The sequence below is a fragment of the Ochotona curzoniae genome, unplaced genomic scaffold (assembly GCF_017591425.1).
Source record: "Ochotona curzoniae isolate NIBS_2020 unplaced genomic scaffold, NIBS_Ocur_1.0 contig_66, whole genome shotgun sequence".
Classification (NCBI taxonomy): Eukaryota; Metazoa; Chordata; class Mammalia; order Lagomorpha; family Ochotonidae; genus Ochotona; species Ochotona curzoniae.
This window is the reverse complement of record NW_024466512.1, coordinates 7,950,373-8,233,648: the sequence shown is the minus strand read 5'-3', so window position 1 is coordinate 8,233,648 and position 283,276 is coordinate 7,950,373. Positions and strand designations below refer to the sequence as shown.

The window sequence follows — 283,276 nt, the reverse complement described above, 5'->3', positions numbered from 1 at the left end:
CAATAACTTCTGGGCTTCTGGTTTGGCCTGGCTAAAGCCCAGCTCCTGAGGACGTGTGGAAAGTTAACCAGCACACAGGAGCTCTCGAATAGCCGCTTTGCCTTTACCTACCTACCTATCAAGTCACATTTGCTAATCTGTACCAAATTATTAAAGCCATAATTATATATTTTCTGGCTTCAAGAGGGAAATGATGCCAACTTACCTCACGAGGATCTATCTGAACACAATCACTGACAGTTTATTACTAAAATAGCAAAAAGCGCAAAACTCCTTTAGGCCACTTAAGAAAGAAGGTGTGTAAAATCTAAAGTCTAAAAGAAACACTTTTTTGTGTAACTTCCCAATACACAGTAAGAATGCAAAGTTGCTGTTTAAATGTATTGAGCAGAAGCCCAAATGATGCCTGTCAACGAACGGCAAAGATTTCATCTGGGTCGGTTTACTGCACAAGCATCTAGAGCACTTGCTAAACGATCTCTACTTCTTGTGAAGCATACTCAATGCTCGGTCACACACCACCAAACACCAACCTGGGCATCATGTATTTGTGAATCCCAAATGAATCAACTTTTACTACATAAACTTTCATCAGAACACATGTTTGCAGAAGCATGCAAATGTCTACTCTTATATATCCAGACATAAAAGTTTAATCCCACAAAACTAATGAACACAACACAGCAGTCACTCCTGAATATGATGTATACATCACATACCTCACTGTTGACCTAAAACCCAATCACTCCATGGCAGCCTGGAAGGAATACTGATGTAATAAACGACAATAAGAAAAAGCCACTTACATAGTCTAGTCTTTATTGAAAGACTTACTTCAACTGTGGTTTACAGCTTTGGCTTCACTTGGCCACTCATTTTAGCCTTTCACTGCCAGCAGACATAAAATCAAGTGGGAATAGCATGGGGGAAATATTAGTAGAGACAATTAGGGCAAAGACAGCCGTCAGAATCACATCAACAAAAATCCGTACGCCATAAACATTCCCTTGCATTCCTAAGAACCTCTGCTGATGCTGCTTTGGGTGAACCTGGGAAAGAAAAGGCAAGGATTCCTGGGCTTCAATCAGATCAGGGAGCACTCACTCCACTGGCAGAGAAGTGTGTCTGTCAACGTGACAGCTGTATTGTCTAAACTGTGTATTTCATCTGGATAAGTAGCTTTACAGTTTACAACCATGTAACACGAAACAACTCCCGTTAACTGGTGATGAACTGCTGTTCTCTTTTGGATTAAGGAAAGGACACTTCAGTCATAGGTTCACTATGGCAATAACTAGCCTGGATAACTTTATTCCATCACAGATCATACTGTCAGGAAACCCTACAGCTACCATCAGAGCTGCTAGCTGTCAAGAAGCCACTTCGTTTGGGGGTAGACCCCCCCCCCCGCCAAAAAAAGCAAACTGAAAATTCAACAGGTCCTTATCAAAAGCAAAAAGAATATTTTAGTTCTCCAAGTTTCACACACATTCAAGAAATTTTTAACTCAGGGGCACGATTCATAAAGTGTTTTCTCTACAAAATATAACTTCTCCAAAAAACATTCCCCAAAGACACCATGAACAAAAGGAACTGGGGCATGCTCCAGGAGAGGCAGGTGTAACTGAAGACTAAGGCAGGGAAAATCTAAGGAGCCTCAAAAATGCCTGGCCCAAGGATGAAAAGCTCCAGACTGGTTATTTTTTTTTTCATCTTTAATACATTTGGCTGCAATTTTAAGTGGGGAAAATAATACTCAAGTCACTGTGGTCCCCAATTTATAAAACAATTATTATTTTAAAGCTAATTTTAAGACTTCATATGTTTTAAGAACACACTTCTGGGTGCCAGCTGCATCTCACTACTTAATAAGAAAGAATCATTTTCTCATTTTCGTGCCCAGGCCAATATCTGAGTACGTTGCCAAAATACCGGCACCCCTAACTGCACAATCTAGACACATAGTGTTTAATCTATTTTACATTCCTGCTTTATAGAAATTTGAGGCAGATTTTTACCCACACAGCCTGACAAGCATCTGGGAAGCAAAGTTAATCTTTCTCAACTGACTTTTATAAATTCTGCACACACACAACTCCAGCCACTGCTCATGCTCGCCATCCCAAGCATCCTACCTACAAGGAAAAAAAATCAATTAAAAATAAAGAGTCACAACTCTGTGTACTATTTAAACTGAATATCCAATTATAAATTGGTACATCGAACTGTCTAAATAAGATGTTTTAGCAATCTTGTTAAAAAATTCTTGGGCAAAATATATCTAATTTTTAAAAACACCCCAAGATTTTTAAAAAACACTTCTAACTATACAACTTATAGGAACCTTGAAATTGGTTTATAAGGTTTTAATTAAGGTATTTACATACCAAATAATGTGAAGCAAAAAATAAGAAAAAAAAATTAATTTTCAGTGACATTTTAGAACACACTAATGCATCAAAGATTTTATGAAATTAAAATTAAGGCTTTTTCTGTGTAGCAATTTGTGTAACTTTAATTTTACGTAGTAGCCAACCTTGGAAATGTCAGCCTAAAGACATTCTTCTCCATCTACTGCATCCAATGCAGTGCAGTATGGTAAGTGTTACTCCAAGTAATGACATCGCTGCTACTGCTATGTTGAAGCATGCTTTTTAAACACTGTAGTTATTCAATATTTACAATGTATATCATTTAAACTTCATGTAAAAGCACAAGTATGACTGTCTGACTGTAATACAAACACCATACTTGTAATCCCCCCCAAATGAAATGTAGTACACTACAGGTTTATTCATCGACACCTTTATGAAGTTTTAAAAATAGGCCTTAGTGTGGACCATCAGTGCATCCTCACGTAACGAGACCACGCTGTTCCTTATTTAGGTGGCAGGCTTTCAGTCTGGCTTCAGTTTCCTTAGGCATAGACAAAGTGTTTCCTTCAAAGCGACTCCAAAATCATGCATTTCTTCTGAATATCACACTTCTCTCTGCTGACTTCAAATGCAATCCACCTCAGGGCGGGGGAGGGGAGTATCAGGATTCAAGATGAACTTACATGGATTCCGTTTTCCTTGTTCCTCCCTTTTTTGCTCTTTTAAAAACACAGTGAGTTAAAATACTGAACAGCAAGATAAAAATGGAATCGTATCTAAGAATCAAAACGGATTACTCATTTCTCCTATCATATCAAAATGTGTAGGCAGAACTGTCTTTATTGACTTTATTTTAGTTTTTGTACACAAAGAAAAATCATGTTCATATCCATCATGAACAAAAACTTAAAAAGGCAGAACTAGAAGACATGTGTCCTTCACCAAAGCAAAGCTGTGCTAAAGGTTCCAAACATTTCAATTTTTAAAATAAATATTTTCATATTCCGATGTCTACTTTCATGTCTTCAGAGTGTCACAGGAAATCGAAGCCTATCACGAATGACCATTTTGCCTAGAGTCCCAGCTCACTGTGTTTGGTAACTTGCCATACCATATCCAGCTTGGTTGGGAGGAGGTATTACTGGAGGGGGAGCTTGTCCTTGAGGAGGCTGGGCACCAAAGCCGCCCATCCACGCCGCAGAGGGGGATTGACTTGGAGGGAAAAACAAGAAAACACCACCGGGTTATTCACACAAAAACCCAGCAAAACCTAACCAAAAAACAGGAAATCCACAACAGAAGAAAATCCTATATGAACACAATAGATATCCTACTATCAGCCTTAAACTTTTGATTTGATATAATCACAACTTATCACAATAGCATCTCTAAAGAATACTTGAAAAGCTGACCTTTTATCTGCTTTCCTCAAAAAGTCAGACCTACACAGAAAGGCAGGGACGGTCAGAGGAGAACAGAAAGGGAAAGCGAGTGAGCGATCTTTCATTCACTGGATCACTCCCCAGGTTGCCCAACAAGCAGGGCTGAGGCAGGCTTAAGCCAGGAGCTTCATCCAGGTCTCCAGAGGTGGCAAGGGCCCAAGGACTCAGCCACCTTCACTGCTTTCCCAGGCCATTAGCAGGGAGCTGCATTGGAAGGGGAGCAGCCAGGATGTTAAACGGCACACATACAAGACACCTGTGCTGCAAGTGGTGGCTTTGCCCACTACACTACAATGCTGGCCCAAAAAGTGACTTTGTTTTTGCAAACAGAAAAGTTTATTTGCAAAGGAACCAGGGGAGCAGGAAAGGGAAGGAAGGAAAGGAAGCCGGGAGGTGGGGTGCCTCTTGAGAGAGGAGGGAGAAAGACACCCGTGACTTCTAAAAAATGATTCATTCTATCATCTGCCCATCACTTACCAACTTGTAAAAAATTTGTTTTACACACAAAAGCACATATTAAAATATTAAAATAAATATACAATGAGAATAAAGGTCTGACATGGCCTGGCTTTTAAAAATAAGGAACCAACTCAAAGGAAAAAACACAAAACAAACAAACAACAACAAAAACACACAAAGCAAAAATGAAGCTACTTAATTTCACATAAGTTTCCAAACATGTATAAACAAAGATCTTTTCTATGGCAAAATTTAAAATACTTCTACACACAAAATTAAAGTTTGTGTATTTAAGTACAAATTACATATGCACACATGAAATTAAATATTCATAAAACACATATTAGATATGTAAGCCAAATTCTATCAACTGCCTCCTGACAGTTGGACACACCAAAGTATTATCCCAACTTCCCTTTTCATTCAGGTAACGTTAATTTTTTACATCACATTTCATTAGAGTTGTTTCTAAATGCTTATAATGCCAAAGAGCTTCATATATTTTAAACAGATTCTCGCTAGGAAAACCCATTTTCTGTTTCTACAGTAAGAAGGACTCAAAACAACTTACTCTACTCCGAACCCTTGCTGACTCCACGGTTGCCCGTACACCCCGTACGGCGGTACTTGCCACCCGTTGGCCATATACTGTCCATACTGCGGTGGGTTCCCATACACCTGGCCCCATTGGCCCCACTGACTGTAGTCGACCTAGGAAAAAGCAGATTATTGTTTTAGGGAGCAAGTAAGAAACACCGTTCTTGAAGAAAGAGTGGGAGACAAGGAAGAGTAAAACTAAGTAAGCACCCTTATGTGAATAGGACTCTGTTATTTATCATTGTCTAAGTTTATTGGGGTGGTGACACCTGTGAAAAGAAAGTATTAAGATTCAGTTAATACCACAAAATAATCACTTTTGAAATAGCATTAATACAATCAACTGAAAGTAGCTACTTGTTTTACATTATTTATTGCTTAGTTTAGTTTCTGAAGCTTTTATGTAGATATGTAAGATGGAAGACTTAAAAAGTGCCACAAAAAATTGAATTACCTGTTGGAAGTTTTTAGTCATATCAGGAGATTCTTTACCCCAATAGCATTTAACCACATGTCCTTCAATCGTAGTACCATTCACTGAAACAATGGCATGGGCCGCACTTTCATGGGTTGAAAATCTAGAAGAAAACATTAAGGTTTTATCTTTTGTGTTTTTATTTTAATGTTTACAAACTTTATTGATTTGAAAGCCAAGGTGAGAAAATGAGGGAAAGATTGATCTTCCATCCACTGGTTCACTGCTGATGGCTCTAACAGCTGGGACAGGGCCAGATAGATGGAGGCCAAGACATTCTTCCAGGTCTTGTGCAAGAGCAGCAAGGCCCACTCATCTGGCCTTCTTCCATTGCTTTCCCAGGACAATCAGCATGGAACACAAACATTGCAAACAGCAATTCAAGTCCTGGGTTGGCACTGTGGCTTAGTAGCTTAATCCTCTGCCTGTGGCGCCAGCATCCCATCTGAGCAGCACAATGCTCTGCTTTTGATTTAGCTCCTTGTTTATGATTCGGGACCAGAGCAGAAATGGCCCAAGTCCGTGGGTCGTGTACCCATGTTGGAGACCTGTAGAAACCCCTGGCTTCAAATGTGGCCATTTGGGGAGCGAATCAATAGATAGAAAATCTGGCTCACCTTCTATTTCTGCAACTCTGCCTTTCAAATTAAAAACAGAAACAGAAACTACTTAAGGGATCATGGAAGGCAACAATGTAACAAAGCAATTCATCCAACAGAAGAGAATTCTGACAGTACAAGCAACGCACTACCTGACAAAGGAGTAGCCCTTCTCAGGGAAGACTCTGATCTCCATAATTTGGCCAAACGGGGAGAACGTCTGTCTCATAAGTTGATCTGGAAAACAGGATGCATTTTTAAAAATCCCAGGATTTATAAAATTCGCACTAACAGTGAGGCAGCTCCGCCCAGCTGGGCCCTGGACACGCGTCATACCTGTCAACCCCGAGGCGATCCCTCCGCAGTATACAGTACAATTTTTTGGACTTGACTGATTTACTACATCTTCAAATCTCAACTGCTTAGTGTTGTCTGTAAGTAGAAAGGAAATGAACATGCTAAACAAATTATTATAAAACTATCTTCTGTTAATTACACAACACTAAGATTTGCCTCAGTGGGAAGATTAATATTTTTCCTGGTAATCATGACTTGATACAGTCAGGTGATTGGTAACTAGAAAAAAAGAAAAAACAACCCCATACATCAAAGCCCAGTACAGAATGGTTTCATGCTATGCTAACATTTAAAAAATGAAGACTCTACTAATACGTGCATAAGCAAAAGATCCACGATTTTAACATGCATAACTTACTTTCTTGTGTGCTTTTAGGTGCAGGTGGTTTACGTGTGGCCCAGTTAGTTCTGATTTGACGACCACCCAACCACTGACCTCCCATATGCACAATTGCATTTTCTGCATCCTAAAAAGAAAAAGAAAAAAAAAATCACAAAACAGTGGTTTCCAAGACTCACGAGACAAAGTGAAAGGTCAGTACTACTGGATCCCAAAAAACCTCATGTGTGAACGAAACACAAATAACCTACCCAAGATTCAAACTTGAGTGATTCATTAAAATTATTTTTGTTTAGATTTTAAAATATCAAATTAAGGCAAATTTATTGTATTTTACGTATGCAGGGAAAAGTAACAATCCCATTGATTAGTCAAAAATATTTCTTGGTTTCTCATGTTTCATTTGAATGAAAAGGAAAAACCCACCAGACAGAGTCATTCTCAAACATCTAGAGGTTATATACAGCTCCTTTTACTGAGGCACAGGAGTGGTAACATTTTCATTATTAGGCTCAATTGCCTATGCCCAAAATTCCACCTGTATTCTTTTAGTAACGTAGTAACAGATTATAACTATGATGCAAGGTTAAAAAGGTTAAAAAGGTTAAAAAAGGTTAAAACGGTTCTTTTGGGGCTTTTAAATTACAATTCAGAATGTTGTAACATGGTTGTCAATAAGAACAAATTCAACTGTTCCAATTAATGTGAATTTTCTGAGAGTCTAGTGAAGACAGAATGCAACTCTGGCCCTTTTCCTTACCATTCCAATTCATGCAGGTAATTTTTTTTTTAATTTTTAAAAATTTTGTCGTTTTTCACTTAAAATGCAGGTAATTTAAGATACTTATTTTAAATGAAGCAAATTGCTGGAAAGTATTCTCAAATCAACATCCACTGCAAAGTGACAGTGAGCACAGATGCTTACTTGTTGCTACCTCTGTCTTAAAGCAATCAAGATGAATCAACTTACAGTTCCATTCAAGTAATTTGCTGTAGTCAATATCATCCGCTTATAGCAATTTAAAAGGAAAACTCAACACTGGGATTTGCACAGCCAGCCTCTACATTCTCAGCTGAGCTCATGCACCTGAATCTTGGCCTTTAACTTTGATACTGCACACATGAAACTTTACTATTCTTCCTTACAATGTAATCATGCTATTTTTTCCCAGCCATCTCCCCAAGTTTATGAAAATAGAATTAATTACATTGTTATTAAAACACACACAAACAAAACATAACTGTTATATTAACAAACATATTTAAGATATAATTAATGAATACATTTAGTAAAACATTTAAACTGAGATGAAAGAACATACCAGTTTATTATAAAAAGATACAAAACCATAGCCTTTGGATTTTCCTGTTGCCATGTCTTTAACTACCCGGGCATCCCTGTGAAAAGAAGCACAGCTATATGAGGGGAGTAAGAGTCACCCCCAAAATAAAAACTAAAAGGAACCACACACACTGTATTGTGAGCATTTTTAAAAAATAAAATTCCAGTCAGCCCTAATTAACTACAGCCCTTCCTAAGCTCTCCCTAATGCTTCTTCACCTGTTAGAAAAAAGCAGTAGGACAAAAACATGTAATAAACATGCAACCTAACACACAGCCTGCTTCTAAACTCAACACTCAGATCTGAAGATTAACAGGAACAACATTTCCTTAGCTACTTTCTACTGGCTAGTGTCCGCTAAGGTTTACTGATTCTATAAATTACTGCAACAATGCTAACTACTTTACCATGCAATTTCTATAAATAGTTAAATGTCTTCTGCCTAGTGATACAAAATATATGAAATATTAAAAAATTGAAAAAGAGGAAAAAATAGGAATTAAAAAGGCATACATGGCCTGTTAACAGATTTCTTTATTTTTCTTGGTCAATTCTCTATCATCATTTTGGAGTTTGGGCAGCTGTAAATTTTGAAAAATTGACATTTTCAGAAATTTAAGAAAGGAGAATAAAAAACTAACAACAATGCTAAGCACACCAGTACGAAAACAACAAATTTACACAGAAATTTTAGTGAGTAAGTTAAAATGATTGGAAATATAGAACTCCATTGAATATAGAATGTTAAAATGTAAATACTAAAATATGTATATATAAATAATGTATAATAAGAATAAATAGAAATGAGAAAAAAATCTACAACTGAGTTCCAGTGTGCACAGTTCCTTGCAGTTAGCCTTCAAGATCCTGTCCATTCTTATGAGCAATTCTGCAAAATAACCAGAATGCTATTACTTTTAATTTGTGACTTGGATTTTAGAAAAACTGCAGGTCTCAGCTATACATAAAGATTGAAAAACAGCAACCTCTATTATTTTATACTGATTTTTAAAACAGCACTACTTACCACATTTACATTAAAAAGCAAAGCAAACATCAAAATAGAAAATTAAAGAATTAAGTCTTTCTTTCAAATAAATTATACAGAACAACAAATCGTATAAAGAAAAGAATTGTTGTTCTTAACTGAAACATTCCTGTAAATTAGTACCAAAACATTTAATTCAAGTATACAGGAAATATACAGAATAAATTGATTTTACTCAGAAAGATAAATTGTGATAAACATTTTATAGAACTTATTAATTTTCCAAAATATTTTATCAAGACAGCAAAACAAAGATACATTTTATTAAATATCAAACTAATTCACATTTGCCTCTAACTAAGCAAAATCAAGCAGCACTAACAAAAAAGTATAATTAATCTCACATTTACGACTCAGACATTGAAACATTTTAATACCATAATAATAATACTTTTCACTATGGTTATAATAGTAAGACACACTTATCATTGTATTTAAACAAACATTTTCAATTAAACCACAATATACCAAGGACTTGCCTACTTTATTTTATAAACTTCCCCCACAAAAGTTTAATACCACAATACAAATCATATTTATGTTTAACCCATTATTCTTAACCACCAAATTTTGAAAACACTTGACAAAAATTTGAACTTTAAGGTAGGTTTTATCATCTAAACATATTTAAAGATAACAAATATAATCATTTAAAAAATTAACATATTATACACAAGATTAGGATGAAACACGACCTCAAAACAGAGATGACATCAACATTTTCAACCACATCTACTATTCAAAAAACAAATCAAAAAACCAAAAACAAAGCAAAACAAAACAGAAAAACAAAAAAAACACAGTAACTAGAGAAAGAAAATCTTAGCTGCAGTACAAGTCAACCATGTGCAATTCTCCCAGCATACTGACTCCAGGACTAGCATGATACTTACGATATTTTACCAAAGGGGGCAAATGCTGATTTGATATCTTCTGTTGTAATTTCTGGACTTAAATCTCCAACAAATACGTGGAAGTGATCTGAAATCAAAGCATTTGGTAATCAAATACTTAAAAGTCTGCTCCTGAACCTTTTCAAGGCAACATCAATGGAGGGGGACCCTATTTAAGCTGGTGATGGCGCCAGGAAAGTTTCAGAGCTCCTCCACAGCGAAACGCGGCAGTACTTACTGGAGGTATCTTTTTTCTGGCTACTTGGTGTTGTTGCCCAGTTTACTTTGACCTCCTAAAAACAAAGATTATATTTAATACAATCATTAGGCATGTCATTTTAAGTTATACCACTTACCACTTATCAAATCATTAATCAAGTAGGCCTAAAAACACTAGGCTGAATAACAAAAACCATCACTCAGCAGTTAAATATTCACTTAAAATTTCACTAAGAATACCAACAAAAATGACATGCCAATATCTTCACATTACAGCATTCCATGATCTTACCTTTCCCAAAATTTTTCTCCCATTCATAGCAGCTAACGCAGCAGCTGCATCTCTGTGTTCATAAAATTCCACAAAGCAATATGGGTCATTGCTTGTATGCTGCAAAACAGAAAATCCAACAGAAGAGTTGACCCTTCTGCTATCGGGTTGCTGAGAAGAAAATCCAGGAGAAAACATTACTGACAGCTAGGAATGCACAAGGTGAGACTGCTTACGCTTATGAAAGCCTAACACTTTAAAAACAAGACTTAGGCCTAACCCTGACTCGGCACCTCAGGATACTGCTGAACTTGAACAGAACTACAGAATCAGGATCATCAGTGTCCTAAGAAAATATAAAATACTGGGGAGGCTCGCTACATACAAAATACAGGTGCTGTTACACCAAACAAAACCTCAAACTCAGATTTCATAAGGACCACTTTTTTCAACACAGTTTACAAAAAGGAAATTCTACTGAATGCATCATCGTCCTTCATAAACAGCATCCAAAAGAATAAAATACAGAAACAAACCAACTACACAAACTTTACTCCCAATCAATATGAGGAATGATATTACAAAAGTGGGCACTCTATACAGCTACAAAGATTGGATTCAGTGTGCATTTTCTGTATAAGGAACACAGCAGCAGAAAAAATGAATTTAAGATTTACAAGTTGGGCCTGGCGTGGTGGCCTAGCGGCTAAAGTCGTCGCCTTAAATGCACCTGGATCCCATATGGGCACCACTTCTAATCCCGGCAGCTCCACTTCCCATCCAGTTCCCTGCTTGTGGCCTGGGAAAGCAGTGGAGCACGGTCCAAAGCCTTGGGACCCTGCTCCCTCATGGGAGATGTGGAGGAAGTTCCTGGCTCCTGGCTCTGGATCAGCACAGTACCGGTCTTTGCGCTCACTTGGGGAGTGAATCATCGGACGGAAGGTCTTCCTCTCTGTCTCTCTTTTCTGTATATTTGACTTTGTAATAAAAATAAATAAATCTTTAAAAAAATTTACAAGCAGCAACTAAAACAAACCTTCTATCTACTTCCAAAATAATGCACTAAGTTCTTCCAAAGACTAGAAAAGACTAATGATCAAAACAAATTTTTGAAATTCTTTGAATAAAATATTCCAAGACAAAGCTACAATTTTATATCACAAAACCGACACACTATACAGGATCACAACTACCAAACACACTGTGTTTGTAAACACCGTGAGAGGAGTGCTACCATCACAACGACCAAATGGAAGCCTATACTGCTTTGACTACACAAATATCCAAACACATCTTTACATAAAGTTGCAAATATTCATCACTATTCAATGCAAAACACCCTAGAATAATGGAACCCTAGTGGGACTTACAAGGGGAAAAATACCAGATAAAATAAAGATCTTTCAACAATCACTGTTTTTCACTCCAGAAAAGTTTTAGAAGAAAACTTCAAAAATAAGACATCTAAACAATAGTGGTGAAGCAACCAGAAGGCATGTCCTCCAGGGGGAGAAAGGTGGGATATTAATACTGCCAGGCAAGCTATAGGCTTGCACATAAAATCCTATGGTTACAGCACTTGCTTGCTAATGTTTTTTTGAAAGTCAGATATACAGAGAGGAAGACCTCCTGTCCGTAGATTCACTCCCCAAGTGGCCAAAATGGCTGGAACTGTGTTGATCTGAAGCCTGGATCCCAGAGCCTTCCCTGGGCCTTCCCTGTGGGTACAGGGTCCCAGGTATATGCAAAGCGAGGAGTTTAGTTACTAAGCTATCGTGCCAGGCCCTTGCTTGCTATTCTTACAGAGGCTGAGAAAGAAAAATTGAAGACAGTTTCCAAATTAAAAAATACACACTTAAACTTCCCTTAAAATGTTAGTTAATATTTCCCAAACTCAGTCATTAAAGAATTTAAAATAGGGCCTGGCAAGGTAGTATAGCAGCTGAAGTCCTTGTCTTGAATGTGTGGGTTCCCATATGAGCTCCAATTCTAATCCCAGCAACCCCACTTCCCATCCAGCTCCCTGTTTGTGGCCTGGGAAAGCAGTTGAGGACGGTCCAAAGCCTTGGGACCCTGCACCTGCTCTGGAGAACAGGAAGAAACTCCTGGCTCCTGGCTTCGGATCAGCACAGCTCCAGTCATTGCTGCCTCTTGGGCAGTGAATCAGCAGATGGAAGACCTTCCTCTCTGTCTCATCTCTGTATATCTGACTTTCCAATTTAAAAAAAAAAAAAAAGAAAAAAAAAGAAAGAACCCCCCCCCCCAAATTTTTAAATAAAGACACTATTAATTGTGCTAATTGAAATTTCTTTTACTCCTACCGGTGAAACTTATGGTCTCTAAGGGAATACCACTGATTATATCAAAATATCCAAGGGTCCAATGGTAGGTGCACACGATGATACAGGCTTTGAGACTAAACCACTTACGCTTGCCATGCCAGTAGCAGGCCAGATCCACCCCCGTGCTCAGCTGTGTTTGTGTTGATGTGTTACACACAGTCCAAGATCCTGAGGTGAACAGCTGAAATCCAACCCTGCATATTCTCTTTTACCCAGACACACATGAACATTTTTCCTTTTTAATTTTAGCTAAGTATTTATTATGCATCATGGCCCCTAAATTCTGCAACAACAAAACTGGCACAAACTACACTCTGTCCGAGATGTTAAGATTTTAACTTGGGGCCCAGCGCAGTAGCCTAGTAACTAAAGCCCTGGCCTTGCAAGCCTCAAAATCCCATACAGGCCATCAGTTCATATCCTGGCTGCCCCACTTCCCTTCCAACTCCCCGCTTGACCTGGGAAAGCAAGCCGAGGACAACCCAAAGTCTTGGGACCCTGCATCTGCATGGGAGACACAGAAGAAACTCCTGGCTCCTGGCTTCAGATCAGCTCAGCTCCCGCCGTTGCGTCTGCTTGGGGAGTAAACAGCAGATGGAAGCTCCTTCTATCTCTGCTTCTCTCTGTGATTCTTATTTTCCTCTAAAAACTAACTAACTAAAAAACACACATATATTTTAGCTTGCCTCAGGATATATATTTATCATATAAAGCAGGCCATAATCAATGATAAAAAATATCTGAAGTTAAACATATACAATACAGTAAATGGAACTTATGAGAGACATGCCCACATGCCGTACACACTCCGCACTAGAACTCACGCGTGTTGTGAATGAGAAGTTAGACAGTGATGACCTAAAATTCAGTCATGTTTTGGTGCTGGCACCAATTTCATTAGATATAAATGTCCAAATAAAAGTAGTAGATTTTATAGCTATTTCTAGCTAGGGGAAGCTATGAAACATGATTCCTGCCCCTGGAATGGGTATATATTTACAAAGGTTTTATAAAGTCAATGTTGGGGCAGGTGTTGAGCGCAGTAACTGAAGTGACTGCCTGTTTCGGCAACGCCCCTGGAGCGCCGGTTCCAGTCCCAGCCGATCCACTTTGAATCCTGCTCCCTGCTAACGTTCTTGGAAAGACAGCGAAGATGGCTTAGGTTCATGGGGCTCTCTCCTTTCTCTGTGTAACTCGGCCTTTCCAATAAATGTTAGTTTTTAAAAAAATATTTTTATTGCAAAGGCAGTTACAGAGACAGAAAGATGTTCTTCCACCTTGTGGTTCACACTTCAAGTGGCTACAATGGCCAGAGCTGAGGCAATCTGAAGTCAGGAGCCAGGAGCTTCCTCCAGGTCTCTTACACTGGCGGGTGCAGGGCCCCAAGGCTTTGGCTGTCCTCGACTGCTTTCCCAGGCCACAAGCAGGGAGCTGGATGGGAAGTGGAGCTGCCAGGACACGAACCAGCATCTATACAGGATCCCAGCACATGCAAGAGGAGGAGTTAGCCACTGAGCCATTCTACCATCCATCAAATAAATAAAATCTCAAAAACTAAAGAAAATGTGCAGAGGGCCCGGTGGCATGGCCTAGTGGCTAAAGTCCTCGCCTCGAACGCGCCAGTGAACCCATATGGGCGCCAGTTCTAATCCCAGCAGCTCCACTTCCCATCCAGCTCCCTGCTTGTGGCCTAGGAAAGCAGTCGAGGACGGCCCAAAGCTTTGGGACCCTGCACCCGTGTGTGGGATACCTGGAAGAAGTTCCTGGCTCCTGGCTTTGGATCGGCATAGCACCGGCCATTGCGCTCATTTGGGGAGTGAATTATCGGACTGAAGATCTTCCTCTCTGTATATCTGACTTTCCAATAAAAATAAATAAATCTTTAAAAAAAATGCGCAGTGATTCTTTCTCTACTCTGTGGTGTCCCACTCTCTCCTAAACCCACTCCTCTTGGCTTCCACCCTAACCAGACCACTGCAGCTGCAGGGCCAATCACCAACGCACCCCCTCTGACCCTCGGCGGCCCTGACCACGCTGCCAACTATCTCCTCTAATGTTCCTTCTCAACCAACATACCCTCTTAATTTTCCTAATTCCTCCAAGGATCTTTTAAAGAGTAGAGTTCATTCCTCACAGGAACCCTTGAACACGGTACAAAGTGCTGCGCAGCTCCAGGGCGCAGACCTCGGTCGCCTGACTCTTCCCCACCATCTCCTCACCCAGGATCTGGCTTCAAACATCACGGCAAGCCTCTGCACGTGCCTCCACTAAGGCCACACTCACTCAACTGCCTTCACGCCACGTCCACTAGACCTCCCCGACGAGCTTGACTAGAGCTCGTGTTTCCTAGCACAGCCCCGTCCTCGCTCTGCCTCCCCACTGACCCTCCCCTTAGTACAGAGCACCACCACCCACACAACCACACGAGGAACAATCAGATCTTCCCCGTTTCCTCCTTTCCCTGACACCCACAGCCAATCCAGTCTACGGATTCGTTCTACCTCCAATGACAACCCAAATTACCTCCTTTATCTGTTCATAAACCACATTCAAGGACAAGCAACTTACCTGCACTAGGAAACTCTACTGCTTTCTGTTCTCGTCCCTACAATCTACTAAGTCGGTTTCTACAGAGTAACCTTAAAAATGCTAGTCAGAGAACGGCAAGTCTAAGTGCCCCCCGCAGTCACCACGTCTCCAACTAAAGCTGGACCTCTGTCCTGGCAGGCAATTCCCTGTGTGATTCTGTCCACCTCGCTACACTCAGTTCTTACCCTCCATCACTCACCAGCCTGCTCTGGTTCCACAAACACAACAAGCTCACTGCCACCCTGAGGCTTTCACACTGCCCACCCCTCTGCCCCCAGCTCCAAGATAGCACCATCTCCTTCTCCTGTCCCTCCACACCTAGCCCAGCAAGGGCTAACTCTCCAATCGCGTTATTCTCTCAATGGGTCCGTTCCTATCTAGTCAGAGAGCTCACCTGTCTGCCACGCCATTACTTATCACATTGCCTTGAGTAGTATCTACTCTAATCCTGCTGTGCTTTTTAGTTTCCCTTTCTCAGCACGTCTCCCTGCCTTCTCCACTAGCCCAGGTAAACAGCCTTCTAACTGAACTCTCTTCTTCCCCCCACTCCTATGGAGCCAACTTCAACCACTGACGTTTCAAGTGGCAGCCCAGGAACTGACACTCCAAGCGTGGCCCTGCTACCAGGGCCACGGCGGCTGCCACCGCCCCTCTGTGTTCTGACAGCCCCATCCACAGCACTTATGGTCCTATATCCCAGTTCCCTTCTCTTCAGTTTCCTTCTAAGATTCTATGGGGCTAGGAATTGTTCCGTTCACCATAATACCTCTAGCACTTACACGGCTCGCGCGCGCGCACACACACACACACACACACACACACATCCCTCCCCCCCACCTGATGATGGACAAACATGGACAGGACCAGTGGGTCCACAGCACAGCTGCAGAGGATTAACAAGTGTAACAAGTTTTCTTTGAGGACCAGAGTGGTAGCCTCACTGCGAAAGTTCTCGCCTTGAACACGCGGGCTTTGGATTGGTCACTTGGGGAATGAATCTTCCTGTCTCTCCTCCTCTCTCCATATATCTGACTTTGCAATAAAAATAATTATTTTTTTTTAAGTTTCCTTCGAAAACAGAAAACAAAATTACTACCTTAACCATTTAAATGCCAACCTAAAGTTGTTCTCCCCTTAGTATTTGTTAGACACACAGTGCTGCAAGCTAAGGTTCTTTTACACATACCAATTCCTAACTTAAAATATTTGCTATCCTGAATCACTAGGATTCTGATTTAAATTATATAAAATGCCACCAAATGTCTCACCACTCCAACATAACAGCCTTTTTCCAGAGACTCATTAGATGACAACTATCTTACGGAGAAGGACCACTTAAGAGAAATCGCACAGAAACTTCGCGTCCTCCCCAGAAACGCTACTGGAAGCTAGCGTGTTAGCCACATCAAAACAGAACAAATCTTTCCACCAAAATCACTGCAGATATAAAATAAACTTTAAAAATGACACTGATCAACTCCTATCTCAATATGCTAACCATCACGCTGACCGACAGCACAGGAAACCGGGAAGACCTTACCTCTGTTATCATTTTACAGCTTTTACAGGGTCCAATCTGACTGAACAACTGAAGTATAAGGACTTCCGTCACATCTCTGGAGAGGTTACCTACGTATCTGCAAAAAACAAAACAAAACAAAGCAAAACAAAAAACAGCAATTAATTTCTTTAGCTCTCACTCTAATGTGTAAAATACAAAAATAAAACGCGCCCTTGTTTAGAAAGCAACCATTGCTCCTGGGTCTGAAGATATTTTAAGAGAAAAAACTCTGTGGCCTTGCAGGTTCCAGAGTATATGCCTCAGATCCCTTTATAAGTGTTCATCCCATGTTTTTGCTGAAACCTTAAACCAGTTTCAAGGTAATACTCAAATTTCTCATTCAAAATATACACATATATGGCACATGCGTCACAACACTCAATAAAGTGTTATGAGCCATGAAGTGAATTCATCCTAGATTCCCAATCATAGCAGTTAGAAGAACAAAGAACAGAATTATTCAAATTACAGCAAAATGCAAAGCATGCAGAGGACTTTGGTTTGTTTGCTAAATAACAATCACTGACAATGGCATGTCTTAGGATAGCAGGGTAAAACACTAAAATTTCCTAATCCTAAATGCACCACAATCAACAAAATACATCTTCATGCATATCAAAAATAAAGATAATGTAAACATTTCTTTAAAAACTCAAAGAAAGTTTAAGACAAATCCAGATACATCATTGACTATGGATATCTAAAGACTTGGGATTTTTCTAATTACAAATGGCTCAGTGGCTAAATTCTCACTTTGCAGGTGCTGGGACCTCATATGGGTGCCAGTTCATGTCCCAGCTACTCCATTTCCCTTCCAGCTCCCTGCTTGTAGCCTGGGAAATCAGCACAGAATTGCCCAAAGCCTTGGAGCCCTAGGCCCGTGTGGGAGACCCGGAAGAGGCTCCAGACTCCTGGTTTCAGATTGGCTCAAATCTGGCCACTGTGGCCACATGGAGAGTGAACAAGCAGGTGGAAGCTCATTCTCTCTCTAAATCTGCCTTTCCAATAAAAATGAATAAATCATATAGAAGTTTAAACATGAAGCAGTGAGTACCACTTCACCACTTACAGATGGCCATTTCTTTCTCTTGTACTATGGATTTACCTTAAATAATCAACAAACCGCCAATCGTTTAAGTTGTTCTGAACTCAACATATTTGTCAAACTTGGCAACCGTCACCAACAACTCCATAAACCAAACAGAATTGGTAAATTTAACATCGCATCTTCTGCAAAGTAAAAGAATATAATTTTGGGCTGATGCAATGGTTCAATTGACTAATCCTTCCCCTGTAAGCGCAGACATGCATATAGGCGTCAGCTCATGGTCCAGCTGCTCCACTTCCACTCCAGCTCCCTGCCTGTGGCCGGGGAAAGCAGCTGAGTATGGCCCAGTCTTGGGACCCTGCACCCGCATGAGAGACCCAGAAGCTCCTGGCTCCTGGCTATGGATCAGCTCAGCTCCAGCCACTGCAGCCACTTGCGGAGTAAGCCAGCAGATGTACGATTTTCCTGTCTCTCCTCTGTAATTCTGCCTTTCCAATTAAAACAAAAAATAATAATAAGTAGTAATTTTCTAACTCAAAGTATCATTGCACTAATAATAACTTCAGTGTGCATGCTCTACAGAACTGAAACACACGTCCAACTTGACTGAACCCACGCCAGTGGTTTGAAAAATGGAAAAGATATCCCATAACATTAGGAACCTTTTAAATAAAAATAACCGGCTGCTGGTGGGTCTCAGGACCGGCCCGTCCCAGGACTGGATCCCAGATGACAGCCACCACGTGCACGTGGTGAGCTGTCCCCGGGCCTGCCTGGGCTCCGGGGGCTGCTCCCTTTGGGGTGAGAACACCGAGGGGGGAGGTCTCTGTGACTGGGTCCTTTGCTGGACAGCTACTCCCGCTGGAGAGGATGAGCCGGGATGGGGGCGAACCAGACTAAGCAGGGCTACAACACCTGTATGCCTCATGTGGACTACATCAGGGAAAAGCCAGGCTGGGCTGATTATTCCTACCGGTGCAAGCAAAATTAGAGTGGATGAGGGTTGTTTGGGCTTAGCCACAGCATCAGCTGGCAGAAGCTGGCACTGGGGGGCTAGTTCTGTCAAGTCAGATATACAGAGAGAAGAAGAGACAGAGAGGAAGATCTTCCATCTGATGATTAACTCGTGAGCGCAAAGCCAGGAACCAGGCACCTCTTCCGGGTTTCCCACACGGGTGCAGAGTCCCAAAGCACTCAGTCGTCCTCAACTGCTTTCCCAGGCCACAAGCAGGGAGCTGGATGGGAAGTGGAGCCACCAGGATTAGAACCGGTGCCCATATGGGATCCAGGCGCGTTCAAGGCGAGGACTTTAGCCGCTAGGCCATGCAGCCGGGCCCAGTCCATCATATAATTTCACCTAAATTTTACCTAGGGGCCAGCGCTGTGACTTAACAATGCTAAGATCCCATACAAGAGCCAGTTTAAATCCCATTTGCTCCACTTCTGTTTCAGCTTGCTGCAAAACAAGAGGATGGACCAACTACTTGGGTGCTTGTAACCACATGAGAGACCAATTAAAAGTGCCTGGTTCCTGGCTTCAGTCTGGCCCAGCTCTGGCCCTTGTAGCTGTTTGGGGAGTGAGGCAGCAGTTGGAAGGCCTGTCTCTGAAGTCTGTTTTTCAAATAAATAAAATCAACCTAAAAACAAAAAGGCTGCTTTTCAAAATGATTGATTTATTTTTATCAGAAAGTCAGACAGAGAGGAAGATTTTCCATCTGCTAATTCACTCCCCAAGTGACCGCAATGGCCAGATTTGAGCCAATCTGAAGCCAGGAGCCAGGTACTTCCTCCAGGTCTCCCATGAGGGTGCAGGGTCCCAAGGCTTTGGGCCATCCGCTATTGGCTTTCCCAGGCCACAAGCAGGGAGCTGGATGGGAAGCAGGGCCTCTGGGATATGAAATAGTGCCCATATGGGATCCTGGTGCATGCAAGGCTAGGACTTCAGCCACTAGGCTATGGTACAGGGCCCAAGACTGTTTTTTAAAAAACAAATTTAACCCAAATTTCAAATCGCCCTTTCCTTAAATGATTTTATTTATTTGACAGGTAAAGTTTGAATGAAAGATCGTCAATCTCCTACTTTACTTCCCAAATGGCCTCAATACCTGGGGCTGGGACAGCAGGGCTCCAAGGATTTAAATCATCCTCTGCTGCTTTTCTAAAGTGCCATTTTTTTTTTAAAAAAGATTTATTTATTTTTATTGGAAAGTCAGAGATAAGGAGAGATAGAAAGATCTTCCATCCGCTGATTCACTCGCCAGAGCTGAGCTGATCCGAAGCCTGGAGCTTCTGGGTCTCCCATGCAGGTGCAGGGTCCCAAGGCTTTGGGCTGTCCTCGACTGCTTTCCCTGGCTTCAAGCAGGGAGCTGGATGGGAAGTGAAGCAGCTGGGATACGAACGGACACCCATATGGGATCCCGGCGCTTGGCATGAGCAAGGCAAGAACTTACCTACTGAGCCCAACATCTGTCATGCCTTTAATAAGATGAGTAACAGACCTTCAGCAGGGAAAATACCCTTGCCTACCCCAGCTAGAGGTCCCAGCACATTTACACAGAACACCACCAGCCTAACACCTGCTGGTCTTGGGCAGATTCTGCATCCATACACAGATTTCTAGATTTCATTTCATTTTAGGAGAAGGTTCTAGAGGTACATCTAAACTGACCAATTATGTACAAGGAACATTCTCTCACACACACATTTTGAGGAAACAGAGACCATGAATAAGTTGCATGAGCGGCATGATTATAGACACAGGATAATCAAACTGCTAGTCATTTCTTAAGGTTTACAGTATTCTGTCTCACTTAGATGTTCAGATCATACTCCAATCTTAAGTTTACTTCCTCCTTTTCACTGAGCTGTGAGGGAAAAAGAATGGCTTTAAAGGAAGGACTGTGTAACATGGCTAATGTCCCAGAGCCACAACTGCTACCAATTTTGACGTAGTGGAAGACAGAAAAAAAATACACCACAGCAGAACATTATAACCTAGTGTCCCACTGCACACGCACAGTGGTGTGTACACACACACACACACACACGTAACGTGTATGAACATGTATGAACGTGTACACACACGTAACGTGTATGCATGTGTATGAACATCACGGAGCAAACCACCGCGACACAAGCCCCCGACATGTCACAGGCAGGCATCGGGCAGGCCCTTCCACCAGCAGCACTACACAGCATACTCGCATTTGTTGTGGTTTTTTTTTTTTTTTAGATCACAAAAATCCAACACATAATATTCCCAAATAAATGTCAAATGAGAATAAAGAACACCAGAAACAGACCTTTAAAGAAACTATATGACAACTCGAACCTTAAGCTCAATTCCAAAGCAATTATATGTCACTTTAAATACCATCAAATAAATTAATAAGACTGTAGGTAATGAATATTTAAAAACCTACCTAGGCTATAAACACCACATTGTTTTCTGAAGATAGAACCATATGTCTTAGCTTGTGTGTGTCTGTAGGGAAAAAACCTCACTAGTAACACACAGGCATTTTAAAGAAACAGTTTAAAATAAGCTGTGTTAATACATTAAGAAAAAATATTCTTGCCACTCAAAAACCTAATCCATAGGTCAAAATGTAAAATATGGGCTCTCCATAAAGAACTCTGACAACTCCAACCCCTAACATCACTTTCATCTAAAACAACCCCTGAAAGAAAAATATGTAAAGTAGACATTTTTAAAAAACGATTTGGGGTTAAATACCTGTAAAATATTTTTAATCTCAAGGTCTCTTAAAAACATAAACAGGCTACTCATGACCTTCATGTCTGCCTAACCTTAGATCAACCAAGACTTTAAAAATTGTTATAATGAAACAAGTATAATGACTGTAAAATATTGAGTATCTCTTCCATTGTATGCAAAGAGCTAAATGCTTAGGGGTGAGACTTGGCAAGGCACAGGCCTTTCCTGCAGCAGAATGGGCGAAGCGAGTCCACAGACACGGCCGCCCAGCCACCAGAGACAGCAGTGTTTAGGCTGCACCTCCATGTACACATGTCACAGGTTTCCAGGAAGAGCCATGACAAAAGTAGGTAGCAAAGAGGTTAGCCATCAGTTCACTGGAGAAGGTCGGCCAGGGATGAAGCTGGACAGGTGGAGATGCGGGTATCACTTAGCAGGACACAACCAGGAAAACGGATACAGTTTATAAGACAGGTGGACAAGAGAACTGATCAGCTACTGGACCGCTATTATGATACAATGTAACTCAACTTGGTTAAGGACCCGTGCTGGCTGGGTGGTAAATCCAGCTCGCCCTGACACTTCCATCAATCTACTGGTTCCGAAACAAGCAGTAAGCAACAACACTGAACAAATACCAAATAAACACAGAAGCTGAAGGACAAGTTTGAAGTTTGTTCCCAAGTTTTCCTTTTCTGGGAAGAGAAATGGAAGACAACACAAAACATCAATTAAAAAGTCATTTTTCATTCAGGCATCTGGCGTGCTCAGATCAGCCTCAAATTCTCCAGGCACTACAGCAAGCGCTGAGGAGAGAGGTGAGACATACAGGAGTCGCGTCCAAGGCCACAAGAAATAAAAACGCTTTCTCACTCCCTCCTCCAACAGTTTCTGAGTGAGTTCCCTGGGGTGCGCCTGCAGTCAGCCCCCCGCCCCAATATCGTCCCCCAACAGGGACAAGCAGAGCCCAGCAAGCTCACACTTCAAGAGACGCGGCGTCTTCCTGCACTCGAGGGGCCGGGCAACCAGAAGATGCTCAACTTAGGCACTGCCTTAAAAACTACCCTGGCTTGGAGGAAAAGTGCAGGAGGAAGGAGAGAGTGCCACACGATGGGGATAGGAACGCAAACGCTGAGTCATCACTCTTCCTTAAGACCAAGGGAAGCTGAGATTCATTCATTGAGCCTGAGCTTCGCTGGGGGGCGGGGGGAAGCCCGTCGGTCCCCGATGGACAGCGGGCGGAGACCTCCCGAGACTCAGCCCTTACCGCGCACAGGGACCGGGAAGCGGTGACCCGAGTCTCCCAGCTGGCGGGCGGCTCCGCGCAGCGAGCGCTCCAAGTGAAAACTTTGGCTGCCCAAGAAAGGAAGATGCTGGCGCGGCCCGAGGCGTCCCTCCTTGCGCTTCAAAAGTAGCGGGCGCCGGGCGCTGACAGCGTGGGCGGGGGCACGTGGGGCCCGGGCACGGGGGCCGCTGCCCGGCGGGGCTCCGCGGGCACCCGATGGGGCGGCCGGGCCGAGGCCGCGCGGGGCCACCCGCGCCCGCGCCCGGCCCCGCCACCGCGGGCACTGGCAAGCTCCCGGGGAGCCCCCCGAAACACAGGACGGGGAGGAGCAGGGGCGCTCCTGGAGTGGGAGGGGGGACTGACAGCCTCAGCCAGGCGGGGTGCCAGGAGTGCCAGCCGACCCAGTGGAGGCGAGCCCCAGACCCCAGGAAGTGACTGGCTTTGGGGGAAGGGAGCGCTTCCTTCCCAAGGAACAGGGGACCGAGGAGGAATGCACTTGGCGCCCGCGCCACCCCGGCCCGAGAGCCGCCGCGTCGGCCGGCCCCGGTTCTGCCCGCTCCCTCCCTCCTTGTCCCACGTCTCCCGGGCCTCGGGGCACTCGGCACCTCCCCAGTCTCGGATACTCACAGAGTCCGGGGCTGCCCGTCGTCTTCCATCATGGTGGGTGCGACGGAGCGATCCCGGGACAAGGGGGAGGGCAGGGCTGGGGAGGGGAGGGGGTGGGGAGGAAGGGGAGGGGAGCTCCGGGCACCGGCTGGGGACAGAGGAAAGGCCACCGAACCCGGCTCCTGGGCTCTGTCCCCCCGGCCCGCTCCGGACACTGCGCTCCAACCAGGAGCAGCAGGAGGAGGAGGAGGATGAACAAAATGGCCGCCGCCACCAGCCAGGCAGGAAGCGAGGCAGAGCGCAGGCGCCGCCCGCCAGGTCACCGCTCAGGCCAGCCGCGGCGGCCTGCCCTGGGGTCGGCCGAGGGAAGGGATGGAGGGGGACCGCTGAGGGAGCCCGGGGTCCGGACCACGTCACCGTGGCGGGCCGGCTGGCCGGCTCCGCTCAGCCAGCTCCTGAGGGGGCTCGGGGCAAAAAGAGAAACGCCGGGGAAGCGGAGAAAGCTCTGAGGATTGTGGTCCTGGAAGAGGGAGAGGGAGAGAAGCACGGCTCCAGAGGGCTTCTGGGAACTGTAGTCCCAAGGAGACGGTCGGCGCCCGCGCCGCGCTGGACGCGAAGAGCCTTCTGGGTAGTGTAGTCGTTTGTGGAGCAACCAGGAAGTCGGCGTGCTGGGACCGGAGAGGGAAGACGAGAAAGCGACGTTCAAAGCCGGGTCCGACCAGGCAGCGAAGCGCTGCCCGGGGAGGCAAACTACAAGTCCCAGAGTGCCTCGCGCGAGGGGCTGTCCTAGGAAGGTGCCAGGCATGTTTAAGGCCGTAGGGTTGACTCCGCCTGCGATTCTGCTCCGCCTCCGTCCAGCCCGAGAGCGGTTTCTTCAACTGCGGCTCTGGCTGCGCTCTGGCTCCGCGTGGAGTCCGAGCCAGCTTGCCTGCGTGGCTCTCGGCTGTCGGTGCGAACGGCCGGCCCGCGCTCTTCAACCGCCGCCTCGCGCCTCGGGCCCGACGGGGAGCTGGAGGGCCGGGCCGGCCCCGAGGCCTCTCAGGGTCGCGTTTCCGCACGGATGCGGCGGCTTCCCTCGCCTGGGCAGCCTTGGGCTGTGCATTGCTTCCCACGTGTGTAGAATTTCGCGATCCAGGCTCTCAGCGGATCTGGGGGTGCAGGACAACCTTCCCCCGCTAGGACGACTCGTCCCCTGCCCCGTTCTTGAATCTGGGGGAGGAGAGCAGTTGGGGTGATCCGAAACCCGCTGGAACAGAGACACGCACAGTGAGGCCTTTGCCCCTGTCGTGTGCGCGGTGGGTGCGCCACGTTCGAGCCCGCCCTGCATCCCCGTAGACCCGAGCGCAGCACCCTCGCCTGGAGCCCCCTGGAAAGCGTGCAAGGCAGAGGCTCCTGGCTGAGAATGGGGGGCGGTGGGCAGGGCCCGGCCCAAGTGCAGTCAGGAGCCCTGTCTTCCAGCCGGTACCATGCAGTTTTTAAGCTCATTTTTAATTGAGCCTGAGTGTAGAACTGGATTAATGATAATCCAGTTTATCGATCGGTGCCTAGCTCTCTCCAGGAGTTTCCTGCTGCCATTGCAAAACGGGGAGGCGGCCTGGGGTAGGACTTTGGCCTCGCGGTGTAAGTCCCCTATGGGGGACTCGCACAGCCCCCGTGGTGATGCCTGGCTCCCGTGTGGACGCTGGGAGGCAGCAGAGGCTGATGGCCCGAGGGGCGGGGACCTGGATGGAGTCCTCCCACCCCCGCATTGTAACTGGAGGTTGCCTGCTTGGGGTTCAGGTTTGACCGGGCTGGAGTGCAGCTGCTGATTGCTGCGTCTTCCCGCCTCCAGGAGCCGCCTGCACTGCTCCCCTAAATCTGCCAACAGAACTCGGGGCCTCCTTCCTCTTCCTGTTCCTACATCTTTCCGATATTCCAGCCTTCCCCTTTTTCTCGTCTTTGACGTTTGGGGGTCGTCTGGGGCCAGCCTCCTTGTCTCCGTACCTTCGGCACGCCTGCCAAGTCGCTTTCAGGTTCTGCAGGATCGACAGTCATCCACTCACCCTTAGGAACTTAGTTACCCTTAGTCACTTCGCGCCTGCAAACCCACCGTCCTGAGGAGATTCCGGGGTCAGCAGTTATTCACCTAGGTGAGCGCCTGCTCACCCTGCCTCACGCCCCGCCGCCCCTCACCCTGGTCAGCCTCGTCCTGATTCTCATCTTTTACGTGGGCTTCAGAAAGGTTGATGAGAAACGTATGTTTTAAAAAGTTGTGCCTGGATTTCAAAATGTTCCAGCACACAAATAAGCTTATCTTTTAAAACCATTTTCCACAAACTTTTTTTTAAAAGTATCCTTGTGTTTCTTACATTTTTTAAAAGATTTTTTAGTAATTTTTTAATTATATTTTTTACAATCTTTACATAGTTGATTAGGCTAAAAAGGTTCAAGGGCTACAGGAAAGTGGGTAAGACTATTCTTTCCATATTGTTTCCTTCGTGTTTAAAGGGGGATTTTAAGGGAGAAGAATTTCCCACCCACCCCAGGTCCTGGATGTAGGGTATGCTCCGAGGTTCTTGCTCAAGTGGTTTTGATGGTTCACCAGTTATGAATTGCTGCCAATCTTGCAAGATTTTTTTTGTTTTTTTTGTTTTTTTTTTTTTTTTAGTGGAAGGGAAGATATACAGAGAGGAGTAAAGACAGGAATATTTTCTGTCTGATGATTCACTCCCAAGGGCCTGCAACTGCCAGAGCCGAACACATCCAAAGCCAGGAGCTTAGAACCTCTTCTGTGTCTCCCACTCAGGGGCAGGGTCCCAAGGCTTTGGGCTGTCCTCAACTGCTTTCCCAGGCCACAAGCGGGGAGCTGGATAGGAAGTGAGGCTGCCGGGATTAGAACTGGCACCCATATGGGATCCCAGCGTGTTCAAGGTGAGGACTTTAGCCGCTATGCTATCACACCAGACCATATTTTCATTTTATTTGAAAGACCCAGAAGGAGATATTCCATCACTGATTCACTCCCCAGGGCTAAGCGGGCCCTGTTGCCTTGAGTAGGCCTGCGCTGCCTCCCAGGGTCGCCAGAATACAAGCCAGCCCCCACATGGAATGGGAGGGTCCTGAGTGGTAACTGTTGCAATGAAGCACTCACCCTGTGCTTTGCTTCTTGTGTTCTACAAACTGTGAGGCTCCAAGTATTTAACCCTAAGGAGGATGTGTGTCTACAAATGGCTGAGTTGCTCTTTTGCTTCAATAATAATGCCCACTGCAGCTATAGAATGATGAAAAATCTGAAACATTGGGCCAATGCTGGTCATCCAAATTGTGAAGGCTGTGAAACCACGGGAACTCTCAGTTGCTGGTAGGAATGTAGAATGGGACATCCATTTCAGAAGGCAGTTTGGTAGTTTCTTCCAAATCTAAACATTATGTGGTTATTTTAAGGCATTTGTGGAAGATGATATTAAAAGGTAAGTTTATTCTGGTATAAACATGTTTGAGGGCCTGGTGTAGTAGCCTAGAGACTAAAGTACTTACCTTGCACGCACTAGGATCCCATATGGGCACTGGTTCTAATCCTGGCAGCCCCGCTTTCCCATCCAGCTCCCTGCTTGTGGCCTGGGAAAGCAGTGGAGGACGGCCCAAAGCCTTGGGATCCTGCACCCATGTGGGAGACCTGGAAGAGGCTCCAAGCTCCTGGCTTTGGGTCGGCTAAGCTCTGGCGTTGCGGCTGCTTAGGGTGTGAACCATCGGATGGAAAATCTTCCTCTCTGTCTCTCCTCCTCTCTGTGTATCTTCCTTTCCAATAAAAAGAAACAAATCTTTTAAAAAGATTTGAAATCCATGCATACTTTTTTCCATCAACTTTTTTAAAATTAAGTTTTATTTATTTATTTATTTTAAGATTATTATTTCCATACTGTTTCCTTCATGTTTAAAGAGGGGTATTAAGGCAGAAACCCCACCCAATTTCCCACCCTCCCCAGGTCCTGGAAGTAGGGTATGCTCTGAGGTTCTCCCTCAGGTGGTTTTGATAGTTTACCAGTTATAAATTGCTGCCAATCTTGCCACTCCAAGCACTATGAGGTCTTTGAAGAATCCACTGGTTGACATAGTCCATCATAGAGTCTCCATTTGCCCTGTATTTTGCTGCCAACATATAGTTGAGATGGTTGATTGACCTGTTCTGTCTTCTCTCTTTTCTTGGTTAGGGTTCTGAGTCCAGCATTTCGATTGGGGAAGTCTCCAAAGAAACTTTGTCTGAGGTGTTCTCAGACCAGATTCTTGTATGTACTAGCAGGTACAGGGCCCGGCTCAGTCCATGGCCCTGATCAGCTGGTGGTTGCGATTGCTAGGTTGGTTCTGTTTTCAGCCCCGACTTCCACTGGAATCAATGGGTGTTGCAGTCGAGCCTGGTGCTGCCCAGCACATTCTCGGCCCTCGCATAAACAAGTGGGAGCTGCAGCCTAGTTGGAGCAACCTGCAGTAACCCCCAGGCCCGCCCCCTACCCTGGTTTGCCAGTATGTGTAGCAGTAGTCCAGTCTGTCCCACACCCCGTTCCACCCCAGCCCCTGTCCTGGTTTTCGTGCCCTCCCGTAGAAGTGGTAACCCAAGAGGGATGAGCCCACTATTTCCCTCCAAGGCCTCTCCCACTCCCAGATTATGCACTCTCTAGGTAGTTCTGTGGTTTGACTTGACAGAACTAGCCCCCAGTGCCAGCTTCTGCCAGCTGATGCTGTGGCTAAGCCCAAACAACCCTCACCCACTCTAATTTTGTTTGCACCAGGAGGAATAATCAGCCCAGCCTGGCTTTTCCCTGATCTAGTCCACATGAGGCATACAGGTGTTGTAGCCCTGCTTAGTCTGGTCTGCCCCCATCCCAGCTCATGCTCTCCAGCGGGAGTAGCTGTCCAGCAAAGGAACCACCCCTTATTCCGCTGCCGGCTCTGCCCCCTCCCTTGTTCTCACTTGCTGGTTGGGTGCTGAGTTCACATCCAGTACAGGCAACTGCACCTTGGCATTCCATATTGTGCACTAGTCTTTGTTGCGACCGAACCTGGCTCGACCCACATTGTTCTGGTGCTTGGATTTGCCAATTGATGATGTGAACAGATTCAGCCTGGTCTTTCCCTGATCCGTGCCAGATGTATGTCCATGGATAACTTTCCATGGCTTGTTCTGGACTGTTTCCTATCATGTTTCTTGCGCTTACCTGCAGGGTCTGTGTCCTGCCGGAGGAGTTGCTCAGGCTCCTCCATCAGAATCTCACCCAATGCCAGATTTTGCGCATACCAGTGGGTCCATGAGCCAGCCCTACTCAGTTCACCTCCTGTCCTAGTAGGAACAGTGGCTTTTCCTGACTGGTCTTCAACCCAATCTGGTCCTTGCTATTGGATGTTTCAGCCCAGTCATGGTTTGTCCATACCCACATATGGCTCACACATGGCTCAGAAGGGGTTGAGACCTAGCCTAGTCCATCCCACATCTACCCTGGTCCTCCAGGACACCAGGGGGTATTGGAGTCTGGCCCAGCTCAGTGTATCCAATTACAATCCACATTTGTGCCAAGGGAGACTACAACCGTGCTCCGTTCAGAACGCAGCCCCCATTCCAGCCCACAAGCCCCTTGGTGGGAACCTCAACCCAGCTAGGGTGTCCCCTTAGCTCTCCAACCGGGCCTGTTCCCAGCCATAGATCACACGTGTGCCAGTGGTGGCTCTGGCTCAGTCCCTCACCTGTCACGACCTCTGCCTTAGACATTCTGGCTTAGTGTTCCTGGCTCATGCAGATCAGTAGGTACAAGAGCCTAGTTCAGTGTGATCTGTGCTCCCTCCTGGTCTCTAGTTTCGCTTGTGGGCTAAGGTTTGCCCAGTCCATCCCAGTCCATCCTGTTCCATTACCAATTGACACATTAGCCATCTGTTGGAGCTACTTTTCCCAGCTTGTCTGATCCCCAAGTCTGGACCACATGTTCACCAGGGGGAGCTATGATTTGCCAAGGGAGTTTCCCAAGTTCATCCACTTAATCCACTCCCAGACTGAGTTCTCATACATGGCATTGGGTTTAGGCCAGGTTCCAGTGCCATCTGGCCTTCCATTTGGCCTTGTATGAGCTGGTGAATGTTGCAGCTCGGCCTACCCCACACCCTATTCAGGATGCACATTTGGGTGCTGCTGCCCTGACCAGTCCAGACTGTTGGGGGTTCCTTTACCTGCGATTGATGGCAGGTTCCTTGGTCACACCTAGCTTAGTCCATCACCACCCTATCTCTTGAGCTAACCAGTGGGGCTAGAATTTCCACAGGGTTTGGCCCACACATCCCTCACAGAATCTGCCCCCCAGTTATGTTTCTAATGCTAGTTAATGTAATGGCCCTGCTTAATGTGACCCTTCTCCTGATCTGTCATCATATCAGGAAATAGGATATGATTCTGAAGGACAAGCCCCAAGCCATGGCTTTTGCATGGACTGGTATTTGGTGGTCAGCATTGTTCAGGGATTACAAGTTTTTCAAATGAAGAGTTACTGTCATTGGAGATCTTTACAATTGCTTCACATCCTAGAAGCACAGTGGGTTCAAACTGGATCTACCTAAGCAGTGATTCAAAGAACAAAAACCCTAGAGCTTCCTGGCCGGGTGTCGGGCAGGGCTGGGCTAAGCCGCAGCACTATTGGGTTGCTGAGGCAGGAGGAGGATAGAACAAACTGATCAACCATCCCAGTGAAGCTTGACAGCAAACTTCTGGGTGAACGGAGACTCGAAGGTGAACTATGACAGCCAATCGACTGGGGAAGGATTTCCTCATCCTTGGAGTGGCAGTATTAGCAGCATCTCAGAACTATTGTAAACACATGAGCAGAACCCTCAGAAAACACTCCACCATGGGCACGCTGGGATGACAGCAGGTGCCAGTTCTCCAACCCTGGGTAACGCAGTGGCTGGGAGGCTGGTAATGGTTTCAATTCTTGTGTCTCCCCTCCCCACTTTACAAGAAGAAGAAAAAGAAAATGTGTAAACAATGGTCTCATCCTCTCTCCCTTGATCCTTGACCCTTCCTACCCTGATCAACTATGTAAACATCATCAAAAATAAAATTAGAAGAAGATGAAATGAGGGGCCAGCACCCTGACGTAGTAGGTTAAGACAGCACCCAATATGGGTACAGTTCGAATCCCGGCTACTCCTGATCCAGATTCCTGCTAATGCACCTGGGAAAGCAATGAAAGCCCAAGCAGGGCTCCTGCTCTCACATGAGAGACCCAGGGAAGCTCCTGGCTCCTGGCTTCCCAACCACCCAGCTCTGGCCATTGAGGCCATTTGGACAGTGATCCAGCAGATGGAGGATCTCTCTTTCTCCTTTTCTTCTGTAAGTCTTCCTTTCAAACAAAAACAAATTTAAAAATTAAAGAAAAATAATATAAATTGGGCTGGCACTGTAACCTAATGGCTAAGTCCTTGCCTTGCACGTGCCGGGATCCCATATGGGCGCTGGTTCATATCCCAGCTGCTCCATTTCCCTTACAGCCTGGGAAGGGAAGCAGTAGAGGACAGTCCAAAATCCAATACCCAAAGCCTTGGGACCCTGTAGCAATGTGGGAGACACAGAAGAAGCTCCTGGCTCCTGGCTTCAGATCAGCTCAGCTCCAGCCATTGCGGCCACTTGGGGAGGGAACCAACAGATGGAAGATCTTTCTCTCTGTCTCTCCTTTTCTTTGTAAATCTGACTTTCCAAGAAAAGAAAATCTCAGAAAAAAATCTTTCATATAAATAACTCTTTAAAAATACAAAAGAAAAACAAAAATAGTAAGTGGTTTCCCAGAGACATGCGAGCCAAGCTAGCAAATTAATGAAACGCATGTGAGTGGCAGCAGGAGCCCTGTTATGGTCTGTATCCCCTCCCCAAGTGCTTGTGTTAGAAGATCAGTCCCTGGTGGATGGGGTTGAGACGTTGGGGGTCAGCTTTGTGGCAGTGGCTATTCCTTATTCCAGTGCTAGGTTGAGTCCCAGTTCTTGCAACCCAGCTACCTGCTGATGTGCCTGGGAAAGCTAACAGAGGATGAACCAAATGCTTGGGCCCCTGCACCCATTTGGGAGACCTGGGTAGAGTTCCTGGCTCTGGTTGTGTGTAGCCCGGCCCAGTAGCAGTCATGAGACAATGGAGGTAAGACTCTCTCCCTGTGTCTCTCTCTCGTTCTGCCTTTCTAAATAACTAAATTTTAAGAGCCCAGGTGATAGCCTAGTGGCTAAATCCACATCTTTCATGTACTGGAATCCCATATGGGCTCCGATTCATGTCCCGGCTACTCCGCTTCCCATTCAGCTGCCTGCTTGTGACCTGAGAAAGCAGTAGAGGATGGTTTAAAGCCTTGGGACCCTGCACCTGTGTGGGAAACCCAGAAGAAGTTTCTGATCCAGCTCCCTGCTAACAGCTTAGAAAAGCAGCAAGAGTTGGGTTAGGTCTGACTTCACCCACTGCGCCTATGTGCGAGCTCCAGAAGAAGCTCCAGGCCCCCGGCCTCCCTGGCAGATGCATCCTTTAGAGACTGAACCAACAGATCTCTCTCTCGAACTCTGCCTTTTTGAAGGACAAGAGAATTGAGAAAAATATAAGAAGCATGAAGGCCTCAGCGCACTTCATCTTGACAGATAAGATCCAGGTTGCCGTTGATTTTTTTTAGAAAGATTTATTCACTTTTATTGGAAAAAAAAAGCCTGATAGAGATGAGGAGAGACAGGAAAATCTTCACTCCCCACAACGGCCAGATTTGAGCCAATCTGAAGCCAGGAGCCAGGGTCTCCCAGGTTCCCAAGGCTTTGGGCCGTCCTCAACTGCTTTCCCAGGCCACAGGCAGGGAGCTGGATGGGAAGCAGAGTTGCAGGGATTAGAACCGGCACCCATATGGGATTCAGGTGACTGCCAGGAAAGGACTTCAGGTGGGCATTGATGTTTATGACACGTTGGAAGGGCCCTGTCCAACTGAGCCAGCAGGGGGAGCTCTGTCGCTTAGGAGCCGGCCACCCTCCTGCCGACCCTTGGGAACAAGGGCAGCACAGGCCACAGAATGGGAAGGAGAACCTGCTTCCTCGCCAGAGAGGGCCCTTGAGGGCAAGGCAAAGAAAGCAAGGTGCCCCGTACCAAGGCCAGGAGCTGGGTCAACTCTACGTGTAGAATTCTGAAGTGCTGTGGTCCTTGTGGGAGCCGGTGGTCCCCTCCAGGATCTTCTCTGGAGCCAGCTGCATCGATCGGTGGACAGTCTCTGGGCACGGGCACCTGCGAGTGGCTGTGGCTCTCCCTGTGCACTCAGCACGTGCCCGAGAGCTTGCTTCCTGGGGGACCATCTTGCATCTCCCCCATCCCCGTCCTAAGCAGCACCTGGCCCTCAGGGTTGTCTTGCCCTTGACTTTGGGTTGCATTCCTTTTAACAAGCATGGGTCCCATGAAATGGACATTTCCTTCCCACTGCTTAGCTTTGGGGAGGGAACATTCCGGAACTCGTCTACAGCACAGTCAGTTGGGCAAACAGTCGCGGCCTGTTTACCCACTCTCCCTGCGCACGGACTGGCAGAGAGCCAGTCTTTGGTCCTGTGTTCACTTGCCAAGCTGTTGCAGCTCATAGGCCTACTCGGGACCTAGGTCTGAGTGGAAGTGACGTGCTGAGACAGGATTGGCATGGTTGAGTGCCCTAGCCAAAATGCCACGGCCTCCCTTATCCCAGTATGTTCTTCACACTGCCATCAGGTGCTCTGTTGGAAAGACTCCGGGCCAAACCACTGTTTGCTCAAAGCCAGCCAGCGCCCCTGTGCTGCACTTTGAATAGTCCCACAATACACTGCCCAGGTTGGTTGATCCTCCACCCCAGCCCCTCAGGGGTTTAGTTCAGTTCCTCAACTGCAACAAACTCACACCCCAGGCCTTTATTTCATTCTTTATTGTTTACATAAACATTTACTTCTTATTTGAAAGGTGGAGTTACAAAGAGAGGAAAGAAAGATCTATCCACTGATTTCACTCCTCCAAAGGCCACAAAAGTCAGAGCTGGGTTAGACGGAAGCCAGGAGTCAGGAACTTTTTCTGGGTCTCCCACCTGGGTTCAGGGGCACAAGCACTTGGACCATCCTTCACTGCTCTCTCAGGCACACTAGCAGGAGGCTGGATCAGAAGACAGGAGCAGCTGGGACTTGAACCGGTGCCTATATGGGATGCCAGTATTGCAACAGAGGCTTAGCCTGTTAGGTCACAGCACTGGTCCTTGTTTTTACTTCTCTGTCTCTGTCTCTCTCTCTGTCTCTCTCTCTCTGTCTCTCACACACTCACACACACACACACACACACACGTGCACCCGCCTAGAAGAGCCTTCTTCAGCTCTTTCTGGAGCTTGGCCCTTCTCCATCAGGTCTACCACAGGGGTCCTCCCTGTTGTCCTTTGGAAGTGTGGTCCCAAAGACTCAGTCCTATTTCTCTGTTTAGTCTCTCCTAGTGCTAGTGGGAAGCTCAGGTCTTGCTGCTTGCTCGTAAGCATCTCGCCAACTGGAGGTGCAGCTGCATGTGGGCGGGCACCTCACCTCCTCTCGTTGCTTGTTCTCTCCAGCTCCCGTTCAGTAGACCCGGTGATTACCTGATTACCGTAGAAGGCAGAGCCGGTGGTGGCACACTCTTCCAGGGGAGAGCCCTGTGCCTTGCTCAGCAGGGGTCTCCCGAACTGACCCCTGAGAAGGGATTGAGATGCAAAGCCAGCCACAGCTTTACCTCCATAAATGTGACTCCCTGTTGCTTCTACTATTAGCTCTGGTTTCAGACACTCCCACTTCAATTAAGACTTGGCCCATTTAAAAAATACTCCTGAATGGCAGGATATTGATTGAATCTGAAGCCAAGTGGAAAATATTATAGTAAAACCACTGGTCCTTTTATGAGCCAGTCAAAAGCTTGAATAAAGAACTATTACTCCTCCTTTACATTCCATTGGGTTCCAAGTTCATCTGGAAGTGGGCAGTCCATTTGGGCCTAAGTTTCTAGTCTGTCCCCTAACAGGTGTTTTTGTGCAGAATGATGGTCAAGTTGATCTGTAACTGTTACAAATGCATTGGAACCAATCCATCATAATGTAAAAACCTCCTAACAAATACATAATTGTGTATTTCCCATGTTCCCCTTCGGTCAAGCAGCCTACAGTACATACATCAGTGCAATGTCACCCAGTCATCCAGAAGGGTGGGGAGTGACAATACACTGACATGGCGACATGCCCACCATGAGAGGCAGCAGGCCACAGAGCTGTCTGCCTAACGTCTCCCTGGATGTATACGGCTGTAGATGTGCTGCCCTGGAACAGATGCTTGCTGAGAAGAGACCCCAAGTCATGTCTGGAAGCTGGATGGGCAGGATGACGGTGTTAACATCTGACTTGTTCCCGCCAGGTGCCGCACTAAGCACTTTTCCAGCCACTCTCTGTAATTCCCACCTTAGCCCTAAGAGCAAGGGCTTACACAGAGTCCGAAGCCAAGGCCAAGGGCAGTATAGTCAAGCCACCTCAGCACCCTACACTGCCCAGGGTTCTGCTAGATGATGACCACTGACCGGCTGCCCGCTGGTAGAATAATATCAACAAGTTGTCCAAAGTTGTAACGGAAGCTTTTTTGGAAAATCTGCTCCCGGGCCCGCTTTGTACAGAGAGGAGGGAAGATGGAGGCGAAAAAGGGCAGGTAAGATACATGTCGGGGAGTTTTTTACTCCTCTAGACACGTGGTCTGGCAAAGGGGCCATCAATGTCCTAGTTAGATAGGGAATGTCCCTTCAGGTGTATCATTGGTCGGCTGAAGTCCCGCCAGGCCGATGACATAACTGGCTCCTGTGGTCCCTTCTGTTCTGGGCTGAACCCTGCGCGAGGTGCCAGGACTGGAGCAGAACCAGCCCCTCACCTCCAGTGCCCTGGGCAGCCATCAGGTTCCTGTTGTTGTTTTGCTTTGTTTTGATCCAGGCTTGAGGTGCGCATGTTCCCCAGAGCTGCACGCCTTTGGGTCTCGGCTGGCTCTCCCCTCTGCCTGAAACGCCCTCCACATCTCTCTTCACACAACCCCAAGCTGGGCTAATGCAGCACCAGGGCTAAGCATCTTCGCAGCTAACTACGTGGAAGCTGCCTGGATGTACCTGCTCCCGCTGGGGCTCCGTGGGGCTCAGAGTCTCATGGGACGGGTGGCAAGGGACAGGTCCGGGATGGGTGGCACAGCGCCCGGTGCAGCAGACATGTTCTCAGCCTCTGGTGGCCTGTTCCTTGTACCTTCCCTGGGTTCCCACTGAACATACTCCTCCAGGAGTGCCAGGACTGGAAAGTTGGTGGCTTATCCAAACAAGCGATAAGCTGTAGTTGAAATGACCTCCAGAATAAGGTTGCTTCTAGGATTTTCTAAGCAGGCAGCCTGGACCATTGAATCTGACAGGGAACGGTTGGAGCACTAATGCCCCTGGGTGGACTCCAGATGGGTGTGTGTGCTAGGCTGAGAAATGTTCACCCTGTCATTGGCTCTTGGCAGTCCTTGGCATTGATGTGGGAGGAAAACGGAAAAATAGAGTGGTACAGTCAGTTGGGCTCGCTTATGTATACCTTAAGGCGTAGTATCTATTTATTTTTTTAAAAAGATTTATTTATTTTTATTGGAAAGGCAGATTTACAGAGAGAATAAGAGACAGAAGGATTTTCCATCTGCTGATTCACTCCCTAAATGACTGCAATGGCCAGAGCTGAGCTGATCCAAAGCCGGGAGCCAGGAGCCTCCCCTGAGTCTCCCACGTGGGTGCAGGGTCCCAAGGCCTGGGGTTATCCTCTGCTGCTTATATATATATATATATTTAAATATTTATTTCTTTTATTGGAAAGGCAGATGTACAGAGAAGAGGAGAGACAGAGGAAGATCTTCCGTCCAATGATTCATTCCCCAAGTGACTGCCATAGCCGGTGCTGTGCCGATCCAAAGTCAGGAGCCAGGCTGACCCCAAGGCTTTGGGCACTCCTTGACTGCTTTCCCAGGCCACAGGCAGGGAGCTGGATGGGAAGTGGAGCTGCTGAGATTAGAACCAGTGCCCATATGGGATCCCAGCGCATTCAAGGCAAGGACTTTAGCCAGGAGCTTCTCCTAGGTGCCCTGTGTGGTGGTAGGGGCCCCCATGCACCTGGGCCATCTTCCACTTCTTTTCCCAGGAGCATTAGCCGGGAGCTGGATCAGAAATGGAGCAGTCAGGACTTGAACCTGCGCCTATATAGGAATGCCAGTGTTACAGGTAGCAGTTTACTAAGAAACTTAGAAACAAAAGTAGCTCTCTGGGAGAAAAAAGGGGCTGCTTCAGCTGCTTTTCAAGACTGCCTGGCTCAGATATTTATGCTCCCAAGGGAGGACGTTCACCAATTGGTCTAGGTCTATGATAATGAGGTGTTCTATTTGATCCAATCAGGCAGACAGCAGAGCCTGAATGTGATTGGTCCATTAGAAACCAATCCACAAAGGTCTTAGTTAATCTTAGTTAATCTTGTGCACACACAGTGCTGTACCACGATGCCAGCCTCGCATTCTATTTCCAAAGCAAAGTGGATCTGCCAAACCTAAACCAGGGCTATTGGGAAACCTTTGCCAGGATGCAGGGAATGAGTTACTGTCATCACTTTCAAAACTTTTGGGCCCGGTGTAGTGGCCTAGCAGCTAAAGTCCTCACATTGAATGTGCCATGATCCCATATGGGCGCCGGTTCATATGCTGGCAGCCCTGCTTCCCATCCAGGCTCCCTGCTTGTGGCCTGGGACAGCAATTGAGTACAGCCCAAAGCCTTGGGACCCTGCACCCATGTGGGAGACCTGGAAGAAGCTCCTGGCTTTTGGCTTCAGATTGGCTCAGCTCCAGCCATTGCAGTCACTTTGGGAGTAAACCAGTGAATGGAAGATCTTTCTCTCTGTGTCTCCTTCTCTCTGTATATCTGACTTTCCAATATAAATAAATAAACATTAAAAAAAGATTTGTTTATTCAGGGTCCAGCACAGTCTCAAACCAGCAGTCATGTGGGATCCTGGGGGTGTTGCAGGTAGCAGGTTAACCCACTATGCTACAACACCAAGTTTTTGAAGTCAGCAGTACTATCCACCCACTCCAGTCATGATCAAAGACACTAAGGTTCAAAGACAGACGTGTCCAAAGTGGCAGGGCTCCTACATACTTTATAACCCTGACAATGTTTTAAAATTCCCATCTCCTGGCTATGCAGCCACCCCAGCGGGCTGTGGCCTCCAATTGCTATATCCTGAGAACTGAGGCCCCTGGGCAGCAGGACAGCAGACCCCTCCTGTTCCTAGAAGATATTTCTTCCACACCAGTGCCCAGCCCCTCATGACAGCAAGGTCAAGAGCCCCTACTCGAGTGGGTGCACAGCCACCTGCCCGCCCTGTCCAGTCCTCTGCAAGCCTGCCTTCTGTTATACATACAGTGAGAGGTGAGGGGGAGGTGTTGGCATCTTCAAAGCCAGGCGACTGTGGCTTGGGGATACACCCGGGCTTCCTGCAGCACCTCCCACGGGAGCTAGAGGGGCAGAAGGAAGGGAAGAGTTAGCGATGCCACCTTGTGTTGCTGGTGCCAGAGGGAGAACCGAACACCCCTGGCCCCTGGGCTGAGCCGTGTGAGTCATCCCACAGCGCCTGCCCTGCAGCAGGCCGTGTCTGCGGTGCTCCGTAATTAGTGAATGAATGAACTGAATGATATTTCTGTAGTCATTCGCCCATCCTTGGGGTGATAATTGTATTTGAGGTTATTTAAAAAACATGACCATATCCAAATAGAGTTTACATCAGCAGACAGCGTGAGTCGTAACCCTGCTATCCCTGGAGCTTCTGAACTGTGCTACAAACTGCCCGGTAAGAGCAAAAAAGGGCAGTGGCAGCCGCAAGGGCATCTGCTTTCCATACCCGCCACCCAGCCCCGCTCCTTCTCTGGGGTGGGGGCGGGGCTGCTTTTCTGCCAGGGATGATGAGCTGACCTGCAGAGCACAGAAGCAGTGAACACTTGTGGCTGGAGTGCAGCTGGGTGTGGTTGAGAACAGACTGTGTCCCAGAGATCTTCCACACACTTGACCGTGATGGCCAGAGGTGACCGGGCTCTTCCTTCTCCTCGCTTTACAGAAACATCCCTGGGACACATTTAGGTCTGCCTTCTTCGGCCACCTTTTCTTGGAGACTATAGAGGCGCCCAGGCGGCTGAGCGAGTGTGTCCAAGCCCCGGCCTGTTTGGGACCAGGGCATCGCCGGTACTGTAGTGTTGATCAAGTGTCAGACAACACTGCCAGGGTCACATGACCAGCTCAACACCTTCAGGACAATCTCAAGTTCTATTAGCTGGTGCTCTATATTTAGCCGCTGTTCACATCGGGAAACTGAGGCACAGAGACGCTCAGTAACTTTTCCACGATCACTTCGCAGCCAGTCACGGAGCCAGGATCTAAATCCAGCAGGCCGACTCCAGCAGCCACAGCTCAGACTTCCGTGAGCATTTAGAGGCACACGGAAGATGACTTACTGCGTGCCCGTGTAATCAACTGTGCCAAGTACAGTTCCTGTGTTGGGGTCAAGGACAAATCCCCGCCTTCACGGATATCACATTGCAGCAGGGGGAATTGCTTCAGGGGCCAGAGTCATGGCATAGTGGGTAAAACCACCACCGATGATTCCGGCAACCCCTGCGGGTACCAGTTCATGTCCCGGCAGCTTTGCTTCTGATCCAGCTGCCTGCTAGTGGTCCATAGGGCAGATCTGGAAGAAGCTTGTGGCACTGGCTTTGGCCTAGCCCAGCCCTGGCTGTTGGGGCCACTGCCTGGTCTCAGGTGTGTCACTGCTTTAGGAACGTCTATGCCGTGGGGCCAGGACTGTGGCACAGTGTGCTAAGCTGCCGCTTCCAATGGCAACATCCAGACCAATCTACTTCCAATCTAGCTCCTTCCTAATGTGCCTAGAAAGAGTAGCAGAAAATGATTCAAGTACTTGGACCCCTGCCACTCCTGTGGGAGTCCAGGATGGAGTTATTGGCTCTTGTCTGCTACCTAGACTAGCTCTGGCCATTGAGGCCACTTGAGGAGTAAAGCAGCAGAGGTCAATTTTCTCTCTCTTATCTGCTCTTCTGCCTTTCAAATAAGCAAGTGTTAGGGGGGAAAAAGTGTACGTGAAGCCTCCACCTACAGCACAAATGGACGCCAGTCTGTGTCTTGTCTGCTTCATTTCTGATCCAGCTCCCTGCTTCTGACCTGAGAAGGCAAGAGAGAATGGCTCATGATCTTGGCACCCTGCTCCTGCATGGGAGTCCCGGAAGGAGCTCCTGGCTCCTGCCTTTGGATCAGCTCAGCTCTGGCCATGGTAGTCACTTGTGGTGTGAGCCAGCAGATGGAAGATTCTCTATCTCTCCTTCTTTCTATAGATCTGCCTTTCAAATAAAAATCAATAGCTTTCGGATGGTCATGGCGGCGGCGGTGATGGACGCGTGGTCCCCTGCTCTCCAGCCGCACCGACCCGGCCAGGAGCGTTTGCTGCGCCCCCCGGGACGCTATGGGAGTCCGGTGTCCAAGCGGAAGCCGGCTGCGCTCCTAGGCGTCTGCCTCGCGTGAGGACCTGACCTGTGTACCCCGCGACTGCAGGAGGGCAGGTGGCCCGGTGGAGGAGTGCGCGGCCCCTGGTTCCCCAGCCTGAGGAGACCCCAGGGGGCAGCCAGCTCCCAGCCACAGCTGCATGAAGGACCAGCCCACAGTGGGGCTGTGGTGGACACCGCTTGTCACCAAGGCGTGGCAGAAATGGAATAAATAAACGATAGTGGGGAAAAAAAACAAATAAAAATCAATAAAGCTTAAAATGAAGAAGAAGAAACAAAGAAATAAATAAATCACCCAAGATGTATTGCTTTGAAGTAGCAAAATCACTTAAAAAAGAAAAAAATAAATAAATAAACTTCTGGCCCTGGCACAATGGGCATATGGTTAACTCTTCATCTTGTGTGCACCAGGACCCCATATGGGCATTGGCTCATATCTCAGCTGCTCCACTTCCCATCCGGTTCCCTGCTTACGGCCTGGGAAAGCATTTGAGGACTGACCAAAGCCTTGGGACCCTGCACCCGTGTGGGAGACCTGGAAGAGGCTCTGGGCTCCTGGCTTCGGATCAGCTCAGCTCCAGCTGTTGTGGACACTTGGGGAGTGAACTAGTGGGCAGAAGATCTTCCTCTCTGTCTCTCCTTTCTTCTGTAGATCTGCCTTTTCAATCTAAATTGGTAAATCTGTTTTAATTATAGATTTCAAAGTGGTTTTTAGTTTATTTAAAATTTTTTTCATTATCTTCAAAGTCACATATACAAAGAGGAGGAGAGACAGAGAGGAAGATCTTCCATTTGATGAATCATTCCCCAAGTGACTGCCACAGCTGGTGCTGTGCCGATCCGAAGTTAGGAGCCAGGAACCTCTTCTAGGTCTCCCACATGGGTGCAGGATTCCAAGGCTTTGGGCTGTCCTTGACTGCTTTCCCAGGCCACAGGCAGGGAGCTGGATGGGAAGTGGAGCTGCCGGGATTAGAACAGGCACCCTTATGGGATCATGGCATATTCAAGGTGAGGACTTTAGCTCTAGGCCACTATACTGGGCCTTTTTTTTTTTTTTTAAATTGCAGAGTCAGATATACAGAGAGGAAGAAAGCCATAAAAGAAGATCTTCCATTTGCTTGTCCACTGCCCAATTGGTCACAATGGCCAGAGTTGAGCCGATCCAAAGCCAGGAGCCCAGAGCCTCTTCCAGGTCTCCCACACGGGTGCAGGGTCCCAAGGCTTTTGGCCATCCTCAACTGCTTTCCCAGGACATAAGCAGAGAGCTGGATAGGAAGTGGAGCTGCCGGGATTAGAACCAACACCGATATGGGATCCCAGCACATGCAAGGTGAGAACTTTAGCCCCTGGCTACCGCGCCAGGCCCAGTAGTCCTTGTTCTACAGATTCAGATGTAAGCATCTATTCCTGCATGAATTTTCCCCCCAGTACTTGGCGGCAGTAAACAATAGCAGTATTTATCATCTCCCATAGCATCCACGGCCCAAGAGTTGGGGGAAGCTTTGCTCTTTCTTGTTGACTTTGGTGCTTCAGGCAGTGAGGACATTGGCTGTGTCTGCAGGTGTTGGCCCCTCGATGGGGGCAGGAGGACCCACGTCCACGGCGGCTCACTCATGCACAGGATGTAATTAGCAGCTCCCCATGCAGATGTCTCTGCGAGACCCCAGTGTCGACATAGCCCAGTGACCGGCTTTCCCCAGAGGCGGTGACCTAAGACGGCGGTAAGAGTCTGTGGTGATGCCTCTTGGAAGTCACGCCATGGCTTCTGCCAGGTCCTGTCGGCCACATAGGTCAGCCTCATTCGATGTGGACAGAGACGACATAGGGACGACAGGAGGAGGCAGTGATTACTCCTCCAGGGTGGCCACCATCAAGGGCAACAGGGACTCAGAAATCAAGAGCAGATGTCACAGCCCAGCTGGGCCTCCCAGGGACCAGACTTGCATCACCTTCTGGGAGGAGCCAAGGTCACCCTGAGTGCATGAGGGGCAGACAATCTTGAGTTGCCCGCTCTCCCTCCTTCCTTGGGACCACCCCCCCTTCCTGTCAACTCCTGGCAGTTCTTTCCTTGTGTCTTAGTTCACATTCCTAAAAGCAGAACCTGCTATCTTGGTTCATCTGAGGTCGTCACAGGTCACATACCAGCTTTGGAGGATCACATGCGACCAGGGTTGCCAAGAGGATGGTCTTGCTGATGGAACAGTGGGAGCGACTGAGCTCAGAAAGCAGAACCTGACTTCACAGCCACTGCCACCAGGCTTCGTGCTGGGTGGAGGAGCCGTGATGGGGGAGAGAGACAATGGAGACAGACCGACATCTGTACTTCTAGAGGAAGACACCCATAGTCACGTAAGACTGGACAGTGGAGGACACATGTGGTACTATGGGGCTCTTTGATGAGGATGACCCCTCCTTCCAGAGCAGACCAAGGGGGGCATTCTCCAGTCAGATTCCTGGAGTGCTTGCTTTGCTTCCCACCCAGCTCTTTGCTGTTATGCCTGGGAAAGCAGCAGAAGATGGCCAAAACACTTGGATCCTAGCTATGCAGGTGGAAGACCTGCAAGGCCTAGGTTTCCTGGCTTCAGCCTGGAGCAGCACCAGCCTGGGCAGCCATCTGTGGAGTGAATCAGCACACAGCTCTCTGTTCTCTGTCACTCTGCCTTCCAAATAAACACGTCTTTAAATAAATGAAGCAACTCCTGACAGCATCTTGAAGCATGAGCCAGAGCTTACCAGTGAAGAAAAGCAAGAGCATTATTTCTGATTTGAAATAATCTGCCCATGGTATCTGGGGGGGAAGGGGAGAGGCTACAGGTGGGATGGAGAGCAGGGTGGATGTAAACAAAGCTGGCCAGGGCGGTGAGGATGAGACCAGTAGGTTAGAGCTGTGCAGAGAGCAGAAAGGATCTGAAACGAGAGTGAAGACCACGAGTGACTCCAGCAGCCAGCTTACACGCCACCCAGCAAGGGAAACAGGCTCTAGTTCTTTGGACCAGGGATGTTCACAGGTGCCCTTCCCTTCCAGAGTCCTGTGCCCAGGAGATGTGCATGGTTTTGGGAATGCTGTGTTCTCCATTACAGAGAGGGATGTAGGTTGATGAGGAGCTGACACCTGCGTGTCTTCTTTAGTGGCAGTCTCTCCGTGTTGTCATTGCACCGGCCTCCAACAGAAGGCCACGCATCCGCAGAATGAAGAGCTTTTACTGGAAGCTTGAGAAAAGTCTCCCTGTGGATGCCTTGTCTTCCTGCCAACAACTGCCTACTCAGTGAACCCCCAATGCCGGGGGAAGAGCCCCCTTGATTCAGTTCAAGTCACAGCAACACACAGCTTACAGCTGACTGAGAGTCCAATATAAGGGACGCGGTGCAAGTGTGCAGTCTGTAGCTGTTCTGTTTCAATGTCTCAGCGGTAAAGTAATGTACAGGGCAGCTTAGGCAAAGGCAAGCTCCCGGGCGGTCACTCAGCAAAAGCGGCTGCTTTGGTGAGGCTGGCCTTGAGCAGGAGGCCTGCTAGGTGGCGAGGCTTTTATGGGCTGTCAGGTTGAGGAGCCACCCTCTGCAGGAAGCCTGCCTGACACTTTCTCGGGATTGCTGCTGAGATCTGCAGCCTGTCCGCTGAGCTCTGTCACTCAGCTTTCCTTCTCTGTGAAACACGGTAACCACAGAGCTCCCCATTGGAGTTGTTGGAGTTGTTAAGTACATCCCGGAGGATTAAAATCTTACAAGGTGCTGTGCAGTACACAGCAAGTTCTGCTCATCTCTTATTGTTGCTACCTTCGTGGCGAGGAATGGGTCTGCAGCTTTTCTCTAATGAAGCTACCTACCACAAAGTACATCTTGAGCTCGTTGCCTCAATGAGACAGAATAAAAGAAGTAATTTGGTGGGGACCATGGAAGAAGCCATCTGTCACCACGTTCTGGGATTTCTGATGCTCAAGTAGGCTTTGAAGGACCAGTGTTACAGCACAGCAGGCTAAGCCACCACTGCCTGTGACGCCGGCATCCCATGTGGGCACTGGTTCCATCTGCTTCACTTGCAATCCAGCTCCCCCCACCCCGGGGAAAGCAACAGAAAGTGGTCCAGGTGCTTGGGCTCCTGTTTCCAATGTGAGGGACCTGGATGGATTTTCTAACTCCTGGCTTGAACCTGGCCTCGCCCAGACCATTGTGAACCATCTGAGGAGTGAACCAAAAGATGAAAGATGTCTGTGTGTGAGTGTGTCTTCCTCTCTTTATAACTGTCTTCCAAATAAATAAAATAAATCTTAATTTCTTCTAACAAAAGAAAGCTTTGTTAAAAAAATTTTTTTGGCTGCTTGTTTATTAAGAAAATGAGGAAACATCCATTGGCAATTTTTTTAAAGATTTTTTTGTTGTTGTTGTTGCAAAGTCAGATATATATAGATGAGAGACAGAGAGAAAGATCTTCTGTCCCATGATTCACTCCCCAAGTGATCACAATGGCGATAGCTGAGCTGATTCAAAGCCAAGAGCAAGGAATTTCCTCTAGATCTCCCACGCGGGTGCAGGGTCCCAAGGCTTTGGGCTGTCCTCCATTGCTTTCCCAGGCCACAAGCAGGGAGCTGGATGGGAAATGGAGCAGCTGGGATTACAATTGTTGCCCGTATGGGATCCCAGTGCGTTGAAAGCGAGGACTTTAGCGAGGTTACTATGCTGGGCCCAACTTTTTTTTTAAAACAAGTTATGTTTACTTTAAAAAAATGTGACAGGGACCTGGCATGGTGGCTCAGTAGGCTAATCCTCTGCTGCAAGTGCCAGCATCCCACAGAGGCACTGATTCTCTGCTTGTGGCCTGGGGAAGCAGTGGAGGACGGCCCAAGGCCTTGGGACCCTGCACCCGTGTGGGAGACCTGGAGGAAGCTCCTGGCTTCTGGCTTTGGATTGGCTCAGCTCTGGTCTTTGGGTCCATTCAGAGAGGGAACCAACAGATAGAAGATCTTTCTCTCTGTGCATCTGACTTTCTCTCTGTAAATCTGCCTTTCAAATAAAAACTTAAAAACTATTTAACAGGCAGAGAGAGAAACATGTCCCATCCATTGATTCCATGCCCAATCTCAAATGCCTGGGACAGCTGGGGCTGAGTCACACTGAAGACAGGATTCTGGAAATCAAGTCAGGTGTCATACATGGATCACAAGGACCCAGGCACTGGAGTCACCAGCTACTGCCTTGAAGGGTGCGCATTAGCAGAAAGCCGCAATCAGAACCGGAGCTGAGACTCTACCCCAGGCACTGTGATATGAGACGTGGCCTAGGCCAGCTGAGCCTTGAGCCTGGAACCCCATTGGAATTTTCTGTGTGTGTCAGGAGCCCACACACCTGGAACATCTTGTGCTGCTTTCCCAGGACACTGCCTAGGAGCCAGGTTGGAATTGGAGTGCTGGGACTCAAGCTGGGCTCATTCTGAGATGGTATCTAGCCTTGCCATCTCAGGTGGCTGTTTAACACCAGTACCACAACTCTGGTCTTCACCTTTCACTCCCTGTTTTTTTTTTTAAGATTTATATTTATTTATTTATTTTTATTGGAAAGTCTGATATACAGAGAGAAGGAGACACAGAGAGGAAGGTCTTCCATTGGATGGTTCACTCCCAAAGTGACTACAATGGCTGGAGCTGAACCAATCTGAAGCCAAGAGCCAGGAGCTTCTTCCAGGTCTCCCACGTGGGTGCAGGATCCCAAGGCTTTGGGCCGTCCTCAACTACCCTCCCAGGTCACAAGCAGGGAGCTGGATGGGAAGCAGGGTTGCCGGGATTAGAACCAGTGACCATATGGGATGCCAGCACATACAAGGCGAGGACTCTAACCACTACACTATTGCGCCAGGCCCTCACTCCCAATTTTTTTTTTTTTAAAGATGCATTTGTTTTTATTGGAAAGTCAGATATACAGAGAGGAGAGACAGAGGGGAAGAGCTTTCATCTGTTGATTCACTCTCCAAGAGGCCACAACAGCTGGAGCTGAGCTGATCTGAAGTCACGAGCCCGGAGCTTACTCTGGTCTCCCAAGCAGGTACAGGGTCTCAAGATTTTGGGACCCTCAACTGCTTTTCCAGGCCATAAGCAGGGAGCATGTTGGGAAGCAGGGCAGTCAGAATTAGAACTGGCAGCCATATGGGATCCCAGTGTGTTCAAGGTGAGGACTTTAGCCACAAGGCTACCATGCTGGGCCCTTCCCATTTATTTTATTATTATTATTATTATTTTACATTTAAAGGGCAGATTTAGAGAGAAAGAGGAAGAGAGAGAGAGATGAGGTAAGAGGCCACCCCTCTGCTGTGCAAGACTCCTGATGCACAAACGCAACCCGGCCTCTAAGATAAGCTTCTGCTTTCTTCACTAATTCAAGCACATAAAAATGGCCATTTGTCTTCTAAAGGCCTTCTCACACACATAGGCTAAACCCACAGTTTTGAGTTGACCAAATCTATCCCAGAAATGAGTCGGAGGCAGACTCTTAGAAACTCAGCAGTTTTAATTCACTGACTGGCACTAACAGGTGGACTGTCCCATTCTGCCACAAGTGCAAGAGGGAGCAGCCCAGTCAGCCATGTTCTTGACTATCAACTATGAGAGCACTGGCACAGGATACAACTCATTTAATCAACTGTAGTGGCATGGAACACAGATACCCAGTGTAAACATCATGTCCTTGAGACTATCCAATCAGGAGAAGTCGCATCCCATTTGTAGTGAACAGAACCAGGCAAACAGGTCTTCCCAGTTACAGTCACAGATAATAATCTGGGGCAATCAACTTACTACCTGAACTGTAGCAGAAAAGCCAAGCTCTCCTTCAATGAGATCCGTCTGTGATAAGCATTGTCACTCCCCTTTCAGGACTTTCCAAGAACCCAAGGTTATGGCAAAGGTCAGGATATGGACATGTCCCAGAAATGCTTCCTATTGTTGCCATTTTCTATTGTCTGGGCTGTCACACTACTATCTAATGTTCTCGCCTGGAGAAAGAAATCCAGGGCCAGGGCTATAGCATAGTGGGCAAAGCTGCAGTTTGCCATCCACACATCCCATTCTGCTGGCTCAGGAAAAACAGTAGAAAATGGCCCAAGTCATTGGGCCCCTGCCTCCCCACATAGGAGACCTAGACCTATTAAACTGAGGACTTATGTCCCAGCTTCCCTAGCAATATAAGTTATCCTAAGAGACATGCAATGAATAACCCAGACACACGTACAAAACTGCAGACAGTCACCTTTCCCTGGCTTCTCTGCCCACATCCCACGACTGCTAGGCCTCACCTCTCCTGGAACTCTTAAAAGTACACAAATTTAAAACACACACACACACACACACACACACACACACACACACACACACACAATATAAAGCATCTTAGCGTTGCTGCCTTCGTTGTCTGACCCAAGCAGTGAACAGAGGGTGAGGAATGCAGACATCCAGGGGCCACGTTCAGGGGCTACCTGTCCTTGCAGTCTGTCCGCTGGAAGCCAGAGAGCAAGCAGGTGCTAGGGAGGCCGAGAGTCGGAGTGCCAGAACGATGTGAGCAGGAGGCCGAGCCCCTCCCTCTCCTGGGCCTTTATAGGGGCTTGCGAGGGGCGTGGTTATGCAACAATGCAATACTGCCCCCTCTCAGGTTCCAGGTGAGGATAGGTGGGCGCAGGTGAGCAGGATGGTGGTGCTGAGGGAGCGGCTTCCAAGTTCTGGGCTGACCCTGAACTAGCTGCATATCCCACAGCAGTGTTTATCTTGGCAATAGCATGGAGCAGGTGTGACTGTCAGTTGTCAGTTCTCAGGGTTCTTTTGTTTTAAGATTTAGTTTTATTGGAAAGGCCGGTATACAGAGAGAAGAGACAGAGAGGAAGATCTTCTGTCTGATGATTCACTCCCCAAGTGAGCGCAACAGCCAGAGCTGAGTTTATCCGAAGCCAAGAACCTGGAACCTCTTCTGGGTCTCCCACACGGGTGCAGGGTCCCAAGGCTTTGGGCCGTCCTCGACTGCTTTCCCAGGCCCCAAGCAGGGAGCTGAATGGGAAGTGGAGCAGCCGGGATTAGAACCGGTGCCCACATGGAATCCCGGTGCATTGAAGGTGAGTGAGGAGTTCAGCCCCTGAGCTACCACTACCGCGCCAAGCTCCATGTAACAACTCTTGTTTGTAAAGAAAGATTTGTTTAGGAAAGAGAGAAAGAGGGTTCCTGCCATAATGGGAGGAGGGGACTCCAGGGGGCAAAAGACCCCAGAAAAAGGTAGGGACGGAGTCTCTTTCGCACCAAACCAGGGGAGTCACTCAAAGTACAAAAAAGAGGGGGAAAAAAAAGCTCCTTCTTAATGAGCAACAATGTAGCACATAGACCAGAACCAAAGAACATCAGAGGACTGGTTGCATTCTGATTATGCTGAGAGGGGAATTAATAAGCTGATACCATCCAGTCTGACTCCTTACAAAGCCAGGAGCCAAAGCCTCCTCCAGGTTTCCCACATAGGTGCAAGGTCCCAAGGTTTTGGGCCGTCCTCCACTGCCTTCCCAGGCCACAAGCAGGGAGCTGGATGGGAGGTGGAGCAGCTGGGACACAAACTGGCATGCATTTGGGATACTGGGACTTGCAAAGTGAGGATTTAGCCATTGAGGCATGGCACGGGGCTCAAACAGGAGGTATTTATGGCCTATGGGGTTACTGTATCTCCTCCCCACTCTCTCCTGGGATACTGTAGGGGTGTGCTTTCTGCATGTGGAGTTTGTGCAATTCCTCTGGGGGCTGCCATCTGTAGTTTTATTGGCTTTGATTATTGGCCCAAGGTGCTCCTCAGCTGCTCCTGGTGGAAGGAGAGAGAAGGGGAGGGAGGACAGGACAGACTTGGGCCAGATTTCGTGTGATCTGCGCCCGGGGCGTGATTCTGTGCTTCCTCTCTCACTCAACGGCACTCAAGTCCTGCTATAGTTCTTCAGCCCCTGCTACCCATAAACTGACGCCCCCTTCCTGCCCAACAAACATGCAGTGCGGCTGCTCCGCTAGGACTTGCCTGGGGTGGAGAAAGTCGTGAAGCACAGGCTGTGGACTCAGACATGGCTTTCTGCCTGCTGGAGGGGGACCCTCGGTGTGCTGCTATCTGGATTTCTGCTTACTTGCTATCGTTTGTTTTTAAAGATCTGTTTGTTTATTTCAAAGGACGATTTTTACAGAGAGAGCAGGAGCATTGCACAAAGATCTTCCATCCACTGATTTACTCCCCAAACGGCCACAATAGCAAGAGCTGAGCTGATCTGGAACCAGGAACCCAGAGCCTCTTCCGGATCTCCCATGTGGATGCGGAGACCCAAGACTTTGGATCATCCTCTGCTGTTCTCCCAAGTCATAAGCAGGGAGCTGGATGGGGAGTGGAGCAGCTGGGACATGGACTGGTGTGCAAATGGGATGCCAGTGCTTGTAGGTTGAAAAGTAATCACCGTGCTTTGTGCTGATTGCCCTGCTGTAGTTTGAACGTGGCACCAAGGCTTCTCCATTGAGAAGGAAACCCCTCAGTTTGTCTGTGAATAGTATTTTGGAGGCAGGACCTTGGGTACAGGTTATTGGCTCATATATATATACCCAGGCTTTAGGAAAGCATGAATCCTCCAGTGACTTACTAGATTATAGAATCCATCAGCTCTCTGGGGAGTGGTCACACTCGCCTCACCTGGTGAAGCCCTGCTCTGCAGAATCCCCCAAGAAGAAAGCCCTCCCCAAGTGCAGCCCTTGGCCCTGAGGCCTCCAGAACCATGGACTAGTGGAATATACCTTTTTCTTTATAATAACCATGCAGCCAGTGGCATTCAATTGTAGTTGTAGTAATAGAAAACGCATAAAGACAACCTCTAAGTCCGTTGCTTTTTCCATGCAGTGGACTGAATAAAACCTGTCTGCTAGGACAGACTGTAAACAGCATCAGGTCCTGACAGGCTGAGCCCCGTGCCTGGTATTCGAAGCAATTGGCCTTTAACTCCAGAGTCCCCGGTCTGATGGCTCCTGCTCTCCTCCCAGGAAAACTGCACACATGACAGCCAAGTATAAAGACAGGATGGCTCACGACGCAAGGCCCAGATGCCCGCCACGGGATGTATCTGCCTTGCGAGGTCGGAGAGCATAGGGCAGCTGGGCTGGAGCATTTAATTTTTAATAACAAACAGATGCAAAGTGAGCGTGGCACTCGGAAACCACAGTTGGTCCTTGTTGGTTCTCCCCTTCACCCCCACCAGGTGTATTTATAGAGCCTGTCATGGAATCCTCCAGCGCCCAGCTACATAGCTGTTACCCACCCCACGCTAACACCTGCGGCCTGCAGACCTCTCTCCCCATGCACTTGACCATTCAGACATTCAAAAGAAGTCACAGTTTCCATCAAGGTGGCTCAGGATCGCCCTGTCTAGGCTGTGCACTGCGGCAGAGTCCTGGGAGGGGGTGGCCAGTGAAGGTGACAGTATTTATTGGCACTTCTCCCTGATAGCATCCCAAAGGCAGGCAGGAACAACTTGGGTTGATGTATGCTTTGCACAAATCTGAGAACTGGCTGTTCTCTGCCAGCTCATGTGTTCCAGTACAAATGGATTAAATCATCCAGACACTGAAATCTCTGGGGGTGACATTCAGATTCAAAACTCACCATCAGTGCTGGGCTTCAGTGCCCTGTCTGGGCCCTGTGCTACGTGCCAGCCGGCTCTCAAGTCATTACGGTAGGGCTAATATGTGAGATTCTGTAACAGATGGCTGGGGTTCTCATTGGCTCAGCATGGAGGAAAGCCATGTGCGTGTGTGTTAGGTCTGGGCCTCCTCCGTTGCTGATGCCTGTGTGGTAGACGGCGTGCCCAGATGCACATGGCGGACATGACAGCCGTCATCTAGGTTAGTAGGAGACTTTGCCTCCTGGGAGGGTAGAGAGCAGAACACTGTACCGGCCTGCAGAGCCAGTAACGTGGACATGGCGAGGGTCTGGGGATGAGGCGCTGACAGGAGACCCCTGATGGTGGAAGTCTGTCCTGAGTCTCTCCTTGATTTGCCCTTTGACCTCTACTTGTTTACTCTTTCCCCCCACATCCTCATTAGCACATATTGAATACAGCTGAGTCCAATTAGACCCGGTGCTTCTGGCCCCAATCCCACTCGCTGTAGTGCTGGGCTTAACGAGTGCTAGTCAACTCCTTAGCCCACAACAGAACCTGTTGGACAATCCTTCTGGCCAAGCTTTGCAGCAAGTGTCTGAGTCTGTGGCTGCACTGAGGTGGACTTTATCAACCATTGGATCTTGGAGGGATTTTCTTAACTCTGGAGCAATGAAACCAACAACGGCTCAGAATTATGAAAACCACTCAAATAACACCCTTGGAACATTCTAATTCACTTCAGGATCTCCAAGGCATCATCAAAAGGACCCTTTTTGGGCTCGTGGCTAGTTCAGGCACTGCATGCAGGTCACCCTGGAAAGAGGTATGTCCTTGGGCAAGGCAGTTTTCATTAACTGAGCCAGAATCCCTGAACAACGGAGAATGACCAGTGTGAACTTGGGCAAGTTTCTCAATATCTCTCAGCCTGTTCCTTGTCCATGTAATGGGTTTGGTAAGAGCTGGTGTCTCCTAGAGCTGCTGGGCATGTCAATGAGATGTTCTGAGGTCCTCCTGCAGTGTTGGCAGCAGGTGCGTGGAATCAGTCCCTGTTCCTGTGGCAGCAAAACGCAGCCCCCGACGCAGAGGTTTAATATGAGGATCCACACAAAGCCCTTATGTGGTATCTAGCATGGGGATGCTCATAAACAGTAGTTATTACAAGTACTGTTGTTGCTTTAATAACTACCATCTGTCACGTCAGGCGCTGGGTTAGAGGCTGGGGACACAATGGCCATCAAGATTCAAGATTCTGCTCCTGCCCTGGGGAAGCTCAGTCCCTGAACACGAGCCAGTAAAGATCGTGCAGAGTGATGGACAGGGCGGTGCAGAAAATGTACGTGGGCACCTGGAAGGGCACAGGGCCCAGAAGAAGGGCAGGGATCCCAGGATGAGGGAGAGGAGGCGGGCATGCAAAGGCAGGAAGGGCAGGGATCCCAGGATGAGGGAGAGGAGGCAGGCATGCAAAGGCAGGAAGGGCAGTGGGAAGAGAGGCAAGACAAGACGGATGCAGTTTGTGCATGGTACAGTACAGCACGGCCAGCCGGAACACCCGCTATGGGAGGGGAGCAAGGGGAGCAAATGATGGTGGAGATGGACACAGAGAGGACGATGGGGGGGGGGCAAATTCTAACCAGGGAGAGGGCAACATCCATTTTGTGCCTACAAAGCTTACTCTGGCTGTCATGTGAGTAATGCATTGACCAGAGACAAGGTTAGAGCCTGGGAGACCCACTGGGAGGCCACTGTCCAGGTCTGTGAGAGGCCAGGTTAACCTGGACAGTGGTACTGGGAAGGGCTGAGTTCACCGAGGGTCTGGCATTAGGGCACAGTGAGTTAAGCTTCTGTTTGCAACACTAGCATCCCATATTGGAGCACCAGTTTGAGACCCAGTTGTGCTGTTTCTCTCTCTCTCTTTTTAAAAAGATTTATTTATTTTTATTGTAAAGTCAGATATCCAGAGAGGAGGAAAGACAGAGAGGAAGATCTTCTGTCCCATGATTCACTCCCCAAGTGACCATAACAGCTGGTGCAGTGCAGATCCGAAGCCAGGAGCCAGGAACTTCCTCCAGGTCTTCCACACAGGTGCAGGGTCCCAAGGCTTTGGGCTGTCCTTGACTGCTTTCCCAGGCCACAAGCAGGGAGCTGGATGGGAAATGGAGCTGCTGAGATTAGAACTGATGCCCATATGAGATCCCGGTGTGTTCAAGGTGAGGACTTTAGCCACTAGGCCACTGCGCTGGGCCTAGTTATGCTGTTTCTGATCCAGCTCTCTGCTAACACACTTGGAAAGTAGTGGATGATAGTTCAAGCACTTGTTCTCCTGCTGTTCACGTGGGATACCTGTATGGAATTCCTGACTCCTGGCTTTGGCTGGCCCAGCTCCAGCTGTTGTGGCCATATGAAGCAAAAAAATGGAAATCTCTTTTTGTCCTTATCTTTCCCAGTGTCACTCTGCCTTTCTTTCTCTGCTTCTTAAAATTATTTATATATTTCTACTGGAAAGGCAGTCTGACCGGAGAGGAAGAGAGAGAAAGATCCACCATCCACTGGTTCACTCCCCCAATGACCACAGGGGCTGGAACTTAGCCAAACTGAAGACAAGACCCTGGAGCTTCATCTGGATCTCCCATGTGGGTGCAGGGTCCCAAGACCTCGGGCCGTCCTCGACTGCTTTCCCAGGCCACAAACAGGGAGCTGGATGGGAAGAGGAGCTGCCAGGACATGAACCGGCATCGATATGGGATGCAAGTGGGATGCTGGTGCTTGGAGGTGGAGGATTAACAAGTTGAGCCATTGCACTGGCCTCATTACTCTGCCTTTCAAATAAATAAATAAATGTATGTTTTAAAAGGGCAGTGTGAACCAGGAATATTTAGGAAATAGAATGTATATCTGTGTTGAAGGGATGGACAAGAAGAGGGGCTCCAAGGCCATGGCTGAGCTTCTGGCCTAGGGAAATGAACTGCAGGAGGCCTACAGAAGAATGACCCAAACTCGACAGAGACAGAAGCCAGTCCTGTGCAGTGTTCCATTTGTTATCTGGTGCAGCTGCAAGGCGATTCTTGCAGCCAGTTTTCAGACTCAGGGCAGCATTTCAGAGGAACCCATGAAGCAGACCCCGGGGAGTACATCAAACCACCAGAGGCAGCTATGTCAATTCCAGGGAGCTTGCTTCCTTTCTGCTCCTGTCTGGCAGGGTGAACATGGCCAGCAAAGAACGCTGTCATTGCTTAACTGCAGATGCAGTAGAAAGCAAATTGAGCAAAGTACAAAAGTGCAAAGCAAAATCACCTTGGGTTCAATTTTCAATCAACATCAGTATTTACTCAACCAACATCAGCCCTGTGTTTAGGGCTTCAAACATAAAGGGCATATATTGGACACAATCTGAGGATTCATCTTCAAACAGGAGCACTTCTTCTTTTTTAAGATTTATTATTATTATTATTTGGGCCCAGCACAATGGCCTAGTAGCTAAAGCCCTCACCTTGAACGCGCCAGGATCCCATATGGGCACCGGTTCTAATCTTGGGAGCTCTACTTCCCATCCAGCTCCCTTGCTTGTGGCCTGGGAAAGCAGTGGAGGATGGCCCAAAGCCTTTGGGTTCCTGCACCCATGTGGAAGACCTGGAGGAAGTTCCCGGCTCCTGGCTTCGGATCAGCCCTGCACCAGCTGTTATGGTCACTTGGGGAGTGAATCATGGGACAGATCTTCCTCTCTGTCTTTCCTCTTCTCTTGTATATCCGACTTTGCAATAAAAATAAAATCTTTTAAAAAGATTTATTATTATTTAAAGCTTTATTTCATTTTTTGTGGGAAAGTCAGATCTACAGAGAGGAGAAAAGACAGAGAGGAAGATCTTCTGTCTGATGTTCGCTCTCCAAGCAGCAGCAATGGTTGGAACAATGCCGATCTGAAGCCAGGAACCTCTTCTGGGTCTCCCACACGGGTGCAGGGTCCCAAGACTTTGAGCTGTGCTCCACTGCTTTCCCAGGCCACAAGCAGAGAGCTGGATGGACAGCAAGGTCGCTGGGACATGAACTAGTGCTTATATGGGATCCCGGTGTGTGCAAGGTGAGGACTTTAGCTTCTAGGCTACTGTGTCGGGCTCAAGATTTATTTATCTTTACAGGAAAGGCAGATTTACAGAGAGGAGATACAGAGAAAGATTTTTGTCTGCTGGTTCACTTCCCAGTGGCCACAACTGTCAGACTTTAGCCAATCCAAAGACAGGAGGCAGGACCTTTGTCCAGGCCTCCCATGTGGGCGCAGGTTCTCAAGGCTTTGGGCGATCCTCTACTGCATTCTCAGGCCACAAGCAGGGAGCTGGATGAGAAACAGAACAGCCAGAATATGAACCAGCACATATGGGATGCTGGCACACAGAAGGTGAGCAATTGGCAACCAGCCATCCTGCCAAGCCCATGAGTACTGCTGCTTATGGTAAATTAGTACATTGGCATTTGGGTTTATATCAGTCTCTCCTGCATTTTGTCATCTTGTGTCTTGTTGTGGTCCGTGCAGTGGATGTGGGGGGACATGAAGGTGTGAAGAGTATTGTTTCATTGCAGGCAGGGCCGCAAGGAATTTCCCGCTGTATGGCAGGGCCCGATGGATATCTCTACAACCACCTGAATGCAGCTCCACCTTCCTTTGCATGGACACTGACCACCCTGCGGAAGAACTCTAATCCATTCAGGCATTATTTGCTACTGTGGAGCTGGCTCTTTTACTCAATGTGAGCTTGGAGGTTAATGTCAATAATAACGTCTTGCAAAAGGGCCTTCTATTATTCCTACTGTCTTGGCTGTCCCCATTGACCTTATGCTAATCATGGGACCTGTATTTAGGGTTTCATTCTTTCCTTGATCTTTAGGTTCCCCTTTTCTTTGTGATACAAGATTGAGTTGTAGAATAAGAATAGTAGCAGGAACTTCTATTGCTTTTAGGTAAACAAATGGCAGAATTATCCTTAGAAACACCCACTTGACCATGACGTAAAAAGTCTGAGCCAGAGTTTGACTGTTTCTGTATAAATAAAGTGGACAGCTTTTGTGCAATGTCCATTATGATCATGGAATCGTAGTGGTCCATTTCTTTCCTCTTTATGCCTCATCTATGCACCCTTCTCGAGTTCCGAACTCAGCTGGAGCTGGACTCCGGCAGTGTCTAATCACCTTATCTATATTGAATTTCTGAATTGTAAAGTTGATAAAGAGTCTTTGAAAAGAAATATACACACATTAGTTATTTGTGCAGAGAGATCAGGATCACCTGAGTCTTCCTTGTGGGTGGCAGTCATGAAGTACCACAGCCATTACCACGCTTCCTAAGGTGTTAGCAGGAAACTGGAATCAGGACCCAGGACTCAAGCCCGTATGCCAATGCTGTGCGCTGGCATCATAACTGCCACGCCCAAATCCAGCCTCTGCTGAGGAGACTCAGGGGAGAATCATTCTGTTGGCAATGATTGGTAGGTCTCTCTGCCTTTGTTCTACGAGTAATTCTAGGGCAGGAAGAGGCCAGATGAAGTTTCCAAAATATTCTCTGCAATTAGAAACAGGTGCCCATGTTGATCCCAAGTGTCTCTGCAGGATGAGCATGAGCCACACGCCTTCGGTTCCAAACAGAGCTTGTTCAACACCAGACCCAGCACACTCTTCCCACTTCCTGTCCCTGTCTCCAGGATTTAGACAATCTTTTGGGTTGCAAATGCAATCTCCACTGAATTGACCAAATCATGGTTTGGTTCGGTCCTTGCTTTCCAAACAAATGGCAAGATCTGAGATAGCGAGGGCCATCTTGAACCAGGACAAAGCCCAGCTTGCAGGGGTCAACTCAGTGGAGACCAGGGCACACCTTTGTCCAGCCATCCCAAATCCAGTGTCACCAGTGGCCTCCACCAGGCCACCCGGCTCAACCCCAACGTGAGCAAACCCACGTGCCTGAGGTGCACTGGCATGTGTTGGCAGGGAGGCCTTTGTCTGCCCAAGATGTCACCAAGGCATCATGAGTGATAAGGAAGCAGTGATAACATCTCAGACTAGTGACTGGAAGGGCATGAGTATACAGTGAAACCATAGCAAGTCTAGATGGACCTGGTCTCTTTTGCTTCTGGTCTGACGGTGAAAATCCAGCAAGAGACAAAAACATACTGAGCGTTACGTTCATACGACATTGTCAAAATGGCCTGTCAGATTCTCCCATTGTTGTCCAGAGAACCTTCTGGAACCATTAAGGAGTATTGCCCCATCTATGGACTGCCTTGCAGGTGCCACTTCACTCGTGACATCACAGTTTACATCAGCAGTGGCGCAGCTGGAGGCACAGCTGTTTCAAAAGTACTAAAGACGGTTTCGGGGCGGGATCATCGGGCAACCAAAAACAAAACAGCAATTACAGAAAACACCAAGCCACCAACGGACGTTTTTTTTTCTTTCAAGTCGTTCACTGCAATGAAAGTTTCTGGAGTTGAATCACGCGCAGGTAACAAAAACCACAGACTGACGCAATCTGCTTTCTTTTTAGGCTTCCAAAGGCAGGCAGGTGAGTCTCCACGGCTCTCCCACGTTCCCCCAGCCCGCGTCGTGCAATTTAGCGTTGGGGCAGCCCAAAACGCAGTGGCTACAACACAGCGCCAAACAACGGGGCTCCCAGCACCACAAACTGTGGAGACTGGTGATGGCGGAGAGGGGCCGGAGCTTCAAGATGACTTTGTGTTTTCACAGAGGCGTCCGGAGCGGACCCCCGGGGGCACAAGGTCACGGCGCGAGTCCGGAAGCCGCCACCCCGCGGGGCGCGTCCAGGACGGCCGAGCACGCGGCCGCTCACCCTGCGGCGCCCGGGCGAGCCGGCCGGAGCCTATCCCTGAGGAGCCGGCCGGGAGGCGGCGCGCCCAGGGCGGCAGGGCCGACGCCCCGCCCCGCCCCGTGCGCCACGATTAGAGCCGTGACTCAGGGCGGAGCTCCGCTGCGGGCCGCGCCGCCGCCAACTTCTCTGGATGGGGCCAGAAGTTTCTAGCCGGCCAGTTGCTGCCGCCCTCTTCTCTGCTCCTTCCCCTTTGGCAGCGAGGAGGCTATTTCCAGACACTTCCAGCCCTCTCCGGCCACGTCACCCTCGCCTTTAATTCATAAAGGTGCCCGGCGCCTGCTTCCAGGACACGTCGGCGGCGCGCAGGGCTCTCCCTCCAGCGGCGGCCCACGCAGCGACCGTGCGCCCCCAGGCCCGAGACCCCCGCGTCCGGCATGAGCGCCGCCACCCACTCGCCCGTGGTGCAGATGGCGTCCGGCAACAGCGACCCGCTGCCCCCCGGCTGGGAGATCAAGGTCGACCCCCAGACCGGCTGGCCCTTCTTCGTGGACCACAACAGCCGTACCACGACGTGGAACGACCCGCGTGTGCCCCCTGAGGGCTCCAAGGTGAGCCGGGCCCGCGGCGTCCGGACGGGGCGTGCCCGGAGGGCCGCGGAGCTCGGGGCCGGCCGCCCCCACGATTCGGGCACCCGAGGGCCCACTCGGGGCCGAGTCGCCTCCCAGGACCCGCCCTGGACCGGCGTAGGGGCTAACGAGGCTCCCGGAACGGCCGGGCGGCTCTGTCCCAAGACCCAGAGACTGGGGATGAGGGGGCTGGAGACGGTCTAGTGGTCCGAGGTTCGGGGAGGGGCGTCCGGCCTGCTCGGCCGCGCAGACTCGGCCCCGCGGCGGCCTTGCTCGTCCGCTCGGCCCCGGAGACTGAGCCAGTGAGCGCAGTGCGTGCGGGGGATCTTTTGGAATGGCACCCCTGGTTGCGGGGTGCTTGACTTGAACCCTCCGGAGCCTGGGTCGTTTTCCTGGCTGCTTTGGGGAGTGGAGCAGGGGGCTGCTGCTGGAATCTGCTGTCCAGGCGAATGCCCTCTAGTGTGACTCTAGAAAAAGCCAGGTGCTCCTCTCCCTGGCTGCAGTTGGAGAAAAAGGAGAAAGGAAGCGCCTTTTCCTTGTTATGGAATTCAGATACTCCGCACTTGTTTCCGCAAATATCTGATGAGCGAGCCTCGAGTGTGGCAGGTGTGTGCCTCCCTACGCATGTGCAAGGAGGTGTGCCTCCTCCCGCTCAGAAATAAAAATGAAAACAGAAAATTAGAACGAGTCTGTTCCTTAGAAAAATGATAATCTCTTGGCTCCCCTGGCCGCTTTCTGTAAGTCTGAATGGTTTCACCCACATAACTACTTTGAAAAATGAGGAAATACTCTTCAAGAGAGTCTGGGTTCTAGAAGCAGTGCAAAGCTGGTAAAGATTTATAAACTTACACAATCAATTCTAGATGCTTTGTAGACCGCAATTTTAGAAGAAAGACCTGTATTATCTGCCTTTTTAAAAAAAAATTGATAAAACTTTGCCCAACTAAGAGATACTGTGCAGTCAGCAGTTTTACATTTACGAGAAATTAATTGTATGCTCATTCCTGAAAATTGATGGACGAGGCTGTAATTAGCTGGGATGGACATAATTACATATACCCTTTTGTGTGTCTGTTTGGCCCTGCGTTGGGTGGAACCCAAGCTCCTGGTGGCTCTCTTGCTGCAGATACGGGTTTCTAAAGTGGAACCCTGAGCTGGCCCTGAGGTCCCCTTCCTGTACTTATGGGGCAGCCGGATCTGTGGGCACCCTGTGTCCCCTAGCGAAGATCCAGTTTGAACGTTATTTGTTGCTAGCACTTTGTTTTCAACTTGAAACTTATCCGGCAGGTCCCCATGGGTGGCTAGGATTAGGCTGTGGTTTCATAAACCTTTCTAAGGAGAGAAAAACAGGTTGAGCTGCTCTCAAAGTCCCCAACAACTAGAAACCAGTGAGTGGATCAGAATCCTGGCCAGCCCAACCGCGGAAGGGCAGGCAGAAGGCTGAGGTTTAAAGTTTTGGAAAGCCTTTAGTCCCAGAGAATTCCTGTTTGTGAAGGTCACCCAGGCTATTGCCGAAGCTGGGACAGAGCTCTGTGGGAAGTCCTGATGAGAGGCAGTGTCTCAGTTCCCAGGAAGTCAGAAGGGGCTTGAATTGTTATGAAACTGACGCATGTTGCAGGCAGGGCATTCTTGATTCCGGAATTATCTTTGTGTCCTCTCTCTGATGGGGTCACTGCCTTCCCTCCACTGTGCATGTTTAGATTTTCGGTGGTAGCTGTGGCCAACTCCAGAAGGGCTTTCTGGCCACCTGGACTGGTCAGTGGGGCATGCTAGCAGCGGCCACTGGCAGCAAGGGGCCGCTGGTGGCAAGGGGCCTGCGGCTTCAGTCCGGTGCTTGGTTATTCACTCCTTCGGGGGTGACTCACTTGGTTTCACTTTGCTGTAGACCTAACAGAAAGCCCTCAGATCTGATTTTACTTGAAAAATAGGGTTTTTAATGTGGAGTAACAAAAGGAACAAGGCCTGAAACTGGAGATAGGCGGGCAGAGCCGAGCCTAGGTCCCTGCGAGCACCCTCATTTTCCAGAGCCAGGGCTGTGAGCGAGTGAAGGTCAGGAACGTGGGGCGACTCAGCTGGGCAATGTTTGCAGTCTGATCCTGTCGGTGAAGAACTGGAAAGGAGAAAGCCTAGAACCTAGTGTGTGACTTGGCCTCCATAACCCGCCCAGTGGTTGGTCTTCCTGTATCCTGGTTTTTACTGAGGAGCAAGGGAAGGCAGGATCCCGTTTTCTGCACAAGTTGGCTTCCTACTGACCTGGCAGGTTCCTGCCGGTCCAGGCTCCTCCCAGACAGAGGGTTGGCGTTCACTTTGGAGTCAGGACATGCACATTTCCTGTGAGGCCACGCCCCCGGCTTGCTGCCCTGGATAAACAGCCATTCCCTCTTGTGCTCCCTGGGGGGAACAGGGCCACCCTAGCTCTGGGTCTTCAGGGTCGCCCAGGCAGTGTGCAAAGCGGCGGAGGGAGCCATCTGAGATGTCTGTTCCACTGTGGAATGGAGCTCAGAAATCTCCCATGGTTTCTGGTCATCCTGATGGTGCCCATTGGCCCTGGATTCACTCCAGGTCCGTGAGCCGCTCTGGTAGGCAGGGAGTTGGGATTGGATTCTCCTGAGGGAGACCTGCTTCCCATCAGGTCCTCGGGAGTTCTGTCCCAGCTGCCACGTGGTTCCTCGTGCATGCTGTTCCTGGACTTCCGGAAGGGAGTGTTGGGGGGACGAGTGGGGACAGCATCCTGTGGAGTCTAGCAGGGGGCAGGTGAGCTGGAGATCCTCCTACAGCCCCGGAAGAAGCGAGCCCCCGTCCTGCTTTCCCAGCAGAACCTCTGTGATCTGTGGCACCCAGGTCCCCGGAGAGGGGGAGAGGTCGAAACCTTTTTCAGAGGCAGTTGGCACCGTGTGGGTTATGTCCGCAGTGGACCTGTTCGCTCTCCTTCAGGTTCACCAGAGCCTCCGGAATGTTCTCAGAGATGAGCCCATTTTGTCCTCTCCTGATCGATGGCAAGCTCCTCAGCGGGAGTAGTGCGTTGGAGTCACTGCTGAATGGACTTTGGTCAAACCATGATCTGTCACAGGACAGATGAGGGGCCTGGTCAGATGTCTTGAGAATCCAGCTCCTGGAAGACCCTCATGTGCCCCTTCAACAACAGCCTGTGTTTGGCTCACGTGAGAACTGCCCCTGTTATGTGGGGGAGACTCAAGGATAGCGTCAGTCTGGCGGAGTGGGCAGGCTTTGCCGGCAGCCAGGGCCGGGGAGGCCCAGTGCTGATGCTGGCCGGGTTGGTGAGTCACGAGGCTTGAAACCACTGTGCGCCTTGGTTAGCACTGTGCTTCTCCTGGGATGACACACTGCTACCTTAGGTAAACTGCACCATAGGTTTATTACTTCTTGACATTTAACAAGGATGCTCTGATGTTTATCATCCCAAATAGGAAACCGTAGATAATCTCAGCTGCCTCATTCTCCTTGCGGTTTTGCTGTTTCAGTGCTTAGACACCTTGTGTAGAACTGGGGTTGGGTGGGAGAACTTTAAGCTTCTCCGGCATGGACAGATCTTCATGGTTGCCCAGGTCACTCTCTGGGCCTCCTGCTTCCCATGGACCTGCACTAGCTTTGCACCCCTAACCTGCTTCTGCCTTGGAACTTCCACAGCTGGACTCTGGAGGGAAGATTCCAGATCCTTCGTCTTGCAGCTAAAGGGGTTGATCTCTGTCACTGGGCTCTCTGGACACCAAGTCTTCCTGTCTTTGGGGCATTGACAGCCTTGTAGAAACCAGGCAGCTTGCAGAAGCTTAATGTGAGAATTTCTTTAGTGAATAATGAGTATAAGACGTGCTTGGATATATGTGCCAGGTGGGAGTGGGCTGCTGCCAGCCTTCTCTCTAAAGCCTCCATTCGGCTCTTTGAGCCAGAAGCTGTTAAGTGTGATTAGTGAGTGGGGAGACAGGCCTAGCCCTCGGCAAAGCAGGAAGACTCGGTAACCTCACTGCCTGCAGGGTGACAGGCTGTGCTCTGCGGCTCTGGCTGCTGTTGCCTCAGCTGCAGGTCAGAACCACCCTGAGTCCACCTTGGGCCCATCGGTCAGAAGTGTGGGCCTATTTCCTGAGCTCCGTCTGAAGTAGGAGATAGGCTCATGTCTTCACTCCCTCATGCTGTCACAGGAGCACAGCGCACCCTGCATGCAAGTCACAGTGGGAAGTGGCACAGGGAGACAACCCTGCCTCGTGTCATGCTCCACAAAGCGAGTCCTGCCGCGTACTCTCACTGAAGTCTTTTTTCCCCTAAGGTTGGTGCTTTCCTGCTTTGCCTCCGGGTCTCCTCCCTGTTGAGTCCCAGAGGCCCAAGGCCAGCCATCTGTTTCATCCCCGCCTCGGTGCCTAGTGGGAGTACAGCTCTAAGAACTGAGCCAGTGGGGCCGTGGGAGCAGGAGACCTGGGCTTGGTCACTCCAGCACCTGTGCTGAAGCAAGTGTAGGACACACCTGCCAGGAGCCTGGTATTAGGGCCTCAGTCCTGTGGCATTGTCCTGCACACCTGCCTGCCTTCCCCAGATGAACCCTGGAGGCCAGCTCCTTGTGAGCAGTTTCTGAAATGTCTTTTTCTGCCCAAAAGGCTTCAGGATTCATTCCATGCATCCGTGGAGAAGCACTCTTTCACTTTTTAATTTTGAGGGGCAGGGTGTGGATGCTCCCGCCCCATTCATTTGTTCACTTCCCAGATGTTGGCAGCTACTGGGCTGGCTAGACCTGAACCAGGTCTCCCAGATGGGTGGTAGGAAGCCAGTGGAGCCGTCCCTGTTGCATTCCAGGGTCCACGTTGACAGGAAGGTGGCATTGGGAGCTGGAACTGGGAATTGAACCCTGGCAGTCTAACCTAGGACACAGGCATCTTTGGGCTCCCGCAGTAGCGCTCTCTTTCTACCAGTGACTCAGCATCATCTTAAAAAGCACTTTCACATTTCTTTGACAGAGGAACAGAACGTGCTGTGTCCACTAGCCCTGGATTCATGCCTATATACATGCAGCAGAGTAGGGGTTGGGGTGGACAAGCCACAAGCCCCACTAGGGTGGCACGATCCAGGTAGCTGGGTCATCACAGCTGTGTTCCAGGGTCTGCATTTGCAGGAAGCTGCAACTGTGAGCTAGAGCTGGGACTTGGCCCCAGTAGGGGATGTGGGCGTCTTAACCTCGGTGCCAGATGCCCGCCCCTGCGCAGTATCTTGGAGCAGGCCTGGTGCAGAGACCTGGAGCCAGTGGCAGCAGACCTCGCCGGCAGCTGCAGGAAGCAGCCCTGTGCTGGGCAGGGGGACTGTCCTGGACTTTCCTTCACTGTGGCTGGCAGTGAGATTTGACTTTGTATTTGTGAAGCCTTTTCTTTGCTGTCAGTTCAGGAAAGCCCAGACTGCTGGCCACCTGTGTCAGAAGCCTGTAAACACTTGAGGTGCCAGCTCAGGGCTGTGCCCTGGTAAGCCTTGCCCCGAAAATCCTTGGCATCCTGCTGGAGCAATCCTTTCCTGCTGCAAAATAACTTCCCCTGCTCATTAAAGTAGAATTACAGAGGATTTTTTTTTTAAAATCATTTGAAAAATCCTGCCTGGACACTGAATGAGTGAGTGGCTTAAAAATCCAGTGGGAGAAAAGCATATGCAGCAGGGAGAGCAGCCACTTCCTGGCCGAGCCTTCTGGAGCAGGGTCAGAGCAGGGCTGGACCCCCTGCCACCTGGACAGGGTCTTGGTGCAGAGGCCCTGGTCTGGCTGTGCCCCGTGCCAGGCGCCGGTGCACGGTTGGTTGGGGTCACGGTGATGGTGACTGGTGCAGTGAGCCTGTCCTGCCTCAGCTGGCCTGATGACTCAGCACGAAGCCCTGGCGCCTTCACACTGAGTGTTCCAAGTCTGAGCTCCAGCCCAGCTTCGCCAGGGCAGTGAAACGCTTCCCCTCCTGCTAGGTTTTGCTCCAAGATGATGAAGGGTTTGGCGACACAGGCGTGTTAGCACAGTGTACAGGTGGAGTAGGAACGGTGAAGGGGTTAGTGTGTCTCTGGCTTCCCTATCAGACAGGCTTAGAGTCTAGACTCCCAGGTCAGTCGCCTTGCCTTCTGTAACAGGGCCATTCTCCTGTTGAGAGAATCCAGGGGGATGTGCAGGAAGGTACAGCAGCTATGCAGTCCCTGGAGACCTCGGCAGCCTCTGCTGTGGCGTAGGAGAAGCCAGTGGGGTGGCAGTGTTCCCAGAGCTGGAAGGAGCTGGAAGCTCAACGGGGGTATGGAGTTAATGGTCGCCCTGGGAGGAAAGCTATGAGAGGCTGCCTAGGGCAAGCAGCAGAGCGTCCCAGGTCTCACCACAGTCAGAGAGGGTCTCCTCTGGTTCTGCTGCCACGGACAAGCTGAGAGCTTTTCCTTTGGAAGTGTCTTTTGTAGGTGCCACCTTCCACAGGCACCCTGACAGCACACCTGCGTGGCTGGCATGTCGCAGGTGGGCAGGTCCTGTGCTTGACCCACATTCTCAGGACGTCCAAGTCCCTGAGAGGCCGTGGGAACTACCAGCTGTGAGGTCGCTTTTCCTCGGCTCTTGAAATTCAGACTTCTTGGCATGGAAGGTGCAGGTTCCTTTCCATTTGTGAGTCTTGGCTTTAGATTGATGGAAGCGGGTGGCTCTGCTTTTTTTTCCTGAATTAGATAATCCCCCCAGATTTATTTAATGCATTTATATTTATTTGTTTAAAGGCATAGTTACAGAGAGAGGGAGGGAGAAAGATCTTCCATCTGCTGGTTCACTCTCCAGACAGCCATAGCAGTCAGAGCTGGGCTGATGGCAGGCTGATGGCAGGCTGATGGTGGGAGCTGCCACCTGGGTGGCAGGGGTCCAAGCACTTGGGGCTTCCTCCGCTGCTTTGCTAGCACATTAGCAGGAGGCTGGAATGGAAACAGAACAACTGGGCCTCAAACCAGTGCGCATATGGAATGCTAAAACTGCAAATAATGTCTTGACCCTCTGTGCCACAATGCTGGCCTAAGGCTGATTTATTTTAAAGGCAGAATTACAAAGAGAGAAAGCAATCTGATGTGGATTCACCCTTCAAATGGCCATGTTGCCAGAGCTGAGCCAGTTCGAAGCCAGGAACCAGGAATTTCATCTGGGCTTCCCATGTGATTTTTTTTTTTTTTTTTTTTTTTTTGCAAAGTCAGATACACAGAGAGGAGGAGAGACAGAGAGGAAGATCTTCCATCTCATGATTCACTCCCCAAGTGACTGCAACAGCCAGTGCTATGCCGATCTGAAGCCAGGAGCCAGGAATTTCTTCCAGGTCTCCCACATGGGTGCAGGGTTCCAAGGCTTTGGTTCGTCCTCAACTGCTTTCCCAGGCTACAAGCAGGGAGCTGGATGGGAAGTGGAGCTGCCGGGATTAGAACTGGCACCCATATGGGATCCTGGCGTGTTCAAGGCGAGGACCTTAACCACTAGGCCGCTGAGCTGGGCCCTCCCATGTGACTTAGAAGGGCCCAAATACTTAGACCAGATGCATTAGCAGAGAGCTTGTTCAGAAATGAAGCAGTAGGGACCCAAATTAGTGCCCATCTGGGATGCCAGGCATCGGGTTATCCTGCTATGCCACAAGGCCACTCCCAGGAAGCAGGTAGTTGTCAATTTTCCTAAATCCATGAGTTCAGAAGCAGAATGTCCCTTGGATGGGGTTCTCAGCCTGGCTGTGCACTCCGATGTGTACCACTCCCAGGGTCCAGGGAGGCCAGATGCGGCTGTGAGCACTGCCCCTGGTGGAGGAGATGCCCAGCACTGGCCAGCAGTTGTGTGTGTGTCCTGTGAGCGACCTCGAGGGTGTTGAAGACACATGGACACGGCAGCAGGTGTTCTGCCAGGCAGCCCTTCCTGTGTGTGGCTCCTCCCTGCTTCCTGCCTGAAGATGTGAGCACCAGCCCCAAGTCTGAGCTGTTCCCTTCCCAGCAGCAGCTGCCTGGGGCCTGCAGCTAGGCTAGGTCGTGAAACTTCAGCTGCAGCTCTCAGCAGGGAAGATGGGTTCTTGCCAATTAGTGCTTCTTGGCCCCCTGGCAAGAGTCACTCACAGTTGGCCTCTGGCAGCAGCTGCTTAAGAGATGCTAGGCCCATCATCGCTGCGGGATGAGGGACAGTTGTGGAGCAGGGTGGCCTAGTTTCCACAGGCTTTCCTCTGCCCTGCTGGACTAGCCTGGGCAGAAAGCCTGGGCAAGGATGGAAAATGTCAGAACTGGGCAAACTGGGTCTGTAGCTAGGAACTCTGCCCAAGGCGTCACAGCTCTTGAGCCCCAGGAGGGATTGGCACCTAGGGTATCAGGCACAGGTCAGGGCGCCCGCTTGTTCTGTCCTGTTTGGAGCTCTTTGCAAGGTAAGGCCGTGTTGGTTTCAGCTCCTTCAGTGAAAACACCCAGAGACTCCCTCCTCCCCACTATCTTATAGTTCTAGGATAATGTGTGTTGCATTAATAATAGGACACGCTTCCAGTCACCTGTGTTTCACAGAGCTATGGCCAGCATTGACCTCTTGTCCTACCAGGAGTCTCGGGTACTTCAGACTCTGGACTGTGGCCCGAGCTTGCTAGGATTTGGTGAGTGTATTGAAGTAGCTGGGGTTAATGCCCAGTTCTGGTCCTGGCTCCAGCTTGCAGCTCGTCCAGACCCTGCTCAGTCTGTTGGGTCCTTGGATCGAGGTTCTGGATTCAGGCCCAGCCCTGCACTGGTCGTTAAGGGCATATGGAGAGTGAGCCAGCATATGAGAGTTCTGTTCTAAATAACAAATCCTATGTATCTCGTGGGTTGGTCTGTGATGTGCCCATAACAGAGTGGTGAGTGATGGGGGAGACCCCGTTCTTGAGTCACAGTTTGGAGGGTACAGAAGGATTTCAGTTTGGTCTTGGGATGGAGACAGCTGCTTATTCACTGAATGTCTGGTAGCATGTGCTTCCTTGAGATGGCTCATTACACTGGCATTTTCTCAGGGCCTTGCAGCCCAAGTTCACACTTAGAAGAAGTTTCCTTTGAGTGTATGTTTCCTCCTGAGTAGGGTTGAGTCCAGCCGCCTGACCTTGATCCAGGTCCTGGGAATATGGGGAGGTCCGTTGCTAGTAAAATGCCAACACTTGGCTGTGTGAAGGCTCTCTGGCCTATAAACCAGTTAGTAGACTCAGTGTCCCATTTCACATTACAGGGCTGGGAAGGCAGGAGATGCTACGGGGCGGTCCTGGGGCTGTTGCTGTCACCCTGGTTCAGCCCACAGTCACAGTGGCTGTGGTTTGCAGGTGTGGAGGCCATGGTTTAGAGAACTGTGCCACACCAAGGCTGACGAGCAGTGGATGAGGCAAAGTCGACCCTTCTGGGCTGTCTCACCAATGTGTGAATGTGTGTACCTCCTGTTTGGACCTGGCAGGACCTGTGAGCTGCTGTTCCCCGCCTGTCCTGGGATGTGGGACTCAGCAGCCACCTCCTCTGGGTTGGTCACGTAGCTCTTTGGGGTGCCTAGAGGTCCAGCTTTCAGGTAAGGTGGGAGTGCAGTGAGGAGTGATCATGGGCAGGTCGGTAGTGTTTCTGTCTCTGGGGCTGTGACGTCCGGCCACAGCGGACGTCTGAGCAGGCTTCTTCATACCCCACACTGAGTCAGCTTTCTGGGGCTTCAGGGGTGCCTTTTGGCACGTTTCCTGGGCACATACCATTTCTGCTCTGTGAGTTGCCTCCTTTTCATCTTCCTTTTGAGAAAGTGGAGGTGGAAGAGAGCAGGGTCGCAGTTGTTTCTCTAGCGTACAGTAGGGGCAGAGCCACAGTAGGAACTAGTTCAGCTTCTCCCGGGTCACATGGCTGTCCCCGACTATCCTGTCCCCCGTGCTCACATCACTGGCCAAAACAAGCTGCACTGTTGAGAAACAGAGACGCTCTTCAGCTCAGCCCAGCTCAGCCCAGCTCAGCCCAGTGCAACCCAGCGCAACCCAGCACAGCTCAGCCCAGCCCAGCACCACCCAGCTCGGCTCAGTCCAGCTCAGCGCAGCCCAGCCTAGCCTAGCCCAGTCCAGTGCAGCCCAGCCTAGCCCAGTCCAGTGCAGCCCAGCCTAGCCCAGTCCAGTGCAGCTCAGCTCAGCCCAGCCCAGCCCAGCCCAGCGCAGCCCAGCCCAGCCCAGCGCAGCCCAGAACCTGACCTCAGACTTTCTGTAATATCTTCCACTTAATGGGGCCCATCTGGGCTCCCCAGGGGTCATTTTCCCACTCTTTGACTGAGCTTTCTCCTGGGGTTGTTGGGCGCCATGGGACACACCTAGAAGGGTTTTAACGCAGTACCAGAGGGCATAAATGCATGTATGCGGCAAGCAGGGACAGGCCCTTAATTCCTCATTGGCTTTTGTGTCTATCCCTGATGTCTCAACTCCAGTGGGTTGAGCTGCAGGCTGGCCACTGGAGATTGCAAGGATGGGTGGCACATGTGCCTGCCCTTAACATGGGGTCACACAGCCTCCCCACTTTGTCCCCAGCCCCTGAGGAGGTAGTTTCTCAGGTGAGGTCTGAAAGAGGCTGGTGTGATGGAGGCCATCTCTGACATGGGCTTGAATTTGAAAACTCAGCTACATCCTGTGCATAGGATAAGGGAATTAAAAATATTATGCATTATTCGTTTAGTTTCTCACTGAAAAATCATTTTTTGCTGGACTGTAAATGACAGTACCGCCCTGTTGCAGGTGGGGCCTTTATCTTAGTGCAAGCTGAGCGGTGAGGGCTGGCAGGGACACTTGGCTGTGGGGACAGCTTCCACAGTGCAGTGCTTCTCAGGAGTTTCATTTCTGCTTTACATTGTTTTCATTCATGTAGAAATATTTAATTGTATAGCCTGTAGCTTTGATGTGATGATTTTCTTATCATTTACCTAAGTCAGTGCTTTCCTGAACAAAATCCCTTGTTGGGGAGTGGGGGGTGGGAAGGGGTAGGGCTGAAACACTTTTTTTTTTTCTTGAAGATTTTTTTTATTTAAGACAGAGTTATAATTCCACATGGGCCCTGGCTTGTGTCCTGGCTGCTCCAGTTCCCTGCTAATGTGGCTGAGAAAGCAGCGGAGGGCGGCCCAAGGGCGTGAGCCCTGCCGCCCACAGGGGAGAGGCGAGGACCTTCGGCCCCTTGGCTTCAGTCTGGCCCAGTCCTAGCTGCTGTAGCCTTTCAGGGTGAAGCAGCAGCTGGAACGTATCTGTGTAACTCTGGCCTTCAAATAAATCATCTTGAAAGAGAAAAAAGAAGAAACTCTGCGATTTGTTGGTTTACTTCCCAGATGGGTGCAGAAATTGGGGCTGGAACTGCATTCAGGTCTGCCATGTGGATGCAGGGGTCCACAAATGTGGACCATCTTCTCTTGCTTTCCCAGGTGCATTAGCAGGAAGCTGCATGGGAAGCAGAGCAGCCAGGACTCAAAATGGTGTCCAGCTGCACAAGCAGAGGCTTAACCCTCTGCACCACACTAGCCCTTGGGCATTTTTTTTTCCTAAGTTTTTTAGTTGTTATTTGACAGGCAGAAAATTTACTGTAAAATTACAAAAAGGTCTTCTGCCCACTGGTTCACTCCCCAGATGGCCACAATAGCCGGAACTGAGCTGATCCGAAGTCAAGGCCTCTTCCGGTTTTCCCACGTGGGTGCAGGGAGCCTAACCACCTGGGCTTTCCTTTGCTACTTTCCCAGGCAATAAGCGGGGAGCTGGGTTGGAAGTGGATCAGCTGAACATGAACTGCCCATATGGGATGCTGGTGCCACGAGCAGAGGATTAGCAGGTTATGCCACTATGCTGCATGCCTCTCCAGCCCCCCCCCCCCCACTGCCCCTTTAAGGTTTGTCTTTATCTGAAAGGCAGAATTTTGTAGAGACAGAGAGAGCTGGAACTTCTTATGTGTGCAGTTTTTTTTTTTTTTAAATTAAATAGCCTAAAGTGAGTTATTGAAACATACCCTGGGATGCTAATTTCAGCTGGTGGTGGCAGCTTGCCCAGAACCCCATGCTCACAGGGTCGGTGGCAGCTCCCTGGCCTCACCTCCTTACTGCCAGCCAAGGGACCCCTTTCACTATCGTCCTGGGTCACCCCGTGCCTGCTGGGCCTCCATGTTAGGAGACAGCAATGTCAGGGCTACACAGAAGGTACTGTGGGACAGGATTGTACAGGGGCATATGTATTTCCCACCACCCAGAAGACAAGAGGAACTCCAGAAGGTTCTTTCAAGTCCCTTCCTGGCTGTGCCCCCACTCTGTGGGTGGTCATTGTTTGGCATCCGTCACTGTTAGCTGTCCTCACCCTCCATTCCTCTGGCCCACGGAGTCTGGGCAGCATGGTGTTGTGCCTGGGTAGGGGGCTTCTTCTGTTGGTTGCCTCTGGGTGTCCCTTTTCATGGTCTTCTAAATCCCCCACTGCAGGCTCAGTGTTGCTCCACTTTCTATTAAGGGGAGGCCCAAGTTTCCTGAAGTGAGGCTTTGGTGCCCTGGGCTAAGAGAACTGTTTGGAACAGGGAAGAATGAACTTGGCTTCTAGCTGGGTTGTCTCCACCCTCAGGAGCCCCATCTCCCCCTGCCTCGGCATCTTCTAAACAGGCCTTGCTGGTTTGTTGTCCCCAGGGGCCCACCAGTGTGGGGTGAACACATCCTGAGTGCTGGGCTCCAGGGAGTATGCTGTGGCTGAGGCTTCTGTGTATGTCTGGGAAGAAGCAGTGAGCCTGCAGGCAGCTGGCAGAGGTGCTACCACCGGCAGTTTGTGCAGCCCCAATTGTGGCTGGAGGAAGGGGGCCCTGGGAGTGGTCACCCGGAGGACTTTCTCAGCACCTGCTGGCTCACGGCAGGAACTGGGCTCCAAATGTGGCGCCTGGACCTGCTCCCTGCTCTTGGGTGACCTGCAAGTTAAACAGTCTAAAATAATGCTGCCGCCCAAGCACGTGGGCATTCTAATCTGAGCATGCCTGCCTGCCCATGTCCCCAAGGACGAGCTGACCCCCTTGCCTCTCCCATGTGCTGGAAGGATCTCTGCGGGAGGGACCCGGTCGATGGAGCAGAAAGGACCAGGTCCTGGGGCCTACGTCTGCATGCCAATAGAAACATTGCAGCTGTGGGAATCACCTGGTGCCAGCTTCACTTCCTGCGGATATTTGCTCTTCAGAAAGATGCGCCCTAGAGGAAGCCTCATGAGCCTTGGGATGTGTACAAGTGACCCAGATCAGTGCCCACCCCTTCCCTGAGGGGCCCCTCAGGTGCCCAGGGGAGAGGGCCGCTGTGTGGTGAGATGGCGCTGCGCAGTAACTCACTGGGCTTGTCTGAAACAAGATCTCCCTGCGGTGCGTCTGCAGCGTGGCCTTCACAAGGGTCCCAAAATAGCCGGCCACTGCAGGACGACTGTGTGAGAGGGCAGCCCAGAGGGTCCCCAGCCACTGCTTGGGCGGGGGAAGCAGTGATCAGCAGGCCTGGGCCATCGCGCAGCCAGGCAGGGACTGGACTCGCCTCAAGACACTGCATGGGCAGGTGGAGTTCTGCCACCGAGCAGGGTGTGGTCAGAGGATGGAACCTGATTAAGAGGAAGTCAGGGATAAGGAGATTCTGGCCAAACCCACCCAGCAGGATTCTTGCTCCAGCCAGGCCAGGGTAAGCAGACCCTGGAGGCTGGGGAAGGGCAGAGCACTCTGCTAAATGACCCGAGCATTCAGTTAAAATGGAATCTGACCCGGAAGTGTACCAGTGAGTCTAGGAGAAGGTTTGAAAATCTGATTCAAGTTTGACTAAGCGTGGATTAAGTTGTACAAGATTAGCACAGGGAATCCCTGGCTGCTGTCCCCCCTGGGTGTTCCTGCCGATATTCCTGTGGGAGCAGCCCCTGTGCCCACTCACCTCTGCAAAAATTTCACGTCTGGAAGGTGTGCTGGTTGACACTGGACCCTGCATCCGGGGAGTTAGCTGCTCTCCCATATGCACTGGGGCCTCTCAGTGCTCCACAACTACCCTGGCTCTCCTGCCTTCTGGAGCCCCCATGGCTTCAGCCACTGGCCACCCCCGGCCTGCGTCAGGCGAGGCCAGCAGCAGGGGGCGACAGTGTGGCCCAGCTGACTATAGAAGGTCACGTACTCAAAGCTTTATCATTCCAGGTTCTGACTCATCTGTCTCTCCCCTTCCAGGAGACCCCTTCCTCTGCCAACGGCCCATCACGGGAGGGCGCCAGACTGCTGCCCACCAGGGAAGGCCACCCCGTGTACCCCCAGCTCCGACCAGGCTACATTCCCATTCCCGTCCTGCACGAAGGTGCCGAGAATCGGCAGCCACACACTTTCTATGTCTACTCCCAGCCTGGAGCACAGCGATTCCGGAGCGAGGCAGCTGCGGCCAGCCCGCAGAGGGCCCAGTCCCCCCTGCGGGCCGGGCCAGAAGCCACCCAGCCGGACAAACAGTGTGGACAGGCGGCTGCAGCGGCTGCCCAGCCCCCAGCCTCTCTTGGACCCGAGGTGAGCAGAGGCCCGGCCGGGTGGAGTGAGAGTGTTGGTAACTCAGATGTGATTTGCTGCTCCTTAGCTGGGACTGTGGCCAAGCGCCTGACAGGATTCCTGCTCCATGGGCCTCCCAGCATCATGGTCCCCGAGCACAAATCCTCGTTGCTGTCTGTCCCCGGAGTCGCAGGTGCCTCAGCTCTGAGTCTGTTGAGCTCCCCTACCTGCCAGAGTGAGAGGTCGTGTTGGCCCGGATACTGCGAGGCCCTTTGCTTCTCTCGGAGCCGAGATGTGTAACGTGACCCACGCACCAGTCACAGAAATCTTAGCAAACATAACCTGACAAGGGGAATTGCCTTCCTTGTTTTCTGGATGATTAGAGGGTGGCCCAGCGAGCAAGGGGCCTGGCCCGCCGTACCCGCGCCAGGGGCTCAGCTGAGTTAGGAGGGAAGGAGGTTAGGGAGGAGAATGGGGTGGCATAGTGACAGGAACTGTGGTGCGCGAGGCTTCCTGCGGGGCTGCTGCTGACCGAGGCACCTACACAGCTGATTCAACGCCCATCTTCAGCCCCAAGGGAGCGAGGAATCACTTCCCAGAATCCGTCGCAGCTCAGAAAGCCACAGAGCCAGGAAGAGCCTGAACCCAAGCCTCCTGCCTCTGGCGCTCTCAGCCTTAAGCCTGGCTTCTAAAAATGGAACTGTCTGCCTGTGGGAGGGAGGGCTGGAGAAATGTGTGGCCCCGAGCAGGTGCACAGTGCAGGGTGTGGTCGGAGTACCAGGGCCCCCGGTGTTCATGGCAGCGCCCTCTCCCCTCTGTCTCTTGCAGCGGTCCCAGTCTCCAGCTGCCTCTGACTGCTCATCCTCGTCCTCAACCGCCAGCCTGCCCTCTGCGGGCCGTAGCAGCCTGGGTGCACCCCCACTGCCCCGCGGCTACATCCCCATCCCTGTGATCCACGAGCACAACATCGGCCGGCCAACGGCCCAGCCCTCCTTCCACCAAGCCCAGAAGACCCACTACCCCGCACAGCCGGGCGAAAGCCAGACGCACCAGCCGGTGTACCACAAGGTCCAGGGCGATGATTGGGAGCACCGGCCCCGGCGGGCACCTTCCCCATTCAGGCCGCCCACACGGGGCATGTCCAGCCGCGAGGGCTCACCAGCCAGAAGCGGCACACCAACGCCCATTCGGGTGCACACTGCAGTCGAAAGGCCTCAGGTATGGCGGGTTCATGGTCAGCAGACTGGCTTTGGTGGCGTTTCTCTAGGTCCTGGGCAACTGGGAGAGGGGGCCTGCAAGCCAGGTCTGCGCATTCCCACCTTTGCTCAGGTGGAAGCACCTCCCTGTAGTGCCACACACTCCGAGTTTGTGGGGTGATGAGCTGGTCTTGCATCTTTCTCCCTGTGCCTTCCTGGAGTCCCCTGCAGTGCAGAAGGTCGCCATTTTTGAGGTGTTTTGGTCCATGAGCCTGCTGACAAGCACTGTGTCTTTCATCTTTTTGTTTATTTGTTTTAATATTTGTTTATCTATTGGGAGGGCATATCAAATTCACAGACAGTAGGAAAGAGATTCTGCATCCGCTGGTTCACTCCCTAAGTGGCTGCAATGGCCAGAGCTGAGCCAATCTGAAGCTAGGAGTCAGAACTCCATTCAGGTCTCCCATGTGTGTGCAAGGTCCCAAGGCTTTGGGCCATCCTTGACTGCTTTTCCAGGCCACAAGCAGGGAGCTGGAGGGTAAGTGGAGTAGCTGGAACTTGAACCAATGCCCACACAGTGTGCTGGCATTTACAAGGCGAGGATCCAGCCACCAAACCATTGTGCCAGGCCCTTGTCTTCCTCTCACAGCAGGATCCCATCATGCTGGCTGAAGAGATGGCTAGCATGGCAGGCTGGCCTGCTGAAGGTCACGGGCACAGACCTGCCTGTCTTTCAGTGGAGACATGGGATGCTGGTTTTGGAGGAAGAGGGAGTTTTCTTTAGAAATAATTTCAATCTTACCAAAGAGATCTAAGACTCATGCAGAAATCTCATACACACTGCACCCAGACTCACTGTTGACATTTCTCTGCATTGCTTTGCTTTGTCAGTTCTCTGTATAGGTAAGAGCATGTGTGGACTTCAGAACATTGATAGAACAGAGTGTTTTTTTAAAAAATGTGTTTTGGTGCAAGAACATTTTGAAATCCATGTATATATTTTCTTTAATGCATTTTCCATGAAGCTTTGAAAGAGCCCTTTCAATCTGAATTGCCAAGATTTCCCCTAGAATTGTACCAGTGATGGCCACTTGGAGTTCTCAGGTTCGGGAATGGATATTGCTACAGTGCACTGACCCAGTAGAGTCCTTGTTAAGTCTCCTTTGCTGTAGCCCTCCCGGTTCCAGGATCTAAGCCAGGAGCCTGAGTGCTGCGTGTAGCGGTCACATCCATCCCGTCCTTTCCCCCACACACACTGGGCCCCTTCAGTCTGGAGCGATTCCTTGGCTCTGCTTTGCTTCCATGACCTTGATGTTATTGAAGAGTACAGGCCATCAGGCACCCTCTCTGGGACTTCAGGGGCAGTAAGGACCAGTTAAAGATGTCTGCGTTGGCACAAGTTTCTTTCCCTCTCTCCTATCTCCCCCTCCCCCCTCTCCTCTCTTCTTTCCCCTCCCTCCCTATCACTCCCTTCCCCCTCCTTCCCTCTCTTTCCCTCCCTCCCCCTCTCTCCCTCCTCTCTCTCTGTCAATTCTGATTTTGTTTATTTGGAAAGCCAAATGACAGGAAGGGAGGGAGAGACACAGAGGAAGATTTTTTTATCTGCTGATGAACTTCCCAAATGGCTCTGACGGGGGGGGAGGGGTGGCCAGGAGCCAGGAGCTCTTTCTGGGTCTCCCACATGGGTGCAGGGGCCCAAGCACTGGGCTGTTTTCCATTGCCTTTCCAGTGCATTCGCAGGGAGCTGGATCAGAAGTTGGGCAACCAAGCTGGCACATGGCACATGGCACTCTGATGTGGGATGCTGGTGTCCTGGCTGCACCTGCTGGCAGCCCTGGCAGAAGAGGTTTGATGAAAGCAGGTGGTTGGGTCGATTTCTGAGTCCCACCTGTGGGTCAAGTGCCCTTGTGCAGACACAGTTATTTCCTACACATCTTTCCCATAATTGATGAAATGGCATCACCTGGTTCCCAGTGAGCTCCTTCCATCCACTAGCTTTGTTCCGGGCTCTCCAGGATTTGACTTAACATGATGGTGTGATTCAGTTTTTGCAATGACGTGTGCTTTGAGATGGTACATACGGTCTGATTCTAACTGCCTGATTAGTGAAATTGGGGGATGTGAGATTTTTAGGGAGGTTTTGAGTAGTCACTTATGTGCTAGAAGAAGTAAGTTGCTTCTGTTTTACAAACTCATGGCTGTCACTGAGACTACAGCTGGAAGGAAGTCAGCGTGGGAGGCCCAGGTACGAGGGTGCTGAGGCACAATTCAGGAGCTGGTGACCATGAGCATCTTGTTTATTTTCAAAAACAATGCCAGAAACCGCTGCCCTGGGCAGACACTGTTAGGGTGTCTTGGCTTTCATGGGGAGGTCTGCACCCTTCCTGCACAGCAGGCGTGGCGCGTGTGAGCAGACTGCATGGCTTAAGGTGTGGGGCCAGCCCTGCATGGGATCTGGCTGGTTTTATGTTTTAAAACTGTGCTGGCCTTTCTTTTCTGCTGTTTGAACACTCTCTGTAGAGAAATTCCTTGAGAAGTAACGCAGCCCAAGGAGGTCCCCAGAAACCCAACAGATGACTTGATTACCTATGTGGCAAATGGTTCATTTCCAGTTTATCCCGAAGGGGTGACTTTGAGAAGTTTTGTTGTAAGCCATTGTCTACTTCTTTCATTGGCTTCATAGAGCCAGTTGTTAAACCCGCCTCTATGTGCTTTCCTCTTGTTCGCAGCAGCCCATGGCCCATAGAGAATCGCCACCTGCTCCCCAGCCGGATAGCAAGCCAGAAAGTAAGCCAAGCCCGGCTGGACCAGACCTCCTTCCTGGACACATCCCGATCCAAGTGATCCGCAAGGAGGCCGATTCCAAACCCACTTCCCAGAAGCTGCCCCCACCCTCAGAGAAGGCGGAAGTAAAGGTGGTCCCCGCCCCGGTTCCCGGTCCTTCTCCTAGTCCCACCCCTGCCCCTGTTCCCGCTTCCCCTAGGAATGTGGCTACAGAGGAGAGGGCGGCCCCCAGCCCCCCTCCCGCTGACACCACCTCCCTCAAGCCTGGAGAAGCTGAGGCGCCCCCCAAACACCCAGGGGTACTCAAAGTGGAGGCCATCCTGGAGAAGGTGCAAGGGCTGGAGCAAGCTGTGGACAACTTCGAAGGCAAGAAGACTGACAAAAAGTACCTGATGATTGAAGAGTATTTGACCAAAGAGCTGCTGGCCCTGGATTCCGTGGACCCCGAAGGACGAGCTGACGTGCGTCAGGCCAGGAGAGACGGGGTCCGGAAGGTCCAGACCATCTTGGAGAAACTCGAGCAGAAAGCCATCGATGTGCCTGGTCAAGTCCAGGTTTACGAACTCCAGCCAAGCAACCTTGAACCCGACCGGCCGCTGCAAGAGATTATGGAGATGAGTGCCATGGCGGCAGACGAGGGGAAGAAGGGAGCTGGAAACACGGAAGATCCGCAGGCTGAGATGCAACAGCCAGAAGCCAAAGAGGGAGTTGCAAGCCCCGGCGGCAGCAGCGGTGCGCCGGACCCCTCTGGGAGCCCTGCGACAGCGTAGTCCCTGTGCGGTGCGAGTCGGACCTGGAGACTTGGGCTGCTCGTGTGCATTGGGGGGGTTTAAGTTGCATGCATTTCAGGGACTTGAAATCTGTTTTTGTTATTTGTAGCTGCTTGGGACGCAGTGATCTGGCTGGAGGCGAAACACGAATATAAGGGCTAAAAGGAAAACAATGCTTCCGTCCACACCCTCATTCTGTGCAAATAAAGAAGTTGCTTGTTAATTCTGAAGTTGAACCCCATTGCTTGTTTTGGGGCCGTTTATGTGTGGGCCCCACATTAGCGGTGGTTCTTTTGTTACTGTCTTCCTTTAGCTCTGGATTGAAGGAGTTTTTTGGGGAGTAGATGGGAAGTATTTCCCTCACATAAAGATACAACTCAACTTTTCAGAAATGTTGCCTTTTTTAAATGAGGTGATATCCATCTCATAGTTCAAATATCTAACTTTAGAAAGAATAAACTGTGCAAGGAGCCATAGAAATATCTGTATGTTGGATGACTTTATGCTACGTCTAAAAAGAAAATAAAGTGATAAGTTAGAGTTGTTTGTGTGTGTATTTTTTTGTTTGTTTTTAGTATTTGTTTTCATCAGAAAGGCAGACTTACAGAGAGAAGGAGAGACAGAAAGATCTTCCGCCTGTTGGTTCACTCCCCAAGTGATCACAACAGCCAGAACTGAGCCAGTCTGAAGCCAGGAACCAGAAACCTCTTCTGGGTCTCCAGTATGGGTGGAGAGTCCCAGGGCTTTGGGCCATCTTTTGCTTTTCCAGACCACAAGCAGGGAGCCTGGTGGAAAGTGGAGCAGCTAGGACATGAACCGCCACCCATATGGGATCCCGTGCTTGCAAGGGGAAGATTAGCCAGTTGAGCTATTGTGCCGGGCCCCTGTGTGGTTTCTAAAATTCGAGAAAGAGCAGCAGCACCAAGATTGTTCCCAGCTGCTATCAGACTCGGTGGGAGGTGCTTGGTGAGCCTGCTCTAGACTCTGTGACGTCTACCATTCCAGCTCATGAGGTTGGGGCTTCAGCCCTATTTTTACTAGAGGCTCAGACTGTAGCTTGGCTCTGGGAAGACCTGGCAGAGACTTGGGTGACAGTCCCAGGCAACAGTGGAGGAGCCACTGGACAACACCTCAGGCCTCACCAAGGGGCTGGGATGGTTTGCAAGTGTACTGAGAAGCCCATTCCCACCACTGCCGAAATGTTTGGCAGAGTTCAGGTCCCTGCAGGATGGACATGCACGCTCAGTATGCTTGTGCCATCTTTATCTGACACCTGAGTCACCAGCCCTCTGTGCCCTCATTGGGTTCCTAGATGTCTCTGGCATGAAGGGGCCAGCTGCACTCACAAAAGCCTTTGTTACTTTGTTTTCTGGAAGGAGAGACAGGTCCTCCATCCTGGATGTTCTCCGCACGTGCACACGTGCACACGACATGCAGGGCCAAGCAAGGCAGGAGCCAGGAGTCCCAAGAGTCAGCCCAGGTCTCCCCTGCTGCTCCCAGTGCGCAGGAACAGGAAGCTGGCATTGAGAGTGGAGCGGAGACTCAGGCCTAGGCACTCCACATTGAGAGTGGAGCGGAGACTCGGCCTAGGCACTCCAGCACAGACTGTGGGCTTCCCAAGAAGAATCTTCATTCTGGCCAAGTGCTTGTCCCAGAATGTGGAGGTGCTGCCGGATTTTTTTTCCCCCAGCTCTTTTCCAAATAAATTGAAAAGAAAGGCTCCTGAGTCCTTGAACTCCATGTGCGGGCTAGCTTAGGAGCCCCTGAGCGGAGTTTCTTATGACTGTACTGAGTTTAATCTTAGTGCCTGACGATGCTGCACAAAAATACACCCTGATGGGCCTGCCACTCTCCGCGTGCCGAGAAAGGCTGCAGTCATGCTGGTGGTAGTCTGCCAGCATCGTTCCTGGGTGAACTCATCGGGAGAGAACAAGCCGGCATGCCACAGGTTCTAGAAACTCCAACATGTAAATAGAAGAAGCCCGTGGGACTATTTTTAAAATGAAGGAAAGATGATGTGACCACTTCTCTTTGGGATGTGGGGCCTATTCTCAGAGGACTTCACCATTAACCCTCGAGTGGTTACTGCTAGATATGTGAGATGTATGTAGGATTTTTTGTTTTTAAGATTTAATTAAGAGTTACAGAGGTTCATTCTCCAAATGGCTCCAACTGCAGGAATTGGGGACAAGGCCAAGCTGGGATCCTGTAACTCCAGTTGGCTCTCACGTGGGTGGCTCAGGTGCCAGTACTTGAGCCATGCTCTGCTGCTTTCCCAGGCACGTTAGCAGGACCTGGCTCTAAAATGGAGCAGCCAGCACATGACCAAGTGTTCCCCTTTGCCAGGACGCCAGTCCCAGTCCCCCAAGTCAGACTGAACATGGACATAGGATAGGAGGTGTGGGGCATCATGGTGGTCTCTGGGCCTTGCCCGGGACCAGGTGTAGGGTCGGATCTTCCAATGCGTCTGGGCTTCTGGAGGAGGTAGGGGCAGTGACCCACTGGGGGCGTGTCTAGAGGACACGGAGCCCCAAGCACAGGCCTGTCGGGACCCTTGGTTTCAGATCACGGCTCTCGGGGCAGTAGCTCTGGGTAGTGGACCAGCTCCCTCCCTGGCTGCGTCATCGGTACAGCGATGGGGAAGGGAGGGTGCTTATCTCAGGCCTTGAACCGAGAGCTGATAGCTGACAAAGGAGGCTGTTGCTAAGGTGCCATGGAAAAGGTGAGGAGACGGGAAGTGGCGCACCCTGACAGCCAGGAGCAGAGGCAGGCTCTGAGTCTGCTTCAGTGTGCCCCAGCGGCCGTGGTGACCAAGAGGGCAGCACAGGAACGTGAGGTCGCCTCATCTTAGGCATGCTACTTGAGACTTGCAGGGCATCAGTCCTGTGGGTGAAGCCAAGGAGTAAGCCACGGGGTTTCTGCCAAAAACCACGGGCAACCTCAACACCTGCAACCCAGCTGGCTGCCTGCAGCATCGCTCATCTTCCTCTCTGCCCCTCCAGCACATGTCCTCCCCGAGGTGCCTGCCCTTCCTACCCTCCTCACCAGGTCTCGCCCCAGAGGCCCACCCTGTGAATCCTGCCCCAGTGGGACGGAAGTGCTTGTCCAGCTTCTATTCCCCAGTACCCAGTGTTCTGAGTTGTTTCTTGGCAAGTGATATGTCTATCCTGCCACCTGTGCATAACACTGTGTTGTCGCAAGCTGGGCACAGGGTCCCTGGCAGCAGGAGACTTTGAGACATCCTTCTCACTGAAGAGTTTCGAGTTCCAAGGCCACTTGGATGTTTCTTCAGAAAGGGGTCTCATCAGGAGATGCCAGCCCGAGGCCAACTCTCCCAGCCATGGAATTTAGGGTGAACTGTCTCTGCTCTGGTGGCAGGTGGGCACTGAGTGAGGCCCCTCTTAGTGTTCTGGGTACCCTGCTTACTCGTGCGTGGTACCAACAGCTCTGTCCTTGCTGTTTCTCCCTGTCCAGCGCAGCCAGGAGGCCTGGCACGGCGCCACCTTGGTGAGTGTGGCCAGGCTTCCTGCTGCCCCGTAACCTTACACGCTGTCCTGTAATGCTATGCTGGCGGACAGGGTCCAGGGGAGCAGTTATTTTGGGCTGTGCAGGAGCCTGTGGGAAAGTGCTGGAACATGTCTGAGTCACTTGGGCAAAGACCTTTCTTTCCATGTTGCAGCTTGTTTTGAACTTGGAAGCAACACACAAACGCTCTGGAGGCACTCACGCCCTTTGAGATGGCACGCACCCTTGCTGCCCACCACATCCTCTGTGTCAAGCACCAAGAGCCACACTGTGGAGGCCTCGGGAGGTCTCCTTGGGTTCCCACCCCAAGATGAATACATCCGCAATTCAAGACTCGTTTGGGTAAGATCCAAGCACAGATGAGGGGAATTACAACAAAGTGAAATGCCTTTTTTAAAAAAAAAGATTTATTTTATTTGTATGGGAAAGTCAGATATACAGAGAGGAGGAAAGACAGAGAGGAAGATATTCCATCCGTTGATTCACTCCCAAAGCGGCTGCAACAGCCAGAGCTGAGCCAATCTGAAGCCAGGAGCTTTTTCTGGGTCTCCCATGCGGCTGCCGGGTCCCAAGGCTTTGGGCTGTCCTTGACTGCTTTCCCAGGCCATAAGCAGAGAGCTGGATGGGAAGCAGGGCCCTTGGGATTAGAACCAATGCCTCTACAAGATCTTGGTATGTACAAGGCAAGGACTTCAGCCACTAGGCTACCGTGCCAGGTTCCCTTTTTTTTTTTTTAAATATTTTTATTTGTAAGGCAGTTCTAGAGAGAGAGGGAGAGAGATCTTCCAAATTGCTACAATGGCCAGAACTGAGATGATCTGAGCCAGGAGCCAGGAGCTGCTTCTGGGTCTCCCACATGGGTGCAAAGATGTAAGAACTTGAGCCATGCTGTGATACTTTCCCAGGTCTTGAACGGGGAGCTGGATGCGAGGTGACAAGAGAAAACCAAAGCCATTCTAATCTCAAAATGGGACAAAGACTCAGTGGACACTTCTCAAAAGACATACAAATGGCTTTGGGCAGTGCATATATGAAAAAATCTCCATTGGGCCTGGCACAGTAGCCTAACTTCTAAAGTCTTCACCTTGCACACGCCGGGATCCCATATGAGCACCGGTTCTAATCCTGGCAGCCTTGCTTCTCATCCAGCTCCCTGGTTGTGGCCTAGGAAAGCATCAGGAATGACCCAAAGCCTTGGGACCTTGCACCCACGTGGGAGACCCAGAAGAAGCTCCTGGCTCCTGGCTTCGGATTGGTTTCACTCCAGCCATTGTGGCTCCTTTGGGTGTAAATCATCAGATGGAAGATATTTCTCTCTGTCTCTCCTCCTTTCTGTATATCTGACTTTCAAATAAATAAATGTTAAAGAAAAAAAAAAGAAAAGGCTCCAGATCCAATCTTATCAGTCACCAAAGCCACTTGATCCGCCATCAGCTCACTGCAGGTAGATGGGTGGTTTTCCACAAGACAACAGGTGAGTGCTGGTGATACTGTGGCGGAAGGTGAAGCCTCACACATGGTTGGTGGGAGTGGGTGTAGGGGCAGCCGCTGCAGGAACCCGTCTGGAGGGTCCTTAAGTCATTCCAGATGGATCTACCATGTGAGCCAGCAATCTCACTTGGGGTTTCTGCTGCCAAGTGTGGGAGACCATGAATGAGTTCCTGGTTGCAGGCCGACCTTGATCCTGCCTTGGTGGCTGTGGCCATCTCTGGCGCGAACCAGGGGGTGGGTGATCTCTGTCATTCTGCAGTTCAAAAACAGAAAAAGTCCGTGGGAAATGGGCATTATCCTTTAGTTCCACCTGTTCATGAATTTCTGGAAGCCCCCCGTTTGCTTGTGTTCCTCCGCCATAAAAAAAAAAAAAAAAAGAACTCCTGTCATTTGTGACTGCCTGGAGGGAACTGGAAGTTGTTCAGTGAAATAAGCCAGACACAGAAAGGCATTGCACATGATGTCAGTCGCGTGGAATCCTAGAAACCCCATGTCACAGAGACAGAGGGCAGAGCAGGGGTGATAGGGGCTAGGGAGGAGGTGGGGAGAGCAGGAGCAGAGCAGGGGTTATAGGGGCTAGGGAGGAGGTGGGGAGAGCAGGAGCAGAGCAGGGGTGATAGGGGCTAGGGAGGAGGTGGGGAGAGACAGGCAGGGAGTTGGATGGGAAGTGGAACAGTCAGGACACAAACCGATACCCATATGGGACCCAACATGAGCAAGGCAGGGCCTTAGTTGCCTGTTTTTGTTTTGTTTTGTTTTAAGATATTTATTTAATTGCAGGCATAGAGCAGTAGCCAGTAGCTAAAGTCCTCACCTTGCATGTGCCAGGATCCCAGTTCTAATCCTAGCTGTTCTGCTTCCCATTCAGCTCCTTGCCTGTGGCCTGGGGAGGCAGCAGAAAATGCCCAAAGCCTTGGGACCCATAGCTGCATGGGAGACCTGAAGAAGCTCGTGACTCCTGGCTTCAGATGGGCTCAGCTCTGGCCGTTGTGGCTGCTTAGGGAGTAAACCAGTGGATGGAAGATATTTCTGTGTCTCTCCTTCTCTCTCTAAATCTGCCTTTCCAACGAAAATAAATAAGTATTTTTAAAAAAGATATTTATTTAATTGAAAGGCAGAGTGACAGGGAGAGTGGGAGAGACAGAGAGGAAGACACCATGCATCCTCTGGATCACCGCCTAAATGGCTGCAACAGCTAGGGCTGGACCAGGCCGGAGCCAGGAGCCAGGAGCTCTGTCTAGGTCTCCCACATGGGTGGCAGGCGCCCGCACACTTGGGCTGTGACCTGCTGCTTTCCCAGGCACATTAGCAGGATGCTGGGTCGCAAGGGAGTGGCTAGGACTCAAAGCAGTGCTCCGATGTGGGATATTGGCCTTGCAGCTGGTAGCTTGACCTGTCGTACCACATGGCTGGCCCCATACACAAGGCTTTCTAGGGAAACGTGTTTCTCTTTTCTTACTTTAAAAAAATTTTTTTTAAAAGATTTACCTTATATATTTATTTATTTTTATTGGAAAGTCAGATATACAGATAGGAAGAGAGACAGAAAGAAAGATCTTCCATCCATTGATTCACTCCCCAAAAAGGCACAACGGCCAGAGCTGCGCTGATCCAAAACCAGGAGCCCAGAGCCTCTTCCATATCTCCCACACAGGTTCAGGGTCCCAAGACTTTGGGCGATCCTCGACTGCTTTCCTAGGCCACAAGCAGGGAGCTGGATGGAAAGTGGAGCCACAGGGATTAGAGCCAGTGCCAATATGGCAAAGTCCCAGAGCATGCAAGACAAGGACTTTAGCTGCTAGGCTACTGTGTCAGGCCCCTTTTTCTCATCTTATTATTATCATTTTGTAATGCAGTTTCCTAGGCTCTGGGATTTCCCTCACTCCCTCTGCAGATCTGCTCCCCCAGAGTTCCCCCATATCAGTACAACTGTATAGTCCCTCATAAACGGTTATAAATCCATCGCTGCAGGCATGGACCGAGTGTCCACGATCTCCTGGCCAACATATATTGAACAGTTTCATTGGGAGTCCATCTCTGACCCGGAAGTAGAGTGAAAGTAGATGCATACTGGATTGTATCTTCACATCTGGATATGATAGTCTCCATTACACAGTTACTATTCATCCCCTTAAATGAAAAGTCAAATACAAAATCAAAAACAGAAAGAAAAATAAAAATCTACAATGCCATGAAGTTAGATCACAAGCTACTGAATGACTAATGTGTCACCGAATAAATGGCAATCAAGAGCCCTCTTACAGAAAATGATGTCACTGTGTGATCTACGAGTCACTGAAGAATTTAATGAGAAAAAATCTGTTTTGAAGAAATGAAACTGAAAACAAAAGCATCAGAATCCACGAGACGTGGTTTCCGCTGCTCGCTCTTGGAGAGGTGCATGTCCCGTAGGCAACAAGCAGATGGGTTTTTTTAACCCAATCTAATCTACGTTTGGTTGATGAGTTTAACTATTTACATTCAGGGTTCCTATAAATAGGTTGTAATTTGGTCCTGTCATTTAGCAATGAGTTGTTTATTGAGTCAGTCTTTTGTTGTTAATTTTACTGGGATGTTCTTCACATTTGCCTTTGGGTGGGTGCTATTCCTCTTCTCTGTCAAGAGAACATCTTCAAGTATCATTTGTAGGGCAGGTTTGGAAGAGGCATATTCTTTTAACTTTTGTTTATTGTGGAAGAATTTTATTTCATTTTCAAAGACAGAGAGCTTTGCTGGGTACGTTACTATTATGGGCTGACAATTTTTTTCCTTTTAGAATCTGGAATATGTCGCTCCATTCTCTTCTGGCCTGTAGAGTTTCCTGTGAGAGGTCTCCTGTGCTCTGATTGCCATTCCTCTTTGGGTCAATTGATTTTTTTAAAAAGATTTATTTATTTATTGGAAGGTCAGATATACAGAGAGGAGGAGAGACAGAGAGGAAGATCTTCCGTCCGATGATTCACTCCCCAAGTGACCGCAACGGCCAGTGCTATGCCGATCTGAAGCCAGGAGCCAGGAACTTCTTCCGGGTCTCCCATGCGGGTGCAGGGTCCCAAGGCTTTGGGCCGTCCTCGACTGCTTTCCCAGGCCCCAAGCAGGGAGCTGGATGGGAAGTGGAGCTGCCGGGATTAGAACTGGCGCCCATATGGGATCACTGGAGCGTTCAAGGTGAGGACTTTAGCCACTAGGCCACGCCGCTGGGCCCAGGTCAATTGATTTTTTTTTTTTTTTAAAGATTTATTTTTTTATTATTTTTTTTTCATTGGAAAGGCTGATATACACAGAGGAGAGACAGAGAGGAAGATCTTCCGTCCGATGATTCACTCCCCAAGAGAGCACAACGGGCCGATACTATGCCGATCCGAAGCCTCTTCCGGGTCTCCCACGCGGGTGCAGGGTCCCAAAGCTTTGGGCCGCTCTCGACTGCTTTCCCGGGCCACAGACAGGGAGCTGGAAGGGAAGCGGGGCTGCCGGGATTAGAACCGGCGCCCATATGGGATCCGGGGCGTGCAAGGCGAGGACCTTTAACCACTTGCGCCACCGCGCCGGGCCCGCAGGTCAATTGATTTTTATGACAAGCACATTTAAGGATCTTTTCATTATTTTCAATTGAAGAGAGTTTGATTATCATGTCTTGTGGTGAAGATTGCTTTTGGTCAACTCTGTTGGGAGTTTTATGCCCCTCTTCGATGTTTCCCAATTCTTTTTCTAGATTAGGGAAGTTTCCTTTATTTTTTCATTAGATACATTTGTGAAAGATTTGTTTTATTTTATTTTATTGGAAAGTCAGACATACAGAGAGGAGGAGAGACAGAGAGGAAGATCTTCCATTCATTAATTCACTCCCCAAGTGACCACAACAGCTGGAGCTGAGCCAACCTGAGGCCTGGAGCCCCTTCCAGGTTTCCCATACAAGTGCAGGTTTCCAAGGCTTTGGGCTGTCCTTTACTGCTTTCCCAGGCCACAAGCAGGGAGCTGGATGGGAAACAGGGCCACCAGGATATAAACCCAATCTCTTATCAGATCCCGGCAAGTGAAAGGTTGAGAACTTCAGCCACTAGGCTACCGTGCCGGGCCCTCCCACTTGCCTTTGCCTCCCTACACCACGCGGTGTCCAGTTCAGCTCTATTGGGAGTTGTGGCTGTGAAATTCACTCTGTTCCTGCACTGCCTGTCTAGGATCTGCTGCTCTGTCTCTCCTCCTGGCCATCTCAAACAAACCAGCAGGACGGGCAATTCTTTGGGTTCACCTCCCGAGTTCCCAGTAAACTCCCCTTCCCACCTTGTTGCTGGTGAAGTTGAGGTCGCTGCTTCCTGAATGCCACTGGGGTGTCTGAGCACCGCAACACCACACCACTACCTCTGCTGCTCTCCTGTGTCCATGAGGATCCAGTACCCCTCTGTACTCGGTCTGTCCTAGAATGTGCCCTCTCTGCTTCACTCTGGCTAATGTTTCTCCATTTGTTTAAACATGTCCTTACCCTGTTCTGCCATCCTGATTCTCTCTGGGAGATACATTTTCATGCCTCTTGGGTGACTACCTAGATGTGGAATTGCTGGGTCACATGGCAACACTGAGAGCAGCCTTTCCAGGGACTGCCATACTGTTTTCCAAAGTGGCCACACCCTTTTACATGCCTGCCAGAAGCGTCAGGAAGGTTCCAGCTTCTCCGTGCTGTATTCGCTACATATCCTAGCTCACTGTTGAAAAGCGTGGGTCTGTCTGGCATTTCATCTGCTGGTGGCAGATTCCCTCCCACACTCTGGGAACTTAGAGTCATGAACTTTCGCAGTTCCCTGGATTGCAAATCATACACTTTGGAGAATAAGCAAAACAGCAACTTAAAAAAAATATATTTAGTTATTTTTATTAGAAAAGTAAATTTACAGAGAGGAGACAGAGAAAGATGTTCCATCTGCTGGTTCAGTCTCCAAGCAGCCATAATGGCTGGAGCTGAGCTGATCTGAAGCCAGCAACCAGGAGCCCAGGAGCTTCTTCTGGGCCATCCATGTGGGAGCAGGGTCCTAAGGTTTTGGGCTGTCCTCAACTGCTTTCCCAGGCACCAGGCAGGGAGCTGGATGGGAACTGGAGCAGCTGAAGCATAAACCGGTGCCCATATGGGATCCTGGCAGATGTAAAGCAAAGACTGCAGCCACTAGGTTACTGTGCCAGGTCCAAGCAAATCAGCAGTTTATTTAGAATATGGCTCCCTGGGCCTGGAGCGATGACTCAATTGGCTAAATCCGCCCCTTGCCAGTGCCAGGATCCCAGACGTGTGCTGGTGCATGTCCTGGCTGCTCTGCTTCCCATCCAGCTCCCTGCTTGTGGCCTGGGAAAGCAGTCGAGGATGGTCCAAAGCCTTGGGACCCGGCAGCCGCATGGGAGACCCAGAGGAGGCTTCATGCTCCTGGCTTTGGATTGGCTCTGTTTGGCCGTTATGGCTGCTTGGGGAGTGAATCATGGGATGGAAGATCTTCCTCTCTGTCTCTCCTCCTCTCTGTGTATCTGACTTCCCAATAAAAATAAATAATTTTTTAATAAGGAAAATATAGAATATTTTAAAAAAGCAAACAAGGGGTGAGCCTCTGGCTTCCTGGTTCTGTATCACAGCATGCCTGGCTTTGCCTGTTTCTGGATCCTGTCCACGCAGACCCTGGGAGGCCGTGGTGATGGCTCAAAGTACTGCGTCTTTGCCCCCCACGTGGGTGATCCAGGATGAATTCCTAGCTCTTGATTTTGTCCTGTCTCAGCTCTGGTTATTGTGAGCATTGAGGTGTGTGTGTGTGTATGTTTCTTTCCCTCCCAAATAAAGAAAAAAAGTTAATGTAAAAAAATGGTATTTCATGATCATTGCATGGACAGTATTAAGGCTAAACTTTCTGGTTAGACTAACAAGGAAAGAAACAGGAAGAGAGGAAGAGAAAGCAATGGTAATTCAAGCAATAGTTATTATTAATTAGTATAACATGTAAATGGTTGCTTTTGGTTAAATATGGTTCTTCCAAGACTCTTTGCAATATGAAACTCAGACTCTGTCTTTAGCTGAGACTTGACCAAAGCTTTTTGAACGGTTGAGCTCTCCGAGGGTCTGGGCTCCCCTAGCCTCACTAGACTGTGCCTGGTGAAGGATGCCCAGGCATCCTGAGAGGGGAGCCCTGAGACCCCGGCTCTTGGCCCCCAGTTCTCCTGCAGCTGTGTCCTGACTCCAGTCCTGACTCATGTTGGCCAGTAGGGGGCGGTTTGCGCCTGCGCCTTCCTCCACCCCCGCCCAGGAGATCCTCTCCTGAGCTCTCCACTCGCCTGCACACTCCCTCGGCCCCTGGAATGCCAGGGACACACAGGAGACTCCGGCCTTACTGGATAACCAGTAAGGGAAGAGAGTCCAGGTTGTGGTTGAGAGCAGGACCACACTCACGTTCTCTCTCATTCCACAAAGAAGAGACACGTGTGGATGAGAAGGAATCAAATCCACGATCTGATTAGAATCCCGTTCTGGACATAGCAGCTAACCCCACCCTCTGTCACCCCCCCTTTTTTCCAGTTATGGAAATTGGCTTTGGAGGGAAGGAAAAGGGTGGGTGCTGTTGGTAGTGTGATGCCAAGTGTATTGTTCCCTAAGGAATTGGATGTGTCATTCTTGAATGATGGGAGGACTAAAGGGGGAGGCCACAGGATGGGTCTCCCCATGGCAGGGCAAGAACTCATCACCGGCCACCTGCACGGGGGCCCATGAGCAGGAAGCTGGAATGAGAAGCAGAGCAGGGCTTTCCTTGCTAACACTCTGACGTGACACACACGTGGCCTGGGATTTGGCTGGGTCAGGCAGGGTTCCCACACTTCACTCTCCAGACGTGGTCAGAGAGCCGAGAGCCGCCAGGGCTCCGCTGTGAGCTGTCACGTGCCTCACCTGGCATTCAGCAGTGACACTGGCTCCTACCCACTGGGTGCCAACAGCGTTTGCCCTTCTGCAAGCTCTTTTTATAAGATTTACTTACATGTTTGAAATGCGGTTACAGAGGGAGACACAGACAAAGAGAATCAACACTTGGCTCACTTCCCAAATGGCCACAATGACTGAAGCCAGGAACTGGGGATTTCAACCATCCTGGGCTCTCACACATGGGTAACAGGGGTCCAGGGATGCTGGGCATCTTCTGCTGCTTTCCCAGGCCCATAAGCTCCGAGCTGGATTGGAAGTGGAGCAGCTGGGACTAGAACTGGCATTCGTAGGGAATGGAGGCATCAGGTTAACCTGTGCCACAACGCTGGCCCTCTTTCTCAAGTATCAACAATAAAACTGTCCCCATACTTTGTTAGATACCCATTGAAGGACAAAACCCCCACTGGGTAAAAGCCACTGGATTCAGGCTGTCTGCACAGACCCTGGCAAGATAAGTCTCACTGTCATTTAGAGCTATCCTATGAGAACACCTCAAAAAAGTCAGGGAAAATTGAATTACCTGATAGTTCTATGTCAGTGCAAAAAACCCTGACATTTGCATATAGTTTTTTCCTAATACACATTTTATTACCTTTTTGAAGACCTCTCATATTTTGCATAACATCTACTAGGTAGCATTGCTTTAAAATGCACAGTTAAGTTGACAGAAATAAAGAGAGAAACAGGGATCCATGCTGTGGCACAGTAGCTTAAGCCATGTCCCATATCTGCGTGCTGATTTGAGTTCCAGACAACTTTACTTCTGATCCAGCCACCCACCGCGGCAACAGCTGATGCTCAAGGACTTGGGCCCCTGCCAGCCATGTGGAAAACCCAAATAGATGCCTGGCCCAGCCCTGGCCACTGTGGGCACTTGGGGAGTGAACCAGAGGATACAAGAGTCTCTCCCTCTTTTTCTGCCTATTGAATAAATTAAAAAGTATTAAAAAAACATAATTGGTTTGTAAGATGCAACTATAATTGGGATTTTACAGGTGGTGCATGAGAAAGAGTCGAGGGAGAGACTCCAGTTAGGAATTGAAAGGCAAGAGCACCACGGAAGAAAGTGTGTTGGTGGGAAGTGCATCCCGGGACATTTTGCTCAGCGGTTATTACTGAGCGCTCCCTGTGTACCAGGCACTGTGCTGGGAGCTGGACGTGCCCCGTGGACAGGTCTTGGTCCTTGCCTCACTTTGCTCGGGGCCCATCAATAGGGCAGCCTGAAGAGGAAGCAGGGGCCTGCAGGGGCCTGCAGAACCCTGGTTGGGGAGCTTCCCAGAGCAGTGGGAACGGCTGCGAAGCCGTGGCAGCCACACATGTCAGTCTGTATAGGAGCCATGGGATGTCTCCAGACTCAGGATGGGGGCAGCACATCACCAGACTCTCAAGGCGTTGGATAAAGGCTCCCGCGTCCCACAGAGGACAGCTGGCTCCTGTTCCTGACTCCAGCTGCCTGCTAAGGGAGCCCTGGGAAGTGCTGGGATGGCTCAGGTGGTGTGGTGCAGAGCTGGGCTGAGTTCTTGACTCGCTGGGTTGACCCCTTTGGCTCCAGTTGTTTCATTCATGGGCTCTGTCTTTCTCTGTATCTGTGTCATTTCCCTGACTGCTTCCCAAGTGATTAATGTTTAAAAAACAAACAAACAAACTGTAACAAGCTCAAGACTGGGCCTTTTGCTGACTGGACTGGCAACGGTGAGCTTTGAAATCTCTTGCCAGAGGTGGCATGTCCTAGCTAAAACAGGTTAAGGAAGCCCCCGTCCTGTCCTTGGTTCAAGCCTGTCTTCACTAGGGCCCAACCAGGAGTCAGGTGGCGTGGGCAGCAGTGTGTGTGTGCGGTCCGAAGGCTACATCCGGCCTGGGTTCCAGCTTGTAAGCCATGGACGTTCCCTGCTGGCGTTCCTCTTTGCTCTGTCCCTGCTGCCTGGGAAGATCAGACACCTGGCCCGACAGATGGCCAAGCCCAAGCAGCTGATAAACTGCCTGAGTGCACAGTTTCATGGCTGTTAATTTCACCCCTTTCTTTTTTTTTCTTTCATTTTTTAATGTTGACTCCTTAGGGCTAGAAAGGACCTTGGAGATCCTGTACAGGCCACATTTTCACACGTGGGCATCAGCGCCAGAGGTTAGGTGACTTTTTCCGGGTGATTGCCGATCTCAGAATACACCTGCTCACCCTTCTTTCTGCTGGCAGAAAACCTCAACACCGCAGCTTGTCATGAGGCGCTATTGTGCTTTGCTTGGTTTTGTTATTTTTCTGAGAGGGGAAAAAAAATCTCACCCACCGATTCACTACCCCCAAAACAAGGGAGCCAGGCACCCAATCCAGGTACCTTGACACGGGCTGTGGCTGCCTTCCCCAAGAGGTTTAAATGCCCACCCCAGGAGTCTGTACTTCTCTGGACCCTTCCTCTGTTGGAATGCAAGCCCAGGGACTGGTAGTGTTTAGGCACAGTGCGTTATGCTGCCACTTGCGGTGCTGACAGCCCCTATTGGTGTTCCAGTTTCAGGCCTGCCTGCTCCAATTCTGGTCCAGCTCCTATGTAATGCCCCTGGGAGGGCAGGAGATGGTTTCCCCCAAGTTTCTCAGTGGAGGTCCAGGCTCCATGCTTCAGGCCCAGCTCTGACTGTTGTGGCCATTGGAGAGTGAACCAGTGAATGAAAGGTCAGTCTTTCTGTTGTTGTGTCTATTGCCTGCTTTTCACATACATACATTTGAAAGAGAGAAAGAGACAGAGAGAGAGGGAAAGTTCTGACAGAGCTTTGCTCTGTCATCAGGCAGAGCGTCCGCAAGGCAGAGTCAACCAGAGGAGTGCAAAGTGAAGCAGTGGAGAGCGCGAGCCCACGTGACAGCGTGATTTGAACCCCTGGCTCCAACCAGCCTCATGGCTCTGCCTCTGGACCAGTCGGTGCATGAAGCAATGTCTTCTCTCGTGGGCTGCCGGCGTCACAGCAGGTGACTTAAGCTGCTGTGCCCCAACACCAGCTGTCAGTTGCTACATTTTTTTCTTCTTCTTTAAGATTTATTTATTTATTTTTTATTGGAAAGTCAAATTTACAGGAGAAGGAGAGATAGAGAGAAAGAACGTCTACCCACTGGTTCACCCCCAAAATGACTACAACAGCCGGAGCTGAGCCAGTCCGAACCCAGGAGTCAGGAGCTTCTTTTCGGTCCTCCGTGCAGGTGCAGTGGAAGGACTTGGGTCATCCTCCACTGCCTTCCCAGGCCACCAGCAGGGAGCTTGGTCAGAAGTGGAGCAGCCAGGACATGGTGGAGGATTAGCCAGTTGAACCATCATGCTAGCCCCCTTTGTTACCATTCTTTTCATTTTATTCATTAATTTATTTTATTTGAGAGGTACAGAGACTGACAGGATGCTCACATCTGGCGGTTCACTCTACAAGTGCCCACAAATAGTCAGGAAAAACTAGAACCAAGGACCCCATCTGGGCCTCCCCTGCCCTGGGCTGGCCGGCACTCACTGACTTGAGCCGCTGTCTCCAGGTGTGCATGAGCAGGAAGCTGGGGGACGGAGTAGAACTGGGACTCAGATCCAGCACTCCAATAGGAGACCTGGCGCTCCCAGCCACATCACACTTCGGGAAGCCGGATGGCTAACGCCCCTTTATTCTTTTCATGCATATATACCTCACAAAGTCATCAGATGGTGGTGCTAACTGTGAGTGTTGCTAAGGGGAAAAGTAAGTCTGTGGAAAAAGGGGAGAATGCTGCGTTCATGTTGTACATGAGAGCACTAAAAAAAGTGTGTGGAAAAGATGTTTATATATTTTTTAAGATTTATTTATTTTTTATTGGAAAGTCAGATTCACAGAGAAAGGTAAGACAGATTTTCTGTCTGCTGATTCACTCCCCAAGTGGCCATAGTGGCCAGGGCTGAGCCAATATGAAGCCAGGAGCCAGGAGCTTCTTCCGGGTCTCCCACACAGGTGCAGGGTCCCAAGGCTTTGGGCCGTCCTCCACTGCTTTCCCAGGCCACAAGCAGGTAGCTGGAGGGGAAGTGGAGCAGCTGGGAAGTGAACATGTGCCCATATGGGATCCTGGCACAAGCAAGGTGAGGACCCTAGCCATTAGGCTATTGCACTGGGCTCAAGATTTTAACTTTGGTGCCCAAAACTTTTGAAACCTATGCATAGTTTTTCCATGAATTTTTGGGAGACCCAAAGCATGTGATACACACACACACACACACACACACGTATACGTAAAAATAGTCAGGTTTGGGAAATATTTAAAATTATAGATAGTAATTATGTAGAAATAGGATACAGAACGTGTACTAAGTATATTGTACTTTTCTACATTCTTTGAATTTTGGGAGAAAACCGTGGGTTTCCTTTGTAATCAGAATAAATAGAGGTAAACAGTAATTTCTTTTAGCATCAGCTCCTCCCTCCTTGTTTACCATCCTGGAAACAGATGAAAACTGCTATTTACAGCCGGGCGACTGTTGTGCCTCAGGAGCTGCGTCTCTCGGAGCCCTGATACCAAGGATGCAGCTAGGAACAGCCAGCGCGCATGCTCGGCCTCGCAGGCCCGTGCAGGTGCTGGGGCCTCCCAAGAGTCCATGCGCAGTGGGGAAAGGGGCCTGGAACAGCGTGCCTCAGCGAGTGTGGATGCACCGAAGGCCTGTTGATTAAGGCCTGGGGGGCGGAGGCAGCACGGCTGGGCTGCTATTAGAGGCAGCGAGAGGAGCCGCCCAGGCTCACAGGTTCTGGTGGACAGCCACACACCCACCTCTGCTCAGAGCTTGCAGGTGTCACTTTTCTGCCTTTAAAAATGTGTATTTTCGGGCCCGGCGCGGTGGCGCAAGTGGTTAAAGGTCCTCGCCTTGCACGCCCGGGATCCCATATGGGCGCCGGTTCTAATCCCGGCAGCCCCGCTTCCCTTCCAGCTCCCTGCTTGTGGCCTGGGAAAGCAGTTGAGGACAGCCCAAAGCTTTGGGAACCTGCACCCGCGTGGGAGACCCAGAAGAGGCTCCTGGCTTCGGATCGGCATAGTATCGACCCGTTGCGCTCACTTGGGGAGTGAATCATCAGATGGAAGATCTTCCTCTCTGTCTCTCCTCTCTGTATATCCACCTTTCCAATAACAAAATAATAAAAATAAATCTTTAAAAAAAAATGTGTATTTTCTTCCTTTCTCTCTTTCTTTTAGATTTTTTTTTTTCATCAGAAAGTCAGATTTACAGAGAGGAGAAACAGAGAGAAAGATATTCCATCTGCTGGTTTACCTCCTAACCAGTTTCAATGGCTGGAGCTGAGCTGATCCAAAACCAGGAGCCAGGAGCTTCTTCAGGGTCTCCCACATGGGTGTGGGGTCCCAAGGCTTTGGGCTGCCCTCAACTGCTTTCCCAGGCCACAAGCAGGGAGCTGGAAGGAAAGTGAAGCAGCTGGGACATGAACCGGCATCTGTATGATGAGGACTTTAGCCACTAGGCTATTGTGCCAGGCCCAAAAAAATGTGTATTTCTGTCCATCTTCTTCCAACACAGATGATAGAGAGGGAGAGATGTTCTTCCATCCGTTGTTTTGCTTCACTCCCCGAATGCCCACAAACGCCAGGAACCAAGAACTCTGAATCTCCCACCTAGGTGCCAGGGTTAGACACATGGGTGACCTACAGCTTCCCCAGGCACATCAGCAGCTGACATTTGACTTGGCACCCTGATATGGGATGGGACCATCCCAAGCAGCAGTTTAACATGCTGCACAACGGCCGTCCTGCGCTATCAGTTATCTTGAGTGTCCAGTTCTCTCTCTCTCTCTCCCCAGCAGCACCAAGACAGCCCAAGTGGCTCTCAGCTCCCTGTCTGATTATTTGCCTTCTTTACCTCCTTCCTTGCAAAACCGTTTCCACTGTCTCACTTACTCTTCTCAAGTTTCTTTGCAAACTGGGATGGGCTGGCCCTGGGATCTGCACCTTAAGTCAGGACACAGAGGCAGGTGTCCCATGCACATCTCAAGACAGCCGGCTCACACTAGCCTGAGACACTCTGAGTGGGAAGGCACGCAGACCGCGAGCCCCTCCCCCTCTGTGTCGCCCTCTCTGTGACTTTGTCCACTTCACCCTCCCCTCTGAGCACCATCCCATCATGGCTGCTCCCACTCTGGACTTGAGCCCAGGTCCCAGTTCAGCAGACTGTTGTGCAACAGAGATGGACCCTATTCAGCCCAGTAATGTGTTCAAATGGGGAGATGAGTCACAGGACCACGACCTCACTCCACAGGATGTGGCTGCTCAGGCCACGAGTTGGTTGGTCGGCCTGTGGAAGCGAGGAGCAGCATCTCTGTGCCTCCCATCCCCTCCTGGCCCCAGGCGAGTGGCCTGTGTGCTCAGCGGCTGGAAGCTGCTGGAGTCACAAACGGCGTCTTTGTTGTCGGCACCAATGGTGCTGTTCATCTCCTTTCTGCGCAGGTCAGTGCTTTTGCACGCTTGACCTTTTCCCCACTCATTTTCCTCTAACTTCCATGAAATGTACAATCCTGCATGTCCCTCGTGTGTGTGTGTGTGTGTGTGTGTGTGTGTGATTGCCTCGTGATTCCTGTTTTTCTCACTCTCCTTGCAAAACTGGCTTTCTTGTCAGTCTAGAACATCCCTCTCTTCTCCACCGTCCTAGGTTTTGTCTAGTCCCTCTCCTGGCATCTCTTCCTGTCACGTGGCCTCGGGCACCTGCTGTATGGTCTTCTCTTGGCTGGAGGGAGTGTGTTTGCAGACTCTCCGTCAGACACCTGATCCCATCCAGACTGCTTTCCCTTTCCCATCCCATACACACGCATACTTATGATAAAATTAAATTTATAAATTAGACACAGTAGAGATGAGCGATAATGAATAGTGAACCAGAAGATTATAACAAAATCCTGAACAAAATTGCCAGCAACGCTGCTCTGTTGTGTGTGGTGTGTTTACTTATTTGAAAATCAGAGAGGCAGGGATCTTCCATTCACTGGTTCCTTCCCCAAATGTCCATCCCAGCCAGGTCTGGGCTGGGCCAGGATCAAGAGCCAAACACTCCATCCTGTGGCGGGTTGGAGCCCCAGGACTCACAGCATCTTGTCCTGTTTTCGAGTTGGGGCTTTAACTGGAGTTCTCACATGGGATGCTACCTAACCAGCTGCACAACATTGGCCCCTGTCCTGGATCTTTTTGTTAAAATATAAGAAGTAACGAAGTTAAAAAAAAAAAAAAACTTGCAAAACTTTAGAAGTCGTCTCATTATGGAGACAGAGACTACACATTGTCTGCTCTTTCCTCTCTTCTTGCTTGGAACAGAATCCTCAATTTTGGCGGCCACGGTTGTGGCATAGTGTATTAAGCTGCTTGTGACACCAGCATTCCACCTCACAGTGCTGATTTGAGTCCCAGCTGCTCCACCTCTGCTTCAGCTCCCTGCTACTGTGTCCAGGAAAGCAGCAAAATGATCGACCCACTGCTTGTGCTGCTGACGACCATGTGAGAGCCTGGGAGGGATTCCGGCTCCTGGATCTGCCCTGGCCCAGCCCCAGCTTTTGACAGTGCTTGAGGAGCGAACCAGCAGACAGAAGAGCTCTCTCCATTTCTGTGTTTCTGCTTTCCAAGTTACAATAACATTAACAAAATAATAATAAAAAGAGAGAGTGTAGGCCGGGGCAGGGCAGGGGAGCGGGGAGAGCCCAGGCTAATCAGAAGTGCCAGGATGCAGGCCTGCCAACCTGTGGACAGCTATGGGGCCATGAGTGTCTTGCCCATGAACTGGCACATGCGGAGCAGCTTGGGAGCGGGGAGTTGGGGCCCAGGCTGGGGAGGGGAGAAGCAGCTGGAGCCCAGGAAGCTGCCGCCTTTGCAGGAACCCACGCGGGGCGCTGCGGGGGGAAGCCACGTGTCAGCTCGCTGCCTGAGCTTAGAGCAGGGGGGATGGGAGCTGGGCTCTGCTTCTCCGCTCCTGTTTTAGCACTGCCGAAGGAAGGGAAAGGGGTCGCCAAAGGCAACAAAGAATACAGGAAGAAAAGTGACAGGAAAAAGAGAGGCCTGGCATCCTGCTGTGTCCCTGCCACAGCGCATGAGAGGGCCAGGGGTCCCCACCTGGGCTCGGCCCACCTGAGAAGACACACCGGGACCCCTCGGGCAAGTGCAGGAGCATCTGGAGCAAAACAGAAGTCCCCCTGGTGACTGAGGCGATCAGGACAGAAAGGACAGAAGGGTCAGAGAGAGGCCAGCGTCCTGGCACAGTGCAGTAAGCTACAGTGTTGCCACCTCCCGTAGGCACTTGGTCCTGGGTGCTCGATGCACCTGGGAAAGCGAAGGAAGCGGGTCCAGTCCTCGGGCCCTGCACCCACAGGGAGACCTGGGTGGAGCTCCTGACTTGCCCTGTCTGTTGTGGCCATTCAGGAACTGCAGATCGAAGATGTCTTTCTGTATGTGCCCAACTCTCTCTGTAACTCCACCTTTCGAATAAATAAATCCTTATAAGAAAAGGCTCTAAGAAACCGTAGTTCCCAGAAACCCGTCTTCGGACCATTTTGGAGTGAAATGTTTTGAATGGGAAGCATAAAATAGAGCTTGGACAGGGTGCCTGCCAGCCAACACTATGAGCAGGCGCCCAGCAGGGCAGCTGGGAGTGTAAAAAGCAAATGCAATAGACCTTCCAGTTTGGGCCCAGCATGGTAGCCTAGCGGCTGAAGTCCTCGCCTTGCACGTGCCGGGATCCCATATGAGCGGCGGTTCGTATTCCAGTGGCCCTGCTTCCCATCCAGCTCCCTGCCTGTGGCCTGGGAAAGCAGTCGAGGACGGCCCAAAGCCTTGGGACCTTGCACCCACGTGGGAGACCCGGAAGAAGCTCCTGGCTCCTGGCTTTGGATCGGCTTAGCACCAGTCATTGCAGCCACTTGGGGAGTGAACCATCAGATGGAAGATCTTCCTCTCTATCTCTCCTCCTCTCTCTGTATATCTGCCATTCCAATAAAAAAAATAAATAAGTGTTAAAAAAAATATTTCCAGTTTGACTCCCAGCTGGTCCAGGTGTCCCAGATGACAGGACCCACACCTTGCTCGCTGGTGCCTGAGGGGCACACAAGGGGTGCTACCCCCTATAGAATTATTTATTCAATAATATTCAAAAATGAAAATGAATTCAAGAAGGACCAGGGGCCCAACCCTTCTCCCCTTCCCACCCTTCAGCTTGATGTGTTTGAAGACTGGCATTCCGCCTTGGCCCTTGAGAGTGAGAGCCGCCCACTGAGTGGGGTGGCAGGGAGCAGCCTGGGTGCGGGATGCCCCGAGAACCATGCACATCAGTGTCCTAACAGGACCTTTGCCTACGTCACCAGGAACAGTCCTAGTTCAACTGAAGTTTATGAGACCAAGTGCCTGGAGTGCTAGGACGTACCAGGGTCTGTGGAGACGGTGGGAACACGCCCTGAGCAGAAATTGGCCCGTTCTCCTTGGCGGGAGGCACAGCTTCTCCCTCCTCTGCTGATCACAGCGACTGGCTTCACTGATGATGTCAGCGTGCTATTGTTAGGCTGTGCTCATGCGGGAAATCTCTGTGGACTCCACGGCTCTATTTTCAAGTTGTAAAATTTCGCTTCCTTTTTCGCCTTAGCACTTTTACTGTTGGTAAATTCTGTATCAGAAGTTTCCTCTTTTCACTGTATTTCTCTCTTTTTTTGTGTGTAGAGTTAAATCATAAGGTTGCCACATTTCACAAACTTTCATGAAGTTTTCTGAGGCTACTCAGAAAAATGACTCCTCAAAAAATTTTTTTTTATTATTTTTCTTTTTATTACAAAGTCAGATCTACAGAGAAAGGAGATACAAATATCTTCCTTCCACAAGTTCACTCTGCAAGTGGCTTCAATGGCTAGAGGAGCAGATGTGAAGCCAGGAGCTTCTTCCGGGTCTCCCACATGGGGGTGGGGTCCCAAGGCTTTGGGCCGTCCTCCACTGCTTTCCCAGACCACAAGCAGGGAGCAGGATGGGAAGTGAAGCTGCCAGGACATGAACCGGCGCCCATATGGGTTCCTGGCACATGCAAGGCAAGGACTTCAGCTGCTAGGCTACTGTGTGCTGGACCCAGACTCCTCAAAAATGTTTAAGAAACACCAGATATATGTACAATTTTTTGTGTCAATTAAAATCAAAATATAGTAAAAAAAAAAACTTAAAGTGAATGCTTTGTTATGCAATGAAAAAAAAGCACTAGAATAACTTTGTTTTTATACTTATTTATTATTTATTCAAAAGGCAGATTTAGAGAGGGAAAGCAAAAAAGAGAGAGGTCTTCCATCTGTTGATTCACTCCTCAAATGGCTGCAAGGGTAGGGTTGGTCCAGGCCAAAGCCAGGAGCCTGCTGCCTCTTCAGAGTCTCCCAGGGGCCTAAGCACATTTGCTGTTCTCCACTGCTTTCCCAGGAGCACTTGCAGGGAGCTAGTTGGGAGGTGGAGCATGTTTGAACTGGCACCCCTATAGGATGCTAGTGTTGCAGGCATAAGCTGATATGTCACACCAATGACCTCTGGGATAACTTCTCTGAATCTCTACTTGAGACCTAACAACTTTGGCATTATCCCAGGGCACACAAAGTCAGGAAGCAAGGCAGGGATGCAGCTATCTCCCACATGACTATGGCATTAGGCACACAGAAGGAACGGGAGCTGTGTGAAGGGGATCAGCATCCCTGGGTTCCAGAAGACCTACACCCCCTGGGCAGCGCCTGACATCCCATAGACCTCAGTCCTTCCCTGTAAGATGATATCGCAGTGCTAACTGGGTGTCCCTTTGGTGTTGGAGAGCTCCATTATTATTATTATTATTATTATTATTACTTTGTTTTTTGGTTCTAGAGATGACCATGAAGAAGAGAGTCAGGCAACTGGACAGCTGGGAAGCTGGGGAAAGACCAAGGTTGCAGAGGACACCAGAGTGGCCCAGCAGGTTAGACCGCCGTTTAGGGTGCCTGAATTCCATGCAGCAGTGTCGGCTGCTCTGTTTCCAACCCAGCTTCCTGTTAATGTGCCTGGGAGACTGCAAGCGACAGCCTAAGTACTTGGCTTTGTGCCCTTCACGTGGCACCCTCACGCAGACGCAGCGCCTGACTTCGACCCATCCTCAGCCTTTGCAGACACCTGGGCGACTGCACTAACAGATAGAAGGTTTCTATTTCTTACCAGAAAAATTTTGAGGACAAAGAAGGCAATAAAACCAATTCAAAACAACAGGAAATGAGAAAGCAAAGTAAAACCAGAGAAAAAAAGGAGGAAATGAAAGATCAAGTTGTTTTCTTACAGTCACAAGGATAGGGGCTGGCACTGTGGCGTAGCACGTTAGAGTGCTGCCTGCACACGAACATCCCGTGTGGACACTGGTTTGAGTCCCTACCACTCTACTTGAACTCCAGTGCCCTGCTATCCTCGTGGGAAGGCAGCAGGACGCCTAAATGCTTGACCCCTGCAGCCACATGGTGACCCAGACTCAGCCTCTGGGCTCCTGGCTCAGCTTGGCCCAGCCATGGCTGCTTCAGCAATTTGAGAAGTGACCAGAGGACGGAATATCTCTATGTGTGTCTGTCTCTCCCTTTTTGTGTAATTGCCTTTCAAATAAATCTAAAAAAAAAAATTGTAAAGATAAATAGCAAGATTTCTTTTTGAGATATGAAGATGAATATGAAATCTGGTTTTTTAAAAAAGATTTATTTATTTTTTATTGGAAAGGCAGATATACAAAGAGGAAGATCTTCCATCTGATGGTTTGCTCGCCAAGTGGCCACAACGGGTGGAGCTGAGCCAATCTAAAGCCAGGAGCCAGGAGCTTCTTCCAGGTCTCCCATGCGGGTGCAGGATCCCAAAGCTTTGGGCTGTGCTTGATTGCTTTCCCAGGCCACAAGCAGGAAGCTGGATGGGAAGCAGGGCTGCCAGGATTAGAACTGGCGCCTATATAAGATCCTGGCACATTTAATGTGAGGACTTTGACCACTATGCTATTGCACCGGGCCCAGTAATTACTTTTTAAAAATATTTATTTATTTGAAAGTCAGAGTTACAGAGGCAGAGGGAGAGACAGAGGGGATGCTTCCATTTACTGGTTCACTCCCTTAGATAGCCAAACTGCTGGGACTGATCCAGGCAGGGACCAAAAGCTTCATCTGGGTCTCCTACATGGGGACACAGCCTACCACGTGGGCCCTCTACCACTGCTTACTCAGGTGCCTTAGCAGGGAGCTTGACTGGAAGTGGAGCAGCCAGGACATGAACTAATGCCTATATGGGATACCAGCATTGTAGGCGGGAACTCACCCACTGCACTATGATGCTGGTTCCTAGCATTTAGCAATCTCTTTAAAATTGGAAAGTCAGATTTACAGAAAGAAGAAGAAACAGAAAGAAAGATCCCATGAGTTACTCCCCAAGCGGCCACAATGGCCAGGACTGAGCTAGCCCAAAGCCAGGTGCCACACACAGGTCTCCCACATGGATACATCCAAGGCTTTGTGCCATCCTCAACTGATTTCCCAGGCCACAAGCAGGGAGCTAGAGGGGAAGTGGGGTAGCTGGAATACAAATCGGTGTCCAAATGGGACCCTGGTGCATGGAAGGCAAGGACTTTGGCCACTAGGCTACCGTGCTGGGCCTAGCATTTAATAATTCTAAAGAGTGAAGGAGACCCCTGAGATATACTACTGCGTTGAGCTATCAGCTTGCTAAAATTAGTGTGCAGCAATTTGGGGGTAAATACATATTTTATATGGGGAAAGAACGTGATGCAATGGTTAAGCTATTACCTGTGATGCCAGCATCCCGTATGAGTGCTGGTTCTAGGCCTGGCTTCCCCTCTTCTGGAAAAGCAACGGAAGATGTTTCAGCTGTTGGGCCCCTGACACGCACATGGGAGACCTGGATAGTTCAGGGTTCCTGGGACTGGCCTGGCCCAGCCCCAGCTGTTGCTGCCATCTGGGGAGTCAACCAGCGGGTGTATTAGTGCAGTTTGTGGAATAAAGGTACTTACAAATCTAACTGCAAGAGAGAATTCAGGTGTGATACAGAGTGGTGGTGCTGGTAGCAAGGTTTGAACGGGGTGGGGCTTCTGTTAGAACTCATGGGTGCCTCTGCAAGTGGAATCTGAGAAAGAGTGCCTAGTCCTGCAGCCTGCGGAAAGTAAGGTCACATGGTTTGATAATGAGCACGCACCTGACAAGTCTGGCAGAGAACTGAGCTGAGTTGAGAGCGAAACACCAGGCAGTGCAGGCCAGCATCCTAGGAGAAGGCTGAAGATGCAGTGTACAGCCAAACTGGGGCGTCTAAGGAAACGAGGTCCACTTCTTCCTCTGCTCTCCCCTCTTTCCTGCACAAAGGGCATTGCCCAGTGTTATCAGACTGGATAGCCCCTCTGGCACCGGGCAGAGTATTCTCCGAGGGTGCCTTCCTAGGGGAAGACTGGTACCACTGATGAGCATACCTGGTTTGGGGCAGGATTCTGGAGTGGCAAGTCCTGAGCTGTTTTCAAGGTGTGTTTCTGAGGCTGCTGGACGCTGCTACTCTCACACACGCTTAGGCCAATGTCCAACTTTCTACCCAACAGCAGAAGATCTCCTCTCTCTAATTCTCCCTTTCAGAAACAAATGAAGTGATACTAAAAATAAATAATGTATGGTTTCACCCAGGAAGAAGTCATTGGATGTTGTTGGTTTTCCTGCAGACCTAGAAAGAGAGCTTGCATTTCATGATTTCATCCTATCTCCAAACAATGCATGGTACAGATCCAAATCAGGCTTAGCTCCCTGGCCACCTGACCCACATACAATGGATCCCTGTTGGAGGGTGTTGCATGAGTGACTTATTATGGTTGTGTTGGTGGGTTAGCAATTTGCTGAAGTGCTGGAAGCAACACAGGAGCAGGAAGGGGCTGGGTCCAACAGAAGGAAGGAAACTTTTACTCAGGGCACCCCCATCCTCTCCTATCAGTCCCGACTGTCTTGCTCCTGGGGTCGCAGTAGATTGCATCCACCTGTGGCTTACTCTCCAAGCTCTAAGGGCTCATGACACCTTGCTACTTCCTTCTGTGTCTATCTTTCATTCCCCACAGCCCTAGGTGGGACAACCTAGGTGTGGAGTGGGTTGCTGGTGCCCACCAAAACGTCCCACCCAGCAGAAGCTCAAAACTGTGGCTGATTCCTGCTGTGTGTTCAGCCTACTCCCATCGCCAGCTGGGTTGGATATGATGTGTTCCCCATGGGCTGCTGTGCAGGAAGCCTGGCCCACCCTTTAAGAGGGAGGGCTCAGTGGACAGTAACGAGGTCCTGAGGATGGATGGCGATTGTTAGGGATGGATTGAAGCTGCCTCCCAGGAGCAGATCAAGGCTCCCAGCAGTGGATCAGTTCCCCCTGGGAGCAAACCTGGCCCCTGCCTCGTCTCCTTTGCTTCCTCCGCAGTAGTGCGATGCCACCTGCCGTGCGCTGTTCCAGCAGGGAAGGAAGATGGAGAGAGGCTCAGGGGCAACACACTGATAAGCTCAACACATCTCCCCTTGCAAATTACCCAGCCCTGAGTCTGTTATAACAACACAAGCTAGACCAAAATGGGAGTCATAGCCTGTGGTAGGTTCAGTGTATGAACGCCCAGATGATACGCTCGTCTCTGGAGCTTGTTTTTCTTTCCTTTCCTTTCCTTTCCTTTTCTTTTTTTTTTTTTAAGATTTTAAAATTTTTATTGGAAAGGTAGATCTACAGAGAGGAGAGCTAGCAAGGAAGATCTTCCATCCAATAATTCACTCCCCAAGTAAACACAACAGCCGGTGCTGCGCCGATCCGAAGCCAGGAGCCAGGAACTTCCTCCAGGTCTCACATGCAGGTGCAGGGTCCCAAGGCTTTGGGCTGTCCTTGACTGCTTTCCCAGGCGACAGGCAGGGAGCTGGATGGGAAGTGGAGCTTCTGGATTAGAACTGGCGCCCATATGGGATCCTGGCATATGCAAGGTGAAGACTTTAGCCACTAGGCCACCACAATGGGCCAACTTGCTTTTCATTGTTTTCATTTTTTTACTTTTTAGTAGAGAGAGGAAGTTAAAAATCAGCCTGTGTGTAAGAAGTGCCCAAGGAAAGTGAAGCACCTGTGGAAGGCACGTGGCAGCCTCTAGCAGCCTTGGATGCAACCCAGTGGTTTTGTTTTCTTGTTTTTAATATTATTTATTTATTTGAAAGGCAGACTTATATACTGAAAAAGAATTTTTCTACTTGCTGGTTCACTCCCTAAATTGGCTAGGTTACGCCTGAGCTAGGAGCCAAAGAGATTTGTCTGTATTCTACATGGGTGGCGGGGAGCCATGCACTTGGGGACTTTTCCACTGTGCTATCAGACTGTTAGCAGCAAATTCAAGTGGAAGTGGAGCACTTAGGACATGTCCAGGTGGTGTAGCTTAAACATCTCCACCCAACACCAGCCCCAGCCCTGCATTTTACACTACCCAGTCCTTCCCAAACCTCCATAACCTCACTGGTGTTCCCAGATGTTCCCCAAAGAAAGCTCCCCAGAGAATTGTGTCTGCCCAGCCACACCGTCTGCTGACGTTGGGTAATAAAGTCTTGGGAGGAATTTTACTTATTTCAGATCCAGCAAACCCTTTGTTCAGGGAAAGAGGGTGCAGGGAAGGAGAAATGGTGGAAGAACTGGGCCCTGTTCCTTCATAAGCCCCGGTCTGGATGCCAAGTGTGTGCTCAGCTCTTGCCCGAGACACTGGCCTGCTCAGACACCTCTGAGCCCTCAGCTCTCAGTTCTTCGCAGAGATGCTCACGGGCCAGTCAGGTGTATTCTCTCTATCACACTATGTCCATCTTGTCTTCTGTAGCACAAATGGCCAGCACTCTCCCCCACATCCAGAGAGGTTCCCACCTGTTCTGACAATGCCCGACCCCATTAAACCTTGCTTCTCGCTTACCACTATTCTCCGTCTCATTCCTGCGTTAAACAGGAACCTCTATTCCAGTCATCTCTATCAGTGCTTCCATCCCCTGGCTCATTTCCCGAATGGCTGCCAGGAGCTGGGTCAGGCTGAAGCCAGGAGCCAGAGTCCATTCAGGTCTGCTACAGGGGTGGCAAGGACTCACGTACTCCAAAATTCTGCCTCCCCAGGCGCACGTTAGCGGGAATCCGGCTTGGAAGTAGAGGCCGAGTAGAGCCCACTCTGACATGGGTGTGGGTCCCACAGGGCAGTCAACGCCCACTCCATACCCTGTCCTTACGTCGACTTGCATGTGACTCTCCCAGCGCTCCAGCTGAATCCTAACTAATGGAATTAATCCCAGTGAAGTTACTCATTCAGAGAACCTTGGTGCTGTTCTCAGCAAACAGATCAGTTAGTTTAATTTTTACTCATTTACCCTTATTTATTTTAAAGACAGAGAGAGCCAAAAATAGATCTTCCATCTGGCCCATTCCTAAATGATTGCAACACTAGGTCTTAGCTAGGCTAAAGCCAGGAGCTAGTAACTCCATCCAAACCATTCACATGGGTGGCAAGGACCCAAGTCCTGGACCATCCTCTGCTGCCTTCCCGGGAACATGAGCAGGAAGCTGCATTGGAAATGGATCATGCATGCACGATTTGAACCTGGGACTCTAACATGGGATGCCTGCATTGCAAGTGACAGCTTAACTTGCTGTGCCATAACTTCAACCCCTCAAAGTACTTCTGCTTCAAAATAAACTTTTCTGATTTTTTAAAAAATTATTTTAGAGAGAGAGTGTGTGCTATTTCTGCTGGTTTACTTCCCAAATGGCTGCAACAGCCAGGGCTGGGCCAGGTCAAAGCCAGAGCTGAGAAGTCCACCCAGGTCTCCCATGGGGGGGGTGGGGACGGCAGGGAGACACTAGAGCCGTCGTGTACTGCCTCCCGGAGCGAGCATCTGCCGGAAGCTTGAATTGGCAACCAGAGTTGGACATGAAACCCAGATCCTCCGATGTGCTACATCAACACCCTCCTATCTGAGCCTTTGCGGTACGTGTCTGCCCCTGACCTGACTGCTGAATTCCATTTTCCACAAGCTGATTGAAGTGCCCTTGTAACACACTCAAGCACGTCGCATGGTGAATGGAGAGCACCGAGCAGGTTCCTACAGGGGCCTCTCTTAAGGGTGCGTTCATCATCATGAAGGAAATAGCACTTGGAAGAGCTCAAGGGCCTGCACTACCACTGATGGAGCTTTCCTCCAGTGCAAAGAATCTTCTTCACAGTCTTGCATCAGGATGGCACGTGGGAATGTAGAGTCACTTCACTTCTGTGAAGCCTTCCCTTTGTGAGAAAGAAATGTCAGCTACAAGTCCAGGCAGGAAGGAGCAGCACTGCATCCATCCGTCCTTCCTTCCTTCCTTCCTTCCTTCCTTTCTTCCTTCCTCCCTTCCTTCCTCCCTTCCTTCCTTCCTTCCTTCCTTCCTTCCTTCCTTCCTTCCTTCCTTCCTTCCTTCCTTCTATTTTCTTTCATTCTTTTTAAGATTTATTTATTTTTATTAGATTAACAGAGAGAGGAGAGACAATCCTCCATGTACTGGTTCATTCCCCAAGTGGCTACAACGGCCAGAACTGAGCCAATCCAAAGCCAGGAGCCAGCAGCCTCTTCTGACTTTCCCATACAGGTGCAGGGTCCCAAGGCTTTGGACTGTCCTCTACTGCTTTCCCAGGCCACAAGCAGGGAGCTAGAAGAGAAGTGGAGCAGCCAGGATTAGAACCGGTGCACATATGCGACCCTGACACATGCAAGGCAAAGACTTTAGCCATTAGCCTACTGCACCGGGCCCCTGCAATGCGTTCTTAAACGTCTCCCATGCAGACACAAAGTGTGAAGCTCCAGCTCTCAGTTTAGTGGATGCTATGATTATCTTTTCTGCCCGAAGGGATTGTGTGACAAATACTGAGGCAGAGAGAGCTGAGTGTACACGAAACAGCATCATCCCTAGGATGTGCCTGAGCAGCTGGGTGGGGTGGTGAAGTTGTGCTGGAACGGAATGCTGGGGCTGCTTCCCAGAAAGCCCAGGCTCATCAAGTGTGGGATGAGCTGCCATCCACACCAAAGTGTCAGCTCACATCCCGGCTGCTTCACTTCTGACCAGCTTCCTGCTAATGTGTGTCCTGGGTGGCAGCTTGCATCCCAGTCACTCCTGTGGGAGACCTGGATCAAGTTCCAGGACACGGCAGGCATTTGGGAATGAGTCAGCCCATGAAGACCAATCCATGAAAGACCTCTCTGACTTGCTCTGTTTTTAAAACAAATTAAAAAAAAAAAAAGTTGTTGCCTGGCAAACTGCTGTTCTCATAAGCATAATATGTGACTGCTGGGGCTTCTCTCCCCACCCCTGTGCTCAGTGGGGAGCGAGGGGAGACTTTGAACCCTACAGTGAGTTGGAATTTTTTGTCCCTGAAGATATGTCAGAGGTCTGACTCTCAGCACTCCGAACATAACCTTATTTGGAAAGGCAGTGTTCACAGATGCAATTAACTTCAGACTCTCCAGATGAGACCATCCTGGGTACGGGGGGCCCAGAGTCCAACAATTAATGCCCTTATAAGAGAGAAAAGGAGAGGGCACACAGTGGAGCAGGGGAGAAGGCCCAGGAAGATTCCACGGATGACAGAGGCAGAGATTGGAGAGATTGGCGTTCCCAGGGAAGAAGGGACGGGAGAGGCACGAGGCATGGGAGGTCCACCCCGGAGCCTCCAGAGGAGCCGGCCCTGCTCATGTCCTGGTCTTAAACTGCCAGCCCCCAGAACTGTAGGTAATCAAGTTGATGGTCATTTGCATGGCAGCTCCTAGCAAACAAATACAATCTCCTGTGGCAGGAGAGCCCAGCATGTTCAGCTAGCAACCGCAGGCAGACATCATCACATACTACGACGGCCAGGCGGCACGTCCCATCCTGCCAGGCCAAACCTGCACCCAACTTTGCTAGAGATTGTTTTCATCTCCCACAGCTGCAGGAACAGATCACCGTGGATTTTGTGACTAAACCTACTTTCATCACCTGACATTTCTGGAGCTCTGAAGCCCTAAATCAGTTTCACTGGACCAAGATGAAGGTGTCAGCAGGGCCCCGTCCCCTGCAGAGGCTGCAGGGGAGCATCTCTCGATTGCTGCTCCCAGCTTCTGACGGCGGCTGCTATCCTTGGCTTGTCGCCATGTCACACCCATGTTGAAGGCTAGCTTCTGCAAATGTCTTTTGGCTCCGTGTCCAAGTTACCTTTCCTTCTGTGCACGCTGCATCTTCCTTTGCCTCCTCCTTATAGGGATACGAGTGACTACTATGTGAGATGGCTGAAGCAGAGGTTCTTACTCTCTCACAGGAATTTCAGACTTGAGCCAGAAATCAGCATAAGGAAGTCAATGACACATTTAACCAAAAGAATATACCTGGCAGGCCAGATGGGCATCTTAGCAAAGGATCAACAGCTCAGTTTGCAGACCGGAGCTCTTACGGGTACGGGCCCATCATTTCTGCTCCCCTGTTACTCTTCTGGAAGGTGAATCGGCAGAGAGCTTTGCCTGTATGGAATTATTGAGCTTCCTTTGAGGGTTTTAAGCGCACAGTGTAATTAGACATAAAATTTCCCTTAAGATTCTGGGAGGTTCACGGGGATGCTAGGACCCACCTAACAAGCTTATCTGACACGAGATGCTGGCCTGCTGCCAAGGCTTGCTTCTACATTTTTTCCTTCCTTCAGCCACAGGAAATTCCCACCTGTATTCTGTGGCCCCTCTCACACTCCTAGGGTAATGGCTGCCTTCTACCTAACAACTGCATTGGCAGCTGGTGAAGTCCAAGCCAGGGTCCTTAATCACATCGACCATGGTCCCTTTCCAATAAGGCTTCCTGACATTTTCAAGGGTCCTTGTTCAGTTGACTACAGCCTGGAGTTAGACCAAGCTCTCATTACCAGTTAAGCAACTTAAAGCCATACAGAATCTTCATCTAACTCAACTCTTGCTCAGATTTCTTAGGGGGAAGGGGAGGGGCAGGGCCAAGTGGCTGGATTTAGGTTTTCAAAGAACATTCTGAATGTGCTCAGTTCGATCTCCCCTATTTACTTATCATTCTTTCATCAATGCTCTGTTTATTTCAAAGGCAGAAACAGAGACAGGTAGACAAATGGAGACTTTCCATTCAAGTGTTCATTCTGCAAACACCCACAGGTAGTGTAGGTTTGATGCCTTCCCCTGGCACAAGGGTCATTCTGGGCCCTGGGGGTTGCCTCTGGGATAGCCGACCTCCCCCAGGATACACCATGGAGAGCCAATGTAAGCTGGATGGCTGTGGCTGGCGTCCAGGAGCCCACAGGCTCATGGAACACAGGGACACACCCATGGGGCATTTGTGCTTGATTGTTATGTAACTTTGTACCTTGGTCAGGCGGTGCAGAATCTGACCGACCAGCTACCAATGGTTGTATTGCCATAAGCTGAACAACCTCATCTGTCTCCTACTTAGGCCTTTGGGTGTTTTGTTTTGTTTTTGAAATTAATGAATGTTATGGGTGAGCCCTCTTAGACTTTGGACTGCTAAAGTATGACATCACAACAGCCAGGGCTGGGCCAGGCTAGAGCCAGGAGCCAGGAACCGTCTAGGGCTTCACATTACAGGTGTCCCAGCACTTGAGCCACCCTGTGCTGCATCCAGGTGCACAACAGCAGGGAGCTGGGACTAGGAGGAGAGCTAGGACTCAAACCAGGTATCTCAAGTAGTGTCCGAAGTGTTGCATCACACACCAGTCCCCTATTTCCTCAATTTTTATTGCCTCCAGCTTTCCTTTCATACCTCTCCTAGCGGGATGTCTTCCAAGCCCCTACCTTGGCGGCTCCAGCCCTTGCCATGGCTTGAGTTCTGCCCCCCATCTCCCCAAATGTCCTGGGATCTCAGCCCCTTTAGGCTCCTCAATGCTGATAGCTCCAGAATAAGCGGCAGTGAACTTTAATCCCTACAAAACGAGCAAGGACTGTGTGACCTTGCAGCATCCAGAAAGCGTTGGAGCTAGGCTCCTTGCTGAATTCCCCAAGGGCAGGCACACCTTGGCACTTGGCTTTGCTTTCTAAGACAACCTAGACTAGCATTATACAATGAAAACATGTTCCTCCTATCAAGAGAACGTTTGAATCCACTCCTGGAAAAGCTATAACACTAGCATCACTGAATGAAAGATTCCTCCTAGTGTGCTTCCATTATGAGGGTTCCAAAGGCGCTGGGAGCAGCTCTGAGTCATCGTGATGAATGGTGCTATCCTTGAACACACAGCTTCCCGTCTCTAAATTTATCTCCTGAAAGAACTCTGTGTGTGTGTGTGTTTGTCCCACTGCACAACTGTTAGTGACTCAGAGGACTGGAGGAGCACAGCAAGAATCTGAGCTCAGAAAAGCAGGAGGGGCTAAAATGATGGAAGAGACTGATCAAGTGGGGAGAACAATTAAGGAGCCAAGAGGAGGCAGGCAACTCTCCCGGGGGAGGTAGGAAGGCACAGAAACTCCTTTCATGCCAGGGTTGGGGGGCAAGGCTCACGGCACCAGAAGCTCTTTCCAAGGAGGACCGTCTTTTGAATGAACATCGGGAAATAACAAATGTAGAGTTGGGGCTTTGGATGAAATCGAGAAGTCTGGAAGCTTAAGGATCATTAGCCGCAGGGAAAACCCATTGCGCTTGGAAGGGATTCTAGGCCAGCAGGTGCCTTGTGGTTACAGCATTCATGTAGGTTACTCCACTTTCCCAATGATGGGATTTGAACTGAAAAACAAAACAAAGCCTACACATTTGAGTCATATACAAGGATACAGCAGAATGCTCATGGAAAAGCAGAACTGAAAGATAAACTTACTTCAGTGCCAAATATTTTCAAATGTACATACAGTTTTTTTTTTTTTAAATATGCATTTTCGGCCCGGCGGCGTGGCCTAGCGGCTAAAGTCCTCACCTTGAATGCCCCAGGATCCCATATAGCGCCGGTTCTAATTCGAGCAGCTCCACTTCCCATCCAGCTCCCTGCTTGTGGCCTGGGAAAGCAGTCGAGGACGGCACAAAGCATTGGGACCCTGCACCCATGTGGGAGACCGGGAAGAAGTTCCTGGCTCCTGGCTTCGGATCAGCATAGCATCAGCCGTTGCGCTCACTAGGGGAGTGAATCATCAGACAGAAGATCTTCTTCTCTGTCTCTCCTCCTCTCTGTATATCTGACTTTCCAATAAATAAATAAATCTTAAAAAAAAAAACCCATGCATTTTCAATAATCTTTTTGAAGACCCCCTTGTATACATATATCTCTATTAACATTATACACACAGCTTTAGGAATCTGTCCAACAATGAATCTGGAGAGGAAAACTTTAAATATTTTTTTAAATTGTGAAAGTCACATTTCTATAATGTTTTTAGAGTTGATGCTGTCAAAGATTTCATTTACTCATGGTAACAGTCATTGGTTGCTATTTTACATAATGGGGAGATCTGCCTAAGCAGGTAGGGCCCAGGTGATGCTGGCCACAGATGAAAGAGCACAATGAGCAAGGCTGGAGGATGAGACAACGGCATTCACTTGCTGCCTGTCCATCCCTCTCCCTCCCCCATCCTGGGCTTCTCAGCTCCAACTCCCACAGGCTCAACAGTAAGTAATCTGCTCCAAGTAGGCCAGCCGAGGCTTCTGGGAAATTCGGAGCTGGTGCTGGTCCACGCCTGCAGGCCGACAGGCCCTGAAAGGCAGTGTCCTCTCTGCACCAGGCATGCAGAACATCACAAGGTAAGAACGGTCGGGGCAAACTGCTCACAGAGTCTGGTTTGTTCCCCTTTGCAGTGGGAATGGCATTACTGCATCCCCAGGGGGTGGGATGGGAATGCTGGGAAATGGGCAGCTTTTGTCCAGTGTTCCCAGCACCAGCCACCCCCAGCCTCCCCGGCCCTGCTCCCACTTCCCTGAAGACAGCAGGTTCTCTGGCACGGCTTTGCATGGTTGCTTCTCTTCTCCCATGCCACAAAGGCCAGGCCTTGTCAGGGAAGGAGCCCAAAGTAGCTTTTGTCAGACTTTGCAATTAAGAATTTTAAAAAGTGACTGCAGAGAGAAAGCATGACAGATAGTTTTTCAAGATGTATTCATTCGGGGCCTGGCATGAAACTTTAGTGACTAAAGTCCTTGCCTTGTACACACTGGGATCCCACTGTGTGCCGGTTCTAATCCCGGTGGTCCTGCTTCCCATCCAGCTTCCTGCCTGTGCCCTGGGAAAGCAATTGAGGACGGCCCAAAGCCTTGGGACCCTGCACCTGTGTGGGAGACCCAGAAGAGGCTCCTGGCTTCTGCCTTCAGATTGGCCGTTGTGGCCACTTGGGGAGTTTTTTCTTTTTTCTTTTTTCTTTTTTAATTGGAAAGTCAGATCTACAGAGAGGAGGAGAGACAGGAAAATCTTCCAACCTCTGGTTCATTCCCCAACCAGCCACAATGGTCAGGGCCCAGCTGATCCAAAGTCAGGAGCCAGGAACCTGGAGCCAGGAATCTCCTCCAGGTCTACCATGCCAGCGTAGGGTCCCAAAACCTTTGGCTGTCCTTGACTGCCTTCCTAGGCCACAAGCAGGGAGCTGGAAAGAAGTAGAGCAGCTGGGACATAAACTGGCACCCACATGGGATCCCGGTGCATGCAAGGTGAGGACTTTAGCCACTAGGCTACTGTGCTGGGCCCCATGATGAGTTTTGAAAGGAGAGAGACAGGAGTAGCTGTGCTATAGGAAGTCAAAGGTGAGAACAAAAGGAATGATTTAAAAAATTTAGACGGATTGATAGAATCTGAGAAATACACACAAAGGACTTAATTTTCTCAAATATTTTCTAAATTCTATTTTTTTAAAGCTAGATTAACAGACAAAGAGACAGAGACAAAGAGAGAGTTCTTCCATTCGCTGGTTCACTCCCCAAGTGGCTGCAACAGCCAGAGCTGAGCCTATCTAAAGCCAGGAGCCAGGAACTTCTTCTGGGTCTCCCATGCAGGTGCAGGGTCCTGAGGCTTTGGGCCATCCTCGACTGCTCTCCCAGGTCACAAGCAGGGAGCTGGATGGAAAGTGGAGCAGCTGGACTCGAACTGGTGCCCAGATAGAATGCTGGTGCTTGGAGGTGGAGGATAAGCAAGTAGAGCCACTCCGCTGGCCCCATCAAATGGATTTTTAAAAATCTAAATGTTGGCCTGTACTGAAGCCCTTGGGGTATAGCCATAGAAGCATATAAATAAGGTAGATTCTCGACAAGATGAGATGAGATGAGATTTGACACGCTGTTTGGAGAGCAGTAACTAATCCTGAAACTAGAGCCAGGGCCAAGTTTGGAAGTATCTTTGTTGCATTTTTGCAGCTGGTCTCTGTTGACCCATCATGGTGAAAAATGCTGATGTGGAAATTTTGCAAATCACAATGCACACTTGGCTGCGCCCCTTAGCTGCATCTTGCCCTGCTCGGCAAGCCCCACAGCCACCCCTTCCCTGCACTTGAGCCCCCCGAAGGATGACTGTATAACAGGAAAAAGAAGCGTGCAGTCTTAGGAAAACCAAGGGCCATATTCCCTTGGTACCGAGGGCTACTTGAACCAATGACAAAGCCTCGTCATTTCTGTATTTTCTGCCAGGAAGAAAAGAAGCAATAAGTTTAAAACCCACCGGGTTCTTCCCAAGGTTGTACTGACTTTCCACATGGGGACCCACCCCTAGTTGCTTTTAGGGGCCGAGCGAGGTGCTGCATGGGAAATCTGATGTGAGGTTTTTCTGACCTGAGATGGTACAGGTGCCAACAGGCCATCTGTCAGAATCACAGTGGGCAGGGAGACAGGGCCAGCCTAGATATTACCACACTGGAAAAAAAAGCAGTAAGAAAACAATTCTATTCCTCACACTCCATTTGCAAGAATATACAGTGTGTAAATGTGGCTCATAGACTTCATGTGTGCGAGAAATGAGGAAACCCAGGGCTTCATTTTATAACACCAAGGCCACACCATGGCCCCAGCCCCACTTCCTGCCCCACAGTGTGTAAATGTTTACCACTCCTGGAGCCCCAGCAGTCCCCTTTATGACCTTTGGAAGACTCTTGGTGGCTCGCAGACTTAACCAGACTTTCCTCTGCAGCATTTCGGGTGTTAGAAAACTCACACGTTAGGCCTCGTACGAAAGATGCCTTCAAAGAGCTCTACCCTTGGACTCCCGGCTTGCCAAAGAAAGAGTTCCCGAGTCTCAGGTAATAAATTGCCTAAAAATATTACATATGTGATGGAGGAGTGAGTTATATATGTATCACACATGTTTAACTGGCTTTTTAAAGTTTGAAGCAATGGGCCTGGCACAGTAGCCTAGCAGCTAAAGTCCTCACCTTGCACGTGCTAGGATCCCATATAGTACCAGTTCTAATCCTGGCAGCCCCGCATCCCATCCAGGTCCCTGCTTGTGGCCTGGGAAAATAGTGGAGGATGGTCCAAAGCGTTGGGACCCTGTACCCAGTGGGAGATCTGGAAGAGGCTCCAGGCTCCTAGCTTTGGATCAGTGCAGCACCAGCCCTTGTTGCTGTCTGGGGAGTGAATCATCAGATGGAAAATCTTCCTCGTTGTCTCTCCTCCTCTCTGTTTATCTGACTTTCCAATAAAAATAAGTAAATCTTTAAAAATAAATAAATAATGTCAGAAGCATTAAAACCACATTAAAAGCAAAAAGCCAGGGCCAAGCATTCAGCACAGCTGTTGCCTGCAGTTGGCTGCGCTGTATTCTCACTGGAGTGCCTGGGTTCCCAGTCCCAGCTCTGCTCCGGAGCTAGCTTCCTGCTGGCACACCCTGTGTCAGCCCAAATCCTTGGGCCCTGCTGTCCATGTGGGAGAGCCACCTGGAGCTCTGGGTCCCTGGCTTTGCTCTGACTCAGGCTTGCCTGTCTAGGACCTTTGGGAGGTAGACTAATGGGTGGGAGATTTTTCTCTTTCTTGCTCTCGCTCTGTCATTTTCTATTTAAATAAAGCAAACAGGGCCTGGTGCGATGGCTCAATGGCTAAATCCTCACCTTGCAAGTGCTGGGATCCCCTGTAAGGGCCGGTTCATATTCTGCAACCCCACTTCCCATCCAGCTCCCTGCTTGTGGCCTGGGAAACCCTTGGGACCCTGCACCCATGTGGGAGACCCAGAAGAAGCTCCTGGCTCCTGGCTTCAGATTGGCTCAGCTCCAGCCATTGCAGTCACCTGAGGAGTGAACCAGTGTATGGAAGAACTTTGTCTTGCCTTCTCTCCATAAATCTGACCAATAAAAATAAATCTTTTTTGAAAATCAAAACCATCTGGAGGGGTATACAATGAAAAGCAAATGTCTTCCTTTTCCTTCCTATATCCTGATTCCCTCTCATTGCCACTGGCCACTTTGATTTCCACGCCTCAACAACAACCACATTTTCCTTTCTACTTGAGAACTGTCCTGGGATTATTTTTTAAAAAAGAAGAAATTCACCCAGACGAACAGCAGCGACACTGCAGACAGATGCAGTGCAGGGGCGGGAGGTGACGGTAAACATGCCTCAGCCATGGACACCAAAGTCAGACAAGAACTCCCAAATCTCGGAGACAGATAATAAAGCTGACATCCAAGACCCGATCAATAGAGGTGGGCTTTTTATGGTCATCATTTGTGTAGATTTAACTCTATGGCGATATTTTCTCACATGCATCCCTCTTAATAAATATGAAAACTGAGACCAAAGGAGATTAAGTAGCATGACCAATGTTACCTAGAACTAAGACCTAATTGCTTAGTAAACAGTCTCTAACACGCGTAAAACATTCACAGACCAGCACAATGGCTCAACTGGCTGTTTACCTCCAAGAACTACCATCTCATATGGATGCTGCTTCATGTCCTGCCTGTTTCACTTCCCATCCAGCTCCCTGCTTGTGGCCTGGGAAAGCAGTTGAGGATGGCCCAGAACCTTGGGACCCTGAATGTGGGAGACCCAGAAGAGGCTCCTGGCTTCAGATCGGCTCAGCTCTGGCTGTTGAGGCCATTTGGGGGTGAATCAGCAGATGGAAGATCTTTCTGTCTCTCCTTCTCTTTGTGCATCTGCCTTTCCAATGAAAATCAATAAAACTTTATAATATGGACATCTACCATGTGGACTTTCCACGAATGACTCCAGGAGGCCTCTGAATTAGACTGGAAGAGGGTGGTCACAGGCCGAGCAGGGAGTGGAGAAGCTGCTCTGTCGGAGGTGCGGGGGTCACAGCAGGAGCAGGGCAGCACAGCTGTGCCAGGCGACTGGGATGTGTGCCAGAACAGAGCCTATCTGCTTAGCCAGGCCAGGGCCCTGCCAGCCCCACGGCGGGGCGTGTGTCTGAAGTCAAGGAGAAGAGAAGGGCGCATCTAGGTCAGACAGATGAGGGAAAGGGGGTTTTTCCCTCCTAAAGACTGTTACCTTGGGATGTAGAGAGAATCGGCCTCTTGCAAGCATCCTGGTTGAGCACTGCTGTTTTCTTCCCAAGCTACTCTGCGGAAGATTTTTTTTTCTAATTAATTTCATTCAGAACACTGATGTGCAATCCTGGCTGTACAGTAGAGTCACGTGGACTTTTCTTAGACAACATACTAATGCCAGAGCCGCACAAATTAAATTCTGGTTTAATGAGCCTGCAGTCAGGGAGGGCCTGTGGTACTGCATCCCACATTGGGGTGCCTGGGCTGAGTCCCAGGACCCCTGTTTCTGATTCAGCTCCTTCTAGGGTATCCTGGGGGCAGTGGAGGGTGGCACAAGGGCATGCCCCCCGTCCACCTACAGGGAAGATCCGAGTTGAGTTCCAGGAACCTGATCTGGGCTTGGGTTAGCTGTGGCTGTTGTAGGCATTGGGGGACTGAAGCGGCTGACGGACCATTTCCATGTATTTGCCGTTTAAAGAAAATGAAACAATTTGAACCCATATGTGTAGGCTAAACACACATCCTATGCTATGTTATATTGAAATTAAAATATCACTGCTCTCATATCTGGCAATGACTTCCCAAGTGAAGTAATTTACAGGACATACTGTCTTAGTGGGACTTGCTCATTACTCGGTGTGTGTGTGTGTGTGTGTGCTGAGAAAAGCCAACCTATGGCCAAATTCAACAATAATGGAAACTGATGCTCCAGCGAAATCCCTTACGCCTCTCATCACCTCGGGGTGTCTGGGCAGCCCACCAGGGACAGTGTTCATCAGAAAACACCCCAGGACATCTCGTTGTGATGAGACTTTCTGTCCTGTCAGACCCTTGACAACAAAATCCGCGTGCTCTGGAACCATCAATAATGCAGACTGCCTCCCGGCTTCTGGGCCCTTCCGCGTTGGAGCAGAGGCCCCTCTGTCTCCTACCTTCTAAAGGCAGGGATCACACAAGGAGGGATTCACTGATTTACAGAACTGGGAGTCTGCCGAGAGCTTGAAGTTCAACCAGCATCGGAGAGCTCAAACTTGAACTGGATTCCAAATAGCCATTCTGTTTGAGTCCACCTTGTCTTGCAGGTCCAAGGGAGCTAAGGGTTCCCCAGGCTGGCTGCCTTCTCTGTTCCTCTTAGTCTCACCAGCTTCCAGCCCTTCCACTCCACTGATGCCTGTATTATTATTATTGTTGTTGTTATTATTATTGCTTTACTTCTTTGAAAGGCAGAGAAGGAGATTTGCAGTGCCAGGGCTGAGACAAGCCAAGGCCAGGCTCCTGAACTTCAATCTGGGCCTCCCATGGGGCTGGTGGGCACCCAAACACCACTACTTCCCAGGGCACAGATGAGCAGGAAGCTGCAGATGGGAACCAAAACTGGAACCAGATACTCCGAGATGGGAAGCGCCTGCCCCGACTGCTTCTCAGACCCCACCTCCTCCCACTACTTGGGCAAATGTTCGTGTTTCCCCTCACTGGTGTGAATGTGTTGGACTCTTGCTGTGTCAAAGGTCACGGGCGGACTGGCTCGGCGTGGACACCGCAGCCACCCCAGGGCACTCCAGGCTGGCCCCGGCTCTGTCTCAAGAACCGGTGGGTGTCAGCCGGTGACAGGACCCCAAACCTGGCTTCGGGGGACAGCCGATCCCAAGGGTGGCCGTACGGGCAGGTGGGCCAGCCTGGCCCAGCGACGGTCAGCGTCCGTCCGCGGCGGCCACGGGCCCGAAGGCGGCCCGGCCGGTGGAGGAGCAAGCGGAAGAGCGAGAGGAAGGGACCCGAGTGGGAAAAGCCCGGGCGGAGGCTGAGGAGCCGGCGAGGTGAAAAGGGAGGGAGGAGCCGGGGCAGGAGGCGGGGCTTGGGGCTCGGGGGAGGAGCCAGGGGAGTGAGTGGCAGAACGGGGAAGGGGCGGGAACGGGGAGGAGGTGGAGCCAGCTGCCGGGGAAGGGGCGGGGCCGGGAGTGAGTGGCGTGGCGGGCCGGGCCTGGGAGGAGTCAGCGGAGGGGGTGGAGCCAGCGGCCAGGGAAGGGGAGGAGCCGGGGGAGAGGCCTCTCCGGCCGCCGCCGCCGCCGCCGCCGCCGCCGCCGCTGCCAGGGCGCGTTCTCCGCTCGTGGGCCGGGCCCCCGGCAGCTCCGTGTGGCTCCGGGGCGCTGTCCCGCTCCGATCGCTTCCTGAGGCGCGGGGCTCCGGCGTCCGCGGCGGACGAGGCCGGCCCGGGCGCCCCCCGCGGCGGGCCGCCGCCTCCCTCGGCGCGCGGAGCCGGCATGGAGCTCTTCCAAGCCAAGGACCACTACATCCTGCAGCAGGGCGAGCGCGCGCTGTGGTGCAGCCGCCGAGACGGCGGCCTCCAGCTCCGGCCCGGTGAGTCCGGGGCGCGGCCGGGGCCCCCTCGCCGCCGGCGGGGCGGGGCGGGCGCTGCGAGCGCGCCGGGCGCTGTCATTATTTCCTGACGGGGTCGCCGCGGCCTGTCCTGACGGGAAAGAGCTGGCTACCCTTGCTTCTCGCTGAGCCCAAGTGTTGGGGTCGGGGTCCTCGGGACCCTGCCTGGTGGAGGAGGGGGGACCAGTGCGTCCAGAAAGTTCCAGCGAGGTGCGCTTGGCGGTCCGGGCCTCCCCCTCACCTGTCCTTCCCAGGACGCGCTGGGTTCGAATTCCGATCGCCAGCGGTGTCGCCGCCCCACACTCCCTGTGGCGTTAATGGCCCTTGAGGAGAGCCCAGCTCTGGATGACTTGGAGGTGTGATGCAGCACCTGTCACAACTGAAGTGTAATGCAGGTTTGAAATAGCAGTGTTTTTGTACGACTCGACTTTGTGCGAGCAAGATGTAGATGGCCGGCACCTGTCTGGGGGTCTCGGGAGCCGCTGGCCGAGGCCGGCTCTCCTGAGTTAGCTTGTGGCTTGTGAGTTACACAGAGCGGGCCCCTGTCCTGCCCAGCCCCTGCTCCTTTTTTTTTTTTAACTTGCAAGTCTTTTCCCAGAGTGTTTTTTTTTAAAGCTTATTAAAAGTGAGAGAATAGAATTAAAAAAAAAACCCACAAATTATTTTTCACTTATTAGAAAGGCAAAGGAAAATTAGAGGGGCATCTCCCATCTGCTGGTTCACTTCCCAAATGCTTATCCCAGCTGGCCTTGGGCCAGACCCAGCGGGAAGGCCCCCTGAGCTCAGTCTGGATTTTCCCACATGGGTGGCAAGAGTTAAAGCAGTTACACCCTCACCCACTGCCTGCCAGGAGGGTGTGCGTGTGCTAAAGTTGGAACCCCCTCCCAGGGACTCGAACCCAGGCCCTGCAAGATGGGACGTGGGCCTGCCCAGTGCTATTTGCACCTTTCTGCCACGCACCGCCCCCAGGACAGCCGGGGCACTCTGTATTTGACTGTAATTCGTGTAGACGGTTAGAGGGAAGTACCCATATGAAATGGAAAGTCTAACAGGTTCGTGTGTGCCTGCCGCAGCGTGCCCCAAGGCTGGGCCCTGTGGCCTCCTGGACAGCCTGGCTGAGCAGGTGGGGGATCCTTGCTTCCAGGACAGGGGACAGGTGAGAGGTCATGGAGTACAGTCACAGGGAGTGACCCAGTGTGACCCAGCCCTGTGTGGCATCGGCTTCCTTACTCAGGCCTGCTGTCAGCTTGGCTGGAGGGGACTTGTGGGTTGTTCCCCGCGCCCCACCCACCAGGTTCTGGCTGTATTTTCTTGTTCTTTAGTTTATTTCCTCTTTTCTGAATGGAGTAGAGACTGCTGCACCCCAGATAAGGTTTGTGATTAGCTTGGAGAGAAGCTGTGGTTGATCAGCCAGTTACTCTCTTGTTTTTTCCTGATTTCACCGTCTGCGCACCTGCTCTGCCTCATTTCCTGACTCCACCAGGTTTGAGTAAGTCAGTGCATCTGGGGCAGAGGAAATGGGCTTCCCGTGCTGCCGTGGAGACCCAAGCCCTTGGCCTCGGGTGCTGAGATGACTTGAGGTGCGTGGTGTTTGGGCTCCCGCAGCTCACCCGGCAGAGCAGACTTCGGACCCGGTGGAGTATACTCCACATCTCCGTCCCCTAGACCATGTAGGCCACCTCGGGCTAGTTCTTGGATGAAGCCGTGTGCCATGGATTTCTGCCAACTTATCCAGAGTGCAAAAGACGCACTTAAAATGGTTCTTAGGTTTATCCCACATTTAGGATGCAGCCTACCACAGACTGAAGTAGACAACTCACCTGGAGGAAGGAGGAGGCATGCTTCAGAAGTAACGGCCAGTTTTCTCTTTAGGTCCAGCCAGCGACTAGTCTCATGCACTCAGCTGCCAAAGAGTTTATCCCGTTCCGTGCTCAGCATCTACACGTGGGTCCTGGTGCGATGGCTCAACTGGCTAATCCTCCCCTTGCAGTGCTGCCATCCCATATGAGCGCCAGTTCATGTTCTGGTTTCTCAACTTGCCGTCCAGCTTCTTGCCTGTGGCCTGGAAAAGCAGTGGAGGACAGCCCAACACTTGAGGATCCTGCACCCATGTGCGAGACCCAGAAGAAGCTCCTGGCTTCAGATTGGCTTAAATACAGCCAATGTGGTCATTTTGGAGTGAACTAGCGGATGGCAGATCTTTCTGTCCTGTCTGCAAAAAAATTTGCCTTTCCAATACAAATAAGTAAATCTTTAAAAAAGCATAAATGTTGTTATTTCTTTATGCATTTTAACTGAATAGGCACCTTTTAGATCTTTTTTTACTCATGGGGTCATTTAAACTTCCCTGAGCTGTTGGGCCTCCCCTCCCCCCCTCCGGTTGCGCTGCAGTTTGCAGTGGCCTCATTTCAAGTCTTTCCATGTCTCGTCTCATCTGTCCAACTGGTGGGTCACTGACCAAGTCCTTTTGTTTCCAAAGACCCAGAAAGCTGCTGGGCGCTGTGCTCTCTGCTGTTAGGCCTGTCAGAGAAACCGAAGCAGGAGTTTTCTTCCTGGAAAAGCCAGAAGAATCCGTTCTGATGATGTTTCAGCTGAAAAGGACCATTTTCACCACCTGGAATGCTTGTCTGTCATTCCCTTGTTCTGTAAGACCCAGCTCGGAGGCCACTTCAGCCCCTGTGCACCCCGGGGTGGGGTTATCTGGCACCTTTCCTGTGCTTCTATATTATTTCTTTCTTTTTGTTTTAGATTTTGGGTTTTTAAAAAGATTTATTTATTTATTTATTTTTATTGCAAAGTCAGATATACAGGGAGGAGGAGAAACAGAGAGGAAGATCTTCCATTCACTCCCCAAGTGACTACAATGGCCAGTGCTACACTGATCTGAAGCCAGGAGCCAGGAACTTCCTCCAGGTCTCCCATGTGGGCGCAGGGTCCCAAGGCTTTGGGCCATCCTCGACTGCTTTCCCAGGCCACAAGCAGGGAGCTAGATGGGAAGTGGGGCTGCCGGGATTAGAACCAGTGCCCATAAAGGATCCTGGAATGTTCAAGGTGAGGATTTTAGCCACTAGGCCACCACGCTGGGTCTAGATCATTTCTATGCTTGGTCCACGCAGTTAGCACATCCCACACCAGGTCAGGTAATGATGGTTTACTGGGACCACCAGTGAACTCCCCGAGGTGAGGCCCACATCCCACTCACACATATTGGCATCTCTGGGAGTTACTCAGGCTGCAGCAGGTGTGTTTAGCAGAGTTGAGAGCTGAACGAAGTCCAGGTTTCCTCTCACTAATGGCATCACTTCAAAAATAAGATGTGATGCTGTACTCAATACTCATGGGAAAGCCCTGTTCCGAGTGTCTTTTAACTGGGGCAGAAAAGCGTGTCTATTCACTTGAGACTATGAGACCAGCTACATATCGGCTCAGTTCTCTTCTGTTAGGGCAGCAGCTTTAAAAATATATATATATATATGTGTATTTGTGGTAGTGTGCATTACTATTCTTCGATGTTTAAATTTTTTAGCTAAACAACTTAGCATAGTTGTCTTTCTAGTATTTCCTTTTTTTTGAAGGATAGTGGGTAGTGTGCATTCCCACGTAGAGCTGCTGTGTGGCAGATGTCTGTGTATTGTAGGGAAGTGGGCACCAGAAAAAAAAATGTGTTGTTTTATTTTCTGCCAGGAAAAATGATAAAGGCATGTAAACATGCAGTCATCTGCTGGGAGTAGAATCTAATAACTGAAAATAAGAATTGTAGCTTAAAGACCTGAAAGGAGTGCGGGACAGTCTGCATTTGGGCATCAGTGTGGTCTCATCTCTTGGGTCTTGACGTTGCTTCCACTGGTCCTTGTGCCTGTGTCTGATGTGACGGGGTTATGTAACTTACTGCTGGGTGCCGCTCGCTCTATTCTGGGCCTGAGTGACCGGGAAAAGATCTCAAAGCATCTGTCATTCCCACAGCACTCAGGAGCATCTAAACTATATATAGAGAGGCAGTGTCCTGCGTGATGCGTGCGAGCTGGGCACTTTCATTGTTGGGGCAGATACTGGCTGTCAGTAAAACTCCCAGAAACAAAATGCTCTCCTCTTCTTAGAGTTCATTTTTGGTAGTTAGATTATTTTTGCTATGTCACAGGAAGCTAACTTTTTTGAAGGAGAAATCACAGTATGAAATTTGAAAGACTTGTGGACTATATCCTCTAAACAAATGTATGTATGAAATTGTATTCAGTTTTCTTACAGTTTTGTGTCGTTTGGTATTTTTAAAAATATTTTTGAAGTTTAAAAAATTGTGTTTGCTGTGGCTGGCCCTGTGGCCTAGTATGTTAACCCCACACTTGTGGTGCTAGCATCCCATATGGGTGCCAGTTCAAGTCCCCACTGCTCCATTTACCATCCACCTCGTGGTCTGGAAAGGCAGTAGAGGATGGCCTGAAGCCTTGGGCCCCGGCACCCACGAGGGAGACCCAGGAGAAGCTGCAGCCTCCTGGCTTCGGATTGGCACAGCTCCGGCTGTTGTGTTCGCTTAGGGAGTAAACCAACAGATGGAAGATCTCTCTGTGTCTCCTCTCTGAATAATCTGCTTCTCAAATAAAACTAAATCCTTTATACAATTGCATTTGCTAAAAATTCACAAATTTTCATGACAAAACATAATTGGGCATTTTAACTTCCAAATTATTAAGTCTATTTTTAAAATCAATCTAAGCGTTTCTTGAAATATTTATTTATTTAGGGCCTGGCTCTGCGGCACTGCAGGTTAGGCTGACATCTACAGTGCTGGCATCTCATGTGGGTGCCACCTTTAAGTCCGGGCTGCTTCACCTCCAATTCAGTAGGATGGCCCAGCTCCGTGGGCCTCTGCACCCATGTGGGGGACTCGGGTCAAGTTCTTGGCTTCGGCCTGGCCCAGCCATGGCTATTGCAGTCAACTGTGGAGTGAACCGCCTGATGGAAGACCTCTCCTTTCTTTGTAGCACAGACTCTCAAACAGAAAGAAAAAAACCTTTAAACGTCTTTAAAATCTTAAGATTATGTGCTTGGAAGTCTGAGTTATGGAAAGAGGAGACAGAATCTTCATTTGCTAGTTTATTCCCTGAATGGCTGCCCTTGGCTAGAGTGGGGGATGAGTGGGGGATGCCAGATAAACCTTTCTCAATGTGGTTTATGATGTTATATCCTGTACTATTTCTTTCTTTATATATAATTTTTTTTTTTTAAAAAAAAGCTGAATTAATGATTTGAGAGGCAGAATGGCAGAGATAGGAAGGGAGGTAGAGAGGGAGGGTGTAGCTTCCATTTTACTCCCCAAATGCTGCAGCAGCCAGGGCTGGGCCAGGTTGAAGCCAGGAGCCTGGAACTCCATCCTGCTCTCCCATGTGGGTGGCAGGGCTCCAAAGCCTTGAACCATCTTCTGCTTTTTCCCAGGTTTATTAGTGGGAAGCTGGCTCAGAAGTGGAGCAGGTGGCACTAATACTGGCACTTACAGGGGTTGTATGCATCACAGGTGGTGGCGTAACGTGCTATTCCACAACGCCAGCCCCAGGCTTTATATTTTTATGGGTAGTAGTTGAGGTGTGTCTTGAGCTGTCGTGATTGGTGTCCTGTCGCCTGCATGGAGATGCCCAAGCTGGCACAGAGGAAGGCTGTCTGTGGAACCCGAGGGAGCTGTCAGTGGCACCTGCGGTGGCCGTTTCCCCTCCGCCTGCTCCGAGTCCTTTTGTGTTGTCACAGAGAATGTCATTTATGTGATAGACTGGTTAGTGGCTTTTCCAGCTATGGTTCGTTCATCAGGTTTCTCCTCAGAAGTTTTAAGAACACCTGCCGTTTGGGAAGGGAATTGATCTGGGGTGGATCTGTGCACCGGCACATTGATACGTGCACTGGGGAAACGTTTTTCCTCTGAGATGCGCAACCCGAAGCCTGCCTCAGTCTAGCATAGCAGGCCTTCTGGATCCAGTTTCAGGAGGAGCCTTTCCAAGTAGATAAAGCAGAGGTGGAATGGAGGAGGAAAAAAAACCCGTAAGAGCAATTTTCATAAAAAATGAGAGTGGTCTTGGTAGACTTCTTGGTCCTAGACACTTCTTCCCGGGCAGGACTGGCCACAGGCTGGCTTCAGGGCAGAGGGGCGTGCCTTGCTGTGCGAGAGCTGGCAGGTGCCACAAGCCTAAGTGTGTGGCACTTGGGCCTTCGAGGGGCCTGCTTGTACGAGTGCTGCTCCAGGCTTTGCCTTGTCCTACCTGCCCAGTTTGCCCTTTCCCTGGCATGGAAAAGGAGGAGGGCTCATCCCGCAGTCGCCAGCACCTGACCGGGTCCTCAGCAGGCCATCAGTTAGAGGTGCGTTGGCCTAGTTGAAATAAATAAATAAATCCCTGGTCTACAGGATATAGTTAGAGCTGTCAAACGGTTGTGGAGAGGATTGAACAGATGCCATAAGAACAAGAAACTGGCATGCAGGGTCTCTCCTGGTACCTCAGAGGCTGTTCTGTGTTTCTCATTGTCACTTTGTTCGGTAAAAGGTGAGTCTAACTCTTAAGCCCATGGCATTCAACAAGCCTGTTCTTTTTGAAGGAAAATAAAAGGGGACCCCCAGATTCCACTCCTTGGCCCCTGCCAGCCACACCCTCACGCCAAGGTGGCTGTTTCTGTGTCCTCGTGAGTTGTGGTGGAATAGGCCCAGACAGCTATAGGCTAATCAGAAAATTAAACTAGTTACTGTTGTTGATTAGGTCATCCCTAAAAGCATAGTGTAACATCTTTTGATATGGTCTTATAGGGATTGAAATGTGTTTGACCTTTATAAGCTGTGTTACAATCTCTGATGTTTTATAGACTGTTCTGTTCAGATATTTTACAATATAACCTTGTGGGCCTGGCGTGGTAGCCTAGTGACTAAAGTCCTCACCTTGCACATGCCAGGATCCCACATGGGTGCCGGTTCTAATCCCGGCAGCTCCACTTCCCATCCAGCTCCCTGCTTGGGGCCTGGGAAAACAGTAGAGGATGGCCCAAAGCCTTGGGACCCTGTGCTAGCATCAGAGTCCTGGAGGAAGTTCCTGGCTCCTGGTTTTGGATTGGCTCAGCTCTGGTTGTTGTGGCCACTTGGGGAATGAACCAGCGGACAGAGAATCTTTCTCTCTGTCTTTCCTTCTCTCTCTAAATCTGACTTTCCAATAAAAATAAATAAATCTTTAATAAAATCTAGCCTTGTGGGGCTGGTGTTCGGCATGATGGTTAGGCTGTGGGTGAGATGCCCTGCGCTCTCCCTGAGTGTCAGGGTTTCCTGCCCAGTTCCTGAGAGGCAGCACATGTGGCTCAGTTTGTTGGGTGTCTGCCACGCACATGGAGACCTGGAGTGGATTCCCAGCTTGTGGTTTCTCTGCTTGGCCTGGTCCTGGCTGTTTTGAGCGTTCAGAGAGTGAACAAGGGGAGGCAGACATTCGTTAAACAGGCTCAGCGCCATGGCTTAAATGGCTCCACCTTCAAGCACTGGGATCCCGTATGAACACCAGTTTGCGTCCCAGCTGTTCTACTTCCTGCCAAGCCCCCTGCAGCCTGGGAAAACAATGGAAGATGACCCAAGTTGGGAGAGTTGGCTTAGCTCTGATCATAGCGGCCACCTGGGGAGTGAACCAGCAGACATCTGCCTCTCCTTCCTTCTGTATGTCTGTCTTTCCAATATTGGCCACAATGGCCAGAACTGTACCAAGCTGAAGCCAGGAGCCAGGTGCTTCTTCCAGGTCTCCCACTGGGTGCAGGGTCCCAGGGCTTTGGGCTGTCCTCAACTGCTTCCCCAGGCCACAAACAGGGAGTTGGATGGGAAGCGGGGCTGCTGGAATTAGAACTGGCGCCCATATGGAATCCCGGCATATGTAGGGCAAGGACTTTAGCTGCTAGGCTAATATACTAAAATATTTATATTGGTATAAATAAATAAATAAATAAATAAATCTTAAAGAAAGAAAGATTTACAGAAAGAAGAGGAGACAGAGATTTTCCATCCATTGCTTCACCCCCAAATGGCCACAGTGGCCAGAGCTGAGTTGATCTGAAGCCAGACTCTTCCTCCGGGTCTCCCACCCGGGTGCAGGGTCCCAAGGACTTGAGTCTTCCTCTGCTGCATTCCCAGGCCATTAGGAGGGAGCTGGATCTGAGGCAGAGGATCAGGACTAGAACTGGCATCCATGCCAGTGCTGCAGTTGGAGTATTAGTCTGCTGAGCTGTTGCGCTAGCCCCAAATATTGCAATTTAAAATTTATCAATGGTTGTTAATGATATACTAAGTAATAAACAGTATTTTAAAGACTTATTTTGGTTTTTTGAACTGCAGACTTTGAAAGAGGGAGAGGTAAATCTTCCAACTGCTACTTCATCCCCCAAATGACCGTCACGGTTGCAGTCGGGCCAGGTCAAAGCCAAGAACTTTGGAAGTCCGTCAATGTCCCTGATGAGGATGGTAGTGCGGTTCAAGTGTTAGGATCATCTGCTGCTTGCCCTGGTGTATTAACAGGAAGTTAGAGTGGAAGTCGAGAAGCCAGGACTCTAATTGGCATTTTTGTGGGATGCTAGCATCTGTTGGTATTGCAGGTGCCAGTTTAACCCTGCTGTGCCACAACACCTGCCCCAGGTATTTTAAAGTGAACATGAACGCTTAATGTGCTGTGCCACAGCGTAGGCCGTAACACGTAAGGGTATTTTACAAAAGTCATTAAAAATAGAAGTTAAGGTAAATTTATTTTGGTGCTAAATTTTTTTAAATATCCGTGTTCCTTAAGGACTTCAGAAAGTTCATTAAAAATGTATATCTTGGAAACACTGTGGATGTCAAAATAATATTTTTTTTCTTAAAGTTTGATTTTATTTGAAAGAAAAGTAGAGATCTCCTGTTTACCCTACTGGCTTATTCACTAAAATGCTTTTCAGTAGCCAGGACTGGGGCAGGCTGAAGCCAGGAGCTGGGGACTCGAGCCAGGCTCCCAAGTGGGTGCCGGAGACCCAGGCCCTGAGCTGTCAGCCGCTGCCTTTCCGGGTGCCACTTAGCAGGAAGCTGGTTTGTGGAGCCACAGCCGGGACTCAAACCCAGGCGCTGTCATAGGAGGCGGCGCGGCACGCCTCATCTTATAATTAAGTTTCCTGTGAAATTTTTGAAGTGTCTTCATATATGTAATTTGAGACAGTTATGGCATTTAACTGAACATTAGGAAATTTTAAATGTTCCATAATGCTTTCGTTTTAGGAGTTTGCATGTTCGTTGCTGTTGGTTTTGTTAAATGTGGGAGCGTTCTTTTCCCTAATTCCAGCTCCAGGTACAGCCTGTGTCCTGGGACGGCTGTGCAGGGCAGGGCAGAGTTCAGGGCAGTGTTTGTTTTTGGGCCCTCAAGGCAGTGGCACTTCACTCCCCGAGTTTGTCTCTGGCATCTCTGGCCTTTAGTGCCCTTGAAGCCCTTTTAAAGTACCCCCATTTCTTCAAGGGCAGCGCCATCTGCCCCCGCCCACAGCTGGTTTAGTAGAGAACTTATTATTGAAATTCTCTAAGTTAATTAATTTTATTGAAGACCTGGCTACTAGGTATGTGACAAAGTAACAGAAAGAAAAAAAAAGGAGTAAACGCTCCTGGGTCCTGGTGGAGGTGTGGCCCCGTGAAGGAGCTGTCCGAGGTACTTGGGTGGGTTCAGCATACCGGGTGGGATTTGAGCTTTGTACTGGGGGTTGAGATCTCAGGATTCGTTTTTTCCCCCCAAGAGGATGAAGACCTGTTTTCTTTCCCAAGAAATGAAGTAGAAGGAAGGCATTCTTCGAGTCTGCAAAGTTCCTTCCAGCTGGAAGTAGTCTGGGTTATTGCTCCAGGAGAGGGGAGAGCCTTGGGAGAGGTGGCGTCACGCACTATGTGACTTGTAGAGGCATTTTTGTTTTGTTTTAGAAGAAGTAAAACTTTGTCTATATGGTCTTCATTCTCATTGGAAGCTCTAGAAAGAGGAAGGAAGGAAGAGAGAGAGGGAGGGGGAGAGAGGAAGGAAGGAAGAGAGAGAGGGGGGAGAGGTAGGAAGGAAGAGAGAGGAAGGAAGGAAATGAAGGAAGGGGAGGGGAGAGGAAGTTTAAGAATGCATGATGTGGGGCCCGGCGCGGTGGCGCAAGTGGTTAAAGGTCCTCGCCTTGCACGCCCGGGATCCCATATGGGCGCTGGTTCTAATCCCGGCAGCCCTGCTTCCCTTCCAGCTCCCTGCCTGTGGCCTGGGAGAGCAGTTGAGGACGGCCCAAAGCTTTGGGACCCTGCACCCGCGTGGGAGACCCGGAAGAGGCTCCTGGCTTCGGATCGGCATAGTATCGGCCCGTTGCGCTCACTTGGGGAGTGAATCATCGGACGGAAGATCTTCCTCTCTGTCTCTCCTCTCTGTATATCCGCCTTTCCAATGAAAAAATAATAAAGATAAATCTTTAATAAAAAAAAAAAAGAATGCACGATGTGTTAACTAGTTGGCCTTCACTCCGCGCCCCTCCAGGACAGCGTGCTGGGACCCCTGTGTGATCTGGAAGCAGTTCTCCCCTGGGGGCAGCTCCCATGGCCGGTCCTACAGCTGGTGGTGGACTGGAGGTGACACTTCATCCGGGTCAAGACTGTAAGCTGTCCTTGATGGGAGAGAGAGTGAATTTTTTCCTAACAAAATCTTCAAAGTGAATTCATTTCCAACACAGTTTTTAGGAGAAACCAAGAGATTATTTAAACACCAGCTGTGAGAGGTCATGTCTACTTAATGATGGAAGTGCTAATTTTGTGCGTCTGTTAATAGCTGTGAAATGAAGAAAGGAAAATACTAGTTCTTATCTGGGCTATGACTGCGTTCTTGGAAACTTTCTGAAAGCGATATTAAAGGGCAGTTTTGGGGAGAGCTATAGGTGAGGGACAGATCCCACCCAACACAGGGCTTCTTTGGGTGGCGCGTTATGAATTTACCATACAAGGATTTCTCTGATTCTTATTGGAAGTGGTTATAATTTCAACTTTTTAAGGTAATGATTTTGGAAGATTATAACTTTCATGTGCTTCCTTCTAAACTATGACTTTTTAAAAAATATTTATTCATATTTTTTAAAGAGAGAGGGTAAGACAGAGAAGGAGTTCTTCCATCTGCTGGCTTACTCTCCAAGAGCTGGGCTGGTCCAAACCCAGGAACGAGGGACTTCTTCCTGTCTCCCATGTGGGTGCAAGGTTCCAAGATCTTGGGACACATCTTCTACTGCTTTTCCCAGACCATTAGCAGGGAACTAGAATGGAAGTAGAGTAGCAGGGACTCAAACTGGTGCCCATATGGGATGTCAGCCTTGCAGGTAGAAAATTAACATGTTATGCCGCTGTGCTGGCCCCCCAAACTGTGACTTTTACACATGTGTGTCTTCTATACTGTTTTCTGAACATATTGTGATGTCCATACCTTTCAAAATTCATACATTTCTGTCAAGTCTCCCAGACTGAAGAGTCTTAATCACTTTATTCTTTCATGAAATTCCTTTGCTTTGGATTTTATTGGGACATGACGAGATTTTATACTTTGTATGGAGAATCATGACAATTTTGTATTTGGCTACTATAGGACTGAATGAACAATTTTCAGTTTTCTTCATGTTGATGGTCAGATCTTTGTCACTGTTTTGTTGCAGAGGAGCTAGATCCTATTTGAATTGGAGAGTCTGGGAGTTCTCAGGTCCCTTGCCTAGGTGGTGTCTCCCCTAAACTTCATCCTTGAGGTGGTATTTTGCAGTTTATTTCCGTCTGCTAGCTGAGACCTACTTTTATGCCAATTCATTAGATTATGAAATCTTTATGCAACTTGTGATTACTTACCACATGAAGAAATTTAAAGTTGTACATACCAGAGGCATCGTCTGTGAATCTGACACGTCCAGCCCAATGCAGGTCCTCCCAGTGCCCTGTAGTCACACCGGCAGTTCTCTGTGTGACCGTATGTTAGTCAACCTGCCTGTGCTGGGACCCCATCCTAAGTGATGGACTGAGGGTCTGAGAGATGAAGCCTTAGCGTCAGCATCTTGCAGAGCAGCTGGGAGCCACATTCAGGGAGATAGATTTCACACTGGGAAGTCGCCATTAGCTTGCTGACTGCTGGGTAATCACCATTAGAGAGTTCAAGGAAATGTGCATCACGTTTGGCATTTGTGACATGGCAACTGAGCCCAAGGATTCCTCAAGCAGTCTTCCTGGCCCATGAAAGCACAGGTGAGCTAGTGACTGGGCCTCTTACTCCTTATTCTGAAACCACTTTCTCACCTGTGTGACGTTGGCGTTGGTGTCTTTTCAGAGCACTGATGTCCTTTGTCTCCAGCAGGAAATGAAACTTGGTTGTGATGATGTGTGCCTAGTCTGGCACATTTTCTTTAAGGCGCAGGTGAAACCACCTCTGTAGTTGAGCAGTCCCAAGGACCCACGCTCCGCTGGGCCCAGGGCGTGCCTCCCCTTGATCTTGGAATGAATGACTCATGTTCTCTGAAGGCGTGGAGTGCTTAATCGCTTGTTTTTGTATACCAGGAAGAGGAGAGCATGTGAAAATATGAACTTGTCGCCGTTGCCATGGTTTGCCAAATGGATCTGAAATCAGAGTGGAAACCATTGACCTAATGGGTCAAACTTAGACTTTGAGTGTATGTTACTTTATTATCTCACCAATTAAAATATGGCATTATTCTAAAAATGCAGTACTTTGATAACTTGTAAGCAGCTCAGTCCTGGTGTTCCTATGACACATGTGGGAGACCCAGATGGAGTTCTAGGTTCCTGGCTTTAGCTAAGTCCAGCCCTGGCTGATGTGGCCATTATGAGAATGCACCAGTGAATGGAAATTTCTCTCTCTCTTTCTCATACTCCCTGTCTCCCCCTCCCTCCCTGTCTTCCTCTGTAACTCTGCCTTTGAAATAAATTTAAAAAGAGCTAGAGAGAGAAAAGAAAGAGTAATACTTTGATTATTAATAATACCTATACAGGGACAGATGATTGACATAGCAGTTAAGGTGCCACTTGGTATATTCACACAACCCACGTCAGTGCTGGGGTTTGAACTCAGGCTCCACTTTTTATTTTTTTTTTTTAAAGACTTACTTCTTTTGGAAAGGCAGATATACAGAGAGAAGGAGATACAAAGATCTTCCGTCCTCTGATTCACTTCCCCAAGTGGACGCAATGGACAGAGCTAACCTTGATCCAAAGCCAGGAGCCAGGAACTTCCTCTGGGTCTCCCACATGGGTGCAGGATCCCAAGGCTTTGGGCCATCCTTGACTGCTTTCCCAGGCTACAAACAGAGAGCTGGATGGGAAGTGGAGCAGCCAGGACATGAACTGGACCCAGCACATATAAGGTGAGGACTTTATGCCCTAGGCTATTGCGCCAGGCCCCCAAGCTCCACTCATGGTGCCAACTTCCTGCTAACATGCACCATGCTGTTACTGTGTGCCCCTTTTGCTTTGTTTCTGAGTTTCTGCCTAAGTGAAATACACATTGGAAAAATTTTTTTTTGCAATATGCCAGAAAAGACTGTGATTTTAAATCTTCCTTTAAAGAATGAAATCATCTTTATTGGCTTCAGTAACTATTGGATGAGTACCTCTTATGTATCAAATACTGGACTAGACCATAGGTTACAATGGTTAAAACAGCCATAGGAATAAATAAAGAGATAGGGGAGTTGGTTACTTTTTTTTAGTTTGTTGAAACTGTACATTCAGTTTTTCAACTTACCCTGCTTTTTCCCTTTCTCTGCTGCTTTTCTCCATCTTTAATTGGATGCCTCAGATTTTCTCAGGTGTCTTTTCTGTTGCTGATTGTGGTGTGGTGGGTTAACCTCCACCTGTACCACCCACATCAAATGTGGCAGTGCTGGTTCAAGTCCCAGCTGCTCTACTTCTGATCCAACTTCCCGTTAATACATCTGGGAAAGCCATTGACCCAAGTGCTTAGGCCCTGCCACCTGTTTACCCATATGGGAGACCCAGATGGAGCTCCTGGTTTTGGGACCCTTTGGGTAGTGAACAGCAGCTGGATAATTTCCTGTTTCTCTGCTTCTCTCTGATGCTGACTTCCAAGTAATACACACATACATATATACATCAACGCAGGGACAAATGTTTGGCCTAGCAGTTGAAATGTGGATGGAGACACTTACATGTCGTAGCTCAGTGGATTCTAGACCCAGCTCCGGCTCCTGGCTGCAGCTTGCTGATGTAGACCCTGGGAGGCAACAGTGATAGCTCAGGTCCTAAGTTGCTGGCACACACATGGGAGACCTGAACTGAATTTCCTGCTCACAGCTGTTGCAGGCATTTGGGGAACAAGTCAGAAATGGACTCCTTCTGTTGATAAACACAAGTTCAACTAGAAAGTTTTGCATTTTGTATACATTCTCAGATTCACCAGACTTAGGACTCTATTTTGCATGGGTTACTGAAGTGTACCAGTGCCAGTGCCTGTCCCAAGCATGTCTTACTTGCCTTTAAACTCTTCTAGATTCTTCCTCTCTCCCATGTCGGGGGTTTAGGCAGAAAATAGAATTCACAGTTCTACTTGATTGGGCATTTAGGCCACTATTGGGTTGTTGGTGTTGCAACTGGATGTAGAGGGTTGCGCTGTATCAGAGCTACACGTCCCTGTTCATATTCAGGGGCCTAGCTGGCATGAAGACAGCCTCGTGGGGCGGGGGTTGGGATAGATGGTGGCCAAGAGACTGCTTGTGACACCTGCTCCCTGCGTCAGAGGCTCAGGGTGTGAGCTCAGGCTCCACTTTGGATTCCAGCTTCTTCCCAGGGTCCATGTTGGAGTGCCTGGGCTCTCACTACCCACAGGGGAGACCCAGCCTGAGTTACTGGTTCTTGCCCAGACCAGTCTGAGCTGTTGGGGCATCAGGAGAATACACAGCACATGGAAGAGATCTCTGTATATTTTTGTCTTTCTGCCTTTCATATAAATTAAAACAAAATTTTAAAAAGAATATTTTCATGAAGTATCTATTAATCTGGGAAGGCTTTGAGGAGTTGTGATACTACGATAAGTTTGAGTAAGTATGATGAAACATCTTGAACTTCTGTTTTTCTTTAATGCTTTTTAAAGTTACATGTTGACTGTTAAAATTAAAATCTAAAGAGAAATTAAGCAGCCTGCAGGGTTTGTTTTTATTTTCTGAGTGTGTTTCTGAGAGGCAGGCAGGCCTGCCATCCACTGCTCAACTGTCCCTCAGAGCCAAGGTGGGGTCAGACTGCATTTAGGACCAGGACCACAGTCTGGGTGCCCTGTGCTGGTGATGTGCTGGAATCATGTACTTGGCACTCCAGGGTGTGCTTCATGGAGAAGCTGGAATTGGCAATGAAGCTGGACATCCAACCCAGGTCCTTCACTGCAGGGTGCAGGTTTCCTTACCTCTAGGTCCAGGGGTTTTGAATACGTGTAGTCTCATAATTTGATGAACTAAAAGGTGTTTTTTTTTTTTTTTTAGCATTTTAAAAGATTTATTATTTTTTGTTGTTGGAAAGGCAAATTTATAGAGGAGAGACAGAGAAAAAGATTTTTCTGCCTGCTGGTTTACTACTGAAATGGCTACAATGGCCAGAACTGAGCTGATTCAAAGCCAGGAGCCTCCTCCTGGTCTCTTATGTGGGTACAGGGTCTCAAGACTTTGGGCCATCCTCCACTGCTTTCCCAGGCCACAGGCAGGAAGCTGGTTGGGAAGTAGAGCAGCCAGGACACTGGTGCCAAATTGGATCCTGATGTGTACAAGGCAAGGATTTAGCCACTGAACCATTGCGCAGAGCCTGTTAAGCACATATTTAATTTTTTTATTGTAAAAGCAGATTTACAGAAAGAAGGAGACAGGAAGATCTATCTGCAGGTTCACTCCCCATATGGTCACAAGAGCCAGAGCTGATCTGAAGCCAAGAGCCAGGAGCTTTCTCTGGGTCTCCCATGCAGGTGCACAATCACAAGACTTTTTCAAACTGTCCTCTACTCTTTCTAGGTTACAAGTAGGGAGCCAGGGCCAACATGGGTGCCTGCCTTGCACTGGCACAGGAAGCCTTGTGGGAGCCTGGGGTACAGGCATACAGGAGGCCTGGAGGATGGTGCCAGTGAGGGCATGTGCGGACCTAGGGACTCGCATCCAGGCAAATGGAGCAAGCCTAGGGAATTCCCCCACATGCTTACTCCCAGGCTGGTGGGGAGAAGGGAGTGGAGAGTCCTGGGTTAGCATGCTGGCGTGGTGTGCTGGTGGACCAGGCTTGGGGAACTTTGAACAGGCTTGGATCCTGGGTGGGCAGAGGGGTAGGGTCCCATGCCAGCATGTGTGCCAGAATCTTGGGACCCTAGTGGACAGGCAGAGCTCCAGGCCAGCACTGCACCCCACCAGAAGACTGTACTGGGGAACCCATGAGCTCCTGGGCACAGGGACTGAGGATTAGGGGAAGGAGGGGGAAAGGAGAAGTGTGGGAGGGAGGGCCGCTGAGGGAGTATGTTTGAGCTGAGGAATGACTTTTGAGGGACTTCCATCAACAAGGCCAACCATGGGAAGAATCACAGCATCTGTGGTCTGACTGTGGAGTGCATGTGTTGGAACTGGGCCTCAGTTGCTAAAGACAGAGCTGTGGACAGCATGCTCAAGTGCAAATGGAAGATATGGCAGTCCATTGGGGGCCTGCAGAGAACATCTAGTACCATAGCAGAGGATGGAGGGCAGATCAAATTGGACAACTCTCCCAGCCAAGTGTTGACAGCAAATATCTAGGCAAATGGAGACTCTAAACTGGACTATGTCAGCCAATAGGCCTTGGAAGGATTTCCTCACCCTTGGAGCAATGAGATTAACAGCATTTCACAACTATCAAAACCACTAGTGCAATAGTCTCGGAGCATGCTCCATCTCAGGGACCCTGGGATGACACTGGGTAGCTGTCCCCCATCCTCCGGGTACTGATGCAGTTAGGATGCTGGGTGTGGCTTCTCCTTCCCTCTCCCTCCCCCCAGATGTAGGAAGAAGGAAAAGAAACTTGAAAACTGTTGTCTCATCCGTGTTCCCCTAATCCTCAATCCTTCCCACTCTAATCATTAGTCCACATGGGCATGCATCCTTTTCAACTATGAAATCATCATCAAAAATATAAAAAGCAAAAACAAGTTGGGAGGTGGAGCAGCCGGGACATGAACTAGCACCCATTATTGGATCACGGCATGTGGAGGTGGAAGATTAGCCGACTGAGCCATCACGCTCATAAAGTTCTTTCTTTAAAATATTTATTTATTTTTATTTTAAAGGAAGATGTACACATACACACAGAGTTATTTTCCATCCACTGGTTTACTCCCTAAATGATTGCAACAGCAAGAGCTAGGCTGTTGTGAAGACAGAAGCCTGGAGCTCCTTCCTGATCTCCCACATGGGTGCAGGGACTCAAAGACATGGGCTATCTTTCGCTGCTTTCCGAGGCACATCAGCAGGAAGCTGGATCAGAAGTGGAGCAGCTGGGATTTGAACTGCCATCCATATGGGATGCTGACACTATAGGTAGAAACTTTTCTACTATACCATGGCTCTGATCCCCTGAAAATTATTTGTTATATGACAGATACTGTGCTGGTCGTTTGCAAAAAATCCACTTATGCATATGAGAATCCTGTGAGAGATCCTATTTATAAGAAGGAGAGGGCCTGGCACGATGGCACAGTGGTTAAGGTCCTCACCTTGCACAGCCGGGATCCCATATGGGTGCTGGTTCTAATCCCGGCGGCCCCGCTTCCCATCCAGCTCCCTGCCTGTGGCCTGGGAAAGCAGTTGAGGACGGCCCAAAGCTTTGGAACCCTGCACCCGTGTGGGAGACCCAGAAGAGGCTCCTGGCTTCAGATCGGCATAGCATCGGCCGTTGCACTCACTTGGGGAGTGAATCATCGGATGGAAGATCTTCCTCTCTGTCTCTACTCTCTGTATAAATGCCTTTCCAATAAAAAATAAAAAAAATAATAATAAATCTTAAAAAAAAAAAAGAAGAAGGAGAGCTGGAACTGAGAGAGGTTGAGCCTAGTGTAGAATTAGGATTCTTCAGATACAAGGTTTGTCCGTACCATATCTGAAAATCTTGACTCAGTGCAGCATTCTAATTCTGTAGTCATCCCTGGCCCATTTTGGTCTGTCCTCTGGGTCTCTGGCTGTAGGCTTGCCTGCTTCAGACCCTCCTGCCCACACTTGTGCTTGAGTTCCTGAGTGACAGTCTCTGGTCTCCTGTGTCAGTCCCCTCCGTTCTTCAACCTTGGTTTTGATTTTGTGTTTTTGTTTTTTTCATCCTTACAGCTGCAGCAGAACCATACAGGTGCAAAAGGGCAGACTCCTGTGAGTCTTCCTGGCATCCAGTAGATATATGAGTGCCCGGTGTGTGTCCAGCAACTGTTTCAGTGCCCTATAGGCCGAGATCTTAGCCCTGCACAAGGCTAGTGGCATTCAGGCTGGAAGGAGTGTGAGTCATCAGATACCGAGGAGATAGAGTCATCAGGACTTAGGGAAAGGCATTTTTGATGTCTCCTCGGTTCTGGTGTGAGTAGCTGGCATCATGAGGGGGCGAAGAAAGACCCCACGGGGATCAGGGTCATTTTGACATGTACTTGGGCCTGGTGCAATAATAGCCTAGTGGCTGAAGTCCTCACTTTGCACACACCAGGATCCCATATGGGCTGGTTCCTGTGCTGGATGTTCCACTTCGCTTCCAGCTCCCTCAGGACCTTACACCCACATAGGAGACCCGGAAGAAGCTGCTGGCTTTGGACCGGCTTGGCTCCGGCTGCTGTGGCCACTTGGAGGGTGAACCAGCAGATGGAAGACGTCTCTCTGTATCTCCTTCTTCCTATAAACCTGACTTTCCAGTAAAAATAGATCTTTGTTGGAAAGAGGTCTTGAAGTCAGGGTTAGAGTCCAACACAAGAACCAGTTAAGCTTGTCAGGACTGAGTGCATGATGGGATGGTCATGAATGTTTAAGTACAAGAAAGGAGGAAGCCCTGCAGGAGGAAGAGAAAGCAGGGAGGGTGCCTTCAGAGTGTAGGTGTCAGGGCTGACCTTGGCGAGGAAGGCTGGGAGTCCTGCAGTGTGGAGAGCTGTCTTCTCATGTCAGCTGGCCAGTCACTTTACCTGCCAGCCTTCATGTTCTATCTAAAGTAGACCAGATGTTTTCATCCTTTCACCATTTTATTATTATTTTAATTTTTTGTTTGTTTATTTGAAAGAGTTTCAGCGTCGGAAGCGGGGAGGGCAGTGTGGGGAGAGACAGATCTTCCATCTGCTGATTCACTTCCCAAATGACTGCAGGGCCAGAGCCAGGCTGTTCTGAAGCCATGAGCTTCTAGTTCTCCCATGTGGGTGCAGCTGACCAAGCACTTGGCCCATCTTCTGCTGCTTTGCCCAGGCCATTAGCAGGGAGCTGGATTGGAAGTGGAGCAGCCGGGACTCTAATTGGTACCAGTGTGGAATGCTGATGCCACAGGCAGCAGCTTTATCCATTTTGCCACAGCACTGGCTCCACTGTTTGCCACTTTAAATATAAAGTGAAGCCTTTTACCATGATGCCGTGTAAATGAACTGACTTTAACTTGCTGCTCCTTTCCACATCTCGTGTTTAACTGTCCATTTTGGAGCCTGGTGTGTACACCAGGAATGTAAAACTCCACAGGGCAAGGTCTCCCAGAGCTTCCTGGTCTGCCTGGAGTCCGGTGAGTCAGTAATTAGGTGAACCCTGCCACAGTCAGGTGCCTTGATGAAGATGTGCAGAGATCAGCAGAGCCAGGAGTGCCCCTGGTCAGCCGTCCGGGGAGGGTGGAGCAGGCAGTGTGTCCAGGACTGAGCAGCAGGCAGAGGTGGGTGGAGGGCAGCATTCCAGGCCCAGCCTGCACGCGCTCAGGGAGGGGAGGCAGGAGGAGGCGGGCAGATAGACATGCATACAAAGGACAAGAACTTTGTTCCCAAGATGGGGTGGGATTAGCAGCGTTCGCATTTATTCACTTCTGATGCCCCATGCATTGCTGTCTCATGTTCCTGTTAGAGAAGCTGTACTTTAACTCAGAAGAGAGTTAATTGAAAAAAAGGCAAACACAAGTTTGCCTGGAAAAATATGCTGACTCTGAATCTATGGATACATAACAGCTAGTCCTAAGCAAAAAATCAAGGAGGAAAAAAATACATGACTTGTGATGTTTTCAAAAGTAAGACTATTCAGAAACTACTAGGTTAAGAAATCAGAAATGAACACATACAAAGAACTGAACAAAATATTTTTATAGTATTTCTTTTTTTTTTTTAAGATTTATTTATTTTTGTTGGACAGTCTGATATACAGAGAGGAGGAGAGACTGAGAGGGAGATCTTCACAATGCCCAGAGCTGAGCCAATCCGAAGCCAGGAGCCAGGAGCTTCTTCCAGAACTCCCATGTGGGTGCACGATCCCAGAGCTTGGACCGTCCTCGACTGCTTTCCCAGGCCACAAGCAGGGAGCCGGAAGGGAAGTGGAGCAGCCAGGACATGAAGCAGCATTCGTATGGGATCCTGCCGTGTGCAAGACGAGGGCTTAGCCACTGAGCCATCGTGCTGCACCCGTCAACTCAGTTTTAGTGATTTTAACATATGGTTCTCATTTTGAACTTCAATTATTTTTAGTCACTAGATTACCACAGAAGTCATCTTTATAGTTTCTTAAGTTACAAATCGTATTTGCTGGATGATGAATGTATTTATGTGACTCGTCAATATAAGGGATACTAAATTAGCAGGTTCTCACCCACTCTTTCTTCCAGCTCTGTCTGCTTTGTCAGCTCTCTCTCATTTTACCTAGCCCTCCTTGTTTTCTGCTTGGCAGAGAATATATATTTCCATGTCACCTTTGGTTTTCTGTCTTGCTGTCCTTCAGAAAGTTTCCCCTGAGGTGGCTCATGTTCATCTCCTGTGTGTGTGTTACCCACTGCCAACTCCAAGCTCGTGGCCAATGTCGTGCGTAGCAAGTCTTTTGCCGTAATGTTCTAGCTGAGTTCTATACTCCATTTCTCTTTGCGCGTGATGACAGCATGGAAATTTCTTCTTATTTTACCTATCTATCTATTTATTTATTTTTAAATTTCATTTTATGACACAGTTTCATAAGCTCTGGGACTCCCCCAACCCCTCTCCCTGCCCTCCCCACATGGTGGATTCCTCCACCTTGTTGCAATATTACAGTTCAAATCCAGTCATGATGAAAATTTCTTCTTGTACACTTATGACTATGAGGCTACTTCAAGGTTTGTGGAAAATGGGATGAAAAGACAAGTTTATTTTGATGCAAAAATTTCAAATACGTTTTTCATAATATACATTTTCCATGAACATTTGGAAAAAAGATTTATTTGAAAGGCCAGATAATAGGAGAGGGTGGGGAGGCAAGTGAGAGAGGGAGAGACAGTCCATCTGCTGATTCATTCCCTGTGTGGCTGCAGCAGATGACCTTGGGTCAGGCCGAAGCCAGGAGCAGGAACTCCACCCTGGTCCCCCACACGGGTGCCAGTGGCCGAGTACTTGTGCCATGTAACTTGGGTTGAATGTGGAGTGAACTCAAGGCAGCTCTAATATGAAAGGCTGTCATTGCAAGTGGCAGTTTATTTTCTGTTTAACCACACTGCAGCCACTCCATGAGCTTTTCGAAAACGTCTTGCATGAATGTATTAAGTCATGATGTGAGAAGTGTTTTTTGTTGTGCCCCCAGCCAATCGAACACGCGGGCTTTGGGAGAGGTTTCCTGATCTCCACCTGTGCTACAGTCCAAGCTGCGGCCTTGTTTTATCTCTGTCACGCACTCTTGCAGCCTCTCTAGGAAGCCCAGCGCCTGTTCAAGTCTCCTCACAGTTGGGCCTCAGTTTGTTTGTCCAGTCTTATCATCAGATCTCCATTGTACCCACTGGGCTGTTATCTGGATTGATTGTCCCTCTATTTTTATATCAGCTTAGGCTGAGGCAAGGCTCGTATCAGTGCCCAGTTCCTTGCAGTTTCTAGATTGGTATTGTTTCTTCAGAGATGGGACACATTCCAGAACAAACCATGTACTTCTTGTCTCTACACACTTTTTTCCTGTTGCTTTCTTTATGCCTGCAGTTCCTCTTGGATGGAGCACTGCCTGACTACTTCATCTGAGTAGGTTCCTTCCTCTTCCCTGTTCACTCGGGCTGGGCAGGCGAGGCTGGCGGGAGCTGGAGCTTGTGCGTCCCCATTGGCAGGTGCTGATGCTATGACAGGCATCCGGGCTCACTCCGTGGGAAAAATTAGGGTGTTTTTATTTCAGTGGATTTATAGTGAAATGTTTGAAGATTAACAAAGAGATGAGTAGATAAGCATCGACCTCTTTGAACCTCAAGATAATGAAAATCTGTATGAAAAGTTTAAAATTGAAACTATTTGCAAACATGTCAGATTTCAGTCATTAATACAAAGAGAACTTATAAGTGAATTAGAAGCATAAAGAAACATTGCTAGACTATGTGACCAGGAGGAACATAAGCAGCAAATTCCTTAATTAAATACTTAATGCCAACTAGTGGAAAAGAAATATCTCGTTAAGCAGGGACTACTGTGAAACTAGCAAAAAAAAAAAAAAAATTTAAACAAATCTAAGCACTGGAAAAAATAGTTTAAGACAAGCATGTTCACTTGCTTCTAGCAGAAATCTATCTTTATATAATCTTTTTAGATATTCATTGGCTAACATTTGAGAGTTGTAAATTTTTAAATGTTTTGACCCATGCATTTTATCCCTAGGAATTTATCCTAAATCTATCTATTTGAAAGACAAAATAAGGTATTTACATAATGTTCATCACTTATTATATTGTTTTTTACACTAGGGAAGTAATTGGAAGTCACTTAAATTCCCAAAAGTAACAAAGTGTTTCCTTAAGTGGGAAATAATGTCACTTAATTTCTATCAAAGGCATGAGAAAATACTCATGAAATGTTATTACAATATTAGTATATGATACTCTGTGCTATTATGGTATGTATGCAAACCTGATGAATATTTTGCTGAATGAAAGCAAAATAGTCTGGTAGTGTGATGAAGTGATAATTTTTTTCTAATTTTATCACATCATTATTTATGATTCTTTTTTAAAGATTTATTTATTTTTATTGGAAAGTCAGATATACAGAGAGGAGGAGAGACACAGAGGAAGATCTTTTGTCTGATGATTCACTCCCCAAGTAACCGCAGTGGCCAGAACTGTGCTGATCCGAAGTCAGGAGCCAGGAACTTCTTCCAGGTCTCCCACACAGGTGCAGGGTCCCAAGGCTTTGGGCTGTCCTCAACTGCTTTCCCAGGCTTCAAGCAGAGAGCTGGATGGGAAGAGGGGCCACTGGGATTAGTACCAGTAACCATATGGGATCCCAGTGTGCTCAAGGCAAGGACTTTAGCTGCTAGGCCACTGCGCTGGATTCTTATTTATTTTCTTAAAGATTTATTTATTTTTATTGGAAAGGCATTTTACAGAGAGAAAAAAAAAAGACAGAAAGATCTTCCATCCACTTGTTCACTCTCCAAATGGCCACTCGACAGCCAGAGCTGAGCTAGTCCGGAGCCAGGAACCAGGACTCGAACATGGATGCAGGGTTTAAGGACTTGAGCGATCCTTCTCTCCTTTCCCAGGCCATCAGCAGGGAGCTGGATGGGAAATGAAGCAACTCAGATACCAACCAGTGCCCCTATGGGATCCTGGTGCTTGCATTGGGAGGATTAGCCGATTGAGCCATTGTGCCAGGGCCAGATTCATTTATTTTGATTCAAAAGAAAGATTTACAAAGAGAAGGAGAGATAGAGATCTTCTATTTTCTGGCCCACCCCCTTTGTGGCCACACCAGCCGCAATTTGACTGGTCCGAAGCCAGGAGCCTGAAGCTTCTTACAGGTCTCCCACTTGGTTGCAAGGTCCCAAGGACTTAGGCCATCTTTCATGGGTTTTCTAGGTGCAAAACAGGGAGCTGGATCAGAACTGGAGCAGCTGGGACTTGAGCTGTGCCTACCTGGGATTCTGTTACTGTGGGTGAAGGCTTAATATACTATAGCACAACACTGACCCAGCATTATTGGTTTGTACTTTTTAATTTTATTTTTATTACTGTTTACATAATTGTCAGGGATGCATGCCCATGTGGGCCTCTGATTAGGGTGAGGAGGGTTGAGGTATGGAGGAAAGTGGATGTGACAAATGTTTCAGTTCTTTTTTCTCTTGTGGGTGGGGCAGGGGCAAAGGGGAAGGGGCCACTCCTTGCTATCAGACTGCTTTGGCACCTGGGGATGGGGATGGTCCTTTGATACCTTAGAGACCATGATGTGAGGAAGAACGTTTTGAGGGTCTTACTTGAGTGATTTTGATAGTTTCGAGACATTGGCTTCATTGCAACAAGATGGAGGAAATCTTTCCAGGGTCTCTTTGCTGACCAAGTGCACCTTAGTCTGTCTTCAGACCCAGACACTTGCTGCAAAGCTGGGCTAGGAGAGTTGTCCAATCTGTTGTGTTTTCCATCCTCTGCTGAGGCACTTACTGTCCTCTGCTGGCTTTCATGTCCCCCGTGTGCATCTGGGCCTGCTGTCAGCTACACTGAAATCAGCAACTGAGGATGCCCAGTCCTGATAAATGTACTGCAAGGTTGAACCACATGTCCTGTGATTTTTCCTGTGGCTGTGGTTTGAGTCCAGCAATCTAGCTGGGGAATCCCCCAAGAAACCTTGCCTAAGGTGTCCTCGGACTTGACTGTTATGTGCATCAGCTAGTGCAGGGTCAGTTTTGGTCTGTCACCCACACCAACCAATGCACATACCAGTGGATGCAGCTGCCTAGTCAGTACTGCCCCAGTTTTATCTCTCACATGAACTAGTAGATGCTGCAGCATACCCCAGTGCAGCCTGCCACAGGTGTAGTCACACACACTGGTAGGTGCCCCAGCCTAGTTGAGGCAACTCCCAGATTTACCCATCAGGCCTGCCCCCAGCCCATTTTTGCATGTGCTAGCATGTGCTGTGGTCTAGCCCGGCCAGTCCCATATCCTGTGCCTCTCTTGTGCTTTCCATGGATGCTGCGGCTTAGCTCAGTGCACCTGCCCCCAAACCTGGCCCACATGTATGCTGATGGATACTACCACCGTGTTCAATGTTGTCTGCTCCCAGCCCTGACTCTCGTGTTCATCAGTAGGAGCTGCAGCCTAATGGGGAGTCCAGCATTATTATTTTAGTGATGTATTTAAAGGCATAGAAACAGGTGAGAGGGAGGGACTGAAGAGGGGAAGAAAAAAAGACACACAGGCAGACAGACAAACACACACACACTGACCTGGGTATTTTCCTTGTTGGATTATTCACCAAATACCTACAGTCAAGACTGAAGCAGACAGAAGGCAGCAGCTAGGAACTCAGGCTGGGTCTCCCGTGGGGGTGGCAGGGACCCAAGTATTGTAGCCATCACTTAATGTCTTCTGGGTGGAAATGAGGATGGAGCTGGGACTGGAACCCAGGCACTGTGATACAGGCTGCTGTTGCCTTGAGTGGTGTCCTAGCTGTTAGGCCAAATGTCTATCCTTGTAGCATTTAAAAATTACTGTCTTATCAGTTGTTTAAGTATGGTTTCTAAGATAGCCACTTTAGTCACATGGCCTTGAGAATAGGCATGAAGCAGGCCGAGCTTTACTAGGACCCTGCTGCTGTACACAGCTGCCATCTGCTGGGTGATTTTCCTGAGGCTTTTCCTTACTCCTGTAAAGTGGGACTTCATATCAACTCAGAGCTGTCCAGAGCATAAGTGATAATGTATGTGACAGCCCTCAAAAAACTTTAGAGTTCTTGCTAATTTCTTCTTAGAAGCATATCTGTGCAAGTGAAAAAAAAATGACATATAGAGGAACTCCAATCAGACTCACAGCTGACCTCTCAGAGGAAACTAAAGGCCAGAAGAGAATAGAGCAACATATTCCAGATTCTAAAAGGAAATAATCGTCAGCCCATAATAAAATACTTCCACAGTAAAGAAAAGCTCAAGGAATATGCCTCTTTTAGACCTGCCCTATAAATGATATCTAAAGATGTTATCTTGACAGAGAAAAGGAATACCACTTACCACTTACACACTTACTGAAGGCAAATGTGGAGAACATCCCAGTAAAATGACAGCAGAAGACCAAACCAGTGAACAACCCATCGCTAAAATGACAGGACCAGATTACCACATATCCTTATTAACACTGAAATTAAATAACTCAAACTCACCATCAAACATCATACATGGTGAACTGGATCAAACAACAAAACCCATCTATTTGTTGCCTACAAAAGACACATCTTACCAACAAAGATCAATGGAAACTATAACTCACGGATTTCAATGTTTTTATTTTCATTTCTTCAAAACAGATGTTGTTAAAGATTTATTTATTTTTATTGGAAAGGCAGATATACAAAGAGGAGGAGACACAGAGAGGAAGATCTTCTGTCCACTGGTTCACTCCCCAAATGACTGCAACAGCTGGAGCTGAGCCAGTCCAAAGCCAGGAGCCAGGAGCTCTTTCGGGTCTCCCATGTGGGTGCAGGGTCCCAAGGCTTTGGGCCATCCTCAACTGCTTTTCCAGGCTACAGGCAGGGAGCTGGATGGGAAACAGGACCATTGGGATTAGAACCAGTAACCATATGAGATCCCGGCATGTGCAAGGCAAGGACTTTAACCACTACGCTGTTGCACCAGGCCCTTTTCTCCAATCCTTTACTGACTTATAGGTCATTCAGTAACATCATTTCAAGAAGGTCCTTGATTTTCTTTTTCATTTCTTCAGCAAAATATTAGTTATTCACTAGCATGTTTTTTGAACTTCATGACTTTGTAAATTTCTATTTTTCTTCCTGTTGATTTGTTTGTGGCTTTTCATTTAAGGAGATGTACAGTGACTGTGTAATGGAGACTGTCATATCCAGATGTAAGGATACAATGCAGTGTGCATCTCCACTTCCAGATCAAAGACGGACTCCCAGTGAAACTGTTCAATTTATCTTGACAATAGGATACTGGACTCTGCCATTGTCCATGCCCGCAATGTCAGGATACACCTACATAGCAGAATGATGGACTTATGATTGTTCATGAAGAACTATACTGTTGTAATAATATAGGGGAACTCATTGGGGGAAGGAAGGGTTTGGGGAAGGGGGTAAGGAAAATTCCAGAACCTATGGAACTGTCTCATAAAATAATAATAACAATAATAAAATAAGTATATCTGTAAATCACCTTGAATTGTTCAAAACTAATTGAAAACTGAAATAAAAATTCTTTTTAATTCTTGCAATGAAAAAGTGACCTTTTTATGAACTATGTAATAACAAAGACATTCAAGGCGTAATAGTCAAAACTTAAATGAATCTGGAACATACACTGTTAGGTTTCTCATTATCTTGTGAATTACAAATTTAAATTTTTTTGTTCATAAAAATAATAAGGTAATAGTTAAAATGCAATTTAAGTTTTGTACAAGGAGCAGATATTCTTTTGATTCTTGCTCATTTTCTAAGCTGTTGAATTACATGAGTATTACCCTATCGCCAATTGTGTAGCAGCCTTGCGTTCCTCAAGGGAACTCAGACCCACGATCCTTTGGAGGGGCTTCTTCCATGTGTGTCAGGATGGTAGCAAGCAGAAGCCATTTCCTTTCTCACTTAGGACAAAGTGGCCACCCATGTCATGACTGAGTTTAAGTGAGGAGTCCTGCTTGCCATGCTCGGTGCCTGACAGAAGCTGAGGAAATGCAAACGATTCCGAGGGCCTTTGCCCTGAATTCCTAGAAAGAGCAGGGCTTTTCTGGATCTCACTGCTTGGGGTCAGCGACTTTGGCAGGTACCTTCGGAGTGTGGACAGGCAGGGGACAGTTCATGGTGACTTCTCTGGCCGTGAGGTCTGCTCTGTGTCGGGAATGCCAGGGAAAGCCACCTTGCTCTCCTGTAGTGCAGTGGCATCTTTCCTCCACGGTGGGGCGCCAGGCCACTGCTTCGCTTCTGGGTGGTGTTTCTGGAATGGTGGCTGTCCTATGACTGCCCTCATTCAGGCCTTGAATGCTTTGTTGCAAAGCATTTCATGGTAATGTATTCAGTTCTGATATTCATAGCTGCCTGTGAGGGACAGTGACCAGTTTTAAAGATACTGTTTATACTTTCTAGTGAGTGTTTTCTCATGACTACTTTTTACTTTATTTCAGCTACTGATCTACTGCTTGCCTGGAATCCTGTTTGTTTGGGGTTGGTAGAAGGTGTTATTGGGAAAATTCAACTTCATTCAGGTATGTTTTTTCTTAATTGCTTGTTATTTTATTTTGAAAAAGTTATACATGGGTCTGCGCACTGCCTCAACAGCCTAACGCTCTGGCTTGCAGCAGCAGTGTCCCATGAGAGTGCCCGTTTGTGTCCTGGATGGTACACTTCCCATCCAGCTCCCTGCTAATGACCTAGCAAAGTAGTGGAGGATGGCTCAAGTCCTTGGCATTTGTACCCACATAGGGACCCAGAGGAAGTTCTTGGCTCCTGGTTTCGGATCTGCTCAGCTCTAGCTGTTGTGGCCATTTGGGGAGTAAACCAACAGAGAGAAGGGCTCTCTCTGTCTCTCTTTCTCTCTGTAAACCTGCCTTTCAAATAAAAATCACAAGTCTTAAACATAGAGATACATAGAGAAAAGAACAGATAGAGAGGAAGCAGTCTTCCGTGCACTGGTTCACCTCTCAGATGGCACAAAGGCCAGTACTGTGCCAGGCGCCTCATCCAGATCTCCTGCTTGGGTAGCAGGGCCCACGTTCTTGAGCCACATTCCCCTGCTTCTCCCAGGCCACAAGCAGGGCGCTGGAGTGGAAGTGGAGCAGCCAGGACTCAAACCTGCGCCCCTATGAGATGCTAACACCGTCGGCCGGGACTTGCTGTGCCTCGACTTGTCCAAATGAATGTGCGTCCTGCGACAGTCTTCTCTTTGAGGATACATGTAGCTTTGGTTATAGCTTTGATTCCTTTGACTTAATTTTGCGTCTTCTCAAGGTGGATCTGTTTCCAAGTAAGTTTTAATGAACTGAAAATAAAGCTTTAGAGAAAAGGGAGCTGAACCTGGAGCTTTTCTTCCTGTTCCTGAAGTAAGTACTTGCTGAGTAGCCCCGCATCAGGAGCTGTGCTGGCTGAGGGAACGTGGTGGGCAGCCGGAGCGGCCAGCTTCGTGCCCGCATGCTGCTCACTTTAGGGCAGAGCTGGTGCTTTGTCAGTTGTGGCAGGAGCTGTTCGCTCTCCAGTGGCAGCAAAGGCCGCAGCTGGGCCGATCCAGGAGCCCCGAGCTGCTTCTAGGCCTCTCACACTGGTGTGGGGGCTCAGGCACTTGGCCACCCTCCATGCTGTCTCAGACACGTTAGGGAGTTGGACTGGAAGTGGAGCACCCAGGATTCAAACAGGTGCCCGCATGGGGTGCTGACACCTTGGGCAGAGGCCCCACCCACTTTACACAGTGCTGGCCCCTACATCTTTTATAAATTTAAAATTCTGTTTGCCGCAGATATGTGGTGCTGGCTCCTTTCAGATACACACGTGTCTCCCATTCGGAGTAAGATGAGGCACAAACACGGTGTGAGAGCCCTTCCTGCGCCTCTGCTGGTCTCTTCCCTTCACAGGAACATGCTGCCTTGAGTTTTGTATGTGGAATTCCCTTTCCTTTCATTTTGCGTTGGTTATATCTGTATTACTCAGCAACAGACTGCTTAGGTTTGTGTTTGGAGCAGTCCGTGTAAATACTAAGTTTGTGTTCTTTATTCTTTATTTTGGGGGATTTATCCTTGTTGATTATGGAACTTCTCATTTTCACTATCATATGAATACAGCATAATTTTTCTTTCCTGTCAGAGGGCAATTGATAGGTTTGTTTTTTCTGTCAGCAATAATACTGCTATGAGCATTGAGCATTGTGCATATTCTATCAGGTTTCTTCTTTAATTTCAGTGCAGAATAAAAAAGCATTTAGTCATTGTACCATTGGCGTATTTTAATAACACTCCCCTACCCGACCACATTTACATACATATATTCTTAATTCATTTACATGCTGACAGGATAATTTCACAGCTAGGTGTTCTGAGCTAAAATTCGTTTTCTATTATTTAAATGACATGTACGAATTCTGGAGTTATTTTTCTTTAATTTCAGTCAGTCTTATAGCACTGAATAAGTGAGTTAAATCAGTCAGGAGACTTGCATCCGAGCTGTTTATTGGCTTGGAGCTCCAGGAGAAGCTTCCTGCTCTTTGGTTGGTCTGTTGTTGGAGCCCAAGCCCTAGATACAGTGCATAGCATCCCGTGATTCTGTGGGCTGCCCAAGTGGCTCTCCCAGCTTCTGCTCTGTTGTCTGGCTCACTCCGGAAGCAGCATCCATCAGGAAGTTGGCCTAGATCTTGCCTCCCCAGACCTCTCCGTGGCCCTCCTCTCACCTAGACAGGGTGTCAGTCGGGAGCCAAGAATACCAACAGACAAGGGCCTGCGTTTGTTATGCTCTCAGACAGTGCAGAGTGGAAGTGACGTCTTTACCTATGTGGGATATTGTGGGTCCTGGATGAAGCAGTTTCCGGAGGAACTTAGTCACCCACAAGCTGCTCTTTTCGATGAAGATGCAAACCTTTCCTCTGGTGCAAAGGCCAGCCGGTTCTTGAGATGAACCCAGTAGACCCACGCCAGGGGGATGTTGCGTGAGAGTGGAGAGTATGTTGTTGGGACGAGTGACTTCACTATCACTTCATCGTATTTCTTTTTGCTTTCTCTGTGTGGTAGGCAAAATTTCTGCTCTTAAAATGGCACTCTCTCATAGCCCTCAAAAGAACTGACACCTCTCCATCCCTGTCCTCACCAGAGACTGGCCAGCAATACAGAAGGATTGAACAGTGGATATAGTTCAGACTCTTGGAAATGAAAGTGAGCAGCCTGCGTGAGGCCCGGGCCTTGCCCACTCCCCCGAGCAGGTGGGGCAGGCCGAGCCACAGACCAAGTCCAGAGGTGGTCTCTCCTAAACAGGACGGTGATGGCCAACACCTTCCCAAGGCAGCTGGAGGACAGTCCTCGGGTGGCAGTGCAAGGAAGGCCATTGCGGGTCCTCCCTTGCTTGTCCGCCTTGAGTTTCCTTGGCCCGCAACATGTGGTTGGTTGGCAGTGAGGATAGCCGCCGTATAGGATGCCTTGGGAGAGGAATTGGTGCAGAAGGCAGGGAGAGTCTGTGTTTTTTTACCCTGAGTTCTTGAACCTCCTCCGTTTCCCTTGTCACTGAACCGTTTGTCTATGAAGAAGGAGAGTGGGGCAGGGGTGGGCGCGGGAAGCCAAGGAAGATCTTTCCACCCCTGCTGCTCTGCTGGTGTGGGTGCCCGCCCTCCACAGCCAGTGCCCTCGGCCCCGCTCCTTGCCCTGAACACCTGTCTCCCACTACCCTTTCGTCTCCTGGCCCGGGTTCTGTCCTAGGCACTGCCCTGGCGCCCTGGCCCGGGTCAGCCTGGTGTGTGCCTGAGAGCTGAGCTGTTCCTCCCTCAGGCAGCGGGAGAGCAAAAAGCCTGCACTTAAACTCTAAACGCTTAAACGCTTCCTGCCTACTTATTCTCTCTGTGTTAATGCAGGAATTTTTGTACCTGCCCCGTGTGATGGGAGCATGAATTTATTCAAACAGATGTCACTGACAGTCTCCAAGTGGCGTGGGTGAGCCATGCTGCTGTCGCTGTCACTGCGCTGTGAGCTCTGTACCTGGGCCATGGACGCTGGGAGCTGAGGCTGCAGGCTGGGTGGCCTCAGCGAAAGAATCTGGAGCCGGAAGTTGGTGTCTTCCTCCAGTCTTCATTTTGTCCTCCTTCCATGTCTCTCAGTCCCCCCTAGACAAATCAGATTAGAACCCCCCAGCTTCATTTTTTATTTAATTATCTCTTTAAAAATCCCATTTCTCAATGCAACCATGTTCTGAGACCCTGGGGGTTAAACTTCAGCACACGAATCTTGAGGGCACACAGTTCAGGCCACCGCCAAACCTGTCTGCTGGTGTGCCACTCCGACTTCCTGCTGCTTTTCCGCTGTGACCACCACACTCCGCAAACCCTAGGGAGGCACCTGCAGGTGGGCTTACCTGGTCAGGGTGTCTCAGTAAGCCTCCATTGCCATCTCCAGGATGTTTGTAATCTACATGGGTGGGGGGGGTGGGAAGGAGGGGCGGAAGCAAAGCTTTTCCTGATTGGCTCGATTGACTGCGTCACGTGCAGGGGGGTTTGGTCACTCTGCTGGCTGCTGTTGTGTTTTCTTAAGGCCCTTGGAGGTATCAGATCTTTGATAGAGAACTGGACTGTTTAAGTTCCAGATACAAGATTTTGAACGCAGCTTAATTTTAGACTGTTTTTTTTCCCCCTAATGTTAGTATTTGCAGAAACTAGTGAGATTTACCAGACTATCCTGTAAGAATCTGTAGAAACTTGTGTTTGTAGTACTAAAATGTTAAGTGTTTACATGTTATATTTTATAATCTTTGTTGCCTTTAAAATGATATGTGCTGGAAGCATTTTGAAGCCCTGTTTGCTGGTGGCATTCTTTAGTGCTGATGCACTGTTAGCCTATGCTGAGAAGTGCTGTGAGCTCTGGGCCTGGAGGACAGACCCTGGGCACCAGCAGCCTGTCCTGACTGGGGAGGCCTCGCTGTGGACGTTTGCAGCAGGTGGTCTAGCCAGGCTGGCAGCCGGGACTTGAACTGGTGTGTGCTGTGTGGGATGTACCATCCGGCATGGCCGCACCATAGTGCTGGCCCCAAAGAGTCAAGTTCCTTTCCCAGTTATTGCATATTAATAGTTTTTTTTTTTTTGTTTTCTGTCTGCGCCCTCTCTGGAGGATTAGCTCCTAAAAGTGGGGGTGGGGACACGCTTTCTTTAGCTCACTGTTGTATCCCCATGGACTGACCCATGGCAGGTGCTGTTTCGAAGCACTCAGCAAGTACGTATTGATTTAGCAAATATTATGGCTTATCCTCGGTGCTGGGGCTGCAGGCTGGATACAGCTCGAAGCTCTCAAGAGCAGACTGGAATCTGAGCAGTAGACTTTAATGACTCAGTCACATAGGTTTAACCCATGCAGACTGGAGGAGGCATGGGGTGCATTGGACAGTGGGGCGTGCCTGGGGGTGATGAGGTCCTGGCTAACCCTGAAGTGAGATAGGAGCCAAGGGTACAGAGAGAGCAAGTGTCGCCATGTCTCCTAGTTCAATCTGCAGCGCCTACAGTGGCTTCGAGTGCGCTGGGCCAAGCAGAGAGCCAGGAACTCGGTGCAGGTGCCAACGTGGCTGTCAGGGACCCACTTACTGGAGGCGATGCTGAGCCCAGGTGCTCCAGCAGTCGGGATGGGAAGTCTTACCTGCCAGGCCCAGTACCTGCTTCTGAATTTAAGCTTCTGAATTTCCTATTTTTCTTGTCCCAATCTGAGCTGGCCTGGTGCAGGTAATTCCATGTCCCTAGGGCACTTACTGCTTACACTGGTCACATAGCTGGCCCCTAGTTCTGAGCTCCCCAGAGAGTCTTTTTTTTAAAAAAAAATTTTATTTGTGTTTATTGGAAAATCAGATTTTCAGGGGGAAGGAGAAGCAGAGAAAGATCTTCCATCAGCTGGTTCACACCCCAAGTGGCACAAAGACTAGAGCTGTGCTGTTCCAAAGCCAGGAGCCAGGAGCGTCCAGGTCTTCCACGCAGGTGTAGGGTCCTAAGGCTGTCCTCCACTGCTTTCCCAGACCACAAGCAGGGAGCTAGATGGGAAGTGAAGCAGCTGGAACATGAACTGGTGCCCATATAAGATCCTAATATAAGATAAGATAAGATAATATAATATAAGATCCGAATGCTTGTAAGGCAAGCATTTAACCACTATGCTACTGCACTGGGCTCCAGAGGATCTTGAAATAAGTATTCTTCCTGCTTGTATGTGTACCTGCAAGCGGCATGGCAGGTTAATTAGGTTCGATGACTACAGGGTTTCTGTAAGGTGCTTCTAAGGTGGATGTGTGGCCCAGTAGTTAACACGTGTACGTCATATCCCAGGGCCTGGGTTTGATACCAACTTTCAACTCCTGATTCAATCTCTCTCCTTCCTCCTTCCCTCCCTCCAATAAAAATAAAAAAATAAATAAAAATAAATAAATAAATCCTTAAAAAAAAAGTTTTACCTGAGAGTACTTTGTAAGTTGGACTTTTCTGCTTGTATAGGACTTTAATGGTTTTGCTTTCTGGATCCAGGGGAGAGCCTGCTGAGTGGAGTGCAGCACATTATTTTATCTGGTGGCAGATCTTTATTAGGGATTTAGCTTCAGTCCTGAACTTGAGGCTAAGCTGACTATGCTTCTAATTGCAGTATTTGGGACTTTTGAAATGGAGCCCATTAAATGTCTTTCACCCTTGATGATGTTCTTGTGAGCTAGTGTCAATTTTCTTTAAACGCAGAGTTAGAAAACCTTCAGCAGTGGAGCAGCTAGTCAAATAATAGTGAGTAGTTCCTAGGTTTGGAATATGAGCAAGTGAGTAATTAGCGTGTTGGTCCCTGAGAGCGTTGGCCGCTCGGTCTGGCGTACTCCGAGCACCAGCGCCTGCTGTTGGAGCCGGTGTGCTGGTGTCTCCATGGTCGCCCCTGACTCACTGATGGATGCTGTTCCCTAGGACTCTGCGGGGCCTCTTTCATTCTGTTTTTGTGTGTTTCTATTTCTATGTGATATTATTTATATTTTTGTTTTGTTATTTTTCTTATTTATTATGCAATTTGTTCCTTAGTTTCTTGCATGGCCTCTTCCATAAGGAATGAGTCCTGTTTGTGGGGGCAGAGTCCTCATGACCTGTTGACCTGTTCACCCACCAACACCCCACCTCCTTATACCCCACATTGCAATTAGGGTTTCAACATGTGGACTTTTGTAGGACACACATGTTTAAGCAGTATCATTTCACACTGATTCCTCTGATCATGTTCTCACATGCAAAATACATTTTTATGTTGTATTAGCAGCAAAAGTCTTTTTTGTTTTAAAGGAAATACTTGTGTGTGTTTTTTTAAAGATTTATTTATTTTTATTGGGGTGGCAGATTTATAGAGTAGGAGACACAGAGAGAAAGATCTTCTGTTTGTGGTTCATTTCCCAAGTGGCCACAATACCTGGAGCCGAGGCTTGGTGCCATCCTCACCTGCTGTCCCAGGCCGTAAGCAGGGGGTTAGGAAGTGGAGCAGCCGAGACACGAACCAGTGCCTGTACAGGATGCTGGCGCATGGAGGTGAGAGATTAGCTAGTTGAGCCAATACCCTGGCCCCACCAAAAGTCTTTTTGAAAAAAGTATGTATGTATCTGAAAGGCAGAGTTACAGAATGGGAGAGAGAGGTCTTCCATCTACTGGTTCACTCTCCAAATGGCTGCATGGCCAGAGTTGGGTCAGGCTGAAGCCATGAACCTGGCACTCCATCTGCATCTCCCATGTGGGTGAACCATTCTCCACTGCCTTCCCAAGTGTGTTAGCAGGGAGCTGGATCAGAAGTGAAGCAACCGGGTTTTGAACCAGGTCTCATATAGGATGGTGGTGGCTTACCCTGTTGTCTACAGCACCAGCCACAGTGTCCCCTGCTGGACCACCACTCCCACTGGAGAGCATGAGTTGGGATGTGGGCAGAGCAGGCCGGGCAGGGCTGTAACACCTATTGACTTTATGTGAGCTGCATTAGGGAAATGCCAGGCTGGCTTTACTGTTCCCTCTGGTGCATGCATAAATCAGAGTGGGTGTGGGTTAGTTGGGCTTTGCCACAGCATCAGCTGGCAGATGCTGGCACAGAGGGGGGGGGGGGAATTCTGTCAAGGTAAACTGCAGAGCCACCTGGAGAGTGCAAGATCCAGAAGTGGGAGTGGACCCAGTAGGGAGTCAGTGGGCACCTCCCTCTTGGTTGCCACTCCCACTGGTGAACCTGATAACCAGGACTGGGGCAGGCATGGCTAGACAGAATGTGGCAGCTGTCGGCAGGTATGTGATCTGGATAGTAGGGCTGGTTGGGTTGAAAGAGGTTTCAATTCCCATTGACATGTATGAGAGCTGATTGGGATGTGGGACAGACTAGACAGTTTGCTGTGTAGACTGGCAAGCACAGGAACCTGGGCAGGGGGCGGGCCTGGTGGGGGTTATTGTGGGTCACTCCAACTAGGCTGCAGCTCCCACTGGTGTACGTGAAGGCTGAGTGTGTGGTGGGCAGGATCGGGCTGGGCTGCAACACCCATTGGGTTGTGTAGAAGACAGGGCTAGAGGCAGAACTGACCCAGCCGTTGCAACCACCAGCATGTGCATAAGCTGACTGGGGCGACAGACTGTGTTGGACCCTGTTTTGGCAAGCACACACAAGAATCAGGTCTGGGATGTGATAAAAAAAACCTCGAATGAAGTTTCTTTGGGGATCCCCCTAACTGAATTGCTGGATTCAGAACCCCAACCATGAAGAGAATTACAGGTTCTGTAGTCTGACCGTGGAGTGCATGTGTCAGAGATGGGCCTCCTCTGTGGCTTAGATGGACCAGTGGTCAGCATGTCCGGGTGCACATGGAGGATGTGGCAGCACATTGGAACCTACAGAGGACATCTGGTACTGTAACAGAGGACAAAGGACAGAACAAATTGACCAACTCCCCCAGCCAAGTGTTGGCACTGAATATCTGGGCAAATAGAGACTCTAAGGTGGACTATATCAATCATTGGATTCTGGAGAGATTTCATTGTGCTTGGAGAGGCGAGATCAGCAGTAATTCAGAACTGTTAAACTATCGAAACCTTATGAGCAGAACCCGCAGAGCACGCCCCAGATCGGGGGCCGTGGGACGGGTGTCAGGTGGTCTGACCCAGGCAGCAGAGGCTTTTGGGAGGCTGGATGTGGCTTCTTGCCACTTCCCCTAGATACAAGAAGGAAAAAAGAGAATGTGGAAATGGTGATCTCACCCACCTTCCTGTAGCCTTTGACCCTAATCACCCTATTCAACTATGTAAACGTCATCAAAAAAGAAAAAGAAAAAGAAAAATTAGCTTCAGTAGAGTACCCAAGTTCACCATGAAATGCTAAGACACACCCTTGCTTCAGCTGGCTTCATGGCTGCGCTACAAGAGCTGCCTCCTTTCCATGGTGCAGCAGCACGCTCCTCTTTCCACTGGAGACTTCGTCAGGGTGGGCTTGACTCTCCCGGGTGGGCTTCTGTTCAGGATTGCTCGCCGTTCTCTGAAAACATCCCCCCACAGTTGTCCTCTTCTGTTAATCACTCCCAAAAGGCTCATTTGTGGCCGTGTAGGCCTTTTCCAGCCAACACCTGCACTCCGATCCATTACTGCTAATCACTACGTTGCTAAGCTGCTTCCCCAGCAGCAAGCCTGCGTAGTGGTCGGGGCTGTCCCGAGAAATGGAGAGAGAGAGAGAGAGAGAGAGAGAGAGAGAGAGAGTGTGTGTGTGTGTGTGTGTGTGTGTGTGTGTGTGTGTGTAAACACGGTCATTAGCAGGCTAGGCAGTCCCTCCCTGTGGCAGTTGGGAGACTCCTGCCAGGCCCAGTATGGGGAATGTAGGTGGGCTGACCCTCACAGAGCCACGTTTCTCTGGAAGCACCCACCCACCCACTCACCTCCCTGCTTTTCAGCTGTCTGGCCTCCTTTTGCCCAGGCAAGCTGACACTTTAACACAAGCCATCACAGGCCATTGAGATGCTCTTGACACATTTAAAACCTTAAGTGGCGAGATTCTGAGCAGCAGGCTGAATTCTCTGAGGCACGAAAGCCCACCCTCAGTCTGCGTGGCTGTCACCTGGTTCACTGATGGCCATAGCGGGACAGGAAAGTGAAGGAGGGTGAGTTTGTTCCCTGTACCTGCATGTCCATGGGGTCCTGCTCTCAGACGATGGGGTGCCTGGTTCCCCAGCTTGCAGAGCGCAGGTGCGGGGAACTTCTGTAGGCACCCAGGCAGTTCCTGCAACACCCCCTGCTTCTGTTTGGCTGGAAAGCCCTCATACAGAAGACGAAAGGGAGTGAAAATCTTGATCCTACAACTGCTCACCTGCCTTTGAGTGTGCCACTTTTTGTATGAAACCACCTCTTGAATGTTTTCCGGGACTGCTGGTCCTGCTTGTCAACTTATCACTTCCTAATTCATTTTCTTATCTGCCTGGGGAAGTCGGGTTTCCTTGTCTTTTCCTGGAGGAAGCAGGGTCACTAAATGGACTTTCCCCTCTATGGTCATATGCTTTCAAAGTTTCTTTATGCCGTCAGACCAGTCTCAATGCAGCAGTTTCAATTGGACCCATTTCTTTTTTATGATAGGTCATGTAACTAATACAGTAATAGCCTGCTTAAGTGCTTCTAAAACTAAAATTGTGCTTGATGGATATTGGGTTTGTTAGACAATAATAATGCTTTATTTTTTGTCTTGTTTTGAAAATCAAGAAATAGCAGGGATTGGCGTGTTGGCGTAGAAGGCTTATCTGCCACGCTCAGCACTGACATCCCATATGGACCCCAGTATGTGTCCTGGCAGCTCTGCTTGTGATCTGTCTCCTTGTGCCTGAGAAAGCAGTGGAGGGTGGTCCAAATCCTTGGGCCCCTTTACCCACGTGGGAGACGGGAGAAGCTCCTGGCTCCTGACTTCAAACCAGCTCAGCTTTAGACATTTTGGTCATTTGGAAAGTGAGCCAGCAGATGGAGGATCTCTCTGTGTCTCTTTCTGTAAATCTGTTTTTAAAATAAAAAGTAATAAATCTTCTTTGAAAAATAGGAACAAGGGCCAAGCACAGTAGCCTAGTGACTAAAGTCCTTGCCTTGCATACACTCGGATCCCATATGAGCACCAGTTTGTATCCCGGCTGCTCTACTTCCCATTCAGCTCCCTTGTTGTGGCCTGGGAAAGCAGTTGAAGACGGCCCAAAGCCTTGGACCCTGCACCCACGTGGGGTAGCCAGAAAAAGCTCCTGGCTCCTGGCTTTAGATCAGCTCAACTTTGGCTGTTGCGGCCACTTGCAGAGTGAACCAGCAGACAGAAGATCTTCCTCTCTGTTTCTCCTTCTCTCTATAAAATCTAACTTGCCAATAAAAATAAATCTTAAAAAAGAAAAACTTTCTATCCCAATATATAAAAAAAATTAGGAACAGCCTTTTTAGCTTAGTGGTTAAGATACTGATTACCAAGTTGTATCCCCCACCTTGGAACCTGGCTCAGTTCCCAGCTCTAACTCCTCATTCCAGCCTCCTGCTGAAGCAGACCCCCGGGGCAGTGGGGACCGCTTGAGTAATGGGTCCTGTCACCCATGCAGGAGACCTGCCCCAGCTCCTGGCACTGGCTCCAACCCAGCCAGGACACTGGCCTAGTGAACCAGAGGGCCAGGGGTTTTTCTTTGTTTCTTTCTTCATCTCTCTGCCTCTCAACAAAAATTCAAAAATAATATTGGATCATTAATCCTGTAACTCAGCACGCATCTTCCTGCTGGCTGTCTTGGGCTTTCATGTGGTGCTGGTAATGATTTTGTTTCACCCAAGGCAAGGTAATTATAGCAATAGTGATTGCTGTCATTGACCATGAGCTTTTTTGTTTTGTATTCTAGAATGAAAAATTTTGCCTGAAAGTAGCTAAGTGCTCAATTCATATTTTTTTTTTCTTTCCATTATGAGATTTTGGACTAACCCTTTCAGCACAAGCCGGACAACTACATCTTTTTACTAGTGTTGGTATGTTTCAATAGGAAATTGTATATATTTCAGGTTATCCTCAGTAGCTCAATTTTTTTGAAGATTTATTTCTTATTGGAAAGTCAGATATACAGAGAAGAGGAGAGACAAGAGAAGATCTTCCATGTGTTGATTCATTCCCCATGTGGCTGCAACAGCTGATATGCTGCACCAATCCGAAGCCAGGAGCTCCTCCGGGTCTCCCACGCGGGTGTAGGGTTCCAAAGCTTTGGGCCGTCCTCCACTGCTTTCCCAGGCCACAAGCAGGGAGCTGGATGGGAAATGGGGCCACCAGGATTAGAACTGGCACCCAAATGGGATTCCGGTAGGTGCAAGGTAAGGACTTTAGCCACCGTGCCGGACCCTCAGTAACTCAATTTGTAACTGACTAAAACTGGAAGTGAACCAAGATTCTACTAATTAGAAAAAAAAAAACCACAAAATTATAATACTTTCATACAATATTATTTTTTTTTCAGATTTATTTATTTCCACCTCTTCTATTCGCTGTTTTTCCTCCCAGATAGCCAACACGGGGCCAGGCTGAAGCCAGGAGTCGGACACTCTATCTGTGTCTCCCACATGGATGTCAGGGCCCCAGGCACTTAAACCATCACCCGCGTCCTCTCAGGAGGCACAGCACCAAGCTGGAACAGAAGCAGCGCAGCAGACTTGACTGGCACTGATGTGGAATACAGGTGTCCTGAGTGATGGCTTAACATGCTGTGCTGCAACACCGGCCCCTGTGCAGATTTTTTTTTTTTAATTGCAAAGAGACTGTGTCTCTGCTGTCAGGGAAAATCTTTTAGGAGAAAAACTGTAAGCTGTAGAGTAGTAGGTAGCTTGATGGGGAAAGTGGGGGATGTGTGCACAGTGGAAACTCCAGTATCTCTAGTTTCTTGCGACTCTCCCCTGTTTCTGTGTTCACAGAAGCAGTTATTTCGCATCAGCTCCCCATTGTGTGCGTGTTAAGGCTACCACACTGTTCTGCCTCTCATGCTTTTCCTGCTAGACCAGGCGCCTGCCTTCCTGTTTTCTGCTAAGATCTGATTTGTTTCTATTTCCAGCCTATCTGTAGTCAATTTTCATGTGTGGTTTGCAGGGATTGCTTTCTCAGATAGAGCCGGTTACGTCAATCTGTTTATGACAAATCACTTTCCCCCCCTTCATCCTCAATGTCATGTGCCCATGTTGATGAGTCATCTGGCTTCTGTGCCTTTTGCAGGGATGCTTGGCTATGTTTTCTTAACTGTGGTTTATTGTATGTTTTGCTCTCTGGAAAGACACGCTCTTTTTAAAATTTTTTCATGGCTGTTCTCACATGTAGTTTTCCAAATGATTTTTAAGATAGATTTTGATTTCTCTGAAGGTTTCATTAGAATTTTGATTAAGGTTATGTTGAGTCCCTGGGTGAATGTGAGACACTGGCAGCCTGGAACCCTCGGGCCTGTCCGTTCAGATGCTCGGCCCCTTTCAGTTATTTCTGTGTGTCCTAAACCAAAGCTTGACTGTGCTTCCCATGTAAAGGCTGGAGTGTCGCAGGAGCTGTATCATTGCCGAGGCTCCGGAGCCTTTTTTCTGTTTGAGTGGAAGTGGGTTGCAGTGTTTCTCTATGTTTATGCTTACACCTGGTATGTTAGTTGACTCCCCTGCCTGTTGTTACTGGTTTCAGGTTTTTTCCAGTGGATTATGTTGCTGGGCAGCAGGTCCACCTGATCTGCAGTGCCTTATGTCGCACCCGGAGCCACCTTGCACATCAAGGGTCTATTGCCTCCGTTGGTGTTTTCACTGTCACACTTTGCTCAAAAAGGAACGGAACACCAGGAGTAAAAACTGATAATGAGCTAGATATTTTCTAGTTCTAATTTAGTCTTCCTTTCTTTCTGTGGAAAATGCTGTATTGAGTGCTGGGATTTTTTCTTTTTCTATTTTTTCCCCTTAGAAAATACTGGTGCAGTGGATACATTTGGTTATACTAGGGTCAAAAACCCTTTTCATCATTTTTTCTTTTTTAAGCAGCTGGACTGTCATAGCCTTCTAACTCAGGTTCTTAACCTCAATGATGTGCCCAGGAACCTTTCCTTACTGGCTCATGGGACGCAGCTCACTCTTTTGTACAGCCGTGTAATGCCCATCCTGTGGCTGTCCCGTGACTGGTTCATCTACTCTCCCTGTTGGGGTTTCTCGGTGGTCTCCCATACTGGGTCTGTGTTGTAAACAGGTGCGTGAGTTGGCTTGGCCATGAGCACCTGTGTTGTCGAGGCAGGTTTGTAGAGCAGATCCTCAAGGGGCTGTCTTCAGAGGGCAGTGCGCGTGTAATGCTGTTCTGTGTTGCTAATTCTCCCTCCAGGAGCCTTGTGTGGGTGTGTGTGGCATTCCTATTAGTGCTGCTGTGTGGGAGCTCCCGTTCCCCAACATCCCAGCCACCAGATGTCTTGTAGCTGTAAATGGGACCCGAAGTAATGGATGAGAATCATTTTAATTTATGTTTCGGCTGTTTGAAGTGAGCTTGAACATAATCCGTGAGAGCTTCCACCTGATGCACGATTAAGATGCACTTGGCGATTAAGATGCTCAGCCTCAATTTGAAAAGTACCAGAGGTTGTGGTGACCTTTCTCTTTCAGATCTTCCCTGGTGGCTTATTCTGATTCGGCAGAAAGCCCTGGTGGGCAAACTCCCAGGAGACCATGAGGTCTGCAAAGTCACCAAGATTGCTGTGCTGTCACTCTCTGAGATGGAACCGCAGGACCTTGAACTAGAGGTAAGGTGGAAAAGGAAACCTCAGGGAAGCCTAACAGATACGGAATAGGGGACGGTTCTGCAGGCCAGAGACACATTGTTAGGATTACGTAATATATTTAATTTAATCCTGGGACCTGCACTGTGACATAGTAGGCTAATCTGAATGCAACGCCAGCATCCCATATGGGTGCCAGTTCATGTTCTGGCTGTTCCACTTCTGATCCAGCCCTCTGCTAATTGCCTGGGAAAGCAACAGAGAATGGCCCAAAGCCTTCGGATCCTCACCCATGTGGGAGACCCGGAAGAAGCTCCAGGCTCCTGGTTCCTGGCTCCTGGTTTTATTCAGCCCAGCACTGGCCATTATGACCACTGGGGAATGAACCAGCAAATGGAAGATCTTTCTCTTTCTCCTTCTTTCTATAAAGTCTGCCTTTCAAAAAAATAAATTATTTTGAAAAGATAAGTAAATTTTTTTGAAGATTTCACTAGAGCATACTCAAGATTTTTTCTGAGCCCAAAAATTCACATGATTAGTATCATTTAATATTTGAACAACTACTTGTAAAGGCCCTCAAGCCTAACAAATGTGTATTTTACAATAGTTTCATTCTCAGATGCCAGTTTTCAAAGCATTAATAATCTCAACCAGGACATTCTCTTCTTTGTTTAATGTTAGAAAGGAATGTATCAGAATCATTCTGCTAATGTTAATTTTCCCCCTTTAAATTCTAGTTCTATTGTGCCCTATATTCTTTGTGTGTTGTCTTCTGGGTGTGTGTGTTCATAAGCAAAACAAAACCACATCTGTCTTCTGTCAACTATTTTGTCATTTTACTGTTTTTTGAGGTTACTTTTAATCATAAGGCATTTACAGTAACATTCACTTTTATACTTGACATTTCACAAGCAACTCTTCATGATAACAAACCCTCTCTTTAATTTTCTAGCTCTGTAAGAAGCATCATTTTGGGATTAACAAACCAGAGAAGATTATCCCATCTCCTGATGACTCCAAGTTTCTGCTAAAGACCTTGACGCACATCAAGTCCAATGTCTCTGCTCCTAATAAGAAGAAAGTACGGCTGTCGTTGAAATGCCTTTTCGATTCACCTGTGATTAGTTTTACATTGAGGGGCGGGTCTCCTGCCAGGACCCCTATTTTCCGAGTGTTAGTTAAACTGAAGCGGGCTCCCGTGCCCTTGGGATTGGTTTTGCCTGCGGGTAGCTGTGTATTCCTCACCAGGTACCTTGTGTTAATTCCCATGGTGATGAGCTGACTTCTTGCAGGTTAAGGAGAGCAAAGAGAAGGAGAAGTTGGAGAGGAGGTTACTCGAGGAGCTGCTGAAGATGTTCATGGATTCAGAGTCCTTCTACTACAGCCTCACCTACGACCTGACCAACTCGGTGCAGAGGCAGAGCGCAAGCGCGACGGACAGCCGTGCCCTCTGGCAGAAGGTACTGTCCACAGCTCGGAGCACGGCTTGCCCATTTTAGCTGCTTCTAGGAAAGATGAAATGACATTTTCCTGAACCATTTTTCCTCTACCTTTTCTAGGTTGATGACCGATTTTTTTGGAATAAATATATGATACGAGATCTTACCGAGATTGGTGTGAGTAGTTATTTTTAAAATTTTTAAAATTTTATTTATTTGATGGGGCGACATGGTGGTCCAAGGCTAATGCTCTACCCGCAAGTGCCGGTATCCCACATGGACGTTGCTTTGTATCCCAGCTGCTCCACTTCCCATCCAGCTCCCTGCCTGTGGCCTGGGAAAGCAGTGGAGGACGGCCCAGAGCCTTGGGATCCTGCACCCATGTGGGAGACCTGGAGAAAGTTCCTGGCTCGGATCCGCTCAGCTCCAGCTGTTGCTACCATTTGGAGAGTGAACCAGCAGATGGAAGATGTTTATTTCTCTATCTCCTTGTCCCTGTAAATCTGCTTTTCCAATAAAAATAAGCAAAATTTTTAAAAAGAGGTATTTATTTGAAAGGCAGAATTACAGAGACAGGCAGACAGTGAGATGTGCCATCAGCTGGTTCGCTCCCCATGTGGCCGCAATGGCTGGGACTGGACCAGGACGAAGCCAGGAGATTCTTCCAGGTCTCTCATGAGGGTTTAGGAGCCCGAGCACTGCCGTACTCTTCTGCTTTTGCAGGTGCCTAGCAGGGAACTGGATTGGAAGTAAAGCAACAGGAACACAAACGGCCTCCCAGATGCGATGCTGGTTTCACAGGTCGTGATGGCTTAACCCGCTATGCTTAATGCCCAGCCCTAAGTAGCTGTTTTTAAAAATCCCAGTCTACTAAGAACAGAGTTTCTGAAGCATCATAGTTGGGTATAGCTGCTAAGCATTTTTTAATCAGTTAAACTGAATGTTAACCGCCCCCTCCTCACCGCCCCCCCACCGGTGTTTTGCCCTGCAGAAGGGAGTCTCCAGAGAAGGTACAAAAGTGCCAGGCCACAGTTGCACTGCCTGGCTGCCGGCCTGTCTTTGTAGCAGGTTCCCATTGGACAGCAGTGAGTTGAGGCCACGGGATTGCTGTCCTCACAGTTTCTGTGAAGGCACTGCAGCCCCACGGGCTGTTCAACACCAGCGTGTTGAAGCCCAGTGTTCAGTTTTCCCTAGCGAGCCAGCTGTCTGTCTCCCTTCCTGGTTCGCTCATCTGGCATTGGTATAGGCACAGTGATAGGCTCCACGCAGCATCGCCAGTCTTTGAGGAGATGGCTGCCGCGGTTCCCCTAGACTCAGTACTTACCGCCTGCCTGCACTCTGCCACGTAGGTCGGGGAACTGTGGCTGTGTCCAAGGACAATGCGTGTGGCCCGTGAGCAAGCGTTTGTCAGGCCAGCCGTGTGCCGCGTCACTGAACAAAGCAGGCTTTGGCTGAAGATGGCCATGCTTGACCTTTTCTTTAACCTTTCTGAAATCTCGAGCCCTTTCCTGTATCCTGTTTCTCCCCCTTGATGGGGGTTAGCGTGAGGGATTTTTGTTTAGTGGTGTCTTCAGTTCGGTGTCTAGAATGCATCTATTAAAAATCCAAAACCAGGGCCCAGTGTGGTAGCCTAGTGGCTAAATCCTTACCTTGCATCCACTAGGATCCCATATAGGTGCCGATTTGTATCCCAGCTGCTCCACTTCCCATCCAGCTCCCTGCTTGTGGCCTGGGAAAGCAGTGGAAGACGGTCCAAAGCCTTGGGACCCTGCGCCCGTATGGGAGATCCAGAAGAAGCTCCTGGCTTCGAATTGACTTGTTTCCGGCTATTGCAGCCACTTGGAGAGATATATCTCTCTGCCTTTCCTTCCCTCTGTTAATCTGCCTTTCTGATAAAAGAAAAATAAAATAAATCTTTTTTTTTTAAAGATTTATTTTTATTATTTTTTAATTGGAAAGGCGGATATACAGAGAGGAGAGACAGAGAGGAAGATCTTCCGTCCGATGATTCACTCCCCAAGTGAGCGCAACGGGCCGATACTATGCCGATCCGAAGCCAGGAGCCTCTTCCGGGTCTCCCACGTGGGTGCAGGGTCCCAAAGCTTTGGGCCGTCCTCGGCTGCTTTCCCAGGCCACAGGCAGGGAGCTGGAAGGGAAGCGGGGCTGCCGGGATTAGAACCGGCGCCCATATGGAATCCCGGTTGTGCAAGGTGAGGACCTTTAACCACTTGCGCCACCGCGCCGGGCCCCCAAAATAAATCTTTTTTGAAAAAATTCAAAATCAGCTGAAAGGAGATAGAAGGCACCTGTAGTCAGCGGGAACCCTGTGTGTTGATGCTGGTGAGTTCTCAGAGATTTTGTCAGAATATTTTTATGTCAAAAATTCAAAGTGGTGACTTACATGTGATTTGCTGTTCCTGTGAGAACTTCTGCATTTCTTGCTGAAACAAAAAAATCCAAACCATGGGAGTTGTGATGACAATAATGAGTCCATGTAGAACCCGCCCCACCACTCTCCACTCTCTCCGCCCCAGTCTCTGCACAGGCGCCAGGACACCGTGGGTCTGTGGGCTGAATGCTGGCTGCTGGAAGTCAGGTGGATGTGAGGTTGATGGCGGAACAGTTAGGCAGATGGGAGCCGGCAGGGTGAGAGCTGCTCTCGGGTGTCTGCGTCCTGTGCTGTCCCTGCAGGCAGAGGGTGGTGAGATCTGACCATCCTCAGCCCCAAGACCAGGAGGGGAGAGCTGAAGTCAGCAAGCCCCCCACTCATTGGGCCACACTTGAAACTGGGTCATTGATGGGAAGGCCCACTTACCACCTGAGCTGTGCTTGGCAGAGGATTCTGCTAGTAAACTAGGAAATGAAGTCCACCTGTGTGTTTCGCAATGAAGCGATTAGAGCCGGTTGTGTTTCATTAATGGCTTCATACAGTTAGAAACTGAGCCTCAGCCTCGGAGTTTTCTCTGTAACTACAGCAGCCATGATAATAGCTACGTTTGTTGAACAGTCGGCATACGAGCTAAATGCTTTACATGAGTGAGTCCTTGAACTTGCTCACCAGCCAGATCAGGTGGTCGTGATTCGTGTTTTGTAGACAAGGGCGCTGAGGTAGGTGAGAGTGAGTCCTCCTTGGCTGGTGCTTGGGGGGCTTGAACTTGTACCCAGGCAGCCTGGGTCCTACGCTGCCTTCTCTTTCTTTCGGAATGGTCCCCAGGAAGAAAAGGAACAGTTGCCCTCCTTCATTTCTCCCTAGGGAGCAGTGATGTGGCTGAAGGGTGGGAGGCTCAGCAGTGTGTGTGGGCTCCGGGTGTGGTGTCAAAGGCCCCTGTGCTGTCCCTCTCGTTTCCAGACCCCGGAGGTGGACTTTTGGATCATCCCCATCATCCAGGGCTTTGTGCAGATCGAGGAACTTGTGGTGAACTATAACGACGCATCTGACGAGGAGAAGAGCAGCCCGGAGACGCCCCCTCAGGAGGCCACCTGCGTGGACGAAGTCCACCCGCGGTTCCTGGTGGCCCTCATCTCCCGCCGAAGCAGGCACAGAGCAGGTGAGCGGGAGGCCCGAGGGGGCCCGCGTGGCAGGAGTGCGTTTGCAGTTATGGTAGGCTCTGGAGTCCTGCATGGCATGCTGTGCAGGACTCGGGGCAGATCCGAGGTAGTTGGTCAAGTGAGAAAGGACAGTGGGTCTGCCTGGAGGAGTGAGGAAGGCCCGTGAGGGCACGCTCAGGGCGCTTGGACTCAGCCTGGCATCTTTGGCTGGCATGGGCCTGGGGTGCAGCCCTAGGAACACTCACTCGGGTTCCAGCAACACCCAGCCCAGCTCCAGCTCTTCACGGACAGCTGTGTGTGCAGGCGCTGCATCTTGCATTGCACATGGGATCCCGGAGGGCTTCCTGGAAGACGTACACTGGATTTGGGGAACCATCTGCTTTTTTTTATGTTGCTCTTTTCTGTTTTCATTTTCTTTCAGGAATGCGCTATAAGCGGAGAGGAGTGGACAAAAATGGGAACGTGGCGAATTATGTGGAGACGGAGCAGTTGATTCACGTGCACAACCACACGCTGTCCTTCATTCAGACGCGAGGCTCTGTGCCAATCTTCTGGAGCCAGGTCGGGTATCGGTACAACCCCCGGCCTCGGCTGGACGGAAGTAAGCACGGCGGCTTCTCGCTTTGCTCAGGAGGGCGAGAGCCTTGGCAGGTCTAGATGTGCATGGCCAGCTACCTCCTTCAAAACAGTAATCCTAATGGGAAAGGGATTCTAACTCCAAGAATAATAGTAGCAGAGTTTGTCATTTTCTAAATGATAAATTTCCCCAACAGTAGAACAAACCAAAGCTTATGTCACAAATTTTAACTTGCCATTGCTTTGACGCATGATGGATGTTTAACTTTGAGAAAGGATAGATGTAGCCAGCTATTGGTAGAAGCATCTTGAATATTTGTAGAAATAGCTTCAGATAAACTCTGCCAAAAATCAGCAAGGTAATTTTCACTCACAGAGATTTCATCTTCCGGGTCACTCCCCAGGTGGCCTCAGTGGCTGGGACACAGGCCAAAGTCAGGAGCCCAGAATTCTTTTCAGGTGTAGTGCAGAGGTGGCCGAAGCCCATGTGTTTCCCACCCGTTTCGCGAGTACTTCAGCAGGGAGCTGAACTGGAAGTGGAACAGCCAGGACTCGAACCAGGACTCTGAAAGGAGATGCCAGCCTTGCAGGCCTTGGCTTTATGTGCTGCATGCCAATGCCAAGGATTTCCTTTCTTCCAGTGCTTTAGCACCAGCGTAGCTAAGCCACTTCAGTCTAGTTACATTACTGAATGAGACTGATTTTAAGAAATAAGTGTCAGTGGTTTACTTCTTTCTCTCAAACCTTAATTCTTGTTGTTAATGAGACTTCTGTAAGGTCTGAGTCTTTAAAACATTGTGGTAGAGGAGTTTTCATTATTTTTAAAAATAAACCATGTGAAAACCTTTTCTGAAAAGTAGGCCAGTATGAATACTGATTTAATTGCAATTTGCTTTTCAGATATGTTTTAGGTTAGTCTGATTGGGGAATAAAAGGAATCCCAGATCCTTGGCTTAGCATTTCATTTTTAAATTGTGGGGTTTTTTTTGGACAGTTTTACGTTTGGTCGTGGGGGTAGACATTAATTTCTGTCTTAAACATGGGGAGGAAAAATAGACTTTGTGTCCCTTCTTTGCAGGCGAGAAGGAAAGTGTGGCCTGTCTCTGTGCCCATTTCGAAGAACAGCTGAAAATTTACAAAAAACAGGTGGGCCTTCCTCTCTAGTAAAGCGCTTCTTCCTTTGGGGGAAATGACCGCATCGGTTTAAGTTTCACAAAAATAATAATGTCCTGTTCGTCACTGAGCGCTCGTTATGAAGTTAAACATAAGCTGACGGTATTCATGATTTTTTATGAATAATTATTGAGTTAGCTGCTTTTTAGATTGTGTTTGGAAAGCATAAGGTGCTTAGCACATCAGTTATTACAATAAAAATTATCCAGACTGAGAATGGGATGCAGGGCCCCGAGTGCACAGGGCTCTTCCCTGCTGGAGATAACGGAGGAGTGTGTCTTGCGGTCACTTTTCCTCTTGCCCGTCTCCGATGTGTGTCCACTGGCTCACGCAGGAACGTGGTCACAGGATTATAAACAACAGTCAAAGCGAAACTGTTCGGTGTGCTATGCGTGTAATAACTTTGATTAAGCATGAAAAGGAGAACTGAAAGCCATGCTTGACAGGAGTAGTCAGAGTATTCATGCAGTGTGCTTGTCATGAGAAGAAAGTAGACATCGATTTAAAGATTTTTTGCCGCAGAAGAAGTTTGTCTTTTAATCCCATTTTTCTCAAACTTTTGAAGCAGCTTCCTGTAATAGTCTGTCTCCACTGACCATTGTGAATGGATGACACCATGGAATGCTCATTTCTTTTTTTTAAGATTTTTTTTTTTTTTTAATTTGAAAGGCAGATTTACAGAGAGGAGAGACAGAAGTGTCTGCTGGTTCACTTCCCAAATGACCACAGTGACCAGAGCTGAGCCGAACTGAAGCCAGGAGCCAGGAGCCAGGAGTTTCCTCTGTGTTTCTCCCACACGATGCAGTGTCCCAAGGCTTTGGGCCGTCCTCCTCTGCTTTTCCAGACCACAAGCAGGGAGTTAAGTGGGAAGTGGAGCAGCTGTGACATGAACCGATACACAAATGGAATGTCGGTGCTTGCAGGCAGAGGAGTAGCCAATTGAGCCATCACATCCTGGGCCTAGGATGCATGTTTCATACAGCAGCAAAAACACAATAGGGAGAAATAACCTAAATATAATAAACATAAAAACACCTCATACTTGGAGATGACAAAGGGTTGTAGATGGTCACAAAAGAAAACTTGACTTAATGGAGACAAAATACCAGGTTCCTGAAATGAATACCCTGGATTGAGTAGATTTCAGTTCTTCCCAGATTAATATATAATTTTGTAAAATCCTACACCAAATCTTAGCAGTAACATAGAAACTATGGAGCCTGGTGCTGTAGCCTAGCAGCTAAAGTCCTCACCTTGCACACACTGGGATCCCATATGGGTGCCAGTTCCTGCTCCGGAGGCCCCACTTCCCATCCAGCTCCCTGCTTGTGGCCTGGGAAAGCAGTCAAGGACGGCCCAGAGCCTTGGGATCCTACACTCACGTGGGAAATGTGGAAGAAGCTCCTGGCTCCTGGCTTCGGATTGGCGCAGCTCCAGCCATTGCAGATGCTTGGGGAGTGAATCAATGGACAGAAGATCTTCTTCTGCATATCTCTTCCTCTTTGTATATCTGACTTTCCAATAAATAAATTAATTAATTAAAAAAATACAAAGTGTTGAAAAAATATGAAGTTTGATACTGAGAAATAAGAGCAAGTATTGAGTTTCTGCGTGAGAACGCCTCCACCCCCTAACAGGAGATGTAAGGAGGGAGTGCCATATGCAGAGACAGTGTCAATTAACATGTGCTTGTTTAACTGAATACGTTTGCTTTCCAACATCTAGCCTATGTACCTTATACGTCAGTCAAATTTAGATAAGACATCTTTTTTTTTGTTCCCATTCTCCCTTTCCAACATGTTTTTGATCTTTGACTGAAAAGACGTAAACACTAGCACTGTCTTTGCAAGTGTTTAGTTAAAGATTACGTGCATATTTTATTAGTTCACTAAGGGATAAGAGGCTATGCCCCTCAAACTTGCTTTAAAAACAAATTTGACTTTAGATTTATTATTAACGTTATTTGCTAACAACACAAATTATGAACATGTTACAAGTGTCATTTATTAAAATTAAATAGGGTCTTATAAGCATTAAACAAAATGAAAAAATTTGAAACATTTGCCGTCACTAAAGTTAAGAACTTCTGTGTAATAAAAGGTACCATTTAAGGGAATAAGAAGGCAACATGGTAGGAGAATATATTTAACATTTTTGATTGCTGCTGATGATAAGGTCTTATATGTAGAGTACATTAAAAACTCCTGTGATTCCATTAAAAAATTGCGATCTGAAAGAAAACTGAACAGAGGAATGGAGCAGACTGCATGAGAAAGTGCATGTGGAAAGTCTGATTCCAATTTGTCCAAGCAAAGGAGGCAGATACAGGGATGTTAATTGCTGCAAAAAAGCTTCCTGGTGGCCCGCCAGGACAGTGGGCCGAGAATGGCACATCGAGAGTGGTGGCTACCAGGGCTTAACACGGAGCAGGTTCAGTCTGTGTGCTGACATGGCACTGCCGTGGTACCGACACAAAAGCCTGTGACCGCATTGGATAGGTCACCACTCTCACATGACAAAACTGTGACCCTTACGTATGTTTAGCTTTCTTGCGTTTGTTCTGTTCACACACATGATTCTGTAGAAGTGTCTTCGCGTGAGCTGAAAGAACGCACACAGATGTACAAGAGTTACCTTAAGGGAAGCAGTGGGACAGGAAAGAATTGATCTCGTTCTGCACTTGAATTGCTTGAAATATGAGTCAATTTACGTAGTCCACTGTGTGTCATTATAAGTAGGGTTACAGAGGAAACTATTTTAAATAGAACACAGTTGTTGAAATGAAACAGTACTGAGGTGCGAAGCAGAGCAAATTGCCTCTTCCCACCTCCCGGGTGCTGTCTCTGCCACAGGTGTGGGTATTGAGCGGAGCCGTGGTGATTTCTAGCGGTGCCCAGGAGTGCTCATGTGTCTACCTTCTCCTGGTAATTGCTTTGTGGGGCGATGAGCCTGTAGTCAGTCTGACTCAGTCATGGTGGCACCATCGCTCTTGCCAGGGATTGGTGCAGGCGGCCGCCTGCGTAGGCTTGCTGGTGGTTTGGCCCGTGAGGGATGATGTGGAAAACGTCCCCTGGCAGGCTTCTGGGGGAAAGTGGCCTGCTCTAATCGAGAGAGACCCAGGAACCAATAGTCCCCCAGCGGCTGTTGTGTCTGAGTTTGATGCGAAGCTGTTGCAGCTGTCTGAAGACTGAATGAAATAGTCTGGGGTTTAACCCATAGTTGGTTGGTTTAAAAAAAAAAAAAAAAAGGTTGGAAAGAATGCCAGAATAAAAAGATGGGGAGAATCTGTGCCTGTGCCCTTAATGGTTTGGGGACCAACTGTGAAGCTGGTTAGAAGACCCAGGTCCTCCCTGGACTTGATCTGAGGCTTGGGTTAATGACATGTGAATTACAGCATAAACCACCTCTACCTGAGAATACCCAAACTTACATCAAAGGGCACTAAGATCACACAGCTCTGCAGCTGTTTCCCCTGAAGGACTCGTGGTTATTTGATCGTTTCTTCGCTGGTGGACCTAGAGGCTGTATGTTATTTTTGCTGTTCTCTTCGCTTGACACTCTTTTTGTATTTTAGGATGGTTGTTTGTCTTACAGACTAAATTCTGTGTGGGAGATTGCTGGATCAAACAAGTCTATATATTTACAGTTGGTATCTGCTGCTCTTGCACTCACACCCGTGCATGGTCATGGCCACGGCCACACAGGTCTGGTGTCCACTGCCCCAAGCAGGAGTCAGTGCTGTCTGAATTTAGTATTTGGATTTGCTTGACTAGAAGTGGAAATTAGTTTTCTGTTTTAAAATTTACATTTTTAAAAAAGATTTATTTATTTTTATTGGAAAGGTAGATTTTCGGAGAAAAGGAGAGACAGAAATATCTTCCATCCACTAGCTCACTCCCCAAATGGCACAGCAGCCAGAATTAAGCCTCATCCAAAACCAGGAGCCAGGAGCTTCTGCTGGGTCTCCCACATGGGTGCAGGGTCCCAAGGCTTTGGGCCGTCCTTCAGTGCTTTCCCAGGCCACAGGCAGGGGGCTGTATGGGAAGTGGAGCTGCCGGGATGTGAACTGACACAGGGCGCCCGTGCTCGAAGGGGCAGGATTAGCTAATAAGCCTTTGTGCTCAGCCTGTTTCTTTGATTAGTAGCAAAGCTTAGTCACATGTTTACTCTTTGTATATTTTCTTCTGTTAATTTCCATTGTAACTGTTGGGTTTATAGCCCTTGTAATATATTTTTGGCCTTTCTTTTCCAAGTATATTCTCCTGGGTCATCCTCTGGAGTTGTGTGTGATGCCTGAAACGGTCGCTTGGGCCACAGGTCTCAGATTGTTGTGTTATTACCTGTGTCTGTCCTCTGCCGTCTGATCTTTATGTCACACCTAGACAGTCACAGCCCTGCACTTAGGGAAACATTGTTCTGTTTTCGTAGCTTTTTGGTGACTTGAATAAAAGTTAGATCGTTAATGGTTCTAGAATGTATTTTATGCATAATTAATGAGATGTTGGGTGCTAAGGTAGGTCCCCCACCCTGACCCCCCATGTGCCGAGTGGTCCATGCCCATGGCGGCATTCCTGTGTCTTGGGTCCACAGCACCCTCGTCTGGGCCTCGTTCCTGTCCATTCCTGTGCAAGCACGACGGACTCATGGCTGCAGAGTGAGGCCGAGTTTGCTCCTAAGAGGGCACCTCTCCCCTTGTTATCATTAGCTTCCAATTTTTTTTTTTTCAAATGTTTGCTCTTCCAAAGGAACCTTACAATTACTTAATCAAGTGCATTTTAAAAAGACCCTGGTTGAATTTTGACCGGCTTGGTTGAGTGTGTAGACTAATTTGGGACGACTTGATGTCTCTGTAAAGTTGAACTTGCTCTTCAGCAGCATGGTCTGTGTCTGCCTATGTAGGTTTTCTTTCATGTATGACAGGAAGATTTGATGATGTTCAAACACAAGGTTTTGTATATTTCTCTTTATGTACGTCTAGATATCTAAGATATCTAAGATATTTTTCATTATAATTGGCTATTACAAACATATAAACACTATTCATTTCCTTGATATAAAAATCCCTATAAACCTAAATTGACAAAGTGAGGTTATGAGCTGCTTCTGAAATCAGGCTGTGATAGCTCAGCAGACGTGAGATTTTAACTCTACTGTCTAGTTAAATGCGGTTTCTCTTGTTCTCCCTCACGCAGGTGATCATTAACTTGGTGGACCAGGCAGGGAGAGAGAAGATCATTGGAGATGCCTACCTGAAGCAGGTGCTGCTCCTGAACAGCTCACAGCTCACTTACGTTTCCTTTGACTTCCATGAGCACTGGTGAGCAGGTGACCTGAGATGCGTTTTGGTTGCACGGTGTGTGGTGGACACTGCCATGGGGACTTGGATGTTGTCCTCTTTGCTGGCAAGGGACAGTTCTTCTGTCCTCACCATCATGGGAAGGAGTAAAGCCCTCTTGAAAATGAAAACCGAGCAGGGACATGTTACTCCTTCCCGTGCATTCTGGTTATAGACATTTCAGCAGCTGCTTGTATTTATAGTAGTATTAACCTCATATTCCAAGCTACCTTAAATATTTCTAACGTAAGCTTTAAAAAATTCTATTGTATTAATTTTTTTCCTTTTTTTCCCCATGGATTTTAGCCGAGGAATGAAGTTTGAGAATGTTCAAACACTAACAGATGCCATTCATGACATTATTCTTGACATGAAATGGTGTTGGTAGGTATTTTTTTAAAATTTATTTGAAAGGCAGAGTTAGAGAGACAGAAGGGGGATGGGGAGAGAGATCTTCCATCTGTTGGTTCACTCCCCAAATGGGCACAAAATGGCCAGGACCCAGCTAGGCTGAAGCTAGTAATTTCATGCTGTTCTCTCACATGGGCTCAGGGGCCGGACCACTTGAGCCATCCTCTGCTGCTTTCCCAGGCACATTAGCAAGGAGCTGGAACAAAAATGGAGCAGCTAGGAATTGAACTGGCACTCATACGGGAGGCTAGTGTTGCAGGCGGTGGTTTTACCTACTCTGCCACGATACTGGTCCCAGCTACTTCTTGTCGTTTTGATGAACTCTGGCTGAGAAGCCGCACGCCTCAGCTTGTAGCGCTAAGCACTAGGCGAGAGGAAGAGCATTTTTTGGCCTTTGAGTGCTGTTCACCGGTAGGCCGGGGCGGGTGACATGCAGTCACATGCTCTGGGACCGTTTCTCTAAGGACACAAGTTGGTTCTGTGCCGTGCTCGGCCTGTTCGCTCTCTTTTTGATCATGGCCTCCCCTCCCCCAGTGTGGGAAGGCAGGCTTAAGAGTATCAGGACTCGTTTTCAGAATTATCAGAGAAGAAAAACGATTTCTAGACCACAGAAGGTAACTGTAGAAAGAAAAAAAAAATGGCTTAAAGGATAGGACAGAACATTCGATTGCATTTGAAGAGCACACAGGTGGCTTAAGAGATTAAATGGACAGGGCGTGCTGCGTGGGTCCCAGCTGCGCAGTGAAGAGGCTTAGCTTTCAGGCGGTTCCGAGGCAGCACCACTTTGACTCAAAAGGGAGGGCTGGAATGGCAAAGTGCCTTCTGGCCTTTGGATGTCGATGCTGTCTGGTCGCTGTGTGCCTGGCTGCAGAACATCCACCGTGTACCCTCAAATGGGGTAACGCTACCTTACCAAGTTACCATGTATGTCACCAATAGTGTAACAAGGGAATCAATGCCTGTCACATGCTATTTCAGGCTAATTGATAGCTAATGTTGCTGTTGATGGTATATAAAACATTGGCTTTTTGGGAAACTTCCTTGGGCATTTCATGTTGTGAACTAATGCCATGTTGTTTTTGAAAAGGGTTGATCAGGCTGGGGTGATCTGTAAGCAGGAAGGCATCTTCCGCGTTAACTGCATGGACTGCCTGGATCGCACCAACGTGGTCCAAGCCGCCATAGCTCGGGTGGTCATGGAGCAGCAGGTAACTGCAGGTGCTCATCCCAGAATGCCGCGCTTTCGCGTGTGGCTGCAGAGCTGCACTCTCTTCTCGCCTTTCTCGCCTCCCATGGAATGTTTAGGGCATACAGACCTCCTGGCGGTAAAGCCTGAACTGCACAGCCCTCCCAGGAGAAGAGTTGCATGAAGCAGCGTTTCTCGAATGCTCATTTGCCAACCGAAAGGGCCGCCATCCCACAATCTGCTGTGCAGCATATGTGCTCATTTGCCTTTTTCTCTTAACTCCAAATCCACACTTCCTGTATTTGGCACTGCCAATCCACATACCCCACTGTCTGCCTGCCTGGCTGTCTCACTCAAGGGGGCTCAGGAGGAAGAGGGAGGACCGTGCCCCTCCACCTGTGTCCATCTGGTGTGTGGTAGCATGCCTGACACTGCAGCACCAGCCTCCTCCCTTTGTGCCCCCGCTGTTGGCATGGACACTGCTGCTTCTATTGTCTCTCCTCACTCCCGTGACTCTAGTGTCCCCTTTTGGGTCTCACAGCCTTCCAGCGAAAATGAACCCCTCGTGTTAAATTCCTGAGCTGGAAATACCTGGCTTGGCTTCTGTTTTTGCTTCTCTGCTGGAGCCTTCTGTGTCCTGCATGATCACGTAGTGGGTTAGACAGCTGGGCTGTTAAATTCCAGCCCTGGCCATGTCACAGATTCCATATAAAGACCTTGACCCCTTTGAACCTCAGTTTGTCATTTTTAAAATGGGAGTAGTGTAAGTGTTGGTTGCCTTGCATTGTTATGATGCATTTTTTGTAAGCAAACAAAAAAAAGTGCTCAGCCCTCCAGCTCTGTCCCAGAGTAAACATTTGCTGTGTACTCAGTCCTGCTGCTGCTTTGGGCATTTTTGATGCTCAGTTCCACTCAGGCATATTTAAGAACAAAGACACGGGTAATCTAGTTGGCAGCGTCTGTAAGAGGTGGTAGTAGACGGTAGATGCCACGGTGTGTGTTCACTGCAGTAGTTCGTGCAGGTGTGCCTTTCATACAGTGTTTCCTGTTGTTCATTAGAACCCATTCCATTTAGTGCAGGGCCCCAGCCCGCCTGTGAACGTGTTTCCTTTTCCCACAGCACACATGCTATCCCAGGGTTCCCTGGCTTGTTTCCAGTTAATCCGCCCTTCTGTTCATTTCAGCTCAAAAAATTAGGTGTGATGCCCCCAGAGCAGCCACTGCCTGTGAAGTGCAATCGGATCTACCAGATAATGTGGGCCAACAACGGAGACTCCATCAGCAGGCAGTACGCTGGGACCGCGGCTCTTAAGGTAGGCGCACGGCAGGAACGCTGGGCTGGGCTCAGTGGGACATGGGTTAGGCTGTGGGCTCCAAGTGGCTCTGTCCAGGACAGAATGCCCTGTGGGTCCAGCTCCTATCTCCATGGGCCTGACCGCTCTTGGCAGGTGTGGCTCAGGCGGAAGTCACCTGTTCAGGTTCCTGGATGATGTGAGCAACAGGTTGTCCTTTAGGGCAGGAGGTGAGCTGGGAGCTGTGCAGGAGGAAGGGGGACAGGTGCTCTGTTGGGGTAGGGAGGAGCAGGAGCAATTTTGGGAGCAGCCCCTGTTTCTTTAGGAGGCCCCACGTGGCCAGAGCTGCCTTTTTATCAAGGAGGTCTGGAAATGTTGAGTGACATGGGAAGTGGCTGGTTTTTAAGGTTCTGTGAACCAAGCAGAACGTCTCCCCTGACAGGAAGCCCCCCCCCATGTGCTGCTGTGTCTCCTCCACCTTGCCCAGCAGCTCTGCCTCAGCGAGCCCCTCCCCCTCCCGGCCCCCTGGGGAGTCCGTGGGCATGATGGCGGGCATGATGGCAGGCCTGCGTCGTCCTCAGATGGTCTGAGCGCACCATGGAAGTGGCTGTCCTGGAACAAGGCTTGATTTCTTGTTAAAGACCTTTTAGAGATCCCACCGAGCTGGTCTTCACAGCACTTTCCATGTGAAAATAGTCCCTGGCCCTTGCTAATGAAATGTGTTCTCTGGGAAATGCTCTCTGTGGGCGGTGGGAAGTGGCTGAATTAGTTTAAATTAGATTTAGGTTCGTTTTTCTTCAAGGTATAGCTGATCTCAGGATATTTCTTAAAACAAATTATCTTGTCTAGAGCCAGCAGGCCTTAAGTAGTGCATCTTTTCAAACGCACTCTATTGATTGATTTGATAGGTAGAGTGACAGGGAAGAACAGAAAAGGAGTGAGGCAGAGATCTTCCAGCCACTGGCTCACTCCCCCGGGCCCACAGCAACCAGGGCTGTACTGGGCTGAAGCCAAGAGCCAGGAGCTCCATCCAGGTCTCCTGTGTGGGTATCAGGGGCCCAGGTACTTGGGCCTCTCCCTGCCACCTTTCTAGATGCATTAGCAGGAATCGGGGTGGGAACAGAGCAGCCAGTATTCAAACCAGAACTCTGATACGGTACGGCAGTGTTGCGAGCAGCAGCTTAACACACTGTGCCACAATACCACCCCTGTGTCCTTTTTGACTGAGTGGTAAATATCAAGTGATTAAGGAAAGCAGACTTTAGAAGTCCTTTTATAGGTTGTCTAAAGAGAAATGCTTTCCTTTCCCCCATGAGATTTCCAACTTCTTTAGAACCTCCTTCTCTGTACCAGCAGTGCCTTGCTGTGCTGTATAATGTTGTGTAATGTTCTCTGTGGCTGACCTCACCGGCAGCATGTTTTTCCTACACCGCCAGTTTGGGACCAAGCCTGTTCTTTCTTGGATAGAAATAGTGAGTTTGCGATGGGGCGGGCTTACTGCAATGCTTTGTTCGCACCGCCCTGACAGCTTTGTTGTGAAAAGCAGGGGAGACAAAGCAGTTTGTGTCTTCACTGGATTGTTCTGCAGGTGATTGTACTGTGCAGTGATGTTGGAAACCTCTGGTCTTCCCCCGTCTGTGCAGATGCACACACAGGCACACGCGTGCGTGCGCACACCGGTCACCCCATCACAGCAAATACCAGAGAGCCGTCCATATTCCTCTGCTTCAGAAGTTTGATCTTTGATTATTAGACAGGTGTGAGGGTGGCAAGTCATGTTGTTTGGTGCTTGTTGCATAACCGGCTTTGTAGCTCCTGCAGTGCCAAGAAGGCCTTCCTGCAGAGCCCCCTCCGGTATGGCCAAGATGTTGAACTCTGCCGGCCTGCTCGCACCAGTCACTTCCTAGCAGACATTGTGACCACATGAGAAATGATTTGAACCTGTACAGTTCCAGCCTTAAGCTGAAAGTCTAGTCACTTTTGGAAACATTCCTGGGTTTGAATAAATCATAAAACTTATTTTTTTTTTGACAGGGTGACTTTACAAGGACAGGAGAAAGGAAGTTAGCAGGGGTCATGAAAGATGGGGTTAACTCCGCAAACAGGTACTACCTCAATCGATTCAAGGATGCTTACAGACAAGCGGTTATCGGTAAGGAGCACTGGGGCTTTGTTTCCCGTTCGATTGCTTATTCCTTCTCTGACTGCTTTTCCAGCAACAGAATTTGTGCCTTATGAAATACATGTGTTACTATAATGTGCCTGCTACCCAACGCATTGACATTTTTATACGGTTAGAGTGTGAGGAGTGTTCTCAGCCGGAGCGTCTGAGGAAGCCATCCATTTCCACCCACACGTCTGTCAGTCTGCTGCTCATGGAACAGACCACGGGGTGAAGCCGTGGAGAGCAGAGTGAGCTGCTCTGAAACGGCTGCATTCTGTGTGCTGTCCCATCACTCAAGGCCAAGCGATGTGACAGGCGATCTCCTTTAAACCATCATCAGGGCTTCTTACTGGGGACACACCTACCGTCCCTTTTCACAAACATAGTTCAGCAGTAACATCAGATTGAGAGATGATCCTGCCCAGCTCTGACGCTTGTTCTTAGGGGGAAATGGGAAGATAGATTGTCCCATATAGATTTCATATATTGGCATGCATTTCTCTTTTATTTTTCTGAAAGTGTTACTTGATAGAATTAAAGTAAATGGCTTAGAACTAGATGTAGCACAGCTGACCTGTGGTCTTTTCTAAGGTCCCGTGATCTTGGGGGCCGGCAGTGTGCTGTAGCCAGTAAAACTGCTGCTTGTAGCCCACCATCCCATATGGCACCAATTCAACTTCTGGCTGATCTGCTTCTGACTCAGCTCCTGCTAGTGTGCCTGGGAAAGCAACAGGATGGCGGAGTGCTTGGGCCCTGCACCTGTGTGGGAGACCCAGAAGAAGCTTCCGGCTTTCGACTGACCCAGCTCCAGCCGTGACCACCATTCCAGGAGTGAACCAGTGGATGGAAAACCTCTTTCCCTCTCTCTTTTGTCTCCCCACTTCCTTCCTCTCCATATCTTCACATAGTAAACAAATCTTGTTTTTAAAAAATGCTGGTATTTTCCCTCTCAAAGTGGTTGGGTCTGGACACAGGCCAGCAAAGATCTCAAAGTCTGGTATGAAGAAATGTGACTGCAGGCCAGAGACTGAGAGTATGTGCTAGATGAAGAACCAGGTCTCGGAAGAAACAAGTGCCATGCCCTGTGTGTGCGGGGTGACCAGCAGCCTGGTGATATGGGATGGGGGACGCAGGTCCTGTCCTGTTCTGGGGTCAGCCATCCCTCGCCGCAGCTGCCGCCTAATGCTGAAGCTGCTTTTCTTTACATTGGAGCTTCAGGGGCTGGCAGCAGCTGGACTTACTACTTTGGCTAGCAGGACCAGGAGTCAGCAGGCTTTTTTCTGGAAATCTTCTTTAACTTCACAGGGAATGAGCTTGAAGTGGTTTCTTTTCTTTCTTTTTAAAGGCTCACTCATGTCAGAAGGCTGAGTTATGACTGGGGATGGGGTCTGGAAAAGGGTTATACAGATCTTCGCTCTACTGATTCACTCCAGATGACCACCGAGGCCCAGGCTGGGCCAGCCCTCCTGTCTTCCTGTGCATGTTAGTAAGGAGCTGAATCAGAGCAGAGCAGCCCACACTGAAGCCTGCCCACAGCACCATGGCTGTGAGCCCAGCCTGCTGTGCCATGGGGCTGATCCTACCTCAGGCTTGAGAAACCACTGCAGGTGCTGGCATCCCCTGTGAGGAACACTCGGGTCCTTCCTGCTCCACCTCTGGTCCAGCTCCCAGGTGCTGGCGTCCCCTGTGAGGACCACTCGGGTCCCAGCTGCGCCACCTCTGGTCCAGCTCCCTGGTGACACACCTGAGAAGGCAGCAGATGATGCTCTAAGTGCTGGGACCCCTGCCTGAGACCAGCCTGGTCCAGCCTCGGCTGGTGACCATTTGAGGAGTGAGCCAGTGGATGGAATATCTCCCTCTCTCTCTGCAACTTGACCATTCAAATAAATGAATCTTTAAAAATAGAAAGGTTTGAATGTGCTACACCAGGAGGAAACCAGCTTGTCTATTTAGATATTTTTGTCTGTATTTTTTAATGTTGCATTATTTGAAATATTTTTAAAACCATTTCTATCTGCTTGAAAGACAGCAACAGAGAAAGAGCTTTCATTTGTTCCAGTATCTGCAACAACCTGGACTGGACCAGGCTGAAGTCAGGAGCCGGAACTGCAGCCGGTCTCTTGCATGGCTGCCAGGGACCCAAGCACTTGGGCTGCTGCCTTCCTAGGCGCATCAGCAGGGAATGGATTTTCAGAGCAGCTGGGAGTTGATCTGCTCCTGTGGTATGGGATGCGGGTATTTCAGGTGGAGACGGCACTGCAATGCCTTCCTCTTGAATTCAGGAGGAATTCCATTGATTTCAAGTTGGGATATTTGTCATTTAGTTGCAGATATTTATGTGTATTTTGATACGGATAGATGAACTATATTATTTAACTTTTATGCTGATACTCTTGAAATATAAATTTTAAAATGATCATGTTGTTTGTGTAACTTTTATTGCCCATAATTTTGGTGCCACAGCTAAGAATCTTGTCTAGTTCAAGGTCAGAATGATTCATGCTCATGTTTCTTCCCAGAGCTTCAGACTGTCAGACTTTACATTCTCTTTTGTCTTTTAAAACTACGTCAGTGGAGTAAGATGACAAATGCATATTAACACTTCCGTCCTAGATTTGATGCAAGGCATTCCAGTGACAGAAGATCTTTATTCCATCTTTAACAAGGAGAAGGAACATGAAGCCCTGCACAGGGAGAGCGTGAGGAGCCACCAGGAGCTCATCAGCCAGCTCTTACAGAGCTACATGAAGCTACTGCTGCCTGACAGTGAGAAGTTCCATGGCGGCTGGGCCCTCATCGACTGCGACCCCAGGTGAGCCCGCGTGGGTCCTGCGGCCTGCCTCGCTCACCTCTGTGGGCTAGTCGCCTGTATGAACGCCGGCGCTGTTCCCACGCTGTGCGCCTGGTGCATGGTGCGCAGCGGTGCAGAGCAGGGCTCATGGCTGAGGCTGGGCTACTCGCCTGTGGACATGAGCGAGGAGAAGCGGGAAAGCCTAGCGATGAAGAGAAGGGCTTCTGCTGGGTTTTTGTTTTATTGTTCGATTGATTGATTTGAAAGAGCTAGAGAGAGAGAGAGAGAATCTTCATGCATCCAGATCACTGCCAGCATGCAGGCCTGAGCCAGGCTGAGCCAGAATGGGTTCCCGTGCAGGTGGCAGGAGCCCAGGTACCTGGGCCACCTTTTGCTGGTTTTTTTGTTGGTGGTTTTTTTGTTTTGTTTTGTTTTGTTTTTTGTTTTTGTTTTTTTTTACAGAGAGCAGAGACAGAAAGATCTTCCATCCATTGATTCACTCCCCAAAAGGCTACAACAGATGGAGCTAGGCCGATCCAAAGCCAGGAGCCAGGAATTTCTTCCAGGTCTCCCACACAGGTGTAGGGTCCCAAGGTGCAGGGAGCTGGGTGGGAGATTGAGCAGCCAGGAATGAACTGGCACCCATATGGATCCTGGCACCTGGACGTGGAAGATTAGCCAATTGAACCATTGCCTTTTTGCTGCTTTTTGCAATCCAGTAGTAGGGAGCTGGATCCAATTCAGTAGTAGGGAGCTGGACCCTGGGAGACCCAGAAGAAGCTCCTGGCTCCTGGCTTTGGGTCAGCTTAGCTCTTGCCATTGTGGTCGCTTAGGGAATGAATCATTGGATGGAAGACCTTCCTCTCTGTATATCTGACTTTGCAATAAAAATAGATAAATCTTTAAAAAAGAAAAAAACAGATATTTCAGAATCTAGACCAAGCTCTGAGAATAAAATCATCTATTTAGATTTTATTTATTAAAATCTATTTATTGGAAGGTCAGAATTACATAGACTTTGTCATTTCTTTTAAAGACTCGTTTATTATTTATTTTCTTGAAAAACAGAAATAGAAATCCTTCCATGGTTCACTCCCCACATGGTGGGTTGCTTCTCACATGGCTCATGGCTTGGGATGGGCCAGCAGCCAGGAACTCCGTCTGGGTCTCCCATGTGGGTGGCTGTCTTCCGCTGCTTGCCCTAGCCCATTGGTAGAGAGCTGAATCAGAAGGAGCTCAATGGGGACTTGAACCAGCATTCCAAGACGGCCCTTGGAGTAATCTTTATCTTACTGTCCATTATATGTATTTAATAAAAGGGACATTAGATGAGCTAGAAACTGATAGTATTTACATATTTTAAAAGATTTATTGTTTTTTTATTGAAAAAGCATATTTACAGAGAAAAGCAGAGACAGAGAGGAAGATTTTCCATCCGCTGGTTCACACCTCAGATGGGTTCAGGGACCCAAGTGCTTGAGCCAGCCTCCATTGTCTTCCCAGGTCACAAGCAGAGAGCTAGATCAGAAGTGGAGCAGCTAGGACACAGACCAGCCCATATGGAATGCTGGCACTTGCAGGTGGAGGATTAGCCTGTGAGCCACGGCACCAGCACTCCATGTTCAAGTGAACCAAAGCAACATTGTGGAGTCATAGGGAGAAGTTCTGTAATGTTAACCTTGTGGCTGATCTCACTTTGATGGCAAATATTGTACTGTGGTGTCATTTCAAGACTGAAAGAGGTGAGGTCTTCCTCACACACAATTTAGCAGAGAGTCCTGTGTTCTTAATTTAAGCATTTAGGGAAAATATAGTAGTCTTTTTATTCCTATTCAGAAATATCTGCAGGCAACATATGCCCATTTTGCTTAAGTTTTTGCAATTAAGAGATGAAACTTAGATCCAATACTATGAGACCAATGAAACCAGGACAGGCTGGCTGCCGTTTTGTATTGGCACGTTGCATCTGGCTTACTTCCAATCCTGTAAGCCTCAGAGAAGGTTGGCGGAAGTATTCAGAATCACTCTGAAGCTTCCAGCAAAATCCGGGAGAGCAGGTTAGGATTCATTGGGAGCCTCTGCGGGAGCTCCCACAGTTACTTCTAGCAAAGGTGAAACAAGAATAGCCAGGACCACATCTTTCAGAAACCAGCTGTTGCCTCCCTGCCCCGCCCCGCCACCACTGCAGTGGTATAGCAAGCTAATTCTCCACCTGCAGCACCAGCATCCCATGTGAACACTGATTTGAATCCCGGCTGTGCCCTGTTAATGGCCTAAGGAAAGCAGTGGAGGATGGTCCAAAGCCTTGGGCCTCTGAACCCAAGTGGGAGACCCAGAAGAAGCTCCCGGTTCCTGACTTGACACCAGTTTAGCTTGGCCATTTTGACCATTTGAGAAGTGAATCATTGAATGGAAGATTTCTAACTCTCTCTCTCTTTCATGTAAAAATAAATAGATAAATCTTTTAAAAATCACCTGTTAGGGAGCTTAAACCTAAGCTTCCAGCTCCTGCGGGTTTACCTCAGGAATACCCGAGTGCTGGTCTCCCTTCCTCACCCACAGAATACAACACTTTCCTTCCTCCCTCCCCCATCTCCGTCTCTGCAGAGCCCAGCAGCCGCCCCCCCATTCCCTTTAAGCCTGCACCATGGCATGTGGCTTTCTGCTAACGGGCTAGCGATTGCTTCTGCTGCTGCTTGCCTAAAGCTCTGCGTGCTGTTTGCTGCAGCAGCGAGGCTGTTGCTTGGGACATCCACTCTCCACAGCGGAGTGCCCGGGTCCTTTTCCAGCTCCACTCCCAGGAACCCTGGGAGGCAGCAGGGGTGGCTCTGGGAGTTCGGACTCCCCCACTCCCCCCAGCTCTGGGAGAGACCCTGGATTAAGTGCTCAAGAGCGTCCTCAAAGATCATCCCTTGCCGTGTACCTTGTCAAAGCCTACGTTGCCATCCTCATCCCTACCTTCTGCTTTGTGGTCACTATGTGCCAAATAAGTTTATCAAAACAGAGCCATTGGTTCAATAGCTTCCTTTAACCTTCATCCGTTGGGAACCTGAGAATCATTGGCTAAGGTTCTGTCTTCCCTGCTGGGGTGACTCTGTGTGTGTGTGTGTGTGTTCTGTAGGAACATGCGAGCCAGTGCCTGATGCGGGCTACTATGTCTGTTGCCTTTCAGCCACAAGTCCCTGGCTGAATCTAAGGCTGATATGGGCAGTGGTGCCCCATGCTGGGTGTCTAGATGCAGCAGAGCAGGGGCACGCGAGGGCCCCACACGGGAGGAACTTGCGTGTGGACTGCTCCCCTGAGATGAGACCTGGTGGCTGAGAGCCAAGATGCTGGCAGGACCAGACTGGCTGTGTCTGACACTGGTGGTGGTACTGGCTGCCTGCCCATGGCTCCCACTGTGAGCGAGTGTTTTCCTGGAAAATGTTTCCTGTGACCCTTTGTGCCAGGAGGGGTGGCTGGATCAGACAGGGAGGTTGATGTGTCGCAGCCAGCGGCTTCTTGGGTCACACTTTGGTTGGTGGTCTTGCGGGGAAGGACAGGGTCTCCTCAGTGGTGCTGTTTTTGTGTTTTCCATGGGATGTCTTTGGTCAGGGTCCAGCTCGGCTGGGATTGGGGCGGGCTTACTACGAGGTGTAGCAGCCGGTGGTGGTTCTCCCTGGTCCTCCATCTGTTTTCCTCCCTACTGGCCTTCTGGATGAATCTTTAGGATACATCTGAGACTTCTTTAAATTTGCTGATACTTGAATTTGTAACACTCCGAGATCTCTTGCTGGTGCAGCTTCCCCCTCTCTCGGTGTGTTTGGAAACCACGCTCAGGCCAAGTTTGCCTCACAACCTTTGCACAACCCCTCAGCAAAGTGGGGAGACACCGTTGGCGAACAAGAGGCAGCTCTGAGTGGCTTCTGGGACTCAGCAAGCCAAGCCATAGCATGGGCAGCGCCGCACAGGTGGGCATCAGCAGGCAGCTGCCTGCCTCAGCCCTCCCTTCTTGGACTTTGCGTCTTCAACAGCTACGTTGAGCCAGAATCCCGCACCAGCTGGCTGAGGTGGTGCGCGGCTCAGTGACTTGGGGTGTGTTCACGGAGTTTTTCTTAGGTCACCAGAGCTGACAGCAGAACGTTTCCATTACCCCCTAGGGGGCCTGCACACCCCCCAGCTGGCCCTTCCCTGTCCCCTTACTTCCAGCCTCAGCACCCACCAGTCACCAGACCTCCCCGGGTGTGCCTCGGGAATCCAGCAGGACGCCGTGGCATGTACCCCTGCCTTGGGAGAACATGCACCTTGAGTTCATGGCACCCGATGGGTTCCTGGTGCATTTCCATTGTGCATGGTGTTCCATGCACCATTGTAGGCAGCCAGGGTGTTCTCCGGGCGACATGCCTAAGAGCAGCTGGGGGGGGAGAAGGTGGAATCCCAGGCGCCTCCGGAGAAGCGGCCCCAGCTCCCATCCCGTCGGCAGCGGCTGTCGCCGGTTTCCACCGCCCTCGCCTCTCTTCTGGTTGCGGTCACCCAGACCCGCGGTTGGGACGGCATCAGGCTTTGGTCTGCCTTTCCACAAGCACGGAGAACATCCAGGTTTGGTTGGTTTGTTTTCCCTGTGCTCCTGGGCCAGTTCCCTCTTCCTTGAAGAATGTCCGTCAAGCCATCTGCTTGCTTTCTGCCAATGCGGTTCTGTTGCTGAGTTATGAAGTGGTGCGGGACTCAGGGCTAGGAATGGGTGCATGTGGACGAGGCAGGGTCGGGCCCTGTCATTAGCTCCATTTCCGAAGTTCTGTTCGTATTTCTGGAAATACCGCACCCAGTTATGCAGGTACCTGAGAGATTCGGCAGAGGCCAGGCCCTCCCTCCACGCCTGCCCTTCTGGCCCCGCTGCCCGGCCATGGTCAGACTTGTGTCCGCTCCCGCCCATAGGGCAAGAAAATTTGGGGCGTGGTGCTGACGAGGAGGAGGGTCTGGAGGGAATGCGGCAATGCCCCCGCGGCAGCGCCCCGCACCTCAAACTCCAGGGACTTCTGTGCGCACTGCTGCCAGCACCGCAGCCCCCGACCCTCAGGTGGGGACAGTGCAGGGGACGGGCGGCCACGGCACCTGCCCGCATCCTGCGGGCCAGCCGGGTCCCTGCCCTGCACCTGCCTGCGCCCCTACTGGCCAGCAGTGTCCCGCCCTGCACCTGCCTGCGCCCCTGCCCGCCAGCAGGGTCCCTGCCCTGCACCTGCGGGTGCCCCTGCGGCCAGCCGGGTCCCTGCCCTGCACCTGCCTGCGCCCCTGCTGGCCAGCCGGGTCCCTGCCCTGCACCGAGGACGCGGGCGCAGGCGCGCTGGCCGCCCTCCGCGGCGGAAGTGGGCGGGACTTGGCGCGGCCGCGGCGCAGTTGCCGCAGTGGCCGCCGCAGTCACTGCAGGCGCGAGGTCGGGTGCAGGCGGCCGCGGGCTGCATCCTCGACGCACCGACGGACGGACTGACGGACGGACAGCTGAGGCCAGCATGCCGCGCTCCCACCGGCCCCCGCCGCCCGCGCAGCGCACCGCGGCCGCCAACGCCGCTGCCGCGGAGCCCAAGTCCGACGGCGTCCTGGCCATGACTTTCAAGATTTTTCTGCTTTTTGCAGGACTGATGGTTAAAGTACCTGTAGGGTTGTATTTTTCCTGCAAGCTGCTGCTTTTCCAGAGTCTGATGCTCATGTCCCCCGAAGACAGCGCCTTCTACGCGACCATCGTCGCGGTGGTGGGGCTACATGTGGTCCTGGCCATCTTCGTTTTCATCGTGTGGAAGGAGGGCTTGCCCCAGTGGCGGGAAAGCAAAAGCGAGTAGTGCGGCGCCGGGCGCTGCGGCGGGGGTGGGGAGCCACGGGGCTGCTTGAGGTCCTCGTTCCTGGGTCATGTGTGCTGTGTCGTGGTTTGCCTTTTTATTCAATTTTTGCTTTTAAGGGGAAGGGTGGACGGGAAGGGTCATTCAGTCTCTGCTGCAGCTAAGACTCCAGGGACCGTGGGGGTAGGGGGAAGACCGACGGTTCCCGACCGCCTGTGCTGTGCCAAGTGCTTTTTAAGTTCAGGACTTAATGTTTCTGCCTGAGGATCCTGCCGACCGGTATTAATATTCCGGCCCGCCTGGGGGGCTAGGGCCAGAGCCCACTGTCACTAGTAGGAATGACAGAGCGGTGTCGTGACGCCATGTCCAGGGCTCAGCCGAGGTGGCAGTTCCCTGAATTCGCGTGAGTACCCGCGCCCAGGGGTGACAGCCCACCGCGGCGCACTGATGGAGCTGCTCTGGCCCCCGCCCGATCGCGGTGCACCTGCTGCCGCCCACACGCTTGCTCCTGCGGCCGGTCTGACAGCTTAGTGTCTCCTGGTTGTTGCGGGGAGGGAGGCATGCTGCTCGCAGCAGGGACCCGTGAGAACCCCCCACTGCAAGAAGCCCCCCTGGCGCCTGCAGAGCCCATGGCTGTGAGCGCCTCCCTCCGCCCAGGGAGCTCCCTTGGGTGCGAGTGCCAGGCACACGGCCTTCTTTGCACCCTCGTTGGCCACTTGTTTCCCAGCCGCGTTTAGACTGGGTCTGCTGCAGCCGGGCGAAATCCTGCGGCAGGGGCGGCCCTCAGGTGGGCTTTGGGGGCCAGCCCGCCAGTGTGGCTGCGGCTCCCCCTGCTGACGGAACGGCCGCATTCATGGAGAGTAAGTTCCCAGGGCGGTCCCGCTCCAGCCTGCGTGGGTTTGTGCTAGGTCCTTGCAGTGGCCCTGTCTCGCTCGTGAGAAAGCAAGGACGCGCGGTTTACTGCGACTGCAGCTTCTTGTTCATCCGCGGAGCTTGAGTGTGGCTGTGATTTAGCAGGGTGAACTGGGGTGAAGGAAACACCGATTTGTTGCCTGGAAGCCAAGTAGACCAGTCAGTGCGTAGTGCGTGGAATGCAGGCTGGGCTTCATCTTTGGACGTGAATGTTCTGTGGGGATTCCTGCAGAAGACACATTGCGTGCAGGTGGACCACAGCCCAGAGGTGCGGGCTCGCGGCTGGTGTGAGAGAATGGTTCTCCCTGCACAGCCGCACGCTCTCCCGTCGCAGCAGCTGCTCGCGCATCGTCTGCCCATCGCCCACCCACACACCTTCCTCTCCGCCTCAGGTCCCTTCTCACCCCCACACACATCGCCCGTAGCCCAAATCTGTTCCCTGTTTTCCAAACGGGCACATTGTAACGTTGCAGCTCAGACGCGAACCCCTGGGGTTTGCCCTCCTGCTCTGACCTGTGGGTGCTGGGCAACACGCGGGTGCCACGCCCACGCTGAGCCCCGCATCCCGTTTGGTCCACAGCCTCCTTGACGCCACTCACAGAGACGTGGATGTGCTGCTGCTGCTTTCCAACGCTGCCTACTACGTGGCCTAGTAAGTCTCTAATTAGTTTAAAGTTTGTAATTTTGTTTTAGAAACTTAAGTACATTTCTGTTTTTAAGAATTTATATAACAGCATGGCAGAAATTGGTTTTGTTAAATTTTTCCTGAATCACCTTGATTTTCCTCACTTTGCACACATGATCCTGGCATTAAACACTGGCTGTGTTTATCAGACATTGCGTTCTCTGGCCCTTTGTCACTCCTGCAGTCCCTCATGTGTTTGCCACCCGAGGCCATGCACCCGCACTTGTACTCGTGGGCCTGTCTCCGCAGCTCAGCGCGTGGCACGCGTTGGGGTGCTGCCAGCTGTTCCCTTTATGCGGACAGCACATGCGTGTGCTAGTCACTGAACTGGGAGGCCCTCACGCTTGCTGTTGGACGTGTCTGCAGGGGCACTGAGGGGCGCTACTCCCCGCAGACCCCGAGGGCGGATCCCTCTGCTGCAGCAGCTGCAGCCGCGGACAGTTACGCTTAGCTGAGTGTGGACTTGCTTTTTTCAGTTATTAGCTCAGACACCTTCTTGCAAATAGATCATAAGGAATTTTCTTCCAAAAAAAGTTTTTATAAAACTGAAATTATTTTTTACCTTGCAATTGATTTTGTTTTTAAGGGTAAGATCCTTTAGCCAGTTTTCCATTATCTGTGATTGACATTTGCTTAACCTGAAATAGAGATGCTTTCGTCTCCAGTCCCTAATGTACTGGAGAGTGAAAAATTGTGTTTTCCCTGTGTGGAATAGTGTGCCTCTGTGAAACCTCATCTGACAAACCAAATCCTTTTGTTGTTTTAATTATCTTTTCCCTCTCTCCCTTATCTAGTTACGACGATGAAGTTGATAAAGTAAGCCAGTATCAACGACTAAGCCTGGAAGACCTGGAGAAAATAGAAATAGGTAAAAGTCCATGTCCAGTCCACGTCCCGGGGGAGATGCCGCTGCCCCCAGGGGCTCTTCTGAGCGCAGCAGCCCCGAAACCAGAGGGGCCGGCTGCCTGCTGCGTAGACGGGTAGGCCATTCAGTGGTGGCAGCTGTGTTCCTGACGTATCGCGTGAGGATTAACTTAGGGACCAGGAAAGACGAGAAACTGAAGCTAAGGAAGGGCTTTTACATTTACCCAGCTGGTGGTGTGGTTATTACCGACGTGTTGATTGTGAAGAAAGTTGTACCAGCTGCGAGCTTGTGTTGTGAATGTTACGTCGAAGTAGTCACTCAGACCTACTCACTTGGCTTTTGGGCTTTCAGGTCCCGAACCCACTCTCTTTGGAAAGCCAAAGTTCTCCTGCATGCGACTACACTACAGGTGTAGGGACGCCAGCGGCTACTTCCACACACTCAGAGCTGCCGTGCGCAACCCGGAAGAGGATGGAAAAGGTAGGAGAATTCCCTGTGGAGGTAACGCTCTGTCTCAGCAGCTGTGTGGGGTGGCTCTGTGTCCTCAGGAACACGGAGAGAGGATCTCTGTGGATTTTGTAGTTGGAGCAGGAGACACGATGGTGTAGTTGGCCCTGTTGGAAGCCCTTGTTGTGGCAGTCAGGGAGTGAGCCTGCCTTGTTCACAGCTGCCCTGTGGGCATCCAGCTCCGTGCTCAAGCGCATGCCTGTTACAGTGCCCGCTGATTGTGGGCCCTTCTGCCATCACTATTCTAGTATGATTCTTCTAAAAAAAATCTTGTAGGAGCCCAGCGTGGTGGCTCAATGGCTAAATCTTCACCTTGCAAGCCTGGGGTCCCATACGGGTAACAATTCATGTCCCAGCTGCTCCACTTCCCATCCAGCTCCCTGCTTATGGCATGGGAAAGCAGTGGAAAATGGGCCCAAAGCCTTGGGACCCTACACCCACATGGGAGACCCGGAAGAAGCTCCTGGCTGCTGCTTTGAATAGGCTCAGTTCTGGCCGTTGCAATCATTTGGGGAGTGAACCAGCAGATAAAAGATCTTCCTGTCTCTCCTTCTCTCTATAAATCTGCCTTTCCAATAAAAATACATAAATCTTAAAATTAAAAAAAAAAACCCACACACTGTTGAAATTCTTGAGGGAAGCATTGGACAAGTAGTGGTGTGTAAGGTATAGCTTATGACCGTGCGGTGAGCGTCTGGCCGCAGCCTGGCTGGGAGCCGTGGGCATTGACGCGGGGTGCCTGGTCCTTGTGTCCGGCTGCAGACACCCTTCAGTGCATCGCCGAGATGCTGCAGATCACCAAGCAGGCCATGGGGCTGGACGTGCCTGTCATCGAGAAGAAGCTGGAGAGGTGAGCACAGCACGGGGTGGGAGCAGAGGGCTGTTCCATGCGGGGCGAGGCGCAGTGGCACCGCGGCCTGGGCTGTCTAGTTCTGCGACCCGTCACAGGTCACTCAGCTTCTGTCTTGCAGTCTCCTTCTCTGAGTCCCTCATGTCTTCAGTCACGCTGGTGAGTATCCAGGTTGATCGTGGCTGACTGAATTTTCCATGTGAAATTGTAAAGAACTATATGACTGAAAACATTCAGATAACAAAAAATGTACACGGATCATTGTAGCCCAGTGACTCTGTCCTTTTACAAAACAGTTGCTCAATGCTCTGAGGAAATTACCTGCTCCACTTTGGGGCTAACGCTGGGCTAGGCAAGCCCTTAGCACTGTATCTGCCCGGTGCAAGGGGCATACTAAAAGTGATGGCTGAACCCAAGCGTGCTCCAGGAACACCTCGCACGTAGCTGTGACACCCAACTGTCAAGAAGTTGACTTGCTGGCTTCTTTCTCTTACTAAAAAAAAAAAAAACAACAAACAAAAAAAAAAACAAAGCCCAACGCAATAGGGTAGTGATTAAGGACCTTGCCCGGGATCCCATATGGGCACCGGTTCTAATCCCGGCAGAACCTGCTTCCCATCCAGCTCCCTGTTTGTGGCCTAGGAAAGCAGTGAAGGATGGCTCAAAGCCTTGGGACCCTGCTCCCTCATGGGAGACCAGGAAGAAGCTCCTGGTTTTGTATCAGCTCAGCTCCAGCCATTGTGGACACTTGGGGAAGGAATCAGCAGATGGAAGATCTTTCTGCCTGTCCTTCTCTCTGAAAATCTACCTTTCCAATAAGAATAAATAAGTCCTTAAAAAAAAAAAGACATGATCCACATCTCTGTCACGCGTTCTGTCATGCTTAGGGTAATTCCTTAAGACAGGGTCACCCCCAGCAGTGGAGCTCAAGCGGGGAGCTGTCCCCACACTTTTCACACCCCCACCAGCTCGCCGGACTCACCTGCGATCTCCTGCATCTAGACCGACTATGGTCACCTCCAAAAATAGTTTAGAAGACTTGGATTTTTTCTTGAACAACGGAACATTTTTAAAATGCGTCTAGGGTACCCCTCCAGGTTTAAGTGTTCTGATACCCAGGGTGCTGCCTTCGGCCCAGGTGGTACTGTTGAATAATGGGATCACAGGATGCCAGGGTGACGTTTCCTGGTCAGCTCTGGGGTTACCGGAATTGATTGATTAGCCATGTAGTGCTGGCATGAAGCCAGGCAGAGCGTTGTGCCTCGCTCAGGGCTCGGCCGTCGGACTGCGCAGCTCACTGTCGTCTCTTCCACTTTGCAGGAAAAGCAGTAAACCTCATGAGGACATCATTGGCATCCGATCTCAACACCAAGGCTCTTTGGCCCAGGGAAAGAACTTTTTAATGAGCAAGTTTTCCTCACTTAATCAAAAAGTGAAGCAGACCAAATCTAATGTAAATATTGGCAGCTTACGAAAGCTAGGCAACTTCACGAAGCCTGAGGTGAAAGTGAACTTCCTGAAACCAAACTTGAAAGTCAGTCTGTGGAAATCAGACAGTAGCCTGGAGACCATGGAAGCCACGGGAGGGGTGGCCAAGAAGGGGCAGGCAGAGTCCGACGGGGACCTGTCTTCGGACAACGAGTCCTACCACTCGGACGAGTTCTTGAGCAACTCCAAGTCCGACGAGGACAGGCAGCTGGCCACCTCTGCAGAGAGCGCGGGGCCGGTGGACTACGTGCTCCCCAGCTGCGGCATCATCGCCTCGGGGCCGCGCCTGGGCAGCCGCTCGCAGTCGGTCAGCAGCGCAGACATGGGCACACACGCACCTGCGGTCCCTGGGGGCGGGCAAGGCCAGGAGTCGCCTGTGAGGAGAAGCCCTTCTGCCGACAGCATCCACGCGCTGGCGGGCTTCGCCAAGCCTGTGGATGTCTACTGCCACCAATTTGTGCAGGATGCGCAGAGCAAAGCGACCCAGCTCTCGGGGACCAGCCTAGCGGGCCTGCGCGCTGCCGAGGGGGGCCGCCAGGCCGTCCAGCGAGTTTCGGGTGAAGAAACGCTGCCAGGGTCCGCAGAACCGATGCCCTCTCGGCCCTCGCAGCTGGATGTGACGCTGCCCCCCACGGGCCCGCAGTTGTTATCGGTGGAAGCAGCACACTCGGCGTTGCCAGTGAAGACGCCGAGCTCCGGTTCCAGTGCGCCGGACCTGGAGCCCGGGCTGCGGGTGAGCCCGTCCCCCTCGGAGGGCAGCGGCAGCCGGGCCGTGTCTCCCTTCGCGAAGATCCGAAGTTCCATGGTCCAGGTGGCCAGCATCACCCAAGCTGGACTGAGCCATGGGATCAACTTGGCCGTGGCCAAAGTGCAGAAGAGCCCCGCCGAGCCCGAGCTGCTTCCCGAAACCCAGCGGAATGAACTGAAAAGTATGTTCACACAATGTCAGACACGAATCATTCAGATTTAGTTTGTAGCCTTGAAGACCCATTCAGCGGCTTTTATTTAAAAGTTTGAAGAGTAATCTTCACCGGTTAGGGTGTTCGAACTCGTCCTGGTAGGAGTCGAGGAATCCGAGATTGTAATTGTTAGTCCCAAGTCTTGGCAGGAGCCTGCCCCCAGCAGGTGTTGAGATGGCAGCCAGGACCAGAGGCACCGCCCTCACCATGTGCACCAGGCAGCTGGTGCCAGGGCCCTGTTGTGCAGTGGGTGGGTGGAGCTGACCAAGAGGATGGATAAAGAGTGGACACATTTGGGGGACGAGTTTTCTAGAATTCCGTTTTTTCAGTTCATTCCTATTAACCCCTACCAGGTAAATTACATCTGTGGTTTTTAGTGGCTTTCAAAGTGTTACAAAGGAGAAGCATTTGAATACTAACATTATTTCTGATGATTTAACCAACCATTCCTGTGATGCTCTAGGAAATGTGTTTTCATTTGACTTCATCCGTGTTCTACTTGAGCAGATTTTAAAATATTTAGCCACCTGTGCACCTCCCCGTGTAGGAGCCTCAGGTCCTGCCCCCCCCAGGCTCCGCCGGGAGCAGCAGCGCCCCCTGAATGTCGTTTTAGGAAAGGTGACCATACATACCAAGGGAAAGTGCAGGTTTTCTCTTCCAGAGGTGGGAGGGAGCATTCCGCAGTGATTCAGAACTGCTGACTGGCTTTAGGACTGGGCCCTGTGAGCCCGGCAGGAAGCAGCTGCACGGCGTGTCCCGAGCGTCTGTCTGGTGTCCTTGTGGCCGCACTTTGTCGACGTGACTCTCAGCTACATTCTGTCCGCTGTAACCTGGGTGAGCATTCCACCTGTGGTATTTATTAGCGGTATCTGTTGGGTTTTTTTTTTTAAGTGTTAAATCTTGTGACTATTAAAGTATCATTGTAATTTAATGTGACAATGTGTGAAGAGTCCTTGAATTGCAAAACTGCTGTGATTTTCAGTCAAAGAAATTTGCTTTACAATTGAGTACTTCATCTGAGCAATTCCAAATACTCCTGGGAAGGGCTCTCATGATGAAGTGGCTCACAGACCTAGTTGAAACCCAAACATTGGTACCCAGACCGCTTGCTTCTGCTTTTAACAGCACTCTAAGACCCAGAAGACAAATGTTCCCCAACATGAGCCAGTGCTGGCCGCAGGGAGGGGAGCAGACAGGCCGAGGAAGCTGCAGGCGGTGGCTGGAAGGCGCTGCTTCTGCCGTTACAGCCCCTTGCCCAGTTTTCTCAAACAGGATGAATGTCTGCCCCAGGCCGACTGCCTAGAACATCCACGGCCACGCACAGGGTGCCCTGCCAGACGGGACTCGAGTCAGAGGATGCCCCCTGCGGCTGGCACTGTGGGCCAAACCGCTGGGCTGTGGGCACTGGCTGGAGTCCAGGCTGCTCCACTTGCAATCCACCTCTCTGCTGATGGGCTGGGCAGCAGTGGAGGACAATCCATGCACCCACAGAGCCTGTGCAGCCATGAGGGAGACCCAGGTGAAGCTCCTGCTGCTTCCTGTTCACACAGCCCTGCCCGCCGTCAAGGCCACTGGGGGTACACCAGCACGCACAAGATCTGCCTCTCCTGCTGGGACTCCCTTAAATCAATCACTCTTCCAAACAACCCAGGAGCCATGCACCCTCCCCCATGGACGCTGAGCCTCGCCCATACCGAGAGGTGGGACTTGGAATTCATGACAAAAGCCCAAGGTACTGGTCATTTGGGAAGTTTTTATTTATTGGAAAGAGGGTTCTCTTAAAGGAACTTTTCTGCAAGACCAAGCAAATTGCGTATTTCTCTTTGGTAAATTACAGTTTACATTGGCACAATTAGACTCACGATAACTGGTCTACTTTGTTCTAGGACAAAGAAAAGGTATTCTCACAAATCCAGTTGAACGTTTTATTTCTAAAAGTTTAAGGAAGGTCTAGTCTACCAGTTATAAAAATGAAAACCAGTTAGAATTCTAATATAAACATTATTTACATTAGTTTATAAAAATAGATTTGTGTTTAAGAAAAGTCAAACTAGGAATTTTTACTTCCCTTCACCAGCATACCAACTCCCTTGATTTTTCAAGGTTGATTCCACGTGTCAATTTAGGCCTTACAGGAAAAATGTAAGGGGTCACTTCATCTACTTCCAACTAGGTAAGTTACTAAAAAAGCTAATAAATCCCACGCACGCTGGCAGCATTAGAAAGGAGCCCGGTGCTGTGGTCGCACTGCAGAGCGCTCCTCCCCAGGTCTGCAGGTTACACTGTTAGCTGTGCTCGTGGGGAAGCGGCTTATTTTCTCAGGCCTCTTCTGGGACAGTCCCCAATCAAACACCATCTCTTGGGGAAACGCGACAAGAGGTCGTCTCTCCCCTGCAGTTGACTAACTTGGCTGTTTCCTGTTTGGGCATAGCCCAACGGGGAGTGCTCTGTTCCCCCAAGCTGAACTTCCTCCCCTGGAAGGACTAGCCCTCGTGAAATTATCTTCTTATATATAAAAAATGACACAGTGATTCCTTCAGATTACTTGGCAAAAGAATCAGGCCACACTGTCGTGTCAATTGTTCTGAGTCCTTCTGGTCCATGAAACCCAGAAGCCAAAGACTCGTCACCAACTGCCCATGCCCCGGCCTGGTGCCCAGGCAGTGACAGGCCAGCGTGCCGGTGCTGCGTGAAACGGGGCAAGGACCCTGTGCCCAACCCGGGGCCAGTTAACCGCAGAGTCCTCTAACTGGCAACAACCTTCCGATTAGCTTAGCAATTCAACAGTTTGGCCTGTGGTGTAGCTGGAGCTAAGGAAATGGGAGCATCCACAACATTATCAACAGTAAACATTTAATATCAAATACACTTTTATACACTTACTAATTTATATAATTATAAAACAAACCTCAAAAGCTCCATAAAATCAGTAAGGTAAAAGCCCTATCATAGAAACTTCAGATGTCACCAGGCTCAATTTCGGGAAAAGTCGGTGGTTTTTAGATACAAACGTCTACAAAACAAGGTGGTGTGAATGGCACTCGCTGTGTCCTCCTCCCGGGGTCGCGTCCTTAAAGCTCATTCCCATTCACACATTTCTGCTGCTGAAGCCGGTTCCTCCGGAGCGACTCCAGCTGCTTGGCCCGCAGCCACCGCTCCCGGGACAGCGTCGTCTGACCAGCGCTGAGAGACAGAAACCTGGGATGGGGACAGAGACGCTGTGAGGACAGGCGAGGGCAGCGGCCTTGCAGCCAGACAGCCCCGGAGCGCCCGAGCACCGCAGCCAGTCAAGAGCTGGGCTGGTCAGGAGGGCCCAGCCGGGGGGAGAACACACAGCGGTGGGGAGCCCGTCCCCAGCCCGGCACGCCCCTCCACGCCTGCTCACCGGGCCACCACGAGCAGCTGGTGCAGGTCGTCGGCAGTGATGCTCTGAGGGTCGTTCTTGCGCATTTCCACGAAGTCATCTTCCACTGCCTTTGGGGAGAGGAAACGACATCCGTCTCCATCAGGGAGGACATGCCAGCCCTATCCCTCTCATGCCCCGGAGTATGGGCAACAAAGATGGACAACGCAATCCACAGATGGAAATAATGGCCCCAAAGGGCTGGCAGCCCACGGGTGCCAGTTCAAGTCCCAGCAGCTCCCTGCTCCTGCGCCTGGGGAGGCAGTGGTGAGGACGCATGGACCCACGTGCGAGACCCACACGGAGACCCAGGGTGGAAGAGATGTCTCTCTCTTCCTTTCAAATACATAATTTTTTAAAAATCCCACTGAAAAAAAATATTCTCAACAAAATGAAATCCAGCTCCATTTGAGAAGGCCACAGCAGCTTCAGGCAGAGGCTGCCGCCCACATAGCAAAGAGACGCGAGTGGACATGGCAGAGCAGGCACCTCAGACCTTCACCACAATCAAAGCAGCAAAGCCCAGTGGTTCCCAATGCTGAGAACGCACTGAGCCCTCACGGCAACCCGGGAACATTTCCATGGCAGCCCAGGGGAGAAGGCTGAGCTGGGAGCCTTACTGCGTGCCCTGGTCCCACGACAGCAGGCGGCCCCACAGGCAGCAGAGCAGCCACCATCCCACCTGGCTGGCAGATCCTGGACAGCTGCTTCACTGCCCTTACTGACCATGACTTGGGGCCTGCCCAGGGGCAGCAGCCTCTTTCAGGGCACCTATCAGAAACAACCACAAAGTAGTGAGCTACAGACAGGTAAGACAGTGGGCAGAGCCGCAACTTGTGCCAGCATCCCAGGTGGTTGCCAGTTAGGGTCCTGGCTGCTCCACTTCTGATCCAGTTCCCAGAGGATGGCCCAAGTGCTTGGAGACCCAGAAGAAGCTCCTGGCCTTAGTCTGGTCTAGCCCTGGTCACTGTAGCCATTTGGGCCATGAACTAGTGGACAGAGGAGCCCTATGATTTGCAAATAAATACATTTAGAAAGAAAAGATGACAGAGAAAACATCAAAATCACCTCAAGAGTGACCGCCCTTATGGCAGCGGCTCAGCACACAGCGGCCCAGGCACGCCTGCCCTCACCTTGGTCACGTCATCGGATATGGTGTAGTCCAGGAACCTCAGCAGGGTCAGGTAGACGCGGAACTTGTTGAGCACCGAGGGCAGCACGGCGGCGAGCAGGCTGCTCATGTGCTCCTCCATGTTGGGTGGGATGAGCTGCGGCTGCAGGTGGATCTGGCAGTCGGCCTGCAGGGAGACACACACCATCTCTCCCGAGCCCCAGACGTATGCAGGCTCCTCCCCAGTCAGGGCAGGCACCTGGCAGCCAGCAGGGCCTAGAAGCCTCTTACAAGATCTCCCAGACACTCCTCAAATAAACCTGGCTGAAAACCAAGGAACAGGGGCTGGCACTGCAGCACAGCAAGCAAAAGCACCACCTGCAATGCCAGCACCCTAGAGGGATGCTGGATCGAATCCCAGCTGCTTTACGTCCATTGCAGCTCCCCGCCTACCCTCCTGGGAAAGCGGAGGCTGGTCTAGGTACCTGGATGTCTGCCACTCACATGAAAAAAGAGAAATGGAGGGGAGGGGACAGTAAGAGGCAAAGGCTGCAGTCCCTCAAGCAGGGACCAGCTATGGCAGGTGGCTTTGCAGACACCCACTTCCCTGCAGACAGCTTTGTCCCAGAGAGAAACAAAATCATTGATTTTCTTATTAACCAGCAGCAGCCACAGGGCTGGACACTTGACTGCCAAGCAGTGCCAGAGCCCAGCCGGGTAGAGCTGTCTGTCCAGACGGACGCCCCTCCGTGCACATGCCTACCGGAAGGAGGGAGCGCCCCTCAGAGGTGATGAGGACGTTGATGTTGCAGGGGAACTCCATCTGGTGGTAGCTGAAGTCGTAATCCACCTTCTGCCAGGTGATGAGCTTGCTCAGGGCGGTCACGTTGTGGACACCTAGAAAAGCAAGATGGCCGCTACTCAGGCACCAGATTCCGGCATCAGAACACGTTGTCGTGCTGACACAGGTGATGGGACAGAGGCCCCAGCTGCTTTAATAAAGGGCCCAAAGCCCTGTCCAGTTCATCGGCTGAGTCAATGTTCCTCGAGGGGATGCTTCAGTGAGAACTAAGGGGAGGAGACAGGTGCCCCAAGATCCACAGCTCCCGGTCAGGCTCCCTCCTGGGACAGTGTGTGCCGAGGGCTGGAACAACGTGACAGGACTAAAACACGTGCATACAGATAAGATGGGTCTTTCTAGGGGGAGGGTAAATAAATAAAATAAAAGATTTATTGATTAAATGCCACATTACAGGCAGAACAAGAAAGTGAGATCTTCCACCTTCTGGTTCATTCTGCAGATGACCTCAACAGCCAGGGTCAGCTAGGCCACAGCCACGAGCCTTCTCTGCATCTCCTACGTGGGTAGCAGGTACCCAAGCACTGGGGCCATTTTCCACAGCTTTTCTCAGGACACCAGCAGGGTAGCTGGGCAGGAAGTGGCGCAGCTGGGCCACGACCTGGTACCTATGACAGGCTGTGACAGCGCCAGCCCCAGAAATTCTACTGATTTTGTTCATTCTCGTCTGCATTAGTTCTTGGTCTACCCTGACCTCTTGAATTACCCTCAGACACGCTCAGCACGGCTCACGTACACCTGCCTCTCCCGGGGTGGACGGCAGTGGAGCAGGGGACGCGAGCCCGCCCTACCTGGGCTGTCCAGCTGGCCCTGCTCCAGGAGGGTCTCGTCAATGACCAGGGAGGTGTTGCTGGGCAGCTGGAGGAGTCCACTGACCAAGCGGTTTGCAGTGTAGTCTTTGTGGGGGATGAATTTCAAATGGTTCATGTTCTCAATTGTCATCTGGAGGCGAAAAGACTGCAGAGAATGTTCCTCATGAGCAAGGATCAGGTAACACAGTGAATGTCTGCAGAAGACGCAGCCAGTGTCTTCAGCTGCATGACTCAGAGGGCGGTCCCTGTGTGGCCCTCACCACCACACCACCAAGGTGCCCAGGTGCTCCAGGAAGCAAGGGCAGCACCGCCTCCCGCCAGAGCTGGCAAGGGACCCTGGCCTCAGGCCTCAGTGGCCTCGGCTATGGGAGTGAGGGTCCTGCACTTCTGAATTCACTTAGATTAAAGATTTGAACGCACACAAAGGATACCAAGTTGTATAAAAAAAACTGGCATCAACTTTTAAGGGAGTTGCTGCAATTACGCTCTGAGAAATTTGCACGAAGGCAATAAAAAAGTATAATACTTAGGGGTGAGTACACCTAACATTTATTGTTTTTAAAGCTTGTTTGAGAGACAGGAGCCCAATTGCTTCAGCCCGCACCACTGCCTCCCACAGTTTGCATCACTGGGAGCCAGGGACCCCAGTGTGGGTACAAAGTGCACTAACAGGCAGCCCTCCAGCTGCATTTTAAAGTCATGTGACCTGGCTACATTTATTTCCTGTGAAATCAGATTTAGCACCCTCAAAGGGCTAGAGGCCTCACAGCTAAGATGCCACCGGGCTGCCAGATCGCAGACCAGAGCCCCTGGCTCTGCATCCCGACCTTGCTGCAGAGTCCTGCTTGCTGCTGACACGGGCCCTGCGAGGCAGCAGGGGCCATTCAGTCGGGCCCCGTCACTGTCAGGGCAGATGGCCCAGGCCTGCGGAATGAATGAGAGGGTGCAGCTCTGTCTCTCCACCTCCCAGATAGATCAGTAACTGAAAGGGAACTGCCTGGGCTCCAGGAGAGGCAGAGCATCCGTGCAGCTTTATCATCTGTATTAGTTTTGGACTTACTGCTGGCACGAGATGTTGAATGATCCGATACAAGTGTTCAGTGAAGGTGCTATTTCGTGGGCAACCACTCAGGTTAACAGTAAATTTTCCTAGAGGAAGAACATCTCTTCTTGTGTATCTACAAAGAAAGAAAGAAAAAGATAATCCATAAGATTCTGAAGCTGTTTCCATCAAACCACAGATGAGAAACAGCATGTCAATAAAAACAAAACAGACACCTCCGCCCAGCCATGAAGTTACCAGCCAGCACTCCCATGGGGCTGGGCGCAGGGAACTGGCTGGCACTCCCACGGAGCTGGGTGTGGGCCGCCGGCTGGCACTAACATGGGGCTGGCTGCGGGACGCAGGAGACTGGAAGGTCAAAGGTTTGAGTAAAAGCACACCTTTCTCATTATGTGCATCTTTCCATGCACTTCCTGAAAACACACACTGTCCCTTTTTTGTTCCCAAATGTGCACTTTACTTTGTTTTTACTGTTATTGTTTTTAAAGATTTATTTATTTTTACTGGAAAGGCAGATTTACAGAGAGAAGAGGCCATAATGGCTGGAACCAAACTGATCTGAAGCCAGCAGCCAGGAGCTTCTTCCAGGTATTGTGCAGGGCCCCAAGGCTTTGGGACGTCCTTGACTGCTTTCCCAGGCCACAGGCAGGGAGCTGGATGGGAAGTGGAACAGCTGGGACACAAACCGGCGCCCATATGGGATCCCGGCGCGCAAGGGGAAGATCAGCCAATTGATCCACTGTACCAGGCCCCGGGAAGTTACTACAAAACTCAGAAAACAAAAGAATATGGACTAGAGCCAAAAGTGAGGCACACAACACGTCAAGTCCCAGTTAACTGTCTAGAAGCACTCCTGGGATGCATCAACACCGTATTCAGTGTAAACAAGATGACACGGCTCGTGTGTGGCCCAGCGTTATCTCACAGCAGGGTTAACTAAGCCACCATCTGCAACCCCACGCCCCACACGGGAGCCAGATGAGTTCTGGCAGATCCAATTCCTATCCAGCTCCCTGCCAATGCACTTGGGGGAACAGAACAAAGGATGAGCGCTTAGGCCCCTGACACCCACTTGCAGGACCTGGATGGAGCTCCTACTTCGGCCCTGGTCATTGGGACATCTGCAAAGTTAACCAGCAGATGGAAGATCTTTCTGTTAACTATGCTTTTCAAATAAATAAATCTTTTAAAACTCTTTTTCATTAAAAAACAAACAAACCAAAACCCCCCCCCCACACACAAAAAAAAAACGGGCCCAGCGGTTAAATCCTTGCCCTGCAGCTGCGTGGAGGACCCAGAAGAAGCTCCTGGCTCCTAGCTCCGGATCGGCTTGCTTCTGGCTATTGCGGCCACTTGGGAAGTGAACCAGAAGATGGAAAACGTTTTTGTCTCTCCTTTCCATAAATTTATCTTTCCAATAAAAAATAAATAAATCTTAAAAAAAATAAAAGCAAGCAGCCTATTTGACTCATCAGAAGGTCATTCACGTGATGTTGGCTCTAAATCTTAGGGGCACATAATCAAAATGTGAAATGTGGCACTGCGAAGAAAGGTGAAAAGGAATCTGTTACGATAGCACTTGTGACAATGAACAATAAAAGGCCACCCGACAGTCGGGCCACACTCCAGTCAGAAGTCACCCTGCTGTGTCCAGCCCCGTGCACCCCGCCCGCCCCCAGGGGCCCGGAGGCAGCACTCACACAGTGGAGATGAGGTGCAGTATAAGGTACTCCGCAGCCAGACTGTCCCCCAGGAGGGCGTGAGTGAGGAACCCGAGCAGCTCGGCTCGGATGGGCGACAGCTCCGACATGAAACCTGAGACAACTGCAGAGGGACAGGGCAGACTCAGAGCACACGTCCCACTGCCCGTGGGCTCTGTCCGGCACCCGCGATGACAAGGGGACCAGGGAGGACGCAGGACACACAGTAGGGGCCAGCGAGAGCAGGCTGAGCCCCTGAGCAGTGGTGGATGCCCATCTGAACCTGAGGCTCTTCCTTCCCCGCCCCATTTCAATGAAGAGAATCCTGCCTGGGGTGGGGGGAACCTGCTCAGACCCCAGAGTAGCCCTGGGAAGGGGGGACCTGCTCAGACCCGAGTGGCCCTGGGGAGGGGAACCGGCTCACACCCCAGAGTGGCCCTGGGACACGGGGACCTGCTCAGACCCCTGTAGCCCTGGACACGGGGCTCCTGCACTTACAGCCTTTGCTCTCCTCCTTGTTCAGGCAGGCTGGCAGCAACGGGTTGATGTGTTGCAGCTTCTGGGCCAAGACCACGTGCAGCCTGGGCACCAAGGAAGCAGGAGGGCTGTGTACGCGCTGCTCTTCGGCCATATCTGAGCACTCCATGGGATCCTGCAGCGCCGAGGCCTCCCTGCGGGGACGCAGCTCAGTTCAGTGCGGGAGGCCCCCACGGGCTGGGCGCCAAAGTAAAACACGCCTCCGAGACAGGGCAGCAGCGCAGCCGAGCCCACTTCCCCGTGCGTCTCCTTGAAGAGCAGCCTGTGGCTCAGTCTACAACATCACAGCACAGACTTCAGACCAGCAAGGTCCTATCATGACACAATGGACTTAACCCAATTTTTAAGAACCAAGTTCTTGCCTTCAGCCTCCCTAGGTAGAATCCAAGAGAACAACTAGTATTCAACAAGAGAGTAATAGATACATTAAAAAACAAACAAACAAACAAAAGGATGTAGAAAAGCTGTGCTGTGAAACAATCAGGCACAAACAGACCTATTGCAGCAATGCCAGACCCGTAAGGACAGGAAGAGCGGCGACCTGAGTAACTCCGAGCATGGGGCATCGTCCCAGAGCCAAGACCTGGTGGCCAGGAGGCTGTCCCTGTCGTGGGACGGAACAAATTCTAAAACTCGCCTCCGCCCGATGCAGAGCTGTGCCAGAGGCAGGCGGGAGCGGGGCAGCTTCGTGCCGTAGGAAGGGGAGTGGAGACCGGAGGCCCCAGCAGAGCCACAAACGTGGTGTGACCTGAGGAGCAAACCCGTGCGCATGTGAGCACATGCATATAACTTGCAGGCGTGTACATGCACATCCTGGACCTAACCCAGAGCCAACGGGCACTCGGAGCTCAGGTTTTAAACATAATTCTTCACTAAAACAAACTGTGGTCTCTGAAAAAATAGAAAGTGCCAATGAGGCTGGAAAACTTCTACGCATCAGAAAATATGCTGGCACTGCAGTGCAGCAAGTTAAGGCACAGCCAGCGACACTGGCACCCCGCACAGGAGCCTAGGGGAGCCCTGCTGCTCCATCTCTGAGCTACACCCCGCACAGGTGCCTGGGGGAGCCCTGCTGCTCCATCTCTGATCCATCTCTGAGCTACACCCCGTACGGGAGCCTGGGGGAGCCCTGCTGCTCCATCTCTGATCCGGCTCTGTGTTAATTTGCCCAGGAAAGCAGCAAAAGACAGCCAAAGTGCTGGACCCCTGCACCCACACGGGAGATCCAGAAGCTTCTGGCTTCTGCTTTGGGTCTGGTCCAGCCCTGGACATAACAGCCATTTGGGGAGCAAGTCAGCAGATACAAAATCTTTCTCTCCGTCTCTCCCTCTCTCTTTAATCTTGCCTTTCAAATAAGTAAGTCTTTACAATGAATGACAGCACAATTATAACTTGGGAATAAATTCTAGAAGGGGATACGGGATAGGGAAGATTCCCTATCCACGCAAATCTGTATCATGGGGAAAGATAAATAACTAAAACTTGGTATTAAAAATAATGTGACCCGGGCCCGGCACTATAGCCTAGCAGCTGAAGTCCCTGCCTTGCCTTGCATGTGCCAGGATCCCATATATGTGTTAGTTTGTGTCCTGGTGGACCCACTTCCCTTCCAGCTCCTTGCCTGTGGCCTGGGAAAGCAGTCGAGGATGGCCCAAAGCCTTGGGACCCTGCACCCTCGAGAGAGACCAAGGGAAAGCTCCAGGCTCCTAGCTTCAGATTGGCTCAGCTCTGGCTATTGTGGTCACCTAGGGAATAAACCTTCAGACGAAAGATCTTCCTCTCTGCCTTTGCTCCTCTCTGTGTATTTGCCTTTCCAATAAAAATAAATCTTAACTTTAAAAAAAAAAGAAATTAGGAAATTAAAGCTACAGTGAGTAAGTCATGGCGTGGGATGAGTCCCAGCAACACAGGCCCCGATTCAGCTCCTGTTAAACAGACTCTGGGAAGCAGCTGACGGCGCCAGGACGTGGGTTCCTGTGACAGCAATGGAGTTCCTGGCTGGTGCTCCAACGTGCTGCTCCCTGCCACAGAACTCCACTGTCTACACACGGAAAGCAGCAAGGCGTCCTCACCAGAACCACATTTGCTGTGCCTTGTTCCATCTTGTACTTTTTTTTTAAGATTTATTTATTTTCATTGCAAAGTCAGATATACAGAGAGGAGGTGAGAGACAGAGAGGAAGATTTTCCATCCAATGATTCACTCCCCAAGAGACAGCAACAGCCAGTGCTGTGCTATACAAAGCCAGTAGCCAGGAGCCAGGAACTTCCCCCAGGTCTTCCATGTGAGTGCAGGGTCCCAAGGCTTTGGGCCGTCCTTGACTGCTTTCCCAGGCCACAAGCAGGGAGCTGGATGGGAAGTGGAGCTGCCGGGATTAGAACCGGCACCCAAATGAGATCCCTGACCATTCAAGGCGAGGATTTTAGCTGCTAGGCCCCCACCCTGCCCCCATTTTGCACTTCTACCGCTAGAACCAGGACTTTTAATTCCTGCTGTTTAGGGCTGGCACCGTGGAGTAGCAGCCTAAGCCTCCACCTGTGGCACCATCAAATCCTGGCTGTTCAACTGCCAATCCTGTGGACAAGCGGATGAAGGAGTGCTCTGTCCTTCTCTCTGTACCTCTGCCTCTCAAATTAAGGGCTGAAGAATGTGCAGGGAGAGATTCTACAGATCCTTCACCAGGAGGAAGGGTAAGAAGAAGTCCAAGGAAGAAAAGTGCAGGAGACCTTGGCAGAGATGATGCGGGGACCGGCACATCTTCCAAACGTGATCACAACTCTGCTTCTTACTCAAGTACTGAGGGGTCCATGCGCTCGGTATCTGCACCCCGTTCCCCAGCACGTCACAAGAAGGTGTGCAGGAACCCTGAGCACCAGCGGCCGACAGAGCGCATGCTGTTTCGGGGGAAGGGAGCCCCCTACAACCACCCTGCACCCCTTCTGCACCGGTCGACCGCAGCAGCAGCCAGCGCGGCGCCCACCTGTCCTCGTGGTTCAGCACGCTGAGCGCGGGGTCCACAGACAGGATGCCGTACAGCTCCAGGACGTCGTTCACTTTAAAACAGTCCCAATCTTCATACACCTGCAGGAGGAGACAGGAAACCATGTTAGGACCGAACGGCACCCCTTGGCTGAGAACAAGAGAACCGAGGCACTTGCTTAAGACCCTCCTTGCTAGTCAGCAAGCAAGTTATTAATTAAAACACAGTCCCGGCTCTGCGATGAGTGTGTGTTACACCCACCCTGTTACTTCATTACTAACTGGGAACCTGAATTCTCTGAAAACCTGCAATCACACAAGAGGAAGGAGATGGGATGGTTACTTAGTCTTGGACTTATTCCTAAAATCTGCAACATTGGGAGGAATAAAACCACTGCCCGAACTCAGGTTGCTGCTCCAGGCACCAGCTGCTGCACTTGTTCTCTAGGTCCCCGTTACGGCCTAGAAAAGCAGTGGAGATGGCCTGGGAGTCTGGGCCCCTGCACCCACTGGGAGGCCAGGACCAAGCACCTGCTTCCTGGCTTCACCTTCGTGCAGCGCTGGCCACTGTGGCCATCCAGGGAGCGAGTCAGCCAATAGAGACTCTCTGTGTGCCTCGCCCCCTTTCTTTGTCACACTGTCCTTCAAAAAGAAAAAAAAAATTCTAAAAACATAAAAAAAAAAATTGGAAACACTCCATCTTAACCAGCAGCAATGGAAAACAAACTATTAACAGTTTTCCCCACTCTTTCAGTTTAAATACAAGTAAGGAAGGGGTTTTCATGGAAGAATGGCAAAACTGAGGTGGTACTAGGAGCTGGAGATGACGCAGCAGGCAGGTGTCTGGCCTACAATGGAGCCCCTGGGTTCAACTCACGGCTCAGGCTCCCTGCTTTAGCATTCTGCCAATGGAGAAATCGTGGGAGGTAGAGCCCGGGGCAGTAACAATGTGGCTAAAGTCCTCACTTTGCAGGAGCCAGGATCCCATGTGGGCACCAGTTCTAATCCTGATGGCCCATCTTCCCATCCAGCTCCCTGCTTGTGGCCTAGGAAAGCAGTCGAGGACGGCCCAAAGCCTTGGTTCGCTGCACCCGTGTGGGAGACCTGGAAGAATCTCCTGGCTTTGGATAGGCTCAGCTCTGGCTGTTATGGCTGACTGAGGAGTGAATCAGCAGATGGAAGATCTTTTTCTCTGTCTTCCCAAAAATCTGACTTTCCAATAAAAATAAATAAATCTTTAAAAAAAAAAAAAAAACACAAAGATCCTGGGAGGCACCGGTGGCTCAAGTAGCCACCACCTGCCACGCCAAGCTGGATCAAGCTCCCGGCTGGAGCCCCACCTGGGCTCTGCCATGGGCGTGTCGGAGGGTGTGTGCCTGCTCTCTGCCTCTCAGATCAGGAAGTGACCACATGCCCGTCGTGTCCAGAGAGCAGCACAGGACCGCAGACGCCTGCCCTCACCCCACTGAGACCAATCTGATTTCTGATGTGGAAGCTGTGAAGGTGACATTTCTGTTGCTGAAAGCCACTCAGCTTGTCGGGGTTTCTTACAGCAGCCAGACGCTAAGAGCACTGGCTTTCCACGTCCAAGACCCAGCATCTCTGCAGAGCAGCCCACCTTCACAAGGCACGCAGGGCCTTTCTCTCCGGGCAGCGGGAAATTCAGATCGAAAGGCGAGGAGAGGTTCAGGGAGTTGAGCTGCGGCCTGGTGGAGGCTTCCGTCTCCAGGCGTTTGGGCTCTCCACGCCACTGCAGACCACCGACACCTCCTACAGGCAAGGAGAGAAGGCGCTCAGTCACACAACGTGCCTCTTTCGCGTTTGGTCAAAGGATAGTTCTGAGCTTGAAAAGTTCCAGCTGTCACTTCTTAAAAACTTAACCAACAAATCTCTATGTTTGTCATGCAAGAGAACAAAGTAAGATCTGAATGTTTTAATTTTTCTCTAAGAAAAAATAACTAATTCCTCCTCTCAAGTCTCACACGGGTGCTTTCAGCAGTTACATTCAGTGCCGTTATCTGACATCTCTGACCTAAGGAATGCACAGAACAAAACAGGTGGACAGCAGATAAACTTCTACTTATTAAGCAGATAAAACTAGATAGCAACGGATTCCTCTAGCAGGCATTTCCTAAGCTCTGTTATGTGCCAGAAATGAGACCAGCTGTGGGAGACGCGCCATCAGCCAGCTCCCGCTCCTGAAACAGCAACAGCTTAGAGCTGCAAACTCATCAGAATGCACACAGCTCCCAGAATGCCCTGCAGCAACACGCGGCAGCGCACACCACACACGCCTGCCAAGGGAACGAGAGCCAGTCTCCACAACGCACACAATGACTCCCCGTGCACAGTATTCGTGGCCTGACAAAACTGCGGACAGAAAGAGCAGCACGTGTCTGCTGGAGTCAGGGGCCAGCGGGAGCGGGGAAGGCAGGAACAGGTGGAGATGCTCGCAAAAGATCACGAGTGACCCGGGCGAGGAACTGTCCCTGATCCTGACTGAGGTGCTGGTCACACACATCCATACATGTAATAAACTGCACAGAGCCACACACAGGTAAGCGTGTGTGGAAAGGGATCTCCAAGGGCTAGGTGTTTGGCACAGCATGTCTTTTTTTAATCTGAGAGGCAGAATTACGGAGGAGGAGGGAACATGGAAGGAGGGAAGAGAGTGGGAGATGAATCGCTCTTCCAGCCCCTGCTTCACCCCCGGACAGCCGTGGTGGCCAGGGCCGGGCCAGGCTGGCGCCTCTGCTGCTCTAGCCCCTCTTGCCCCTGACACGTGCCTGGTTAAAGGTGCTACGGGAAACCGACTGGCTCGCCACGGAGAAAGACAAACCTGGCTTCTCTCCACAACCAAGCAATCTGCCACTTACACAGGCTGCGTCTGAAATCAGCAAGACACACGGCCAATTCTGAAATCGCTCAGACTCTCAGTACATTGCAACCTTTGGTTTCCCTGTTTTAGTCAGATTTAATACTTGACAGATGCCTTGAAATAAACACAGAATACTACAGTTCCATGTCGCTCCCTCAACAGCGTTAGTGTCACAAAGTCAAAGTGCCACCATTCCAACAGGAAAATAAGAAAGGATGTTTTCTGGCACATTTTTAAGGTGAAGGACTAGCCTTTCCACACAGCTTAAGAGTTGGAATAAAAATAAAGACGAGAGACAAGCCTTTTACCCCTTCCCACTTGAGCCTCTCAAGGCGCACATTACAACAGCTGCTTCTCACTGAGTGAGGCCCACAGCTCGGTTACAAGGCACTGACCAAAAAGAGCTGTGCAGTCAGAACTCCCAGAGCCGACACTGCGCCACGCACGGAAGCCCAGAGCTGACACTGCGCCACGCACGGCCGGCTCCTGCACCTCGGGAAGCCCAGAGCTGACACTGCGCCTTGCACAGCCGGCTCCTCCATCCCCAGCCATCTGATGTAACAATTCTGGAAACCTAGTGGCCATGAGAGAGCAGACGGCACCAGTACCTGCTTGTCTGGCCCCGACATGCTGCTCTTTCTGCTTGCTGGGCTGCAGCTCCATGTCCTCGTCGTCTTCGTAACTCCTCTTGTGCCTACTGGGGGTGTAGGATGTGGAGGGACTCACCCGTGCTTGGTTGGCATTAACATAGGCGTGAAACCAAAGGTTAAGGAAAAACTGCTGCAAACTAAGAGCACCCGGTCACACTAACTATATGACTAACACAGGTCATCACTAGTCTGGATGATCCAGTTTTAACTAATGGATAAATCCTTGCCTTGCACACACTGGGATCCCGTGTGGGTGCCAGTTCATATCCCTCTGCTCCACTTCCCATCCAGCTCCCTGCTTGTGCCTGGGAAAGCAGTCGAGGAAAGTCCTGTACCCACAAGGGAGCCCCGAAACAAGTTCCTGACTCCTGGCTCTGGACTGGCTCAGCTTCAGCCATGGCGGCCCCTGGGGATGTATCTCCTTCCGTCTGGACACCTGTCTTTCCAATCAAAAATATCTGCTCTCAGGAGCAGGTTTCCTCATGCCAGCTACTCTAGCTGTAAATAACCATCAAACCAGACAAAATATATGAGGCAAATTATGTGTGCTCACTGGACAGCAGAGAGCACAGTTACGCTCCTTGAATGCAGAGAAACACCAGGCAAAGCCCGCGTTTGCCCAGCTCTCCGTCGGAGGCGTCCGCAGAACCCTACCTAGAGGACGAAGCACAGCCAGCTCAGGGATGCTGAATGAAGCAGGTGGCATTTGCCGGAAAACAACCTGGAGGAGGCAGCCAGAGGTCAGCTCAGAAAATCTAGGTACGTTCCATAAGGATCTCGGCCTTAAGCAAGACTCCTCGAGGCCCTGCAGGAAAGAGGCTGGTTGGCGCAGAGGCTGTTGCGGTAGCACTAGAATATGGGCCTTCCGGAGGTGGACACCCCAGGCACTGGGCACAGCCTAGGGACAGCACAACTCTATTCAGCAACTATTTCTTTAAGATTGATTTATTTATTTCAAAGTAAGAGTTACAGAGCAGAAACAGTGAGAGATCTTCCCTCCACTGGTTCACTTCTCAGATGACTGCAATGGCCAGGGATGACCAGACCAAAGGCAGGAGCTTCTGTGTGGATTCTGGGCCCAAGGACTTTCTTCCACTACTGTCTCCAGACCATTAGACCATTGAAAGTGGACAGATGGGACACAAACCAGTGCCCATAGAGGATGTTGATTTCACAGGCTTTACTGACTTTGCTACAGAGCCTGTCCCAGCAACATTCTTAAAGACAACATTGTATATCATACAACATTGTGTGTCATAACTAACAAACATTGTTAGCCATACAAAGAAGTAGAAATGTGTGACTCATATTCAGGTTTAAAGTCAGTCAATAGAAGCCTACCTAGAGATGATTCTGACATTTGACCTAGCAGCCAAGGACACTAAAACGCAATCAAGGGGCTGGAGCTGTAGTACTGTAGGTGAAGCTGCCGCCTACAGTGCCAGCACAGTATACGGAAGCAGGTTCAAGTCCCGGCTGCTCCACGTCAGATCCAGCTCCCTGCTAGTAACTTAGAAAAGCAGGAGATGGCTCAAGTCCTCAGGCACCCACATGGGGAACCTGGAAGAAGCTCCTGGCTCCTGGCTTCAGACCAGGCCAACTCTGGATGCTGCAGCATCTGGGAAATGAAAAAGCAGATGGAAGATTTTCCCATCTGTCCTCTCTAACTGCCTTCCCAATAAAAACAAATAAATCTTTAAAAAGAAACAGTCCTCCAGCTAACTTCACTGTACCCAAACCTAAGTGTTTAGAAACTAAGTACCTGAATTGTAGTCTTAATAACCAAAAAATTCAACAGACAGGCAAGTTCAGATAAAGGATATTTCTTTGACCCACGTGGACTCCCCGGGCACTGGAACACAATAGAAAGTCTGTCTTTCCAAAGTGGTGGACCGTGGGGAGTTTAAGTCAAGCTCTTGTTGAGGCTGTGATGCACAAAAATATTCCAAGAAATGTATTAAGAAAAACAAATTTTTAAAAAATTGGCAACCATATTTTCATGTTTACAAAATCAAAGCAAGAGTTTACATTAAGGGTTAAATTAACCTGCAATAATTATGTTATTCTTTAATAACTTGTATAAAATCATTTTTGATACAATAGTCAAAACATTACCTCCCTCAAATTCACAATACCAAGTACCTAGGCTACAAGGTTGCTGCCTCCTGAATCCTTTTAAAGATAAAGCATGTGGTACCCCACCATCTCTCTCACATAACTATCAGAATCGGCCTATGATCCAGCAACTTTGTGACACATTCGCTCCCAGGTGGCTCTAAGCTGAGAACAAAGTCACCGCTCCTTGGGAGAGGCACCCTCCTCTAAGACACGCTGGCAGAGTCCTCGGAGGCAGAAAGAACCCAAGATGAGCCTGTGACAGCACAAGCGGGGGCTCTCTTGGCTTCTAAGCACTGAGCCCTCTCTTGTAGTGGGGTTGACTTCCTTCTAGCAACATGCACACAAATGCTCTCCTGGTCTGCTGAAGGGTCACAATGCCCACATGTCCATGTCTTGGCCCGTTTTCAGATGCTGTGTTTACTGAGCTGGATTACATTATTGTTTACATTAATATAGTATCTTAACGTGCCATGGCCCCTTAAGCAAGGGATGCAGTAAATATTCATAAAGTGTATTAGCATAGTATTACCTTACTGAAATACTCTAAAAGGAAAAACTCGGTTGGGAAAACTGAGGTTAAACATACACTAAGATTAAACAAACTCATCTTTGGTCTTTAAAAAAAAAAGCATTTATTTGAAAGGGGTACAGAGAAAGTGACAGAAGGAATGAGAGTTCCATCCCCTGGTTCACTCCCCAAACGGCTACAAGAGCCAGGTTTAAGTCAGGCCAATCCGGGAGCCAGGAGCTTCAGCCAGGTCTCCTATACAGGTGGCAGAGACCCGAGCACGTGGCCATCTGCTGATTTCCACGTGGGTCAGCAGCAAGCTGGATCAGAGTGGAACAGCCAGTCCAGCACTGCAGCACAGCTCATCAAGCTGTTGTCTATGTCACCAGCATCCATAGGGGCTCAGGTCAATGTCCTGGCTACTCCACTTCTGATCCAGCTCACTGCGCATGTGCCCACGAAAGCAGCGGACAATGGGCCAAGGCCTTGGGCCCTGTCACCTACCTGGAAGACCCAGAAGCAGCTCCTGGCTCCTGGTTTTGGATAGGCTCAGCTCCAGCTGTTGCAGACATTTGGGGAGTGAACCAGCAAATGTAAGAGCTCTCTCTTTCCTTTTTTTCTCTCTGCAGCTCTGCCTTCCAAATAAATAAATCTTAAAAAAAAAAAAAAGGACTCAACCCAGCACTTAAACGGGATGCTGGCACTGCAGATGGCATGTTAGCTCAGAGTACTACAGCCCTAAAACCATTTCTCACCTTAATCCAATACTCCAAAGAAAGCAGGCCCTCTGTCCTGTGTCATGACATCGGGATCCCCTACTGCAGCACTGGTTCAAATCCTGGAAGCCCCACTTGTGGTATAGCTTCCTGTTCCTATATCTGGTAAAGCAGGAGGTGGGGCATGTGGCCCAGTCACCCAGGTGACGCCTGGATGAAGCTCCTGGCTTTGGCCTGGCCCATCTCTCCCCGGCCACTGTAGTACCTGGTGTGTTAATCAGTGGGTGGAGGGCATCTCACTCTCTCTCTCTGACACTCTGCCTCTCAAATCAGTCAATCTTGCAAACAGTACTGGACATGAAACCTGCTTGCTCTGACTGCAGTGGAACACTCCTCGCCCTCCGAGTTAGCGGCTCCTCTACTCACATCTGTCCCCCACACCAGGAGCTTTCAGCAATCACCAACAACTACTAAAAACTGACATGCTGGTACCAGGGTTTACATAGGGAGCTGGAGAACTCGGTAAGCACAGGTTGAACTCAGGGTGAAAGGAGGCCTGGAGCCTCATAACAAACCTGGGCACCGGCTCTGCAGGCAGAGCCAGAACACAGCTGGGGGCGTCAGCGGCACCCCAGCACTCTGTGGGGACCCCACCCGAGCACCTGCCAGGCTGTGCCCCACGTGCGCTGCCTGTTCTCTTCCCAGCAGCTGACAATCAGGGACTGTGTTTCAGATATGAAACGCACCAATGGGAACCTTTCCTTACTATGAAACTGGAAATGCCAGTTGCAGTGCCAGGCATGGGGAGCCATAATGCCGTAATGCTGCCCAACCCCCTTATCAGCAGGAAAGCAAGCTAGTGGGCAGTCAGACCGCAGTCCCTCTGTAACTGCTCTCTTTAAGTCTCTAGTCCACGGCCGCTGCAGTCCACAACTGTACCTACATGAGTGCTCTGCTTTCTCTCTTATCGCTATTTAAGAGCGTCAAGTTTTCCTATCAATGAAGACTTTATTTTAAAAACATTTCTTACAGGAAGAGGGGGCAGGATTTAATTATACTTAACCAACAAGCAAATACCAAACTCTAAGTCAAATTTTTCTTTCAAGAAAAACATATAACATAACATATCTCTATATCTGGTTTAAATATATATATTATATTATATATATATTACATATATATAATAGTCTACCTTCCAAAAATCCATAATAGTTCAAGAAAAAGGAAACCAAAGTTAACATTTAAAAAACTTATTTACACAAATTTATTTATATTAATTTATTTATACACACAAGTAAATTTAAGTTCAACCAAAAAGACTAATGCCCTATTTAGGAAAAAAAAATTCGTAATAAAATGTGCTAAAGATACATACCCCACACTCGGCTACATCTCTATACTTTCCAAAATGAAGAATCTGTGACCCAAAACAAAAGAAAACTGGATTACGTAAACATCAGAACCAAAACTACGATTAAACACATGTGCACACACGGACAGAATTCCAGGCAGAAAGCCCGAGAGGCCATACGTACGCGTGCTTTCGTGTTCTGGTTAACCGTCTCATAGACACCCATGTAAAACTCAGGGTCAAACATGTCCTGAATCATGCAACGGAACTTCACAAAACTGTTAGGTTTCAAATAATGAAGGGGGACTTCATTCAACGATGGCACCTTAAAGCAAAACAGAAGCCAAGTGAGTCAGAAGAACCCCCGGCCCTAAGACGCACATCCTAGGAAGCTTGTGCGACAGCATTTGACAAATGTGAAAAGACACGCTTTGCTCGGAACACAGAGCTTCACTGACGGCGGCTTCCTCTCCCACCACCAGCACCTGCCAGTACAAGTTCTAAGTGACACGGGCCCTTACTGCCACCTAGGGGCGATACAGAAACGTGTAATTGCTACAACTTCAGTGGCAAAGGGACCAACATCTTACAATGCACAAGTACTTGAAGCGTCCGTACATATTTTTATTTTAAATCACATGTGAACTGCCACTCTCCTGGGAAAAACCAGTTTGCCCAGTCCCTCCCCAATCAAAGCCGCCATAAACTTACCCATTTAGGAGCATTATTTTCTTTCAATTTTTCCTTAAAATAGTCAATTACTTTCTTCTCCCAGTCTGGGTTAACTCCATTTTGGGCTGGAAGAGAAAAAAAATACCCTTCAAGGCTACAGGTACATTATTCAGCAATGAACAATTTTCAAACTGAGTCCCCTATCAATTTAGCCAGAAAGAGGGAGAGGTCCTGCAGGAGGGAGGGGCCCTGAAGGAGGGAGGGCCTTGCAGGAGGGAGGGGTCCTGCAGGAGGTAGCTTCCCTGAGGCAGGGAGGGGCCCTGAGGGGGGGGAGTCCTGAGGGAGGAGGGAGGGAGGGGCCCTGAGGGAGGGAGGGTCCTGCAAGAGGAAGGAGTCCTGGAGGAGGGAGGGGTCCTGCAGGAGGGAGGGGTCCTGCAGAAGGGAGGGACCCTGAGGAGGGAGGGGCCCTGAAGGAGGGAGGGCCCTACAGGGAGCTGCCCAGCAGCTCTGGCACTAACCATGGAGCTGAGAGTACCCAAGGGGTGACACACTGGTACACACGGGCACCGCACGAAGCTGAGCACCAGGCCATCAACTGTAAGGTACTCTGCTCCTTCAGAACATACACAGTTCAAACAGTCTTTTTGGTTTTGTTTTTAAGATTATCTATTCTTATTGGAAAGGCAGATACACAGAGAGAAGGAGAAAGAACCACTTGGGGAGTGAATCAACGGATGGAAGATCTTCCTCTCTGCTCTCCTCTCTGTGAATCTGACTTTACAATTAAAAAAAAAAAAAAAGCAGCAGCAGAAGCTCCTGGCTTTGGATCAGTTCAGCTCTGGTTATTGTGGCTGTCTGACGAGTGAACCAGTGGATGGAAGCTCTCTCCTCTGCCTTTCAAAGAAAAAAAGTAAACATTTCATTAAAAGCAGTAGTGCAGAGTATCTGCCTCTTGTCCCAACGGCTCCACCACATCCACTTTCCTGGCCCACTCCAGATGAAGCTGCCTGCACCAGTCACTGTTCCTCTCAACCATTTAGTCCATCTTCCTGTGCGGTCACCTCATGCAATCACAGTTCTGTTCTCAACCTCAGGAACTCATGCTGGACAACTGCTTCTCATGGAACCAGCCTGGCATCTGGCCCCACACTGCCCAGGGGTGCTCTCCCCGCATGGACGGGACCTGGCACACACCCCTGTCCTATCCCCCCATCTTCCTAGTCTGGAACAGTCCCTTTATCTTTCTTTACTTTCTATGAAACGAATATAAGCCCTTAAAACTGAATGCTTCTCATTTTGCACTTGTCTCATGTTGTCAGAATCAGACTCCAGGCAGGGATGATCAACACGGTCACGTAAACTCGTAGCTCTGCTGCAGCCTCCAGCGTCAGGCCCCGTCTGAGCACACAAAGGGCTCACCTGGCGGAAGCTCCCCTTCATCAAACCCAGAAAAAATGAGAGATGCCAGCAGGGCTCCCGGCAGGCTGAGCTGGAATCTGGGTGCTAACAGAGTCCCCTCCGCTTTGCTCAAGTGCCAGGAGGGCCTGCAGGAACAGTGACCTGGAGAGGACGTGTCCACTCTGAGTTCTGTTCCTGCTTTCTGCAGCCTCTCCCACTCAGCCCACAGGCACGCTTACTGTGCTCTCCGCAGAGGCCTGCCAACGAAGAGAAAAAGTTGGCCTATCTAGTTAAAGGGCATGTTCAAAGACAAGACTAACAACCGAGGGCCACCCTAACAACACCATTCTGACGGATCTTTGTAAGAAACATGGGTGAGAGGAAGCTACCCCAAGGAGTGACCGAGCAGCAGCTCAGCACGCCAAGTGCTTTCCTAAGCCTGGACCACAAACAGCTGGTGCTGTCTGCCAGTTAAAGCACAGAACATTCCAAAATGATGAAGGATGCCAGTAGGGCCCGCTCTTCCCTAAGCCTGCTGTGCTGGGCACTCCAACTCTTAGGAGGACACTTGCACCTGAAAGCTAACAGGTCTATGGGATGCCATATCCCAGATGCAGAGCACTCGGAGGAAGACAGTATGGCACTCCGAGGACAAGTAGGCACTCCTAGACAGGCCCCACGCTTTACAGGGAATTTTTAAAGACCGCTGACAATTTTGCTCTCTATTCACAGCAAATTAGCCTTTTCTATCCTCAATTCTGCCAAGGACTGTGACATGGAGGTACTAGAGTTCAAGGAATTAAAGCTGTAAATACAATGTCAAGGCAACGGGCTGCAGCCTGGTCCTTAGCCATGCGCGGCCCCTCTGCGGCCCCTCTGCGGCCCCAGGGCTCACAGCCGCTCTCATGCAGGAGTCAGAGTGGCTGGAGACCACTCCAGGATGACATCACTAATGGGGGCTGCAGCACCTGTGAGTCACAAGCTTTTAGAAAAGAGAAAAGACTGATTGGGCCCAGCGCAGTGCCTGGCCGGCTAAGGTCCTCGCCATGCATGCACTGGGATCCCATAATGGCACCAGTTCTAATCCAGGCAGCCCCAATTCCCATCCAGCTCCCTGTTTGTGGCCTAGGAAAGCAGTCGAGGACGGCCCAAAGCATTGAGACTTGCACCCACATGGGAGACCCAGAAGAGGCGCCAGGCTCCTGGCTTTGGATCAGCTCAGCTCCAGCCATTATGGCTGCTTGGGAAGTGAACCATCAGATGGAAGATCTTCCTCTCTGCCTCTCTTCCTCTCTGTATATCTGCCATTTCAACAAAAATAAGTAATTACTTAAAGAAAAAAAGGTCTGGCACCATGGCCTAGCAGCTAAAAGTCCTCCCCTTGAACACGCCATGATGCCATATGGGCACCGGTTCTATATTTCTGCCTTTCCAATAAAAATAATTAAAAAAAAAAGAGGGCCCGGCGCAATAGTATAGCACTCCCAGGATCCCATATGGGCGTCAGTTCTAATCTCAGCAGCCCCGCTTCCCATCCAGCTCCCTGCTTGTGGCCTGGGAAAGCAGCTGAGGACGGCCCAAGGCTTTGGGACCCTGTGCCCGTGTGGGAGACCCAGCACAAGCTGCTGGCTCCTGGTTTCGGATTGGTTCGGCTCCAGCCTTTGAGGCCACTTGAGGAGTGAACCATCAGACAGAAGATCTTCCTATCTGTCTCTCTTCCTCTTTGTATATGACTTTCCAATAAAAATAACTAAATCTTTAAAAAATAAATAAATAAAAATTCAAAAAAAGAAAGAAAAAAGAAAAGATTGATTTATTTGAAAGACAGATGCCAGGGGTGGGAGAAGGTTGAGGGGGGAGACCGATTTCTCAGCAGTTGGTTCATTCCCTACAACTGTGGCCAGGACAGGAGCAGGCAGGGGTGAGGAACGCCACCCTGCCCTGCCTTGTGGCTGGCAGAGGCCTTGCCAGGCACGTTGGCGGGGAGCTGGACCTGAGGGGCGCCATTCAGGACTCTAACGTTTGGGAGGCCAGTGAGGCAGGCCGGAAGCTCACATTGCCCCGCCACGCCCCCTTGGAGACTATGGCTGACACTGTGACCGAGGCAGGTGTGAAGATGAGGCCAGAAAGGCAAATGTCTGTGGACTCAGCTGACATCCTCGGCTGGAGGGAGCTGCGCGTGGCCCACCCGTGTTTCCCCTGTCTGAGCCATTGTGGTAATTCTTCCGTTCAAGTACACCCGAGCTGGGTCATCCACAAAGCTCCAGTTTAGCACAAGCAGACGCTGCTAGAGCTCCCAGAATCCCACCTGCAGCATGATGAACTCTGAGCAATCTAAGAAGCAGTGCCCTCAGTCCCCTGTCTCAGCGCTGCACAGCTAGGGCAGACAGGGCACAGCCACAGCAGAGGAGGAAGCTCCTGGCTCCTGGCTTCAGATCAGCTCAGCTCTGGCCACTGCGGCCACTTAGGGTATGAGACAGTGGACAGAAGATCTTTATGTCTCTCCTCCTCTCTATATATCTGACTTTCCAATAAAAAATAGATAAATCTTTTAATTTCAAGAGCCAATTTGTTGACTTCTAAATAAAAGTCTACTGCAATTTTAATTAAGACTGTGTTGAATCCACAGGTTAATTTGAATACTGACACCTATGACTTCTCCCACGGGGAAGACGGCTCGCGGACGATCTCACACTCTGGCTGTGTCTTCTCCCCACCTTCAGGACCTGTCTGTGCCTCCTTCCCACACTGCTACACTCCCTCTGCGCCAGGAGCACAGCCAGGTTGTAAGTCGCGGCCAACTAGTGGCTGCTCCAGCAGAGGGGCGCCACACACACTCCCAGGAAGGTTCACTTCTTACTGCTGTTCCAGGTGAGCCACAGCTTGCCACCCCTGTTTCGGGACATGCAGGCTGACTGCTGGCTTGGACAGCCATGAACACGTGCGCAGGTTGCTCTGAGCGAACGTAAGCTTCCCCATCTCAGGGTAAGTATATGGCAATCCAACATGAACACTGACTTCCAGAACGCCTGCAATGCTTCCCTTTCTCACCAGCAGCTTGTAAGAGGTCCAGCTGCTGGCAGCCTTGCCAGTACTTAGCATTATACAACTTAAAAACCATCTTACCTGCTCACAATAGCTCATCAAGGGTAAGTGTGCACTTCCTGAATGCTAACAGGGCTGAACTGTCTCCAGGTGGCCATCTGCCACCCTTGCATCCCCCTACACAAACGTCAGCCAGGTTGACTTGACTCTGTAAACTGGGTTAATTACCACTGTATCCTATATTCTGCACACAAGCCCGCCATTGGATCTAAGAGACGGTTTCAATAAGTTTGTAGACAAACGAAAATCAAGAAAATTGTTTTGGTACAAAAGATCTATTGGGGAACGCGTGAAAGCCCAAGATCCTTCCGAAAACCTTTGGTGTCTCTCTCCTTTCAAGGGGCACCCCCCGGCCATCTCAGGGGAGGTACTTGCCCCTCTCTTTTCGAGGGGCTCCCACCTCTCAGGGAAGGTGATTTCCCCCTCTCTCCTTGCAAGGAGCACCCCACCTCCTGGGCCTGTCCAGAGCACCCCACCTCCTGGGCCTGTCCAGAGCGCCCCACCTCCTGGGCCTGTCCAGAGCGCCCCACCTCCTGGGCCTGTCCAGAGCGCCCCACCTCCTGGGCCTGTCCAGAGCACCCCACCTCCTTTCCTGTCCAGAGCGCCCCACCTCCTGGGCCTGTCCAGAGCGCCCCACCTCCAGGGCCTCTCCAGAGAACCCCACCCCCAGGGCCTGTACAGGGAGGTGCTTTAACCTTCCCACTTTCCATGTCCACTTCATTGCTTTGCAAATAAAGTTCTCTGTCTGCAACGGGGAAAAAAAAAAAGGAAATCTAAACATAATTTTTCATAACACATTTTCCAATACTTTTTGATGACTCCTTGTATGCCTGAAGTTCAAAATTCATACCAAAGGCACCCGGCACAGTAGTCTAGCAGCTAAAGTTCTCACTTTGCACACACCAGAGGATCCCATATGGGTGCCAGCTATAATCCTGGCAGCCCCGATTCCCATCCAGCTCTCTGCTTGTGGCCTGGGAAAGTAGTCGAGGACAGCCCAAAGCCTTGAGACCCTGCATCCACGTGGGAGACCCGGAAGAGGCTCCAGGATCCTGTTCCAGATAGGCTCAGCTCCGGCCCTTAGAGCTGCCTGGGGAGTGAATCATCAGATCTTCCTCTGTCTCCCCTCCTCACATTATATCTGACTCCCCAATAAAAATAAAATAAATCTTATTTTTTTGTGTTTTCTGTAACAAGAGAGTCCAAGTAAGTCTGCTCAGAGATGCAGGTATCTGAATCTCCCAGTCACAGCCATGTGGCTATGCCGGGCCAGGCTTCCTGCTGGGGATTCTAACTCCTCGTCCACTGCTGCCAAGTGCTGGGCAAGTCCTGGGCTTGGACAAACCCGAGGCCTGAGAATTCCCTCCATTCACAGCAATCATGCTTCGCCTGCTGGCTGCTCACCAGCGAGCTCTAGGGTCTTGAGGATCTGGAATTACCATCCAGGGACATCTATCCTCGTGTAGGTGAGGACTGAGTCCTGACGGACACTCAAGGAACACTGTACTTGCAGTTAAGTGAGGGAACTGAGACCTGGTGGTTTAGAGGGGAGACGCTGGAAGATCTGTATGGGTGAGACTCATGCACCAGCCCACATGGGAATCCGGAGTCCACATGCTACTACACACAAAAACTAGGGCTGGGGGCCTGTCTAGCAGACTAGATCCCAGTACCTGATTGAATCTCGGAACAGGGGATGGGTCACATTAGGCAGGGCCATGACACTAACAAGCATGCGAGAGAACCAGGTCTGGGGAAAGATTCTGTGGGGGATTTGTGGGCCAAACCCTGTGGAAACGCCAAGTCTCACAGGTTAGCTCAGGAGTTGGAGTGGCGATGAGCTGAGCTAGGTGTGACCAAAAGCCAACACACTCATGGGTACAGGAACCAAGAATAGTCTGGACAGGTCCAGGATGCAGCACCCGCATGTGCACCCTTAAAACAGGGTGTGGAGCAGGCCAGGCCGTAACATTCACCAGCTCATAGTAGGCCAAGATGGAGGGGAAGGCTATGACAGGCCAGGGCCTAGCACTTGCTGGCATGTGTGAGATCTGGCATGTGTGAGAGTGTGGTACCCACCAGCAGGTGTGTGATCTGGATAGTGGGGCTGATTGGGTTGAAGTAGGTTTCAAGGCCCATTAACATGTATGAGAGCTGAATGGGATGTGGGACAGACTGGACCAGTCTGCTGCACATACTGGCAAACATGGGAACCAGGGCAGGAAGCAGGCCTAGTGGGGGTTATTGTGGGTCACTCCAACTAGGCTGCAGCTCCTACTAGTGTTCATGAAGTCCGAGTGTGTGGTGAGAAGGATCGGGCTGGGCTGCAGCACCCATTTGGTTGTGTAGAAGACAGGGCTGGAGGTAGAACTGACCCAGCCATTGCAACCACCAGCATGTGCATAAGCTGACTAGCGAGACAGACTGTCTTGGACCCTGTATTGGCAAGCACACGCAAGAATTAGGTCTGGATCACCTCAGATGAAATTTCTTTGGGGATCCTCCCAACGGAATTGCTGGACTCAGAACCCCAACCATGGAGAAAACTGCAGGTTCCATAGTCTATTAGTGGAGTGTATGGATCAGAGCTGGGCCCCCTCACTGGATGAGATGGACCAGTGGTCAGCATGTCCTGGTGTACCTGGAGGACGTGGCAGCACATTGGAGTCCTCAGAAGATACCTGGTACCACAACAGAGGATGGAGGACAGAACAGATCAACCAACTGCCCCTGCCAAGTATTGGCAGTGAATAATTGGGCAAATGGAGACTCTAAGGTGGACTATGTCAACCAGTGGATTCTGGATAGATTTCATCATACTTGGAGTGGCAGTAATTCAGAACCGTTGAACAATCGAAACCTCATGAGCAGGACCTTCAGAGCATGCCCCACATTGGGGACCCTGGGGTGGTGTTGGGTGGCTGTCCTCCATCCCAGGGTGCTCCATCCCAGAGGTGTTTGGAAGGCTGGGTGTGGTTTCTCTCCTCTCTCTTCTTCCCCCAATTACAGGAAGGAAAACGACAACGTGGAAATGGTGATCTCACCCACCTTCCTGTAGCCCTTGACCCTAATCACCCTAATCAACTATGTAAAAATCATCAAAAATAAAAATAACAATTTTTAAAAATGTGTACCAAAATAAATTCATCCTTTAATTAATCTTTTAGTATATCCTAATCTGCTTTTCATACGTATTCTCCCAATCTCTAGTTTATCTTTTCATTCTAACATCTTTTGCAGAGCAAGTTTTAAAAGTCTAAAACCCAATTTATCTAATTTTTGTTTCATATAGTATGCCTTTGATATGCTATTTTAAGAGCTTACTGTCAAAATTCAAGACATAAGGATTCTGTTTTCTCATGAAAGTTAAGAGTTTGGGGGGGGGTTATACAACTTTTAATTTATTTATTTATTAGAACGGCAAAATGACACAGAGAAAATAAATAATAAATTAGTATCTTTCATGTTCTGGTTCTTTCTCCAGATCCTAACAACAGCCAAGGCAGAACTAGGTCAGACCAAAGTCAAGGCAGAGCTCCAGCTCAATTCCCACGTAGGCGGCACCACTTGGGCCTTTTCTATCCAAGGCACTCTATCCTCAGAAGAGCCGAATCACAGCTCAGGGACTTGAACTCAGGCAATGGCTGGGACTGAGCTGATCCCAAGCCAGGAGCCAGGAGCTGCTTCTGGATTTCCTACATGGATACAGAGTCCCAAGGCTTTCGGCCCTCCTCCACTGCTTTTCCAGGCCACAAGCAGGGAGCTGGATGGGAAGTGGAGCAGCCAGGATGTGAACCAGCATCCTTATAGGATCCTAGTGTGCGCAAGGCAGGCTACCACACCAGCAGGCCCTGTTTTTCTAAAGTATGTCTTTGCCTGGCAGTGCCAGCATCTCACATGGGCACCAGTTCAGGTCCTGGTGATCCAGCTCCCTAATGATGGCCTAGGAAGACAGCTGACGGGGTCCAAGGCCTTGAGCCCCTGTATCCACTAGGGGAGATCTGGAAGGAGGTCCTGGTTCCCAGCTTCGGAATGTCCCAGTTCTGGTTACTGTGCCACTTGGGGAATGAACTGCGGTTGGACATCTCTGTGCCTCCTCTCTCTGCAATTCTGCCCTTCAGACAAAAAATAAATCTTTTTAAAAACTCCATACATTTAAATAAACCTTAGTTTAGAGAGGAACTAAGGGTATTAAGAAACAGTCTCAGGTGACAAAGAAACGTATACAGTTATTACTTGTGGGCTACCAAGGTGGTGTATATGAAATATTATAGATTTTCATATATTTAATATCAAGAAATAAGAAGACATGAGCTTATTAGTATTCAGCTTTTGCACCTAAAAAAGCAATAAAGTAAACCCAAACAACAAGAAAGGAAATTACAAAGCTATCTATAAGTGTCTGATATGACAGACAAATCTTCTGGCAAGCTTATTTCAGAGAAAAGATCATATAAACAAAAAATAAAATAATACATTCAAATAAAAACAAAAATAACAAAAGGAAGCCTAGTTACCTAACTAGAGATAATTAAAAAAAAAAAAAGTGAAAGGGCCTGGCATGGTAGCCTAACCTTGCACAACCAGAATCCGACATGGGCGCTGGTTCGTATCCCGGCTGCTCCACTTCCGTTTCAGCTCCCTGCTTGTGACCTGGAAAAGCAGTAGATGACAGCCCAAGACCTTGGGATCCTACACTCACATGGGAGACCCGAAGAAGGCTCCTGGCTCCAGACTTCAGATCAGCTCAGCTCCAGCAGTTAAGTTCACTTGAGGAGTGAACCAGTGTTTGGAAGACCTTTCTCTCTGTCTCTCCTCCTCTCTGTAAATCTGACTTTCAAAGAAAAATAATCTTAAAGACCCAGTTTGGTGGCCTAGCAGCTAAAGTCCTCGCCTTGAACGCACCAGGATCCCATCCAGCTCCCTGCTTGTGGCATGGGAAAGCAGTTGAGGACAGCCCAAAGCCTTGGGACTCTGCATCCACGTGGGAGACCTGGAGGAAGTTCCTGGCTCCTGGGCTGCCACTCCCATTGGTGAGCACGGGAGCAAGCTGAGGACAACAAGCTGGGCTGGGCACGGCTAAGCCTCCCTCAGCGCAGCTGTGGACTGGCCCTAGGGAGCGACAGACTGGGCTACACTCCAGCACCCACTGGTACTCGCAAGTGCCAGGGTGGGTGTAGAACAGGCTGGGCTAGGTCTTGACTCGTGGGGAGCCATGTGAAAGCTGTGTCTGGGCACGGACTAGGTGTGGCTGGACCACAATACCCCACAGTAAGAGCCAGAATGGGTGTAGGCTGGTTGAGCAAGGCCACTGTTCTGCCAGGACAAGAGACAGACAAAGCCAACCTGGGACAAGGACCCACTGGTGCGTGCGAGATCTGCCACTGGGAGGAGACCCGACAGAGGAGCCTGGGAAACTCCTTTGTAAGGACACAGTCCCTGCAGGTGAACACAAGAACCAAGGCAAAGAGCAGCCCTGACCATGCCAGGTTACAGTGCCTGCCAGCACAGCTATGAGCCAGGTCTGGGGACAGATCAGGCTGGACTAATTCATAACATCCACTGGCAGATCTGAGAACCAGTTCAGGGTGCAGGTCGGGCCACAATGCCAGCCAATTCACACTGGGGCAACGTGACAGTGGATGCTGAGGTGATGTGAGCCATGTCAGCCTGGGGTCAGTGGGTGCCGGGTTCATAACCCCAGGGAGAGGGTCTGGCAGGGCTCGGGTTGCCTGGCCCGGGTCCTGGGGCCCACCTGTGGGTTCATGAGCCCCAAGGGTGGGGGATCCAGCAGGGCCACATCGCCTGGCCCTGGTCCTTGGACCTGCCCGTGAGTGAAAAAGCTGTAGCGGTGGACGCAAACCCTGATGCACGTGGAGAGTAAGGCAGCCCATGTGGTATGTCGCAGAGAAAGAAAACAGAGCAAATTGGGCAACTATCCCAGGAAACAATGACAGTAAAAATCTGGGTGAGTACACTTGAGGTCGACTGTGTCAGCCAATGGACATTGGGAGGGTTGCCTCATCCTTGGATTGGCAAAAGCGACAGCATTTCAGAACTATCCAAACCACTCGGTCAGAACCCTCGGAACATGCACTACATCGGGACCCTGGGTTGATACTGGGTGGCGGTTCCCCATCCCTGGGTACTGGGACATTTGGGCGGCTGGGTGTGGTTTTCCCCTTCCTCTCTCCCCTTCTGGAAATGACAAGAAATGAAGAATTGGGAAGTAATGATTTCATACACTATTCCCTAAACCTCAATCTTTCCCATCCTGGTCAGTCATGTAATCACTATCATAAAAAAAAAAAAAAATTGGGACTCCTACATCAAAATACAGTTAAAATTAGAAAGGATTTGGGCCAGCGTGATGGTCCAATTGGCTAGTCCTCTCCTCTGCAAGCACCAGAATCCCATCTTGGCCATGATTCACGGCCCAACTGCTCCACTTCCCATCCAGCTTCCTGCCTGTGGCCTGGGAAAGCAGTGGAAGATGGCCCAAAGCCTTGGGACCCTGCACCCACATGGGAGACCCGAAAGAGCTCCTGGCTCCTGGCTTTGGATCTGCTCAGCTCCAGCCGCTACAGACACTCGGGGAGTGAAGCAGCAGATAAATCTTTGTCTCTCCTCTCTGTAATGCTGATCTGCCTTTCCAATAAAAATAAATCTTTAGAAATAATTAAATAAAAATTACAAAGAATTTAAATAGACATTTCTGCGAGAAAGAGCTAGAAGTTGGAACGTACCCAGATCGGGTAGCATTTGTTACTATAGAACTGAAAACCAAAACTACCCTAAGATCCACTTCACACCTGTCAGTACAGCTGTAGCTGGCAACATAAGAGGAAACTGGAGCTGAAGAGGATGTAGAGAAGGCAGCAGCAGGGCAGCTACTGTGGCAAGCTCAGCAGTTCCTCCAGGTGAAATGTAACATTGCCCCATGACCTAGCAAGCCCAATCCCAGGTCATCCACTCATACAAAAGCTCACACACAACTGTTTACAGCAGCCCTCCCCAGGAGCCAAAAAGCACATCCACCCCAAGGGCCCAACAATAGCTGGACGGACCAACGGGGGCCGTCGCACACAGTGGCAGTGCTCTAGCCACAGAAGGGAAGGCAGCGCCAACATCCTACAGACCACAACCCAGACGAACCCTGAAAATCCCTCACTGAGCGGAAGATTCCAGACTCCAAAGGCCACATGTGATTCCATTCCTATGAGAGGTTCACCCAGGTAAATCCATAGACTCCAGCAGTCCAGTAACCACCAGGGATGACGGGGACCTGGGGCGTGGGACTGCTCGCTCAGAAGGCTCCTTTCTGGAGTGATGCAAATGACAGTGGTGAGCTAAAATCACTGAACATTTCATTTACTTTTTTTTTTTTTAAGATTTATTTTTATTATTTTTTCATTGGAAAGGCAGATATACAGAGAGGAGAGACAGAGAGGAAGATCTTCCGTCCGATGATTCACTCCCCAAGTGAGCGCAACGGGCCGATACTATGCCGATCCGAAGCCAGGAGCCTCTTCCGGGTCTCCCACGCGGGTCTGCAGGGTCCCAAAGCTTTGGGCCGTCCTCGACTGCTTTCCCAGGCCACAGGCAGGGAGCTGGAAGGGAAGCGGGGCTGCCGGGATTAGAACCGGCGCCCATATGGGATCCCGGGCGTGCAAGGCGAGGACCTTTAACCACTTGCGCCACCGCGCCGGGCCCCATTTCATTTACTTTTAAAAAAAGGATTTATGTATTTTTATTGGAAAGGCAGATATACAGAGAGGAGAGATGGACAGAAAAGATCTTCCTTCTGCTGGTTTACTCCCCAAGTGGCCACAACAGCTGGAGCTGAGCTGATCTGAAGTCAGGAGCCAGGAGCTTCATCCAGGTCTCCCACACTGGGTCCCAAGGCTTTAGGCTGTCCTCAACTGCTTTCCTAGGCCACAAGCAGGTAACTGAATGGGAAGTACAGCAGCTAGAATGTGAACTGGTGCCCATATGGAATTCCAGCACTTGCACGGAAGGCTTAGCAAATTGAGTCATCATGGCAGGCCCTGAACTGTAAATTTTAAAATGCTGAGTATTTTTATGGGAATTATCTCAACAGGGGGAAAAACTGCAAAAGCATTGAAGCAAAAAGTTCAAAAGTGTCTGGGGTTGGTGATGTGGTATAGCTAGCTAACATGCTGCCTGCAGTGCTGGCATCTCCTAAGGGGGCAGGTTCAAATCCTGGCTGCTCAGCTTCTGATCCAGCTCCCTGCTATTGCACCTGGGAAAGCGGCAGATGACATCAACTCCTCACAGAGCCCTGTGACGCTAAAAAGCAGGCTGCCTTTTGGTTGATCATACTACTGTTCTCTAAAATGCTAATGACGGAGCAGTGTTCAGTCTAGTAGGTAAGACACACACTTGCCTGGTTCACTCCCTAACCTCCCAGCTCTTCCCACAGCGTCTGCCCCAAAGCAGCAGCCATGATGGGCAACAGGAATTGCACCCCTACCACCTCAGCGAAGAGACCTGGCCTGAGTTCCTAGCTCCCAGCTTTGGCCCAGTCCTTGGCATCGCTGGCCTCTGGAGAATGACTCAGATGATGGGAGCTTTGTCCCTCAAAATCAATCAGACGCTAGTGATGAGCCATTGTATGCTGGGACCAGCATCCTGGCATAGTGAGTTAAGCTGCAGCCTGCAACATGGCATTCCATACAAGCACAGGTTCAAGTCCCAGCTGCACCACTTCCAACCTAACTCCCAGCTAACGCGCATCTGGGAACATAGCACACAATGACCCAGCTATCTGGGGTCCTGCCACCCACATGCACAACCTGGAGGAATCCCAGGCTCTTGTCTTCAGCTTGTCCCAGGCTAGCTGTTGCAGCATCTGGGGAGTGAACCAGCAGATGGAAAATCTCCATCTATCCCTCGTCCCATAACTCTACTTTTCAAATGAATAAATAAATGTGTTAAAAATTAATTAAATTCCCACCTTGGCTAAGAGAGGCAATGTGCTGAGTTACCAAATGAACAACCACTGGTAGGACTCGGTCACCAGCATTACGCAGTCCAATAAAGACACAGTAAACCAGAGCATCCCTGTGTTATAAACCTTTGGACTTCAACATCCTACACAGAAAACCAGGTAAGCTAGAACAGAAACTATAAACATAGGGCTGGCCAGATGTAAAAGACAGGCTGAATCCCAAGAGAGAGCTCTGTCCAAGCAGCTGCGACCAGCCACCCCAGAATTTCCCATCTGAACCCAGGGGACAGCACAAGGACCTGCACCTGACAGTAGTTCGTGTCTGGAACAATCCCCAGGACCCCTCAGCATGGTCCTAAATTTGAGGTCTGTGGTCACAGTGACCACCCCAACACCCACCACTTCTGACCAATCCGTCCTTCTACGTCTCCATTCAACAGCCGCGTACTGAGCACGTTGGATGTTCAGCGCATCTTCAAGGCCACGAGAACAGAGTGAATCCCACGGACACGGGCCCTGAACTCCCAGGGGCCACGTGAGTTATTTCAGTCCCTTGCTTCACACTAACTTCAGGATGCACGGTCCATGCAGTACAGACAGGGTACTCCGTGGCACCTAATCTCACGGGGTTCTCCCAAAGGAAAAGTGAAATGCAACCAGGGAAAACGGACATGGGACGGGACAGGGAAGCGTACAGAAGCAACAACAGGGTGCCGGCACTAAGGTTAGTGGGTGAAGCCCCATCTCCGCCCCGGTGCCCCAAAGGGCACCTGTTCAAGTCCCAGCTTTTCCACTTCAGATGCCAGTCTCTGTCAATGTGCCTGGAAAGGCAGTGGAGGGTGGCCCAAATGTTCAGGATGCTGTACCCACTTGGGAGACCTGGAAGAAGCACCTGGCTTTGGACCAGTCCAGCTCCAGCCTTTGTAGCCATTTGGGGAGTGAGCCAGAAGACAGAAGATCTGTCTCTAACAGCCTTCCAAATGCAGAAGTGATCTTCTTTCTAAAAGTCCAGGTCAGATACGAAGAGCAACAGAAAGTCACTGAAGGACTCAACTACAAATGTGATGAAAGGAGGGGAAGGGAAGCCAGGCTGGAGGCCTGTCCAATGTCCATCCCGGGAAGGGTTACAGCTGCCTGAATGCTGGCCTCAGGCCACACCGGAGAGCTTTCACAGCCAGATCCAGTAAGACACAGTGGCCGAATTCAGACTGTGCACATCCTCAAGGCTACAGTGGGTTGGTTGTACAGCACAACTCTGAAAAGCACAGCAGTCCCTATGGGCACTAACCCAACAGCCTTCAGCCACAGGCGGCCAAGCTCGCAGACTGACACTGAGAAACTCTACTCTTCAAGTTCGGATCACTTTTGTTAACTGGTTATAAAGGCACGAAGGTGGAGATCTTCCTTCTGCTGGCTTGCTCCCCATATACCTGCAGAGGCACCAGAGCTGAGCCAGGCCTCTGGATGTATGGGAGGAACCAGAGGACTGGAGCCAACAGGGGCGGCCGGCCTCCCACAGGGGTCAGCAGCTGTGACTGGACCCAGGTACTGTGATGACACAGTCCTGGAGGCAAATGCTGGTTCCTACTCGAATGTGAATAGTCACAAGTGGCTTCTCCCAGGGCCAGCACAGCTCCAGACACCTAAGGCCACTTAACCTAAACCAAACATCAGGGTTAGGAAGTTTAGGTGCAAGCAAAAACAGGTCCTTTAGCCTCAGAAAGATGTCAGCATGAGCGAGGACACTTTTCTGTAAGAAGCATCTATCTATAAACAAACCAACCAGACAGATTCAGCAGCGACAGTGAGCCACAAAGCCTAAATTCCTGGGAAACCGGGAGATTTTTCTAACCAAATTATAACCCCTTCTGTCCTGAGATGTGCCCCGAGGGTCACACCCTTAGGACAAAACATCAAGCGTACACCCGAGTCCATATTAAACACAAAATCGGCTCCTTTAACCAGCCTGACTCGGGTGTGAAGTGCTTCTCACAAATAAATGTTCTAACTGACCCTTAACCCCGCAGGCGCCAAGCCCTGTGGAGGCATTTTCTTAAAAAGTTACCCGTGCACCTGCTCAAACTAGACTCCTGCAACTTTCCCTTCACTGTGACTTGCTGGGGCTGTCATTTCGCGTATCATCCCTGATCAGTTCCAGGATTCATTGCCACAAACATCAAATTATTAGAACTTGGTGGAGGAAAACACGTGTCCTCGTCTCAAAGATCCCCTGGCGGTGGATCGGACCATTTTTGCTCTTTCAGTAATGGATCAGGTTGTTCAGGTCCCTGGCCCCAACCCCGACCCCGGCTGAGGTGTTCCAATTTGCTGCCTTTAATCCTAGCCTGGGAAAACAGATAACTAAGCCAGTTACAATTACCAAGAGTTGCTTAGCGAGCATTTGCGCCCCTCCTGCATTTTGTGCCGGCGGTTTTGGCTGCCAAGGACTATTTAATTCCCTGCAACTCTCTCCCTCTATCCTGCCACGCTTGCACTCCGCAACTCCAGCCAGCTGCAGACAAGACAGGGGCAGCGAGCTTCTGGTGTGTGTGTGGAGGAGACGGAGGGTGGTCTCTGCCCCGCTCACCCAAAACAAATGTCAAGTTTTCTTTCTGTCCCGGAAGCAGAAAGTTGCAGCAAGAGCCATCACCGCAAACTCAACTTTTACTGAGCTCGCCTGCTGCATTCTCAGCTCTTTTCCTGCAAACTCTTCGGGAAACAGCTCCACGTTCCTGGCCAGTTCGGGCACGGGGACGGGCACCCACTGGGCGGCTTGGAATGTCATCCCAACAGAGCGGCGAGGCCACACCGGAGTCCTCCGCCCCCACTGGGGAGGACGCGTGCAAGAGTTGGAGCAACTTCGGGGCGAGCGAGCGAGCGAGTGCGCACCGGCCGGCACACCGGAAGTTTTGAAATTTCCCGGAGCTGCCCACAGGCGGGCTCCGGCCGGCCTCCCCGAGGCTCCCGGACCGCGCCGGGGTGGGTGGCCCGCGAGCCTCCGGCCCTGCCGGTGCCTCCAACGGGCAGCCAGGCCGTCGCTCACGCCCGGTCCCGGCGACCTCACCTTGGCCGCCCTCGAGCCGCCAAGCGGGCAGGTGGGAGGCACCTGCCAGTCGCGGCCCCGGCCCGCCCCGGGGACGTCCCAGCCCGGCCGGCGCAGGCCCCGGGGCCGCCGGGCGCCGCGCGAGCCCTCCCCGTGGTCCCGCGTGGGGACCGCGCGGCGGGGCCGGGCTCCGGGGCGCGGCAAAGTCGGCAGCCCTCCCGGCCGTCACTCACCGAAGAAGCCCTGCACGATCCCGAGCGGGTGGCTGAGCCAGTCCTCCCCACAGGGCATCTCGCCGAGGGCCGCGGCGATCCGGGCGGCCGGCGCCCAGCTCCTCTCTCCGGGAGCTCGGCCGCTCCTCGCCGGAGCCCTCCCACGCACGCCGAGCCGCGGGGCGCGCACCGCCCGGCCTCCCTGCGCCTCCGGGAGCGGCGGCGGGGGGCGAGGAGCTGCAGGCGACGGGCGGGCGCGGTGCCTTCGGGCCCCTAGCCTCCACTTCGCACAATGGCGGGAAACAGCCGCCGCCGCCGCCGCCGACCGCGCTGCCTGCGACCTGGGTGGAGCTCGTGCGGGGAGGGGCGGCGGGAGCGCGCGGCGCGGGCGCGGCCGGCGGGCGGGGCGGGCCGCGCGCCGGGGAGGGGGCGGGGCGGGCGGGGCCGCGACGCGGCGGGCGCCATCTTGGAGACGGGCAGGGTGAGGGCAGCCGGCGGAGGCCGCGGAGCGCGTGGAGCCGCCGTGGATCTGAGGGCCGCCCGGCCGTGCGGGTCCCGCAGTCCGCTCCGGTAATGGAACGACGTGGGAGTGTTGGAGCCGCCGCTCGAGGCGCAGGCTCAAAGAGTACCTCAGCGCCTTCTCGGGGCTGACTTAAGAGGGTGAAGCGGCCGTGGGTGTCCACCCTCCTCCTTTTCGTGGTTTATGGACTTCTTTATTTTTGCTACTGGTGACTTGTCTGGTGGCCTGACCGAAACCCTGAGTAACTTTTCCCCGGCTGGGTCAGATCCTGCGGGAGGTACACCTCTGGGCTCCACGTTTGCTGTGGCGGGGGCGTGGCCGAGGGATTCCTCTCCCAGGCCTTCCCTCCCCATCTTCATGATTGATTGATCGATCGATCGATTGATTGAGTGACGCAGGTCACAACCTCCCATCCATCACATCCACTAGCTCACTCCCCAAATCCCAAACGCCGCGGTGCCAGGGATAGGGCTGGACAGAAACTGGGAGTCTTGATCCTGGTGTCCATCCCGAGGCACCTGCTGCCTCCCATGGGCTATACGGTTCGGAAACTGCCATCAGGAGTCATGTGGAAGCCAGGTCCTCAGGTACTGGTGGCTAGGAGCCTCTTTGGTGCCAGGGTAGTTCCTTTCCCCTGGGTTGCAGCTCCCAAAGCAGTGGTGGGCACCCCCACGAGGCGCCAAGCTGGGAAAGGCGGCTCCATAGCAGCCATCTGCAGGGGGAACTTGGGCATAACCGAGTTGGCCAAGGAAGCAGCGTTTTCGCTAGAACCTGGGAGGTACCTGGGAAAACTCCAGGTGTTTCATCTCTGGAAAGGAAATTTCTTCTCAGGGAAAAGCACTCATCAAGGGAAGGGAATACAATCTGGAGAGTGGGCTGGCCAACCACGCAGAGCTGTGCCTGCCTCAAGCCCAGCAGGGGCTGTGGGAGAGGAGCAGATCTTCGCTCCTTTCTGGGTCAACACCTGTAGCATGCCCAGAGTGTGGGTACAAAGCAGATGGGTGGCTTAGAATTGGGGCTTATGTGACAGGCGGAGTAGCCTAGTGGTTGAAGTCCTCCCTTTCCATGCACCAGGATCCCATACGGGTGCGGGTTTATATCCTGGCAGCTCCACTTCCCATCCAGGCCCCTGCTTGTGGCCTGGGAAAGCGGTGGAGGACAGCCCAAACACTTGGGACCCTACACCCGCATGGAAGACCCGGAAGAAGCTACTGGCTTCAGATCAGTTCAGCTCCAGCTGTTGTGGCCACTTGGGGAGTGAACCAGCAGAGGGAAGATCTTTTCTATCTGTCTCTCCTTCTCTCTGTATATCTTCCTTTCCAATAAAAATAAATCAATCTTAAAAAGGAAGAGTTGGGGTTCATAGGGCCGGCACTGTGGTATAGTAGCTTAAGCTATATAGTACTTACTACTATATAGTAGCTGCAGTGCAGAAGTCCCATGTGGGTGACAGATGAAGCTGCTCTACTTCTGCTAAGGCTCCCAGCTGATAGCCTGAGAAAGCAGCACAGGATGATGGGAGAGGAGACCGTGGGACCTCCCCCCACATGGGAAACTGGAAAAGGCCTCTGCCCTCTCCAACATCTATGGGGAGTGAATCAGGGACTGAAAATTGTCTCCTTTCTCTGTCCTCTCTGTAAATCTACTTTCCAAATATTTTTTTTTTTTAATGATTCAGGGCTTATAGAACATCATCAAAGAAAACTTTGTAAGCAAATTACAGGACAAGGGCCAGCACAGTGGGGCAGCAATGGTAATACTCCATCCTGCTATGCTGGTTGGAGTCCCAGCTGCTCCACTTCTGACCTAGCTCTCTGCCGATGACAAAGTCCTCGGGACCCTTCACTGACCTGGGAAACCCAGAGAAGCCTCCTGGTTCCCAGCTTTGAATCAGCTCAGCTCTGGCTGTTGGCACCATTTGGGGAGTAAACCAGAAGACAGAAGATGAAGCACTCTTTCCTCTTCTGCACCATCTGTCATTCTAACCAAATTAAAGCTTACAAAAGAGAAACAGATTGCAAGACAGCGGGAAGTTTCAGGCTTGCAAAGACATCAGACCAGGAAGACACTAACGGCGCGCTCAGGTCGACAGAGTTCTGTTGCTTGCAGTCTTGCTGTCTCTGGGCTGAGAAGTGGTTTCTGTTGCTCTTGTCCTTCCCAACAAAAAATGGAGGAGGACACTTTGGGACATTTGTTATGCTTTTTGGCAGATAGCAGGAGAAGAGGGAACTTTATTTATCTATCTGTTTATTTTTTAATAGGAAAGGCAGATATACAGAGAGGAGGAGAGACTGAGAGGAAGATCTTCCATCTGATGGTTCACTCCCCAAGTGGCCACAACGGCCGGGGGTGAGCCAATCTAAAGCCAGGAGCCAGGAGCTTCTTCCAAGTCTCCCACATGGGTGCAGGGTCCCAAGGCTTTGGGCTGTCCTCGACTGCTCTCCCAGGCCACAAGCAGGGAGCTGGATGGGAAGTGGGGCTGCCAGAATTAGAACTGGTGCCCATATGGAATCCCAGCACGTTCAAGGCGAGGACTTTAACCACTATGCTACTGGATGGATGATCTTCCTGTTTCTCTTCCTCTCTGTGTATCTGCCTTTCTAATAAAAATAAGGATTATTTTTGAATCCTTAAATTTCAGATTTACTTTGTCTGAATTGCAATGACACCAATTAGCAGTAGCTACTATGTGTGTGGTGGGGGCGGAGAGAACTTCCCTTTTGTCCTTCAGAGTTGTTGACAGCGACCTCTGAACAGAACATCAAGAACAAAGCTTACAGTGTATGCAAGACATAGGAGCCCTTCTAAGGGAATAAAGGCCTGCAGAAGTCAAGCTTGGCAGCATCCTTGTGAGGGCAGGTGCAGGGCAGAAGGTGCTGGGAGATTGTGGAAGTGATGTGGGCTAGTGGGGAGTTAGTGAGGGCTGGAGAGGTTCGCACAGTCCCCGGACTTTGACCTACATGCCAGCTCACTGCTGTACCTGAGCCGCCTCCAGCACAGATAAAACGCCACGAATCTGTCCCACTGAACTGAACCCCATCAACTGAGACACCGCCCCATGCCCAATGCAGGGAGTCGCTAAATTGGACGGGGGCACATTTCTGTCCACGTGGTGCTGTCCTCACTCCAGTGTGCACTTTCTTCTCCATCTTTTTAAATAAACCCCCTCACGTTTTGCACTTTGTGCTTCTGCCTTCAATTCGTCTGTCTTAACAGAGACAAGAACTTGGGACAAACACAGCTGAGGGGCTCCTTGCACACAACAGTAAAAAGGCATGAGCTCCAAGTGCTGAGCTGGGCAGACGGCAGGGCCCTTTCAGGGGACCCCTCTCCTGTCCTTTCTGGAAGTTAAAGAGGCCCCTTTCCTTTTCTTTTCTTTTTAAATATTTATTTTTATTAGAAAGGTAGGTTTGGTCCCGGTGCCATGGCCTAGCAGCTGAAGTCCTCACCTTGGACACACTGGGATCTCATATGGGCGCTGGTTCTAATCCAGGCAGCCCCGCTTCCCATCCAGCTTCCTGCTTGTGGCCTAGGAAAGCAATCGAGGACAGCCCAAAGCCTTGGGACCCTGCACCCATGTGGGAGACTGGGAAGAGCTCCTTGCTCTTGGCTTTGTATCAGCGTAGCACCAGCTGTTGCGGTCACTTGGGAGTGAATTGATTCACATGGGGAGTGAATCAATGGACAGAAGATATTTCTCTCTGTCTCTCATCCTCTTTATATATATCTGCCTTTCCAATAAAAAGATAAATCTTTTAAAAATAAATAAATAAAAACAGAAAGGCAGATTTACAGAGACAAGGAGGAGAGACAGAGAAAAAGATCTTCCATTTGCTGGTTTACTCTCTAAGAAGCCACAATGACTGAAGCTGAGCTAATCCAAAGCCAAGAGCCAGGAGTTTCTTCCTGGTCTCTTACGTGGGTGCAGGGTCCCAAGGCTTTGGGCCGTCCTTGACTGCTTTCCCAGGCCACAAGCAGGGAGCTGGATGGGAAGTGGGGTTGCTGGGACATGAATCAGCACTCATTTGGGATCCTGGCACGTGCAAGACGAGGACTTTGGCCACTAGGCTATCATGCTGGGCCCAAGGGTCCCTTTCTTCTGCTTGGGAAGAAGGCAGCTCCCACTGGGAGGTTCTGAGTTACTCCCCAGCAGGCTGGAGACTCCTTCAGGCACATGCTGTTCTCACATCCCTTCTGCTTGTCCGTGTAGCCTGTTCTGAATCTCACCACAAGCAACATGTCGACATCCCGTTTCTCCTTCTAAGTGATTTATCAAGCCAACAGTTTCTGAGGCTTTACAACCTTTTGAATTAACTATTGTATAAAGCAAAACCATCACCCTCTGCTTTTTCTGTGCAAGACACCCTGGTACGGCTAGTTACAAAGTACAAGTCCAGGGCAGGATCCGCTGTTAGTGGATAGGAATCTCTCTCACAAACCCCCAGCCCAAGTCTGCATTTCTACTAATTTTTTTAAGATTAACTTATTTTGAAAGGCAACATTACAGGGAGAGAGAGAGAGAGAGACAGACAAAGTCTTCTGTTGGTTGGCTTCCCAAATGGCTGCAATGGCCAGAGTTGGGACAGGCTGAAGCCAGGAGCCAGGAGCTTCTTCAGGTCTCCCATGTGGATGCACGGGCCGTCCTCTGCTGCTTTCCCAGGGATATTAGCGGGAGCTGGATCAGAAGTGGAGCAGCCAGATCTTAAAGGTACGCATGTGGGATACTAGCATCTCAGGCAAAAGCTTAACTTACTATGCCCAGTGCCAATCCCCAAGGCTGCATTTTAAAGATGTTCAGTAACTGTCTACAGTGAAGACAGACAGCCCTGGAAATATTCCATCCCCACCCCACTGGAACCTATGGTCCAGTAGGAGACTGCTGCCAAATACTCATCTCCAACCTTGACAACATGCTGGGTAAGAGCGAGCATCTAGAAGGGAAATGAACAGGGGCTTGAATTCTAGAGGGGAAAAGGGAACAGTGCTTCCAGCGTTTCCCCAAACGGAGACATTTACACCAGGACTTGAGAGGTAAATAATCCAGGAGGAAAGTGTAAGCCAAATGTGTTTAAACACTAATTTTCCTGCTGGCATGAAAAAGAGCCAGCATGGTGCGGGCCAATCAGGCTAGGCTGCAGCACCAGCTGGCAAGTGCCAGGACTGGGCACAGGTCATGTCAGGCGGGACCACAGTATTCCCCTGACAGGCGTGGGCCAGGTAGGGGAACTATGGGCACTCCCCTGCTGGGCTGCAGGTCCCACTGGGGAGCAGGAGAACCAGAGCTGGGGCTGGGAGCAGGCCTTACAGAGGGCTGGGTCTGGGGGTTGGTTGAGCTGGGCGAAGCTGCTGCACCATAGATGCGCATGAACTGGATGGGATACGGGCTGAGCTGGGCTGGGTTGCAGCAGGGGCTGGCACTTGCAAAAACCACGGCTCAGGAGAAGACCTGGTGGGGGTTATTTGGGGGTAATCTTGACTAGACTGGGGCACCCCATGAAGACCAGATCTTTGGCAGGCTGGGCTGGGTTAGGACACAGCAACGCATGTCAATCTGCATGAGAGCTGGCGCTGGGGCGGGACTGACCAAGCAGCTGCGTTTACCAGTATGTGTATTGGCTGGGGCAGTGACAGACTGAGTCTGATCCTGCACTGGCTGGCACACCCAAGAGTCAGGTTCAGGGTCACCTTTGGCAATGTTTCTTGGGGCACTCCCCAGCTAGATTGCTGGACTGTAACCCCGACCACAAGGAAAATCACAAGAAATGTGGTCTGACCTTGGAAAGCGTGTATTAAGACTGGGCTCAGATCTGGGTCTATGGATGCACATGGAGGTGGACTTGCTCAACTAATAGACCTTGGGAAGATGTTTTCAACACTGAAGCGACAAAATTAACATTTTCTCAGAACTATCAGGGCCTGGTGCAGTAGCCTAGTGGCTAAAGTCTTCACCTTGCACGCACCAGGACACCATATGGACGCCAGTTCTAATCCCTGCGGCCCCACTTCCCATCCAGCTCCCTGCTTGTGGCCTGGGAAAGCAGCTGAGGACAGCCCAAAGCCTTGGGACCCTGTACCTGCATGGGAAACCCAGAAGAGGCTGCTGGCTCCTGACTGGCTCGGCTCAGCTCCAGCCATTGCGTTCACTTGGGGAATGAATCAGTAGACGGAAGATCTTCCTCTCTGTCTCTCCTCCTCTCTGTATATCTGACTTTACAATAAAAATAAATAAATCTGAAAAACAAAAAGAACTATCAAAACCGCTCAAGTAACACCCTGGTAACATCTCCGCCACATCAGGGTCTCTGAGGTGCCATCCAATGACTGTCCCCGACCCTGGATGCTGATGCAGTTCAACGGCCACAAGCAGCTCTCTCCCCTTCTCCTACGGCGGACACAGGACAAAAACCAAAACACGAAAACAAAAAACGGACAGAAAAGGATTGAAACCTTTGTACCTCCACCCTCCCCACCCTAACTGGCGGCCCACATGGGTGTGCACCCCTCTCAACCATGTAAATAATACTTAAAATGGAATTAATAAAAAATAGAACACTGCTTTTCACCCACTCATGGCAATGACTGTCCTCGTGTGGTCCAGCATGGCTCTGGGGTGAGAACTCTTATCTAGGACGACCCCCTGAAAACGCCCGTCTGGGAGGGACGCGTGCGGGGCGGTGAGTGACGGAGTAGCCAGGGCCACCTGCGTCCCACGCTGGACACACAGCTAGGTTCTGCTCCGGCTTCCTCCGGATGCACGCCGACCCCCACCTGCAGGCTCTCGGGTCCTGCTACGAGCCTTAAGGGGTCTTTCCATTCCCACGTGCTGATGGAAACCGAAGCTCCTTGCTGAGCTTGCAACTAGTCAGTGAGTCTGTTCCCTCCCACAGATGAATAATGCTTGGTTGGAAATTCCAGAGAATGGCTCTGACGGGCAGCTGAGGCTGCACAGTGACCGGGTCATCCCTGCTCAGCATGATCAGAGGGTGAGTTTATGACTGCGGTGAAAGTTAACCACCCTGACCCCAATACAGTCTCTTATCTCTCAGCTGGCGGCAAACTTGCCTTTTACCCTAACCTTTGTTCCCCTTTATTCCTAAATCCTTATAGATTTTACTTGTGGGCCCGGCGCAATAGCCTAGTGGCTAAAGTCCTTACCTTGCACACACACAAGGACACCATATGGGTGCCAGTTCTAATCCCTGCTGCACTTCCCATCCAGCTCCCTGCTTGCGGCCTGGGGAAGCAGCTGAGGACGCCCCAAAGCTTTGGGACCCTGCACCCATGTGAGACCCAGAAGAGGCTCCTGGCTCCTGGCTTTGGATCTTCACAGCTACGGCCCTTGCAAGTGCTTGGGGAGTGAACCATTGGACAGAAGATCTTTCTCCCTGTCTCTCCTCCTCGTTGTATAAAAGACTTTCTAACAAAAATAAAATAAATCTAAAAAAAGTTTTCCTGCTGTGGCAGCAGAAGAGCTCAACTGTCTAACCCTCTGCTTGCAAGTGCCAGCATCCCATTTGGGTGCAGGTTCGTGTTCCGGCTGCTGCATTTCCCATCCAGCTCTCTGTGGCCTGGGAAAGCAGCAGAGGTCTGCCCAAGTCACTGAGCTCCCTGTACCCATGTGGGAGATCCGGAAGAAGCTGCTGGCTTCCTGCTTTGTCTCAGCTCTGGCCACTGCAGCCGTCTGGGGAGTGAATCGACAGACCAAAGCTTTTTCTCCCTGTCTCTACTTTATTCTGCAAAATCTGCCTTTTCAATAAAAAAAAAAAAGTCTTCCTCTTTAGCCACTGGATGAGGTTGCTTGAAGGGGTCAAGCACAGAGACGTCACCAGTGTGCTTCTGCCCTTGGCACTGTGGCACCTGCTTTGCAGATTTGTACAGAAACGTTTCCAGGTGTGCACTTTCACGCCCACGTCTCAGCAGCACGCTCTAGAGGGTGGAGGGTGGAACAGGCCACACCAGATTGAGGTGTAACAGTTTCAATGAACTGTTTCAGAGTTACACACAGGTGAAGAAAGGGAAGCTGGGAAAGTGAAATCTTTGGTTTTCTCTTGGTTGGAGCCCTGCGGCGAGACAGCGGATAAACCTCCCAATCTTTGCTACCCTTTTCGTTAAGCCCCAAAGAGAAGGAGCTGGCACTGAGTTATAGCAGGGAACATCATCACCTCGATGCCAACATCCCACAGGGAGGCTAGCTTATGTCCTAGTGCTTCACCCTCCACCCAACTTCCTGCTAAATAGCTTGGGAAGGCAGTCAAGGATGGGCCACCATATGGGCCTGGCACAGCAGCCTAGTGGCTAAAGTCCTTGCCTTGCACGCACCGGGATACCATATGGGCACTGGTTCTAATACTGGCAGCCCTGTTTCCTATCTAGCTCCCTGCTTGTGGTCTGGGAAAACAGTTGGGGATGACCCAAAGTCTTGGGACCCTGCACCCACATGGGAGACCCAGAAGAGCTCCTGGCTCCTGGCTTCAGATTGGCTCAGCTCTGGCCACTGTGGCCACTTGGGGAATGAATCAACTGATGGAACTGTCTCTCCTCCTCTCTGTTTAACTGACTTTCCAGTAAAAATAAAATAAATCTTAAAAAAAAAAAAAAAAGGATGGGCCATGAGTTTGGGCCTCAGCTACCCATGTGGGAGACCGAGATGGAGCTCTTGGCTCCGGCTTTGACCTGGCTCAGACCTGGCTGTTGTAGAACCTGAGGAGTGAACCAGGGGATAAAAGATTTTTCTCTCTCTGTCTCTCTGTAACTCTTATTTGAAAGGCATATTTTACCGATAGAGGAGAGAGAGAGATCTTCCACCTGCTGGTTCACTCTCCAAATGGCTGCACATGACAGTGCTGAGCCAATCTGAAGCCAGGAGCCAGGAGCTTCTTCTGGGTCTCCATGTAGATGCAAGGGCTCAAGAACTTCAGTTATCCTCTGCTGCTTTCCCAGGCCACATGCAGGGAGCTCGATTAGAAGTGGGGGAATGGGGCCCGGCGTGGTGGCGCAAGTGGTTAAGGTCCTCACCTTGCACACCCAGGATCCCATATGGGCGCCGGTTCTAATCCATGCAGACCCCTGCTTCCCATCTAGCTCCCTGCTTGGCCTGGGAGAGCAGTTGAGGACAGCCCAAAGCCTTGGGTTCCTGCACCCATGTGGGAGATCCGGACTTGGGGAGTGAATCATCGGAGGGAAGATCTTCCTCTCTGTCTCTCCTCCTCTTTCCATATATCCTTGTAATAAAAATAAAAATAAATACCTCTTTAAAAAAAAGAGGTGGAGGAATAAGTAATGCCATAACTGCAGTCACTGGCATCCCATATAGGCACAGGTTCGTTTGTAAGAATATGAATAAATTGAAACTTCTGTACGTGAAGGGTGAGGATATCGAATGATATGATCAACATGAAAAAGCAGTATGGCTGTTTCTCAAAAAATTACATCCAGACCTAAGAGTGGCGAACCATGCCACAGTGCTGCTTGGAGTCCTGGTTGCTCCACTTCTCATCACCTTCCTGTTGATATGCCTGAGAAGGCAGCAGGGAGTGGCCTGAGCACTTGGGGCCCCGTCACCTGCTTGGGAGGCCCTTGGGGAGTCTTGTCTCCTGGGTTTAGCCTGGCTTAGACCCCACTGTATCCATTCTGGGAATTAACCAGGGAACGAAACACATCTGTCCCTGTGGCTCCTTCTAATCAATCAACATATGAATCAATCTTTGGAATAAGCTTACAGTAAGAGCAGATCTGGGACCTTTCCCCAGGAATGCTATCTTCTTCAATACGCCTGTTTCCTTACGCCATCTCTGATATGTACGAAATTAGTGTTCCAGCACTGAGTGGCCTGGGCCCAATTTTTACCTGCAGCCCTGGAAGATCCATGTAGAATTCTGGGTTCCTGGCTTTGCCTGGCTCAGCTCTGGTCATCGTGGGCACTTCGGAGAGTGAGCCAGCAGACAGGAGATTTCTGACTTGCTGCCTGTCAAATAATTTAAAAAGAGGCTGCAAGAGCTCACTGCAGGACCATTGCCTGCCTGTCCCAGCCGCCACCTGCGGCTCTGCCCTCGCTTTGTGCCATGACTTCAGGCTGCCAAGTCTAGTTCTCCCTGTGGCCCTCTGCAGTGACTCTTGTACCACCTGGCACTGTCTTCACGAGGACCCGAGAGCTGTCGTTTCAAAACCGAGGCAGCGAGGAGACAGCTCTTGCTCTCCTTTCTGGTCCCTGGGTGTGCCTGGCTCCAACTCAGACCATTGCCTGTCATCAAGATCCAGGAATTACACGTCTCTTTTGAGTTAAGTACCGGTGGGTAAGCACAGATGGTCACGTGGTTGACCAAGTGCCATTCACACCGCTCAGTACTTTCTCTCAGCACAACTAAGTCTCCAACTGGGTGCAGGGGTTCACATGGGAGAACCAGGTGAGGCTTCCGGCTTCATACTGGCCCAGCTCTGTCTGTTGCAACCCTTTTGGGGCATGATCCAGCAAATGGAAAATCTCTCTCTCTCACTGTAGCCGTTTCATGTAAAATAAATAAATCTTAAAAAACCTTAAAAGTCTCCAACTGGGGCAGGCATCTGTGGCAGAGTGGGCTAACCCAGTGCTTGCCGAACCTGCATCTGTGTATCGAATCAGAACCCAGCTCTGTGCCAGGGTGCCCAGGAAGCTGTCGAGGAACACTCGTCCTGAGCTGTTCTGTTCCTGCCATCCATGTGGGAGACCTCAATGGAATTCCTGGCTTCAGACTGGCTCCGCCTTGACTGCTGCTGCCAGTCAGGGGTGAGCTGCACAATGCTCTCTCTTTCTCTGCCTTTTAAATAAATTAATAAGTTTGGCCAGCTAAGTTCAGTTCATATCACCTTTCTATTATAATAGTTATGACTAATCTGGTTGTCTTTAATAATGTCTAGCTTTATTAAAAAATATTTTAGGGCCTAGCACAGTAGCCTAGTGGCTAAAGTCTTCACCTTGCACGTATCAACATCCCATGTGGGTGCCAGTTCTAATCCTTGCTGCCCCACTTCCCATCCAGTTCCCTGCTTGTGACCTGGGAAAGCAGTCGAGGATGGCACAAAGCCTTGGGACCCTGCACCTGTGTGGGAGACCAGGAAGAGGCTCTGAGCTCCTGGTTTCAGATGAGCTCAGTTTCTGCTGTTGCTTGGGGAGTGAACCAGCGAACAGAAGATCTTTCTCTCTGTATATCTGCCTTTCCAATAAAAAGAAATAAATCTTTAAAATGTATTTTATTTATTAAATATTAAATGCAGAGTTAGAGAGGCAGGTTCAATCCCTGACGGTCCCAAAGGGCAAGCCCAGGAGTTCTACCTGGGTGTCCCCTGTGCTATCTGTGATCGAAGCTTGTAGGCCATTCTGCAGCTTTCTGAGTCCCATTAGCAGGGAGCCGGATCAGAAGCCGAGTGGCTGTGATTCCAACTGGTGCCGAAAGGGGCTATTCAAGTTGCAGAAGGCAGCTTAACTTGTTATTCCACAACCATCCCTGGTGGCTGGCTTTCAAACAAAACAGGAGAAAAACAAACACACACCGTTGACATTGAACACATTAAGTACTTACTGATTTCAGAGGATGTGCCTCTCCTTAACTCGGCCTTTCTACTAAATGCAGAAATCGTTTAAAAATAAAAAGTAGTCGCTGACTTAAAGTGACATCTACCTTCAACACCCACCACCCGGTTCCTCATATTGCGGGTCGGGGGTCTCTTCTCGATACTCCAGGAAGCTTAAAGACTGTTTATCTATTCCCCCGCCCCTCTGTAATCTCTAAGAAAAATGACAATGGCTTTGAGTTATCCACACTGCAGGTTGGCTCGAGCCGGGCCACCGTGAAGACAGAAAGCTACTGCATTCAAAGTCCCACTCCTCAGTCAATCCTCCGGCTTTTCTCGTAGACAGCTTTTTTTTCTCTCTCTCCTTGTGTATTAGATATTTCTTAAGTTTCACCAGTTTCATTTCTGGGCCCAGGACAAGAATTCAGCGCAGGAAAGGCAGGAATCATTTAGAATGGTTGTGACGGCCCCAACAACCTCTTTCCGCCCTCCTCTCCCTGGCTCACCCCGCCACCTGCTCCTGAGGGACCCGTTATCCCTCCGGAATGTGCCAGTGAATCCACCCCGCCGGGAGCGTTAGGAAGCTGCCCTCCCAACCCGTGGCTTCCACCTCCCAGGCGCTCACGGTCCCAGACCGGCAGCAGCTACGGTCCACCGCCCAAATCCCCCGACTCCCGCTGGGCCTGCGCAGCGGCGACGCGGGTCACGTGCTAAACCCTGGCGCGCCGCCTGCGCCGCCATGTTGTTTCCTGGCAACGCTGGTGAGCCGGACGGAGAGAGCAGACGACTTCCATTAGGAGTTCCGGGTTCCTCCCCCGGCCGGCGCAAGTGCGGAAGTGCGCTGGCCCCGAGGGTGACTAGTTTCCGGCCGGCTGGTACTGCGCCGGCTACCGGGAGACGTGTAACGGACGGAGGGCCGCAGCCATGGCCGAAAGGAAACCTAATGGTGGCAGCGGCGGCGGCTCCACCTCCTCGTCGGGCACTAACTTGCTCTTCTCCTCCTCGGCCACAGAGTTCAACTTCAACGTGCCCTTCATCCCGGTCACCCAGGCCGCGGCCGCTCCGGCCTCGCTGCTCTTGCCCGGAGGTAGTCGGGGTGCGGGGGTCCTGGGGGGCCACGAGCTTCCGAGGGGAGCCCTGCCTTCTGCCAGCCTGCCAGGGGCCAGCAGCGGCCAAGCTGGGGTGCACCCGGGGCTTTGGGATCGTGGAGGCGCGGGGTGCAGGTCCCGAGGCTTGCCCTGTAGCCCCTAGCGCTGGCGTCCTCACGGCTCTGCCCGGCACCTAGGGGTGCGCCGGGTGCTGGCGGGGGTCCTTTCCTAGGGAGCAGCAGGCCATGTCCCACCGGGAGAGCCCTGGGATACCAGCACAGTGGACCCCCGGGAGGACGGAGCCTCGCTCCCCGGGGGGAGGTGTGTGTAGACAAGCGGATGCATCCTCCGTGGTTCAGGACGGGACACCTTTCCCTGCTGCCTCGCTCTTCACAGCGGGGCCTCTTCCCGGGAGGGTGCTTACTGAGGACTGGTTAGGTGACCGAGGCCTGAAGGAGGGCAGGCTGTGTTCCTGGCCCGGTCCTGCCCGTGGTCGGCTGTGTGACCCCAAGCCTGTGGTGACTTGACCCTTCGGCGCCTCGCTTTGCCAACTTGTGCGGTCTCGTGGGGTTGTCGTGAGAGGAGGGTGTTAGGTGCCTGAGAAATGTGTGCCCATCCTATAGGGCCAGGAGGCCTAACGCCGGGACAGCCTGTGGTGTCATTTTCAGGATCTTGTTGCCGCTGACTTTTAGAGGAAGAGCCAGAGAGAGATCTTCCACCTGTAGGTTCACTCTCTAAGTGGTTGAGGTTGGGCCAGGTGGCAGCCAGGAGCCAGCTCCGTGAGTGGCACCTGGGTGGCAAGGACCTAGGAACCCATGGGAGTAGGGCGCTGCATTGCAGGTGTAGCAGCCAGCACGCTACCTGGCACACACGGGATGCCAGCATCGCCGTGTGCCCCTCAGGGCTGGCGCCTAGCTTTTCTTCTGGTGAAGGACTTAGCCTTGCTTGGAGCACTGTGAGTGCAGAAGGGCGTGAGGGAAGCAGCCTGCCCTATCCACAGAGCGGTTTCTGCTGGCCCCTTAGGTTGGGAGCTCCCGGGAGGCCAGGAGGGTTAGTCCCAGGCTGTGCCCGGTGCCTGGGATGGTAGACAGGGTATTTGTATGAGTGAAGGAGTGGGCATCTGGCGTGTCTGCGTAGCAGTGTGGTGAGGGAGCAGGTGTGGCCGCTCCTCGGCCTCGTGCCACGTCAGTGCCGGCTCCTGGCTGTCCTGGCTGTCCTGGCTGGTGTTTGGTTTGTGAGAATCACTGTCTGCTAGTGCTGAACACGTTGAGTAAGTCTAGGAGAACAAACTTGTCTCTAAAACTGCCTTTTGGAGACTGTTATTTTTGGGGGAGAAGCACTAATATTTTTAGAAGTAAAATTCCACAGCAAGTGTTTTTGCACCGGTGAAAACGTTGTTAGGAATCCATTCAGAGAATTTCCAGTCAATAGCACCAGTTTGTTAGCAGCCATTGCTCAGGCCAGCGAGAGACGCCCCTGTGTTCCAGCAGGGTGGGTGGAGCAGCTGCTGTCGGCAGGGGTCACAGACTTGGCCTTCAGCCACTGTGCACCGTGCCCGCCATAGCAGTCGGCCTGATCCAGGCTTTCAGTAAGGAGAAGGTGTGCGGGCGACAGGGCTGTGGCTGGCAGATCAGGGAGCTGGTGCCCTTCTGGCCTTCAGGGCCTTGCAGAGGAGCCGATGGTGTGGTTGGAAGATACGGAGGGGCCAGCGTTGTGGCATAGTGGGTGAGGCCACCACTTGCGACATCAGCATCCCTCCTGAGTGCTGCTTCATGTCCTCACTGCTCCACTTCCTGTCTGGCTCCCTGCTTGCGACCTGGGAAAAGCAATAGAAGATGACCTAAGTGTTTGGGTCCCTGGGAAACTGGGATGAAGTTCCTACCTGGCCCAGTGCTGGCTGTTGTGGATGGAAAATTCTCTTTGTCTTTGTAACTTTGGTTTTCAACATAGTATTTAATAACAGCAACAACCAAAGGATAAACATAGAAGCAAGAGAGGCTGGGGGTGTGAGAAAACCCATGGATTTGGCAGGAGTTGGTGGTGGGAGGTGGGAGATGGGAACAGACCTCGCTTCTGCCACATGTCCCTGCCCGCCGTGACTGGAGTGTGTACAGGGGAGGTGTTCCTGTGGGCTTTGGGTCTTTTAGACATTCCAAGGAATTTGTAGTGCATCCTGTGGGGGTGGGGATCCTGAAATCAGGTATTTCAGAAAGAGCAGAGTTTTCAGTTTTTGGCCAGGGTGAGGCAGGAGAGGCTAAAGATTTGTGTATTCCAATGGTAGAGTGACAGGGAGAGACACCTAGAGATCTTCCATCCACGGGTTCACTCTCCAGTGCCCAGGGCTGGGGCAGGCTGAAGCCAGGACCAGGAGCGCTAGCCGGGTCTTCGAGGCGGGTGGCAGGGGTGCAGGTGTTGGTCGTCCTCTGATGGCTCCAGGTGTGGTAACAGAGAGTTACCAAGTGTAAAGACTCCATGTAGAGTTTTTGCGGGTTACCCTGGACCAGGCAGCCATGGCAGGAGCAGGCCGCCCTGAGGCTGTTGTGAGAGCTGGCGCTCTGATCCCAGTCAGCAGTGTGAGGAGCCGGGGCCGGGGTGAAGGGTTTTAGTCTGTGAAAGTGGCAGGACTCCATGACTCAGCCGACGCGGGGTTGTCAGGTCTGTGCGTCGGCCCTCAGGGCAGTTTTCATTGGTTTGGTTCCCCGGGGGCCCTGTGCCTGGCACCTCGTGGGTACCACGGTGCTGCTTAGCGAGTGAGTGAGGGATTATATGAAAGGTGCTGAGGGCGGAAGGAGGCTGAGAGCCACGAGGTTTCAAAGTCTGTGCATGTTGCTATCTGTTAAGTCACTGAGATGTGGTCAGAAGGGTGGTTAGGACAGCCTGCTGGGTTTTTGGCTTCTGGTTTGAGGCTCAAGGGGCCATATCGGCTGGTGTGGGGGAGTGGCTGCGGGAACGCGGGAGGGCAGTCTGGGTTTGAGAGGGCGCTGGGGTGGCACAGAGCCCAGGTGCCCCCCAGGCGTGTGGGCCAGGTCAGAGAGCACTCAGAGGCGAGGGTAGGGGAGTCTCTCAACTGTAACTGGTACTAACTAGAAACCGGATTCTTGGGGTAGGTTGATCTTCTAGGATGAAGATACCCCAGAGGCTTTTCCCCTGCTCTTAATTGCTGGGGATGAAGCAAGTACCGTGAGTCCTGCTGAGGTTCGTGGGAACTGGAAGTATGAGCATGGCAGAAAAGCCAGAGGGGTGCAGGCCGACGACGGCCTCGTGCAGGAAGTGGCGTTTGTAGTTAGAAGGAAAGGTGAGAAGTGAGCCATGGACAGTGTGGTGCCGTGGTAATCATGAGGTTTGACGTTCTGAAAGGTTGGAAATCACACAGGGTTAAAATTCTGAAAGGTTGAGGTTCTGAAAACCAACGTGGGAACTTTGGAGGGAAAGTTGCCCTGAGGGTAGAAGGCCTGTCCCAGGCGGGGGTCCCAGTGTTTCCGGCTGTCTGCAGGCTCCTGGGGTCAGCGGAGTGTCAGAGAGCGTGACTGAGGCCACGGGAATAAGACAAGATCGTCCACGCAGAAATGAAGGTGCTTTCAGTGTCTGGTGTCGTGGCACGGCTTGTCGTCATGCGTGGTAATATCCTGTGTCAGAGCACCAATTGGAGTTCTGGCTGCTCTGCTCAAGCCGTCTGCTGCTGCTTTCCCAGACTCAGTACCACGGAGTGGGAAGGAGCATCTGGGACTGCGTCTGCTTATTGGAAAAGAGACAAAGGTCTTGTATCCTCCAGTTCACTCCCCAAGTGGCTACAACTGCCAGAGCTGAGCTCATCTGAAGCCAGGAGCCAGGAGCTTCTTCTGGATTTCCCATGCAGGTGCAGGGTCCCAAGGCTTTGGGCCGTCCTCCACTGCTTTCCCAGGCCACAGGCAGGGAGCTGGATGGGAAGTGGGGCAGCCAGGACATGAACCGGCGCCCAAGTGGGCTCCTGGTGTGTGCAAGGCGAGGATTTAGCTGCTGAGCCATCACACTGGGCCCTGAGTTGTTTGAAGAGGTCTTTTTCTGCACTTTCTTGGAGATTTGACGCCTCCAAAGTGCATTGATACAAGGCTGACTTTTATACTCACTGTGCAAGTATGTCACATTGTTACTTTTTCAATAGAGGAGATATCCCTTTTTGAACATTTGCATTCTTAAAAACCATTTTTATTGGAAAGTCAGATTTACAGAGAGGAGAGACAGAAAGATCTTACTTCCGCTGGCTCACTCCCCAAGCAGCCTCAGTGGCCAGAGCTGAGCTGATCTGAAGCCAAGAGCCAAGAGCTGCCTCCGGGTCTCCCACGTGGGTGCAGGGTCCCAAGGCCTTGGGCCATCCTTGACTGATTTCCCAGGCCACAGACAGGGAGCTAGATGGGAAGCAGAGCACCTGGATATGAACTGGCATCCATAGGGGGTCCCGGTGCTTGCAAGGCGAAGACTTTAGCCACTAGGCTACCACGCTGGGCCCTTTTAAAATAATTTTTCCCCCCAGAATTATGTTTTCAGGATTTATCTCCTTTGGGGTTTCAGACTTTAGAAATTTTATTGTCCTGGATTTTGAAAATCTGGGATTTATGTCTTTCAGGATTGTGGCCCAAACATGTAGTGGCAGAGCTTAAATTAATGAATGTGATAGCTGATGGAGCCATCTAGATGTTCAAGGCCACATCTCTGATGTGTCCTCTGAGAGCCGCCCTCAGGCTTTGTCCCCGGGCAGCCACCGTAGCGGGCCTGTGTGCTGGGAGCGGGTCACCGCCCTGGTGCACTCCACATCAGAGGGAGTGAGGTGAGAGGAGCCGAGGGCTCCTAGGAGGTAAGGGAGTATAGGATGGACTCGGAAGGTCATGAAAAAGGAAAATGCCGTAGGAACAAACAGATGAGAAGTTGCTTGGAGTTAATACCTGAGTAAGGATCAAGCTGGGGAAGGAAATGCCGACCTTGTTTGGTCACTCGGTGCTAGGCAGGTACCAGGTACCATGCTGGTGGTACCGCCTGATCTCAGGGATGGCTCTGAGTGGCCCACCTGCTTCCCTGGGAGAGCAGACAGCCCCGGGCCACGTGGACAGTAAGTGCTTTGTCGGTGAGGGTCCTGACACTCCCTTTCTTGTCAGCAGAGTTAATATTTGATAATATTGGTTCATAATATTAAGTCAAATAATATTTGATCTGGTCATGACTGTATAAATGAAATTATTTGTGTTTTAATGATGGAGTGATTTTTTTAAATATATAATGTCTCAGCCAATGCTAGCTACATTTCTTTAAGGAAAAATTTTCCACTTTTTTGGGGGGGATTGTTATTTGAAAGGCAGAGAGAGAGAGAGAGAGAGAGGTCTTCCATCTACTGGTTCACTGCCCAGCTACTCACCATGGCCCCCAGCTGGCACTGGGGACCCTGGAGCTCATTCCAGGTCTCGCAGGTGGGTGGCCAGAAGCCCGGTCACGTGGGCCTCCCAGGGTCTCCTTCAGCAGGAAGCTGGCAACAAGAACTGGACCTGGGAATTGAACCCAAGCACTCCAGTATGGTTCTCAGGCCCCTGAAACCATAAGATGTAAGCTTGTGTTCATGGGGTTGCCATGACGGAACCAGTTAATGCTGCTGCCCGTTGGTCCAGCCACAGCTGCCTCCTTTCCGACCCTGCTCCCATAGTGTGCCAGGGAAGGCAGCAGAGGATGGCCCAGGGCGTGGTCCCCTGCCAGCCGTGTCCGGGACCCAGATGGACTGCCAGGCTCCCTGTTTCGTCCTGGCTGTGTGACCATTTGGGGAGTAAGGCAGTTCCTGGGAGCTCTGTCTCCTCTCCATCCCAACTTTGTCTTTCAATAATGATTTTTTAAAATCCATGTTTACAACTGTTGATAGTTATTTAAAATGTCTGTGGGTAGGTTCCAGTGTGTTAGAGTGTTAGCAGTGACTGTCCATGGTGGGTTTAGGAGTGAATTATAATGGTTCTGTGCTTGTATTTTTTTTTTATTCCTAGTTTCCAGTTTTTAATTGCAAAGGAAAGCATAGTTATTGTTCCCGGGAAGAGAGAGGTAAGTTGGAGCGCCGATGGTGCAGAGACAAAACACCCTGCCGTAACACCTTCGCTCTCCTCTTCTGTTTCAGAGGATTCCACGGACGTTGGCGAGGAGGACAGCTTCCTTGGCCAGACTTCTGTGCACACGTCTCCCCCGCAGACGTTCAGTTACTTCTCCCAGGTGTCGAGCAGTGATCCCTTCGGGAGCATCGGGCAGTCCCCGTTGAGCACGGCCGCCGCGCCGACGGGGCTCTCGGCCTTCTCCAAGTCCCCGGCCTCGCTCCCGCTCCCACCTGGAGCCCAGGACGCGCTGAACGCCTTTCCACCCTCTGCTCCCAAGGCTCAGTACGGCGCTCCGCCCCCCGCTCAGATGGCAGGGAACGCTTACCTGCCTTCTCAGCCCAGCACTCTGCCTCCTTGCACTTTTGGGAGCCCCCCACAGGGGACCCCTCCACAGGGGTACAACCCTTACCGCCACACCCCGCTCAGCAGCCGGGCCAACCCTTACATCACGCCGCCGCAGCTGCAGCAGGGCCCGCCGCCGGCCACGCCGCCCGTGCCCGTGCAGTACCCGGGGCCTCCGGAGTCCCTGCCACCCCCGCAGGTAGGCCCGCCGCTGTGGGCGCCGCTTGTCTTGTCTTGCCTTAGCCTGTGTTTGAAGGTGGCCTTCTCTGAAAGCTCCTTGCTTGAATTCAACATAGCTTTCAGGGCAGTTATTTTAGTTTGTTTTCTTGTTTACTGAAGTCATAGTGGTTTCTTGTGAGTCAGCTCCTGCCGGCTTTTCCAGACTTTAGTGTGAAGATAAATGTCCTGTAGGAGGCCTGGCATTGAACATGGACGGCCACTTCAGGGCCCTGCTGCTGTGCTTTGGATTCAGTTCCTGGCGATTGTGCCTGGGGAAGCAGTGGAGGATGGCCCAGTGCTTGGAACCTGGCATCCATGTGGGAGAGCTGCTGAACGTCCGGGCTGTGCACTGGCCTGGCCCTGGCTGTTGTGGTCGTTTGGGGAGTGAACCAGAGGATGGAAGATCCTGTCTTGCGCTCTCTCTCTCTCTCACTAATTTCTAAATAAATAAATAACATTTATTTAAAGATTAAAAAAATACTTATTTTTATTTTAAAGATTAACAGAGGAGATGCAGAGAGAGAGAGCTTCCACATATCTGCTCCCCAGATGGCCCCGGGGCCAGAGCTGGGCCAGTCCACAGCCAGGAACCTGCAAGTTCTTTGAAGTCTCACGTGGGTGCTTGAGGCCTCCACGTGGACCATCTTCTGCTATTCAGGGAGCTGGATCAGAAGTGGAGCAGCTGGGACTTGAACCAGTGCTCGTATGGGATGTTGGCACCGCCATGGTGCTGCTTCTAATTAATACATCTTTTAAAAATAAGTCACTTAGAGACATGAGAGGAGTTGAAAGAGTTGCTGTCTTAACAGGCTGACAGAGAGTGTGTCTGTTTATTTGAAAGGTAGAAAGGTGGCGAGAGTCAGATTTCCCACCTTGTGGCCCACTCTGGTGCCCACACTGGTCAGGGTGGCCTGGCTCCAGCTGGGAGCCATGAGTACCCGGCACCCATGTGGGATCCGGGCGCATGCAAGGCGAGCACTTTTAACCTCGAGGCTACTGTGCCAGGCCCCAGTCTGGTGTTTTGTGTGTGTGTGCTCAGGTGTGCGAGCCCTTCCCTGTCTGCTCTCCTTCCCCCTGCCTCCTTACCTTCTTTCTTCCTCTGAGTTTATGCCTTTTCGGGGCAGTGTTTTTAGTAAGTATTCGTAAGTATTTTCCTATGTGTTTTTTTAAAAAAGATTTGTTTCGGGCTCGGCATGGTAGCCTTGTGGTTATAGTCCTTGCCTTGTATGCACTGGGATCTCATATGGGCACTGGTTCGTATCCTGACTGCTCCACTTCCCCTCCAGCTCCCTGCTTGTGGCCTGGGAGAGCAGTCGAGGACGACCCAAAGCCTTGGGACCCTGCAGCTGCATGGGAGACCTGGGGGAAACTCCTGGCTCTTGGCTTTGGAGTGGCTCAGCTCTGGTTGTTGCAGACACTTGGGGAGTGAACCAGCAGATGGAAGATGTTTCGCTCTGTCTTTCCTCCCTGTAAAGCATCTGACTCTTCCATAAAAATAAATAAATTTTTTTTAAAGATTTATTTATTTTTATTGCAGAGTCACTTATACACAGAGGAGGAGAGACAGAGAGGAAGATCTTCCATCAATTATTCACTCCCCAAGTGAACGCAACGGCCAGTGCTGCGTTGATGCGAAGCCAGAAGCCAGGAGCCAGGAGCCTCCCTCGGGGTCTCCCACGTGGGTGCAGGGTCCCAAGGCTTTGGGCTGTCCTCGACTGCTCTCCCAGGCCACAAGCAGGGAGCTGGATGGGAAGTGGAGCTGCCGGGATTAGAACTGACGCCCGTGTAGGATCCCAGCATGTTCACTAGGCCACGGCACTGGACCCAAAAATAAATAAATCTTAGAAATAAATAGATAAATAAAAAAATATTTATTTATGTGAAAGGAAGAGAAAAAGAGTGGGAGAGAGCACTTCTGTCCGCTCACTAATCGCCCTGGGCTGAGCAAGGCGAAGGCCGGGAGCCTGGAGTCCCATCCTGACCTCTCATTAATTGCCCTGTGCTGAGCAAGGCGGAGGCTGGGAGCCTGGAGTCCCATCCTGACCTCTCATTAATCGACTGGGCCGAGCAAGGCTGGGATCCTGGAGTCCCATCCTGACCTCTCACGTGGGCTCAGGCACCGGGGACTTGAGTCATCTTCCAGTGCTTTTCACTTGCAGGGACTGGGTCGGAAGTGAAGCAGCTGGGACTCCTGCTACAGGTTGCTGGCGTTATAAACAACAGCTTAGTCTGGTGGACCATGGCTCCTGTGTGTTTCTTTTTCCTTTTAAAATGTCTGTTTAGGGCCTGGCACAATACTCTAGTGGCTCAAGTCCTCACCTTGCAAGTGCCGGGATCCCATGTGCTTTGGCCCCTGTGGTCCATGTGGGAACCTGGATGGTGTTCTGGGCTCTGACCTGGGCTTGCTCAGCCCTGGCTTTTGCAGCCATTTGGAAAGTGAATTGGTGGGTGGACGCTCTCTGTGGGTCCCTTCTTGTCGCTTCTCTCACTGCCTGTCAAATAAATACCTAAAAATACCTTTAGCATCTGGAGCAGTGTGTGGGGTAGTGAGCACTCAGGTGTAGGTCTGCGTCTTCGCATGCACAGTTGTTCTCGCTTCACCGTGTTGTCCTCTGCAGGTGCCTCCCGTGGTGTCACCAGCACAGCTACAGCAGCAGGCGCATGCCAGGCCTGCGGGTCCCCCTGTGCCAGGGCCACCGCCTCTTGCGCTTCAGAACCAGTATGAGCCTGTGCAGCCCCACTGGTTCTACTGCAAGGAGGTGGAACACAGACAGCTGTGGATGCCTTTCAGTGTGTTGGACTCGATGAACCTTGAGGAAATCTACAATTCAGGTGAGCACTGAGCATGGGTTCAGGAAGGAGGGCGGCGAGGCGAGCTCATCAAGTCGTGCTTTCCATGAATGCCAGATTCCGTAGCCATCCCAGGCTTCCCCAGACGCTGTATCTTATGTTGGTGGGACAGATATGGAGGTATCTGAGCAAAGTATTTGAAGAAATGTTTCTGTAATTTCATTCTGTTGGTAAGAGTGTTTTAAATGTGAGAAGTGCATTAGTTCACTGCATGCGGGGTTCAGTTCCCCTGGCCTCTCCTTGCCTGTGGTTGGGGGGCACTGATGACCCGCTTCCCAGGGCCCCTCCCGGAGGTGCGCAGTGTACGAAGTGTCACGTTGACATCCTGCGGCGGGGCGAGGCCTTGCCTCAGCCTGGTGTTCTTTGCTCCTGGGAGTAAAGTCCCTGGCACTGGTGGCATTTAGCGACGAACTTCAGAGAGCCTTCGTGTCGGTCGGCATTTCTGCTTTGACTGAAAATCCAGAAGACCTTCCTGAGTCCCAGTTGTTTGAATTACTTTATCAGTTTATGCGAAGCTACTTTATGATCACGTTTTTTAATGTTATTTATTTTTATGATTTTTTTTCTTTAAAGGTTTATTTTTGTTGGAAAGGCAGTTTTACAGAGGGAAGGAGGGACATAGAGAAAGGTCTTCCATCTGCTGGTTCAGTCCCCAAATGGCTGCACGAGCTGGAGCTGAGCCGATCCGAAGCCAGGAATCAGGAGATTTTTTTGGGTCTCCCTTGAGGGTGCAGGGCCCAAGAACTGGAGTCACACTTTCCTGATTTCCCAGACTTAAGCAGGGACCTGGATGGGAAGTGAGGCAACTGGGACTTGAACCAGTGCCAAAATGGGAGCCGGCACTTACAGGTGGAGGATTAGTTTGTTGAGCCATTGTGCCAGCCCACTATGATGATGTTTTACGCTGGTCATTTCCATCTAAAAGGGTCATTTTGAAGTCATAAACTTGTATTTTATGGTGAAAATGAGCCTATTTGTTGTTCAGGCTGGACTTGCTGCTGTGTTTACTGTTTATGATTTTTTAGGCTTGCCTGGTGACACTGAGGTACCGTGTGGACTTTGTTTTCTAGTTCAGCCGGATCCAGAGAGCGTGGTCCTGGGCACAGACGGCGGGCGCTACGATGTTTACCTCTATGAGCGCGTGCGGAGAGCCGTGTACTGGGAGGAGGAGCCGGCTGAAGTGCGCCGCTGCACGTGGTTTTACAAGGGTGACACTGACAGCAGATTCATTCCTTACACTGAGGACTTCAGTGAGAAACTAGAGGTACGCGTGCTCTCTTCTGGATCTTTCCCTTTGGAAAACCTAAGCCTTACACACCTGATGCCACTCCCAGGGCAGCTGGCTGTTGGCACAGAGGGTCGCTTCCCAGTGGCCTACCACCAGTGGTAGGCACCTGCTTGTGTCAGGACCAAGGCTGCTAGGGCTTGTCCAGCAACAGGCCAATTGCACTGACCTGTATGAATTCACGCTTTGGAAAAGATTAGTCTCTGGTTTGTGAAAACTCACAAGAACAGGAAGAACTGTCATGGAATGTAATAGCATCTTGAATCTGATGTTCAAGATATATAAATGTTCTTTTATATAAATGTGTTAATTTCTTGTGCTGTTCTTAATAGTTAAATATTTGAAACAAATTTTCAGAGAGAGACAGAAAGATCTTCCATCTACTGGGTCACTCCCCAAATGGCCACAGTGACCAGAGCTGAGCTTATCCAAAGCCAGGAGCCAGGAGTTTCTTCTGTGTCTCCCGTATGGGTGCAGGGTCCCCAGGCTCTGGGTCATCCTCTGGTGATTTTCCAGGCCACAAGCAGGGAGTTGGGATGTGGGGCAGCCGGGACATGAGCTGGCATTCATACAGGGGGCTGTGTTTGAGGTGGAGCATCAGCCAGTTGAGGCCCCTGCCTTTTTTTTTAGTGTGCTAGTTCTTAAAACTTGAATAAATGAAATGTGTCATCAACATTAAAAGAGGTCTCTAATTTTTTTTTTAATCATTGACTTACCAACTTTATTTTGTTGAACGGCAGAGTCACAGAGATAGACAAATATAACTTTCACCTGCTGGTCACTTCCCAGATGCCCACGGCTGGGGGTGGGCCAGGGCCAGGGTCTGTGAGGGTGGCAGAGAGCCACACCCGTGAAGGCACATGTGAGCAGGACCCCGACCCAGGGACCCCGGTGTGGGTGTCATTGTGCCGAATGCTCTCTAAAACGTCAGTCCTCCTTGGGTTTGTATTTTGTGCCTGTAAAAGGGACTAGGCTTTGTATTTGTGTAGAAGCTGACCGTTTGGGTATCACTGTTAATTCTTGATTTTATTTTTCTTGAGGAATAGCTAGTAGAAATAAGAGAAATCTGAATTTTCTGAAAGAGGTTTATGTATTCATTGGAATGGCAGAGTGACAGAAAGAGTGAGAAGAGGAGAGATCTTTCATCTACTTTTTTGTTCCCCAAAAGACCATGGCAGTCTGCACTGGACCAGGCTAAATCCAGGAGCCAGGAGCTTCTTTTGGTCTCTCACGTGGGTTCAGGGACCCAAGGACTTGGCCCATCTTTTACTGGTTTTCCAGGGAGATTAACAGGGAGCTGGATTGGAAGTAGAGCAACCAGGACTGGTACCTATTTGGAATGCTAGTGTTTGTCTGCTATGCCATAATACCAGCCCCAGAAATACTTTTTTTTCCCCCCAAAATGTATTTACTTGAAATACATAGTAACAGAGAAGGAGAGTCTTGCATGCACTTGTATGCTTCCAGATGGCCACAGTGGCTGAGACTGGTTCAAGGACGAGCCATGAATCTGGAGCTGCGTTCTGCTTCCCTGTGAGTGGCAGAGGCCCAAGCACGTGGGCCATCTGCTGCCTTCCCAGGAGCACTGTCAGGGAGCTGGATCACGTCTGGGATGCTGGCATTAGGTGGTGGCTTAACTCATTGGTCAGCTCTTGACAGCTGTTATTGAATGGTTGCTCAAGACAGTAGAAAAAAGACTGGTATTAGGCCCAGTGGCGTGGCCTAGCGGCTAAAGTCCTTGCCTTGAACACCCCGAGATCCCATATGGGCGCCGGTTCTAATCCTGGCAGCTCCACTTCCCATCCAGCTCCCTGCTTGTGGCCTGGAAAAGTAGTCGAGGACGGCCCAAAGCCTTGGGACCCTGTACCTGTGCAGGATACCCAGAAGAAGTTCCTGGCTCCTGGCTTCGGATCGGCATAGCATCGGCCGTTGCACTCACTTGGGGAGTGAATCATCGGACGGAAGATCTTCCTGTCTCTCCTCCTCTCTGTATATCTGACTTTCCAATAAATAAATAAAATATTACAAACAAACAAAAAAAAGACTGGTATTTTGATGTGATTGTCAGATGATCACTGTAACTAATTCAATAATGACTAACAATTTATACTTGCCAAATAAGAAAATAAGTATGTAAAAGACTAGTTCCTGTCTGAGTTGTGCCTGCCTTCTTGTTGGGTCTCTCCCCAGCTGGCCCTCAGCCTGCTGCTTTACAGAAAACACAATGTACATGTGGGGGAGAGCAGGAAAAGCACTGGATAGTCAAGGTCGTGGACTCAGAAAGCCCTGGGTGGGAGTGGACCACATTTCTGCTGTTTGTCCTCACAGCTGAGTAATGATGCGTGGACAGCACTCAAAAAAATGTTATGGGTTAAATTGTGTCCTGCTCACCCCTTCACCCAAGATTGGCATATTGAAGTATTAACTTCTGATTTTTTCTTTTGGAAATGGGGTCCCTGCAGATATGACATAGCTATAATGAGGTTGGACTGGATCTTTGTGCAATCTATTTGGATTTGGTGTCTTTGTAAGGAGAAGAGGAGAGAAAGAGACAGAGATACACAGGCAGAATGGCAGGTGATGATGAAGGCAGGTGTGGGTTATGCTGCAAGCCCAGGAGTGCTGGAAATTGCTGGCAACCATCAGTGCTACGATGAGGCCAGCACGAGCTTCCTGCCGGTCTTGGGGAGGCCATGTGTGGCTGACATGTGCATTCCAGACGTGTGGCCTCCAGAAGTCCAGGACAGTGAGTTTCTGTGAGCCCCCCAGTTTGTGGCACTTTGTTGTGCTGAATCTGAGAAACTGAACATTTCTGTATGATGGGAATAATATTATTCAGAAATGACAGAGTAACTACTTAAGTATAAAGTGATTTTAAAAACCCAAGATCACTGGCCAGTAAATGAGCGCGGCTGTATATTCTTGTTTTTGTCATTGTCGTAGTAACCATTTTCTTCCATACTTTCAATGTAATACAGATGTGTAATGTTGGATTGTTGTTTCCATTACTGTAGGCTGAATATAAAAAAGCTGTAACCACGAATCAGTGGCATCGCAGGTTGGAGTTTCCGGGTGGGGAGACCATTGTCATGCACAACCCGAAGGTAATGGTGTTGTTTTAAAGTGCTCAGTATATTACAGTGATATATTGCTAGATACTCATTTTTAGTAACTTGCTTTTAAAGTAATTTGAATTTTATCTGTGAAATATGTCAGCTCTGTTCTATTTATTGATAAATTAAAAAAAATAAATATTTAAATTAGTTATATAATTTAAAATTTTCTCTTTAAGCCTTGGTATATGTTAACTTCTTAACGGAAGCTTGGTATGCACCACAGAAGAGGCTTGATGGATTATTTCTGATGGTCAGAGACTGGCCACCTTTGCAGCTAAGGGGCCAAGTGATGAATGTTTGGTCTCTGTTGCAACTACCAACTCTACTGTTCTCTACCATTGTAGAGACACATCAACCCATGGATGTGATGTTTTCTTTCTTTCTTTTTTTTTTTTTTTGGTGTTTTCTATAAATCTTTATTTGTAAGACATGTGACAGGTGATATGACATGTTTGTCATGGCTGTCATTTTCTTTTTCAAAGATATATTTGTTTATTGGATAGGCTGATTTACAGAGAGAAGGAGAGACAAGATCTTCTACCTGCTGTTTCACTCCCCAGATGGCCACAGTGGCTGGAGCTGAGCTGATTTGAAGCCAGGGGCCTGGCGCTTCTTCCGGGTCTCCCACATGGGTGCAGGGTCCCAAGGCTTTGGGCCGTCCTCCACTGCTTTCCCGTGTCACGAGCAGGGAGCTGGCTGTGATGTGGTGTAGCTGGGATGTGATCGGTGTCCGTCTGGGATGTTGGCGTTGTAAGGCAGGGTCTTAGCTAGTTGAGCTGCTGCGCTGGCCAGTGTGTGTGATCGCCCACGCCTCGTCTCAGTGTGACAGAGATCTGTCCTGTTGATTGTAGAGCCACGGATCGCCTGCCTGTCCTTGATGATGGTTTGTTTTAACCTTTCAAATAAAAATAGGTCCTTTTTTATTTTAAAGGTTTATTTTAAAATTTTTATTGGAAAGGCAGATTTACAGAGAGAAGGAGCTACAGAGAGAAAGATCTCCCATCTGCTGGTTCACTCCCCAAGCAGCCGCTACGGCCAGAGCTAAAGTGATCTGAAGCTAGGAGCTTCTTCCAGGTCTCCCATGCGGGTGCAGGGACCCAAGGCTTTGGGCCGTCCTCTACTGCTTTCCCAGGCCACAGGCAGGGAGCTGGATGGGAAACATCTGAACTAGTTCCCATATGGGATCCTGGCACATGCACCGAGAGGACTTTAGCCACTAGGCTACTGTGCTGGGCGCAGAATTATTTTTTTTTATTGAAAAGGCTGATTTGCAGAGACAGAAAGATCTTCCAGCCGCTGGTTCACTGACCTCTAGATATTTTTGAAAGACTTATTTTTATTTATTTGAAGGACAGAGGCAGATGGAGGAGGAGGTAGAGAAGGAAATAGGCAGAGATATCAATTGATTTTCCATCCATTGCTTCATCTCTCAAGTGGACACAACAGTCAGGACTGGACCAGGCCAAAGCTAGGAGCCCAGGCTTATTCCAGATCTCCCACGGAGTGCAGGGACCCAAACAGTTGTGCCATTTTTTGCTCTTTTCCCAGGCATATTAGCAGGGAGCTGGATTGGAAATGGAGCAGGTGGAACTTGAACTGGTATCCATATTGATTTCGGTAGTGTGGGCAGAGCCTTAACTGGCTGTGCCACTGTGATCTTCCCAAGATTTGCTTTTTAAATATTTATTTGAGAAGAGAGAGAAAGAGACAGAGTTCCTGTTTGCTGTTCACCCTGCAGATGTTTGCGGCTAAGTAGAAACTGAGAGCCTGAAACTGAGTCTAGATCTCCCAGTGAGTGCAGCACCCAGGTTCCTGCACCATTGTGGCTCCTGCCTCATAGGGTGCACATTCACGGGGAAGCGCAGTGGGAGTGGACAGGGCCTGGAATGTGGACATGGTGCTGTGGGGTGCTATCTTGAGCACTAGGCCAAATGTTGACCCCATGGTAGATCTTTAAATCGAGGTGTACTGAAGAGGTATGCTTTTTTAACGTAAGTATTGGAAATGGTGGTGTTGATTCACTTGTTTTGATGGTTAATGAGCATGAACTAGGACTCTTAGAAAAGTGGCTTATGGGAGCTGTAGTAATATTTGTTTTCTAATCTATCCATGTGTAGCATACCACATGATGAATGAGTTGTTTAGTCTGCTGTGGAACATAGTTGGCAATGAGCTCTGTCTGTGTTTGTGTCTTAAAGGTCATTGTTCAGTTCCAGCCGTCCTCAGTACCTGATGAATGGGGGACCACACAAGATGGACAGACGAGGCCCAGGGTTGTGAAGCGTGGCATTGATGATAGCCTTGATGAAGTTCCTGATGGTACGTATGGCTTGTTTAGGGTGCAAGTTTTGTTTTGTCTTCTGTGTTGGGGTGTCAGGCTTTGGAGTGATTAAGAGATAAGTGGTTACCAGCGTCACCTGCCCCGTGTGCAGAAAGGAGCCAGTCGGGCCTGTATCGCTCTTTTTAATATTGTTACTTTTCTACCTTTATTTTTAAATCTAGAATTCTGTTGAAGATGCACAAACCACTAAGAGCAGCTCCTAGCATATGTGTTGTGGTTGGAGCTAAACCTTTGGCAGTACGTAGGCTGGTGTTGTCATGCCTCACTGGTTGGCATTATTCTAGTGTTGGGCTGGCACACTTCTCTGTCAGAGCCAGATAGGAAGTATTTTGGCTGAGCAGGCTTATGGGTTCTGTTGCCACTGCCGTGGGAGAGCCTCTGTAGAGACTAGGTGGCTCAGGGGATGCATCTGTTCCAGTACAAGACAGGGAAGGGCACAGTGTGGCTTCTGGGCCAGTTTGCCAACCCCATTCTAATGCATGTGCTTTTTGTTTCCTGATCACAGTATTCAAGATTAGATTTTATTTTGATGATTACTTATTCTTTGTGTTTGTTTCATTTTCTTATTTAAAAAGCTATAAAGTAAGTTTTCATTAAGTCTGAATGGAGAAGAAAAATGTTCATATTGTGACTCTAACACGTCCAGAGGACGGGTTTGGGGAAAGGATTTTGGAGATTTTTCTTGGCAGATTATGCACCCTAAGGTGCTGCGGAGCAGCCACCACACTGGGAAGCCTCTGCAGGCACAGACCCACTGGCCGTCACGTGCTGAGGGCTGCTGGGAACAGGGAGAGCCTGCTTGCCCTGCTCCTGGTCTAGTTCACTTTGTCTTGGTAGAGGGTCAGGAGCTCATTTGCTTGGAAGAGTCAAGAGTTTCTTTGACGAGTTTCTGATGGCAGAGGGGGTATGCAGAACACTGTTTTGTGATTAAGAGAGCTCTCTGTGCGTTTTTTCTCTTGGCACCTAGGGGAGCTGCCTCAGGTTGACCATTTGGTGTTCGTGGTGCACGGTGTCGGGCCAGTGTGTGACTTGCGTTTTAGAAGCATTATTGAGTGTGGTAAGTGTCAGTCATCCTTCATTTCACAGAACCATCTGGAAACTGAAAGTATAGCTGTGAAGTAGTCATTTTTAAGATCACTGCTGGCTGTGTCCTGCTGGCAGAGGTGCTGCGAGAGATTTAAATGATGAGTGGGAAGTATTAATTTAAATTTGCTTTGCTCGGATGACATACACAACTCGAAGCATAAAGGCCTGGGAAGCAGCCGCCCCTTTCTGACGGTTGGTCCCTGCCCGAGTGCTTCCAGCAGCACGAGCTCTGTGCGGGTGGGAGAGTGGGGCGTGAGAGGTGCTTCCGTGAGCTGTGAGCCAACTGTTGCTTGACCTAGCATCTTCTAAATTTTATTGATTTTTGTTTTTGGTGTCCTTCATTCCTGTTATTTATTTATTTTTAAAGATCTATTTATTTTTATTGGAAAGTCAGATTTACAGAGAGGAGACAGAAAGGTCTTCCATCTGCTGGTTCACTCCCCAAGTAGCCTCAGTGGCCGGAGATGAGCTGCTCTGAAGCCAGGAACCAGGAGCCTTCTCTGGGTCTCCCACAGGGTGCAAGGTCTCAAGGCTTTGGGCCATCCTTGACTGCTTTCCCAGGCCACAGGCAGGGAGTTGATGGGAAGTGGAGCAGCCAGCATAGGAACCAGTGCCCATATGGGATTTGGATGCATGCAAAGTGAGGACTTTGGCCACTAGGATACTGTGCTGGGCCTGCTTTTTTTTTTTTTTTTTTTAAGACTTATTCATATATTTGAAAAGCAGAATAATATAGAGAGTGTGAGAGATAGGCAGAGACCTATGTCTTCGTATACTGCTTGACTCCTCAGATGGCTGTCATGGCTGGAACCTGAAACTCCACCCAGATCTCCACATGGATGGCAGGGGCCCAAGCACTTGGGCCATCTGCTGCTGCTTTCCCAGATGCATTGGCAAGGAGCTGGATTAGAAGTGGAGCAACTGGGACTTGAACCTATACTTACATGGGAAGCTGACTCTGCAGGTGGCAGCTTAATGTGCTACACCACAGTGCCAACCCCTGAAGTTTTATTTTGATGTCTGTGTAATAATAATTCATATTGAGTGAATATTTGGAATTCAAAAAGTATGTTACATCTATTGAATCAGCTAACTCTCACCAATCAGTCTTTGGGTATTTTTAAAGTTCCTGGCGTGTTTGAGGTCATGCTCGCTAGCTGTCGGCGCAGGACAGTTTCATCCAGCTGACTTTTCTGCCTTGGTGTTTTCTTTGCAGTGGATGATTTCAGGGTGGTTTCTCTCAAGCTGCTGCAGACACATTTCAAGAAAGCTGTAGATGAAGGGAGAGTGAGCCGAGTGGAGTTCCTTCCTGTTCCCTGGCACAGCTCCTTGGGCGGGGATGCCACAGGGGTTGACAGGTCTGTGGGTTTTAATGACTTGTTTTTCTTCAGTCAAATGTAGATTCAGAACTTAAATTGTAATGTGGTGTTACAGCGTTTCTTTTCTGCAGTTCCCTTCGCTGACACATGGTTACATGCTGACAGTAATGTTTTCATGCTGCCTTCTTCATGTGTGTGTGTTCTTGTGAGTCCTGGGTGATGGCTTAGCTGGCTAATCCTCTGCCAGCAAGTGCCAGCATCCCATAGGGGTGCCAGTTCATGTCCTGGCCACTCTACTTCCCATCTACTCCCTGCTTATGGTCTGGAAAAGCAGTAGAGGACAGCCCAAAGCCTTGGCACCCTGCACCCACATGGGAGACCTCGAAGAAGCTCCTGGCTCCAGATCGGCTGTGCTCTGGTTGTTTTGACCATCTGGGGGAGCAAACCAGCAGATGGAAGATGTTTTTGTTTCTCTTTGTAAATCTGCCTTTCCAATTCAAAAAATAATCTTTAAAAGCAGAATATTAAAGAGGCTATAAACAGTGTCAACTAGTTGTACCTTCTGTCCTGATCTGTTGTGGCTTAGACAGGCAGTGGCATGCACTGCAGCCTGCTTAGCAGCAGCCCTGGCCACCCCATCTGTCAGCAGCACGCCTCTCCCTCACCACGTGATAACAGGCTGCCGCAGAAAGGGCTAGATGTGTCCTGGGGGTTAGATTGCACCTCGTGGAGACCCCTTTCCCAAGATGTTCTTGGAGGACAGCAGCATAGCACCAACCTTTTGCTGCATTGAAGACCATTAGCATCCTCAGTCGGGATGTTGTTGGGATTCATGCCGGACACTGGCTCCTGGAATCACCCCAGCCTGCCCACACACTCCCGGTTGGGAACCACAGATACTGGTGATACTTGTGCTGGCAGACAGGGCTATTAACCTGGCTGAATTTTAGTGAACATTACAATGTTACAGGCATATGATTTAATACAAACAGCATGCTGTGGATCGTAGGCCATCATATGGGTGTTTTCTCTCTGGTATGTTCAAGAACTTGACTTTGCTCATTCTCTTAACATGACAGGCTTTAATTCCTTATAATACCTTCTTCTATGTAGCATTTCTTATCAGTTCCATCCATAGTTTTTGTCAAATATCCAGATTTCCAATTAATTGGAAGAAAAATGGAAGACTAGGTTTTTCCTCTTTAAAAATGAAGTTAAAGGGGATGTTGTGCAGCTGGTCAACCACTGCTTGCAGCACCAGTGTCTCCTGTGTGTGTCAGGTTGGCTCAGCCCCATCATGGGCTTTTGTGGTCATTAGGCAGGTGAGCTGTAGGATGAAAGATCTGTCCTTCTCTAACTCTGCCTTCCAGGAAAAAAAAAGTACTGCCAAAATCTTTGAGGAGAATTCCAAAAGTCATGGTTACAAGTTCAAATATTTTTTATAAGATTTATTTATTTTTGTTGGAAAGTCAGATATACCGAGTGGAGGAGAGACAGGAAGATCATCCATCTGATGGATTCACTCCCTAAGTGAGTGCAGTGGCTGGAGCTGAAGCAATCCAAAGCCAGGATCCAGGAACTTCGTCCAAGTCTCCCATGTGGGTGCACATGCAAGGCGCAAGGACTTTAGTTGCTAGATTACCGCTCCGGGCCCAGATTTTACTCACTTTTAAAGCAGAGTTAAGGAGAGAGAGAACAAGTGAGAATGAGAGAGATCTTCCATCCACTGGTTCACTCCCCAAATGGCCGCAATAGATCTTGGCTGCTTTTTCAGGCACATTAGCAGGACGTTGGGTCAGAAGTGGAACCTCTGGGACCTGAACCAGCCTCGAGGTGGGATGCTGGCATCTGAAGCAGCTGCTTTACCCACAGTGCCAAAGAACTAGCCCAAGTTCAAATCACTTGTCAGCTGACTCAGATTTATTTACAGTAATTTTGCCAGATAGATTCAACTCGTAATTAGTGTGTGGGCTTTTTCTTTAAAACGGAGGAATCAAAATGCAAGTCTTAAAAAATTCATGGAAATAATGGTGATTTTTACTGAATGTGCTTTTTCTTTTTTAACAGGAATGTTAAAAAAATCACTTTACCAAGTATTGGTCGATTTCGTCATTTTACCAATGAAACGTTGCTGGATATTCTGTTTTATAACAGTCCCGCCTACTGTCAGCTCATTGTGGAGAAGGTGGGAATGGAGATAAACCGACTCCATGCTCTCTTTATGAGTCGGAATCCAGACTTCAAAGGAGGGGTCTCTGTTGCTGGTCACAGCTTAGGTAATACATGTATTCAGCATGATCTGTAGTGAGTCTTTGCTTTATAAAACCACCTGCTACATGATAAAGCAAGAACCATTTTTTTCCTAGGTTCTTTAATATTGTTTGACATCCTGTCCAATCAGAAGGATTTGCAGCCATCAAAGTCTCCTGGGCCTCTGGCTGTTGCTAATGGAGTTGTGAAGCAGCCACCTTTTCAGGAAAAGCAGGTACGTGTGCACACGGCCCAGGTAGCGTTCACAGGCAGCGCTCACACGGGCCAGTTTCCCCAAATTTAGCTGCTTGGCTTGCGCTGCTGGGGCTCTTGCAGATACGTTGAGCTTCCCACTCTCCTTCCTTGCAAGTTGTGAATGTAAGTGTGCAGGCTTATAGTGTTTGAAGATAGAAGTTATTATGGAAAATGAGAACATTAATGCTGTGTTAAAAATGTTTCTGAATGTTCTGTCTTTGCACTTTTTCTATAGAACAGAATTGTTTAGGCTTTCTGAGGTGTTTCATGGAAGTTTTGTTGAGATTTGTGATGTTTCCCTGTTTTTTCTTTTTCTTTCTTTTTTTTTCAAGATGACTGAAGAACCAAAACCAACCTTGGATGAGTCATGTGATCTTGACGTTGACAATGAAGCCGTCCAGACTTTGCAGGAGACCCTGGAAGCACTTAGCCTCTCTGAATACGTCGGCACTTTTGAAAAGGAGAAGATTGACATGGAGTCTCTGGTATTGATGATTGTTTAATTTGTTGTTGTTGTAAGATTTATTTATTTTTATTGCAAAGTCAGATATACAGGCCACAAGCAGGGAGCTGGATGGGAAGTGGAGCTGCCAGGATTAGATCTAGCGCCCATATGGGATCCCAGTGCGTACAAGGCGAGGACGTTAACCACTGTGCTGTCGCGCCACTTTTCTTGTGTATGAATTTGAAAATTAAAAATGATTTAAACACTGTTACAACAAAACAGTTCCAGCAAAGGCAAAATTAAATGCTTAAAAATCAAAAATTCCAGAGCTTTTTTGTTTTTACAGATTGTGAAGGCTATTCTAAATGTGGTAAAAAAAAACCCAGAAGATCTTAAAGAAAAAGTAGAGGTAGCAGACATTTGAAACAACAGCTGAAGGCCGGTGCAGGCGAGGGCGGCGCCGTGGCAGCTTTGTTGCAGGCTGAGGCCTGACTTCCTTGGCGTTCCGAGCTGGGAGGTGCAGAAAGGAATAGGTAAACAGGCAAAGTATACAAAAAAAAAAAAAAAAAAAGAGATTTGTAGAAAAGGCAATTAACAAATGGGTTCTTACGGTAAGAAATCTTGGAAGAGAAATACAAAGTAAATGTTTACTGAGTTTTTTTAACTATATAATTTGAAGGAAATGCAGGTTTTGATACTGTGGCTAAGTAGGATAAGTAGGAGAATGTCAATTTGGGACAAGTGCTGTCGGGGCAGTCTGACAGTATATTTTATTTATTTATTTATCTTTAAGGTTTATTTTATTTATTTATTTAGATTTTTTTTTTTAATTACAAACTCAGATACATAGAGAGGAGAGAGAGAGAGGAAGTTCCTCCATCTGATGATTCAGTCCCCAAGTGACCGCAGCAGCTGGTGCTGTGTCAATCCGAAGCTGGGTACCAGGAACCTCTTTCCAGGTCTCCCACACGGGTGCAGGGTCCCAAGGCTTTGGGCGGTCCTTGAATGCTTTCCCATTCCACAAGCAGGGAGCTAGACGGGAAGTGGAGCTGCCAGGGTTAGAACCGGTGCACATATGGGATCCTGGGCGCGTTCAAGGCTAGGACTTTAGTCGCTAGGCCACAGCTTCAGGCCCAGAATGATACGTTTTTAATTTTGACATTCTGCTTTCCGTTTGTCCCTCAACTGATGGATCTGCTTGTTTCCTTTCAAAGCTTATGTGTACAGTGGATGACCTGAAGGAGATGGGGATACCACTCGGGCCCAGGAAGAAGATCGCCAACTTTGTAAAACATAAAGCAGCTAAAATGGTAAGGTTCATTTTACCCTCCAGAAAACCCTGAGCTCACTGTGTGGCCAGGTCATTTACGTTTTAGGGATTTCTCGAACTGCCGTGGTTAGGTTGCCCGGTGTGCTCCCTTCCTGGCTCCTGGGGGTAGATGGGAGAGGCACACTGCACCAACATCCAGGTTAGGTGGGCGGCATCCCTGCCTCCCTGGGACTGAGTGTTTTTGGGACTAGAGGACTTCCAGTTAGTTATAAACTTTATTTGAAAGTTTTCTGATGCAAAAACTAGTGAAGTTTTGGGCAATCAAGTGAGTACCTTGTTTTTCATCTCAGCTGTCTTTTAGCTGCATTTTCTTGCATAGTTTACTTACCGTGGTTGAGCCTTGGTTCCCCTGCCTTCCTCGCAGGCTGCAGTGAGCCTGAGGTACCGCAGGGGAGGCACTGCTCACCTGCTCTCTAGTTCTTGCAGCTGTGGAGGTGAAAAGTCCCACTCAGTGGGAGTCGCACAGGTTTTATATATGTATATATACATTTAAAGATATATTTATTTTACAGAAAGAGTTAGAGGAGAGAGAGAGAGAGAGACAAAGACAGATCTCCATTCACTGGTTTGCTCCCCAAATGGCCAGAGCTAGGCCAGGCTGAAGCTGGGAACCAGGAGTTTTCTCCGGCCCTCCATGTGAGTACAGGGGCCCAAGGCCTGGGCCATCTTCTGGTGCTTTCTCAGACACATTAGTAGGGAGCTGGACTGGAAGTGGAACAGCCGGGACTTGAACTGACACACCCCTGTATGGGATGCCAGTGCCACAGGTGGAGAATTAACTTACTGTGTTACCACTCCAGCCCAGCTTGAATTCTTAGCCAAAAGAGCAACTGGAAAAGTGTTTAAAAGGAAATTAGAAACTGGGAAAATACGCTTTATGTACTTTCATTGATCAAAATCATTTTGCAGAGGTTTTTCTGATTAATTAGAAAAGTTAGATTGACACGTAGAGTGACTTATTTCCAGTGGTGTTTGCACAGTCCTGGATGGTTCCTCCATCTCTCACACGTCTCTTATTCTGTTGTTTGTGCTACTCTGCATGTCATTTTTAATGTTAAGATGTGACTGTGAAGTCACAGGATTGATTTTTGTTTTTATGGTTGGCTTAAGGAATTGAGTCATTCAACCTTCTGTTGAATATCTCTTTTAGGTTCAGCATTGTGCTGTTCTTGGGTTTTTTTTTTTTTGAGAATTATTTATTTTTGTTGCAAAGTCAGATATACAGAGAGGAGGAGAGGCAGAGAGAAAGATCTTCCATCTGATGATTCACTCCCCAAGTGACTGCAATGGATGGTGCTGAGCTGATCTGAAGCCAGGAGCCAGGAGCTCTTCCGCGTCTCCCACGTGGGTGCAGGGACCCAAGGCTTTGGGCTGCTGCAACATTTGGCCTGCTGGCTTTCAGATTGAACCTTGTTCTGTCCCTGCCTGTGAAGGAGTGAAGTCACTGTGCTCCACTCCAGAGAAGCTGGCTGGCCAGGAATTTTCTTTTGAGCTAGTAACTTAGTCTTCCCTGATTTTCTAGTATTTGGAATTAATAGCCAAGATCAGTTTGGCTGTTTTGTGGAGTCACTGTTGTAGCTGTTCGCCCAGATAGTCCCATGGTCCGTCTGAGTCTGGGGAGGCTATGCCTGTGGGAGAGGTGGCACCCACCAGGCAGGGACAGGGTGTCTCTGTGCCCCTGACTTTGGGGCGGCTGTCTTCAGGGTGTGAGTGACGCCTGTCACTTAGGGAGGTGACCCCTTTGGCGTCCTCCCACCTCTGGAGCTAATTTACGGGAATGTGTAGCTCTTTGCGCTAAGTTGGGCATTGGTGTGCCTGTGCTCGTCACCACCTGAAGCAAGACACGAAGCAGCAGCTGCTGCTCCCGCTGCTCCTGCTGCTCCTGCAGCTCCTGCAGCTTCTTCTGCACCTGCTGCTCCTGCTGCTCCTGCTGCTTCTGCTGCTCCTGCAGCTCCTGCAGCTCCTGCTGCTCCTGCTGCTCCCAGTGCTCCTGCAGCTTCTTCTGCACCTGCTGCACCTGCTGCTCTTGCTGGGTGATGCCACCAGTTGCCCGCCATGCTGCTGTGTCACCACAGGACGTGTAGCTGGTTCTGGAGAGCCACGGAGGGATGGCCTGCACTTCGTGCTCTCATATCTGCTTTCTGTGACTTAATATTTTGAGATTCATGTAATGACAGCCATATTTAGATTGAATTATAGCTTTTGCTGGATTCTTAGTTTCTTAATCTTAAAAGAAGTTTAAATGATGAACGCTGTGGTAGTGCTTCCCTAAATGTGCATATCTGAAAAGGATTTTATAGTCATTATTTTCTAGTAACCACGGTCCTGTTCTTATGTCTAAGAATTGCTCATCGTTCCTTTATGTTGAGGGCGTGAGAACTGACTATGTTTTGATGGTTGCAGGAGCAGAAGAAGGCAGCGCTAGAGAAGAAGGCGCAGCTGGCTGCCTCGCCCAAAGGCCAAGAGGAGAGTGCTCAGAGGGCTCAAGCTGGCGCGCCCCTCCGCTCAGAGGGTCCCGAGGCCCGGAGGAAGCTGGCACTGGGCGCTCATGTCTCTTCCGTGCGTGTTGGGTATGAGGCCTTTGAGGTGGGCACCGGCCAGGTGAGTTTCCATGTCGGCCAGGGCTGCCTGCTCTGTGTTGGGCTTGTGCCTCCTGGTTTATTTGGGTTGGCTTTGAATTCTTTAGATATTTAGGATTTATTTGGAGGTGTGTGGAAAAAAAGCTGATTTTCTTTAGTAAAGGTTTATGCTTTTTTCTCAGTGTTCACAGTGAGGGATCGATCATGTACAGAATGTCTTCTAACTTTTGAACTTTTTTCCACCCCCGTGAGTGTTTGGAGCGAGGCTCAGTCTCCTCCCGGTGGAAATGCTGCAGTTACAAGTGAGGCTTGGGATGCACTTCCGTTGTCGGCAGAGGAACGTGCTGCCTGCATCCGGCTGCTGTGCCCACGTCCTCGCATGCTTTCCCTGGGGAGGAGCCTGTGGGAGTTGATAGTGCTGCATTCATTCACTTATTTATTTCAACAGCACAGGTTCTGTTTTTTTTTTTTGTTTTTTTTTGGATGATTACATGGTATATCAGGGTGAGGAGGATGGAGGTTAGGGAAAAGTGGGTGAAATTGTTGTTTCCAAATTTTCTGTTTGTTTTTGGGAGAATGGGAGAGGTAAAGGGGGAAGCCACAACAATACTACATTTACTGTTTTATTTATTTTTTAAGGCTTTATTTGTTATTTGAAAGGCCGATTTACAGAGAAAAGGCGAGACAGATGGATCTTCCGTCTGCTGGTTCACTCCCCAAGTGGCCTCAGTGGCTGGAGCTGAGCCGATCCGAAGCCAGGAGCCTTCTCCGGGTCTCCTGTGCAGGTGCCCAGGCTGTGGGCCATTCTCTCTACTGCTCTCCCAGACCATAAGCAGGGAGCTGGAAGGGAAGTGGAACAACCAGGACAGGAACTGGCGCCCATGTGGGATCCTGGCATGTGCAAGGCAAGGATTTAGCTACTGGGTCATTGCCCTGGGCCCAATTTTTATTTTTTAAAAAGATTTGTTTATTATTTCAAAGACCGGTTTACAGAGAGAAGGAGAGACAAGAGAGGAAGAGCTTCATGCGCTGCTTCCCTCCCCAGAGGGCTGCAATGACCAGGGCCAGGCCAGCTTGAAACCAGGAGCCTGCAGCTCCAACTGGGTCTCCCACATGGATGACCGCAAAGACGTGGACCATACCACTGCGTTCCCAGTCCCATTAGCAGGTCACTGGGTCAGATGTAGGACAGCCAAGACTTGAACTGCTGCCCATATGTGATGCCGGCATTGCAGGTCGAGGTTTAATGTGTTACACCACAACGTCAGTCCCTGTAACTCTGCCTTTCATAAATAAATCTTAAAAAAAAAAAGAATATGGCGAACCTCGCACTCAGCATTTTATGAATACAGTGCTTGTTGTGCTTGATAGTAGAAGTAGTTCGAGGCTGCAGTCGCTTAAAGATTCAAAGGAGCAAGCTTTGGGCTGCATGTGGGAGGTGCTGTTCTGAGAACCATGACGGATTCAGAAGAACTTTGTGTTATGTGACTTTGGATGGCTGTTTCTGATTCTTGGTGCCTTGCAGGTTTCTGTTGTGTATGGCTCACTGGACTTTGAGCCTGAGCTGTTCTTTGCTTTGGGCTCTCCGATTGGCATGTGTCTCACCATCCGAGGAGTTGCCAGGATAGATGAGAACTACCGGCTCCCCACTTGTAAAGGGTTCTTCAATATTTATCATCCGGTGAGTGAGTTGAATCTAATTTACTTTCTCTTCTCAAGAAGGCGAAGAACTTGTCTTTTTACTCCTAATACGTTCTCAGATTCTTCTTTGAAATTAATATTGATCTCGATTTTGTAAGGCTTGGCTTTGTGTCCTAAGTGATACAGTCCAATACTTGCTAATAAAGTTTACTATCAAAAAAGCCTTTGTTGAAGAAGAAAATTCTATTATTTTTCCTGTATTCTTAGCCACAAACTTGAAAGTATTATATGAAATTGCCAATATTTGATATGAAAAAAAAATCAAAGTTTCTAGTGTGCCAGTAAGGCGTAGAGCTACAAATGAAACAGTCCTTCATAAATTTCAAATTCTTCTATTATAGCTTGATCCAGTGGCATATAGGCTAGAACCTATGATTGTTCCAGATTTGGACCTAAAAGCAGTTCTCATTCCACATCACAAAGGCAGAAAAAGACTTCATTTAGGTAAAAAGAAAATATTGTGAAAACTTGTTTTTTTCTTTTGTTTTGGGATATATAATGGATTATGAAAATTTTAACACCAGCTCCTTTGTGATAGAATTAATGTTACTTAAGTGCCTATGTTCCGAACTTTTGTTTTCCTCAAGATATGTTTATTTGGAAATTAAAGTGAGAGAGAAATCTTCCATCTGTTTGTTTCCCTCCCAAGTGACAGCAGTAGCCAGTGCTGGGCCACACAGTCTGGAGCCAGGCACTCTGTCCAGGTCCTTGGGCCATGCTCCACTGCTGCTTTGGAAGCAGAGCAGCTAGGACTCCAGCTGGCATGCCCCAGTGGGCTGTCAGCATTGCAAGCAGCACTTTCACCGGCTGTGCCACAGAGCTGGCCCCATCAGAACTTTTTAAACAAGGAGTTTGGAATGGCTATAGAATAGTTAAATTCCCTTTCTTTGATGACATTCTAATTGTTAAGATATTTGGGAATGGGGAAGTTGCTAGTAAGATGCATAACTAGATTTTGGTAGAGTTTTGGTTATAATTTTTGGAATTGGGAAGCCAAATAGCATTAAACTAATGGTCAAGCCATCAAGAATTGGATGTAATATTGTCTAAGTCAAATGAGCTCAAAATTCCTTGCTAACCAAACTTCTCTTAGACATAATGTATTGATAATTGCAAGTTGGCTCTAGATTTTGTTTTTTAAATATTTGCCTGTTTATTTAAAAGGAAGAATTAGAAGGAGAGACAGGGTGAGGTCTTCAGCCTGTTGATTCACTCCCAGATGGAGCCACAGTCAGTGCTGGGCCAGGCTGAAGCTTGGAGCTGCATCTGGATCTCCATGTTGGCTGGCACGGGTCCACGTGCTTGGCCGTCTCCTGCTGCTGTCCCAGGTGCATTAGCAGGGACAGAAGTGGTGCAGCTGGGACTTGAACCAGTGACACAGGATACTGGCCTCATGCGGGATGGCTTAGCCTATAGAACCATAATACCAGACACTAGATTTTCTTTAGCTTATTTTCCTTATATGTCATTCCTTGGCTTAAAAGATTGAGTGGAGGAGATGGAGGGTAGATAAGAAAAAGTAGTTATGCCCTCTTGTTTAAAAGTATGTTTTGCCAACATCATGTTTTTAAGAATATTTATTTGATTAAAAGTTAAGCTGAGAAGTTTGATGACTCGGAAGAGCTTGAATCAAATGTGATTATTAAGGATTAAAAAAAGTGATGGGGTAGGATTTCCTTTTTTCTTTTTTTAAAGATTTATTTATTTATTGGAAAGTCAGATATACAGAGAGGAGAGACAGAGAGAAAGATCTTCCGTCCAATGATTCACTCCCCAAGTGAGGACAACGGCTGATGCTATGCCGGTCTGAAGCCAGGATCCAGGAACTTCTTCCGGGTATTCCACATGGGTGCAGGGTCCCAAAGCTTTGGGCCATCCTTGATTGCTTTCCCAGGCCACAAGCAGGGAGCTGGATGGGAAGTGGAGCTGCCTGGATTAGAACCGGTGCCCATATGGGATCCTGGGGCGCTCAAGGCGAGGACTTTAGACGCTAGACTACGGCTTCAGGCCCATTTCCTTATTTTTAAATTAGAAGTTTAGATTGTGATTGTATCAGAATTTTAAAATTTTAAAAAACTTTTCCTTATTGCAGTTTAGAAAAGTGATGAAGGCCAATTGTGGGCCAATTTTTACACTTAACAGTTAAAAGAGCATATGAATCTGTTTATATTCTTATGGTATTTGAACTTTTGTGTTTTTGGAAAGAAGGAATTTAGACATTTTGACTAGATGAAGTTTAGTCATTTAAAAAAAATGACAGGGATAGGTAAGCATTGTGGGGTGCTTGGTTCAGTTGCTGCCTGGGCCCTGCATCCTGAAAAGGAGCCTGGTTTGAGTCTCAGCTGCCCTGTTTCTGCTCCAGGTCCTGCTCGTGTGCACCTGGGGGACAGCAGGTGCTGGGTAAGCATTCGAGGTGCTGACATCATGTGGGAGACCTGAACAGAACCTGAATTTGGCCTGGCCCAGCCCCAGCTGTTGTGGGGACCAGATGGTAGAATATCTGTTTCCATCTATATTCTGCCTTTTGAATAAAAATACCCCAAAGATGATTAAATAGTAAAGTCAGATTTGCTGTGATGTTCTTGAACGTTCTTGGCGGGGGACACCGCATGAGAGGAAGCAGTCGGCAGCTATGCCATCTCATGCGTGGGACATCTATAAGTGCTGTGTCGCTGGAGGTCAGGGTAGAGCAGTGGTTGCCAGAGCAGGGAGGGTGGGGGCAGTGGGAGGAGTGGTGAGGGCTGGTCTGCTGTCCTGGGTTAGTTAGACGGGAGAGGTCAGAGTGTTGTCACATTGCAAGTAGGACGATGATGAATAGTGATGTACTATGGCTTCACATGGGACACCCGTAAATACTGGTTTTCATGCCACTCTCAAAAGTTACAGAGGAGGTCTTAACCTGAGAAATGTTAGCTTTTGACTTGTGATGGAAACTCTGCCCAGTGTCTAACTTGGTATGTGTCATCTTAATCTCTTTAGAGTTGAAAGAAAGTCTCTCTCGCATGGGGTCTGATCTGAAGCAGGGTTTTATTAGCTCTTTGAAAAGTGCTTGGCAGACACTAAATGAGTTTGCCCGTGCTCATACCTCTTCAACTCAGCTGCAAGAAGAACTGGAGAAGGTAGCCAATCAAATCAAAGAGGAAGAAGAAAAGCAAGTGGTTGAAGGTAAATTGGCCATCTGGAGAGTTCTCCAGTATAATGTTCCTTGTGAGCATAACACTTAGACATTGTAAGATTTGTTAGCTGGTGGGCATTGCTCCTTTAGGTCTGTTTTGGCAGACCGTCCCATCCGATGCATGCCTTCAGCGTCCATGGCAGCCTTGTTAGTAGGCTTGCTGTCTGCCCATCGCTGAACTATGTACTGTGCCTCTTTGGGTGTGTTGAGAGGATTAAGGCCAGAATTGGGCCATGTGTGTCCCTCTGAGCAGCCGCCTTCCTGTTGTTGCTTGAGTGTGTCATCATGGATGTGTCTGGTCATTGTGCCGTGATGTTTTTGACTTTTCAGATTCTAATTCTATTTCCTTTCTTCCTACAATGCTCTCCCACCCCTTCACAACTTGTGTCAGCAGTTGGCTCTGTCTTCTCTCCCGGGGTAACCAGCCCCTCTTCCCCTGGCTCTTTGGAGGACTGGGGAGTGAGCCTGGTAGCACCCCAGGTTACTACGTGTGTCAAGCAATATTCTCATTGAGCACAGAAAGTCAGCTAAAGTCAAAGGATAATGGTTGAGTGATTGACTTTGATATTGAAATGGTTTAAATTCTAGCAGAAAAGATTGTTGAAAGTCCAGATTTTTCCAAAGATGAAGACTACTTAGGAAAAGTTGGAATGTTGAACGGAGGCCGCCGGATTGATTACGTTCTTCAAGAAAAGCCAATAGAGAGTTTTAATGAATATCTTTTTGCCCTCCAGAGCCACTTATGCTACTGGTAAGTTTTCCTCACTCCTCTGACATTTGATTGGCCTTTTCCTGCTTGCATCTACTGCTGGTGTACGAGATGCTCATTGATTACAGATTTGCTAATTTGAGCTCCTGTAGTTATCCACAAGATGGCAGTATGTCACCTGCTTTGACCAAACACCTTGGTAGTTGGACACTTGTAGGATACATCTCACCATGGGAGTGACTGGGACTTTAAAAAGCCATTGTTTTTATTTTTAAGGTTTATTTTCTTTACTTGAAAGGCAGAGTTACAGAGGGAAGGAGCAGAGAGAGAGAGCGTGCACACCAAAGGTCAGCCTTCATCTGCTGATTCACTCCTGCAAATGGCTAAGACTGAGCAGGAGCCAGGAGCCTCTTCCAGGTCTCCTATGTGTACAGTTGTCCTCCTCCCCTGCTTTTCCAGACCATGAGCAGGGTCTGGGTCAGAAGCAGGACAGCCCGGACTAGGACAGGCAGCTTAACTCGCTGCACTCCAGCTCTGGCTTGGACTTGAAGCAGAACTGACGGACTTGATTCAGTTTTGAGGACAGCTCTGAGCTCCCCTGGGCTGCTGCTGCCCACCCTTCTTAGGAGGACACAGTGGTTGCTTGCCCCCATCACCCACCTGCACGAAGCAGCTGATTCTGTTGATTGTCTATTGAATAAGTACATTTCTTCTCTTGTTCACAGGGAATCTGAAGATACTGCCTTGTTGTTCCTTAAGGAGATTTACCGGACGATGAGCGTCAGTCCCGAGCAGCCCCAGCACTGAGCCGCCTCCCGTTCTACCTGGGAGCTCGTTGTATGTTTAGTTTTGTATGTGTACTTTCTGAATTTATTTTGTTAAAACTTCATTTCTTTTATTTGAAAGGCAGAGATACGGAGGAGGAGAGAGATTTTCATCTGCTGGTTCACTTCCTAGATGGCTGCAGCTGTAGTCTGGGCTGGCCCAGGCTGCAGCCAGGAGACCGGAACTCCATCTGCATCTCGCATGTGGCTGCAGGGATCGCAGCGCTCGGCCGTGTCCTGCTGCGCTTCTGCCCATTAGCAGGGAGCTAGAGTGCAAGCACAACAGTCAGGACGGGAGCCAGTGCTCCTGGGGACGCTTAAGCCCGAGCCACACATTGCCGGCCCTCTCCTGGAGTCTCTCCTATGGAGTGTTTTTAATTGTTTTTGTCTTTGCTGCTTTCTAATTCCTTAGAGAGTTTTGTTTTTTGTATTTTAAAATTTCAGAATAGAGACCTGAAAGAATAGAATTGGATGGCAACTTAGGTTTCTAAGTTGGACTGATCTTGCTAAATGTGCATAGAATTACAGTTTTAGTTTCTTTGGAAAAAAAAAAAAAAGATTGCCAGGAGTACAGTTGAGGATTTCTTTGCCTTAAAGGAAGGGAAGTGTATGTTTCTTCTTTAAAAGCAGAAAGGGCTGTTCCGTTGAGTGTCACCTCCAGACAGCACAGCTCCCCTGCAGCTCCTGGACGGTCCCTGCTGTCACGGCTTCAACACGGGCTGGGGTGTGGAGCAGCAGCAGTCAGGTCTCTCTGTTAGGAAAGTAGGAAGTGTGTTCCAGGATTCCCCTGTGTGTGCTTGCTGCCTGGGCCAACGTCCGGTGTTCCGTGCCTCCCTCTCTGTCCTCCGACAAGTGTTGCTGAGTCATTGTGGGTGTGTGGGAGGAGAGGCATCGTGGAGGGGGCCCTACGGCGCTGACAGCAGAGGGCTTCTGACACCTTTTGCTTTCCTGATGGTAAATGGTGGTGATCCCTCAGCCTCTCAGCAGGCTTTCCCGAGACACGTTTGCCCGCGCAGGTCCGAGCAGAAATGGCTTGTACTCTGAACGCAAGGACCTCGTTCAGCACAGTGTTCCATAGCTTGCTGTTTGCCGTCAGCCAGACGGCTTGCGCAGTGTCCTCGGTGACCGCTGTATTCACTCTGTTATGTGGCTCCATCCCAGCCCACCCCAGTTCCTGGCCAGGAATGTGTAGGTCCTTCTCAGGCCATCAGAATCCATTGTTTTGTCAGTTCTCACCTTTTCTGATACTAGGATATGGGGAATACTTCAGACACTCATGAAAAATGGGTATTGTAAAAAAAAAACTACGTAGATTTTAAATTTTTTGCACAAAAACACCTCCTTTTATCCCATCTTTTTTTCCCTTTTTTTCACTTAATTAATTACATAATCCATTATGTGACACATTTTAATCCCATCTTAATGAACTGTTTGAAGAGCCTTTATGTTGATAAGCTGGTGTTTAAAATCGAAAGCTACCGCATTTCAGGCCTTGAACTATAAGAGAGTGCTTCAGCTGGTCGGTAACTATCGACTCTGTCCTTGTTGCGTGCTGACCCCTGTGTGCCTGCTGGGTCAGTGGTGTCCAAGGCTGCAAGCTTGGCTCTGTGAGGTCAGCAGGCACGAGTGATTCGAATCCCTGTGTAGTGTCCAGGTCATTAGTTGGAATACCATAGCTCAGCTGTGTGACCATTTTCATTCGTGTCCTGCTATGTTTATGTCCAGAGGAAGCACGTGTCTGCATTTATCAGGGAAGTGGGACAGGGAGAGAAAGGTGAGCGCTGTGGGGATCGAAGGAGAGCGAAGGTGCCATTGGAGCTGTGCAGGTGTACGGTTGGAGAAGCCTGGGAACGGAGGTCCCAAGGGTGGCATGGAAAACACTGGCCAGAGAGTGGAGTGTTGGTGGCAGGCGTGGGGCAGGCTGGTGAAGCAGAGGTTCTGTGTCCCTCAAAGCAGCTTTAAAAATGATCACGGGGCAGCAGCCCCGCAGTCAGGACGTCTGGGAATTGAGGAGTGCACCTGCAGCAGGAGCACCCTTCAGCATCATCGGGAGCACTGTTGAAGTTACTTCTCATGCGCCTTGTCTGGCTTGCAGTGCTCCGTGTTTCCTGATGTGTAGCTTATAGATTGTGTTTTCCCATGTCAGCCTGTAACCCATGTGTGAGCGAGCAGGGGAGTATGCTTATACTTGTTGTAAAATTAAAGACATTTATTTGAAAGGTAGGGTTATCTTCCAAATCTGGTGGTTCAGTTCTCCAAAGGTTGGTTGTGACACCTGAGCTGTTTCAGGGTGCAGCTAGAGGTTTAAAATCCATCCAGGTCTGCATTGTGGGTAGAAAGGGCCAAAGTGTGAGGGTGTGTCACTGCCTTCCCAGGCACACAAGGGCACGGAGCTTCCAGGCCCACACCAGTGCTCCTCTGTGGGCTGCTGTGCCTCGGTGCTGGCCTGTGTGTATCTGTATTTTTTGTTTTTGTTTCTGAGGGAGTTAAATGTACACTTGGCTCAGCTTTTAAGAGTAACAGAAGAGAAGGCTCGACTTCTTGTGCCTCTTCCCGTTTCCTGCCCAGAGGCAGCCAGTGTGCCGAGCTTTGTTAATGCCTCCAGACACAGGCCCACACGTGTGATTCTTTTTTTCTGGAGGCAACAAAGATCATGATGAAGACATCTGTTGAGATACCGGCATCGCATACAGGTGCATCACGCTTCAGGCTGACGTGCCCTGGGAGGCAGCAGGTGGGATGGGTCAAGTATGGGCCCGTGCTGCTCCTGAGAGAGACTTGGCTTGCTACGGGTTTCTGGCCTTGACCTGGTCCAGTCCTGCCCGTGGGTGGGAGAGCTCTGCCTGCTCTCTCTGCTTCCATGTATCTCTTTCTCTCAAATAAAGAAACTTTCAAAATAGATGTGATCTAGTCTAAAGATGATTTAGTTTTACTTTCTTTCAGTCCTTTCATTAATTTTGTTGTCCTATTCTTTCAAGGTTAGACTTGTTTGAAAACCAGAGTTATGGAGACAAAGGGAGAGGCAGAGATTCCATCTGGGGTTCATTTCCCAAGTGGCTGCAGTGGCCAAGGCCTGAGCTAGGCTGAAGCCAGGAACTTTGTCTGGGTCTCCCGTGGGGTGGCAGGGGCCCTGGCTCTTTGGGCCAGCTGCTGCCATTAGCAGGGAGCTGGGACACAGCAGTACCACGCGGGGCACTGGTGTTTCAGGTGCAGCTTTACTGGCTAGTCCACACACTGGCCCCTCTTTTAGTTTTTACATGTTGCTTTTTTTTTACTTGACTTTTTAATTTAAAAGAATATGGTATGAGAAGGGTTTTATCTTTTTTTCCCCTAAATATGTAGTGTTTTAATGCACCCATTGTCATTGGTTTAATGTTTTTATCACATGCTGGATACTGGATTCTGGGTCTTTGGTCTTTTTGTTATTTCTCTGTTACATTTCACTGATTTCAAGTGAGAGTCTGCCTCTGTTCTTCCCGCAGCCTGACTGGTAGCAGGTGCAGAGTTAAGTACTAGGTCAGGTAGTAGGGTCCCTGCCACCGCGTGGAAGGCCGGGGGGCGGGGGTGCTCTTCGTGGCTGCCTGCAGCCTGGCCCCCTCAGCGGCTGCAGAGTGAAGGTCACTGTCTCTGCTTTTCAAATAGCAAAATAGTCCTAGGAATTTGATGAGATATAATTAAAATCTCAATCATTTCACAAATGGTTTGTTTACTGTAATTTTGTAATTGAAAACAATTTTTTAAGATTTGAGAGGCAGAGTGACACACACAGGGATAGATAATAGAGATATGTCTCCATTCCTTGGCTCACTCCTTGAATGGCTGTAACAGCCAGAGGCAGGTTGAAGTTGGGAGCCAGGAGCACCCTCTGGGTGTCCCTTGTGAACACCAGGGTGCAAGGAATTCGGACTGTCAGCTGCTGCTTTTCCAGACACCGCAGGTGGAAGCTGATTGGAAGTGGGATGTCCTGGGCCAGTATCCACACAGGAAGCGGGCTGAGAGGTAGAATATCCTGGGCCAGTACCCACAGGAGGCAGGCTGAGAAGTTGGCAGCTTAGCCTGTTGAATCATAAGTTATAACCCAACAGAACATTGACTTTAAATTTTGCTTTTTTCTTGGAGCTCGTGCCATAGTATAGTAGGTTAAGTCTCTGCCTATGGTGCTGGTATCCCATATGGGTGCCAATTTTAGTTGCTGCTGCTCCATATCTGATCCAGCTCCCTGCTTATGGACTAAGACAGCAGCAGAGGATGACCCAAGTACTTGGGCCCCTACACTCACAAAGGAGACCTGGAAGAAGCTTCTGGCGCTTGGCTTTGGACAAATTCAGCTCCGACCATTGTGGCTGTTTGGGGAGTGAACCAGCTGATGGATGATTTCTCTGCATATCCTTTGCTCTGTAACCCTCCTTTTCCAATAAAAACATTTGTAAAAAAATGGAAAAAAAATTTTCCTTATGTATTTGCCTTACTCCAAAGATGGTCGCACTAGCTAACACTGCCCAGGCCCCTCCCAGGCCGTTGAAGGAAGGCCTGCTTCGGAACCCTGGCTGCTGCCTGTGTGTGCCGGTAGTTTGCAGTGTGTGTTCAGAACCCGGAGTACTTGGTGTGCTGTGCTAACTTCAGAATGGATTGGGAGTGCGTTGGTATATTGCTGCTATGAATCTGTCTGGCTCACTGGGCTCTTTATTCTGTTTAAGACTTTGTCTTCGCAGAAAGTCGGTGTAATGTGCATGGCTGAGAAAGTTCCCGGAGGATGCTCCCAGCATGCTGCTGCGACGGAGGCCAGGATGCTACCACAGCAAGTGCTCAGACTCCATTCTCAGATGCAGGACCCATTGCAAAGTGCGCAGGACAGTCTATGCAGGAAGAAAATGTGATTAGAAAAATGACGCCATGAAAAAGTCTTCAGACCAGTTTAGTTGTGAAAGATAAGTATGATAACAATGAAGAAAAACTTGTAGCATGCAGCAGTCACTTCTGTTCCTTCAATTCTTGTGGGCTATTAAACTTGCATTTTTCTTTTTATTAACATAGTATTTTCTTTTTATTCAGCTGCGGGCTTGTTGAGAATCTAGTTGATGTACACTTGATAGGGAGTTTGAGCGACACGCCGAGCAGCCTTCATTTGTCCCCCGGGTGGCCTGTGGGACTGGGGGCTGCACGCTGGCTGGAAGCCTCTGCCCGCAGAGTAGGGCTGTCCTCCTGCGGGGAGGGAAGCGAGTGGGAGCTTTTCTGTTTTGTCGCCTGGGGGCTGGGACTCCTTTCCTCACTGAGGTTGCAGTTAGTGTGAGAATCAAAGTAGAGCTTTCCCTGCTCTGTACTGATGCCACGTATACCAAAGTGTTGGAAATATGAGCTGTATTTCTTCTAGGCTGTAAACTCCCTTCATGAGAAGACTGCTCTGTAGTAGTTCCCTTGTTTCAGCACACGTGGAGATTATCTAGGTGTTTTCCTATACTACATGGGAATGCTGATTTTTTTCTTCTTTTATAAAGTAGAAACATTTTACATTGTTTACATAGTTCTCATGGAACATGGAATTTTTTGAAACTGACACAATACACATTTTTTGTGTATACCAATTAGTGTGAATAAAGTGGTGACATCAATGCATTTTTTAAAGCAGAAAGTTCTGTATTTCTCTTACCATTCTTGAAAGTATTTCCTGACTTTGGCATTCATTACCTTCCTGTGAACTGCTAGGTAGTTAATGTATGCTGTCAGCATTGTGCCCAGGAATTGAATGAGAGCAGGGACACCACAAAGCTGCAGCTGACCCCGACGGCACGTGCGTCCCTGGACGTCCCCTGCAGCTGACCCCGACGGCACGTGCGTCCCTGGACGTCCCCTGCAGCTGACTCCGACGGCACGTATGTCCCTGGACGTCAGTTGCTTCGCTCCCTGGCTGACACAGCACTCAAGCCTTCCCAGAATGCTCAGCTCCCGTCTGGACAGGAGTGCTGTGGTGTCCTTGGCTCCGTCAGGACCACTGCTTTTCACGGGATTGTCACCTAACATCCCAAAACTGGTAGAATTAAAAAAATAAATAAAATGAGGGTTATTTGTGTATATTTTAATAAAATCCTGTTTGATTTTTTTCATCTTACAACTGATTTTGTTTGTATTATTCCCGTCTTTGTCATCTGAGTAAGGAGAAGGGACCCTTGGACCAGTGTCTGGGGAATCAGTGTGGGCTTAGAATCTTTCTCTGTCGAGAGAGAGTGCCAGGAAGTGAGCAAACACCCATCTTCTGGGTCACTTCCATATGCTTGTGGTGGCCATGGGTGGGGTCGGGTCGGTGGCTCTGGGTGGCCTGGGCGGCCCTGGGCGGCCCTGGGCAGGGGAGGACGGGACAGGGTCTGTGTAGTCAGGAGTTGGAGCTGGGCTTTTTGTTTTGTTTTTCAT

At 49.7% G+C, this 283,276-nt stretch overlaps 5 protein-coding genes across 21 annotated transcripts; 3 read left to right on the top strand and 2 right to left on the bottom strand.

The window, feature by feature from the left end:
• Positions 1-802: 802 nt before the first annotated feature.
• Positions 803-24,138, bottom strand: TIAL1 (TIA1 cytotoxic granule associated RNA binding protein like 1). 12 transcript variants are annotated; one of them, XM_040992011.1, is made up of 12 exons: positions 23,589-24,138; positions 16,890-16,986; positions 10,440-10,538; positions 10,167-10,221; positions 9,929-10,016; positions 7,967-8,042; positions 6,663-6,771; positions 6,284-6,379; positions 6,100-6,184; positions 5,328-5,451; positions 4,848-4,987; positions 803-3,587 (listed from the first exon to the last, which is right to left on the bottom strand). In XM_040992011.1, the coding sequence occupies exons 1-12, from the start codon at positions 23,618-23,620 to the stop codon at positions 3,461-3,463; spliced, it is 1,128 nt and encodes a 375-aa protein (XP_040847945.1). In that variant the 5' UTR covers positions 23,621-24,138; the 3' UTR covers positions 803-3,460. The 12 variants fall into 12 exon arrangements, 10 of the variants coding, with proteins under 10 accessions (XP_040847945.1, XP_040847947.1, XP_040847944.1 ...); XM_040992013.1 differs by having other exon boundaries at positions 5,313-5,451; positions 10,440-10,530; positions 16,876-16,986; positions 23,589-23,838; XM_040992010.1 differs by having other exon boundaries at positions 10,440-10,589; positions 23,589-23,826.
• A 33,649-nt stretch (positions 24,139-57,787) lies between these two features.
• On the top strand, positions 57,788-77,970 carry BAG3 (BAG cochaperone 3). 2 transcript variants are annotated; one of them, XM_040992009.1, is made up of 4 exons: positions 57,788-58,210; positions 72,380-72,703; positions 73,511-73,900; positions 76,611-77,970. In XM_040992009.1, the coding sequence occupies exons 1-4, from the start codon at positions 58,037-58,039 to the stop codon at positions 77,430-77,432; spliced, it is 1,710 nt and encodes a 569-aa protein (XP_040847943.1). In that variant the 5' UTR covers positions 57,788-58,036; the 3' UTR covers positions 77,433-77,970. The 2 variants fall into 2 exon arrangements, with proteins under 2 accessions (XP_040847943.1, XP_040847942.1); XM_040992008.1 differs by having other exon boundaries at positions 76,608-77,970.
• Positions 77,971-118,876: 40,906 nt separating this feature from the next.
• INPP5F (inositol polyphosphate-5-phosphatase F) lies at positions 118,877-194,642 on the top strand. 2 transcript variants are annotated; one of them, XM_040992004.1, is made up of 20 exons: positions 118,877-119,163; positions 147,449-147,529; positions 161,602-161,738; positions 162,667-162,795; positions 163,007-163,174; positions 163,274-163,330; positions 166,503-166,701; positions 167,124-167,303; positions 168,357-168,424; positions 173,644-173,768; positions 174,093-174,170; positions 175,285-175,405; positions 176,568-176,696; positions 178,710-178,827; positions 181,453-181,651; positions 188,933-189,004; positions 189,832-189,905; positions 190,254-190,382; positions 191,172-191,259; positions 192,580-194,642. In XM_040992004.1, the coding sequence occupies exons 1-20, from the start codon at positions 119,067-119,069 to the stop codon at positions 193,715-193,717; spliced, it is 3,387 nt and encodes a 1,128-aa protein (XP_040847938.1). In that variant the 5' UTR covers positions 118,877-119,066; the 3' UTR covers positions 193,718-194,642. The 2 variants fall into 2 exon arrangements, with proteins under 2 accessions (XP_040847938.1, XP_040847939.1); XM_040992005.1 differs by lacking the exons at positions 118,877-119,163; positions 147,449-147,529; positions 161,602-161,738; ... (4 more) ...; positions 167,124-167,303; positions 168,357-168,424 and having other exon boundaries at positions 173,669-173,709.
• A 797-nt stretch (positions 194,643-195,439) lies between these two features.
• On the bottom strand, positions 195,440-232,016 carry LOC121164099 (minichromosome maintenance complex binding protein). 2 transcript variants are annotated; one of them, XM_040992007.1, is made up of 16 exons: positions 231,814-232,016; positions 215,103-215,188; positions 214,576-214,716; positions 214,416-214,457; positions 211,522-211,623; positions 209,657-209,801; positions 207,789-207,940; positions 206,172-206,272; positions 203,147-203,325; positions 202,655-202,778; positions 200,952-201,069; positions 199,871-200,036; positions 198,984-199,117; positions 198,243-198,407; positions 197,092-197,180; positions 195,440-196,904 (listed from the first exon to the last, which is right to left on the bottom strand). In XM_040992007.1, the coding sequence occupies exons 1-16, from the start codon at positions 231,869-231,871 to the stop codon at positions 196,778-196,780; spliced, it is 1,929 nt and encodes a 642-aa protein (XP_040847941.1). In that variant the 5' UTR covers positions 231,872-232,016; the 3' UTR covers positions 195,440-196,777. The 2 variants fall into 2 exon arrangements, with proteins under 2 accessions (XP_040847941.1, XP_040847940.1); XM_040992006.1 differs by having other exon boundaries at positions 203,153-203,325; positions 231,814-232,012.
• A 12,736-nt stretch (positions 232,017-244,752) lies between these two features.
• Positions 244,753-282,969, top strand: LOC121164097 (SEC23 interacting protein). Of its 3 annotated transcripts, none has more exons than XM_040992003.1 (19): positions 244,753-244,946; positions 251,072-251,586; positions 254,225-254,438; positions 255,527-255,720; positions 258,756-258,845; positions 261,056-261,176; positions 262,166-262,255; positions 263,501-263,642; positions 265,671-265,879; positions 265,970-266,088; positions 266,441-266,593; positions 267,768-267,863; positions 270,287-270,484; positions 271,988-272,143; positions 272,505-272,607; positions 275,143-275,328; positions 275,930-276,089; positions 276,773-276,884; positions 281,569-282,969. In XM_040992003.1, the coding sequence occupies exons 1-18, from the start codon at positions 244,784-244,786 to the stop codon at positions 276,852-276,854; spliced, it is 2,991 nt and encodes a 996-aa protein (XP_040847937.1). In that variant the 5' UTR covers positions 244,753-244,783; the 3' UTR covers positions 276,855-276,884; positions 281,569-282,969. The 3 variants fall into 3 exon arrangements, with proteins under 3 accessions (XP_040847937.1, XP_040847935.1, XP_040847936.1); XM_040992001.1 differs by having other exon boundaries at positions 275,927-276,089; XM_040992002.1 differs by having other exon boundaries at positions 275,927-276,089; positions 276,773-276,898.
• Positions 282,970-283,276: the final 307 nt, after the last annotated feature.

Bases quoted from the DNA above. Each gene is read 5' to 3' on its own strand.
- TIAL1 (XM_040992010.1), bottom strand. From the start codon at position 23,620: ATGATGGAAGACGACGGGCAGCCCCGGACTCT. The intron at 6,772-7,966 runs GTATGTTCTTTC...TTTTCTTTTTAG, and splicing joins TATCTTTTTATAATAAACTG to GATGCAGAAAATGCAATTGT. The intron at 4,988-5,327 runs GTAATTCAATTT...GCTTTTTCCTAG, and splicing joins TGACTAAAAACTTCCAACAG to GTCGACTACAGTCAGTGGGG.
- BAG3 (XM_040992008.1), top strand. From the start codon at position 58,037: ATGAGCGCCGCCACCCACTCGCCCGTGGTGCAGATGGCGTCCGGCAAC. The intron at 58,211-72,379 runs GTGAGCCGGGCC...CTCCCCTTCCAG, and splicing joins TGCCCCCTGAGGGCTCCAAG to GAGACCCCTTCCTCTGCCAA. The intron at 73,901-76,607 runs GTATGGCGGGTT...TCTTGTTCGCAG, and splicing joins CTGCAGTCGAAAGGCCTCAG to CAGCCCATGGCCCATAGAGA.
- INPP5F (XM_040992004.1), top strand. From the start codon at position 119,067: ATGGAGCTCTTCCAAGCCAAGGACCACTACATCCTGCAGCAGGGCGAG. The intron at 119,164-147,448 runs GTGAGTCCGGGG...ACTTTATTTCAG, and splicing joins CGGCCTCCAGCTCCGGCCCG to CTACTGATCTACTGCTTGCC. The intron at 161,739-162,666 runs GTAAGGTGGAAA...TTAATTTTCTAG, and splicing joins CGCAGGACCTTGAACTAGAG to CTCTGTAAGAAGCATCATTT.
- LOC121164099 (XM_040992007.1), bottom strand. From the start codon at position 231,871: ATGCCCTGTGGGGAGGACTGGCTCAGCCACCCGCTCGGGATCGTGCAG. The intron at 202,779-203,146 runs GCAGGAGCCCCG...GTCCCTCTGCAG, and splicing joins GGAGAGCAAAGGCTGTAAGT to TTGTCTCAGGTTTCATGTCG. The intron at 198,408-198,983 runs GTAGGCATGTGC...GTCTCCCTGCAG, and splicing joins AGGGGCGCTCCCTCCTTCCG to GCCGACTGCCAGATCCACCT.
- LOC121164097 (XM_040992001.1), top strand. From the start codon at position 244,784: ATGGCCGAAAGGAAACCTAATGGTGGCAGCGGCGGCGGCTCCACCTCC. The intron at 265,880-265,969 runs GTAATACATGTA...TTTTTTTCCTAG, and splicing joins TGTTGCTGGTCACAGCTTAG to GTTCTTTAATATTGTTTGAC. The intron at 272,144-272,504 runs GTGAGTGAGTTG...CTTCTATTATAG, and splicing joins TCTTCAATATTTATCATCCG to CTTGATCCAGTGGCATATAG.